The following is a 288,358-nucleotide window of genomic DNA, read 5'->3' as shown; positions in this document are numbered from 1 at the left end:
CGTCATACAGAAGTCCGAAGACGGTAGACATGGTAACATGTAACTGGATGCGGCATATTTCTAAGAATTGTTAATTCCGTTTCCTCCAACCCTGACAAATCCTTATTGGAGACTACCAGCCTCTCATTAGATCGCGAGGAGGCTCAGAGAACAACGTGTCTCCTTCTGTCTCATCACATGCTTATGTACTGTGGCAGAATTGGGATTTATAGTCCAGAAGCCGCATTGTGCCAGCTAGTCACAGCACAAAGACCATGTTATATGCCGGCCCTTTCCGGCTCAGGAGGGAGAACGTGAGCAGTTCCTGATGTTCTCTATCTTTTCATTTTCAGAACGTCTCTGCTAAGGTGTGGTGTATAAGGGACGTAGGTTGACACAAGCAAAAGGTTGACACTGAAAGGTCGACTTGTGAAAAGGTTAACATGAGTTTTAACTCTTTCCCCTATCAATGTCGACACCTAAGCACATAGACACCCAAATAGTGTGTACAGCTTCGCTTGCAATACTGTTCCAGGTGCCGCAACATTTTCCCTTGGGGCAAAATAGAGTAACAGCTCAACAGCAGCAGCAATCTCTCTGCAGCACAGCACACTAGAGTCACAGCACACTACAGAGTCACAGCACTCTAGAGTCCATACCTCCCAACTTTCTTCATTGCAGAATAGGGACACTCGCCGCGTGAGCGCCCAAAAAGGGGGCGTGGTCTATGCAAATGAGGGTGTGGCTTGTGCTAATTAAGCCGCGGCCCCGTTTTCGGCCACGAATAGACGCTGTGCGCATGCGCACAGCGTCTATTCGGTCAGATTGGGGGGAACTCTCAACTCCCCCCCCCCCCCCGCAGCGGGACACCGACGGCTGCGGGAGGGACGCGGGAACGTCCCCAAAAATTGGGACGTTCCCGCGTTTAGCGGGACAGTTGGGAGGTATGCTAGAGTCACAGCACACTAGAGTCACAGCACACTACAGCCACAGCACACTACAGTCACAGCACACAACAGAGTTACAGCACACTACAGAGTCACAGCAAACTTCAGCACACTACAGAGTTACAGCACACTAGAGTCACAGCAAACTAGTCACAGCACACTACAGTCACAACCCATTACAGAGTCACAGCACACTAGTCACAGCAAACTACAGAGTAACAGCACACTACAGTCACAGCACACTACAGTCACAACCCATTACAGTCACAGCACACTAGTCACAGCAAACTACAGAGTCACAGCACACTACAGTCACAGCACACTACAGCCACAGCACACTACAGTCACAGTATACTACAGTCACAGCACACTACAGAGTCACAGCACTCTACAGAGTCACAGTATACTACAGTCAGCACACTACAGAGTCACAGCACACTACACAGTGTATGTCCATTATATGGTGTGGACCTATTGGGGGAAATTTACTAAGATGTGAATTAGACTTCACATGTAATGTTGCTATGGGCAACCAATCAGATCATGTCTATTATCTTAGAGTGTGCTAAATAAGAAGTAGATTCTGATTGGTTGCCCATAGCAATATCACATGTGAAGTCTAATTCCCATCGGTACTTGTTTCCTAGCACGGCCACAATCGCGTCCATCGTGTACCTTAAAGTTAAGGTACACGATGGATGCGATGGACCCGATTTCCTTTGAAATCAGGTCCATTTTGCCGGCAAAGGCAAAATCGGGGGCATTGCGTCAGTCGCGTGCATTAACATGGCACCCGACGCGACCGACACGACCGACGCGATTTTGCCATAGGCTTCAATGTTAAAATATTATAATGGCACAAGATGAGATGGACTTGATTAAGTCCATTTTACATAGGAAACAATGTGAAATGGGCCAATATGACCCATTTCACATTGTATATGGCCCCGTCATGGTTAAAAAGTTACGCAACCCCATTGTGAGCGTCACCCCACGATTGACGCCAACCCGAAGCGTGGCGAGCGCAGCGAGCCCGCGAGGGGCGGCGGTGCAAGTCCTCTGACCTTTTCATACCCCTACTGCACTCGCCACCCTTCGAGTTGGCGTTCATAGTGGGGGGCCGTTAACAATGTGGGGGCATTTAACATAGCCATTACCCATCAGGGTACAGCCCCGTTCTAATCGCTGGTCGCAGGAGCTTGCTCCTGCGAACAAGCTGATTACCTCTGCGGCACCGCCCGGCAGAGGTTCCCTTTCATCAGCGACCATCTCTGGTCGCTGATGAAAAGGAGAAACTGAGCAATATATCTCCCCCGTGAGTACGGGGCTTTAGATGGACAAAACTATGTGCACTGCAGGGGGCAGATGTTACTTGTGCAGAGAGAATTAGATTTGGGTGGGGTTTTACTTCAAAGTGAGATCTATATTTCAGTTTAAAAATAAAGCAGCCAGTATTTACCCTGCACAGAAAAAAAATAACTCACCCAAATCTAATTCTCTCTGCACATTTTACATCTGCCCCCCTGCAGTGCACATGGTTTTGTCCATCTAAGAAGTATTTTGTCAGAAAGAGTGAACTAGAATAAGGCCCATGATGACGGGGAGAATTCCCAGAATCAAAATAGTTTAAAAAAAATATATGATAATTAGTGCCCTCTTGTGGCAAACATTATTATTTCCTATAGCACACTAATCATACACATTGCAAATACACATGTGGACTAGTGTAATGGCCTGGATGTACATACTGTTGTGCAAGCATATGGTAGGGGAATAACAGTAGACAAGGTCGCGATGGGACTTGTAAGGTGCATTTGTAACACCATCAGCTGGAGAGCAGGGAACTGCCCATTGGGGGGTTCCCATCCCCAGCACCCAGCAAACGGACAAGCATAGATTGACCAGCCGGAGGACAGGCTCGTGCAAATGTACCAGCAGGGACTAATAAAGTTGGACGGCGCGCGTGTTGAAGAGGTTATAAAAGGCAGAGCTGGAGACGTTAGAGAAAATGGTTGCAGAGAGGAGAGTGAGGGAGAAGTGTTATATGGTGCCGGGAAGCGGAACAGTGTGACACAGCTATATTTACCTGAGAACGGAGCTCCCGGTCTATCTCCTGCTGCCCTGGTGACTGGCGCTGGAAGCAATAGCGCTGGTCCACCCAAAGGTGTGACGCCATTGTGGGCGGTCCCGGAGGCGGCGGTCGATGATGGTGTAGGCGGAGTCCCGGAGGACGGCCTACTAGAAGCCGGTGAGTAGCTATTGGTAGACGGCGCCAGGTGAAAGAGAGGCGCGGCTAGTGACCGGAGTGACGGGGTCAGCGGTGCACTCGGCGCTGAGGGAAACAAGCAACAGCTGATGCGCAGAGAGAAAGCGATGGCCTAATCTTGGCAGCAGAAGAACGGGGACTGCAGTGACGCACTCAGGGAATCCTCACAGTGAGTAGCCGTGGGAGGGCCTCTAAGAGGTCTAAACCCGGCAGTAACAGGGGCACAGCACTGAGCAGCATAGGGACAGGACCCGCATATCGCGAGGGACAGACTATTACCCCTAATCCATAGGATATCTATATTCCCATTCCCGGTGATGCCAATCCTGTGATACCCTGCAGTTACCTAACTGATTCAGCGTGTAGCCAGTCAGACTCCACAAGTGGGGGGAAAGGAGTGGAAGAGGCACGTATAGTACAGTGATTCCTAGTACAGACATAGACAGCGCAATCACCAGGGATCCTTATATATCGTTCTACAGTCTAGCGATCAGGAGTATCAGGAACTTACCTGGATATGTACAGATAACTGCTGTCACGCGCAGTAAGGAGGAATCTCTGTGAAATAGAGATAGTACCATTAAGTATCACTTGTCTGTCAGCATAGACTACGGTTCTGCATACAGCTTGTTTGTGAAGGACACATCAGATTGTACTCTCAGTGAACTGGACACAAAAAGCTATTTTAGTACATATATTATCTTATTTACCCATCAGGGTGTGTTCATAAGCCAGTAGATCATAGTGAATTAGTGTAGTGTAAATATCTTAGTGTAGAACAGATGGTCTCTCTGCGAAGAGGCAAACACAATCTCTGTTGGATCAATTGTATATAGTAGAGTGCAATTATAGTATTGTTGGCGATAATAGCCAGTGGTTAACATAAAAGTAAAGAAATGTGTATATGCAATAAGTAGTATAACATAAAGTGTTCGTTCGTATAATCTAAAAGTCAATCCATGCAGTATTTACTGTAAAGTTATATAAATGTTGAGAGTATTTGGGATTGAATTACATGTCTGTTCCTGAATAGTATTGTATCACATTTGAAAAGTTGGGACACTGTCCTTGTTTGACCTATATACCTGATATCAGAATTCCGTATCCCACCTTAAGAAAAGATAAGCCACAATATTGTTTTTACGTTATCTGTGCAAAAGGAGAAAGAACCTGAAAATAAAGAAATACTTACCGACCTTGAATATCTGTTCCTTGAGTCGACTGGATCTGAGAAAGAGGAGAACGCGGGTTCAGAGGAGAATAGTACTATCCAAAATAGTAGTACAAATTTGGCGTCTACGGACAGGATAGAAAAATGGCGGAGTCAGAACCCCAAACCCCCAAATCAGCGAAAAGAAGAGTCCTCCCATCCCCGAGCGACATTGGGATAAGAAGAAGAGGAGAAATGGCAGAGAACTCGCCCATTACCATGCCTTATTACTTCGGGGCCCCATGGTTGCCCGTGTACTCGGGAAATAAACGCACGACGGGGACAACAACATTTAAGACTTTAAAGACAGGATGCGGTCTATGTTCGACCTGGGTCATGTAAGCAATGAACAGCAAGTACAAATGTTACTAGGACAGTTGAAAGGACCGGCAAGGAGAGAGGTGAAGGCATGGATGGGAGAAAGGAAAGTCACGGTACAAGACATTTTCAAAAAATTGGCCAACGTATTTGACGCACGTACCCCTGCAGATCTAAAAGGACATCTATACTCGAGGAAACAAAAACCACAGGAATCCTTGAAGGACTTCGCCCTGGCGTTGCAAGAAGCCTCACATGCTATCCAGGCGATTGAGCCAGGAGACAAGGATCAAGAGAATGAGACCCGGATTAATCTTTTCGTAGAAGGAGCTCGGGAAAAAACAATACGAGCACAGCTCCGAATGTGGAGGAAGCAAAACCCGGGTGGCACTTTCTCGAAATTCAAAGAGGCAATCTTCCAAATATTGGGGCTGAACTAGTGTGACGACGAGGAAAGCCGGGCGACAACTGATACGGAAGATGAGGAGGATGAGGCGGATGAGGAACCTGCGCCTAAGACCTCCATCCGAACAGGGAAGGGGGCCGTCACCCAACAAGTACAGTCAGGACGAGAGATGTCCGGGCCTCTGGCAGAGAAGCTGGATATGATTACCAAAAGCTTGGCAGAGATGGGGAGGGAATTGAAAGATCTCCGACAAGAACAGTTGTTACTCAAAAACAAAGGAAACAATGCCGGAGCTTCGGGCAGAAGCCGGGCGCCCTGGACGATCACGGCCGGTAGGGGGAGACGGGCCACGGACCGGTTCGACGCCCAAGGGAGCCCGATTTGCAGACGTTGTCACAAGAGTGGGCACATCGAGCGATTCTGCATGGAAGAGGATTTAAATGGAGACGCCCCGAGGCCGCGGACCCACCCTTGGGAGGAATCCCACCAGTAGGTCCGACCCCGTCAACCTGGCATTCCCGCTATGTAGGAGCCTGCCCACACGTGACCATTTCTATAAATGGTGTGGAGATTTCGGCACTATTGGACACGGGATCCCAGGTCACCACCATCTGTCTCACCGAGTTCGACAAGTATTGGCCAAGAGAGGAGATCATGGCGCCCCCAGATAACTGGCTACAACTGTTAGCCAGCAGAGGACAAACCATTGAATATTGCGGATACTGGGAAGCCGAACTAACGATTGGGAAAGCACGATTAACACATCAAGGGTGTCTAATCACCAGGGAATATAATGAACACCTCCCACCCATGATATTGGGAATGAACGTCCTTAAAAATTGCCCAGGGGAACTAGTAGAATCCCTACAAAAGGAACTGAATCGGGCGGATAGAGAAGAACGAAAAGCTCTGCTCCAGACGGTCAGATGGTTAAAGGGAATGGGGAACGTCGCGAACGACCGTGGAGAAATTGGGAAAGCTCGGATCAGCGATCGGACCACCCTCCTCATCCAGCCGAACTCAGAAGTGATGCTACAATGTAAGGCCCGCTTTGGAGTAGGCGGAGCCGACTATGAGGCTATGGTGGAACCCCACGACCCGAGTGGACAATATCCGTTCGCAGTAGCGAGAGCAGTAACCAGAGTCCACCAGGGTCAAGTGTTTGTACGGGTACTCAATCCGCATAGCTTTCCCATCAAATTACATAAAAAATGCCCGGTAGCCAGATTACCCGAAGTCAACTTCGAGGATGTCTTTGACGGAGAGACCTTCACGGCCCCACAGCAGGTGACGGAGGCACCCCCGCCGACAGGGGTTGAAGAGAAACGATGGTGGGATCCCATTCAAAGTGGGGACCACAGTACTTCAACTGAGCAGAAAGACGGAGTGATCCAGGTGGTGAAAAAATTCTCTCCAGCCTTTAGCCAACACCCCTCCGATTTCGGCAAAGCAGAAAATGTAGTTCACTATATACCCACCGGAGGTCATCCACCCATTAAGGAAAGGCATCGTCCTTTGGCCCCTGCGCTGTATCAGCCAGTAGGGGAAATGCTGGCCGACATGAGGGAGTCCGGAGTAATCACCAAAAGTCATAGTCCATGGGCGGCCCCCATTGTCTTGGTCAAGTAGAAGAACGGGAGTCTGCGGTTCTGTGTGGATTATCGCAAGTTAAATAACGTAACCCACAAGGATGCGTATCCATTACCCAGGATTGAGGAATCGCTAACCGCCCTTAAAACCGCCCAATATTTCTCCACATTAGACCTTCCGAGCGGATATTGGCAGATTCCGGTAGCGCCAGAACATCAAGAAAAGACCGCCTTCACCACGCCCATGGGACTGTTCGAGTTTACCCGGATGCCCTTCGGACTATGTAATGCCCCAGCGACATTTCAGAGACTGATGGAGCACTGCTTGGGCCACAGAAACTTTGAGATGATCCTTCTGTACTTAGACGATATTATCATCTTCTCTGGCACCTACATTTGGAACATCTCGGGGAGGTGTTTGCACAGTTGATCAAGAGCGGCCTGAAACTAAATCCCGCCAAATACCACTTGTTGAAACCTGAAGTGCAGTACTTAGGGCATATCGTAAGCGCCAAGGGGGTTCACCCCGACCCAGAAAAGATAAGAGCAGTCACAGAATGGCCCACGCCAAGAACCGTGAGAGACGTCAGGAGCTTCTTAGGCTTTGTAGGCTACTACAGAAGGTTCATCCGCCACTTCGCCAAAATTGCCGCTCCCTTACATGTATTGCTCCGAGGCTGGTCTGGATCAGAGAGAAGAGGGAACGTGCCAGTTGAGTGGTCCAAATCACACCAGTGGGCGTTTGAAGAGTTAAAAACAGCTCTGGTTAGTGCCCCTCTCCTTGCATATCCCGACTATGAACAGCCGTTCCGTGTGTACACAGATGCTAGCAACGCCGGATTAGGTGCTGTGCTGGCACAAGTGCAGGATGGACAGGAAAAAGTCATAGCCTATGCTAGCAGGGGCCTAAAAAAAACTGAGAGGAATCCCGAAAACTATAGCGCATTCAAACTTGAACTGTTAGCGTTAATCTGGGCTGTAACCGAGAAATTCCGGAGCTACTTGACGGCCACCTCCTTTTCCATTGTGACAGATAACAACCCACTAGCACATCTAGATACCGCACACTTGGGAGCTTTGGAACAACGCTGGATGGCTTGGTTGGCGAACTTTCGGTACACCATTACCTACCGCAGCGGGAAACTGAACACCAATGCGGATGCATTATCCCGTCTGCCTAATGCGACGATCCCGGAAGCCGAAGACGAAGAAGAAAGAATCGAAATACCAGCGTTCGCCCCTGTGCCGTCGACCAGTCTTAGGAAGGCGGGACATTCCAATCCTGTCACAGTGGCCGGTACTGAGATGGTGGAAGCAGGCCCTGTCTTCGATTGGCAGAAGGTGCAAAAGGAAGACTCAGTCATATGGGAATTGATCGACATTCTTAAAGCGGGACGAAAATTGTCCAAAGAGCAACGTTCGCAATCGCCACCTGAATTACTCAGACTCCTACGGCAACGAAATAGATTGCAGCTGAGCAAAGATTTACTGGTTTGAATTAGATGCGACCCCGGTACGCATGAAAAGGTTACACAAATTGTAATACCCCGGCATCAGAGTCAACCCATCCTACAAGCCTACCATAACCAGTCGGGGCATTTCGGAGCCTGTAAAACCGAGGCAACTTTACGAAGCCGGTTCTTCTGGGTGGGCATGAAAGAGTATAGGTTCAAAAGAGAGAAGAATTGCACTGTGGATGCACACCTAAAGGGAGGAATATTTCAAACAGATGGAAATATTCTGGTCTTTTTTAATATAAAAATTGTACTTTATTATTTTAATTCGATCTAAAAAAGGGAGATGAGCAACCTGTCAGGATTTTTTAACATATAGAATCCGTGTGGTGATCTCCCTTCGTTGCTTGTGAAATTTCAAGAGAAGTTAAAATGAACATACAAACATACAACACATAATGTGGTGTGCCATTGCACGGAAAGAAAAAAGTAGTGAGTAAAGGGAATAAAAGTGTTCCCCTTATGCTGGTTTACAAAGAGACGTTGTGTCCTAGTTAGGTTCCTTTTCTGAGAGGTTCAGATGTTTTAAGAATCACCCTTTCAATAGGGTCAGTACCTCCTAGATTTACTAGCCCCCTCTCACAGGGTTTTGCAAATACTGGGAGTAATTATCATTTTGGATTTAGTGTCACCTTAATGTGAAAGGAGTGCAATTTACCAGACAGTTATGTTTATTACTGTATTCCTGGTCTCCTTTTCTTTTATAGATTCAGGTGATTAACCACCATCTGGCTGTGTATTGCTTGATATACTCTTAAGTTTCCAGAGAGATTTGTTTCTGTCTTGAAACTATGCAGACAAATACCACTTAATCATATTCGTCACACCAAATTTCTTCTTTTAATCATACGGTATTTTCTTATGTGCAGGTTTGGGTGCACTATAGCTCTCTCTCACTGAGCTATGTGCTATATTTTTCATACATCTAGGCTAAATACCCTTTGGCCAGTTTTTTGTGTGTAGATTGTGGTGACTCAAAGATATAGGTATTGTGATGCCACTCACTCTCACTGAGTTGCATCCACTGATATTGTAATACTAGGGTTGAATTCCCTTAGTCAGAGCTTTAGTATTACTGCTCTTTCTCACCGGTGCTACTCACTCTCACTGAGTTGCATCTATCACTGTTGTAATACAGTTATAATATTAGGGCTGAATTCCCTTGGTTAGAGCTCTTACGTTATAGCTCTGTTTTGTAGAGTTATCACTGTAGTGTATTTTTATTAATCACACATCAGCCCAATTTGAGCCGTATATCAGGGTTGAATTCCCTTGATTGGAGCTTTGATATTTTAGCTCTCTCTCATTGAGTCACTATTGTGGTATACTTCTATTGAGTTAATCACACAACTGCCTAGTTTAAACTGTATGACTTTTTTTTGCAGGTTTTGGGTGCAATACAGCTCTCTCTCACTGAGCTATTTGCTACTCAAATACATGCACCGTCTGGGCTCTTAGCCCTTTAAATCATACCTGCTATTTATTATGATATTAGGATGTTAATTCTTCTAGTTTCAATATTCGCAGTGTAACTCTCTCTCACAGAGCCACTACCGCACTATATAGAAGAAATTCCGTATGTATTTTATCACATTGAAATCCAATATTATAGCACTGTTTTGTGTGCAAATATAAGTGCAATATAGCTCTCTCTCACTGAGCCGTCCTGCTGCTTATATTTAGTATGATTTCGATATCCGACACTTTTTATTGTGCAAATATAAGTGCAGTATAGCTCTCTCTCACTGGGCTATCCTGCTACTCATATTAATATATAATCTGGGCTATTTGCCCTATGGATATCCAGTTATATGTGGGTGACGGTGATAAACAGTATTTGGTGAAGCAGTATGACTCTCTCTCACTGAGTCATAATTGCTGTGATTTGTATTTTGATGATTCAATTGAATGCTTTTACTGTGATTTTTGATATTGCAGTGTAACTCTCTCTCACTGAGCTATAACTGCTAATATTTAAATTCAGTAATGGGATTGGATAATTCTGAAAATCCCCAGTTAATAAATAGCTTTACAATTGCTCTGGGATTGAGGTGTGCAGTTAAACTGCTTCACATTAGTATTTCAGTTTACTTGATAATGGTTATTGGTCGCCATCTAGTGGTGGATTTCCTGTATTGAGAGAGACCAGAATGGTCTTTTACTCTCAATATACTGTGACTGTCTCTCTTGGAACTATGTATCTAACATCAAACACATTAAGTCATGAATACAATATTGATACATTTTATATGTTTTATGGTTATTATGTAACCAGCATATAGGCTAACACGCGGTTTCACAAGTCTGCTTCCTCAGAGCCACCTGACACTGAGGAAGCAGACTTGTGAAACCGCGTGTTAGCCTATATGCTGGTTACATAATAACCATAAAACATATAAAATGTATCAATAATGTATTCATGACTTAATGTGTTTGATGTTAGATACATAGTTCCAAGAGAGACAGTCACAGTATATTGAGAGTAAAAGACCATTCTGGTCTCTCTCAATACAGGAAAACCACCACTAGATGGCGACCAATAACCATTATCAAGTAAACTGAAATACTAATGTGAAGCAGTTTAACTGCACACCTCAATCCCAGAGCAATTGTAAAGCTATTTATTAACTGGGGATTTTCAGAATTATCCAATCCCATTACTGAATTTAAATATTAGCAGTTATAGCTCAGTGAGAGAGAGTTACACTGCAATATCAAAAATCACAGTAAAAGCATTCAATTGAATCATCAAAATACAAATCACAGCAATTATGACTCAGTGAGAGAGAGTCATACTGCTTCACCAAATACTGTTTATCACCGTCACCCACATATAACTGGATATCCATAGGGCAAATAGCCCAGATTATATATTAATATGAGTAACAGGATAGCCCAGTGAGAGAGAGCTATACTGCACTTATATTTGCACAATAAAAAGTGTCGGATATCGAAATCATACTAAATATAAGCAGCAGGACGGCTCAGTGAGAGAGAGCTATATTGCACTTATACTTGCACACAAAACAGTGCTATAATATTGGATTTCAATGTGATAAAATACATACGGAATTTCTTCTATATAGTGCGGTAGTGGCTCTGTGAGAGAGAGTTACACTGCGAATATTGAAACTAGAAGAATTAACATCCTAATATCATAATAAATAGCAGGTATGATTTAAAGGGCTAAGAGCCCAGACGGTGCATGTATTTGAGTAGCAAATAGCTCAGTGAGAGAGAGCTGTATTGCACCCAAAACCTGCAAAAAAAGTCATACAGTTTAAACTAGGCAGTTGTGTGATTAACTCAATAGAAGTATACCACAATAGTGACTCAATGAGAGAGAGCTAAAATATCAAAGCTCCAATCAAGGGAATTCAACCCTGATATACGGCTCAAATTGGGCTGATGTGTGATTAATAAAAATACACTACAGTGATAACTCTACAAAACAGAGCTATAACGTAAGAGCTCTAACCAAGGGAATTCAGCCCTAATATTATAACTGTATTACAACAGTGATAGATGCAACTCAGTGAGAGTGAGTAGCACCGGTGAGAAAGAGCAGTAATACTAAAGCTCTGACTAAGGGAATTCAACCCTAGTATTACAATATCAGTGGATGCAACTCAGTGAGAGTGAGTGGCATCACAATACCTATATCTTTGAGTCACCACAATCTACACACAAAAAACTGGCCAAAGGGTATTTAGCCTAGATGTATGAAAAATATAGCACATAGCTCAGTGAGAGAGAGCTATAGTGCACCCAAACCTGCACATAAGAAAATACCGTATGATTAAAAGAAGAAATTTGGTGTGACGAATATGATTAAGTGGTATTTGTCTGCATAGTTTCAAGACAGAGACAAATCTCTCTGGAAACTTAAGAGTATATCAAGCAATACACAGCCAGATGGTGGTTAATCACCTTAATCTATAAAAGAAAAGGAGACCAGGAATACAGTAATAAACATAACTGTCTGGTAAATTGCACTCCTTTCACATTAAGGTGACACTAAATCCAAAATGATAATTACTCCCAGTATTTGCAAAACCCTGTGAGAGGGGGCTAGTAAATCTAGGAGGTACTGACCCTATTGAAAGGGTGATTCTTAAAACATCTGAACCTCTCAGAAAAGGAACCTAACTAGGACACAACGTCTCTTTGTAAACCAGCATAAGGGGAACACTTTTATTCCCTTTACTCACTACTTTTTTCTTTCCGTGCAATGGCACACCACATTATGTGTTGTATGTTTGTATGTTCATTTTAACTTCTCTTGAAATTTCACAAGCAACGAAGGGAGATCACCACACGGATTCTATATGTTAAAAAATCCTGACAGGTTGCTCATTTCCCTTTTTTAGATCAAATTAAAATAATAAAGTACAATTTTTATATTAAAAAAGACCAGAATATTTCCATCTGTTTGAAATATTCCTCCATTTAGGTGTGCATCCACAGTGCAATTCTTCTCTCTTTTGAACCTATACTCTAACCATATTGCCTGGATAGCACCCGCTGCCCAAATAACCAGAAATTGAAGGCAACCTCCCCCCAACTAAATATAGGGGATACTCTAAAGAAAAGTGTGTGCGGACTCCTAACTCCCCCTCCCTTATCCCCAACCCATGGGCATGAAAGAGGACATTGACAAATGGTGCCAAGACTGTACAGCCTGCACTTTGAAAAGGCGCCCGGATCCAGGACAAAGGGATCCGGCTATGCCCAATCGAGACACAACGACCACTAGAATTGGTGGCCCTAGACCATGTTAAGTTGGAAGCTAGCACCAGCGGAATAGAATACGCATTGACCATAACGGACCACTTCACCAAATTCTTAGTGGTGGTCCTGGTTCGAGACGCTACTGCAAAGACAACGGCTCAAGTATTCCTTAAGCACTTCCTACAGCCGTACGGGACTCCCGATCGAATCCTTACTGACTGTGGACCTTCGAGGCTGCCTTATTTCACGACTTGTGTACTTTATACGGTTGTAAGAAAATACGCACCACCGCGTACCACCCACAGTCGAACGGCCTGTGTGAACGGGCCAACCAGACTATCATTGGGATGCTCCGGGCACTGTCCAAGGAACAACGGAGCCGGTGGCCAAGCCTAGTGTCAAACCTTGCGTATATATATAACAACACAAGCCATTGCTCCACCGGATACACTCCCTTTTACCTTATGTTTGGCCGCAATGGCCAATTACCAAAAGATTTGGAACTATATCCTGAGTTCATAGAGACCGAAAGACCCACCAGTGACTGGGTCGGTCGACACCAGCGTCAAATGGAATCAGTCAGGGAAGTTGTGAACAAACGAATGGACAGCACTCAGCAACGACAAAAAAGGAACTACGACGCTGGGAGGTGCGAGATCCCGCTCCACATCGGCGAACAAGTGTGGCGGAGGAAAAATCGTAGGGACAGCAAATTGGACTTTCGATGGGAGACTCAACCCTACACGGTTGTCAGCGTACCGACGGGCGAGTTTCACAGTTATCAAATTCAAAGGGGTCAAGCGGGCCCCATCATCACTGTCGCACGAGAACAGTTGAAACCGTGCTTAGCTACAGCCACGCCCGAGTCGGCCGAAGAATTACTCGAGTCAGAAAGGGACGAGTCTCCCGCAAATGCCGTCATGCCCGACCCCATGGAGATCCTCATGCTTGTCTGTGGTCCAAGTATCAAAGTAAAGAGACGAAGTAACCGCCCTTCGTCAGGACAAGAGCTTACCCCGAGTTCAGAAATGTATCAAGTAGCACCGCCAGAACGGGACGAAAGTGAGCCTTCCACACGCCCAACGGAAAAACCATTACGAAGCACTCGAGGAGTATTGCCCCTACGTTATCGTGTATAGATAGACACAACCATGTACTTTTCGTAGAAATATGTAGGATGGTAGTATACCTGGGGACAGGCATTGTTTTGGCCGGGGAAAGTTGTAATGGCCTGGATGTACATACTGTTGTGCAAGCATATGGTGGGGGAATAACAGTAGACAAGGTCGCGATGGGACTTGTAAGGTGCATTTGTAACACCATCAGCTGGAGAGCAGGGAACTGCCAATTGGGGGGTTCCCATCCCCAGCACCCAGCAAACGGACAAGCATAGATTGACCAGCCGGAGGACAGGCTCGTGCAAATGTACCAGCAGGGACTAATAAAGTTGGACGGCGCGCGTGTTGAAGAGGTTATAAAAGGCAGAGCTGGAGACGTTAGAGAAAATGGTTGCAGAGAGGAGAGTGAGGGAGAAGTGTTATATGGCGCCAGGAAGCGGAACAGTGTGACACAGCTATATTTACCTGAGAACAGAGCTCCCGGTCTATCTCCTGCTGCCCCGGTGACTGACGCTGGAAGCAATAGCGCTGGTCCACCCAAAGGTGTGACGCCATTGTGGGCGGTCCCGGAGGCGGCGGTCGATGATGGTGTAGGCGGAGTCCCGGAGGACGGCCTACTAGAAGCCGGTGAGTAGCTATTGGTAGACGGCGCCAGGTGAAAGAGAGGCGCGGCTAGTGACCGGAGTGACGGGGTCAGCGGTGCACTCGGCGCTGAGGGAAACAAGCAACAGCTGATGCGCAGAGAGAAAGCTACGGCCTAATCTTGGCAGCAGAAGAACGGGGACTGCAGTGACGCACTCAGGGAATCCTCACAGTGAGTAGCCGTGGGAGGGCCTCTAAGAGGTCTAAACCCGGCAGTAACAGGGGCACAGCACTGAGCAGCATAGGGACAGGACCCGCATATCGCGAGGGACAGACTATTACCCCTAATCCATAGGATATCTATATTCCCATTCCCGGTGATGCCAATCCTGTGATACCCTGCAGTTACCTAACCGATTCAGCGTGTAGCCACAAGTGGGGGGAAAGGAGTGGAAGAGGCACGTATAGTACAGTGATTCCTAGTACAGACATAGACAGCGCAATCACCAGGGATCCTTATATATCGTTCTACAGTCTAGCGATCAGGAGTATCAGGAACTTACCTGGATATGTACAGATAACTGCTGTCACGCGCAGTAAGGAAGAATCTCTGTGAAATAGAGATAGTACCATTAAGTATCACTTGTCTGTCAGCATAGACTACGGTTCTGCATACAGCTTGTTAGTGAAGGACACATCAGATTGTACTCTCAGTGAACTGGACACAAAAAGCTATTTTAGTACATATAGGGGGAAATTTACTAAAGGAAATTTGTAAAAATATAGGTGTATTTGTATCCAGAAATACACTTATTTTTGACATTTACTATCCCGAAAATACGGCAATTCGTATTCGTATTGATGTGCTATCATATACACCTATTTTTTACAAATTTCCTTTAGTAAATTTCCCCCTAATTATCTTATTTACCCATCAGGGTGTGTTCATAAGCCAGTAGATCATAGTGAATTAGTGTAGTGTAAACATCTTAGTGTAGAACAGATGGTCTCTCTGCGAAGAGGCAAACACAATCTCTGTTGGATCAATTGTATATAGTAGAGTGCAATTATAGTATTGTTGGCGATAATAGCCAGTGGTTAGCATAAAAGTAAAGAAATGTGTATATGCAATAAGTAGTATAACATAAAGTGTTCGTTCGTATAATCTAAAAGTCAATCCATGCAGTATTTACTGTAAAGTTATATAAATGTTGAGAGTATTTGGGATTGAATTACATGTCTGTTCCTGAATAGTATTGTATCACATTTGAAAAGTTGGGACACTGTCCTTGTTTGACCTATATACCTGATATCAGAATTCCGTATCCCACCTTAAGAAAAGATAAGCCACAGTATTGTTTTTACGTTATCTGTGCAAAAGGAGAAAGAACCTGAAAATAAAGAAATACTTACCGACCTTGAATATCTGTTCCTTGAGTCGACTGGATCTGAGAAAGAGGAGAACGCGGGTTCAGAGGAGAATAGTACTATCCAAAATAGTAGTACACTAGCTCCGTGCCGGCATTTACCAACCGGTACATTTAATAAAGCTTCTAAAAATGAAAAGAGGTGATGTTGCCCATATAGTACAAATTTGGCGTCTACGGACAGGATAGAAAAATGGCGGAGACAGAACCCCAAACCCCCAAATCAGCGAAAAGAAGAGTCCTCCCATCCCCGAGCGACATTGGAATAATAAGAAGAGGAGAAATGGCAGAGAACTTGCCCATTACCATGCCTTATTACTTCGGGGCCCCATGGTTGCCCGTGTACTCGGGAAATAAACGCACGGCGGGGACAACAACATTTAAGACTTTAAAGACAGGATGTGGTCTATGTTCGACCTGGGTCATGTAAGCAATGAACAGCAAGTACAAATGTTACTAGGACAGTTGAAAGGACCGGCGAGGAGAGAGGTGAAGGCATGGATGGGAGAAAGGAAAGTCACGGTACAAGACATTTTAAAAAAATTGGCCAACGTATTTGACGCACGTACCCCTGCAGATATAAAAGGACATCTATACTCGAGGAAACAAAAACCACAGGAATCCTTGAGGGACTTCGCCCTGGCGTTGCAAGAAGCCTCACATGCTATCCAGGCGATTGAGCCAGGAGACAAGGATCAAGAGAATGAGACCCGGATTAATCTTTTCGTAGAAGGAGCTCGGGAAAAAACAATACGAGCACAGCTCCGAATGTGGAGGAAGCAAAACCCGGGTGGCACTTTCTCGAAATTCAAAGAGGCAATCTTCCAAATATTGGGGCTGAACTAGTGTGACGACGAGGAAAGCCGGGCGACAACAGATACGGAAGATGAGGAGGATGAGGCGGATGAGGAACCTGCGCCTAAGACCTCCATCCAAACAGGGAAGGGGGCCGTCACCCAACAAGTACAGTCAGGACGAGAGATGTCCGGGCCTCTGGCAGAGATGCTGGATATGATTACCAAAAGCTTGGCAGAGATGGGGAGGGAATTGAAAGATCTCCGACAAGAACAGTTGTTACTCAAAAACAAAGGAAACAATGCCGGAGCTTCGGGCAGAAGCCGGGCGCCCTGGACGATCACGGCCGGTAGGGGGAGACGGGCCACGGACCGGTTCGACGCCCAAGGGAGCCCGATTTGCAGACGTTGTCACAAGAGTGGGCACATCGAGCGATTCTGCATGGAAGAGGATTTAAATGGAGACGCCCCGAGGCCGCGGACCCACCCTTGGGAGGATTCCCACCAGTAGGTCCGACCCCGTCAACCTGGCATTCCCGCTATGTAGGAGCCTGCCCACACGTGACCATTTCTATAAATGGTGTGGAGATTTCGGCACTATTGGACACGGGATCCCAGGTCACCACCATCTGTCTCACCGAGTTCGACAAGTATTGGCCAAGAGAGGAGATCATGGCACCCCCAGATAACTGGCTTCAACTGTTAGCCAGCAGAGGACAAACCATTGAATATTGCGGATACTGGGAAGCCGAACTAACGATTGGTAAAGCACGATTAACACATCAAGGGTGTCTAATTACCAGGGAATATAATGAACACCTCCCACCCATGATATTGGGAATGAACATCCTTAAAAATTGCCCAGGGGAACTAGTAGAATCCCTACAAAAGGCAATACTTTGTAAATGGTGTTTGCATAGCGCTCGGAATAGGGAGAAGGCTAACCCTTAGCAGCTCGCACCTGTAGGGGGGAGTCCTGTTACCCCCTAAAATGAGAACAAGTGAAAGATTTGGGTGGTGCTGGCGCTCTGGGGTTATCCTTCCCCCATCAATATATGACCGTCATTATGTCCACTACATACAATCCCTAACCACCCCCACCGATCGCAGCATAATCCTCCCACCTCTCTACTAGCGATCATGTGCATATCAATCTGCCCGTAGTAATTCCCCCTTTGTTTTCAGCCGAAACTTCGCTGACACTTGTGCTGGCAGCGATTCATTTCCTACAACATTCCCAGAAGCGAGCTCCCTCTACCTCTCCAATCACATTAAGACTGAGGGGAAGCGAGCCCCCCTCACCCCTCCTATCACAGCGCAGCACCAACAGCTCAGTGGAAATACACAGACTTACTGTCTGTACGTAAACAGGCCTATCAGCGCGTCAGCTCAGCCGACGTCACACCCACATCCAACCCCGCCTACCAGCACGCCGCCTGAGCCAGCGTCACACACCCCCGCTCATCCAATCACCCACGGAGTACGGCGCATGCGCCGTCCCCGTCCACACTAGCAATACACTTTGGGCTCTAGCGCCGGACTTCTGCGCATGCGCAGTGGCCGCCGCAGAGAAAATCATTGTAATCAACGCTAACCCCACCAGCATAAATACCGGGCCATGGACACCACACTCTCCACCATTGAAAAAGTCCCTTTATGGGATGAAACGCGTTTGGTACTTCATCCTTTTCCAATTGTATATTGTTTTTACAATAAATTGTGCTATACTACAAGCACTAGTCTACAGCCTATCTTTCATTCATTCCTCCTGCCATCCGATCGCCATACCAGGATACATCCAGGACAGGAGTGCATGCTGACTCTACAAGACTCAAGGGTAAGTTGCTACAGCAGCAACCATTCTGTTATTTGATTTATTCTGACACATCCTCATTGCATCTGAGGTACCGGCATTACAGCCCAGAAACAAACAACTCTTACTCAGAACTCCCAGCCTCAAGTCCCCCAGGTAGAAAGATTACTCTTCGAGGGACAGGATACCTAAGGTCTACAGACCACACCGGTCCTTTATTATCTCCTCCCAACACCCAGCCTACAGTTTTTGCCTACCTGCTACAAGTACACCATCAGTGACTTTAAACTCTTAACCCTTTCCACCCCTCCCAGCAACCCCAGAGGGACAGGTCACCAAAGGTCTACAGACCACACCGGTCCTTTAAATATCTCCTTTCAACACCCAGCCTACAGTTTTTGCCCACCTGCTAAAGTATACTATCAGTATCTCCTAAACTTTAACCATTTTCACCTCTCACAGCAACCCCAGAGCGCCAGCACCACCCAAATCTCCCTACAAAAGGAACTGAATCGGGCGGATAGAGAAGAACCAAAAGCTCTGCTCCAGACGGTCAGATGGTTAAAGGGAATGGGGAACGTCGCGAACGACCGTGGAGAAATTGGGAAAGCTCGGATCAGCGATCGGACCACCCTCCTCATCCAGCCGAACTCAGAAGTGATGCTACAATGTAAGGCCCGCTTTGGAGTAGGCGGAGCCGACTATAAGGCTATGGTGGAACCCCACGACCCGAGTGGACAATATCCGTTCGCAGTAGCGAGAGCAGTAACCAGAGTCCACCAGGGTCAAGTGTTTGTACGGGTACTCAATCCGCATAGCTTTCCCATCAAATTACATAAAAAATGCCCGGTAGCCAGATTACCCGAAGTCAACTTCGAGGATGTCTTTGACGGAGAGACCTTCACGGCCCCACAGCAGGTGACGGAGGCACCCCCGCCGACAGGGGTTGAAGAGAAATGATGGTGGGATCCCATTCAACTGAGCAGAAAGACGGAGTGATCCAGGTGGTGAAAAAATTCTCTCCAGCCTTTAGCCAACACCCCTCCGATTTCGGCAAAGCAGAAAATGTAGTTCACTATATACCCACCGGAGGTCATCCACCCATTAAGGAAAGGCATCGTCCTTTGGCCCCTGCGCTGTATCAGCCAGTAGGGGAAATGCTGGCCGACATGAGGGAGTCTGGAGTAATCACCGAAAGTCATAGTCCATGGGCGGCCCCAATTGTCTTGGTCAAGAAGAAGAACGGGAGTCTGCGGTTCTGTGTGGATTATCGCAAGTTAAATAACGTAACCCACAAGGATGCGTATCCATTACCCAGGATTGAGGAATCGCTAACCGCCCTTAAAACCGCCCAATATTTCTCCACATTAGACCTTCCGAGCGGATATTGGCAGATTCCGGTAGCGCCAGAACATCAAGAAAAGACCGCCTTCACCACGCCCATGGGACTGTTCGAGTTTACCCGGATGCCCTTCGGACTATGTAATGCCCCAGCGACATTTCAGAGACTGATGGAGCACTGCTTGGGCCACAGAAACTTTGAGATGATCCTTCTGTACTTAGACGATATTATCATCTTCTCTGGCACCTACATTTGGAACATCTCGGGGAGGTGTTTGCACAGTTAATCAAGAGCGGCCTGAAACTAAATCCCGCCAAATGCCACTTATTGAAACCTGAAGTGCAGTACTTAGGGCATATCGTAAGCGCCAAGGGGGTTCACCCCGACCCAGAAAAGATAAGAGCAGTCACAGAATGGCCCACGCCAAGAACCGTGAGAGACGTCAGGAGCTTCTTAGGCTTTGTAGGCTACTACAGAAGGTTCATCCGCCACTTCGCCAAAATTGCCGCTCCCTTACATGTATTGCTCCGAGGCTGGTCCGGATCAGAGAGAAGAGGGAACGTGCCAGTTGAGTGGTCCGAATCACACCAGCGGGCGTTTGAAGAGTTAAAAACAGCTCTGGTTAGTGCCCCTCTCCTTGCATATCCCCACTATGAACAGCCGTTCCGTGTGTACACAGATGCTAGCAACGCCGGATTAGGTGCTGTGCTGGCACAAGTGCAGGATGGACAGGAAAAAGTCATAGCCTATGCTAGCAGGGGCCTAAAAAAAACTGAGAGGAATCCCGAAAACTATAGCGCATTCAAACTTGAACTGTTAGCGTTAATCTGGGCTGTAACCGAGAAATTCCGGAGCTACTTGACGGCCGCCTCCTTTTCCATTGTGACAGATAACAACCCGCTAGCACATCTAGATACCGCACACTTGGGAGCTTTGGAACAACGCTGGATGGCTTGGTTGGCGAACTTTCGGTACACCATTACCTACCGCAGCGGGAAACTGAACACCAATGCGGATGCATTATCCCGTCTGCCTAATGCGACGATCCTGGAAGCCGAAGACGAAGAAGAAAGAATCGAAATACCAGCGTTCGCCCCTGTGCCGTCGACCAGTCGTAGGAAGGTGGGACATTCCAATCCTGTCACAGTGGCCGGTACTGAGATGGTGGAAGCAGGCCCTGTCTTCGATTGGCAGAAGGTGCAAAAGGAAGACTCAGTCATATGGGAATTGATCGACATTCTTAAAGCGGGACGAAAATTGTCCAAAGAGCAACGTTTGCAATCGCCACCTGAATTACTCAGACTCCTATGGCAACGAAATAGATTGCAGCTGAGCAAAGATTTACTGGTTCGAATTAGATGCGACCCCGGTACGCATGAAAAGGTTACACAAATTGTAATACCCCGGCATCAGAGTCAACCCATCCTACAAGCCTACCATAACCAGTCGGGGCATTTCGGAGCCTGTAAAACCGAGGCAACTTTACGAAGCCGGTTCTTCTGGGTGGGCATGAAAGAGGACATTGACAAATGGTGCCAAGACTGTACACCTGCACTTTGAAAAGGCGCCCGGATCCAGGACAAAGGGATCCGCTATGCCCAATCGAGACACAACGACCACTAGAATTGGTGGCCCTAGACCATGTTAAGTTGGAAGCTAGCACCAGCGGAATAGAATACGCATTGACCATAACGGACCACTTCACCAAATTCTTAGTGGTGGTCCCGGTTCGAGACGCTACTGCAAAGACAACGGCTCAAGTATTCCTTAAGCACTTCCTACAGCCGTACGGGACTCCCGATCGAATCCTTACTGACTGTGGACCTTCGAGGCTGCCTTATTTCACGACTTGTGTACTTTATACGGTTGTAAGAAAATACGCACCACCGCGTACCACCCACAGTCGAACGTCCTGTGTGAGCGGGCCAACCAGACTATCATTGGGATGCTCCGGGCACTGTCCAAGGAACAACGGAGCCGGTGGCCAAGCCTAGTGTCAAACCTTGCGTGTATATATATATAACAACACAAGCCATTGCTCCACCGGATACACTCCCTTTTACCTTATGTTTGGCCGCAATAGCCAATTACCAAAAGATTTGGAACTATATCCTGAGTTCATAGAGACCGAAAGACCCACCAGTGACTGGGTCGGTCGACACCAGCGTCAAATGGAATCAGTCAGGGAAGTTGTGAACAAACGAATGGACAGCACTCAGCAACGACAAAAAAGGAACTACGACGCTGGGAGGTGCGAGATCCCGCTCCACATCGGCGAACAAGTGTGGCGGAGGAAAAATCGTAGGGACAGCAAATTGGATTTTCGATGGGAGACTCAACCCTACACGGTTGTCAGCGTACCGACGGGCGAGTTTCACAGTTATCAAATTCAAAGGGGACAAGCGGGCCCCATCATCACTGTCGCACGAGAACAGTTAAAACCGTGCTTAGCTACAGCCACGCCCGAGTCGGCCGAAGAATTACTCGAGTCAGAAAGGGACGAGTCTCCCGCAAATGCTGTCATGCCCGACCCCATGGAGATCCTCATGCTTGTCTGTGGTCCAAGTATCAAAGTAAAGAGACGAAGTAACCGCCCTTCGTCAGGACAAGAGCTTACCCCGAGTTCAGAAATGTATCAAGTAGCACCGCCAGAACGGGACGAAAGTGAGCCTTCCACACGCCCAACGAAAAAACCATTACGAAGCACTCAAGGAGTATTGCCCCTACGTTATCGTGTATAGATAGACACAGCCATGTACTTTTCGTAGAAATATGTAGGATGGTAGTATACCTGGGGACAGGCATTGTTTTGGCCGGGGAAAGTTGTAATGGCCTGGATGTACATACTGTTGTGCAAGCATATGGTGGGGGAATAACAGTAGACAAGGTCGCGATGGGACTTGTAAGGTGCATTTGTAACACCATCAGCTGGAGAGCAGGGAACTGCCCATTGGGGGGTTCCCATCCCCAGCACCCAGCAAACGGACAAGCATAGATTGACCAGCCGGAGGACAGGCTCGTGCAAATGTACCAGCAGGGACTAATAAAGTTGGACGGCGCGCGTGTTGAAGAGGTTATAAAAGGCAGAGCTGGAGACGTTAGAGAAAATGGTTGCAGAGAGGAGAGTGAGGGAGAAGTGTTATATGGCGCCGGGAAGCGGAACAGTGTGACACAGCTATATTTACCTGAGAACGGAGCTCCCGGTCTATCTCCTGCTGCCCCGGTGACTGACGCTGGAAGCAATAGCGCTGGTCCACCCAAAGGTGTGACGCCATTGTGGGCGGTCCCGGAGGCGGCGGTCGATGATGGTGTAGGCGGAGTCCCGGAGGACGGCCTACTAGAAGCCGGTGAGTAGCTATTGGTAGACGGCACCAGGTGAAAGAGAGGCGCGGCTAGTGACCGGAGTGACGGGTCAGCGGTGCACTCGGCGCTGAGGGAAACAAGCAACAGCTGATGCGCAGAGAGAAAGCTACGGCCTAATCTTGGCAGCAGAAGAACGGGGACTGCAGAGACGCACTCAGGGAATCCTCACAGTGAGTAGCCGTGGGAGGGCCTCTAAGAGGTCTAAACCCGGCAGTAACAGGGGCACAGCACTGAGCAGCATAGGGACAGGACCCGCATATCGCGAGGGACAGACTATTACCCCTAATCCATAGGATATCTATATTCCCATTCCCGGTGATGCCAATCCTGTGATACCCTGCAGTTACCTAACCGATTCAGCGTGTAGCCAGTCAGACTCCACAAGTGGGGGGAAAGGAGTGGAAGAGGCACGTATAGTACAGTGATTCCTAGTACAGACATAGACAGCGCAATCACCAGGGATCCTTATATATCGTTCTACAGTCTAGCGATCAGGAGTATCAGGAACTTACCTGGATATGTACAGATAACTGCTGTCACGCGCAGTAAGGAGGAATCTCTGTGAAATAGAGATAGTACCATTAAGTATCACTTGTCTGTCAGCATAGACTACGGTTCTGCATACAGCTTGTTTGTGAAGGACACATCAGATTGTACTCTCAGTGAACTGGACACAAAAAGCTATTTTAGTACATTAATTATCTTATTTACCCATCAGGGTGTGTTCATAAGCCAGTAGATCATAGTGAATTAGGGCCTTATTCTGGTTGGAGCGGCCGGGCCGTACGCGTACGTCCCGGTGTTTTTCATGATCTGCGCATGTGCAGATACGCTAATGCGCCGGCGCGAACACTCCACAACGCTTACGGCCGGGGTCTCAACGTGCGAAAAAACCTGTACGCGAGCGTACGGGTAATGGGGCGGCATAGGGGCGTGTTGATGGGAGCGGCCGAAATAATGAGGGAAAATGGGCGTAAATATGGGCGTACACGGGGGTGTGCACCAAAAATGAGCGGTGCTACTACCGCACGATCGACTAAAGCACCGTTCATTTCGGACACCAGACAGGCGCCCGGCAACCGCCAGCTCAGACCACCCCTACAGATACCGCATGCCAGCGTGCGCCTGGGATTGCTAATTAACGCTAATTACTACTCAAACACATACACCTGAATGTAATAAGCAATGCTGCAGTCTATTAAGTCCAAAGCATGATTTCACTACCTGCAAGCCACACATACAGCACGCAAACACATTGGAAGCTTCTCTTTCTATACTTCTCCACATTTAAACGTTTGTTTAATTTAAGGTAAGAATCTTTTTAAGACCTGCTTATATACGCTAAGGTAGGGATTTGCTAAACAGTTAGACACATTCACTACGTGCTTTCATAGACTTTACACAGTAGCACACTCAATCTACACAAGTCGACATGTGTCAACGTGTTCACTCTAATACAAACATAGGTTTTCTATTTAGGATACAATAACATAAACCACATCTAACACCTACAAAGGATGTTTCAGCAATGTTTGAAGGCCATGACCACTATTTTGCACACAATCTTTGTATAGTACCCAAAATACTGAACTGTACCACTATCTTATCTGCTATGAATTGGATTTGACTACACTCTGGATGTAAGATGCCACCAATCACATTATTGCACTCACATCTCTCTAACAAAGGATTCCTACATCTGCTTATGACACTGTCAAATCATATATATTTAAAAAGTTATGCATGTTTGTTCACAAGCTATTTTATCATGTTTGGCCCATTCACACATCTTTTTTTAGGGAGGACACATATGCATTCCTACACAAATGTACCTTTTCACCCTTGTTTCTCTGCCTCACCCACTCCATGAGGAAAGCATTGTTCTGGACCTGCTTTTACCTACTACTGTAGGAGCTACCTCACCTGCACACAAACTGCTTTCTCACCTATGAAGTTGCTCTGCACATGTGCTGACACAAACTAATTAGCTGGGAAAAGTTGGATAGGAACATGGTAATGGCCATGGAGAGGGTTACACATGGGAAACTTCTACCACACTTCATCAAATGTTCAAAAATACCCTGGTCAGTAAGTACACATAAATCTAGTATTTGTTTCACACAAGAAATTACACAGACCACAATTTTGATTTAATTGGGAAAAGAAATTTATTTGCTGTTCAGCATCACAGCTTATTTCACACTTTAATGTAAGAAATCAAATAAACAAATAAAATAGACACAAAAATAAAAAAACTGCCAGAACAAGAGGTTGCATATCTCCAAACATGTGTTACCCTGCAAATGCAATGGTGAAAGAAATGGGGACACCAGAATACGTACTGCAACAACCAGGGTGAATACTAAGCAAGATACACACCACCAAAAAAAATATCCTGCATTTGTAGAGGTCAAAATACGAACTTTCATGCCCATGGCACGCAAATGGATCGATGGCCAACTCAGGAAGCGGATGTCCAGTGCAATTTAAACCTTTGGGCTCCAACCACAGAGGAAGTGAACCAGGTCTCATTTGGGCCCTTTTTTGCCCCTTTTAGATGGGGCCTTGGGGACAGGGGCCTTTGGCTCAGCTGGCTTTCGGCGTCTTCCCCTAGTCGACACAGGAGGGTCAGCAGACGTGGAAGGTTGGGGAGCAGCTTGGGGTGGGGCAGCAGATGGGGGATTGTCCCTTAGGGACCTGGCGGTGGACAGCTGCTCCGCAAGAAGTTCATTCTGGCGGCTGAGGTGTTGGCCAATGCTTACTATGCCAGCCGCCAGAGTTTCATTAATGCGGTTCAAGGCCTCAACCTGCAGCTTGTTTGTGGCCTTCCACTCCGCCAGAAAATCCGCCACCTGCTGCTGACGGATCGCAGCATCCACCCCTTGCTGCTCGATCCTCTCCAGCGTCACCAACAGGCTCTCATCCCATGTCTCCTGTGGCTGGGGCTGGGGGCGACGTCTTGGTGGAGGCTGGACCACTTGCTCCACCTGTGGCTCTGCAGAGGAAGATGCTGCCGGTACATCCTGGGTTTCTGTTTCTGCTAGGATAAGAATTGAAAACAATGTCACCATCACATACGCAATAAAAAATATCTTTCTAAATACAATGCATTACTGTGACTTACCATCAAAAGCAGCAGCAAAGACCTCCGCCGGGAGCTCACTGTCCATATTGGAGATCCCCCTGATCTCCCCCACATCAATCACGTCCAAGGAGTCCTGCTCCAGGGGAGTATACTCCAAATGGTCAGGCATAGGACCTCTCCCGGTGGACATGCTGTGGTTGTACCGGTCAGTCATCTTCCTCTTCAGTGTACTTTTGAAGTCAGTCCACCTACAAGTTTAAAAATACAAATATCACCATGAGATATGTGCACCACTGTGCTACGTGTAGGGTTACCACCTAGTCCCTTAAATTCCGGACACATGTTAATTACACAGGTTCTGTGGCAGTTTAAAATTAGGTGAAGTGGAGTCTTGAAGTCAGCCAGCCACAGAACCTGTGTAATTAATATGTGTCCGGAATTAAAGGGACTATGTGGTACCCCTAGCTACGTGACATTTCCTAGTGTGGGTGCTCTTATGTTTTTTTGCCATATGTGTCCCACACACACATTCATGTCTAAATTAGGAGGCATTTCAGTGTCTCATCTCATTCATTAGGCCACTAAATGCACATACATACATCACTATGCAGAAATGACATCATCCATGGCCAAATTAGGCACCTCCACCTGGTGTGAAACTACACATTCCACCAAAGCTTGACAATGTGGTTATTATGGAGTAATTTAACTATGGAATGGCATACTGGGATGTGTAGTTTCTCACCAGCTACATGTGCACAGTTTGGTCATTCTTGTTTCAGTAGCATCATATGGAACATGTTACAACAACTCTTTCAAAAACACACATTCTCTTGTCCCATCACATACTACACATGAGCAGAACTGTGCCCATAACCTCACATCACACCAATGGTGCATGTTTCATATATCAATGTGGGTTATTAGACATGGTTGTGTTCACATGTGACATTGAAGTGTAGCACTATCTACAAACACACCTTTCTATTAGTCTCAAAACATACATGTAACATATGTACACACATATGACATCAGGGGGACAAAGACCAGGGCAATTTTTCAGCAGTCTCCAGCAGGAACTGAGGCCCTTATTCTAGTTCACTCTTTCTGCCCAAATATTTCTTTGATGGACAAAACCATGTGCACTGCAGGTGAGGCAGGTGTAAAACCCCACCCAAATCTGATTATCTCTGCACAAGTAACACCTGCCTCACCTGCAGTGCACATGGTTTTGTCCATCTAAGAAATATTTGGGCAGAAAGAGTGAACTAGAATAAGGGCCTCAGTTCCTGCTGGAGACTGCTGCAAAATTGCCTTGACAAACACACTAACCTTTTCTTCACAGCGTCCCAATTTCTGACCACTGGTGCCACCTGGTTCACTTCCTCTGTGATCTTCTCCCAAAGGTTTCTCCTTGCACTGGCACTAGGCTTCCTGGTTGCCAATTCAATCCATTCGCGTGCCCTAGGCACTAGAATTCGCATTTCGGCCTCTACAAATGCAGGGTTTCTCTTTCTGGTGGTGGTATCCTGCTCAGTCATCACCCTAGATGTTGCAGCACGTTTTCTGGTGGCCCCAGTTCTCTCACCATGCACCTGCTGGGTCACACCTGTTTGGAGAGATGCAACCTCTTGTTCTGGCTGGTTGCTTGGCCCTTGTGGAGCTGGTGGAGGTTCAACAGGGCCTGTTACTGAGGGGCCCGCTTGATCTTGCAGGCTACTCCTCTCTTGGGCCCTCCTTCTCCGCTCCTGTTCCCTCTTGTTCAGTGCATCAAGCAGGGATTGTGCTGTAGCTCTCTGCAGAGCATCCTCAGCTGCGGAATCGTCTGAGTCAGACATGTTTGCAGCAATTGTGGGCTGCATCTGACTGAATATTTATATGTTAATCTCCCGCCATGAACAAGGGGGCGTATATTTTTCCACGCAATGTAGATGCAAATTTACGCCGATATTTCCCGCCGATAATTCCCGCTTACATTACGCAGGTCTCAACGCACCTGATCAATCACCTGTATATGCACATACACAGGTTGTGGAGCATTGTGGGCTACATCGTGAAATGTGTGCACCTGTCATTCCAATGATGAGTGTTGTCAGCTGGTATCTGTTGGAGTTCGTGTATGCTTTGTGAGTCACATTTCAAAACATCACGTTACAATGCTTTCCTTACATATGTAATGTGTATGAAATTGTCATACAGCAACATGTTGCATTGTGGCCCTTTAAGCAGCGTAGTTATAAGTAGAGGGTTGCGTGTATTATTTTCCGCACACTGTAAAAAACAGTACTCCTCTCCATGGAAATCGGTGTATCGTGCCCCCTTTAAGCAGCGTAGTTTTAAGTAGAGGGTTGCGTGTATTATTTTCCGCACACTGTAAAAACAGTACTCCTCTCCATGGAAATCGGTGTATCTTGCCCCCTTTAAGCAGCGTAGTTTTAAGTAGAGGGTTGCGTGTATTATTTTCCACACACTGTAAATACAGTACTCCTCTCTATACATTGAATGCATGCTGTTGGTTGTGGTGTGTGTATATCGGAACGGTCCGCATAAGTTTCTATTCGCATCCAGTTTGTTAATGTAAGAGGGATTAATAAAGTTAATACCAAACAAACAATTTTTTCGACCAATCAGCAAGCACCAAAAGTGATATATGTACCTGCAATTAATAACTGCGCCATTGCCAATATGACATCTAATCGAGCTAGGCCCTTTTCCACCCCTGAGCTGTTGGCCCTGGTCGACGTTATGGACCGTCACCTGGGGCCCAGGGGCCCATATATTAGCAATGCGGACAAGCGGCGGGCGTATACTGCTGCCCGCCGCCTGATCTTCTCGACGACCGGCGTCCGCAGAAGCCTGGGGCAGGTTGAGCGGCGCTGGTCAGACCTGCGCCGGCGCCAGCCAGTGTTTCTTAGCAGCCTTCGCCGCCATATTGCCCGATGTAAGTTTTGATTACTAGTATGTCAGCGTTTTTTAGCAATGTTTTGTGTACTTTTTATAAATATGTTCCTGAGTATGGGGGTGTATATGGGGGTGTATATGGGGGTGTATATGGGGTGTATATGGGGGTATATGGGGGGTATATGGGGGGGATATGGGGGTGTATATGGGGGTATATGGGGTGTATATGGGGGTGTATATGGGGTGTATATGGGGGTATATGGGGGGTATATTGGGGGTATATGGGGTGTATATGGGGGTATATGGGGGGTATATGGGGGGTATATGGGGTGTATATGGGTGTATATGGGGGGTATATGGGGGGGATATGGGGTGTATATGGGTGTATATGGGGGGTATATGGGTGTATATGGGGTGTATATGGGGGGTATATGGGGTGTATATGGGTGTATATGGGGGGTATATGGGGGATATGGGGGGTATATGGGGGGTATATGGGGGTATATGGGGGGTATATGGGGGTATATGGGGGGTATATGGGGTGTATATGGGTGTATAGGGGGTGTATAGGGGGGGGGGTTTAAGTAGTTGCTCAGTTTTTGGGTGTAGGATATCAATTAGTTTGCATGATAAATGTCTGAAATATCACATCAATGATAATTTTGAAGGTTATGAGCATGACTAATGTGAATTTTTCTTTCCCCCTTTTTTATGAAACCCAATCTTCGATTTCTATGCCATCAACATGAACATTTCAGCACGGGCAAGAGCCCGCATAGAAGCCCGGGAGCAGGCAGCCCGGGACCAGGCAGCCCGGGACCAGGCAGCCCTGGAGGAGGAAGAGGAGGAGGAGGAAGAAGAGGAGGAGGAAGAGGAGAAGGAGGAAGAGGAGGAGGAAGAGGAGGAGGAGGAAGAAGAGGAGGAGGAAGAGGAGAAGGAGGAAGAGGAGGAGGAAGAGGAGGAGGAGGAAGAGGAGGCCGAGACAATGGCTCAAGCTTGGTCCAACACAATTTCCCCATCCCCTTCCCCCACCCCCTCCCCAACCCCCACCCCCTCCCCAACCCCCACCCCCACCCCCTCCCCAACCCCCACCCCCTCCCCCACCCCCTCCCCAACCCCCTCCCCCACCCCCACCCCCTCCCCACCCCATTTCCTACCCCCCTACACCTCTCCACCACCCACCCCCAAACCTCTCCAATCCCCACTCACACCCACTACCTCTATCCAAATTCCCATCCCATCCCCCTTGCTCCTGATCCCCCCAACCACCGCACAGCCAACCAGCGGCGAACAGGATGGCTCAAGTAGCCGTAAGTAAATAATGTGTCTAATGTTTACCTACACATTTCTACACATAAACAATCACAACAACCACATATGTGTATCCAACATCAACATTAGTTGCAACATATCACTGCAGGGCGACTATGAGGTGTGTCCAGTGGCGTAACTATACCTCCGCAGCCCCCGCGGTGGCGGGCGGGCGGGGGGGGGGCGCCAAAAAAACATCCGGCGGGGGGGCGCTGAAAACCTAGTTACGCCCCTGGGTGTGTCCTGTCCTTCTCCAGGAACAAGGGTTTTTTGGAGTGTGGCCATGCCTCACCCCTTGAATAATTGACATAACAGTACATCCAATGAGATATCCGACATTAGTGGTGTGGTAGTAATGTGGCTCCAGGTGTTGGGTAACTCCAGTTCCCAGCATGATGTGCAACATAAATGTAGAGATTGTTTTGTTAATAGTGTGTGAGGCCATGCGGATGCATGCTTTACAAACATAGCTGTAGGCCTATAATTTGTACAGCAATGTCCTAAATTTTAAATAGTAAGGAGTGCTTAAGCCAGTGGTTCCCAAACTGTGTGCCGTGGCTCCCTGGGGTGCCTCAGGACACATGTAGGGGTGCCACGGCTTGGTGGTCTAGGACCAACTCAAATTATTAGTGGTTAATTATTTATGAGCAAAACCAGTGCTGGTAGTTGGCAATCATAGAATGTGTACCAACAGAAGCAAATCCTGCCCTTTACCACATAACTGCCACTAAGAATCGCATATAAACCCAATCTAAATAAAAAAAAATTGACCTAGGGGTGCCGTGAAAAAAAGTCTGATTTTCTAGGGTGCCGTGAATCAAAAAAGATTGGGAACCCCTGGCTTAAGCCACAACAATGTCATAACCCTTAAATAGCACAGCCTAATTGTGAGGTTAGAGGACAGTCCCCCAAAACCAAACTACCAATTGGGTCTCAGCATACATACTGTTATGATATCCGGGAGTCCTCGCCAACCCTAACTCCGTTGTCATCGAATGGGATTGATGGCTGCGTGCTAGTGCTAGGCTTCGCCTATAATAGCCGCGTTCGACAGAGCCCGTTAGTCAGGCTCCGCCCCCGATGCCACCAGGTCTTGAGAGTTGACAACGCTGCCACCAATGTCAAAGATGAACAAGGGGATGACTAACTAACCCAAGAAGGCGAGGTCACCCTTGCTCTGTAGCAAACTGGGTAAACGTAACAATACGTAGAGATGTAACACAAACCTATACCAAACAGGTGTAACAATACACAGAGGTGTTTCATAAGAATCAAGATACAAGTAAGGGGCAGTCTGGGGATAAACCCCACTTATCTGTGCTCCGAGGAGACAACGGCAGCGGGAACCAGGGTACGGACAGCTTGGATAACGCACGGACACCAGGAGGACAAGAGACAGAACGGAGGACACGGCTGGGAATGAACGACAGGACACAGGACGACTGGACACAGGAACCAGGAGCAGTGGGTAAGCAGGAACCAGGAACACTTGAGACCCTGAGGTGCAAAAGCTATAACCGGCGTCTGTCCTGGGCAGACGCCGGCTCTTTATTCAAAATCCCCGCTGACGTTGACGTGCGCCGCACTGCCGGGCGCATGACCTCAGCGCGCCGGCGCGCCGACGGAGACGTTGCCCGGCAACGCCCCGATGCCTGCTGACGATGCCGTGGGGCCGGAAGCCAGGGGCGTTGCTGTGCGACGCCGCTAACGTCTCCCCCGGCACTCGTCTACACTGTCTGTCCCGGCGGGTCCGGGACAGAAGTGTAACAGTACCCCCCCCTTGAGGAGGGGTCACCGAACCCTTAGAACCCGGTTTCCAGGGAAATTTTCTAAAGAACTCCGCTCTTAGTCGGGGCGCATGCAAAAAATTTTCTGGGACCCAAGATCTTTCCTCATCTCCAAACCCCTTCCAGTGGACAAGAAACTTGAGCTGACCCCTGACTACCTTGGAATCCAAGATATGTTCCACCACATACTCCTTATGCCCTCGAACCAAGACAGGTCTTTGAGTACGTGTAGAGCTGGATGGAAGGGTTCCGATGACAGGTTTGAGCAGGGAACAATGAAAGACATTATTGATGCGCAGAGACCTGGGAAGCTGAAGTCTGAATGCCACAGGGTTAATTTGTCCGATAATCGGAAATGGACCGATAAACCTGGGACCCAACTTGGGACATTGCTGTCGAAGTCTAATATGACGTGTGGATAACCATACTCTCTGACCCACTTTAAAGAGACATGGTCTCCTGTGCCTATCAAAGAAAATCTTAGACCGGGCTGAGGATTGTCTAAGGGCTATGTGTACATTCTTCCAGGCTTTCCTAAAAAACGAGACAGTGGACGAGGATCTTGACGGATCAACCGGGGGCATGAATGAACTACATTTGGGGTGCAAACCAGAGTTGCAGAAAAAAGGAGAGCTCTTGATGGCTGAATGATAAGAGTTATTGTATGCGAACTCTGCTAATGGAATAAGCTCAGCCCAATTGTCCTGGCACTTTGAAACGAAACAGCGGAGGTATTGTTCCAAAGCCTGGTTGACCCTCTCGGTCTGTCCATTCGACTGCGGGTGATAGCCAGAGGAGAGACTGACCTGAATCCCTAAGGCTGCACAAAACTGTCTCCAAAACCTGGCCACGAACTGGGAACCTCTATCCGAGACAATATCGACCGGGAGTCCGTGAAGCCTAAAGATGTTGGTGATGAATAAATTTGCTAGGATTTTTGCAGTAGGAAGCCCATGTAATGGAGTAAAGTGAGCCATTTTGGAAAATCTATCCACAGTAACCCAGATGGTGGTGAACTTGCTAGACGGAGGCAGGTCAACTATAAAGTCCATAGAAATATGGGACCATGGTTTCTTGGGAATGGACAAGGGGAACAGCGGCCCAATAGGAGACTGTCGAGACGATTTGTGTCGCGCACAGACCAGACATGAGGCCACAAATTTGTCGACATCCTGCCTCATAGAGGGCCACCAAACAGTCCTGGCTAACTGTTCAAAAGTTTTGGCAATACCTGGATGCCCGGAGCTTTTTGCCGAGTGAAAGTCCCTGAGAACCGCCTGCCGTAATTTCTGGGGAATAAATAAACGGTCCTGTGGGGTCTGTTGAGGAGCCGACGCTTGGGCAGCAATGACTAAGGTGGCTAAATCTTGGGTCAGGCCCGCCATGATTACTGAGCAAGGGACAATGGGAGATGCTTTCCCCTCAGACCCCTGGAAAGTCTGAAAACTGCGGGAGAGAGCATCCGCCTTCACGTTCTTAGATCCCGGCCTAAAGGTGATGATAAACCGGAATCTGGTGAAGAACAGTGCCCACCGAGCCTGTCGTGGGTTGAGGCGTTTGGCGGACTCAATATAAGAGAGATTCTTGTGATCGGTGATCACGGTGATGGTATGCTGAGCTCCCTCAAGCCAGTGACGCCACTCCTCAAATGCCCATTTGATGGCCAATAACTCACGATTGCCTACATCATAATTTCTCTCGGCTGGAGAGAATTTGCGGGAGAAGTAAGCGCATGGATGAATCTTTAAATCCAGTGGACCCTTCTGAGACAGGACTGCTCCAGCACCCACATCAGAGGCGTCGACTTCGATTAAAAAGGGAAGCCTGGGATCTGGGTGGTGCAGAATTGGAGCTGAGCAAAACGCTTTTTTTAATTTTATGAAAGAATCCATCGCCTGTTGAGACCATTGTCCTGGGTCAGCCCCTTTCCGAGTCAAGTCCACTATGGGTGCCACGATGTCCGAAAAGGAGCGGATAAATTTGCGATAGTAGTTAGAAAAACCAAGAAATCGCTGAATGGCCTTGAGCGTGGTTGGGCGAGCCCAGGATTGAATGGCCTGAACCTTCGATGGATCCATGGAGAAACCTTGAGGGGAAATAATATACCCTAAAAAAGTCACTTGTGACACTTCGAATTCACATTTTTCCAATTTGGCATATAGATGATTCTCCCGTAGCTTCTGCAACACCAGGCGGACGTGCTGCCGATGCTCAGGAAGAGATTTGGAAAAAATGAGAATGTCGTCCAAGTAAACTACGGCAAAACCCCCTAAAAACGGTCGAAGGACTTCGTTGATAAAGTCTTGGAAGACTGCCGGGGCGTTAGCTAGACCAAAAGGCATCACAAGATACTCAAAATGCCCCGAGTGGGTATTAAACGCGGTCTTCCATTCATCACCACTTTTAATTCTGATTAAGTTGTAGGCCCCCCTGAGGTCTATTTTGGAAAAAATCACTGCCTCTCGAATCTGGTCAAATAATACGGAGATGAGGGGTAATGGGTAGGAATTTTTTACCGTAATTTTGTTAAGAGCTCTGTAGTCAATACAGGGCCGTAAAGACCCATCTTTCTTCTCAACAAAGAAAAACCCCGCCCCCACCGGTGATTTAGAGGGCCGAATGAACCCTTTTTCAAGGCTTTCTTTAATGTAGAGGTCCATGGCTTGGGACTCAGGTGCGGATAACGCATATAAACGACCCTTAGGAAGTCTGGCATTAGACACTAAATCAATGGCACAATCAAAGGGGCGATGAGGAGGCAAGGTGTTGGCTTCTTTTTTAGAAAAAACATCTGAAAAATCACGGTACTGAGGAGGGAGAGCTTGAAAATCGGGGTGCATCACACGGAGAGGGAGAGTGAGACAAACATCCGAACAGGACCCTCCCCACCGAGTGATCTCACCAGTTTCCCAATTAAATTCAGGGTTGTGTTTTTTCAACCAGGGCAGCCCCAGGACTATAGGAGTGAGAGGACAGTGAAAAATAAGAAAGGTGATATCTTCGGAGTGAAGAGCCCCCACCGACAGCCGAAGGGAGGGAGTCCTAAAAGATATACCGCCTTTAGACAGTGGGCAGCCATCCAACCCACAAACAGAAACGGGATTTTCCAGGGGTATGGGCATAAGGCCCAATTGTTGCACCAGGCCTTCATCTATAAAGTTACCGGCCGCCCCACAATCCACAAAGGCAGATCCGTTCCAAGAACGATCGGTAACAGAGACTGATACCTGAATTAATACAGAATCTGAGGGAGAAAAGCTCGACAGGCCCAAGTGAACCCCCCAAGTATCACTTAGGCCCTGTCTTTTCCCGCCTTCAGCGGACAAGCAACAGCAAGATGACCGGGACCCCCACAATACAAACAGAGGCCCTTGAGACGTCGGCGGTTTTTTTCGGATGAAGATAGTCGAGTGGCCCCCAACTGCATAGGCTCGTCTCCGGGTACCTCGGTAGACTCGTCTACAGATGAGGAAGGCAACACTCCAGACCGTCTTTCTCTCTGCCGCTCCCGAAATCTCCTATCCACTTTAATGGCTAACTGCATGATCCCATCAATGTCTTTGGGAGTGGGGTACTGTACTAATGCATCCTTAAGGGATTCGGATAACCCAATCCGAAACTGACTACGAAGCGCTGGGTCGTTCCAGCCAGAATCAATAGCCCAACGTCTGAACTTAGTACAGTATGCCTCAGCTGTGTCCAGCCCCTGACGCAGGGCCCTAAGATTTGACTCGGCCGAGGCCGCCCGGTCCGGGTCATCATATAATAACCCCATTGCTGAGAAGAATGCATCCACAGAAGAGAGAGCCTCAGCACCATCTGGAAGGCCGAAGGCCCAAGACTGAGGATCTCCCTGCAGGAGTGAAATAACCATTCCAACCCGTTGAGCCTCAGAACCAGAAGATCCTGGGCGCAATTTGAAATAAAGCCTACATGACTGTTTAAAATTAAAAAACAAAGACCGGTCACCTGAAAAACGGTCAGGGAGATTTAACCTGGGCTCCAGACTCCCACCGGAGGAGGAGCTAGACTGAGACCGTTGCTCGTGTGAGTTTACCCGTAGGGTGAGCTCTTGCAATTTCTGCGTCAGTGTGTGCATCTGTCCTGCAAGAGAGTGGGCCACAGCCTGCTGTGATGGATCCATGATTGGGTTTCCCCACGACTACCGAACCTCTGAGCTGTAGGGGCAACAACAGTCTCAGAGTATGGTCTGGCCGGTTATAATGTTATGATATCCGGGAGTCCTCGCCAACCCTAACTCCGTTGTCATCGAATGGGATTGATGGCTGCGTGCTAGTGCTAGGCTTCGCCTATAATAGCCGCGTTCGACAGAGCCCGTTAGTCAGGCTCCGCCCCCGATGCCACCAGGTCTTGAGAGTTGACAACGCTGCCACCAATGTCAAAGATGAACAAGGGGATGACTAACTAACCCAAGAAGGCGAGGTCACCCTTGCTCTGTAGCAAACTGGGTAAACGTAACAATACGTAGAGATGTAACACAAACCTATACCAAACAGGTGTAACAATACACAGAGGTGTTTCATAAGAATCAAGATACAAGTAAGGGGCAGTCTGGGGATAAACCCCACTTATCTGTGCTCCGAGGAGACAACGGCAGCGGGAACCAGGGTACGGACAGCTTGGATAACGCACGGACACCAGGAGGACAAGAGACAGAACGGAGGACACGGCTGGGAATGAACGACAGGACACAGGACGACTGGACACAGGAACCAGGAGCAGTGGGTAAGCAGGAACCAGGAACACTTGAGACCCTGAGGTGCAAAAGCTATAACCGGCGTCTGTCCTGGGCAGACGCCGGCTCTTTATTCAAAATACCCGCTGACGTTGACGTGCGCCGCACTGCCGGGCGCATGACCTCAGCGCGCCGGCGCGCCGACGGAGACGCTCGGGGACGTTGCCCGGCAACGCCCCAATGCCTGCTGACGATGCCGTGGGGCCGGAAGCCAGGGGCGTTGCTGTGCGACGCCGCTAACGTCTCCCCCGGCACTCGTCTACACTGTCTGTCCCGGCGGGTCCGGGACAGAAGTGTAACACATACATTCAAGAAGGAGTAATTGAATTAATGTTATTTACTATGTACAGTATGTGTGTGTTAACATATTATTTTTTAGTACTGTGTTGACAGCAGACCCATCTTCAATGTAGTTTAAAAATGTATGTGGCCTTCACACATAACTCTGAACTTTTTATTATGTACAAATACAACAAACATTTGTGTATGTTATATATTAATTTTTTTTTTTTATCCCTTCACTACAGACACTGAACAGCAGCAGGAGGAGGTGGCAGCCCTAATGAGGGAGATATTATTGACCCTCCTGTACCTCCAGATTCTGTTTGGACTGTTGGAGGCCCGGATTTAATTTTTTTTTTATCCCCCCCCCCTTATTATTTTTGCCCAAAATAAACGTTTATGTACAGTTCGAAATTGCCTGTGTTTTTACTAATAAATATGTTAGAGGGCTTGTAAGGGTAGGTACATACAGATGTGTACTGTACGTTATACTTGTAATTTGAGGTGAGGGGTAATGATTGATGTGTGAATGTGTGTGTTTTTGAGTAAAATAACACATAGTGAAAATGCATGCATGTTTATTGTTGTTAGATTAAAACATCACACATAACATCAGGGTAGGTATACATGTTACACATTGTGGACAAAGTAATTATGGACATAATTTAGTACATATACAGAAACACCAACATAACTTGATGTAAAAGTAACAGCAATATGGGGACACATAGAAAGTGATTAAAATGCCACATTAGAACATAACAAATATACATGTAATGAGGGTTCAAATGTAGTTTTATTAGGTCTTTATTAAGGTAGACAATTGAGTTAATAGAAAACAATAATTGAATAACAAATAGATTAATTAATCAATTGTCAGATTAGTAGTTGAGAGGCAAGATTTGCAGGTCCATATATGTGAAGGGTATGTCAGCGTACACGGACGTACGCTCACTCTCACGAGCGGTGACATAAGCTGTGTTTTCCATTGAAAACAATAGGGACCCGTCCGTGCAAACTGGCGTACGCTCAGATCTCCGCAAGAAGTCGGTGGGGAGACGGAGGAAAGACGTCCGTAAACGGCGCCGTACGCTCAGTTGTACGCCTGTTGTCGGAGTGCAAGGGCTGGGCCGTCCGCGTACGTTGCCGTACGCTCATTTGTACGCCACTCCCCTTCTACGGTATTTCTGCCCGTACGTAAGCGGCTGATTTGTGGGTGGACCTAACCCTAACGGCCGCGTACGGCCAGCGTACGTTAATGGCGAACGTACGCACGTTTGGCCGCTCCGATCAGAATAAGCTCCTTAGTGTAGTGTAAATATCTTAGTGTAGAACAGATGGTCTCTCTGCGAAGAGGCAAACACAATCTCTGTTGGATCAATTGTATATAGTAGAGTGCAATTATAGTATTGTTGGCGATAATAGCCAGTGGTTAGCATAAAAGTAAAGAAATGTGTATATGCAATAAGTAGTATAACATAAAGTGTTAGTTCGTATAATCTAAAAGTCAATCCATGCAGTATTTACTGTAAAGTTATATAAATGTTGAGAGTATTTGGGATTGAATTACATGTCTGTTCCTGAATAGTATTGTATCACATTTGAAAAGTTGGGACACTGTCCTTGTTTGACCTATATACCTGATATCAGAATTCCGTATCCCACCTTAAGAAAAGATAAGCCACAGTATTGTTTTTACGTTATCTGTGCAAAAGGAGAAAGAACCTGAAAATAAAGAAATACTTACCGACCTTGAATATCTGTTCCTTGAGTCGACTGGATCTGAGAAAGAGGAGAACGCGGGTTCAGAGGAGAATAGTACTATCCAAAATAGTAGTACACTAGCTCCGTGCCGGCATTTACCAACCGGTACATTTAATAAAGCTTCTAAAAATGAAAAGAGGTGATGTTGCCCATAGCAACCAATCAAGTTCTATCTATCATTTCTCTATTGCATCCTAGAAAATGATAGACAGAATCTGATTGGTGAACGAGAATCGGGGTTTTGAGGTCTGCGCTATACCAATATGTGTACTTGCTGCTGAGTAAAGGTATACTACAAATACCTTGTTGAATAATCAAGGAGTAAGGGGGTATTTTGTACTCTGCGCAAAACTATACATATGCCAATTTTAACACACTGTACTCAGGGCTGGCTCTACCATTAAGCAGCTTTAGGCAGCTGCCTAGGGCGCCAGGCTCTGGGTGGGGGGGGGGGGGGGGCAAGCCTGCCTATCAAAAAAGGATGTCTATGAGGATCCTTGTACTTAATGCAGGTGGCATTTAGTACCCCTTGAGGCATACTCCCCCACTTTGCTGCCCCCTCCTCCTTGTACTCTGCTGTGGGTGGCAAAGGGGGCCTCCAGGGAAAGCAGGGAATTGCCCGCCTTCCCGAGGTGGGGCTAGGAGGACCACTCAATTTTTTGGAAGCCTCCCTGCCATTCCAGAAAGTTTGTCAAGTATGCCTTAAATGGTTGGAAAGTGGGTATTGGTGGCAATATGGAGAAGAGGGGGGGTGCAGTAAGTTCAAGTTTTGCCTAGGGTGCTGTGAAGCATTACACTATACACTATAATATTTCAAACAAATTTGCTTTATTGAAATAAAAGATACATATAATGTAAAACAATAGTGAGTGATTGGTTCACAAATATACAATGGTTAAAAACGCTATACTAATACCAGTATACACACTGGGGATGGTATGACAGTACAATACAAACATACATTGAACATACATGATAAAACGATGGGGTTTGTTAACCTCCTATGTTGAGACGGTAAATAGAACAAAGTTTCCTGTGGGTTGTTTATTAGATCCTTTTGTAAGTCAATTGTACTAATAGTACTTCTTAGATATAGTGGAGTTGTATCCAAATGGAGGTTGCTTACCAGGGTGATGTAAGTGGCTGAGGGTCTCCCGGCAGAATTCCCAGGCGGGCTGTGCGGTCACCTGCACAGTTCCAATGGGATCCAACCTTTTTCAGAACATCAACTAGTTTCACCTTTGCGGCTTCCTCAGGATGCTGAATTGGTCTGGTACCTCTGCCACTCCTCCCCCTCTGCGGGCATGCAGAGAAGCTATAATTCCCTCCGCATTCTGCCCAATTCACTAGGAAGTGGGCCAAATGTGTGTGCACACTCTGCTGAGGGAGTGAGGGATTACCCAAAAAACAGGTGAGAAAGTAAGCCCTAGATTTCCAGTGGGGTGCATATGTTTGCAGATGGAAAGCCCAACATTTGGGGAGCAGAGGAAGTTTTCACAGACAGGAACGAGTTGGAAGAATGGTGCAACTGTTTGTATGGAAAAAAAAAACATGAAAAATTCAAGTTGACCTTTTGATTGTTGACTATTGTGGACCTAATGCTTGTGTCGACCTTCCAACCCTGTCAACCTTAGGCCTGTTGAGCTTTAGTAGTCGACCTAATGTATGTCGACCTTCATACTGTCAATCCTATGATGCATAGCCGGTGTTACGTCATACAGAAGTCCGATGACGGTAGACATGTTAACATGTAACTGGATGCGGCATATTTCTAAGAATTGTTAATTCCGTTTCCTCCAACCCTGACAAATCCTTATTGGAGACAACCAGACTCTCATTAGATCGCGAGGAGGCTCAGAGAACAACGTGTCTCCTTCTGTCTCATCACATGCTTATGTACTGTGGCAGAATTGGGATTTATAGTCCAGAAGCCGCATTGTGCCAGCTAGTCACAGCACAAAGACCATGTTATATGCCGGCCCTTTCCGGCTCAGGAGGGAGAACGTGAGCAGATTCTGATGTTCTCTATCTTTTCATTTTCAGAACGTCTCTGCTAAGGTGTGGTGTATAAGGGACGTAGGTTGACACAAGCAAAAGGTTGACACGGAACGGTCGACATGTGAAAAGGTTAACATGAGTTTTAACTCTTTCCCCTATCAATGTCGACATCTAAGCACATGGACACCCAAATAGTGTGTACAGCTTCGCTTGCAATGCTGTTCCAGGTGCCGCAACATTTTCCCTTGGGGAAAATAGAGTAACAGCTCAACAGCAACAGCAATCTCTCTGCAGAACAGCACATTACAGAGTCACAGCACACTGCAGTCACAGCACACTGCAGAGTCACAGCACACTACAGAGTCACAGCACACTACAGTCACAGGAGTGCTTATACAATGAAATATCATATGGGTTTGGAGGGCACCATAGACAAGGTGCGATGCGATATTTCATAGTAGAAGCACGCATGCGATGAGATGAGATGTGTGATTAGTATGACATGTGATGGGTGCCTACAATGAAAGCACCTATGCCATTGTTTAGTGTCACCTCCAGTATCAACGACACCCCGAAGCGTGGCAAGCGCAGCGAGCCCCGCAAGGGGCGGCGGAACGCGTCCTACCGACCTTTTCATACCCCCACTATCAACGTAAGAAATGGATCTGATTTTATATAGCGTGGCGAGCACAGCGAGCCCCGCGAGGGGACGCGGATTACTTTACATGTATTCCACGTCCGCTCGCCACACTATATAAAATCAACTCCATGCCGATGTGGATAGTGGGGGTATGAAAAGGTCGGAGGACGCGTTCCGCCGCCGCTCGCCATGCTTCAGGGTGGCGTGGATAGTGGTGGTGTTTTAGGAACACATTCACACCTGCAAAATCATACAGCTGACACAGTAATGACGACATGTGTTAACTAAGAACTGTCCTTTACTTAAATAATTTCATTGGAGAAGCATAAATAATTAAGATCATTGATTACAATAATTAGGGCGAAATGTGTTAATATACATCGCCACCCTTCGCCTGCCAGCTGCCGCGATGCTACCGCATATGTACTAACATATTTGGCTAGCATCGGGTTGCGGTGACGGAGACCCCTGCGATACCTGTGATGTGGTCTGCGGGGGTCTCCGCCACATCCCGGCGGCTGCCAGTGTCCCCCTGCGTCTCCTCCTCCCCCCTGCAGCCGGATGTCCTCCCGGCTGTGACACCTGCTGGGGGAGGAGGAGACAATGGAGGATGGGAAGGGGGGGCGCTCGGACGGCGGGCGGGAGGCGATAGAAGCCCATAGGCTTCTATAGGGTATCGCCACCCAGAGGGTGGCGATACCCTGCCCAGCGGAGACGGGGCAGACGCATTTTCCCTTTACTACATCCCGCCCTTAATGAGAATAATAACAATATATGAACTTTAAAAACAACAACATTAATGCTTAAAAAATAAAAAAATAAAACCACACTTAATCATCCTTAGGGAGGAGCTTAAGTGCTTGGACTATGCGGTGGAATTGGTCATCAGCTCCCAATGTCTTTCTCCACATGAATTCCTGTAGATAGGACTGGAGCTCATGTCGCGCTGTGCCTCTTTGGTGCTTATTGCGCCATTTACATGCATCCCACAATTTCTCCACATTCCGGCTATGAACCCCTGTGGCCGGGTCAATGATATTGTAGCGATGATTCACTGTGAAATGCTGGTATCCTGCCAGTTCAAGCTGTTGAGTGCTGTATGCCGTCCAGCAGTCCGTATAGATAGTGGTGCCTGGCTCTATATTCTCAATTATACACTCCATCAATGTGGTGGCATCACGCCTGGGCACCATTTTCAGGAAACAATGTCCGGTTTCCCTACATATTCCACCGAAAATCCACTGCTGTGGTAAAATCCGTCCAGCGTTATTTTTGCGCTTAACAAATAATGGGTGAAATTTAATGACATGCGATTTTTAAGCATGTATAAAAATCGCACAAAATCGCACTTTTTAAAATCGCGTTATTGGGCCGATTTTTGCATATTTAATGAGATGCAAAATAGCGCAATAAAGTGCGATTTTGTACGATTTTTAAATCCTGAAAATGTGCTATTTTCAGTCATGAAAATCGGCACATTTTCAGTAATGTGCAGTGTGTTGAAAAAAAAAAAAAAAACGCGTGCGGTCCCCCCTCTTAAGCATAACCAGCCCCGGGCTCAAAAAGCCGGTGCTGGTATCATAAAATCAGAGGGACAAACAAATAGGGGTTCCCTTGATTTAATGAAACCAGCACCAGGCTCAAGGTCCAGCGCTGGTTCCCAAAATACGGGGGACAAAATGACTAGGGGTCCCCCGTATTTTAAGAACCAGCACCGGACCCAACCAGCCAGCAGGGTAATGCCACAGCCGGGGACACTTATTATATAAGGTCCCGCGGCCAAAGCATTATCCCCGTGGCTGGTCAGCGTGGGCAGGGGTCCTGGGGAAGTGGGGACCCCCCCAATGAAGGGGTCCCCCCCCCTCCAGGACTTACCAGCCCATGCCGAAAGTCCGGGGCTGTCCCCGATGCCCCTGGGCGGTGGGCATCGGGCTGATGAAAAGTGTAAAAAAAAAGAATAAAAACTATTGTCTTATACTGTAGAACTATGAGTCCCAGTAAGCCTACCCCGCATGCTGGGACTTGAAGAACCACAAGTCCCAGCATGCTGGGCATTAAAGGGCCCGCTGGCACTTGTAGTTCCACAGTACAAAAAATAGTTAAATAAAACACACACTGACACCCAGAAAAATAAAAGTTTAATACATCCACAGCCCACACATACTGATACTTACCTACCTTGAGCCCGTAGGTCGGTCCCTGGGTCCGGGGCTCCTGGGCTGAAGAGTCCGGTTCCTGGGCCTTGGTCCTGGTTCCGGTGGCTGGTCCAGGGCTCCTGGGCTGAAGAGTCTAACTAAAAATCGCACCTTTAAAAAATGCGAATTTTTCCGAAAATCGCAACATATAAAATATGCGATTTTCGGAAAATGTCCGAAAATGGACGTTTTTGCGAAAAAGATTGCAAAAATAAAAAAAACGCACCCTATTAAATTTCGCCCAATGTCTCATCTACCTCCACAATGTGGCCAGGTCCACCGATCCGCCGCTGTGGCTGCGCCATAATGTCCAGGGCGCAAGCCTCCCGCATCCAGCGGTTGTACAGGACCGCAGTTTTCTTTGAAATGTTAAGCTGCTGCCCACAATAGTCAATGGAGGTTAGCTCCTGTGCCCAGGAGTAAATGAAACGCACCAAGGTCAAAAAAGTTAAGCGGCACCCTGGAAACCAGTGGGCCGCTCTGAGGCTTACCTTCAGCCGACACACTTTCACATGGCACCGCCACATCCACTCCTTCACTGAGAGGCGCATTACATGCCCATTTGCGCAATTCTGCACCAGCGGAAGGAGTTCTTGGTCTTGGAAAAAGCGTATCGCCTCCTCCTCCGTCTGAGGCAAGCTAAAGATGTTGAACGATCCAGCCATTTCCAATAGTTTCACTAATTCAGCAATAATTCACCAGCAGCTCTGAGGGATTTTCTACTCCTGTCACAAAATCACCTCAGAATGATTTCTGAGAGGATCTGACAGGGGGCGGGAATGACAGGGAGCAGGAATGGGAGCGGTACCAAAATCGCATCGAACGCATCGCATGCTACTATAACAGCATGCAATGCAATGCGATTTCACTACGTTAGCGTACGTAGGATAACTGGGCGCCCTGCTAGTAAACAAGTACCCTATTATCTTCTAGGGTTCTAAGTAAATAAGAAGTCGATTCTGATTGGTTGCCCATAGCAACATCACACGTGAAGTCTAATTCCCATCTTAGTAAATTTCCCCCATTGCCTATTGACCTATACATTGGGGATGATTCTGGTTGGTTTGCACAAGCAAACTCTTTCTTTAATGAACAAAAACATGTGCACTGCAGGTGGGGCAGATGTAACGTGTGCAGAGAGAGTTACATTTGGGTGGGGTATGCTCAAACTGAAATATAAATTACAGTGTAAGAATAAAGCAACCATTATTTACCCTGCACAGTAACAAAATAACTTACCCAAATGTAACTCTCTCTGCACATGTTACATCTGCCCCACCTGCAGTGCAGCATGGTTTTGTCCATTAAAGGAGTTTGCTTTTGCAAAACAACCAGAATCACCCCAATTGTCTTTCAGTAATCTGTATGACTGATGCTCAGCCTCGGACTGTAAAGGGGTCCTGAGTATACAGTAGGTTGATTTTAAGGGGAATATTCATTGCATACTTGCCTACCTGACCCTCTCCATGAGGGAGAAAATGCTCTGTTCCTGCACTACAAGTACTGCGCTGCGCTTAGCGGTCAAACCAGATTTACGATTCGCCGCTATCCTCCTCCCGGCGGCTTAGTGCTGCTGTCTGCTACGCCAGACAGATCTGGCGTTGTTCACTTCGTTTCTGACTTTTTTTTTTTTTTCAATCTACAATCTACAAGCAGCCTCCAACATGAGGCATCCATCCACTCCTGCCTTGAGAGCAGTGCAGCTGCGGCACTCACAGGGTAAATAAACTAGAAATTGGGCCACAGATGAAAAATTACCACAAGGTGCAGTGACAACGCCGCAGCCTCGAGCTTGACACGCGCGCACCACTGTCTTCCCCCCGTCTGCCTTTGTAAACTGCGCATGCGCCGGATACCAACGTGAGACCAAGATATCCAGCGCATGCGCAGAAGACGCCGCTGGACGCCTGCGTGTCATTCGTTATGGGAGGGAGCGTATCCCCGGCAGGAGGGGATAACGCACTCCCATAACGTGCGGCCAGACAATAATAAATACAGGCGAAAGACAGGTTCTCTTCACCACGATAAAGTGGTGAAGCGAACCTGCGCCCTTAAGGAACAATAAAGGACTATTAATAAATCTACCCCAGAGCCTTTTCTCCCTCATGGAGAGGGTAAGGTAGATAAGTATGCTTTCAGTGGCGATTAGGTCTGTCCCTGTGATGTGCTGAGCTTGGCACCAGGGGGTCTGTGCATGCGCGGTTAGTGCTGACCCCACTGGTATCTAGCCCATAGGCAGGGCCTGCACCTGGAGGGTGGCAGTTCGCCCCTCACCCCCAGCATGGAGGGTTAGCGCACTGTGCATATAGCTGGCGGCGGCGGCGTCCCTGCAGTGCTGGAGCGGGCAGGGGTGTCCGTCCCGGGGGGGTACCTGCGGCGCTGTCACTGTGTATAAAGCTGCTGGCGGCGGCGGGGTCCCTGCAGTGAATAGAAAATAACTAGCGCTATGCGGCGGCGCGGGAAGCGCTTCTGGGTTTGAAAACACTTGCCGCACGCTGATTGGCTGAGATTCAGCCAATCAGCATGCGGCAAGTGTTTTCAAAATCAGAAGCGCTTCCCGCGCTGCCGCATAGCGCTAGTTATTCTCTATTCACTGCAGAGACCCCGCCGCCAGCAGCTTTATACACAGTGACAGTGCCGCAGGTACCCCCACGGCACGGACACCCCTGCCCGCTCCAGCACCTGCCCGCTCCAACACTGCAGGGACGCAGTTACCAGGTACCACCCCCCCTCCCCCCGGGCACCGGGGAGCCCCCACCCTGACTCGCCTGGGGCGCTCCGGTGCCTTGCACCGGCCCTGGCCATAGGCTACAGTGGGCTACCGTCATCTCAGAATGGCGGTAGCCCAGAGACCCGTTGCGATGTTGCTTGATGTTGATACATCGGGCAGCTTTGCATCCCCCATAGAAACCTATGGAGGATGCAGCCAGTGGTGGTGCAGGAGGGATCATAGCAGGGATCGTAGATTCCTGCTGTGGTCCCTGCTACATACATTCCAGTGATACTTCATATTTGTAGTTAGATTAGCCGCAAATATTGAATGATAAATGGGTCCCTTAGCATACCTCCCAACTTTGTGAAGAAGGGAATTGGGACCTTCGCGCGGCGTAGCCGCCCACCGAACAGCTGAAAAGGGGCGTGGCCTATGCAAATAATGGTTGCGGTATATGCAAATTATTCCGCCGCATACGCACAGCGTCTATTCCTTCAGGCTATGAGGGTCTCTCAACTGCCCCCCCCCCCCCCCCTGCCAAGGGACAATGCCGGCCCCTTGAGGGACGCGGGACCATCCCAGAAAAACGGGACGGCCGCTATCGGTGGATGGTGGTAGAATCGCCATCCACTGCAAGGATGTGGCCAGCTCCCGATGCTGGAATCCCGATCGCCGAAATCCCGACACTTTCTCCCTCCGGGGGTGTCCACAACACCCCCGGAGGGAGAATAAATGTAGTGTGCCGAGCGTAGCGAGTCACCGGGCCCGCTGCGTGGCGAGCGTAGCGAGCCCACATAGGGGGGGCGATCCATGTCCCCCCCTTGTCGGGATTTCGGCGATCGGGATTCTGAACGCCGGGTTTTAATACTGAATCCTCCATCTGTAGTCTAGGGTCTTCACTTACATTTTATTAATTTGCCTGTGCTGCTACCAAGGGGACAAACTGTAGTACTGCCCCTTTGTAGTGTGATCACTTTCCCTGTTACTAAAAGCTATAAATTGGAGACTGTGAAAATTATATTGTAGTAACCCCTTTTTACATAAAGTTGTATTTTAGATTAAATTGTCCAAAATTGTCTTACGGTACCTTTCACTTTTCTAGAGACATGTTGTTGGAACTCACTGCAAAATGTGACCTTAGCAAAGGGAAGGACCCAATTATGGTTGACATGCATTGGGTCGACCACTGAAGGTTGACAGGCCTTAAGTCGACTCCTGAAATAGGTCAACCTGGCTAAAGTCGACAGGGTTGGAAGGTTGACACAAGCATTAGGTCGACAGTCAAAAGGTGGACATGGTTTTTTCACGTTTTTGTCCTGAATGTTGACATAGTCGACATGGACACCATCAAAGTGTTCCCCTGCGCTCGGCACACTATTCTTTTCTCCCTCCTAGCTCTAGTGGATGGTAGGGCATGAAATTCCCTGTTGGCATTGTCGACCTAATGCTTGTGATGACCGTCCAGCACTGTCGTCCTGAACCATGCTGATCTATTTCAGGTGTCTACCTAATGACCATATCCCCTGATGAGAGCGCATTGCAAAAAAAATAAAATAAACCTAAAACTATAGATAAAATTATTTGACCTAGACCTTGTCCTAGACATCAAACAATGTTTTACATGGATTCCATAATCTGTTATTCCTGTTATTTAATTTATTTGTAAGGGTATATATATTGTCCATTATGCCCATTTATCAAAACTGTCAAATAAATTGTAATCAGAAAGTGATAATAACTATTAAATTCAAATTGCGATTTTCTGTAAAATCGCAAAAATGTATAATTATTCACATGGCGTGTGAAAATGCCCCTGTCCCTGCGAATCCAGCTCCCTGCTTTCACCCTATTTTTATCGCAATGCGATGGCCCGGAATCCTACTGCGCATGCCTGACGGTTTACTTTTTCTTCCCCCTGCTTGTTGCTCAGAGCTGTGGGGACCAGAGTTGCCTACCCTCCCACAGAGCCGTCCGTCTACAGCAGTAAGATCTGTGCTTGGTTCTGTCCTAAAAAATGTGAAAATTAAAAAAAAAGCCAGCATGGAGTCCCCGTTCCTGAGAATAACCAGCCCCGGCTCATTGAACCGGTCCTGGTTTCAAAATTACAGGGGACAAAAAAATGTGTAGGGGTCCCCTGTATTTAAGAAACCAGCACCAGGCTCTTGGACCAGTCCTGGTTCCAAAAATACGGGGACAAAAAAAGTGGGCGTCCCCTGTATTTTGGAACTAGCACCGGGTTCCAACAACCAGCAGTGTCATGCCACAGCTGGGGGACACTTTTATGCAAGGTCCCAAGCAGAGGCGGATTGGCCTGCGGGGAAGCCGGGCATTTTCCCGGTTGGCCGGCTCATTTAGGGTAAATTGTGACTGCTCACCCTCCCTGCTGGGCCACGGACCACCATGTACCACCGCAGCACTATGCCCTTATTCAACATGGCCGCGGGCAGTCCCTGGTCGCCCAAATGTAAAATGGCCGCGGGAGGGCTGGTGTGCATGCGCGGTACTTGGAGGAGGACGGATGACGCCAGCTAGTGGCTGCGCCTGCTCATGTAATCCCCCGGCAGGCAGCAGGCAGCGCACTGGACTGGGGGGCTAGGGATCCATCTGATGGGCGGCGGCGGACGGAGAGTGAGCAGCAGCAGCCTGGGTTACAACAGTACAGTGAGTCAGTATTAAGCCAGGCTGTGCTGTGTGTGTTTATATGTATACAGTATATTTATATATACATATAAATATATATAAATATAGATGTACAGTATATATTTGCTGTAGGTTTTGGGCTGAAGACGGGGCTGATACCCCCGAAACGTCCCCAGAATATATATATCTTGCATTTAATGATCGTCTCCTGAGTGCTGTTTTTGTCCGAATGGACTTGGATTTCCACTAGTATCTTCCTTACTGGCACCGGGGCATGTTGCTAGTACTATATTAGAGTGCCGGCAGATCTTGGAAGCATATATATATATATATATATATATATATATATATATATATATATATGTGTGTGTGTGTGTGTGTGTCTCTCTCTCTCTCTCTCTCTCTCTATATATATACACACACACACATATATATATATATATATACATATACGCCACCCCCTCCCACCCGGCTTCCTCCGCCACCCTGCTACCCCCCCTCCCTACCTGAATCTTCCACCACCCCACATCCTATGCCACTCTGCGTCTCCCCTCTGTCACCCCACATCCTACGCCACCCAGCCCCACAGGCTGCAGAATAGACGCTGTGCGTCTGAGGGGCTGGGGACATAGCCACTAGCCTTGCCCCCACAGCAGCGAAAATGGGGCGTGGCCTTGTTGAAATAGGCCACGCCCCCATATCGCTAGACCACCAGCCCAGAAAAAAATTGCACGCGCCTCTGGCGTGCAACAGGTCCAGCGCCCATTAGGGCTGCTTCAGGATATTTCCTGGGCTGGTTTTAATTCCCAATCCGCCCCTGGTCCAAAGCCATACCATGAACACTGTGGCTGGTCAGCCCACGGGGTCCATGGGGCAGTCAGAACCCCTCCAGTACAGGGCTGAAGCCCGGGGCTGTCCCCAGCATCCCAGGGCTGTGGAAGCCAGGTTGATAAGTGTAAAATTATAATAACAAGACTTGTAGTTCACCTGTAAAAGGAATTTTTTTTTGCAAATTCTGTTTTATTGAAAATTTAAGAAGTAGAAAGGACACTTTACAATTATATATCATGTCACACATTACAAGAGTTAAATCACATAATCAATTAAATCAATAAATTAACAGCTATGTATCAAATATGAAAGTCAATTAAATTGCAAAAACATTTGCAAATATGTTGAGTCTGTGTAACATGGATAAACATAAACACAATTTCCTTATTATTTTTGCATTGCGAAAAAGTAGTGGAAAAGGTAGAGAGGAAAAGAAAAGGAGAGAGAGAAACAAAGTGGGAGAAACAGAGGTAGGGGAATGGGTAAGAAGGAGCCTGTCGCTGTCACGACCCAAGCCACCGCAGTGGGAGGAGGTAACATATCGTTTTTGAATTCTTTGTTTCCTTAAATTGGAGCCCATCAAACCAGGTGGTAGTAAATTGAGAGGAATTTTGTTTAGAGAAGGAGGTTAAATCCTGCATTTTCATATAGAAATGATTTTTCTGGAACCATTTCGAAATAGGAGGTTGTACACCACATCGCCAAAAACATGGGATAGTCGCTCTAGCGGCATTCATACAATGTCGCAATATAGAATTCTTATATTGAGAAATGGGGAAATCCATTAAATTAAGCAACCAAAATTCAAGAGACTCAGGAATTGGCAGGCCTGTGATTTGTTTGGTGAGGGAATGTACCTGTTTCCAAAAAGCTTCCATTATGGGGCATTGCCACCAAATGTGAAGGGGAGTTCCCAGTGAGTGGCCACATCAACAATGTGCCAAGACACTAGGTAATATTTGATGGACCCGGTCTGGACATCGGTACCATCTTGAGACAATCTTGTATTGTGTTTCAAATACTTATACTGAGGAAGAACTGGCATTTGTGTATTGAAAAATGTGAGACCATTGTTCAGGAGTTAGGTCTCTATTTAACTCTTTATGCCAGACTGATATAAATGGGGGAGGTGGTAAAGGAATTTTAAAATTAATACATGCACACCAAGAAAAGTATAACTTTATTACATTCCTTTTACATCAATATAAATTACCTCTACTCGCTCCCACGCAGGTCCTCCACCGCAGCTCACCTCGCATTGACAGTGGAGAATCTCACCATGCTTAGTGCTTGGGAAGCCTCTTAGCCCTGATTGGCTGTAGGCATCGCCATGGAGATGCTTTCAGCCAGTTAGGGGAAGCAGCTCAGCCCTGCTGTGTGTGTCTTTATTTAACATTATTTTTACAGGTGAACTACAAGTTTAATGGGGCCCATTAATGCCCCACATACTGAGATTTGTGGTTTGCCAAGTCCCAGCATGTGGAGAAGGCCTTCTAGGACTTGGAGTTCTATTGTAAAATGCAATGTTTTTTATTATCATTTTACACTTATCAGCCTGGTGTCCACCACCCCGGCATGCCAGGGACAGTCCCAGGCTTCAGCCCTGGATGGAGGTCTCCCCTATAATAGGAGGAGGGGGGGGGGGGTCCTGACTCCCCCATGGACTCTGTCCAGCGCTGACCAGCCACGGTGGTCATGGTATGGCTGGGGGACCTTTTATGAAAAAAAAGTGGCCCCCACTGTAGCATGAAACCGCTGGCTGTTGGAGCCCGATGCTGGTTCCAAAAAACGGTGGACCCCAGTTTTTTGGTCTCCGTTTTTTTGGAACTAGGACCAGTCCAATAGTGTTGATTTCCTAAATACAGGAGACCCCTACACATTTTGCCCCCTGTATTTTTTAAACCAGGACCGGTTCAATGAACCCTGAGCTGGTTATGCTCAGGAGGGGGGACCCCACACCTATTTTTATTTACTAAATACCGCACACTGCCATGTCGAAAAAATTGCACATTATCATTACTAAAAACTGCACGTCTAAAAATTGCACATTTTCGTTATTAAAAATCGCACTAAATGTCATGCAAATTCGGACTTTGTTTAAAAAAGTGCACACTAATACATTTGCGATTTTTGGCTGAAACAGCTAAAACATTAAATCTCGCCATGTATTTCATATATACAGTAACGTAACATTACAGGTCATTATGAAGAATAAAAATGTTTGCTTGCCAATTTTCACACCTATTTTGACAAATTCACTTGGCACTCAAAGGGTTAATTGCAGTACTCTTTGATCTATAAAAATGGAATTCCCAGATGAGTATTAATGTACATTAATAAATATAAAACATTTCAAAATGACCTACTTGTGGCTCTGGTGCACCTAAATAAGTTACTGTTCTTGTTACTGTTGTTTTTGTGTTACTACAGTATGACAATGAGCCTGATTCAGATTTACAAGCAAAGAAAAATGGGCAAACTCATATATTCTAAATTACAGTGTAAAAATAAAGCTGTCTAAGCTCTGGGAGCTACTGTACATGCAAAAGCAGTCAGTATTCTCCCTGCACAGAAACAATAGCAACTAGTTTCACACTCGCGGAGCCGTTCGCTCCAGAAGGGGCAGGCAGGGGTGGACACCGGGCCAGAGCAGGGTAACCCCCAGCATTTTATGGGCGTCCCCATGAAAACACTGGGCATTACCTGGGAACCCAGGCGGCCCAATGCCTGCTCGGGCCGGGCGGCTGACGTCCCATGGCGTCACCGCCCGCCCCCTTTTCATCCATCACCGGCTAAAATAAAAGTCACGCCATGCCCCTAAACATGAAATCAGATTGTGACCCGCCCCTTTCCTGCTACGGCAGCGGACCCACCCCTCCTGCCTCACTGAACTGGATGCGCTCTCAGAGAGGGGGACCTGATTTTCGGGACCCTCCCAGACATTCTGGAAGGCTAGGTAAGTATGGCTCAGCGTCACAGTAAACTAGCACTTAGAAAAGCGCTGTAGGCTTCCGAGGAGGGGGCCCAGACGGAGACTGCACATGACCCCCCCCCCCCCCCCCTTCTCTTGGTACGTACCGACTTTTCTACTTTCCATGCATACTGTGCTCCATATAGAAATTCCATAGTTTCACACTAAGCAGGTCCTAGGTGCACGGTCCCAAGCCGAAAACAGTATGCAGTGAAACAGTTAATCTGCTAAGCAAACCAAGTGTGGCTCTCAGTAACCTGATCTGCAGAGACATAACCAGCTGCACAAGACTCACAGCAGCAGTTTGAATCTGGCAAGTTACAGAGAACAGTTCTTCAGCACAACTACTGTATCTGGAGCAAGGGATGCAACTTACAGAAGGAGCAGCAGAATTGGGGACAGAAAAAAAAACTCTTCCCTCTACAATATGACTGCTCCTGTTGTAGCATCAAACAGGAGACAACTGCGGTGCTCACCACTTGCAATGCAGAAGATATTTGCGTGTAAACAGTGCAGGAGCAGAATATATAGAATCATAAGAAGCAGCCTGCAATGAGATGGAAAGAGCTCCATGTTTAATAGCTCCGCTTCCAGCCTTTAGCAAAGCAATGCAGGACATTCTGCATGATGTGCTCCTGGATTTAGCCCTCTGTATCCTCCCTGTTCATGCATATTCTGGAGATTTGGTTTTTGCAGACATGCTCCACAGACATTTATCATACATCTCACAGCCATAGAAGACAAAGGAACAGGAGAGATCCCATCCAGGCTAAAGCCGGTCCCTTTGTGACCTCAGGCATGGAGAACCTCTTCAAAAGGAGAAGAATAATGAAAACTTGTATAACTATCTCGCTACTTTTTGCCACCTTGGTGACCATCCACAAACTGAAACTGGTGGAAGAAGGAGCAAAAAATAGTCTGGCATTCCCTACAAGGATCCTACATCAATGGCTGCAGCTGGATAATAGCTCTTTCAGAAGAAACAGTAAAATAACTAGTAGCCATGCCAAAGACACTACTTCTGAAGTTATCAGTTTGCCCCCACCAAGGTGGGACATCAATGAAACTAGATGCCTTGAAAATACTGCTCTAAGGAAACAACCCTGGTTCAAAAATGTGGATTCTAGATTCCATCAGTTTATCCTGTATAAACATTGCAGGTATTTCCCATTGTTGCTTAACCACCCTGAGAAATGCCAGGGAGATGTTCATGTGCTCATAGTGGTCAAGTCCATCATCGAGCAACATGACCGGAGGGAGGCTGTTAGGAAGACTTGGGGCAAGGAAAAGGAGGTAGACGGGAAAAAAATTAGGACGTTGTTCCTCCTTGGGACCACATCTATAGGTAAAGACCACAGGAACCTCCAGAGACTAATTGAACAAGAAGACCAGATTTATGGGGACATCCTACAGTGGGATTTCATGGACACCTTTTTCAACTTGACTCTCAAAGAAGTCCACTTCTTAAAATGGTTTCACATATATTGCCCCAATGTCGAGTTTATTTTCAAAGGGGACGATGATATTTTTGTAAACGCTGAAAATGTGTTGGCTTTCCTGGCCTTCAAAAAGGAAGACCCTTTAGTGCCAAGCTTGTTCGTAGGAGATATTATTGCTCGGGCATTCCCCATCAGGAACAAGAAAAGCAAATATTTTATACCGAAAGAATTGTATGACAAACCCTATCCCATGTACGCCGGGGGAGGGGGCTTTCTCATGGCGTCTTCTCTGGCCCGAAAACTGTTTGTAGCTTCTGAGAAGATACCGTTGTTTCCCATTGATGATGTGTTTTTGGGACTGTGCCTCAAGTCTGTAGGTGTGGGGCCCAAGTCACATCCAGGGTTTAGGACATTTGGAATAAGCAAAAACAAATCTAGTGTAATGAATATGGACCCTTGTTTCTACAAGAGCTTGTTGGTGGTCCACAAACTCAGTTCAGAAGATCTCCTGAAAATGTGGAATGTTGTCCATGATGATAAAATCATCTGTAGTAAAAAATTTCATGTTAACAATGTTACATAGAAAATTACACTGTGTTGGTGACGGGATTAAGGCCATAAGGTACATAGGGAAACATGGGGAATAAAATTGAATTGTATGTCCATATTTTGTCCTAAGTCCTAAGGAAAAACAGAAAAAAAAATATTGGTTCTGCTTTTGGGTTCCAGTCGGTTGAGGGGAAAAAAAGATTTGACAGATACAGATACTGCACTTTATTTAATAAAAACTATGCCTTCTGGTTAAAAAAAAGGACTGATAACGTCAGGGCACTTAATGTATTTTGTCAAATTAATAATATAAATGTTTGTTAATAAAATGTCCAAAATTCATGAATATATAACGGAGATTTGATTTTTTTTTTCCAAAACTTTTATTAAGGGAGAAGACTTGCCGGAAATCCTATGTCTTATATACAGTATATGCTGCAGTATATAGCATTAATCCACTGAACTCACGACACATACAGTATCTGCAGTGTATGTGACCACAGTGTTTAACCCTTTGAGTGCCAAGTGAATTTGTCAAAATGGGTGTGAAGATTGCCAAGCAAACACTTTTATTCATCATAATGACCTGTAATGTTGACCTTATATAGGAAATATAATCTTATATATATTTTTATTTGAATTTATATAACAAATGTGAGTGACACTGGCACTTTTAAAGGATATTGTGCACATCGCTCTCAGGTGTGGGCACTCAAAGGGTTAGTTAAAAATGACAGAGAAGCTCTGCACTCCCCGTATCTATTTTATAGACACTCCAAACTGTATTTCATGTACTATAAACAGAGAAAGTTAGTTACAATGTTCAACTTTTATTAAGTTGACCCCAATGCATCAAAGTATCCCTGTTTATCATATATGTATATAACATTTAAAACATTTTATTCACAAAATAAAACTGATTCAAAGCTTTCAAGTATAGATACAACTCATACCTAGTACCAATGGGTATACAAACATACATAACTGTGTTTTGTAGTATTAGGGGTCTAAGTACTATGGGGTAGATTTATCAAGCTTGGTGAAGTGATAAACTGTCTGTTTTTTATCACCGGCCAATCAGTTCCTACTTGTCATGTTTCAAACCAAGCCTGTAACTTCACAGGTAGGAGCTGATTGGTCGGTGATAAAAACCAGACAGTTTATCACTTCACCGAGCTTGATAAATCTACCCCTAAGTCTTGGGGGTAAATTTACTAAGATGGGAGTTCTAATTCAGATGGGATGTTGCTATCGGCAACCAATCAGAATCTACTTCTTCTTTATTCAGCACATTCTAGAAGATAGCAGATAGCATCTGATTGGTTGCCCAAAGCAACATCCCATCTGATATAGAACTCCCATCTTAGTACATTTCCCCCATGGACAGTGATAAATTGCCAATCAATTCAAACACAGCCTGTAACATAACAGTTAGGAGCTGGTTAGCTGGTACTTTATCTTAGTACACTTTATCACTCACCAAGGCTTAGTACATAGACCCCTTAGTCACTTCATCCACACATTCCATGGAGATGCATGTATTCTCAATGCTTGTGGCTGAAAGCTGCTTTTGTAGCTATTTTTGCTACAAATTCTCTGCATAGACGAGAGACTAAAGATTATAAGCTACTGTTCTACATTAGTAGTGGTTACACGGAATGGCCTCACAGAAGAAGCGGTAGAACCACCGCAATAATGGAGCGGTAATTATGATGCTACTTATATATTGACATATAAGATTGATTCTACCGTTTGATAATATCTGCAGGACCTCTAGATCTTTTCCCCAAAATACTGGTACCTATTGCTTGTAACTCAAACAATCCATAGATTCCAAATTTGTTAGCATTTAAAAATGTCATAAGATGTTTCGTTATTTTATTTAAGAAAAATACAAACATTACATTTAATAAAACTATCCAGTACTTGTGACTTAAGGTGCCCATACACATTACAATTATTGTATACAATATTGTATATAATATTGCATCTCATCGCATATCGGTTTTGCGATGAAATGAGATCTAGTACAAAAAGTATGTACAGCACATACTTTTTGTACTAGATCTCATCTCATCGCAAAACCGATATGCGAAGAGATGCAATATTACATACAATATTGTATACAATAATTGTAACGTGTATGGGCACCTTTATCTGGGCGCCCGATTTTCTTCATCGCACCTAAAAATCGCGTCAAATCGCATCGCATACAATCAGATTGCATGCAATGCGATTTGACGCGATTTGACGCGATTTGCCGCGATTTTAATATGTGAAGGCACCCAGATGCCTGTTTCATATGTGAAATGGCCCCCCAGACCCCGTTTTTAATTGTATCCCCACCCTGATAGCTAAATGCGCCCCATTGTTAACGCCACCCCACTATCAACGCCAACCCGAAGCGTGGCGAGCGCAGCAAGCCTGCGAGGGGCGGCGGTACGCGTCCTCCGACCTTTTCATACCCCCACTATCCACGTCGGCGTGGAGTTGATTTTATATAGTGTGGCGAGCGCAGCGAGCCACCGAGCCCGAAGCGTGGCGAGCGCAGCGAGCCCCGCGAGGGGACGCGGATACCTGTGAAGCCTGCAAGGGGACGCGTATAGCTGTGAAGGTATCCACGTCCCCTCGCGGGGCTCGCTGCGCTCGCCACGCTTCGGGCTCGGTGGCTCGCTGCGCTCGCCACACTATATAAAATCAACTCCACGCCGACGTGGATAGTGGGGGTATGAAAAGGTCGGAGGACGCGTACCGCCGCCCCTCGCGGGCTCGCTGCGCTCGCCACGCTTCGGGTTGGCGTTGATAGTGGGGTGGCGTTAACAATGGGGGGCATTTAGCCATCAGGGTGGGTATACAATTAAAAATGGGGTCTGGGGGGCCATTTCACATATGAAACAGGCATCTGGGTGCCTGAACATATTAAAATCGCATCAAATCGCATCAAATCGCATCGCATGCAATACAATAGCATACAATGCAGCTCGATTTTCTCTTCAAGGGAATTTCAAGGGAAATCGTGTCAAATCGCATGCTTAGGGTACTGGCATACAATTTCAACATCGGGCGCCCAGATAAGTCACAAGTACCTCCAGTAATATAAGTCTATGCTGTTGAGTGATACCATCATATTTATATAATAATGGCTTCCTCTAAATTGTGACACTTGAAGGGGGGCTTTTACTAAAATGGGAAGTTGTATTTCACATGGAATGTTGCTAGGGGCAACCAATCAGAATCTAATTATTTTTTTCTTTAGCACCTTCTAGACGATAATAGATATTATCTGATTGGTTGCCCAAAGCAAATTCCCATCTGAAATAGAACTCCCATCTTGGTAAATTTACACCTTGGAATCAATCATATCTCACCATTCTGAGGAATATCCAATTTAATTTGCTTATGGAACAACCAAATACATACTGGTGGTATTTTTCAGGATTCAGATATTTTGAGTAATGTCCCAATATGTTGCGGACCCTCTGGGAAGTAGAGTAAGGGGTCTATACTGTAAACTGAAGAAAAAAAAAATTCCCAGTGGATTTCTGTAAGTGCAGCACAGAAATTATATTAATATATCTAATGGATCAAAGCTCCCCAATACATAACGTCATCTCTGGATAGCATTATGTCTGCTTGCGCGGGAGAAAAGCAGGGGAGTGACAGGTTTCTTTCTGTTTTTTTCCGAGTGCATTGCTTGAGCAGGCCCTTCAGTACCATTCGGCCCATGTGTTATTCGGGCATCATCCATGTGTGTATGTATAATGGGTGTATGGTCAGTGTTGTAAACGACCGCCTGGGTCCAGGAGAGATGGATCAATCAGAATGACACCAATAGACCAGCGGTCGAAGTGGGGCGGTATACGGGGGTATGCCATACCGCCACTTTAATCTGAAGATAAAAAAAAACAACTTTTTTTTTCCCCTCAGGATGCTCTCTGATCACTCAGCAGCGCATATTGTGCTTTTGTAATACCCCTGTACAACGGGGCAGTCTGGCAGGGGACGTTGATGGACAGGGGGGTGTCCGAAGGTGCGCACTATATTCACTCTTTACTTTTCCATACCCCCACTTCAAAATTTCCATACCCCCACTTCAAAATTTCCACTTCGACCACTGCAATAGACTATATTGTGTTATATACTAGTACATTACATAGAAATGGAGTGTAGATGTCAGTTCTTCCTTTATAACCAGCAGTATAATCATAAATCCCATTTTATTTTATCAGATAACAAATAAAGTTAATGCATAGTACAGAGTAACAATATTTTGCCAGTGAAGGTTTGAAGTTTGAACTGGTCTTTTTGATATTATATATATTAATTAAAAGGCATAGAAGATCTTTGGAGGTAACAGATCTGCAATACATAGTTAACACCTGTCCCAATTTTTAGGGACTGTCAGAGATTTTGGCAACTAAAATGGGGACTCAACCTTATCATAAACAGGCCTGGTTTCTGTAGATTAGTGAAGTGGTGGTGTATCAGGGGCATGTGCTCCAAAACTCATTAAAAGGGTTGTTTGTGATTAGTCTTTGAATGAGTGTAACAACACTGATCACCTGTATCACAGTCAGTACACGTAAAATATTCCTCTGCTTGGCTCTTGGCCACAAGGGGGCAGTGTATTCTATCAGTGATGAGACATTGGTTTTCACATCTGGTGTCTAGATGACAGGACTACTGTACAAGTGAAACATTAATGGTACAGTGTTATTATAAATGTTTCTTGACTGGTCAGATGCTGTTTTCTAGGGGTGGAACATTTACACAGTTTCTTATACACTGTATATTTACACTACTATTGGTGAGGAAATTGCAGGGGAACATTCCAAACAGTGAACCACTACTAATTATGAAATGTCACACATATAAATATGTATTTTATATATATATATATATATATATATATATATATATATATATATATATATATATATATATATATATATATCTCAAAAGGTTTTTGGGGGCAATGGAGCACTGACACCTGCTGTTAATTAGCCCTTCTTGGGGCTTTCTGCTCTCCATATAGCAGGAAAAAAAGTCTGCACTTGTCCTCCTTTGGACCGCTGCTCCCCGCTGTTAGAGTAGGGCCCTATCCAAAGGCACCAGGAAATTTCTAGGAAGAGAGAAAGGGACAGAGGGGTCCCCCAATAGTGCAATATCGTTATTATTTTAAAACATAAATACAAAACAAGTGGACACTCTATGTACACAACTCGTACCGAGTTACTTGTCTGGAGTAGACTGGCTACCACTAGATTCAAAACATTTCCACTGGCAAAACAGCAAACACAGTATCTCTGTCACCGCTACAGTGTGGTTGAACTCACGGGACCTTCTGCTGACAGGCTCGGGGAACGCCGGCATCTCCAGCCGCTGCAGGTTAGCGTTGTTAGCAGTGGCGTAACTATAAATTTTGCTCCCCCCAGCCAAAAAAGTTTCTGGCGCCCCCCCCATGCCCCTTAAACATTACATCACACATCATAATGCCCCTTGCACTATATGCCACATGCCGTCATTAAACTTATACTCCACAAATCTAAATGCACCTTACACTATGACCGGAATTTCATGCCGCCCGAGTTCAGTGCAGTGCGAGATATCCGCTGAATTCTGATGTTTTTTAAAGGGGAATTAACTTACTAGGCATGGTTTGGCATGGTTTTGCCTTGTAAGTTAATTCCCCTTTAAAAAAACATCAGAATTCAGTGGACATCTCGCACTGCACTGAACTCAGGCGAGATGTCCGCTGTCGACGAAGTCGCACTGCCGCCAGAAAAAGGGTGTGACCTCACTGAGAGGGGGAAAGGCTAATTGAGAATAATGCTCCCACAAGCCATGCCTCCCGTTTTCATCACTATGGAGGTATGCTAAGCGCTCTGTGAGCTTCTGGCATGCCCCCAGCCCCTCAGACAGATGCTAATGCATGGACACGCAGACACCGACAAACAGACAGATACTGACAAATGGACAGATCCTAAAACACGGGCGCTGACAAGTTGATACATGGACGCTGACACAGACACATATGTTGACACATGGACACAAAGACGCCTATACATAGGGATACGCTGACACACGGACTGCACATAGAGACACTGATGCTGACAGACGCTGACATCTAGAGACATAACACAGACACTGACACAAATATGCTGACATGTGATGACACAGACACTGAATGCATTGCATCCCACTGTAGAAAACCAGGATTTGAAAGAGTTAACCTTATTGTTGTGTTCAGCTCCTGTGCTGAAGCCTGTAGAAGGGGAGGGCTCTGTAACCGGAGTGTAGAGTGCAGGGGAATAGAAGGCAGCCGCTGGAGCAGGACGGTCAAGAACAGAAAGCAGGGAGAGGGACGATGCTGCAGCTGCCCAGCCTGCGCGGAGGTACGGAGGTTGTGTGTACTGTGTACACAGAAACAGTCCCGAACTTCCTGCCTGTAATGCTGCTGCTGCTGCTGGGAGGAAGGGGGGGAGAGAGACGGAGACAGGACGGACCTCACCTCAGCTCTGCAGGTTAGAGTGAGAGGCTTCCGGCGCCCACGCAGCCCCCGCTCCTCCAAGCAGTGGCGGGGGCTGCCTTACACAAGCTACGCCACTGGTTGTTAGGCTGATAGCTTGTGCTGTATACCAGGGGATTGGGTCATATAACGTATGGCATACTTGCCTACTTTTGAAAACTAGTTTCAGGGAGATTATAGTTGGTAGTAGAATTTTGCACAACGCCCCATTGGAGCATGTCATGCTCCACCAAAAGGGGCCTGTCTAGTTCCATATATGGAGAGATTGTGAACGTGGAACCTAGAAGCGTGGGTGTGTACTGCTACATCTGAGAGGAATCTTTTTTTTTTTTTTTTTTTTTTTTTAATTGAGTCTTTATTTAAAGATTTTTTTTTTTTCCATTGAACAATAAAACAATAGCCATAAGGGTCACAAAAATATTCACCATTATCCAACAACAGTATATCTTCTTTGATATAAGTACACAATATTTTACAATTATGGCATTTAATCCCCCCACCCCTCCCCCTCCCCCCCCCCAACACATACCCCTGACCTAACTTGTCCTCTCTAGCCTTACTTACTAAGATCTTTGTAGTTGCGCTCTAATTGGATTTATCCTTACCAACTATTATTTATATTACGTCTGATACAAATCATTCAAAATTTCAACCACCCAGTTGTTCTTATTTCATACAGCCTGATTCCTAGACTACTTTTGCTCTAGGAGTATTCCAAAATGACCAACCGTGACGAGAGAGAAGCGAAGGGGAACAGAAACCAAAAAAAAATAAATAAATAAATAAATCTAATTAACGTGATATTACACACGTGTATTGTGTGGTTGTGCAAGAAAAATTCTATTGGGCTTGATTAATTTAATTGAGTCCTTTAATACTATACTAGTGTGGCCCTTTTATTGCCCCTCATCCAGGCTGTGAACCCTCTTCCCTCCCCCCCCTCCTTTTACTAACTATTACCGTGCTTTGTCAATTAATTGTCAGTGTTACTTATTGTTGGATCCATGTGATATTATAGAATCTAAAACCTATCAGTGTTATCTGTCTAAGACCCTGTTTGAATAGGGATGTGCCTTGTTTATTGTGTGATATTGAGGTGCTCTCCCAATATCTAAGATCCTATCAGTGTATGGCCCCTCCGTTCTCCCTCCCTTGCATCCCACCCTAATACCACGCGGCTGCCCCTCCTTCCCCTGATTCAAAATTTATTTGCTAACCTGTGTAGACTTATAGTGCTTTTTAAGGTGCTAAACCTATCCCTTCGCTTCTCTCCTGACCTCAATCACTCGTTTCATTCCTGGCTGTAATTTTAAATAGTCTTGAGTGTCTCCATTTACCCCAAATCTTCCCATATTTGACCTGAGCCCCTCTGTAGGCGTATACATATCTCTCATGCTCGCACGTGGTATTAACTAGGTTCATCCATTCGATGATATTTGGGCCCACAGAGGCCATCCAATGCCTAGCAATGATGACTTTCGCTATTGCTGACACATTTATTACCAGATCCTTCCATTCGCCATTTAGCTCATCTCGCTCCCATACCCCCATTACCAAGCTGAGTATTGTCAGGAGACCTCGAGGTACTCCTATCAGAGCCAACTTGTCCGCCACCGCTTCCCAAAACTCCTTGATAACCTGGCAATCCCATAAAAGGTGCAAAAAAGAGCCTACCTCCACCCTACATTTCGGGCAACAATCCGAGTGGGTTCCAGCTATTTTTTTTAGCCTAGCCGGGGTTAGATAGCTCCGATGAAGAATATTGAATTGTACTTGCTGTATACGAATTGAAGTAGTTGCCCCTGCCGGAGCTGCCAAAGCCCGCCCCCAAACTGTCCCTGTCACCTGCGGGATATCTGCTGCCCACTTGTCCATAAGGACCTGCAAGTCTTCGTCTTGAGTGTATGCGTTCAGAAAACCATATATCCTGGACAATCTCTTACCGCCCAATTGTTTGATAATTTTTTTACAGGGTGATTCTACAATATTGTGTCCAATATTATATTCAATCCCCCCCTCTTCCTGTTGTAACGCACTTCTGACCTGAAGAAATCTGAAAAACATGTGTCTAGGTAAATTAAATTCCATCTGGATTTCATCAAATGATTTGATGTTCCCATTCTTATAAAATTGTCCAATTCCTGTCACCAAATATTTCCCCCATATCTCCATACCCTGTTGATCCTTTATTTCCCCTAGTGCATCCAGGGAGAAAATGGAGGTATCCGGGTCCAACCCCTCATATTTAATCAACTTATGGACCCATCTCCAAATTTTCACCGCTTGCGTTACTATAGGCGGGGGAGATCCTCGCGCATCCATTGACAGCAGCCGCTGAAGTGGAGCTAAATTCCCGACACATCTCATGAGACCAGCCAACTCCACAGTGGCTTCCCCTTCTCGCACCCACGCACATAGATGAACCAGCTGGGCCGCAAAATAATAAACTTTAAAGTTGGGAACCGCCAATCCACCCTTATCTTTATCTCTGCACAGGACATCCATCCTTATTCGAGGGCGCTTATCCCGCCAAATAAACGAAGAGATAATACTGTTAATTTTCTTAAAGTAATCATCTTTTATATAAACTGGAGACTGTTGGAATATGTAAAGCAACCTGGGCAGAACCGACATCTTAATCAGATTTACCCTGCCGATCTGAGAGATTGGGAGTCTTGACCAACAACGACACTTGGCCTTTATATCTTTTATTAACGGCGTGAGATTGTCCAGAATATAATTGGTTGTAACTTCCGAAACCCACACACCCAAATATCTGAATCTGCCCGTGGGCTGCAGGGGAAAACCAGTTAAGTCACCTGCCAAATTATCTCCTACACTCATGAGGTGTGATTTCCCCCAGTTAATTGTAAGGCCCGAAAATTCCCCAAATTCCTGCATACACTCAATAATTCTAGGGATGTCCGCCTCTGGGTCTGCCACACCCACTAACAGATCATCCGCGTACAATGATACCAGGTTCAGGCCTATTCCCGCCCCGGGCCCCACTCCCTCCAGTACCCTTCTCAGCTTGCAAGCCAGCGGTTCGACTGCGACCGCGAAAAGCAGGGGGGAAAGGGGACACCCCTATCGAGTCCCCCTAAAAAGGGGGAACAACGGGGATGTAAACCCATTTATCGACACTCTGGCCTGCGGGTTTTTATAGAGTATTGATATCCACCCTATAAACCGATTCCCGAAGCCAAAAGTCTTAAGGGCAGCCCATAAGTAATTCCATTCAATCGAATCGAAGGCTTTATTCGCATCAAATGATGCAACCGCAACTTTGGCTTTCCTATTCTGAGCAATTTGGATGTACGAAAAGACCCTTCTCAGATTGATCATGGTTGACTTCCCAGCCATAAATCCCGTTTGATCGGGATGTACGATCTTATCAATCACTCTACTTAACCGATTCACCAAGACCTTGGCGTAAATCTTTGCATCTGACGAAATCAGAGAAATAGGCCGATATGAATCAATCTGAGAAGGGTCCTTCCCACTTTTAGGGATCATCATAATCAATGCCTCCGACATCGAGGGGGGAATATTGTCCCCTTCCTCCATTGCCTGAAATAGTTCCAACAGTTGTGGACCCATGATTTTATCATATCGCTGATATACTTCCCCCGGAAGCCCATCTAGTCCCGGAGCTTTATTAATAGGGAGCGATTTAATTGCCTCCATAATCTCACACAGTTCGATAGGGGCCTCTACAGATTCACTGATTTCTCGTGATAACCGAGGCATATCAATTGAATCCAAGTACTCCCCAATTTCCTCCCTCTCTTTGCTTATTTGGGATTGATACACCTTCCCCAGGTGGGACATAAATGCCTGCACAATCTCCGGAGTCTCTGAAATCGTCACCCCCGACTCTAAAGTAATTTTGGGTATTATATTTGATGGCCGCTCTTGTTTTGCCAGGATTGCCATCCATCTACCTGCCCTGTCAGCACTGGCATACCACTGGTGGGCCCCATAGCTTAATCTTCGGCATGTAATCTCTTGTAAGTACTCAAGCCATTCTTTCTGAGCTTGCAGCCAAGCATCCCCATCTTCCTCTCGATTTGACTCCAAATATTTAGTCTCTAGATTGCTCATTTCGGTCTCTAATTCGTTGGCCCTGTCTCTATGCTTTTTTTTTAAGGTTGCTATTTTCTTAATCATGGCACCCCTTAAAAAGGCCTTGAAGGCATCCCACACGATTAATTTTTGTGATGTCCCATTATTTGTATCAAAAAATTCCTGTACAATAACCTCAAGTTCCTCTTGATCCCCCATTTGTGCCAACCAGAAGGGCTGCAATTTCCAGTATTTAAACCCCTGTTCACCCTCCAGATTCAACTGGATTACTACTGGAGAGTGATCAGAGATTCCCTGAGCTTTGTATTCTATTTGGCCGACCTTATTAAGGAGGCCATCTGTTACAAATATCAGGTCTATCCTTGAGAAAGCTTTATATGAAGAAGAAAAGCAGGAGTATTGTTGGCGAAGAGGGTATTTCAACCGCCACGGATCCCACCAACCAATCTCTCTCATAAATTCAGAGAATCTATATCCCTCTTTTACAACTTCCTCCCCTGATCTTCTCCACCTATCTAACAGCGGATCCAGAGCTTTATTAAAATCCCCAAGGCAGATCACCTGACTATCTGGGAACCCAGCAGAAAATTCAACAGCCTCCTTAATAATCTCGTATGAAAAGGGAGGGGGGATATATACAGTCAAAATACATATTCTACATTGATTGATGCGACCCTCTATAAAGATATATCGCCCCCCAGGATCTATCTTGACGGCCCCAGGTTCAAACGCCAGAGACTTTTTAAATAATAATGAAACTCCTCTCGACATTGAGGTGAAAGAGGAGTGGTAGGCTTGCCCTATCCAAGGACGTCTTAGCGAGAGCAATCTATCTCCCCTCAAATGCGTTTCTTGGAGACATATAACATCCGCCTCCATGTTTTTACATTGTTTTAATACTAGGGCCCTTTTAATTCTCCCATTGATCCCTCTCACATTCCACGTTAAAATTTTAACCATATTTTATGACGTTGAACAAATGGCCCGTAACAGTAGGGAACCTCCCAAGCGCATCAGACATATTATTCCAGAAGAGCGAGTTTTTAGACCAGACTAAGGACACACTAACTGACAAACATATACAACAAATACACCCCTCCCCCCACCCCCTCCCTGTATAACCTATCCCATTAGGCATACCTGTTCCCAAATTCAACCCGCTAAGACTTAACCCCGGCTAAGCTAACCCTGTGGAGCAATTAACTAATGACCACTAGAGTGAGCCCCAACCCCCCCCTCTCCCATGCCCGCACTGCCATTTTGCTTATTTACAATTCAATTCATTTTGATTCAACACCCGAATAATACTTGACAGTTAGACACCCCCACCTCCCCGCAACAGATCACACCAGCCGATTATTCCTTTTCCTCTCCCTTTCTCTCCCTCTTCCCTCCCCAGAGGGAAATCACATAATAACGATGAGAAAGGGAAGGAAGGGCAAAAGAGAAAAAAAAAAAAAAAAAACACAAATATACAGCAATCATAAACAAGGGGCAATACCCCGCCATTTCCAATGGACAAAGTCCCCAGCTTGAACTGAATTAAGTTAACACTTGCTTTCTTCCTGGATGATTCTCATCCAACCATTTGGCGGCATCCGCTGGAGAAACAAAAAAAATAGTACTACCATCCACCACTATTCTCAGCTTGGATGGGTAGAACATTGAATAGCTCAAGCCAAGCTCTCTGAGCCTAATTTTAATGTCCCTGTATTTCGCCCTCTCTTTCTGGACATCTAGCAGGAAATCAGGAAAGGTGGCGATTTTTTTTCCGTTATACATACAGTCAGATTTATCCCTGGCTAACCGCAGAATATTGTCCCGATCCTTAAAGTGGAGAATTTTAGCGATCAGGGTTCGAGGCGGGCCACCTGGCACTGGAGGACGGCCTGGGATGCGATGGGCTCGTTCTATGGCAAATTGGGCTGAAAATGCATTACTTCCAAACATTTGAATCAACCAATTTTCCAGAAATTTTTCTGGTTCATTTCCCTCCGCCCTCTCATCAAACCCAATAAAACGAACATTGTTCCGTCGAAGGCGCCCCTCCATATCCGATAATTTCTGACGAATGTCCGTAATCTGACTTGACATTATCTTGACCTGTGAATGTAGGGGTGTAACAGTGTCCTCTAGTGAAGACACCCGATTCTCCACTTCAGTGACCCGCTCGGATGTTTTTTGGACATCATTCCTCAGTAGGGCCATATCTGATTGAACTTGGCTTAATTGATCCCTAAGGCGCGTCTCACAATTATTGACCGCCTCGAGTACTTGTTGGAGAGTTACTTCGGGGGGTTGCTGGATACCACTACTTTTGACCGGGGTTGTCACGGGGGTGTTAGATTGCGAGCTAGACCCTGCCTGGGACTGCGCTCTGGCAAATCTCTCCAATCTAGCTGCCGCTGTATTTTGGCCAGTTTTCCCCATGCTGATGTTATTTTTTTCTCTTCTTTTTTCTTCCCCTCCTCCTCTCCTCCCTAAGCAGCAATCCGGCTACCTGGCCTCTATAGTATCAGACTCCCCCTCCTTCAGCAGTATAGCACAATATTTGAGAAAGTTCGAAAAGTCTTACTCACTGCTGGCGTATCTCTTTGCTGTCCCTTCTGTTCCGGGTAGACGATCACGTCTTACTGCGACCAACAGCCCTCCGACTCTGATGCTGTGTGGTTTTTCAGTCTATCCGCAGCTTTATCCAGCAACTTTATTTTTGCCAGCTGTGTCTTAATCTTATCATTGGCCTCTGACTCTCACCCAGAGGACTTCTTACATCCGCAGTATCACACCCAGCCCGTATTGCTGCTGTATATGTGCTGTCTCTATGGGCAGGGAGCAGGATGGTACATATGTCGACAGCCACAAAGCGCAGCCCACCGCCTGCCTCTCACACAGGCCTGGGCAACGAAAGACTCTCCCCTCTGGCACCTTTTACCACGGCGTGCGTGAGTGAGTGCACTCCCCATCTTCCCATGCCGGCTGCTTGAGAACACGCTCCCTTCCCCGTGAAGGCCCGCCAGCCAAAATATTAGCAATCTCCTACCCGGTGGTTCGGTGCTCCTGGACAGCAGAGTAAGCGCAGAGGGAAGGTGCTGTGTCCCCAGGCGCAGTTAGCGCACATCGGTGAGAGCGGTGTGCGCCTGAAGAACGGGACCTCCGTCGGAGCTCTGACGAGGAGACAGGGAGCGTCCGACGTCATCAGCCAGGGACGCTTCCGGCAGTGCCGCGAGTGCAGCAGCGTCGGCTCTGGCGAGGGAGCCGGGTGCCGGCTGGGCCGGACTCCCCTCGCTGCTCCGTCCAGCATCACACGTGCAGAACAGGCGGCTGTTGGAGGCAGTCGGAGGCAGACGCTGCCTGTATTGGAAAAGCCAGGAGCACCTGGATAAACAGCAAAGCCAGCACATCAAGGTATTGCTGACCCTACAGATCCCTCCAAACAGCAACTCATTTGCCCGTGGCCCAGGGTGGCAGACGGAGCCCGGTCTGAGAGGAATCTTTAAAAAATGACTTATACAAATGTAGATGAGCCCCAAAGCAGTTAGTAAGAGCTACTGTACTTGGTAAAGTGCTGGGAAATGGTGCTGATAATTCAATTCAATGTAAATGTATCTATTTCTCATTCATTTTCCCCCAAAAATGTAACAGTGTAATGTGGGCTAGGTGACATGAGGGAGATTGCTAGACTGATAAGGGAGAGAGGGAGATTGATGCTATTTCAGGGAGTCTCCTGCAGAATGCTACAATATAAGGCTAGATACTACTCACTTCTGAGGTGATGTACCACCAGTGACTACTAGAGTGATCCGAGTCCCATTCACACTATGAAGGGGGGGGGGGGCAGTGTTTAGAGACAGCATCAGCTCCAAGCGCTACCCCCCCTCCTGATGACATGCCGATGCTCCGCCCACCCTCCTATGATGTCAACCACCCAGGTCGTTGTGGCCTTTCAAACATTGCACTTGGGACATGTCCAAATGTGAAAGGGGTAAATGCAACAGCGTGACACCTAATAATGCCATTAGTGAAGGTGTGATGTCACAGAATGGCATGTTAGTAGGAAACCCTCCTGAAAAACAAGGTCGTGTACATCTGGAATGGGATAAGTAAATGCCGTATTCAATTTCCAACATCTGTTCATTGAGTCAACTTTAATAATTAAATTAAATACAAACAGCAATTCAGAAACTGATAACTGATCGATCAACATCTTCCTATAAATGCTAATACAGATATCGATAATCTAAAAAAGTGTTCCACTCTGTCATTTACAATCTGGATACAATGGGAATAATTTCAGAACTGAAATGTCTGGTTGTGTGGGTCATGATTGGAGGATTGTGCTTGTGTTTTCCACAGTTACTATATTCCTTACTTCATATAGTAAAATGCAAGTCATGAGATTTGGACAGATGATAAATATAACATAGCACAAATTCTGGGTAAAGGTTCTTCACTGATACTGTGAAACAACTTGTGCAGGTGTCCTCGTCCTTAGGTTCCGATCGGTCAGCTTTATGCTCACTAATTATAGTCCTGGATCGGGTGCTGTAAAACAAAAATACAGTAAAAACCCTTTATCAGGATTTTTACTGCATTTTTACGTATACAGTAAAGACCCTCTGTAGGGCAGGGCTGCTTAGCAAGCGGGTCTGAATCAGCAGGGCAGCCGAGAGGGGGGGGGGGGGTGAGCAGGTACTAATTACCCAGGCCTGGGCTTGCTGGAGGGGCCCGGCAGGGGCCCTGGTCCGACCCCCCCTTCCCCCTCAGTCCCTACCAGTATCAGCAGCAGCACACATACAGCATGTGCTGTGCTGACAGCAGGCTCATGGGGTGTCTCACTGACAGCGTGAGGACTCATGCGGAGCCTGCTGTCAGCATAGCACATGCTGTAGGTGTGTGCTGCTGCTGCTGCTGCTGCTGAGTTTAGAGTTTTCTTTCACCCTCTCTAAACATTTTGGGGGCGTGGCCTAAGCAAGGAGGTGGCCTCACCTCCAACGCTAAGGTCAAGCCCCCAAAATTTTACCGGGGCCCGGCATTCCTCTCGGCTGCCCTGTGAATCAGGCCCATACTTACCTAAAACATTCCAATAGAGACACGCATGTCAGACGCAGAAGGCCATGTGCTATAAAGGCATATTTCACCGCGTCTGTGAAATAAGCAATAAGTGAATAAAAACAGTTTAAATGCTTCTCTATAGCCAGATAATAGGGGGATTGTGCACTGTTATAGATCCTAGGCTCTGCACTAATGATGATATCATCACTGTAATGCACCAACCCAGCCCAGAAGCAGGGAGATTTCTGGGCTGTCCGTCGAGTCAGGGGATCACCACTGTTCAGGGAGTCTTCCCAGCATTCAGGGAGATTCTGCAAGTATGATAATATTGTTATTCTGCCTTACTCTACTGAAGATGATACTGTTCTCTGACTGTGACAAATTTAATTCTAGGAAATAGCAAACACTGTAATCAGAGTTTTAATACGTGAAATAAAATATTTAGAATACCGTATAACCAGTGCTGGATTAAAGGCCCCCTTACACTTGTTCAACTTATTGTTCAACAAATTGAACCTGATTGACTCGAGATTTATCCTATGTGCAGGAGGATCAATCTCTTGCAATCTCTTGGTTATACCCAATGGCACAGGATTGTGGATTGTGTCCTACAAATCAGGCACATAACATTTTTTCAGACAGGCACATCAGATTTTGTCAGATAAATTGACTCAATCCTATTATGGGGGGGTTCCTGCAAGAGGGTACAGGAGAAAAAGACTGACTGTGTCTTTTCCGGGGCACGCTTTATTATTTAATTAGTGTTAATTGTATTTATTAAAAATGTACTTTTATTTGATATGCCTTAAAACAAGTTGTGCTTAGTGTAGAAAAAGACACCAAAAGTATGTGCTTTGTTATCCAAAAAACATATATACATATATATCGATACTTCGATTTTTGTGCTAAAAATCTAAACAAATATTTGTGCTAAAAATCGAAGTATCCATACTCGGTATTTGTATATACACTCAGGGACACGTGTATTTTTCTACACTAAGCACAACTTGTTTTAAGGCATATCAAATAAAAGTTAATTTTTAATAAATACAATTAACACTAATTAAATAATAAAGAGTGCCCCGGAAAAGACACAGTCAGTCTTTTTCTCCTGTACCCTCGTGCAGGAACCCCCCATAATAGAGTTTTCCTGAACTTGTTATGGGAGCACCACCAACCCTGCGATTGACACTATTACTATCCATGATGCATGTTATGTTGGTTTCAATGAAATGATCTGAGACTAATTTTTCTGATTACGTGCGGACTCACACAAATCCAGTTAAATTGACTCAATCCACCTGAATTGGGTCAAATCTCACAAAATCTCACAAGTGTAAGGGGCCCTTAAGCCTTCGGAGGATCCAGGGCACTTTAGACAGGGAGGCCCCCTCCCACTTGTATTTACTTTCTGCAAACTGCACGGTAGAATATTACAATGTCAAAACACAGAGTAAAGGCAGTATAAACTTGGACAATGGGTAACTGCATAATGGGTGTTTTAACAGGCCGGATCCCGACGTCGGGTAAATGACTGTCGGGATCCCGACTGTCGGGACCCTGTCCGGCACCGTCCCAATACTGCCAGCATTGCTACCCATCCCTTCCTAACACTGCTAGCATTGCTACCTTTCCCTTCCTAACACTGCCAGCATTGCTACCCTTCCCTTCCTACTACTGCCAGCATTGCTACCCTTCCCTTCCCAATACTGCCAGCATTGCTACCCTTCCCTTCCTAATACTACCAGCATTGCTACCCTTCCCTTCCCAATACTGCCAGCATTGCTACTCTTTCCTTCCCAATACTGCCGGCATTGCTACCCCTCCCTTCCTAATACTGCCAGCATTGCTACCCTTCCCTTCCTAATACTGCCAGCATTGCTACCCTTCCCTTCCTAATACTACCAGCATTGCTACCCTTCCCTTCCCAATACTGCCAGCATTGCTACTCTTTCCTTCCCAATACTGCCGGCATTGCTACCCCTCCCTTCCTAATACTGCCAGCATTGCTACCCTTCCCTTCCTAATACTGCCGGCATTGCTACCCCTCCCTTCCTAATACTGCCAGCATTGCTACCCTTCCCTTCCTAATACTGCCAGCATTGCTACCCATCACTTCCTAATACTGTCAGCATTGCTTCCCTTCCCTTCCTAATACTGCCAGCATTGCTACTCTTCCCTTCCCAATACTGCCGGCATTGCTACCCTTCTCTTCCTAATGCTGCCAGAATTGCTACCCTTCCCTTCCTAATACTTCTAGCATTGCTACCCTTCCCTTCCTAACACTGTCAGCATTGCTACCCTTCCCATATAATACTGACAGCATTGCTACCCTTCCCTTCTCAATACTGTCAGCATTGCTACCCTTCCCTTCCTAATATGCCAGCATTGCTACCCTTCCCTTCCTAATACTGCCAGCATTGCTACCCTTCCCTTACTAATATGCCAGCATTGCTACCCTTCCCTTCCCAATACTGCTAGCATTGCTACCCTTCCCTTACTAATATGCCAGTATTGCTATCCTTCACTTCCTAATACTGCCAGCATTGCTACCCTTCCCTTACTAATATGCCAGCATTGCTACCCTTCCCTTCCTAATACAGCCAGCATTGCTACCCTTTCCTTCAGGGCCAGCGCTACCCATTCAGCAGCTCCTGCAAAGCAGGCAGGCGCCATGCTGAAAAGGCGCTGTCTCCCTCCCTGCTCTGCTAAAGCTGCCTCAGCCCTCACTCTCATTGCCTCTTGCACGCCGCCCGCAGCGCCTGTCTGACAGCAGGCGGGCGGCAGTATAAAGAGCTGCTCCCTGCACCACGAGTGCACACAGACTGCATGCCGTCCTCAGCGCCTGTCTGACAGTGGGCGGGCGGGCGGCAGTATAAAGAGCTGCTCCCTGCACCACGAGTGCACACAGCCTGCACGCTGCCCTCAGTGCCTGTCTGACAGCGGGCGGCAGTATGGAGAGGCTGAGCAGCTCCCTGCACCGCACACACACTCTCCTCCTCCTGTGACCTGCCCCCTCTTCCTCACGGACACTTGCGCTGAGGCATGTAGCGCTGTCTGTGAATGCCTGGATGACATTTCATGTCCGGTTCCGCCCCCTACCCATTGCTCCCTGCACCTGTCAGCTGTCAATCAAATGATGAACAGACAGCAGCGCCGCCTCCCCTTCCTTCCCTCTTCTCAGTGTGCTGTGCCAGTGCCACTGCCAGTCCTCAACACTCCGCACCCTCTATCTCCTCCCCTCTTCTTCCATCTCCTCCTTCTCTCCCCTCAGTCACGAGAGGGGTGTAATGGCAGCCTCAGTGTCCTGCCTACGCAGATAGAAGAGGAGGGACTGCACAAGAGTTAAACAGCAAAATAACAGTGAGTCTTTTATTATACATGTTAATAACACATTTTTTTAATAATTGTAGATTTTTTTTATATTAATTTAGACACTTTTTAAATAATGGGCTGGGTTTAAAAATAGCAGCGTGCGATGCGATGTGCGCTCCCATGGGCATAGCATCACACAGTAAAAAAAGTATCTGCTGCACATACTTTTTGTACTGCTTTTGATCATGCCGTGCAATGCGATGCGATCTAGCCCATAACGATTATCGCAGCGTGTATGGGCACCTTTAGTGCCTGCAACATTTTGGGGACACGGCACGGAGATGGTGTATGCATACATGTACATGCAACCGAGATCCTCCAAAGGATTGCATGTTGCATACGCTGCCATAATCGGGCTGCAGCTTGTTGTGGCAATGTGAAAGGGCGCAAAATTTATGGTTTGCAGGAGGGCGCCGGACACCCTAGCACCGGCCCTGCTTCCCTTACTAATATTCCAGCATTGCTACCCTTCCCTTACTAATACTGCCTGCATTGCTACCCTTCCCTTACTAATATGCCAGCATTGCTACCCTTCCCTTCCTAATACAGCCAGAATTGCTACCCTTCCCTTCCTAATACAGCCAGAATTGCTACCCTTCCCTTACTAATACTACCAGCATTGCTACCCTTCCCTTACTAATATTCAAGCATTGCTACCCTTCTCTTCCTAATACTGCCAGCATTGCTACCCTTCCCTTCCTAATACTGCCAGCATTGCTACACTTCCCTTACCAATACTGCCAGCATTGCTACCCTTCCCTTACTAATATTCTACCATTGCTACCCTTCTCTTCCTAATACTGCCAGCATTGCTACCCTTCCCTTCCTAATATTCCAGCATTGCTACCCTTCCCTTCCTAATACTGCCAGCATTGCTACCCTTCCCTTACTTATATTCCAGCATTGCTACGCTTCTCTTTCTAACACTCCCAGCATTGCTACCCTTCCCTTCCTAACACTCCCAGCATTGCTACCCTTCCCTTCCTAAAACTGCCAGCATTGCTACCCTTCCCTTCCTAATACTGCCAGCATTGCTACCCCTCCCTTACTAATATTCCAGCATTGCTACCCTTCCCTTCCTAATACTCACAGCATTGCTACCCTTCCCTTCCTAATACTGCCAGCATTGCTACCCTTCCTAATACTGCCAGCATTGACACCCTTCCCTTCCTAATACCAATATTACTACCCATCCTATGGAGCTCTCTGTATAAGCAGCAGGAATGTAAAGCAGGTTTGGTATAGAACTACAGACGGAATGAGGAATTGGCAAAAAGAAACCAACCTGAAAATGGTCTTCCGTAAACTATCTATTCCAAAGTTACAATTACTGTCATTTGGTCCAAGAGGAAAAGGTGTGTGCTGCTCCGCGTGGGGCACATACCTAGTACTCTTGAACAATCCCTATTCCCTAAAGTCATCCCTTCATTGCTGCGCTGCATCCCTTGGCCTCAAACCAGTCCTGCAAGTTGGTGGCTGTCAAACCATTGCACTAACCCACTAAATTGGCAGAATTGTGACTTGTGTCTGTAATACCTTAGGCTTTTTATTAGTTCTGGGAGACGTTGCCTCAGAGTTCTGTGACCTGTAGGAAACTTAATCTTGTGGTTTCATGCCTTTGTACAGAACTCCTTGGTGGCTTTTAATATCCATGCAAACTACAGTTCAGGTGACGTTATCCCATATAAAAATAAAAGGTAAACATTAAAAGACTCTTTGTCACACGTCACAGATGTAACAGGAAATAAATGATAACATACAAGGGTTCTTTGTACGAGTCTGACTTTCTAAGGGAGCTAATGTCCATCGGGACTGACATCACAAATGGGCGGGCGCCCACTGAGCTGTCAATAACCGACGGCTACCGGCCCTGCTGTACAGGTGGCCGGTGGATCGACGATATTTCTCTAGTTATATTGGGCATCAGCTGTGCTGCAGTGCCGACACAATATATCTGTGAACGATATCGTTCATACACACTGGCCGATGGTGCATCGATATGTAAGCCATTCATGGGTTAAGTGGGAACTCAGTTCCGCTTCCTACCGCCCTAAAGCTCAGTTGTCACTCACAAACACTCACAATCACCTTTCCCCACAAGGGCTTCATTGAGCACTTTAGCTGCAGCCAACCTACCACGTGCTCCACCTTCGCAGCGTCCAGGCTGTGGATCTTAGCTGGATGACAGCTTCGGCTGGGTGGCACCACTTACTGTAGCAGCTTTATCAACAGGCTGCTCCTCCTTTCTCCTGGCTGAGCTGCGGCTTCAATTCCCAATCAGCTGTGCTAGGCTCCAGGTTCGGTCGGAGCAGCGACAGCCGGAGCATTCACAAAACCAAGGCTGCCCCCAGTAATGTTGGGGCCCGGGACTGACCTTCAGCCCGGGCCCCCATCTCCCCCTCCCCCTCGCGTGCCAGCACCCCGCCTCCCCCTAACCCCCTGAATTACTATTACTTACCAGCAGTGGCGGCGGCGCAACATCTCCCAGGCTCAAGCAGCGGCAGTGTAGCATCTTCTCCCTCCTTCATGTCGGGAGTCGGGACTCGGAGCATTCACTGCACAGTGCAGCCTGTAGAGCGCCGAGACCCTCTGTATCCTAGGCTTGGCGCTCTGCAGGCTGCACTGTGTATTGTGCGTGCCTGGCCGTCTGCGCCGGGTTGGGGATGCATTGTGCACGTGCGGGGGTGGTGCCGTGCTACTGTGGGCATGTGCCTGGGCCCCTCCACATGCTGGGGCCCGGGAAAGCTGTACCCCTGGCACCCCCCTGTCGGCAGCCCTGCACAAAACAATGGCCTCCTCCACACAAAGCAGCTGACATCGGGGCTCTGTAGCCACCATTAGCAGTCGGCAAGGGTAAGTAGCAGTTCAGCTGCTCTGGGTACTGAATCACCGATGTGCACTGTAATGAGTCAGGCAGTGCTTTCTCTCATTGGATGTGCTGTTTCATCGGGTCTGACAGCGCAGGGCTTAGGATGAAAGGGGCTAAGTGCCGCAGGGGCCTATGGTACACTGCCCCACCAATGTTTTTTCATATGACTTATGTACATGTCACTGCCACCAATGAATATAAGCATCAACTATGGCTATATATTAGATTTCACAGAGACATATCACCTTTTGCAATTTTACCCACTGTAATATATCAAAATGTACACATTTGTTAACTCTATTTTTATATTAACCATAAATTATTAATTATTCATTTATAATTTCCATTTTCGCAGTTCTCTTTATACTTATATCATTCATACTCTTTTATGTTTATTACTTGTATTCTTTTTATAGGGTTACATTTATATCATATACATTATATATTTGGGGTTTAATAAATATTAATTAGTTGCCCCTAGCAACTGGACTCTGACATCAACTTGTCAGCTGAGGCTGGAGGGGGAGAGAGAGCATATGCTGTGGCACCACAGCCCAAGTAGTGGAGATGGGGAGCTGGTGTTGCGGGGGGCACATGCAGAACCCGGTAAGCATTGTCAGCTCGGCAGGGGGGAGAAAGCAAGAGCAAAACATTGAACATCTTAAAAAGGCGGAGTTAGGGGTGTGGCTTCTGCACAGTGGGAGGTGCTAGGGTGTGGCTCCCAAGGGTGGGTGTAGAGAGGGGAGTTCCACCACCTCCCTTGGACCACTTTAAGCACTGAGGCCATTCAATTGAACGACTGATATATCGGCCAGTGTGTACACACCTAACAGTACAAGCAATGTGTGAAAACACATTTGTGTGCCCAAACCAGTTTGATCACAGTTTTTTATGGCTAAACTGAGTACTTTATGGGTGCACATACTGGGTATGCACGCCCAATTGGGGAGACAATTAAATAGTACTGGTGGGCACCCACAAAACAATTGAATCTACCTACTAGTTTGGGGTCTGTTTTCCAGTGCACAGCCAGTAGCTATATACTCAATGATGCTCTTCCCGGGCCTTCTAGTCGAAGCGATAATTAGGATGATGGGGACTAATGGTTTTACAGCCTCTCTATGTCAGTGGTTCGTGTATAATGGTAAGGTGCCCATAAAGGCACATTTCAGTATAGTAAACTAATGATGGAAACATTTTTTTATAAATAATATATGTTTGTTACATTAACTATGAGTGAAATTAAATTCCACAAACCCTTTAAATTCAGCAAAAATACTATGTAGTTCCTTGGAAGATCTTAATTTCTGTTTCCGCCGACGCCCTGGATAGGGTCGGATTGTGAGCCACATGGGCTGGGGCTGAAAAAGTTGAAAGACTTATATTAAGTAGAAGAGCTGTGGCTGGTGTTGCGTGGGTGTGGCCAGTGTTATGTGGGTGTGTCCACCCCTACACTACCTGCCCCAATGTTTACCTCAATATGTAATAATGCACATACATACTTTGTTTCCTCTGCTGGGTACTTCAGGGGCGGGGCCTGGCTCTGAAATCATCAAACCCCACCCCCACTTTTGCAAAGATTGTCATTTTAATCTCATCCCTCTCCTGCAGACCCTCAATTGTTGGTAATTATTGCTCCATCCTTCCTACTTCACTAGGATGTGGGTGGGTTTTGGGAGATTTGCCTGCTCGGGAGACTACCCAAACAATTGTGAGTCTTCACAAGTCATTGTGAGAAAAATAGAAATACAATTTTAATATATTTAATATATGTGCGAATGAGTGGCTGGTCATCATCATGCTATCATCCTTTGGGGCACTGAGAGGTCATCTGGGGCCCCGGTAAAATGGAGGGGGCATTGCCACTGGGTGGGGCATGGTCACGCACCCATGACAAAAAAATGAACGAGTCTTCCCAGCTCAACACAAAGCACTGTGCTGAGCTGGGGAGAGAGGCTGTGCTGCAGTGGCAGACTATCATCTCTATCCCCACTGTCCGGCTCCCTGCAACGGGGGGGGGGGTGCAGACCTGGTCCCCTCCAGAAGACCCGGGTCGGTGTAAACAGTACTCGCTCCCCCCCTCTCTCTACACTACTGATCATGATGCACTTGGGCCTATTTTTATGTGGAAGTTTTGAGCTGTGGTTCCATCTGCCCCATTAATATTCTGACCATGGCTCCTGACCAACATAAGGCCTCCGCACTGCTCTTCTACCCTAGGACAACGGTAGTGTGACCTTGCATTACCGGAGCGCTCTGTCCTGCATCATTCTCCTGACCGCACCCACAGCGACAGCACAGAGAGATATTTTTTTATTCAGTTGGACAGAACTGTTCCAGTGACAGCAGATACAATGACGGCATACTGTGTGACACGTGGAAGGCTGGAATAGATGAACACAATTTAATTCTTTCTAATCTCTACTGTATTAGCAGTGCCTGAGATCTGGGTAAATAGTCAAGTTAAACATGGAAAGGAAGCAAAGGTGACACCCTCAATAAACTAGTTTTGTTATAGTCCAAAATCATGTCATTTCCTTTGTGAATTCTTCTTCTGGAGAGATTTTCCTTTTGTACACACAATTTACATAAGTGACAGAAACTCTGAAGCCAAAATAAACTGCAAAAAAATTCTTACAAGTTTAAACATGTTAAAACGTTTAACTATTTAACCTACTGAGTCCTATTCAGTACAGATCTTATACAGGTGTTTATTTATTATTTATTTACAGTTTCTTATATAGCGCAGCATATTCTGTTGCGTTTTACAATTGGAAACATCAGTGATTAAACAAACTGGGTAGATACAAACCGACATGGAGGTTGGAGGGCAGTGACGTGCGGTGAGGTTAGTGGTTGGTGAGGCACTGGCTTGGTGGAACCAGCGCCAACAGGCTCTGTGGGGAGCGCTGGGTCTGGGTTGCTTCTGCGACAGGCAGGTGTGGGAGCTGCCGCCTGCATAAGCAGCAGAGACCGCAGAGCAGCTCTTGCCTGTCAAGTCAGAGGCAACCAGGACTCAGCGCTCCCCACAGAGCCCATTAGTGCTGGCTCCACCAAGCCAGCACTAGATTGCACTTAATAGCCAATGTATCATAATTAGGCCCCATGGTGTCCCAGTTATGCTATCCTATAGGCCCTGACTGTGTGCAAGCTGACTCTGTACTGAGCATGGTAGTGACAATGTGGAAAGACTGTCACTGTCTACTTGAAGGGGTACATTGAGGCAGTCTGCTGCCCTGCTGTGCTATAACCTAATGGCCACATTCTGGCTGGGGACATAGTAGTAGAACAGGGTACCTGTCTTTAGTTTCCAACTCCAGCTATTCACCTCTCTCTTGTGGCTCCTGGTCACACTGCCTGTCCCCTCACTCACCGGAGGCTTGCTGTGCAGCTCTACCACCTCCATGGTGTGTTGGTCGCTGCACCCTCTAGTATGGCGCTGGACTGGGGGCATGAAAAGTAACTATTCTGGCGGGAGCGACTTGACCCTGCGCTCACACCATCTCCTGCAAAACTGACAGGTGCGTCCGCTCCCCGTCCCAGCTGCTCCCTTCTGATCTCTGCCCGCTGCGGCTGCTACGCTCACTCCCCTTGCCTCCTGCTCTGTCCTCTCCTCTGGCACTGAACAGGGAGGAGGGTGCCAGCAGCGACATGACTAACGGCTCCAGCGGGTAATTGCATTGAGGAGGAAGAAGCAAGCGTGGAGCCAGCGGGCAGCATTTGAACTGGTGCCCAGCGTCACAGGAGCAAATAGCGGACCTTTGCCTGTAGAAACGGCACCTGTAGAGGTGCCTCAGTGACAGCTAGGGATGTGCTTTCTGCCTATATGAAAGCACGCCACTGGCACTGAGGCAGATGTGATTGCCCAATCACATCTGCCTCAGCGATAGGGGCGTACTTTCATATAGGCAGAAAGCACGTCCCTGTCACTGAGGCACCTCTACAGGTGCCGTTTCTACAGCTTTTTTTAATGACCTTTTACAGCCCGTGCTCAGTCCCGCCTGCTGCCCGCCCCCTATTTCTAAATCCTTAACATTGTCATAGGGAGGCACCACACTTGGTGCCTCCTAAGTCAGTAAAACAGTTAAAGGGGGGTGAAAATGTTAATAATAATAAAAAATAACATACACTTATGACATAATATGTGTCATAAGTATTAGCTTTGTATTATTTTATTATTTATTTCATTAATGACAGGGGAGGCACTGCCTCCCCTGCCTCCCCTGACTGCACGTCCCTGTTGGAGGGACCTGCTCGCAAGCTTACAATCTATAGGAGTTTATTACTAAGGGCCCGATTCAGACTCAATCGCTGGGCTGCGAATTTGCAGACCGAGCGATTATCGAACAACCGCGCATATGCATGGTCCGCAATGCGCATTCGTGAGCCGTCCTTGCGATCACAGCCAGCGATGGCTAGCAAGTTTGCAAGTTGGTTAGCAGGCATTGGAGGGCGTAACTTCTGACTTCTGAGTGCCCCGGAAAATGCAGCACGTTGGGAGGGAGGGCCGCTGACATCAGAAGCAGCCTCCTTCTCCCCACGGCCATCGCAGCACTGAGTTAGTGTTGGCTTACTTGGTGATGCAAACAGAGGGGAAAACCATTCAATGATGGCAGGGCCATCTTAACGTATGGGCTCAATGGGCAGCTGCCCAAGGGCCCCCCAGTTCTAGGGGCCTTTGAGCTGGGGCAGATTGGGTTGCGGGCATCTGCCTCCTGAGCTTCTTGTGAGGCAGGTAGGGATTGCGGCCTGGTCGCCGTGATTGGGAATCACACACAAACAATACGACCAGGCAGTATTATATTCCTGCTTCCCAGCCTGCAGCCAGACAGTGAATGGCTGTTAGCATGCTGATTGTTAAATGGCTGGAGCTAACCACCAGAGTGCTGATAGCCATTCACTGTATGGAACAAGTGGAGAGATGGCGTGGGACCACAAGGGCATTGTATTATATTTTTTGTTTACATTTTTCCCGAGAATGGATGTGGAGGGGACCCAAAGGTGAATGATTGTGAACAGTTTTCCCTGTAAGCTAGGGATGGCCATCGACCATCGATGATTCGAAATCATCGATGGTTCATGGCCGATGTCGAATACTTTAGCCATCGATGAGGGAGAACCAGATGGTTTCCCTCCATCGATGGAACAGAAAAACGATGTTTCGCTTTTTTAAGTGCCGGCCGGAACACGGAGCATAGCTCCGCCCCCGACACCCGCGAAGCCCCGCCCCCGTGTTTTGATTGGCCCACAGGCCAATCAAACAAACACAATGGATGACCATCGATATGTAAAAATATCAATGGTCATCCATAGCATAGTTTAGCACTATCGATGGCCAGTTGCAGAATTGCCATCGATGGCAACAATCGATGGCAATGGCAACGATGGCCATCCCTACCGTAAGCCGCACACATGGGCATGCGCAGGGGTGGAATGTGGAGGCGTTTACCTGAACGATGGGCTCTGCAATCCAGTCCGAATCAGGCCCTAAGAGGGAAATTCAATTGTTGGTGGAGGGTGCAAATTCGGGTAGCCATAACGTTTAAAAGCGGTCAACGTCATTCCTTCTTGCCTTGGCCAATTTGCATCCTGATTCACACAAAAGTACTGTCAAGATCGGCGGGATTTGAGGACCCACCTCAGGGAGTTGCTCTGGTGGAGATTGGCCTCGAGGCCCCAGGAACTTGGCCGGCTGTATATAAGGCCTCTGCATAAATTGGGGCTGTGGGTTTTAGCGGAGACTCCGAGGTGAGGGCGCGGAGTCTAACTGCCCAGCGGTCTTCTCCAGGGACCCCCGCAAGGGGATTTGGTTTTCGCTGCGTCTGGACAGCAGGTCGCGGCCCCTCACCCGGAGCACCCACGATAGCCCGGTAGGAGCAAACTTGGAGGCGTTTGCTGTAACAGGTATTTCAGGACGAGACGGGATGACAGGGGAACCGGAGTAGATGCAGAGCAGGAATGGTATATGAGGCACGGAAACCGGGAATGCTGACAGGAAGAAGTGACGACTTGACCGGAGTAATAACTGGAACTGAACGGGCCTACTTGGCTTGAAAGAATAACTATAACGTAAATGGCCGACTTGGCTTTAAACTGAAGAAAGTGATGACTTGTCCAAAAAGCAACTGTAACATAAAGGTGCCGACTTGGCTTGACTGGAAGTGACGACTTGACCGGAGTAAACGGAGCAGAGACGGATCAGGGCAGGAGGAACGACACAGGACGGAGACAAATACTTGGGACTAGGGAGCTGGATCCAGAGAAGTACAGGGAGCGCAGTACCATGCAAGGACACTGGAGGCTACTGAATACTTTGGAGTTGTTCCAGCACTGAGGCACGGTGTCTGCTGGGATTTATACCCAGCCTAGTGCTACAGACCCGGCCCCCTGGTGGCTGAGGTGATAAATACAAGTCCGGCCAGCACGTCACGTGACGTCACCAAGATGGCGGCGCCTACAGCCGGGAGCCAGCGTCCGTGTCGGCACTGGACCCACCGACCGACCTGGCGCCCCCATGCCCCCCGCTCCTGCCTGCAGCCCAGCACCACAGCGGCGCCAGGACCGAAGGACAAGACGGAGTGAGTAGGCGGCGCCGGTCCTGGCGCCGCTGCACGGCGTGACAGTACCCCCCCTTTTAGGAGTGGCCACAGGACACTTTGCTGGATTTCGGAGGAAAAAACTTTTTACCAGTGCTGGAGCATGGACATCTTCCGCGGAGACCCATGACCTCTCCTCTGGACCATACCCTTTCCAGTCTACCAAGAACTGAAGCTTGTTCCTCACCTGTCGGGCGTCCAGGATTTTCCTAATCTCGAACTCCACCCCATTCTTGGATTTCACTGATATGGGTCTCGGGGACTTTTTTCGGAACTGATTCAGAATCAGGGGTTTGAGCAAGGAAACGTGGAAGGTATCCGAGATCCTTAACGAAGAGGGAAGTTTAAGCCGGACTGCAACAGGGTTAATTATTTTTACAATGGGATAGGGACCTATGAAACGAGGTGCCAACTTCATAGTAGGGACTTTAAGCCGAAGGTTCCGGGTAGATAACCAAACCCGGTCCCCAATATGGTAGGCTGGAGCAGCTGTGCGCCGGCGGTCCGCGAATCTCTTGTATCTAACTGAGGCTTTCCGAAGAGCCAAATGGACATCTCTCCAGATATTGGAGTAAAAGCGTAGTGAGGTATTTACTGCAGGCAGATCACTAGCCGGTAAAGAAGGGAAGTCAGGTACTCGAGGGTGCCTTCCATAGACTATAGAAAACGGAGTAGACTGAGTAGAGCTGTGGTATGCATTATTATGGGCGAACTCTGCCCAAGGCAGCAGTTCCGTCCAATTATCTTGTGATGAAGATAAGTACAGCCGGAGAAAAGTCTCAAGGTCCTGGTTGACCCTCTCCGTCTGCCCGTTGGTCTGTGGGTGGTAAGCTGTAGAGAATTTAAGACGAATATGGAAGGCCGAGCTTAAGGCTCTCCAAAATCTCGCCACGAATTGTACCCCGCGGTCTGAAATAATCTCCTCGGGAAGGCCATGGAGCCGGAAGATATGTGCGATGAATAAACGGGACAAAGTAGGAGCACTAGGTAGACCCTTGAGGGGTATAAAGTGGGCCATCTTAGAAAAGCGGTCTATTACCACCCAAATGGTATTATATCCATTGGAGGAGGGCAAATCTGTGACGAAATCCATAGCGAGATGAGACCAAGGTCGAACCGGAATGGATAGTGGTCGCAACTCTCCTACTGGGGCTTGACGAGGAGTCTTATGCTGGGCACACGTTGGACATGATGTAACATAAGACAGAATATCTTTCCGCATGGAAGGCCACCAATAGGAGCGTCGTAAAAACTCAAAAGTCTTCTGTGATCCTGTGTGACCTATATACCGGGACTGATGGGCCCAATAAAGCAGTTTCTGCCTTAACTCGGAAGGGACAAAGGTTTTGCCTGGCGGTGGAGATGGAACTCGCGTGAGGGCAAAAACCATGGAATCCAATACTGGTGGAGTGGGAACCTCTTCCTCAGATGGGGAGAAAGATCGAGAAAGGGCATCCGCCTTGGTGTTCTTAGATCCCGGACGGAAGGACAACTTAAATTGGAAGCGGGTGAAGAAAAGTGCCCATCGGGCCAGGCGAGGGTTGAGGCATTGAGCCGACCGGAGGTAAAGCAAATTCTTGTGGTCTGTGTAGACCGTGAAGGGATGCAGCGCCCCTTCCAGCAGGTATCTCCATTCCTCCAAAGCTAACTTTATAGCGAGGAGCTCCTGTTCCCCGATGGGGTAGTTGCGTTCGGCTGGAGAAAATTTTCGAGAAAAGAAACTGCAGGGATGGAGCTTCTCATCTTCCCCATATTGGGAAAGCACAGCCCCAACTGCGTCAGAAGAAGCGTCTACTTCGAGAATAAAGGGGCGCTGTACATCTGGCTGCCGGAGCACAGGAGCGGAGACAAAAGCTTGCTTTAGTTTCTGAAAAGCCTCAAGGGCACTTGGGGACCAACGAGCGGGATTGGCGCCTTTCTTGGTCAGAGCCGTGATGGGTGCCACAATTGAGGAAAAATCTTGTATGAATTTGCGGTAGTAGTTTGAAAAACCTAAGAACCGCTGAATGGCACGGAGAGTCGTTGGCTGCGACCAGTCAAGAATGGCTGCTACCTTTTCGGGGTCCATCTGTAGGCCCTGACCCGAGACTATGTACCCCAGGAAGGGAACAGTTGGTTTCTCGAAGAGGCATTTTTCCAACTTGCAGTACAACTGGTTCGTTCTAAGCCGGCGTAAGACTTCCTTGACTTGGCTACGGTGAGAATTCAGGTCGCGTGAAAAGATTAGAATGTCGTCCAGGTAGACCACCACAGAGTCGTACAATAAGTCACGGAAGATCTCATTTACGAAGTTTTGGAACACAGCTGGAGCATTACATAGACCGAACGGCATTACTAAGTATTCGTAATGACCGTCCCGGGTGTTGAACGCGGTCTTCCACTCATCCCCATCTTGGATTCGGATTAAATTATAGGCACCTCGGAGATCCAGCTTAGAGAAAATGGTCGCTCCCTTAATACGATCAAATAATTCAGGAATGAGTGGCAGAGGGTAACGGTTCTTTATGGTAACCTCGTTGAGACCCCGATAATCGATGCAGGGACGGAGGGTTCCATCTTTTTTTTTTACAAAAAAGAATCCGGCCCCGGCTGGAGAGGTTGAAGGGCGGATGAACCCCTTCTGTAAATTCTCAGAGATGTATTCTGACATCGCCTTGGTTTCGGATAGGGACAGTGGGTAAATGCGTCCTCGAGGAGGGATAGAACCAGGGACCAGATCGATGGGGCAATCCCAACTTCGATGAGGAGGCAACGTATCTGCAGCCTTTTTGTTGAACACATCAGCGAATGATTGGTAGGCCGCAGGGAGGGTCACTAACGGTTTGGGTTCCGAGGTGCATACTGGAACTATTCTGGCTAAACAAGATTTAGAGCAATGAGGACCCCAGGACAGTATCTGCATGGATGACCACACGATGTGCGGACTATGTTTTCTTAGCCATGGAAGACCCAATACAAGAGAAAAGGAGGCCCTGGGAATGATCAGGAATTCGATGAGTTCTCGATGAAGTGCTCCTACGCCCAGGTCTAAGGGAACTGTTAACCTGGTGACCAAGCCGTGGGGAATGGGACTACCATCTACCGCCGTCAGACGTACTGGTGTTTCCAGTTCTCGAGATAGGATCTGATGACACTGAACAAACTCTAAGGAGATGAAATTGGCTGCTGCTCCTGAGTCCAATAGGGCGGAAATAGGAACGTTCTCTGGAAGAAAGAGTTGTACAGGGATCAAGGATTCTAAGCAATTCGGAGAGGTCTTAACCTGTCCTAATCGGGCCTCTCCAGATCCAATTAGGAGCGAAGGTTTCCCGGACGTTTGGTACATTGAGCAATCAAATGACCAGGTTCACCGCAATAGAGACAAAGATTTTCCCGACGTCGCCGCTGTCTCTCCCGGAACCTCAGATCGACCTTATTACAAAGAGAGATGAGTTCGTCCAGGGTCTCTGGGAGTTCACGAGTGGCTAGGTCATCTTTAATCCGGTCAGATAGTCCGCTCCAGAATGCAGAGAATAGTGCTTCGTTATTCCATCTTAATTCTGATGCCAACGTCTGAAACTGTACTACGTACTGGGCCACGGTACGGTTCCCTTGTCGCATGCGGAGGATTTCCATCGCTGAAGAGGATGACCGACCTGGCTCGTCAAAGATACGGCGGAACTGAGAGATGAAATCTCGGTAATTAGACAGCAGTGGGTCGTCTCTCTCCCACAATGGGGAAACCCAGTCCAAGGCAGCTCCGGAAAGTAGAGAAACAATATACGCCACACGGGTCTTGTCGGAGGGGAAATGACCAGGCTGAAGCGTAAAGTGAACGTCACACTGGTTCAGGAATCCCCGACACTGTTTGGGGGTTCCATCGAACTTGCTGGGAGGCGAAAGGTGAAGCTGTCCCGGGGTGGCGGAGAGACTGGCGGCAGATCGAATGGGTTCGGAGGGTGACGGAGAGGGTGACACTGCCTTGGGTAACGAGGTTTGCAGCACGTCCTGGCGATGGGCGATGTCCTGCAGACCCTGGGCTAGCTGTCGTTGGGAATTTTCCAGGCTCTCCAGACGGGCCGCAATCTGCTGGAGCAACTCGGCTCCAATCCCGGGTCCTGAGGCGGCATCCATGTGGCTGGAACAAACTGTCAAGATCGGCGGGATTTGAGGACCCACCTCAGGGAGTTGCTCTGGTGGAGATTGGCCTCGAGGCCCCAGGAACTTGGCCGGCTGTATATAAGGCCTCTGCATAAATTGGGGCTGTGGGTTTTAGCGGAGACTCCGAGGTGAGGGCGCGGAGTCTAACTGCCCAGCGGTCTTCTCCAGGGACCCCCGCAAGGGGATTTGGTTTTCGCTGCGTCTGGACAGCAGGTCGCGGCCCCTCACCCGGAGCACCCACGATAGCCCGGTAGGAGCAAACTTGGAGGCGTTTGCTGTAACAGGTATTTCAGGACGAGACGGGATGACAGGGGAACCGGAGTAGATGCAGAGCAGGAATGGTATATGAGGCACGGAAACCGGGAATGCTGACAGGAAGAAGTGACGACTTGACCGGAGTAATAACTGGAACTGAACGGGCCTACTTGGCTTGAAAGAATAACTATAACGTAAATGGCCGACTTGGCTTTAAACTGAAGAAAGTGACGACTTGTCCAAAAAGCAACTGTAACATAAAGGTGCCGACTTGGCTTGACTGGAAGTGACGACTTGACCGGAGTAAACGGAGCAGAGACGGATCAGGGCAGGAGGAACGACACAGGACGGAGACAAATACTTGGGACTAGGGAGCTGGATCCAGAGAAGTACAGGGAGCGCAGTACCATGCAAGGACACTGGAGGCTACTGAATACTTTGGAGTTGTTCCAGCACTGAGGCACGGTGTCTGCTGGGATTTATACCCAGCCTAGTGCTACAGACCCGGCCCCCTGGTGGCTGAGGTGATAAATACAAGTCCGGCCAGCACGTCACGTGACGTCACCAAGATGGCGGCGCCTACAGCCGGGAGCCAGCGTCCGTGTCGGCACTGGACCCGCCGACCGACCTGGCGCCCCCATGCCCCCCGCTCCTGCCTGCAGCCCAGCACCACAGCGGCGCCAGGACCGAAGGACAAGACGGGGTGAGTAGGCGGCGCCGGTCCTGGCGCCGCTGCACGGCGTGACAAGTGCTCTATATGGGGTAGCAAATACTGTTGTGTGAGATCATGGCTGCTGTACAGTGCGGACTCTGCGGAGGGTGTCACACTGATTCGGCCAGGAGAGATAATCGCTGGTAATTGAATCACCACCTAATTGTTGACTTTGGGCAAAACAAAGTGCATGACACACAATGAAGTCACACAATGACCAGGAGCCAGTTAATAAGGTTCCCAGTATGATTGCAGTGATAACTAGTAGAAGTGAAAAGTTATTTTAGAAAAATAATTTTTTGTAGCACTCGCCCTTCTTCACTACCCTCCCCTCTCACAGTTTCCAGACCACTCGACAGGTCATATATTCTAGGTGACCTAGGTGCACAGGGAGAGTTCATATACTGTCCAAATTTCCAGAGCACAATGGTGATGCTTTGGAAGTGGCAGTTACAACGCCAATTTTTTTTTGTCAGGGCCTGATTCAGACCTGATCACTGCTGTGTGAATGCAGAGCCATGCAATCAGATAGTCGCCACCCAGAGTGAAAACCCACCCTGAGAAAGTCTGCGACTGACTTGTGAAAAATATTGCCACCAGCTGTAAATCCATACACAACTCACTCACCATCTAATGATTGTCCCCGGTCTGTGTGCATAACCCTGACCCTTCTACAACTCTGCGACAGAGACAAGCTGGTGGAAGCCGGAGCTGACATCACACAACCTTCCTGAAATGATTGGGCAGGGGGTGACAGGGAGAGGCAGGGGGAGGCAGATTTGCATGCATTCTGAGATGACTGGTGTAGGTATAATGGGTGCAGTAGTCTGTGTGGTGCACCGTGCACACGAGGTCCCTGGGGGGCCAACACATCACACACCCTGCACCATATAATTATACTTACCACTCTGTTAGCCCGACGCTGGCTGCATAACTGCAAACCTCATTAGGGGCCATATTTCTGGAGACTCTGGCACAAAGCCAAAGACTACTGTTCCGGCAGGGAATAGGTGGCCAACATGAAGCCTGCACGTGGCCCCCTCCTCGCTTACACCGACCCTGTTGTGATAATTATATTTTAACTGTTTACATTCCATTCATATGGCTGTTCCTTATTAGATAGTTGCTTAGTACAACACAGCTGTTCTAGTACCTTACAACATATTGGAAAATGTGACGGGAGTGACAATGAGCAGTATGTTCTTTTCAGGGCCACCAAACTTGCAGACTTGCTGTGCCAGAAAGGCCATAGAAAAACAGACTTTTACAGGAGCTTGTAATACCCCATTTACACCAAGGAATAACCCAGGTTGGACCCAGGTCGGACCCAGGTCAGCGTTGGTGTAAAAGGGGTCAACCCAGGTCCAGTAACACTGGTCTCCTACCCAGGTCCTGACCAGGGTTGAACACTGGTTGGACCTGGGTCGTGGGCGGTGTAAATGGTCCCAACCCAGGTTGGGACATCTGGGTAGTGCTGAAAGGATACCAGAAGTGCTGGACGCCTTTCCACAGTGGCAAAAGACAGCAGCCAGGAAGGATACGGGCAGTGCACACAGAAATCATAATTGGATATAGTATAATTTATATTATTATATTTTGGGGGGGGGGGGGAGCACATGGGAGATTCGGTCTGCGGCTGCAGGGGGGAAGGGGCTGGGGAAGCACATGGGTGATGCTGCACTTTTATACAGCTATATATGCTTAAGCAATGAATAAAACTTTTTGAAAAATATTTTACTAAATAAACAAACCAACATTTTTCAATGCTAACTAGTCATGTCTTTTAATTTTTATTTTAAATCATTGAGTGAAAGTTGGATGGCAGTTTATCCTAAATGGACATTTTTAATGTCATCCATAGGGAAAAGCAGTGCTGACCCAGGTTCAGTGTAAACGGCACAGACCTGGGTCTGACCTGGGTCACAGTGCTGTGTAAATGGGCTATGAAGCTGGGTCCAACCCTGGAAACTCCCATGTTCAAAGACCAGGGTGCGACCAGGGATTTTGGTGTAAAAGGGGTATAACTGTGCAGGAGAGCGAAGTAACAGAGGCTAGGGCAGTGGTTCCCAAACTGTGTGCCTAGGCACCCTGGGGTGCCTCAGGACACTTGCAGGGGTGTCTTGGGTTGGTGGACCAGGATCAATGCATATTATTTATGGTCAATGTACCTGGCAAAACCAGTGCTGGTGGCTGCCAATCATAATATATGTGGACAAACAGTAGCAAATCCTGTCTCTCACCAGATAACTGTGACATATAAACACAATGCACTTAATTTAATATTTTTTTTTCTGAATTTCTTGATAAGAAGCATTTGGCCTAGGGGTGCCTTGAAAATATTTTGATGCTGTAGGGCACCGTGATTCAAAAAAGTTTGGGAACCCCTGGGCTAGGGACTTCTCTATTATATATGTGAGAATTATACCCCTTTTACACCAAAAACCCTGGTCCGACCCTGGTCTTTGAACGCTGGAGTTTCCAGGGTCTGACCCTGCTTTATACTGCATTTACACAGCACTTCGACCTGGGTCGGACCTGGGTCTGCACCATTTACACTGGACCTGGGTCAGTACTGCCTTTCCTTGTTGAGATATATATATATATATAGATATCTATAGACATATATCTATATATATATCTATAGATATCTATATATATATATATATATATATATATAGATAGATAGATAGATAGATAGATAGATATATCTATCTATATATATCTATAGATATATATATATAGATAGATATATATATCTATATATATCTATAGATATATATAGATAGATATATATCTATCTATATATATCTATAGATATATATATATATCTATATATATATATATATATAGATATATATACATATATATATCTCTTATATATTTAGCCAGATCTGTCACTCAACCCCTGTGGAGAACGTTCCTGTGTAGAACAGTTTCATGTGTATGACGTTCCACCCCCTTGACATCACCTCCCCCCGCCCAGCCAGGGCTACAGTACACGCCCACCATCCACCATTACTCCACAGCCACCATCCACCATTACTCCTGCACATCCCTACCCTCTGCCAGGACCCCCGCGACCCCCCTCCCGCGATTCGCGTGACCCCCCGCGACCCCCCTTCCTGCGATTTGCGGGACCCCCCCGCGACCCCCCCCGTGAATCACGGGACCCCCCGCGACCCCCCCTCCCGCGATTTGCGGGACCCCCCCGCGCCCCCCCCCGCGACACCCCTCCCGCGAATCGCGGGACCCCCGCGACACCCCCTAACACGAATCGCAGGACCCCCGCGACCCCCCTCCCGCGATTCACGGGACCCCCGTGACCCCCCCCTCCCGCGATTCACGCGACCCCCCTCCCGCGATATGCGGAACCCCCGTGACCCCCCCCTCCCGCGATTCGCGGGACCCCGCACCCCCCCTCCCCCGATTAGCGGGACCCCCGCTTTCCCCCTCCCGCGAGTCGCGGGACCGCCGCGACCCCCCCTCCCGTGATTCGCGGGACCTCCGCGACCCCCCCTCCCGCGATTCGCGGGACCCCCGCAACCCCCCTCCCGCGATTCGCGGGACCCCCCGCGACCACCCCCTCCCGCGATTCGCTGGACCCCCGAGACCACCCCCTCCCGCGAAACGCGGGACCCCCGCAACCCTCCCGCGAATAGCGGGACCCCAGCGACCCCTCCCGCGACCCCCCCTCCCGCGATTCGCAGGACCCCCGCGACCCCCCCTCCCGCGATTCGCGGAACCCCCGTGACCCCCCCTCCCGCGATTCGCTGGACCCCCGCGACCACCCCCTCCCGCGAAACGCGGGACCCCCGCAACCCTCCCGCGAATAGCGGGACCCCAGCGACCCCTCCCGCGACCCCCCCTCCTGCAATTCGCAGGACCCCCGCGACCCCCCCCTCCCGCGATTCGCGGAACCCCCGTGACCCCCCCTCCCGCGATTCGCTGGACCCCCGCGACCACCCCCTCCCGCGAAACGCGGGACCCCCGCAACCCTCCCGCGAATAGCGGGACCCCAGCGACCCCTCCCGCGAGTCGCGGGACCCCCGCGACCCCCCCTCCCGTGAGTCGCGGGACCCCCGCGCCCCCCCTCCCGTGATTCGCGGGACCTCCGCAACCCCCCCTCCCGCGATTCGCGGAACCCCCGCGACCACCCCCTCCCGCGATTCGCGGGACCCCCGCGACCACCCCCTCCAGCGATTCGCTGGACCCCCGCAACCAACCCCTCCGCGCGAAACGCGGGACCCCCGCAACCCACCCGCGAATCGCGGGACCCCAGTGACCCCTCCCTCCCGCGAGCCCCCTCCCGCGATTCGCAGGACCCCTGCATCCTCCCCTCCCGCGATTCGCGGGACCCCTGCGACCCCCCTCCCGGCATTAAAAGGGCCCCCCGCGACCCCCCTCCCGCGATTCACGGCACCCCCCCTACTGCGATTTGCGACCCCCCCTCCCGCAATTCGCGCCGCCCCCTCCTGCGATTCACGGAACCCCCCGTAGCGCCCCCCTCCTGCGATTTGCGGGCCCCCTCGGCACCTCTCGCGATTTGCGACCGCCCCCTAATTCACACATTCGGGGACCCCACCTCCCGCGATTCATGTCCCCCTCACGCAATTCACGGCACCCCCCACACCCCCCTTCCTGCGATTCACAACTCCCCAAGACCCCCCCTCCCGCGATTCACGGAACCCCCTGTAGCGCCCCCCTCCCGCGATTTGCGGGCCCCCTCGGCACCTCTCGCAATTTGCGACCGCCCCGTAATTCACACATTCGGGGACCCCCCCTCCCGTGATTCATGCCCCCCTCACGCAATTCATGGCACCCCCCACACCCCCCTTCCTGCGATTCGCAACCCCCCACGACCCCCCCTCCCGCGATTCATGCCCCCTCCCGCGATTCACGGACCCCCGCACCACCCCCCTGCGCCCACCCTCCCTTGATTCACACCCCCCTCATGCATTTCACGGCAACCCCCCACACCCCCCCTCCTGCGATTCGCAGCCCCCCCACGACCCCCCCTCCTGCGATTCATGACCCCTCCCGTGATTCACGGACCCCCGCACCACCCCCCCTTGACTCACGGCACCCCACGCGCCCCTCCCGCAATTCACGGACCTCCGCAACCCCCCCTCCCGCAATTCACTAACCCCGACAACCCCCCTCCCGCAATTTGCGGACCCCCCTTCCCACGATTCAAGTCCCCCCGCGCCCCCGCCCACGATTTGCGGACCCCCGCCCCCTCCCCCTGTACCACCACAAGCAGGTACCGCCCCTAGGTGGGAAATCCGGCCCTGGCTGCCGCACTACAGGTTTCCCCACTGCCCTCTGCACCAGCGCCACAACTTTTATCAATGTCTTGCCCACATACCACTATTATACAGCCTCCTGCTCTCATGCATGCTCACTCCCTCCCAGTGGGAGGAGACGCTCACCCACTGCCGGGAGCTGCATACTGTCCCCCACCCACCTCCAGTTCTAGGGATGCCCATCGACCATCAATGATTTTCAAATAAGGAGATGGAATACCACGTGGATCCCACTAACTTGCAGCCCAATGGATTATTTGAGAAATTCATGGTATTCATTCTGTCCAGATTCTGTCCAGAAACTGTCTGGGAATTCATGGATCATATCTGGCCTGAATGCACAAAGGTCTTCATGATGACCATCCACAGCTGTTGCTAGGCCTCCTTCTTCCAACCCACCCATCCATTTATCCATCCTGGACATCCTATCCAAAAAGAAGTAGGATAGAGAAAGAGGAGATCATGGTTGTCCCTGATGACATATTTTCATCTATAATAGATGATGTGGAGAGAGAAGACCTTCATATGATGGAACAGGGGCTGCCACCTATTTGGCTTCACCCCAAGGAGCAAGGCTCTGTAGCTCAGGAAGTGTCTATGCCGATCTGATTGGTAGTCTCTGTCTGTTGGTCAACACTCTTCAGGGGATGGCAACACAGAATAACAACAATTATAATAATTTGCCAACTGATAACTAGCCTAATTCCTTGACAACAACAAGGCCCATGTGGCCAGTTTATAATATGACCCCCAGTGTGCAGCCTCCTCTCCCTTATGACACTAATCCAGTAGCCATGTCTGATCCATCACCATGTATGGTCAACCCAGTTTTTGGCCTTCTACATTCTAACATCATAATAACAAAAAACACTTAAAATATTTTCCTTTGTTTATGTTTTTGTGTTGTACATTTTGAAGAGTTTTAGAATTTAGGAGATTTGTAAGTCTAGCTTTTAGCTTAAAGAGCATGTAACTGTTTTTAAGCACTTAACTTTCTTTAACCCCTTCCTGACACAGCCAGTTTTTGCCTTCCTGACAGAGCCCTTTTTTTCAAATCTGACATGTATCACTTAAGTGGGGATAACTTTTTTTTGCTTTAACTTATCCCAGTGATTTTGAGATTGTTTTCTCGTGACACATTGTACTTCAAATTAGTGGTAAATTTGGGTCGATACAGTCTGTGTTTTTTTGTGAAAAATACCAAAATGTCGTAAAAAAATGGAAAATTTAGCAATTTGCAAAATGTTAAATTTTCTGCTTGTGAGACAAATAATCATACCACTCAAAATAGTTAATAACTAACATAGACCATATGTCTACTTTATGTTTCCATCATTATTTCAACTTCCTTTTAATTTTTTTGGACACTAGGAGGCTTACAATATGAATAGCAAATTCTCAAATTTTCAAGAAAATTTCAAACACTGATTTTTTTAGGGACCAGTTCAGTTCTGATGTGACTTTGAGGGACTTGTATGTGAGACACCCCCATAAATGATGCCATTTCAAAAACTGCACCCCTCACAGTATTCAAAACAGCATTTTGGAAGTTTGTTAACCCTTTAGGTGTTTCACAGGAATTAAAACAAAGTGTAGGTGAAATTTCATTTTTTTTGCAGATTTGCAAATTTAATACATTTTTCTAAGGAACACAGTAGATTTTACTAGAGAAATGTGACTAAAAATTGATTCCCCCAATTCTTTTGTTTTCATAAATATCCTATATGTGGCCCTAGTGTGCACGTTGACCAAACCACAGGCTTCATAATAGAAGGAGCACCTACTTGATTTTGGAGCCTCCTTTTTATGAGATTATTTTTTAGGCACCATGTAGGTTTCTAGGCACCATAAGATGCTAAAATTTAGGAACCCCCCACAAGTGACCCCATTTTGCAAACTACACCCCTCAGGGAATTCATCTAGGGGTATAGTGTACATTTCAAACCCCCAGGGGTTTCACCAATTGTGGTACAACTGGGCAGTGAAAATGAAAAATTAAATTTTTTACACAAAAATGCAGTTCTGGCTCAAAATTTTTCATTTTCAGAAGGTATGAAGGAGAAAAAGCACCCCAAAATCTGTGCCCCAATTTCTCCCGAGTACGGCAATGCCTCACATGTGACCAAATAATACCATTTGGGTGCATGGCAGGACTCAGAAGGGAAGGAGTGATTTTTGGATTTTGCAGCTCAGATTCTGGTGGAATGTTGGTGGGTGCTATGTCGCATTAGCAAGACCCCCCAAGCACCAATACAGTGGAACCCCCCCCACAAGTGACCCCATTTTGCAAACTACACCCCTCAGGGAATTCATCTAGGGGTATAGTGTACATTTCAAACCCCCAGGGGTTTCACCAATTTTGATACAACTGGGCAGTGAAAATGAAAAATTACATTTTTTTACACAAAAATGCAGTTCTGGCTCAAAATTTTTCATTTTCAGAAGGTATGAAGGAGAAAAAGCACCCCAAAATCTGTGCCCCAATTTCTCCCGAGTACGGCAATGCCTCACATGTGACCAAAAAATACCATTTGGGTGCATGGCAGGACTCAGAAGGGAAGGAGTGATTTTTGGATTTTGCAGCTCAGATTCTGGTGGAATGTTGGTGGGTGCTATGTCGCATTAGCAAGACCCCCCAAGCACCAATACAGTGGAACCCCCCCACAAGTGACCCCATTTTGCAAACTACACCCCTCAGGGAATTCATCTAGGGGTATAGTGTACATTTCAAACCCCCAGGGGTTTCACCAATTTTGATACAACTGGGCTGTGCAAATGAAAAATTACATTTTTTACACAAAAATGCAGTTCTGGCTCAAAATTTTTCATTTTCACAAGGAATGAAGGAGACAAAGCACCCCAAAATCTGTGCCCCAATTTCTCCCGAGTACGGCAATGCCTCACATGTGACCAAAAAATACCATTTGGGTGCATGGCAGGACTCAGAAGGGAAGGAGTGATTTTTGGATTTTGCAGCACAGATTCTGGTGGAATGTTGGTGGGTGCTATGTCGCATTAGCAAGACCCCCGAAGCACCAATACAGTGGAACCCCCCCACAAATGACCCCATTTTGCAAACTACACCCCCTCAGGGAATTCATCTAGGGGTATAGTGTACATTTCAAACCCCCAGGGGTTTCACCAATTTTGATACAACTGGGCTGTGCAAATGAAAAATTACATTTTTTACACAAAAATGCAGTTCTGGCTCAAAATTTTTCATTTTCAGAAGGTATGAAGGAGAAAAAGCACCCCAAAATCTGTGCCCCAATTTCTCCCGAGTACGGCAATGCCTCATGTGTGACCAAAAAGTGGCAGGACTCAGAAGGGAAGGAGTGATATTTGGATTTTGCAGCACAGATTCTGGTGGAATGTTGGTGGGTGCTATGTCGCATTAGCAAGACCCCCAAAGCACCAATACAGTGGAACCCCCCCACAAATGACCCCATTTTGCAAACTACACCCCTCAGGGAATTCATCTAGGGGTATAGTGTACATTTCAAACCCCCAGGGGTTTCACCAATTTTGATACAACTGGGCAGTGAAAATGAAAAATTACATTTTTTTACACAAAAATGCAGTTCTGGCTCAAAATTTTTCATTTTCAGAAGGTATGAAGGAGAAAAAGCACCCCAAAATCTGTGCCCCAATTTCTCCCGAATACGGCAATGCCTCACATGTGACCAAAAAATACCATTTGGGTGCATGGCAGGACTCAGAAGGGAAGGAGTGATTTTTGGATTTTGCAGCTCAGATTCTGGTGGAATGTTGGTGGGTGCTATGTCGCATTAGCAAGACCCCCCAAGCACCAATACAGTGGAACCCCCCCACAAGTGACCCCATTTTGCAAACTACACCCCTCAGGGAATTCATCTAGGGGTATAGTGTACATTTCAAACCCCCAGGGGTTTCACCAATTTTGATACAACTGGGCTGTGCAAATGAAAAATTACATTTTTTACACAAAAATGCAGTTCTGGCTCAAAATTTTTCATTTTCACAAGGAATGAAGGAGACAAAGCACCCCAAAATCTGTGCCCCAATTTCTCCCGAGTACGGCAATGCCTCACATGTGACCAAAAAATACCATTTGGGTGCATGGCAGGACTCAGAAGAGAAGGAGTGATTTTCTGATTTTGCAGCACAGATTCTGGTGGAATGTTGGTGGGTGCTATGTCGCATTAGCAAGACCCCCAAAGCACCAATACAGTGGATGCCCCCCACAAGTGACCCCACTTTGCAAACTACACCCCTCAGGGAATTCATCTAGGGGTATAGTGTACATTTCAAACCCCCAGGGGTTTCACCAATTTTGATACAACTGGGCAGTGAAAATGAAAAATTACATTTTTTACACAAAAATGCAGTTCTGGCTCAAAATTTTTCATTTTCACAAGGAATGAAGGAGACAAAGCACCCCAAAATCTGTGCCCCAATTTCTCCCGAGTACGGCAATGCCTCACATGTGACCAAAAAATACCATTTGGGTGCATGGCAGGACTCAGAAGGGAAGGAGTGATTTTTGGATTTTGCAGCACAGATTCTGGTGGAATGTTGGTGGGTGCTATGTCGCATTAGCAAGACCCCCGAAGCACCAATACAGTGGAACCCCCCCACAAATGACCCCATTTTGCAAACTACACCCCTCAGGGAATTCATCTAGGGGTATAGTGTACATTTCAAACCCCCAGGGGTTTCACCAATTTTGATACAACTGGGCTGTGCAAATGAAAAATTACATTTTTTACACAAAAATGCAGTTCTGGCTCAAAATTTTTCATTTTCAGAAGGTATGAAGGAGAAAAAGCACCCCGAAATCTGTGCCCCAATTTCTCCCGAGTACGGCAATGCCTCATGTGTGACCAAAAAGTGGCAGGACTCAGAAGGGAAGGAGTGATATTTGGATTTTGCAGCACAGATTCTGGTGGAATGTTGGTGGGTGCTATGTCGCATTAGCAAGACCCCCAAAGCACCAATACAGTGGAACCCCCCCACAAATGACCCCATTTTGCAAACTACACCCCTCAGGGAATTCATCTAGGGGTATAGTGTACATTTCAAACCCCCAGGGGTTTCACCAATTTTGATACAACTGGGCAGTGAAAATGAAAAATTACATTTTTTTACACAAAAATGCAGTTCTGGCTCAAAATTTTTCATTTTCACAAGGAATGAAGGAGACAAAGCACCCCAAAATCTGTGCCCCAATTTCTCCCGAGTACGGCAATGCCTCACATGTGACCAAAAAATACCAGTTGGGTGCATGGCAGGACTCAGAAGGGAAGGAGTGATTTTTGGATTTTGCGGCTCAGATTCTGGTGGAATGAATGGTGGGTGCTATGTGGCATTAGCAAGACCCCCGAAGCACGGTGAAATTATGAACCTAATAATCCATAGATGTGTGGTATATTTTAAAACACTCCTTTATACATAGGCCGGGTTTGTCGGGGCAAGTGTCACACTGGAAAATAGTTTGCTTTCTTATTCCCTTTTTATAGCAAACTTTGCACCTTTTTTGTGTCCTGCCCTTTTTTCCAGTGGAGGGGATTTCATCAGGAAAATGCTGCCCTGGTACAATACGGGGGCCAGTACTAGAAGTACTGGGGCCCTCTGCCTGCTGGTTCCCAAATATTAGGCCCTTTATGACTTCCTCTTGAAAGTGCATAAATGTCCCCCTCTGGCTGGTAGAACGGAATAGCACGTAAGCGTTATACAGTGCCATCTGGATGATATACACAGCCAGCTTCTTGTACCAGATTTTTGTTTTCCGCAGGGCACTGTACGGCTTCAGTACCTGATCTGAAAGATCCACTCCGCCCATGTACCTATTGTAATCCAGGATACAATTAGGTTTTGAGGTGTGGGTACTGGTACCTCGTACAGGGACGGAGGTGGTACTGTCTCCGTGAATTGTTGTCAGTATAAGGACATCCCTCTTGTCCTTATATTTGACCAACAACATATTTTCGGTGCATATTCCCCTGCTTTCACCCCTTCTCATTACTTGGGCAATGTGCGTTTTTGGGAGGCCTCTTTGGTTCTTGCGCACAGTACCGCAAGCTGCTGTACCTCTTGAACCAAGGGCCTTAAACAGGGGGATGCTGGTGTAAAAGTTATCCACATAGAGGTGATAACCTTTATCCAGGAAGGGGTGCACTAAATCCCAGACAATTTTTCCACTATCACCTACGAGGGAGGGGGGGCATTCTGGAGGTTCAATTCTTGAATCCTTCCCTTCATATACCCTAAACCTGTGGGTGTACCCTGAGGTGCTTTCACACAGCTTATACATTTTTATGCCATACCTTGCCCTCTTACTGGGAAGGTACTGGCGGAATTTAACCCTTCCTTTAAAATGTATAAGGCACTCGTCTATGCAAATGAATTTATCTGGGATGTACATCTCTTCAAATTTGGCACTGAAGTGATCAATGACTGGCCTGACTTTGAATAGCCGGTCAAAGGTGGGATCATCTCTGGGTGGGCACTGTGCATTATCGTTGTAATGCAAAAATTTAAGGATTAACTCAAAACGAGTCCGGGTCATGGCCATACGGTAAAGTGGGGTGCTGTACAGAACATCTGTACTCCAATATTGCCTAATTTCTGGCTTTTTTACTATGCCCATATGAAACACCAGACCCCAAAACGTCATCATCTCTACTGCATCTACAGGGGTCCACCTAGCAAATGATGACGTGGGGTTTTGAGCAATAAACTGCTGGGCATATAAATTAGTTTGGTCCACCATTAAATTTATAAAATCATCAGAGAAAAATAATTTGAAAAAGTCAATTTCTCTGAGACCTGTGGAATCAAATTGGATTCCTGGGATGGCCAAAAACTCAGGAACCTGGGGCTCAAAATTGTCTGGTGGTGGGGTCCATACGAGATCAATTATTGGGGGGGGGTCTCAGCTGCTCTACGGGGGCGTCTTTGAGGGGGTCCCTCATCACTAGAGGAGGAAGAGGAGCTTAAGATGAATCCTTCAAATTCCCCGCTTGCCTCACTGGCTGTGTCAGAGTCAGAGGCAAGCATGGCATATGCCTCCTCCGCTGAATACATTCTTCTGGATGACTGGGATGACATTTGGGATGACATTTGGGATGACATTTGGGATGCCATTTTTATTTTTGTGTTTCTGGTAGTGAAATGTTTCAACACGTGTATAGTGTAGGGGGGGTACAAACTTTATTTCAATGTAGTATGTAGTGTGTAGTGTGTATGTAGTGCAGAAAAAAAAAAAAAAAAAAAAGGTCCTGCGCCAAAAATTGAGCACAGATGTTGGTCAGTAACGTCCGTCATTGAACAGCGCTCAAAGGCAACAGGAATTTGATCAAAAAAATTTGATCAAAAAAAATTAAAAAAAGACCCCACAGCACCCTCAAAAAAAAAAAAAAAAAGGTGATCAGTGATGCGACACTGATTACCAGTGAGGGGCAGCAGGTGCACAACCTTTGGTGCAACTGACAGTGCAACTGGCAGGTATATATAAAAAAAAACCTCTGCACCCCCAAAAAGTTGCTGATCACCTCAGATATAGTGATCAGCACAAAAGGGGGGGGCAGCAGACACAAAATATAGCACTCTCTATCACTCTCTGTCACTATCTCTCTCTATCTCTCTCTATCTATCTCTATCTCTCTCTATCTATCACTCTATGACACTGCAGCAGCAGCACTGACAGTTATATATATGAAAAATAACCCCTGCACCCCCAAAAAGTTGCTGGGGGTGCACAAAAGGGGGGCAGCCGACACAAAATATAGCACTCTCTATCACTATCTCTCTCTATCTCTCTATCTCTCACTATCTATCACTCTATGACACTGCAGCAGCAGCACTGACAGGTATATATATAAAAAAAAAAACCTGCGCCCCCAAAAAGTTGCTGATCAGTTAATTTATACTGATCAGCACAAAAGGGGGGGGGCAGCAGTCAGTTGCACACGCAGTACAGCTGTATATATATAAAAAATATATAGCACAATCTGTCACTATATCTCTATCTCTCTCTATCTCTCTCTATCTCTCTATCTATAACTCTATCACACTGCAGCAGCACAAAATATAGCACTCTCTGTCACTAGCCCTCTCTATCTCTCTCTATCTCTCTTTCTCTATCTCTCTCTATCTATAACTCGAACACACTGCAGCAGCACAGCAGCACAACACAGCACAGCACAACACAGGAAGTCACAAGAAGTAACAAGATCCAGGAACGCTACAAGCAGTGATCAGGTAAGTGTTTGCAAGGATCAGGTCAGTATATCGCGGCAGATAGGCACGGTGACCGCACTGCACGCAATTCCAGACCGGAATGGCGTCTGCAGTGCAGTCACCGTTAGTTTAAATCACCCTCCATGGCTGTGATTGGTTCGTCGGTCCGACGAACCAATCACGGCCTTTGGGGGCGGGTTGGGTGAGGTGGGGTGACACCAGTGTCACCCTTACACCCCGTGGTGATTGGTGCTGTACTTTACAGCACCAATCACCACCGATCCCTGTGTCACCGGCGAACGTTATTCGCCGGTGACACAGAAAACGCTGTAATTGGCTGTTCACACTGAACAGCCAATCACAGCGATCGCCGACGGGGGGGCGGCATCGCAGCCCTCCCTGGGCATGCAGGGACATGTCTGCTGTCAGGGACAGCAGACATGTTTAAACTGTCACCGCGTCTATAGACGCGGTGACAGTTTAAAGCCATGACGTACATTTACGCCATGTGTCGGGAAGTACATCCCGGCCATGACGTAAATGTACGTCAAATGTCGGGAAGGGGTTAATGTTTTAAGACAAGAACCTTTCTGTATCCCGATTAACTGTTAAAAAAAGTCACTGTAATTAATGTTCATGTTTGTTTTTTAGATTTTATACTTGTTTTGCTTAGAAAATATAATAAAAATATTTCACAATAAATTTAATCTGATTGCTAAACTCTAGGATTATTACCAGTCTTCCTAATCGTACATGTTCAGTTAAAAACCCAATAAGACCCCTATCTGGCTTGATCGTGTTTACGATGTGCAGCCGAGGAGCAGTGGGCGTTTCGTGCAGCGCTGAGTTGGTCTGTGAGTGTGCTGTGCTGTGTATCTGTTTTTATCAGTTTAATATCTAATAAGACCACTATCTGGCTTTTTTTGTGTTGTTTACCACCAGCCGAGGAGCAGTGGGCGTTTCGTGCAGCGCTGAGTTGGTCTGTGAGTGTGCTGTGCTGTGTATCTGTTTTTATCAGTTTAATATCTAATAAGACCACTATCTGTCTTTTTTTGTGTTGTTTACCACCAGCCGAGGAGCAGTGGGCGTTTCGTGCAGCGCTGAGTTGGTCTGTGAGTGTGCTGTGCTGTGTATCTGTTTTTATCAGTTTAATATCTAATAAGATCACTATCTGGCTTTATCGTGTAAAAAGATGGGGTACGGACAGCAGCCACAGTACTGTGTAAAAAGATGGGGTACGGACAGCAGTCACAGTACCTTATGAACAGATGGAATACCAGCAGTCACAGTATCATATAAAAAGATGGGGTACGGACAGCATCCACAGTACCGTATAAAAAGATGGAGTACGGACAGCAGTCACAATACCTTATGAACAGATGGAGTACCAGCAGTCACAGTATCATATAAAAAGATGGGGTACGGACAGCAGCCACAGTACTGTATAAAAAGATGGGGTATGGACAGCAGCCACAGTACCGTATAAAAAGATGGAGTACGGCCAGCAGCCACAGTACCGTATAAACAGATGGGGTACGGAAAGCAGTCACAGTACCGTATAAACAGATGGGGTCAGGCCCGGCGACAGGGGGGGTCAAAGGGGACACTTGACCCGGGCCCCGAGGGTTGGAGGGGCCCCAGTGATCAAAGGCACATAAAATGGGACAGTGCTGCAGCGGTATAACACCGCCAAGGCCCCGGGCACACTGGCTGTCTGTGTCAGTCAGCAGCCGTCTCCGTTGCATCCTGCCGTTTTCGGGTTCTTTTTTTTTTTTTTTTTACTTTAAATTCTGCGGCGTGGATGCGAAGGTTGCGCGGCGGCAAGGAGGGATCTCTGTTGTGGGACCAGGGCCGCGATCTGATCCACAGCCCTAGTGCCCCCTGTGACACAAGTCACAGCTGCCGGCACTGTAGATCGAGTGCATGTTTGATTGCGCAGCCTGCGCCGGAAGCAGGCTGCTGAAAGGAAACCACACACAGCCCCAGCTTCGAAGTTCAGAAGTGTTCTGTGCTGCCTGTTAGGGTACGTGCCTTGTCACCTTGTGGTGTTCTATGAGGGTAGTTGGGGCAGATTACAGGAGTGCAAAAGGGGGTATTGTAATGTAAGGGGAGCGTATGGAGGTGTAGTGAAATGGGTGAGGAGCGCTGTGGTAGAAGTGGGTTTGGTGGGAGACTTGTGCTAGAATGGGAGGTGGGTGCTGTGTTGTGATGGGAAAGGGGTGCTGTGATGGAAGAGGGTGCTCTAATGGGTGAGGGGTGCTATTCTGTGCTATGCTGAGAGATGATCCCCCCCCTCTCCCTAACTCTGGCAGTTGTAGTTTTGCCAACTGTTACAAAACTACCTAAATTGTGTGTATGTCTATCTATCTATCTATCTATCTATCTATCTATCTATCTATCTATCTATAATATGGGGGCCTCAGACATATCTTTGTATCGGGCCCCAAGATTTCTGTTGCCGGCCCTGGATGGGGTACGGACAGCACTCACAGTACCTTATAAACAGATGGTACGGAGCTACGGAGAGCAGTCACAGCACGTGAGACATTTTTTTTCTTTTTTTAAACTTTTAATAATTTTATTCATTAAAAAAAAAACAGTGGGGTACGGCCTGCGGTCACAGCAGTACCTTATAAACTGGTACGGAGCTGCGGACAGCAGTCACAGTACTATATAAACAGATGGGGTACGGACAGCTGTCACAGTACCTTATAAACAGATGGGGTATGGACAGCACTCACAGTACCTTATAAACAGATGGGGTACGGAGCTACGGAGAGCAGTCACAGTACGTGGGACAGAGAATTTTGGTACTTATGTATTATCTGGGTTTCCATGTTAAATGCACCTCATTTGTTCATATCCCTACTATCCAACTACGCATGGAGTTGATTTTATATAGTGTGGCGAGCGAAGCGAGCCACCGTGCCTGAAGCGTGGCGAGCCCCGCGAGGGGACGCGGTCTCATAAGAAAAACGGGAGTCCAGATATTACATAAGTACCAGAATTTTTTTTCTTTTTTTTAACTTTTAATAATTTTATTAATTAAAAAAAAAACAGTGGGGTACGGCCTGCGGTCACAGCAGTACCTTATAAACTGATACGGAGCTGCGGACAGCAGTCACAGTACCCTATAAACAGATGGGGTACCAGCAGTCACAGTAACGTATAAACAGATAAGGTACGGAGCTGCGGACAGTAGTCACAGTACCCTATAAACAGATGGGGTAGCAGCAGTCACAGTAATGTATAAACAGAGGTACGGAGCTATAGACGGCAGTCACAGTATCGGCATATACTGTACTACCCACAGTGGATGTACAGTATGCAGTGCACTGCACACACTGGGTTATGTGGAGTTATACACTTTAAAACAATACTGCTGGTGGTGCTACTAAACTTAAATAAAATTTAAATTTGTGGCCACTGCCTAAAGTTCCTATGAAAGCTGGTGCCCACTGTATATGAAGCAACAAAGCTGGTGCCTCTGCCCACTGCCTATGAAACAAAGCTGCCCACTGACTTTGAAACAAAGCTGGTGCCTGTGCCCATTGCCAGTGCCATTAAAACAAAGCTGGTGCCCACTGCCTATGAAACAACAAAGCTGGTGCCTCTGCCCACTGCCTATGAAACAAAGCTGGTGCCTCTGCCCACTGCCAGTGCCTTTAAAACAAAGCTGCCCACTGCCTATGAAACAACAAAGCTGGTGCCTCTGCCCACTGCCTATGAAACAAAGCTGGTGCCTCTGCCCACTGCCAGTGCCTTTAAAACAAAGCTGCCCACTGCCTATGAAACAACAAAGCTGCTCACTGTAATGCTGCACTACAGCTGCCCACTATCGCGCAGAGCTGCCCAATGTAGTTTTACTTTTTTTTTTTAAGTAAACTTGTTTGAGTTTGCACTGAGCACGCAGTGAGCACACCAGCGGAGCGTGCTGTTTCCACGTCTCTGGATCCCAGATAATGGCGACGAACCACGGGCTCGTCTTCTGGGTGCGTCAAAGCCAGTGGCCGCATCCTTGGATGCAGCTTCACTGGTCCTGATAGCACTATTTAGCTGGATAAAGGCACAACGGCTATGAGAGGCAAATTCCCCTATTAGCTTTTACCTATCGTTCCCATCCGGGGCATATCCAGAAGAAAATGAAGGGGTATACTAGGGTGAGGGATGGTGGTTAGTTGAGTTAGGAATATTTGTGTGCTCATTTGGGGTGCACGCACCCAAAAGAGGGTGTGGCCTTGCTACAGGGGGCGTGGTTTCACAGGATATGTGTGCAGGCCACAAATGTACGGTGTTAACATTTTAAAGTAAAAAAGGGAAGAGAAAGTGAAAGATGGAGAGAATGAGGTAGAGGAGAAAGAGAAAGGGAGGGAAAAGAAGGGGAGAGAGCATAATAAGGTCAGAGATGGGCAGACAGAGATAGAGGGAAATAGGGAAGAGGGAGGAAAAGAGCAAGAGGCGGAGAGGGCGAAAGTGGGAAGGGGGAAGAAAGTGAGGAGGGATAGAGAGAAAGAGAGAGAGAGCACAACAAAGGAAGATAGAGGAGGGAGTGGGGTAGAGAGGGAATGATGAGGGAGGGTAAGAGAGAGAGAGAGAGAGGGAGGGAGAGAGGCAGAGAGAGGTAAGGGAGGGAAGGAGATACAGGGAGGGAGAGAGGAGGAGGGGTAAACTGGGGGAGAGGGAGGGTGGATGGATGCCCCCCCCCCCATCATCGCCTACATAATTATCACACATGCTCTAACATATGAGATAATTGTGGCAAAGGACAGCTCTTGCGTTAAGAGCTGTCCTTTGCGGTGAGAGACAGCGGCTCCCCATCCCTCCCTTACACGGTGCTGCTGCTGCACCGGGCTCTCCTCCCTGCACCCGGAGGAGGATCATAGTGCAGGGAGGAGGAGGTCACAGGTCCAGGCAGCACAGCACTGTGCTGACCGGACACAGGTGCGGGGAGGTCGATGCGGGGCGGGGGGGGGGGGGGGGGTTGGTGCAGGGTGGCAGGGGGCGGTGCGGGCGGTGGTAGGTCGTGGTAGAAGCCCATAGGCTTCTATGGAACATCGCCAGATTTTTCTGGCGATGCCCCCCATCGCAATAACCCGGCGGGGGATGCTTAGAGCATCCCAAAATGCGGTAAAAACCCAATAATGGGGTTTTTACCGCATTTTTAGTTTAGAGAATTTCCCCCAGAGTATGCTGTGAGTGAACTGACCTTGATCCAGTCTAAGATCCATGCAGACACTAAAGCTGTGATGGAGTAGACCACCACCAGGCAGGCCAGGTCCTCCTTTGGTTGGCTGCAGCGGCACTGTACTCATTAATACTGGTGGCAATGCCATAAAAAAAATCCCTACAGTGCACTCGTTGCACTGCCATGCTGCCCCCCTCCCTGATGCGCCAGTGTTCACATCTCACCTCTAAGAATCGACCCCTTTCTTGAGCTTCTAGAGATACATTTTCATATGATTCTACCATGAGAATCCAAGCAAAATGTACCTAGATGTGATGACCACTCATTTATAGAGGGGCTAGATGGTTATAGGTCATCATTTCCGATGAATGAACCATAAGCGCACTAGTGTGTAGAAACACCAGATGCTGCATTCTAAATTTTGTATAAGATGAATGAAATTAACAATTTCTGGGGCCAAAAGTTTCCAGCCAGCCTTGAAGTGGTATAAGGCCTGCATTCATGAACCACCGCTCTGCACAGAGTGATATATTGTAGAGGCTGAACACTTTTCCTGCATTAATAAAAAGATCGCTGACTCATTCAAATTCATATAAAGTAACGGATTCTAACCACGTAACTGGCAAACAGTCTCTGGCTGCTCTGAGCCTGCGATTACTTGTGGACAGTGTAAAACTCATTCGATGGTGAGCCTGTTACGATAAGTTGTGGACATATTTGTCTTCTGTACAGGACTCTCATTGTGGCAGACCTCTTTGTTTCCCCTGCAATGGTGTACCAACGGGGGAAACATGTGAGGTCATCAGTACAACAGCAGAGCCTGCCTCTCTTTTCTATATTTTCCCTCACCTCTGACATACCCTCCAACATCTGAAGGGCAGAAACCGGTAAACATTTGGAAAGGGGGCGTGGTCAAAGGCAAATGGGAGTGGCCACACCCCCTTCCCGAATGTGTACAGGGCATTTTTCCCCCATATATATCTCTGTATATACCTTACCATCATGCAATAGATTTGTGCAACTCGCTCCCTGCCTTCACCAGTCCGGCGGCTGCCACAGCACTGCTCCAGAGGCTTTGCCTTTAGGGTGTGCGGTGCCATGTGATGTCATGATGCGACGCACGCTGGCCGGATGACCCACAATGCTCCACTGGAAACGGGAATCAAGCCGGAATTACAGAACTCTCTACCTGCTGGGCGCCTGATCGCCAAGCCACGCAGGAGTCAGGAGCCACCCCCAAAAAAAGGTACATTCGGTACACTTTTATTTAGCCGGTAATGACCGTTAAAAAAAAAAAAGTTACAGTACCAGCTTAATAAGCCCAGTTGGAGGGTATGCTCTGATCTCTGACCCTGCACTTTCACTCACACATGCGGGGGATACAGTGAAGTAATATATGAGGGATGATACCAAATTATTGTATTCCCCATATTTTCTCCCAAACCTTGATTTAAAGATTACTTTATTCTACTAAACTGTTTAATTCACCTTCTCCACCAATTAATTAAATACTGTACAGCGATGACAGGTTGTGACTAGGGTGGCCAATCCCAGGTACAGGATTGGCGGGATCCCAGGAGTTGTCCTTAAAACACCTTGTAGTTCAATTAATAGTTAATAGAACCTATATTTTATTTAGTACAGTGAAATGAATAAATGGACCATATATCCAAAATGTCGTTTATTGTATACAGAGTATATATCAAGTATGTAGTGATACAGAATAGCACAGGGTAACTCCCACACTAGCACTAGCAGTGAAGTGCTGATCAATATGGAGTTGAAAAAAGTACATACTGTATAGAGTACGAAGTTCAAAGTGTAAAGAATGTATCAACAGATGATATTTGATGGGTGACGATAGTGGATAGGTAACTATCCTGTCATTCACATCCAGGCACGGATCCAGGGGGGAGCACATGGGCCATGCCCCACGCAATATAATTTCGTGATTTATTTATATTTTAACAGAAGAGCAGCAGCGCTGGCAGCTTCTATAGAGCAAACAAGCACAACGACCCTCCGCTGCTCACATTTTCCTGTGAGTAGGTTTTTGGCAGGAAACTGCTTCAGTGAATACCACACAATCACTGGGCACCACAGAGTCATTGAACTCTGTTCTGAAAACCCTGTCAGGTTCCATGGAAGCACCACATGCTGTTCCGATGGGCGATCCACTACTGCACGATTGTAGCAACTGCCTCTGGGTCCTTATCTCTCCTGACAAATAATATAGGATTTACCTAGCTATCGGTAGTATAATTTCCAGGGACGCATTACTGCGGAGCAGGTGAACCAAGCAATTCATATTGTAACTGGACCTCAGTGATTACATCTCTATTAGGCAATGAGACTCATTATGATATATTTTCTGTTGTTTAAAGATCACCGACATTTTTCGGTCTTCCTCTCTGCATTTTGTAAGCAGGTCTATACTAAACATCCGATCATAAGCTTTCGGTTATAGTTTTGGTCTTATAAAGATAGGGCCACACAACCTAATTGCAACACACCATGGAGGTGATTCAGCTTCAGTCCCTGATCACAGAAAATCGCTATTTGGCGATTTGTTATGATCTGTGCTTGCTCACATGCAGTAGTGTGCATGTGCGAGCCCTGAAACTGCCATTGGATGCGAAGGCAGTCTAAAAGTGCATACACACGGGCATTTATCATCATCGCTGATGAAAAGGAGACATTGAGCAAAATATCGCCCCTGTGTGTACACAGCTTAAGGGCTGGACTGTTTTTTTGGGGGGGAGGGGGGGGGGGCAGCTGTGTGATGTCACATGCAGCTGCTGCGATCCAAAAGATGGAGGCCCTATGACTGGCTTCACAACTAGGCAGTGTAGTTAGATGGCTACTCAGAACATACGAGCGCTTCACTGTATAAGCTTGCTGGTTATATGCTGCCGCCGGGGGCTGTAGTTTTGCAAATCATTAGCAAAACTACAACCGTTACAACCCAAAGTAGCACATACCTCTTGCCATTATGTCAAGCACTTACAATGGGAGAGAATTATTCGATATCAAATTAGATTGACAGTAAGAAATAAAAGGATTTGGGAGCTGAAAAAAAACAAAAAATGGACACAGGGAAATGGTGCAAATGAAAGGGTATATTATCAAAGCTTCTCAGTAGGTTTGCCATCAACATTTAAAGCGCCACTAATATTCAGTTGCCAAATGGGTTTGCATTTGAAATTAGTTGCACTTTAAATTTCAAGATCAAACGCTACACAAATATACCCTCAAGACTTCATAGATACGAGGTAATGATCTGTAATATTTATTAGGAAATAAAATGGAATAAAAATCTGGGCACCTTTAACCCCTTCATGACAGAGCCAGTTTGTGCCTTCATGACAGAGCCCTTTTTTTCAAATCTGACATGTCTCACTTAAGTGGGGATAACTTTTTTTTGCTTTTACTTATCCCAGTGATTTTGAGATTGTTTTCTCGTGACACATTGTACTTCAAGTTAGTGGTAAATTTTCATCGATACAGTCTGTGTTTTTTTGTGAAAAATACCAAAATATCGTGAAAAAATGGAAAATTTAGCAATTTGCAAAATGTAAAATTTTCTGCTTGTGAGACAAATAATCATACCACTCAAAATAGTTAATAACTAACATAGACCATATGTCTACTTTATGTTTCCATCATTATTTCAACTTCCTTTTAATTTTTTTGGACACTAGGAGGCTTACAATATGAATAGCAAATTCTCAAATTTTCATGAAAATTTCAAACACTGATTTTTTTAGGGACCAGTTCAGTTCTGATGTGACTTTGAGGGACTTGTATGTGAGACACCCCCATAAATGATGCCATTTCAAAAACTGCACCCCTCACAGTATTCAAAACAGCATTTTGGAAGTTTGTTAACCCTTTAGGTGTTTCACAGGAATTAAAACAAAGTGTAGGTGAAATTTCAAAATTTCTTTTTTTTTGCAGAGTTTCAATTTTAATACATTTTTTTAACAAATACAGTAGATTTTACTAGAGAAATGTGACTAAAAATTGATTCCCCCAATTCTTTTGTTTTCAAAAATATCCTATATGTGGCCCTAGTGTGCACGTTGACCAAACCACAGGCTTCATAATAGAAGGAGCACCTACTTGATTTTGGAGCCTCCTTTTTATGAGATTTTTTTTTAGGCACCATGTAGGTTTCTAGGCACCATAAGTGCTAAAAGTTAGGAACCTCCCCCACAAGTCACCCCATTTTGCAATCTACACCCCTCAGGGAATTCATCTAGGGGTATAGTGTACATTTCAAACCCCCAGGGGTTTCACCAATTTTGGTACAACTGGGATGTGAAAATGGAAAATTACATTTTTTTACACAAACATGCAGTTCTGGCTCAAAATTTTTCATTTTCACAAGGAATGAAGGAGACAAAGCACCCCAAAATCTGTGCCCCAATTTCTCCCGAGTACGGCAATGCCTCACATGTGACCAAAAAATACCAGTTGGGTGCATGGCAGGACTCAGAAGGGAAGGAGTGATTTTTGGATTTTGCAGCAAAGATTTTGGTGGAATGAATGGTGGGTGCTATGTTGCATTAGCAAGACTCCCAAAGCACCAATACAGTGGAACCCCCCCACAAGTCACCCCATTTTGCAAAGTACACCCCTCAGGGAATTCATCTAGGGGTATAGTGTACATTTCAAACCCCCAGGGGTTTCACCAATTTTGGTACAACTGGGATGTGAAAATGGAAAATTACATTTTTTTACACAAACATGCAGTTCTGGCTCAAAATTTTTCATTTTCACAAGGAATGAAGGAGACAAAGCACCCCAAACTCTGTGCCCCAATTTCTCCCGAGTACGGCAATGCCTCACATGTGACCAAAAAATACCAGTTGGGTGCATGGCAGGACTCAGAAGGGAAGGAGTGATTTTTTGGATTTTGCAGCACAGATTCTGGTGGAATGAATGGTGGGTGCTATGTTGCACCAATACAGTGGAACCCCCCCACAAGTCACCCCATTTTGCAAAGTACACCCCTCAGGGAATTCATCTAGGGGTATAGTGTACATTTCAAACCCCCAGGGGTTTCACCAATTTTGGTACAACTGGGATGTGAAAATGGAAAATTACATTTTTTTACACAAACATGCAGTTCTGGCTCAAAATTTTTCATTTTCACAAGGAATGAAGGAGACAAAGCACCCCAAAATCTGTGCCCCAATTTCTCCCGAGTACGGCAATGCCTCACATGTGACCAAAAAATACCAGTTGGGTGCATGGCAGGACTCAGAAGGGAAGGAGTGATTTTTTGATTTTGCAGCAAAGATTTTGGTGGAATGAATGGTGGGTGCTATGTTGCATTAGCAAGACTCCCAAAGCACCAATACAGTGGAACCCCCCCACAAGTCACCCCATTTTGCAAAGTACACCCCTCAGGGAATTCATCTAGGGGTATAGTGTACATTTCAAACCCCCAGGGGTTTCACCAATTTTGGTACAACTGGGATGTGAAAATGGAAAATTACATTTTTTTACACAAACATGCAGTTCTGGCTCAAAATTTTTCATTTTCACAAGGAATGAAGGAGACAAAGCACCCCAAAATCTGTGCCCCAATTTCTCCCGAGTACGGCAATGCCTCACATGTGACCAAAAAATACCAGTTGGGTGCATGGCAGGACTCAGAAGGGAAGGAGTGATTTTTGGATTTTGCAGCAAAGATTTTGGTGGAATGAATGGTGGGTGCTATGTTGCATTAGCAAGACTCCCAAAGCACCAATACAGTGGAACCCCCCCACAAGTCACCCCATTTTGCAAAGTACACCCCTCAGGGAATTCATCTAGGGGTATAGTGTACATTTCAAACTCCCAGGGGTTTCACCAATTTTGGTACAACTGGGATGTGAAAATGGAAAATTACATTTTTTTACACAAACATGCAGTTCTGGCTCAAAATTTTTCATTTTCACAAGGAATGAAGGAGACAAAGCACCCCAAAATCTGTGCCCCAATTTCTCCCGAGTACGGCAATGCCTCACATGTGACCAAAAAATACCAGTTGGGTGCATGGCAGGACTCAGAAGGGAAGGAGTGATTTTTGGATTTTGCAGCAAAGATTTTGGTGGAATGAATGGTGGGTGCTATGTTGCATTAGCAAGACTCCCAAAGCACCAATACAGTGGAACCCCCCCACAAGTCACCCCATTTTGCAAAGTACACCCCTCAGGGAATTCATCTAGGGGTATAGTGTACATTTCAAACCCCCAGGGGTTTCACCAATTTTGGTACAACTGGGATGTGAAAATGGAAAATTACATTTTTTTACACAAACATGCAGTTCTGGCTCAAAATTTTTCATTTTCACAAGGAATGAAGGAGACAAAGCACCCCAAAATCTGTGCCCCAATTTCTCCCGAGTACGGCAATGCCTCACATGTGACCAAAAAATACCAGTTGGGTGCATGGCAGGACTCAGAAGGGAAGGAGTGATTTTTGGATTTTGCAGCAAAGATTTTGGTGGAATGAATGGTGGGTGCTATGTTGCATTAGCAAGACTCCCAAAGCACCAATACAGTGGAACCCCCCCACAAGTCACCCCATTTTGCAAAGTACACCCCTCAGGGAATTCATCTAGGGGTATAGTGTACATTTCAAACCCCCAGGGGTTTCACCAATTTTGGTACAACTGGGATGTGAAAATGGAAAATTACATTTTTTTACACAAACATGCAGTTCTGGCTCAAAATTTTTCATTTTCACAAGGAATGAAGGAGACAAAGCACCCCAAAATCTGTGCCCCAATTTCTCCCGAGTACGGCAATGCCTCACATGTGACCAAAAAATACCAGTTGGGTGCATGGCAGGACTCAGAAGGGAAGGAGTGATTTTTGGATTTTGCAGCACAGATTTTGGTGGAATGAATGGTGGGTGCTATGTTGCATTACCAATACAGTGGAACCCCCCCACAAGTGACCCCATTTTGCAAACTACACCCCTCAGGGAATTCATCTAGGGGTATAGTGTACATTTCAAACCCCCAGGGGTTTCATCAATTTTGGTACAACTGGGCAGTGAAAATGAAAAAAATACATTTTTTTACACAAAAATGTACTTCTGGCTCAACATTTTTCATTTTCACAAGGAATGAAGGAGACAAAGCACCCCACAATCTGTGCCCCCATTTCTCCAGAGTACGGCAATGCCTCACATGTGACCAAAAAATACCAGTTGGGTGCATGGCAGGACTCAGAAGGGAAGGAGTGATTTTTGGATTTTGCAGCACAGATTTTGGTGGAATGAATGGTGGGTGCTATGTTGCATTACCAATACAGTGGAACCCCCCCACAAGTGACCCCATTTTGCAAACTACACCCCTCAGGGAATTCATCTAGGGGTATAGTGTACATTTCAAACCCCCAGGGGTTTCATCAATTTTGGTACAACTGGGCAGTGAAAATGAAAAAAATACATTTTTTTACACAAAAATGTACTTCTGGCTCAAAATTTTTCATTTTCACAAGGAATGATGGAGACAAAGCACCCCAAAATCTGTGCCCCAATTTCTCCAGAGTACGGCAATGCCTCACATGTGACCAAAAAATACCAGTTGGGTGCATGGCAGGACTCAGAAGGGAAGGAGTGATTTTTGGTTTTTGCAGCTCAGATTCTGGTGGAATGAATGGTGGGTGCTATGTGGCATTAGCAAGACCCCCGAAGCACGGTGAAATGATGAACCCAATAATCCATAGATGTGTGGTATATTTTGAAACACTCCTTTATACATAGGCCGGGTTTGTCGGGGCAAGTTTCACAGTGGAAAATAGTTTCCTTTCTTATTCCCTTTTTATAGCAAACTTTGCACCTTTTTTGTGTCCTGCCCTTTCTTGCAGTGGAGGGGATTTCGTTGGGAAAATGCTGCCCTGGTACAATACGGGGGCCAGTACTAGAAGTACTGGGGCCCTCTGCCTGCTGATTCCCAAATGTTAGGCTCTTTATGACTTCCTCTTGAAAGTGCATAAATGTCCCCCTCTGGCCGGTAGAACGGAATAGCACGTAAGCGTTATACAGTGCCATCTGGATGATATACACGGCCAGCTTCTTGTACCAGATATTTGTTTTCCGCAGGGCACTGTACGGCTTCAGTACCTGATCTGAAAGATCCACTCCGCCCATGTACTTATTGTAATCTAGGATACAATTTGGTTTTGAGGTGTGGGTACTGGTACCTCGTACAGGGATGGAGGTGGTACTGTCTCCATGAATTGTTGTCAGTATAAGGACATCCCTCTTGTCCTTATATTTGACCAACAACATATTTTCGGTGCATATTCCCCTGCTTTCACCCCTTCTCATTACTTGGGCAATGTGCGTTTTGGGGAGGCCTCTTTGGTTCTTGCGCACAGTACCGCAAGCTGCTGTACCTCTTGAACCAAGGGCCTTAAACAGGGGGATGCTGGTGTAAAAGTTATCCACATAGAGGTGATAACCCTTATCCAGGAAGGGGTGCATTAAATCCCAGACAATTTTTCCACTAACACCTACGAGGGAGGGGGGGCATTCTGGTGGTTCAATTCTTGAATCCTTCCCTTCATATACCCTAAACTTGTGGGTGTACCCTGTGGTGCTTTCACACAGCTTATACATTTTTATGCCATACCTTGCCCTCTTACTGGGAAGGTACTGGCGGAATTTAACCCTTCCTTTAAAATGTATAAGGGACTCGTCGATACTAATACATTTATCAGGGATGTATAGCTCTGCAAATTTGGCACTGAAATGATCAATGACCGGCCTGACTTTGAATAGCCTGTCAAAGGTGGGATCATCTCTGGGTGGGCACTGTGCATTATCGGTGTAATGTATAAATTTATGGATTGCCTCAAAACGAGCCCGGGGCATGGCCATACGGTGAAATGGGGTGCTGTACAGAACATCTGTACTCCAATATTGCCTAATTTGTGGCTTTTTTACTATGCCCATATGTAACACCAGACCCCAAAACGTCATCATCTCTACTGCATCTACAGGGGTCCACCTAGCAAATGATGACGTGGGGTTTTGAGCAATAAACTGCTGGGCATATAAATTAGTTTGGTCCACCATTAAATTTATAAAATCATCAGAGAAAAATAATTTGAAAAAGTCAATTTCTCTGAGACCTGTTGAATCAAATTGGATTCCTGGGATGGGCAAAAACTCAGGAACCTGGGGCTCAAAATTGTCTGGTGGTGGGGTCCATACGAGATCAATTATTGGGGGGGGGGGTCTCAGCTGCTCTACGGGGGCGTCTTTGAGGGGGTCCCTCATCATCAGAGGAGGAAGAGGAGCTTAAGACAAATCCTTCAAATTCCCCGCTTGCCTCACTGGCTGTGTCAGAGTCAGAGGCAAGCATGGCATATGCCTCCTCCACCGAATACATTCTCCTGGATGACTGGGACGACATTTGGGATGACATTTGGGATGCCATTTATATTTTTGTGTTACTGGTAGTGAAATGTTTCAACACGTGTATAGTGTAGGGGGGGGTACAAACTTTATTTCAACCCGGGGGGTATGTAGTGTGTAGTGCAGAAAAAAAAAAATACAAAAAAAAAAAATGGAAGGGTTCAAAAAAAAAAAAATGGAAGGGGTTAAAAAAAAAATGGAAGGGGTTAAAAAAAAAAAAATGGAAGGGGTTAAAAAAAAAAAATGGAAGGGGTTAAAAAAAAAAAAGGTCCTGCGCCAAAAATTGAGCACAGATGTTGGTCAGTAACGTCCGTCACTGAACAGCGCTCAAAGGCAACAGGAATTTGATCCAAAAAAAAAAAAAAATAGATCAACCCTGTGCCGAAAAAGCTGATCAGTGATGTACGTCACTGATCAGCGCACAGTGGCCACAGGACACACACAAAATCACAGTGTGTGTAAAAGAAAAAATGTAAAAAAGACCCCACAGCACTCACAAAAAAATAAAAAAAGGTGATCAGTGATGCGACACTGATTACCAGTGAGGGGCAGCAGGTGCACAACCTTTGGTGGTACTGACAGGTATATATAAAAAAAAAAACCTCTGTACCCCCAAAAAGTTGCTGATCACCTCAGATATAGTGATCAGCACAAAAGGCGGGGGCAGCAGACACAAAATTTAGCACTCTCTATCACTCTCTGTCACTATCTCTCTCTATCTCTCTATCTCTCACTATCTATCACTCTATGACACTGCAGCAGCAGCACTGACAGGTATATCTATATATAAAAAAAAACCTGCGCCCCCAAAAAGTTGCTGATCAGTTAATTTATACTGATCAGCACAAAAGGGGGGGCAGCAGTCAGTTATATAAAAATATATAGCACAATCTGTCACTATCTCTCTATCTCTCTCTCTCTATCTCTCTATCTCTCTCTATCTATCTATAGCTCTATCACACTGCAGCAGCACAAAATATAGCACTAGGCCTCTCTATCTCTCTCTATCTCTCTCTATCTCTTTCAGTTATATAAAAAATATATAGCACAATCTGTCACTATCTCTCTCTCTATCTCTCTCTATCTCTCTCTATCTCTCTCTATCTATAGCTCTATCACACTGCAGCAGCACAAAATATAGCACTAGGCCTCTCTATCTCTCTCTATCTCTCTCTATCTCTCTCTCTCTAACTCTCTCTCTATCTAATAAATCGCAGCAGCACAAGATGTCACAGGATGTCACAAGATGTCACAAGCATAAGCAATATCAATGATCAGGTAAGTATTTTGGATGGGTTCTGGTCAGTATAGGCGGCAGCTGGGCACGGTGACCGCACTGCACGCTATTCCAGACCGGAATGGCGTCTGCAGTGCAGTCACCGTTAGTTTAAACCCCCCTCCATGGCTGTGATTGGTCCGTCGGTCCGACGAACCAATCACGGCCTTTGGGGGCGGGAGGGGTGAGGTGGGGTGACACCAGTGTCACCCTTACACCCCGCGGTGATTGGTGCTGTACTTTACAGCACCAATCACCTCCGATCCCGTGTCACCGGCGAACGTTATTCGCCGGTGACACAGAAAACGCTGTGAATGGCTGTTCACAATGAACAGCCAATCACAGCGATCGCCGACGGGGGGGCGGCATCGCCGCCCCCCCTGGGCATGCACGGACATGTCTGCTGTCAGGGACAGCAGACATCGTCCCTCTGTCACTGCGTCTCTAGACGCAGTGACAGTTTTAAGCCATGACGTATATATACGTCAACGGTCGGGAAGTACTTCCCGGCCATGACGTATATATACGTCAAATGTCGTGAAGGGGTTAATAGATAAAAAATAGGGTTTGTTCACTGCGCTGGAGTGAAAGGAAAAAAGCAGCTCAATGCGTTTTTTTAGTACGTATAAAAGGGGGGGGGGGTGATGAGCGCTAATTAAAGAGGAAAAGGTTATAAGAAAAGGAAAGAAAAATAAGGAAAGCAAAATAAGTAAGAAAAACACCTGAAAATAAAACGGGTTAGTTTTAAATGCTTACAGCTCTTCTGAGCCGGTGTAAAAGTCTGTGGAGTGTGCCTTGCTACCTTTCCCTACCTCTAGTGCCAGGATCAAGTGTTGCGGGTTGGGAGATCAGCGTGCTGCGGCCGGTTGAGACGCCGCACGTCCTCTCTCTTCTCCCGTCGGCACAAACGGTGCGTCTGAGGCGGCGGGTGCCGTTTGGGCTCCGATGGTATGGAGCTTGCTTCCAGGGGTGGGGAGCACACTTGGGGGATCACGGAGCAGCCTCTTCTACGCGTTTCGTGCTTTCAAGCACTTGTTCAAGAATGGCATTGCTGGGTTCCATTTCGTTTTTTATTTGCAAAACTTTTAAAAACTTTATTGATCAAAACGGATGTGGACATAAAAAATGGTGGGAACCTCATGTTGTTCTTTGACAAAAGGGTTTGATGGGTTAAAAATGGACAAATGTCCTACAAAAAGATACAAGGTGTTTTTGTTTTTTTTAAATAGTAAAGGAGAAAGAAAAAGTATTGTTTGTTGTACTGGTTAATGTCTAAAAATTGAATAAGAAGTGGATATTTTACAAAAATGCATTTAACTCAAAATCAATGTTCATACCTTTGGGTAATAGGGTATTTAACTCATAAATCCATTTTGTTTCTGTTTGTTTGAGTATTTTAATGAAGTCTCCTCCTCTCCAGTGCTGGTTGACTTTTTTTATTGCTATGAATTGTAAACCAGAAGGATCTTTGTTATGAGTCTGTGGAAAATGGTTTGACACACTGTGAGTTGAGACCTCTCTTGATGTTATAGATGTGCTCGGAGAGTCTGATTTTCAGTTGTCTTTTAGTTTGTCCGATATATTGTAAGCCACATGGGCAGCAGAGAAGATAGATGACTCCCTCAGTTTCACATGAAATATGGTTTTTTATATTGTATTCTTTTTTTGTGATATTTGATGAGAAGCTGGTGATGGGTTTTGTTGAGGTCACATTTATGTTTTTGCATGCTTTGCAGTTAAGACAGTGGTGAAATCCTTTGGTTTGTTTTTTGTTTTTTTGTGTATTTGGTTTGATGAAACTTGATACTAGTTCCTGACGTTTCTGGCCTTCTTATATATGATTCTTGGTCTGTCTGTTAATAATGGTCTTAAACGTCGTCCAGTTGTAATAAATGCCAGTTCTTTTTCAATATTTTTTCAAATACTTGATGTTCGCTGTTGAATTAAATTATGAAAGTGATGTTGTTATCGACCATATCCAGTCCTCTTCCCATTTAGAAACAAATAAATTTGCATACGATGGGGCGAAGGGGGTCCCCATCGCAGTTCCGCAGGTCTGTATGTAGAAGGTTCCATCGTTCCAGAAGTAATTATGATGCAAAATGAACTCTATGCCTTCCATAATGAAATTGATTTTGTTAGGAAATTTGGTTTTCATGAGATAGTGTAGAGTGTGTTCACAGCCTTCTTTGTGACGGATGGATGTATACAAGGAGGTGACATCACTTGTGCAGAGGATATATTCTTCTTTCCATTCAAGGTTTTCCAAAATCTGTAAGATGTGTATGGTGTCTTTGAGATAGCTGGGTTGTGTTGAGACCAACAGTTGAAGGAATGAGTCTAGAACAACTGAAAAATTTGAGGAAATTGAGTTAATGCTGGATACAATGGGGCGACCTGGTGGGTGTGTGGAGTTTTTATGTACTTTCGGTAAACAATAAAAATAATTTTTGGGTGATTGATCTTGATAAATTTATGTTCGTTTTGGTTGAATGGTCGAATACCACACACCGAAAAAACATTATATTATGGAAGAGATTTATTGACAACATCATTTTTGTGTGGGGAGGCAGTGAAGAAGAACTCAAAGACTTTTGCATATACCTCAACTCAAACCAACTGAACCTCCAATTCACCACCATTACAAGCAAGGACAAAATCATATTTTTAGATCTGGAAATTTCAATTAAAGAAGGAAACATCACTACACAAACATACACGAAACCGGTCGATGGCAATAACATCCTTCCAGTTCAGAGCAACCACCACAGGAACTGGATTAAGAACATTCCACTAGGACAGTACAGAAGACTTCACAGAAACTGTACAGACCAGAACACCTTTTTGGAACAAACAGAAGCACTCACACAGAATTTCATACAAAAAGGATATAAAGAGAACACACTACGCGATCAACTAGACTGTAAAAAACCTTAACCGCCAAGACACAATAAAATATCAAGCAAAGAAACCAAAGACTGATAACAACATCACTTTCATAACTCAATTCAACAGCGAACATCAAGTATTTGAAAATATATTGAAAAAGAACTGGCATTTATTACAACTGGACGACGATTTAAGACCATTATTAACAGACAGACCAAAAATCATATATAAGAAGGCCAGAAAGCTACGTCAGGAACTAGTATCAAGTTTCATCAAACCAAATACACACACAAAAAAAAAAAAAAAAAAAGGATTTCACCACTGTCTTAACTGCAAAGCATGCAAAAACATAAATGTGACCTCAACAAAACCCATCACCAGCTTCTCATCAAATATCACAAAAAAATAATACAATATAAAAAAACATATTTCATGTGAAACTGAGGGAGTCATCTATCTTCTCTGCTGCCCATGTGGCTTACAATATATCGGACAAACTAAAAGACAACTGAAAATCAGACTCTCCGAGCACATCTATAACATCAAGAGAGGTCTCATAACTCACAGTGTGTCAAACCATTTTCTACAGACTCATAACAAAGATCCTTCTGGTTTACAATTCATAGCAATAAAAAAAGTCAACCAGCACTGGAGAGGAGGAGACTTCATTAAAATACTCAAACAAACAGAAACAAAATGGATTTATGAGTTAAATACCCTATTACCCAAAGGTATGAACATTGATTTTGAGTTAAATGCATTTTTGTAAAATATCCACTTCTTATTCAATTTTTAGACATTATCCAGTACAACAAACAATACTTTTTCTTTCTCCTTTACTATTTTTTTTCAAAAAAACACCTTGTATCTTTTTTAGGACATTTGTCCATTTTTAATCCATCAAACCCTTTCGTCAAAGAACAACATGAGGTTCCCACCATTTTTTATGTCCACATCAGTTTTGATCAATAAAGTTTTTAAAAGTTTTGCAAATAAAAAACGAAATGGAACCCAGCAATGCCATTCTTGAAAAAGTGCTTGAAAGCACGAAACGCGAAGAAGAGGCTGCTCCGTGATCCCCCAAGTGTGCTCCCCACCCCTGGAAGCAAGCTCCATACCATCGGAGCCCAAACGGCACCCGCCGTCTCAGACGCACCGTTTGTGCCGACGGGAGAAGAGAGAGGACGTGCAGTGTCTCAACCGGCCGCAGCACGCTGATCTCCCAACCCGCAACACTCGGTCCTGGCACTAGAGGTAGGGAAAGGCACACTCCACGGACTTTTACACCGGCTCAGAAGAGCTGTAAGCATTTAAAACTAACCCGTTTTATTTTCAGGTGTTTTTCTTACTTATTTTTCTTTCCTTATTTTTCTTTCCTTTTCTTATAACCTTTTCCTCTTTAATTAGCGCTCATCACCCCCCCTTTTATACACCTTTAATAGATGATCTTTAATAAACATCAATGTATAAGTTCCAAAGATGAAGGCAGATAATGGGAATTGTATTAAATATAAATTGTACTGAACAATTGATCAATAATGAAGCGTAACAATACCTCCATGTAGATACATTTGCCGGGATAAGTCCTTAACACCTTAGCTTGTCTGTTGAAATATGGAACCAAGCCTTCAAACTAAGCTTGGGGAAGGATAGCGGTTCTCATCTTTAGGATCATAGGATCTTATGATAGGATGTTATGAGAGGATCATTGGATCCAAAGTGTTAACATGTTATTTTTCTGGGTGCCCAAAGAATAGTTGATAAACGACCCTACTCGAATTTGGACAACCAGATGTTCCTAATAAAGATGTTGAGACCTCACTTGAAGGTTACTCAACTCTGATCAAGCACAATCATCAAGGAGAATACAAAGCATAAACCTATTAAAAAGTACAGAGAACAGTTATCTAGTTTCATACATCAGAAAATACAGTAACTTTCCTGGTCATCAGTGAGACGTTCAATTACAGTAAAACAGAGTGTTGCAATGTTTTAGAAAAGACTGCATGCACATGGCTCGAGGTGGGCTACGTTTCAAGTCATGGTGGTCTCTCATTGTCTATGTTTCTCCATTTTCCATAGGAAAACATGTATTTATTTCCACTCGCTTCGCCAATGGAATTATAGCATCTCGTCTGTGAGGTGTAACATTAATTTGATTAAAATTAGCTCACAAAGCCAAGTATATGGTGTCATTCTCTATTGATTAATACAGCAAGCCAGTGACCTATGGAAAGTAGGAGCAGAAAGCAGAGGATTCCATGCGTGAGAAACGACTGGTTTAAAAAAGAATTTCAGAACATATGTATTATGTCTTCCATGAGGGGGGAAAAAAGCTTATGGAGTTTATGTGACAGAAAGTAAATACAAGACACTGGTTACTATAGCCAATAAAACACTTAATAATACATCCCACTTACAGTTCTTTTGACTTGGAGTTTTGTAGGGCAGTCACGATGGGCTGATCAGCCAATCAGTAATATGTGGGTGATATTTTACTGACAATTACAATGTTAGCTCCATTGAGACAGAGAGCGATGTGAATGAATAATCTGTTGAGAATTAGGTTGTGCAATGTAATGAAGAATAATTTCAGCAACTTGTGAAATATCTGCACAACATATAAATCAGAACGTGCTTTTGGTTCCAGTTGAACAGAAAACGCCATTTGTATTATTGTAGATCAAAGCAGTACTACACAAGTTAGGGGCATGGATAGGGGACTAGGTGACTTTGGCAAATGAATCATCCCAGGTCAAGTAAAAAACAGGTATTATTTTACCTTAGTGTACCCCACCCAATAGATAAAATCATTATCTCATGCTTTTCTTTAGCATCCTCCAGTTAAGACATTAAAAATGCAATGGCTGTATAACCGGAATCCAAGTTTGAGTTTCCCATACCCATTATACCGAAAACTGTAGGTTTCCTGAGAGCTGCTGCTCTGTGTTCTTGTGCGGGTTCTTCTCTCTGCCAGTAGATTGGTGATACCGAGGTCACGCTCCTGCTGTCACTGCCTCTGTTTCCCCAGCTGTGCTGCCATCTACTATCAGTAGATAGCCTACCTACTTTCAGGGACTGCCTGCACGCTATGGATCCTGAACCCATTGCTGACCTTGCAGTCATCTCCTCCTGGCAGCATCTGAATCCAGGTCCCAACGATAAGCCCCACAGCAGTTGAGATTCCTGGGCTGTCCGCTTCACTACTGCTTTGCTCTCAATTGAAGTACCTTGGTAATTGTTTCAAAATCCAGAAATATCCAAAATGCTTCTAGTTCAAGCATTTTGGATATGGAGGACTAATTCATCTTATGCTGATTAAAATGATATGCAGCATGCCTATATTCTGTGTGTGACTGCAGCTGTATATACTGTACATACAGCTCAGTGCATAGTGGACGGCTTTGCATAGCGCTCAGTATTTATGCACTAAGCTGTTTTCCCCCACAGTCTACACTTATGGGCCCCATACATCAGCAATTAATTGTGACAATTTTCAGATCTGGAGAGGATTGCCACAATTATTTTTAGATGTGTGGGCTCCCACCTTTTGGCAATCCCAATCAAAGTCGCCAATCGATTGCTTAATCAGGTTTTTAAACATGTTTAATAATCTGGTATTATCTGCAGATCTTTTTTTATATGTGTGGGCATTCCCAATTCGTCTTCTTAATCTATTTACATTATGAACAGCAATCGATTGGGCAATTTCCAGATATGAAGATGCAATCTTTAGATGGAAAAATCTGCCGATCACTGAAATAAATCTGTAATGTGTGGGCAAGTCAGATAGATTGTACAATCCATTTATCTGGCCAAAAAATCCCTCGATCTGGAAATCCATTAATTGTGATTGCTGATGTATGGGGCCCATAATGGGCCCCATACATCAGCAATTAATTGTGACAATCCTGAGATCTGGAGATGATTGCCACAATTAATTCTAGATGTGTGGGCTCCCCCTTTTGGCAATCCCAATCAAAAATGAATAGGGATCGCCAATCGATTGCTTAATCAGATTTTTAAACATGCTTAATAATCTGGTATTATCTGCGGATCTTTTTTATATGTGTGGGCATTCCCAATTCGTCTTCTTCATCTATTTACATTATGAACAGCTGAAATGACAATCGATTGGGCAATTTCCAGATATGAAGATGCAATCTTTAGATGGAAAAATCTGCCGATCACTGAAATAAATCTGTAATGTGTGGGCAAGTCAAATAGATTGTAGAATACATTTATCTGGCCAAAAAATCCCTGGATCTGGAAATCCATTAATTGTGATTGCTGATTATGTATGGGGCCCATTACTCAGCACAGTGATGGACGTGGAGAGGAGGCCGCTGATGACATCAGCAGCCCTTCCTACCTACAGCTGGGGAACGCCTGCGTTTTCTGGGGCAGTCCCAAAAAATGCTGGGTTACCGCCCCCAAATAGCTGCAGGGTGTCGTCTGATAATGGCTCTGGCTGTGAATTCACAGCAGAGCGAGCAAGTTTGAATCAGGCCCTATGTGTAACATGACTAAAGGCCCACACACACTGAGCTATTTTGAGCTGAAAGACGCTTAAACTTGGTGTTTTCAGCGGCTTTCAGCTCAAAGCTGCCCAGTGTGTACGGCCTGGCGATGAGCGGTGATGCGCGCTTCCGCATCATCACCAGGAATGCCGCTCATCTGCTGGTATTACCAGCAGATGAGCGGCTTTGTGGACGGCTTTGCATAGCGCTCAGTATTTATGCAGAGTGGCTTTCCCCCCAGCGATGACAGCGGTCGTCGCTGTCCATACATGTTGGGCAAAATCGCCCATTGTGTATGGACCTTTAGGCATGAAGTATAGATGGATGTGGACACATCTATAAGGGCTACATATATGTATATATAATGTACAGTATGTTATTACAGAGAGATAATAATATGCTATGGCTGGTAGCAACCACTGCCTTTATGACCTAGATTGAACTACAAAGACAACATTTACAATCTGGTTGGTTTCTATGGGTTACAGTACCTAATCCCTTTGTCTGATGTTCTGCCCTGAATGCACCATGTGACTTTATGAAATTGTGCACTAGACATACACAGTAAAATAATTTAATATAGCAACATCATAAAAATACATATATATCTTTATAGTGAATTTACACTCTGCTTACATGGAACACATATTACATCATAAAATGCATACATATTAATAGAGACAATCATTGACATGCAAATACAGAAGAACCTGCAAATGTGAAATACAACATGAAGCTCGGACTGGGTCTCTGTATGATATTGTTCCATCACTAGAGTGACCAATCATGTTGACTGTTTTAATCTAGAGATGAGTGTTTTGGATTGCAGGATTCACCTTCCCTCATAGACAAACATGGTTATACTGTAATTATATGTGAGCGCAGACTAAAACAAATCAGGTGTTCTGAAATACAGGAGTCAAACCAGTTGAGGATCATTCATTAGTAAAAGGGTTGTCCTCTTGTTAGCAGTTTGTGGCGGGATTTGTAGTTTCACCCTATTGCCACATTTTATGTCTCTGTGATCTAGCTGAAAGTTTTAAAATACAATACATTGTTAAGGATACTTTAAAGATAAAAAGGGAATATACAGTAGGTCTACAGTACAGGCTTTGCTATCAGTGAGATTATTTCGCCTACAGTATGTTCTACCTCACCGAATCTGATAAATCTCATCATGTATTTAGAATGGTCCTAAGAAGTTAGACTGGAGAATACCGCTGTATAACAGAATACACTGAAGAGTTCAAGCTGCAAGTCCCTTTATGTGATGTAATAAAAAAAAATGATCTTGATGTAACTTATTTATCAGAAACAAACGGTAACAAGATGAAGTGTGTCAATTTTGAGGTAAACAATTTTGAGAACAAACTGCATGCACCAATCATGTCACTGTCCCTTATTATACCATATAAATGTGCTGGCCCTCATCAGCTAATCTACAAAATGTTCTAGCCTAACAAATTCTACTATGCTCTAGATCTGGCCAAACCGATCCTTCGAGATCTACTAACAGGTCATGTTCTTTAGACCATCTAGCTGGTGCACAGGTGTAGTCATTACGAACTGTCACATTATCAAACATGCAGCATTAATTCCTACTATAGATCCACAGGTTGCCTGATATACATGAACTATTGGTAGATGTTGAGGACTGGGTTGGCCACCCCTGCTCTAGACCAGTTGTTCTTAAACTTTTTAGAATCACGGCTCCCTAGAACTGTGGTTCCCAACCCTGGTCCTCAAGTACCCCCAACAGTGCACGTTTTCCAGGTCACCCGGCAGGTGCACAGATTATTCGGCACATTTTAAAAGATCCACAGGTTGAGCTAATTATGTCACTTGCGATTCTGTGTGGAGACCTGGAAAACGTGCACTGTTGGGGGAACTTGAGGACCAGGGTTGGGAACCATTGCCCTAGAATATCGTGATTTTTTTAAATTGAAGCCCTATTATTATTGAAAAATTCAGAAAAGATTATGGTCCTCGGTGTTCACGACCATATCTAAAATAACAAACTCCCCAATAACGCCAAATCCATTATTAGCTCTATTTCATATCTATCGTGGAAACATGCCCGCCAATGATCGTTATGTGATTGGCCATATCCTAGTAACCACTAAGCTCCTTCTCGCAAGACATTGGCGCACATCCTTTATCCCTACCATAGAAATGGTGGTATCAAATGTACAACTACACTGTGAGTTTGAAATAGCGGGTACCATGTATTCCTCATCAGCCTCAAACCCTTCGATAAAATGGTTTCAGTATTCAGAACACTGGCTCTCCAGGACACATGCTCCCCTTTTAGGGCCCCAACCAACATTAACACAATTCCCAGATCTGCCCAAATGCTTCGGAAGCTGATAACCACTAGCACTGGCGTAACTAGGCCACCGCAGCCCCCGCCATGGCGGGGAGGCGCAGAGTAACTATGGGCACCGGGGGGGCTGCGGTGCTATAGTTACCCGCTGCGCTGCTGCCCGGCCGCATCTTCGGTCACTGTCCCGTCACTCGCTCCCGGCGCCGGCTCCTGCTGATAATGAAAAGTGACACTTAGAAAATGGCTGCCCCCGTATTGCAGACAGTTTTGGCAGCCATTTTCTAAGAGTCTCTTTTCATTATCAGCAGGAGCCGGCGCCGGGAGCGAGTGACGGGACAGTGACCACAGATGCGGCCGGACAGCAGCGCAGCGGAGACTGGAGCAGCGCTCTGTCAGGTATGGGTATGGGGAGGGGAGGGGGGGGCGCCGAAAAAGTTTGGCGGGGGGGCGCAAATTATATAGTTACGCCACTGACCACTAGTATCCAGCAAAGCACTCTGGCACCCAAGGTAATCCTCTCAATAGTTCGGTGAAATCTCCTCATTAAACATTCTATATGGTGTGTACGTCAGATGACTATAGTCTCATTATATATTCTTTATTTTAGACTATCAAAAACAAATGATTGGTGTACCCCCGTCCCTTCTTTGCCTTTTCTGTACCCTTCCCCACCCCATTCTTGTTTTGTTTGATATGTAATATATTTGTAAATCATTGTCATTAACGTGTATATGATTCTTTGAAATTTTCAATAAAAATTTAATTTGTAAAAAAAAAAAGAAAAATTCTAAAACAAATACTAAGTAAATTGTGTTTATAGAACATGCTTAGGTTCAGTTATGTGGCGAGGGACATGATTTGCTTCTTTTTGTCAAAATATTTTATGATTAGGAGCCACAAGCATTGACCATAAATAATTTCAGCTGGTCAACCAATCCAGAGCACCTGTGAGAGTACCCTGCGGGACTTCAATATGCCATGCACCCAGTTTGGGAACCATTGCTCTAGAAATAAAGCATTTGGAGAAGTGAAATTATTTACTTAAAACAAAAAAAAAATTAAGAAGATTCAGGATTCTAGGGCTGATGTAGAGTTCAACGCAAGTCTATCTGCAGAGCGAATCTTACATGGTTTTATTCTATACATGCACCTGACATGTATGGGTGTTGCAGAGTCTTCAGCAATAAAGTTCTATCTCCATTTGGGACTGAGAGGGGACTAACTGGGTTGTAGCGGGAATTGTACAGGCAATGTTCATGGAGAATGTGGTGATGGAACCACAGGCTACAAAGAGATGGCGGTAAGAAGAAATATGCCTGATTGTGAGTCAGATGCAAACAGGACATAGGACCCAATGGTTAATTGCAATTTTTTTTCCCCTGCACTCTGTAACAGGCCGTGGGATTGGTGCAAGCATGCAATGATGATGGCGCCAGGGTTCAATCTAGGCTTACGTATATTTTGGTTTGCATGCAAAGATGTGTACTACTTAGCACATGAGCAAATATACAATATTGGTCACACAAAGGGGTGTATTCAATGCTTTATGCGAGCTGTGACAGCGAGCAGTGCTGCCTGCTCGCTGTCACAGCTCGCAGGGTCAGTATTCGCCCCCCCCCCCCCCTCTAGCTAGGTTTTTGGAGCAACGGGGAAACAGTGTGTGCGGCCGCTAAAACAGCGAGGCTTGCGGCTAAATGCAGTGGGCTCCCTGCATTAGCCGCTTGCCTCACTGTTTGGAGGGATTGCCCCGGAATGTTGAATACGGTGAGTGGCTGGCATGGGGATTAAACGGCGAGGATCACTTGTTTTCGGTGATCCCCGCCGTTTAACCCCCTCACCGCCCACACTGAATATACCCCAATGTGAGAGCAATCATGTCTGACGTGCATGGCCCCCAAACTTTGACTAAAGGTGCAAATCTATAATAAAACGTAAAAAAACAGTGGCGTCTGCTGCCCCGACCATGAATAGTAAGGGGTGATACCACTAACTTCATATGAACATACACGTATGTAATATATTGTATGTTCTGGATGGATCCCAGGATGATCAGCAGCGCTGTAGGCATTGGACGTCATGCGTCAACACACAGCCATTGCTGCCGGTAGAAACCAATCATATGTCTGCTTTTGTTGTATGAGATAGTAATAGAAGGAGGGAAGCACAACCCTAGTGGCTGTTTCTGGCTGTAGACATAGGATCAGGTCCTCCGGGACAGTCATGTCAGCGTCTGTGTAATGACAGCATCAGGCGCTGTGGTCAGTCATCGCTTTGGCTGCGGTTTGCCTGTAGTTTTATTTAATCCTGCTCTCGGGGCTGGGATTTTACTGCCAGTAGTAGGTAGACGTGGCTTTGCTCCCGTGGTCCCCGTTTTTGGGACGGTTGGTCCCCCGGCTTTAAGTGCTGCTGGGTAAAAATAAAGTAAGGGATTAGAAGTGAGAACCACAAACACACGAGAAGGATCATCAGCACACCCAGCGGGATGAGTAACTCATACGGCTGCCGGTGCAACAGACAAATACATGTGGGATACGGTCACTACGTAGACCACTGAAGGTCGACGTGTGAAATAGGTCGACCTGGCTAAGGTTGACAGGGTCGCAAGATCGACACAAGCATTAGGTCATCAAAAGGTTGACACAAGTTTTTTATATTATTTTCTAGCCGACTTGTGCTGACACTATGGCGTGGTGGGAGAATACAATAGTGTGCCGAGCACATGGCGGCACCGTGACCGAAGCATGGCACACTGGTGGTGTCCATGTTGACATTCTGGTCAAAAAACGTGAAAAACGAATGCCGACCCTCTGACTATCGACCTGCCCTTTGTTGATCTAATGCTTGTTGACCTTCACCATGTCGAACTATTAGGTGTCGACCTAAGCCCCATTGACCTTCAGTGGTCAACCTAATGTATATCGGCCTTCACTGAGTCAACGCTATGACCCATAATGTACATGCAGCTTATTGAGTGATAAAGAATACATTGTATTTACAGGTATTTGTGCTGTTCTCCAATAGGTCTCAAGGCGCTATACAGATTGTATTATATGCGCTGTGTTATGTTCAGTATCATCTACCTACAATTAATATACCGACAATTACTTGGCCGACACGGTGACACAGGTAAGGTGCAAATCCTTATGGCCAAAATACGGACAGGTACACAATGCCAATACTCAATATAAACCATGATCATAATGGAGAGCACGTTAAAATGCCGGCACAGTTGTAATGTCGACATGGACACCGTATTCATATAAGGTGGTTTTTGTGAAAAAATCATGAAAAACTGTATTTGGTATTATTTTTGACAATATTTTGGCTGCCGGCATTGTGATTCATCAGAGTTTTTTTCCTGTCCGTGTTTAGTATTTTGATGTTGTAGGTTTTTCAAATGTTGGTGTGTTGGCCTATATGTGATGCACAATCCAGCATTGGTCTATAGGTGACACACAAGCCAGCATTGGCCTATAGGTGACAAACAAAATCCAGCATTGGCCTATACTGTAGGTGACACACAAGCCAGCATTGGCCTATAGAGGACGCACAAGACTACATTGGTCTATAGGGGAAGCACAAGCCAGCATTGGCCAATAGAGGAAGCACAAGACTACATTGGTCTATAGGGGAAGCCCAAGCCAGCATTGGCCAATAGAGGAAGCACAAGCCAGCACTGGCCTATAGGTGGCAAAACAAACCAGCATTGGCCTATAGGGGACGCATAAGACAGCATTGGCCTATAGATGACACACAAGACAGTATTGGCCTATAGGTGACACACAAGCCAGCATTGGCCTATAGATGACACACAAGCCAGAATTGGACTATAGGTGACACACAAGCCTACACTGGCCTTATAAAAGGAGATGGGCTGAGCAAGGACAATCCTTGCTACTATAAATATAGTAGAGGCACAATTCTGTACTTGGGGGTTCATCTAGGCGCAATAGTATTAAACCAAACCAGTGTACAACAAGAATGTGGATCACCGTGTGTCGGCAGCAGGTGCACTCAATAAGGATTGAGGTCACAGACGAGTGACATGAGAAGCTACATTTAGGCGGCACTTAATGTGAAATCTTTTACCTTGTGTTCCTTGCTGTGTTCTTTGAAGAGCCATGGTCCGGCGAGGATTCATTTTGCAGCCATCTTTTCCCATGAGATGGGATTTCCAGGCCTAACACAATTTGAGAAAAAACATTATAGGGGCGTAGTCACACCAAAGTACCACGTGATCAGAGATTGGGACCATTTAAATCAAGGCATAACAAACTGTATTCCACACACACACACACACACACACACACACAAGAAAGTCCTAGACTCTATGGAGAACTTTATGAATACAGACAGCGACAGTATGATAGAATTGTTCTGTATAAAATATGTAAATAATTAGATGGGCAAATATACTCAATCATCTACAGTATGTTTTACAATAATACTTCATTACAACCTACTGTAGTGTGACATTGTATAGGTGTGGCCCCTGCATTATCCTGAGTGCCATTAAATCCCCCTTGGAGCAATCCCTGGAATATTGTAACACAGGAGCAGATGATAAAGTACCAGCCAATCAGCTTCTAACTGTCAAGTTACAGGCTCGGTTTGAAAATGCCAGTAAGGAGCTGATTGGCTGCTGTATTTTCACCTTCCACTTTATAACTTCACCAGACTTAATACATCTGCCCCACGGGATGTGATCATTGGGTCACCAGGATCATGGTTGACAAGTAGTAGGTTGACATGGGGACGCGGCGCTACGTTTTGGTATCCATGTCAACACAACATGTGCCGGCAGGCGGTATTTCATGCCTTACCATCCACTAGGGCATGGTGGGAGAATAAAATAGTGTGCCCGAAGTATGGCGAGCGCAGCAAGACATGTGGCTACTTTTTAGTGTTTATGTTGACTCTTGACATTCTGGTTAAACCCCCCCCCCCCCCCAAAAAAAAAACACATGTTGACTTTTTCAATGTCAACCTTAGCCATGGCGACCTAATGACCCTGTCGACCTTACCCATGTGGACCTAATGGCCCTGTCGACTTAAAGTTATGTCGACCTTAATACACGTCGACCATAATGCTGGTGACATAATGATCCATTCCCCTGCCCCACAGAACCAGCTTCTGTTTGGAGACAGAGAATTTGTGTTGGGGGGGGGGGGGGGGGGGGGGAATTGGTGATGGACCAATGAAAAGTCTCAACCTCTGTGATTGGTGCTATGAGGCCTGATTGTATGGCCTAAAATTAGCATAGAAGTCGATTATCAATAGACTGCGCATGCTTGCGGCCAGTAGTACGCCTGCACAAAGCCTGCCAGCGATCAAGTCCTGATACTTTTTGAATTCTCAAGCCGGTCGCAAGGTGAGTGACATGAAGTGGGTGTGTGGGGGTGGTAACGAGGCATTTAAGCCTGTTAGGGGAGGGTGTGCGGCCTAACTGAATGCTGACTGAGCAAATTTGCAGGTGTGCGATAAGGACTGAATTAGCCCCATGTCCGAAGATGGCCCCCTGCCCCTTGATGGCTTCTGCTTCATAATGTAAAGCTAAAAAAAGTATTGTTAGCCACACAAAAAAGACACTATGTGGCATCGTCAATTTATATCAGGACTTATTTCATTGACCTGGAAAACATGAACTGTGTGGTGGTCCTGAGGACCGAGGTTGAGAACCAATGCTCTAGAGCATGGGTCCTCAAACTGCGGCCCTCCAGATGTTGTGAAACTACAAATCCCAGCATGCCTTGCCACAGTTTTAACACTCCCTTATAGCAAATCAGTGGCAAGGCATGCTGGGATTTGTAGTTTCACAACATCTGGAGGGCCACAGTTTGAACACGCATGCTCTAGAGCTGGGGTAGCCAACCCTAGTCCTCGAGAGCTACCAACAGTGCATGTTTTGCAGGTCTCCTCACAGAAGCACAAGTGAGCTAATTAGCTCCATCTGTGTATCTTTTAAAATGTGTCAGTGATTAATGAGTGCAGCTGTGCAGCAGCTAGGTTGTCTGGAAAATGTGAACTGTTGGTAGCTCTCGAGGGCTAGGGTTGGCTACCACTGCTCTAGAGTGTGAGAATTGCAGCGTTTGAGGCTGAAAGAAGCCACCGGCCAGCTGGCCTAGCAACCTATGGATTGAGAACCTTCAGATATGAGTTGGTACTGGCAGAATATGTGATCCGATAACTGATATATGAGTATCTGACCCTCTTATAACCACACACACTAGGGCCGATTCAGGCCTACTCGTAGAGCAGCAAATATGGCCCCTCTGTCGATGGTGGGGGTCTGCTTATGCACATGTGCAAATCCCCGCAGCAAATGCGTTCGCACAGACGCAATCCGGGGTGGACACCCAACGTTTCATGGACGTGCCCACAAAAACATTGGACGCCACCATAGACATGTTGGGTGGGCTCCAGGGAACACAGGCATGTGTGCCTGCTCGGGGAGGACGGATGATGTCACATGTGGCCCGACCCCAATTTGGCAAAAACTGCAGAACAGTCCGGGGCTAATTTTCTGCTGCGAACAGAGAAGTAATTCGATGGTGAACAACCATCAAATGATTTCTTCTCTGTGCGGGCGCTTGCGAGCAGATGTGTACCCAGTCGGTGTGTGTGTGGGGGGAGGGGGGCATGCGTTTGCTGGTTTGGCGTTCACCTGTCGTATATATGCAACCTAGCGAGCAGGCCTGAATCGGCCCGACTATGCCTAGGATCTGATGCAAGCGCGGCGTTTCTCCATCTTTCCCTCACTGTAAGACACCTGGGTGTGGACAGCTACTTAAACAGATTAAACAAATACAATACGGTGGTTGTACAATTCCAGGAACCTTAAACTATGTACCTATACCAGAGGACTGACGTTCTTCTTGGGCTTTACCTGGGGAAAAGGTTACATCTATATTTATCCTGGTATTTCTAGACACTATTTGCTCTTTCTGCTATTCTGCAAACAATAAAAAGGGAAGAAAACTGAATATTGATATTATTAAAGTACACAAGTTTGCCGGTCACTGTGGGCAGCTGATAACAAGAGTAACCGTGCAATGTAAACGCTCAGTGTGGTTGCACGCCGCTCCCCACCAGCAAGCGCTCTGGGCAACAGTGTATTAACCACACAGTCTGTTCTGTAAAAGGAACAAAGGGTCTCATTTCTTGCTCACTGACACATACTGCACATTAAGGGGTATGGTATAACCGACCGACAGTCGAGATTGCGACTTTTGTTTCTCCGACATCGGAATACCGACTGTCAGGAGCCCGACAGGGGGGTGAACGCATTTAGGCCCCTCGCCACTTATTCTATTCTATTCCCCCTCTATGGGGGTCATAGACCCTCACAAGGGAAAATAGCCCATGTAAGTCGGGATTCCAACTACTGGCAGTCGGGATTCCGATGTCAGAGAACTGGTGTCGGTGACTCATCTGGCAACCACATTAAGCTACTGGTTGTGTTAATATGTTTCTAGGATATACGCAAATGCATTCATAGCTGCGGCACCGTACACGGTGGCTGTGTGGAAATATGCAAATGTTGGAGCCACCTGGATTTGTATTGTGGCGCCCACCGGTGGCTTTGCATAACCCAGCAGGATATAGACACACCATAGGTCACAGAATAATCAATTAGAGAAGTTATGTGTAGCTCTAGGTTCGCAGGAAGTAAGAAAGTGGAGCCACTGCAGAGGATTGTGGGGTCGCAGGCTTAAACACGCCATCAACATGGCCTGGACATGCTTCCGTTTTTTTGATGCCATCCCCAGTTACCCGCCACAAAATGGTCCCTAACTTTCAGTAACTTTGCAAATGAATCAACCACTGCTGCACATGTGCAGTACAATTTAGTTGAATGCGCAGTGGTAAGATAAATTATTCCACTGCGTAAAACAAACATCTACATCTATTGTGTTCATCTCCGGAACAGGCCCTGTGATTATACAAAGGGAGGTCACTGGGTGTGTCTTTAAATTAATTTAGGATGGGTTCAACATCCTGGTGGTTGGATCACCAGCAGTAATAACACTGCCTCCCGCATCCCAACTAGCGTCTGGAGACTGGCGCCAGAATGCAAACATAGATGAGCACTCACGTCTACCTCGAGGTGAAAAGTAAGCATGCGGGGATCGGTAGCGTTAGGCCGGAGGGAGGGTTAGGTTTGGGAAAAAGTATAGGACTTCGGTTTAGGCTGCATGGGGGGAATGGAGGTAGAAGCTCAGAGTTAGGTTCAGGCAGCGGGGTATGGGGGTTAAGGCTAGGTACTAATGGTGTATCTATTATGGGTACAGTGTGCGTGGTGCAGAGGGGCTCCTGAACCCAAGGTCAGGAGCACACACCGCACCAGTTTTGGTAATACTTACCCTCGGAAGTCCCGCGGAAGGATGCTGCAGAAATTGCTGGAAAAATGGAGCTGCAGACATTTTCCGCCGATCTGCGCATGCCCAGTGGAGTCTGAGCGCGCCAGTGCTCAGACTCCACAGCGCAGCGAAGGTTTGTGCATGTGCAGTAGGGGTCTGCGCACTAGAGTGCTCAGACCCTGCTGCTCCCGATGCCGCTCCCGGCAGAGAGGAGGGGGGACCAAGGAGGCCTGGATGAGGAGGCTGCATTCGGGCCTCCTCCTCTCTTAAGACGCCCCTGGAGGGAAGGGTTGGTTAGGGGGAAGCAGAGGGAAGGTAAGTATACTTACCTGGCCCCTGTTGGGATTCCCTCTATAAAGGATGCCGGTGTGGGTATTCTGACTGCTGGCATCCCCCACAACATGACGCTCTCCAGGAGGGACACAATGCTCTGCTCCTGGACTTCCCACCTAATTAATGATTACCATCACCTGTGGTGAAAAACCATTCTTATCAATTAACCTGTTCAACACAGGTGACGGCAATCATACATCAAGAGGGAAGTCCAGGAGCAGAGCGATGTGTCCCTCCTACAGAGGGTCATGTTGGGAGGTATGTTTATGTATCCCATGCACTTGCTGCTCTAGATTACAAATTAAGCATTGCCCTTCTATACACCTGTCCCAAACCAGACCCCCTCCCCTGCCATAGCGCTGTTCTTCCTTTGTCTGCTGGCCCAGGGCAGAGCTTGGAATTTTAACATTAGTATAGTCCCAATCATTTACCTTCGTTATCTTTATGTACCTTTTATTATATAGAAAATGTGTCATTAAAAATTGTAGTACCAGTGCAAATAAGAGACAACTTTGGCAAACGCGAGGCACAAGAAAATGTCCTGTGCTCATGGTTACGCGGTTTGTTGTGTGAATGTTTGTATTACGAGTGACAAAGTATGCAAGGAAATAATTCAAAGGGAATATGTAACCCTATTGTACACAGTTCATTTTACTCCTAAAAACCTATGTAACAAAATCTTTCTGAATTAAAAAAACCCAAGTTCTTGGCTTCTGATTTCCAGTTATTAAGAGTAAGTTATTTATGGAACAAACAGATGGAGCCGCTACAGTCTGTGCTTGCAGGGGCTGGCGATTCCTCCAGGGGCGCGCGCGCACGAGACGGTTGCAAGCCCCATGGCAACGGAGCCTGCCGGGGGTCCCCGCCGCCTCCCCCGCCGCCCCGACCCCCCCCCCCGAACTGGGCAGCGTCTCCCTGAAGCAGAGAGAGGAGTCTCTGGTGAGCACCAGGCGAAGTAAAAGCCGGCTCCATCTGTACTATACAGCGCTTAAAGCTGGATACACACAGAGGGAAAGGTCACATGATCTGACGGATCGCACCGACATATCGCTCACAATGGCACATATAGGGCCAGTGCGTACACCCCATATATGGGTGCCTGGGTCACTAGCGATGTCAGGTTTGATGTACTGTGTACATCAAACCTGATGCTATAGCTAGCAACATAATGTATGCTAATGAAGGATGGAATATGGGGCCTAATTCAGATCTGTTAGCAAGGCTGCAAATTTTTGCAGATGGAATAAACCATGCTGCGCTGCAGGTGGGGCATATGTAACATGTGCAGAGAGAGTTAGGGTTGGGTTAGTTATGTTTAAACTGAAATCTAAATTGTAATGCAAGAATAAAGCCGCCAGTATTTAACCTGCACAGAAACAGAATAACTCAGCCAAATCTAACTCTGCACCTGTTACATCTGCCCCACCTGCAGTGCAGCATGATTTTATGCTGTACTACTCTAGTGGAGAGGGAGCAATTTTGCTGCTCGGCAGTGGTGATTGATGAATTAAATCCACTTAATGCCGTACAAGTTTTGGGGCCGATTCAGGATCACTCGCAGGATTAGGCCCCTGCCCCGATGGTCGGTGTTTGAGCATGCACATTTTCCCACCGTTCACAGTGGGGAGGGAGGGTCCCCATGAAAACGCTGGGCGTTCCCATGGGTGTGGGGGAGGGTATCAGCTGCCCGACCCGTCTTTGTCTTGGCGCTCGCAAATAAAAGTGAGTTGAGACGGAAAGCAGGACAAATCATTTGATGGTTGGCGACTATCGAATGATTTCTCCTGCTAGCGGCTCATGCATGGGGATGTGTTCTCATACACATCATCTCGCATGTTTCCAAGGAGATCTGGCGGCGGGGGGGGGGGGGGGGGGGGGTGCATTCTGGCAGATGGGGTGCATTGACCCCAGATGCAAAATTGTTATTTCAAATAAAAGTAGCGCTAAATGTATACAAAACATGTAACATCGATATTGATTTGTAATGTTTGTGGTGTGGACAACAGCAAAATGGTTACTTATTCTTAAGGTGTGTACACACTTGTACAATTTAGACTATGTATACAAGTTAGACTATCTGCATACAATATATACAATTAGAATGTCTGCATACAATTTAGACTATATAGTGCAGATCCGCACTATATAGTCTATGCAGCCAAGACTTTCTGGCTGCGATACGGGAGCGCGCATCGGGATCGCTTGGGTTAAAACTCATACAATCTGCATGAGATCCAGATGAGATTTTGACTATATAGTCAAAATCTCATGCACATTGTACAAGTGTGTACACACCATTAGTCAGAGTACATCCATTTTCGTTGCATGTTAGAGGCAGCCATTTTGTTAGATCAACCTATAGAATACAAATGTAGCCACGTTCATGCTGCACCAATCGCCACGTGCAACTTCCATAGAACTCGTCGCAACGCATTTGCGTCTAGTTCACTCCCGCGGCTCATAGAGACCCATTGAGCGGCGATGTTGGAGCGTAGCGATTTCACGCCACAGGTGCGGATATGGAGCGCCAAACAAGCACACGCAGCCGAATCACGGTAAAGGTGAGCATGGCTCCCAGTTTATTCAGAAGCACAGGAAAAGGATCTTTACTGTGACGACATTCACTAACAATGTATATGGATAAGAGACTACCCTTGAATGAAATACTCGCTATATAATTGATAGAGGGCATTGTGGGGTGACAATCAGGGAATATCTTCCCTGATTTCTCTCCATGTGACACTAATTTGGCAACTGTCACACTGGGGGACTTCTATCCCCTTCCCAATTTATGTGTGTTGAACTTGAAGGACCGCTGTCTTTTTTTCAACTGAACGGATGATGTTAGGGGTGCAACCGGCGAGTCCCAAGATGAGAGCGTTAGGCGGGTGGCATTGCTGAGGATTGCATATAAATGTTGGCAATATGTGGCGTTAGACGACAGTAACTGGGAGTAGTACTGTTAAACTGTTTATGGAGCAAACACTGGAAATGAACAGGGTGGAGGAAGAGGATACAATAGTCTCATCTAAACAGCAATTACAGATATATGCAGACATGCCAAGCTTGTTTCTAGAGGTCCAAAATTCTCGTTAAAAACACTGCTTACGTAAATGAGTTCATCTTACATGTTGTTTTTCAAAAAGAAGAAAAATAAATCCTAATACACATTATACATTGAGATTTTACGTTTTTTTTGGTGTCTTATGAAAAGCAAAAACCACATACTGTAAGAGAGGGGATACAAGATCACGCAGCAGGGAGTTGTATTTTTTATTTTTAAACATAGCAGCTTCTATGAATTCTTATGACTATAGATTCAGTTCTCAGACGGAATACGGTCATTATGTCTACACTAACCAGGTCGACAAGCATTGGGTTGACACCACTAGGTCGCCAGACAGGAAGCTCGACATGGGTTTAGGTCGACATGGGTCAAGGCCGACAGGTCATTAGGTCGACACAAGCATTAGGTCAACATGGGCTAGGTCAACATTCAAAAGGTCGACATGGGGTTTTTCACTGTTGTTTGAGCCGACATGTGCCGACAGGCGGTATTTCAGGCCCTACCATCCACTAGGGCGTGGTGGGAGAATAATATAGTCTGCCGAGCGTAGCAAGCACCGTGCCCGAAGCATAGCGAGGGAAGTGAGCGATGCAAGGGGATCCGGTGCACTTCAAACTGTGTCCATGTCGACTGTGACGACATTCGGGTAAAAAAACTGTGAAAACCCCCATGTCGACCTTTTGACTGTCGACCTTACCCATGCCGACCTAATGCTTGTGTTGACCTAATGTCCAGTCGACCTAGACCCATGTCAACCTAGACCCATGTCAACCTAGTTGGTGTAGACCTAACAACCCACACCCTCTCAGACCGCTTCACTCACTTTACAATTGACAAGAGTTTGGCCTGGCTACATTCTTATGAATAGTGACCGTCTCTACCTTGTTACAGTAATGTTACTACAGGGTACATTCAATGGGTGCCTCAGTAATGAGAAATCTGCATGTACAGGCTGTATTATTACAAGATGGCTGCCTCCACTGCCTCAGTGAGGTTACTAGTTAATACTGCATGCAAAAGGTGCATTATTAAGAATAGTGAAAAACAAAATGGCTGCCTCCACTGTGCCCATGGGTGGATACGGGTGAAGGGGGCGATTTACACCCCTAGCATTGTGTGGTTGTGATTATTATCTATGGCAGATTTACAAGGATCAAAGATCTTATATTGATTATGCTGTCTGTTACAGTCTATACTAATTGATTGCCGAGCTGCTGATGAGCCTGGGCACTCGGACACCCCTGGGAAGTGGCTGCTGTGCTATGAGTCAGGATTAATTGTTAACCCCTTCAGTAGTGGGTTTTTCTGGGGCAGTACAAACATCCCAGAGCAAGTTTGTTCTGCACCCAAAATACTCACCACTGAAGGGGCTGCCGCTGGTTCCCTGCCTGCGACTGGCTGCATTCTGAGGCCGTTGGGCATTCGGACACCCGGCATCAGGGAGTGATTGGTGGGGGGTACGAGAAGGTGGTGCCGCCAGAAGGTGCACCATTGGTGTACACCTAGATGTCAGTGGTATGCTCAGACGCACCAGCAGCACAGCTCAGCCCAGAAAATGTCTGGCCATACCGCTGAAGAGGTTAAACTGCACCCCTAAACCAAAAGTTTAGATACAGCCTGGCGGTGCCTCGACTAGGTCATCAGCTTCTAGACTAGTAATTCAAAAGATAAATGTTCAGTTACATTAGCCAACGAAATTTTTACCTCAATTGTGTATAGATGACAAATGTCCAATAAAGAGCGAGGAGACAACTATCTACAGTACTGTAGGTCACAATATCAAAATACATTTGACCCTAGGGGTGACATTTAATAGAATAAGAGTTTGCTTTTTTTGCGATAATTAGGCAACGAAATGGCGTTATCGCATTTTTTCCTCAAATCGTCCATTGCAGAGTCCCTTTTTCGCTTTTTTCCCCCGAAAACTCGCACTTTGTCAATGTGCAGGAAAAATTCGCATTTTTATCGCATCCAGATGTTTTCGCACAGAAAAGTATACAAAACGCATATTTAATGGGATGCGCAAACTGAAATCGCACTTTTTTCGGACCAGGGTCTGATGTGCGAATTGGTCAGAGACATGCACAGATCATTGTGATCTGAGCATGTTTCTGTTGTTAAAATAGAGTTAAAGAAAAAAATTTGAAAAAACCCATGTCGACCTAACGACCCGTCGACCTAACCCATGTCGATCTAACGCATATGTCGACCTAAACCCATGGCGACATTGTCCCATGTCGACCTAGAACCCTGTCGACCTTCCCCCTGATTCTTACCTATCTTGAGCCCGTCGGTAGGTCCCTGGGTCCGGGGTCCTGTGCTCCGAGGTCTGGGGCTCCAGGGCTGAAGAGTCCGGGGTCAAAGATCCGGACAAATCCATAGGGGGACCTGTGGAAGAAAATCCTACTTACCAAGTTCCTCAGGAGAAGATCTGTCATCTTGATCTGACGTAGTCCAGGTCTTCTGTCTCGCGTCAGGTCTTCTGCGTCTACTCCCGCTGGTACCCGTCTGACGAACTATACGGAGAGAGGCTGATGTTCCATCTTCAGCGTCTCTCCTCCGAATGATTCTATTGGCCGCCAAACTCGGCTCCTGATTGCCCGCTAGGCGGCCAATAGGATCATTCAGAGAGACGCTGAAGATGGAATATCTGCCTCTCTCCGTATAGTTCGTCAGACGGGTACCAGCGGGAGTAGAGGCAGAAGACCTGACACGGGGCAGAAGACCTGGACTATGTCGGATCAAGATGATAGATCTTCTCCTGAGGAACTTGGTGAGTAGGATTTTCTTCCACAGGTCCCCCTATGGATTTCTTTGGATCCAGGGCTCTTTGTACACGGGGCTGTTTATGCTCAGGAGGGGGGACCTCACGCCGATTTTTTTCGCGTTTTTTTTTTACCAAAAATCACAAGTTTTGAAATGTGCACATTTTCATGACTTAAAATCGCCACAAATCGCACCATATCGCAATTTTTCCCAGCGAATTCGCATTTCATTAAATATGCGGATTACAAGGGAAAAATGTGAGTTCTAAAAGTGCGATTTGCGGCGATATGGTGCGATTTTAAAAATTGAGAAAAACTCATTCTATTAAATGTCATCCTAGGTGTAAATTTTTATTCGTTACCTGGATGTAGTTGCTTCATCAATTACGCAAAACAAAATTACCCAGCATCCATTAACCACAGGGCTGGCTAACTCCCCACCTTCTCTATCCAGCTTTTATTCGCAAAATAGATTTAAAATAAAAGTCTGAAAATTAACCCACTACCTTTCTGCCAAGGGACCTCCATTTAATCTTTCCCTGGAATGAAGCGAATATCACATAACAAAGAAATGTCCTTCATACCGATTTTCTTTTTTCCAATTAAAGGAACATAAGAGACAAGGAGGCTGCCGTGGAATTCCAGCAGTAAATGAGCTGAGTGAAGTACAAAATGCCTTTATGTGAAATTATAACTCTGTGTCCTTTAATACAGGTGGTTTGGGGAGATCTTTTACAAGAAACGTTAAAGCGGATTGAGAAATGTAAGAGACACCCACCTCCGTACAGCGTCCAGAGGATAACCTGGTTACAGTAGACGCCTGCTGGCAGCTCATTCACACCACTTATTTATGAATATTGACCTACTGTAATGAGCTAATTTTGTGGTTACAGTTTGATAACCGCCAGATTGACCTTGCAACTGTTCTAAATAAGCCATGGCACATACTTGCCTACCCTACCGGAACAGCTGGGAGGCTACACAAAATTGGGTGCGGTTAGCGCCAAGCATTCAAGTATCCCGCAGTGTTGCCCACTCGGTGCCGTCAACTTCCCCGAGTAAAGTTGGCGGCTGGGTTGCCAGTGACGCAAATTGTTTGTATCATTGGGCCAGATGTATCAAGCTTCATAAAGTGATAAAGTGGAGATTAATAAACAACCAACCAATGAGCTCCTACCTGTCATTTTTTCAAACCTAGCCTGTAACATGACAGTTAGGAGCTGATTGGCTGGCTGTTTATCACTTTTTGAAACTTGATATATCTGGTCCATTGTAACCACTCTCCCCTGCTGGCATGGCCAAGCAGCGAGACCACAGAGTTACTCAGAACTTCAATAACTGGGACTTGCAACACCAGCAGTGGATGTCGGAGTAAAAATCCAGGTGGAGTAGACATTCACAAATTTTTACACAGCCACTGCGTGTACACAGACAGCTGCTAATCAGGGCTGCAAAGAGGACGGCCGAGCCGTGGGAAAATGGAGGGGGCATGGCTAATGGTGGAGCCACGTCCCCATAAAAACAAACGAGAGGCAGAGAGATGACAGGTTGCCGCTGCAGCCGTTTCTCTCCCCAGCTCAGTTGACTGAGCAGTGTGGGCTGAGCAGGGGAAAGAGAATGTGGTGCTGCGGCAGCCTGTAATCTCTCTGCCTCTCGTCAGCTCCCTGCAATGGGGGAGGGGGGAGCAAGACCAGGCCCCTCCAGCAAACCCGGCCAAAAAGTACCCACCCCACCCCCTCTCTCAGCGGCCCTGCTGCCAATACATTAGCGTACATCTCTGCAGCAGACCTTTATTTTGATGTCACAATTCTTGGCCAGATAGGTCAGAGTTAAAGAAGAAAACTCTAAAAGAAGTCTAAACTAACTGTGCCATTATGATCCTTGTTTTATTCATTACAAGTGGTGGGTCGATAAAAATATGTATTACACTAGGGGCCGAATGTATGTGAGAATCAGAAAGCTTGGGAGAGTTTTCCTATTTTTTTAAAGTGGCAATCATTTACTGTACATGGAAAAATTAACCTGTTTTTTCAGTGTAATTGATTACCGCTTTAAAAGAAAATGTTAAAACTCTTCCAAAGTCTCTTACTGATTTAAGTTAAGTTCCTATTCCCAACAGCAGCCGCCTTTACCTCAGCCCAGAATGCAATTTGCTCTGAAGCAGCACACTGTGTTACATTATGGCATGGAAACGAGAATTCCAACACACAGTTTCCCATGCGTCTTCTTTATTCAATTTAAGTTTTTCTTAATTTTCATTCACATTATTTAAATGTTATCCCTCTAACACTAACTAATATTATGGCTTTTTAATACTAAAAGCTATAAATGATGTATCCTTTCATTGCTAGACCGAATGTACACAAGTTGGAAGAACTTTATAGTCCTTACATCCATTGCATCTGAAGACATTCCCTATTTTAAAAAGACTGGCACCAAAGGGGGTGCATGTGGCATGGCTAGATAAAGCGACACTCTTATTTTGTCTACATTTCACGTTTTTCGTTACTTCAGGTGGCTGAATTCTACATGGACTCATTTTAATTTTTTTCAAGGAAGATAGGGACTTGTAAAGGGAGAATGCTGGAATAATTTTCCTTTTACTTTATGGGTAATATATTATATTTGCGGGAACCATTTAAACTGCCAGTTGAGGACCTGTGAGGCATCTATTTCTCAAACTACTAGAGACTCTAATGTACTTGTCTTCTTGCTCAGTTGCGTACCAGGGCCTCCCACTTCTCTTTAAACTTTGGTAAGAACCTGTTTGTTCTGTTCTTTGAAGGGAGTAGTACACACCATTGTAGAAAATGTTCAGTTTCTTGGCAATTTCTCGTATGGAATAGCCTAAATTTCTAAGAATAGACTATCGAGTTTCACATGAAAGTGCTCTTTTTCTGGCCATTTTGAGAGTATAATTGAACCCACAAATGTGATGCTCCAACTAGCTCAAAGTAAGGACAGTTTTACAGTGTCTCTAGTAATCAAACCCGTTTTCAGCTGTGCTAACATAATTGCAAAACGTTTTTCTAATCACACATTAGTCTTCTATGTCTTCAATGTACTATTAGAACACTGGAGTGATGGTTGCTGGAAATGGGCCTCTATAAACCTATTCTTTGTAGATATTACTTTGAAAAAAAAAACAGACGTTTGTAGCTAGTATAGTCATTTACCACATTAACAATGTATAGAGTGTATTTCTGATCAGTAGAGACTGGATTATATGCATTTGCATATTTGCCAGATTTTCAGCAGAAATTGCATATCTGACCTAAATGTCCTGATGGTGCATATTTGGCATAGCGCGGTCGGCGCAGAGCGTTCACCCTCACTTCCTGACTTTTTTTTTCTTTAAGTGAGGAAACGCCGCTGATAGGCTGACAGAATCGCCCATCAGAGGAATGGATTGAGCGGCCTGTCAGCGTGGCGGGGGGTGGGATGTGGGTGGAAGAGCTGATACGCCGCAGTGTGTACTGTAGGCTCTTCCAGCTACATCCCACACCCGCCGCGCTGACAGGCTGCTCGCCGCGCTGACAGGCTGCCCACCGCGGTGACAGGCTGTCCACCTCTGCTGACACGCGGGGAATCACTGCGCGCCACACGGGTGCTGGAGGCCCCGAACAGTGGTGCTTCTGGACAGAACACTGACCTCAACCAACGGATGGCAACGGTGAGTGTAACTTACAGCACAGTTTCTGCTGGGGCATTACAGTATGTGCGGTTTTGCTGGGGGCATTATGTGCACTTCTGCTGGGGGCATTATGTGCACTTCTGCTGGGGGCATTATTTGTGTTATACTGCTGGGGGCATTATCTGTGTTATACTGCTGGGGGCATTATCTGTGTTATACTGCTGGGGGCATTATCTGTGTTATACTGCTGGGGGCATTATCTGTGTTATACTGCTGGGGGTATTATCTGTGTTATACTGCTGGGGGCATTATCTGTGTTATACTGCTGGGGGCATTATCTGTGTTATACTGCTAGGGGCATTATCTGTGTTATACTGCTGGGGGCATTATCTGTGTTATACTGCTGGGGGCATTATGTGTGTTATACTGCTGGGGGCATTATGTGTGTTATACTGCTGGGGGCATTATGTGTGTTATACTGCTGGGGGCATTATGTGTGTTATACTGCTGGGGGCATTATGTGTGTTATACTGCTGGGGGCATTATGTGTGTTATACTGCTGGGGGCATTATGTGTGTTATACTGCTGGGGGCATTATGTGTGTTATACTGCTGGGGGCATTATGTGTGTTATACTGCTGGGGGCATTATGTGTGTTATACTGCTGGGGGCATTATGTGGGGTATACTGCTGGGGGCATTATGTGTGTTATACTGCTGGGGGCATTATGTGGGGTATACTGCTGGGGGCATTATGTGGGGTATACTGCTGGGGGCATTATGTGGGGTATACTGCTGGGGGCATTATGTGGGGTATACTGCTGGGGGCATTATGTGGGGTATACTGCTGGGGGCATTATGTGGGGTATACTGCTGGGGGTCATTTACTACTTACTAATTGTATGCTGATTTAAATAAAAAACTATAAAATTTCACTTTATTTTGTATTTTTTATTTAGCATATTTTGACGCTTTTCATGCATATTTTAAGTATTTTTCATGCATATTTGCATGCATTTTTCGAGCTTTTTATGTTGCATATAATCCTGTCTCTACTGATCAGTCTGTTTGTTGTAATCTTCATTGAAAAAAAACAAAACAGTACTTTTCTTTCAAAAACAAGGATATTTCTAAATGACCCCAAACTTTTGAACAGTAGTGTATGTATATTATATATATATTATAAATACAATGTAAATAACTAATATTAACTGTGTCTGTGTCTAGATATCTGTATAAAGGCCACTTGGCTTGAACCCTCCCTGTGTATGCAGTTGTGTCTGTGACGCCCAGTAAAAGTAAACTCCCCTGTGTACTGTAGTCAGCCATTAGTGTAACAAAATGTCACTGGTGTATTATATAAACTTGCATATAAAACTAAAAAGGTGTTCCTTTTGTGTACACAAGTGGTACTGTTGCTAGTCTTCGCTTGCCTTTTAATGATAATATAACTAAAGAGTGGGCTGCAACTTTGTATATTCAGCGCGGCCTTTCCCCACCCTTGTCTAACTAGAAGTACAATGTGTGTGTATAATCATTACCCTCATCGCACTGGACTTTACAAAACACTCACGTACCCAGGTGAGCAAGTCCAATAGATTGGAGATCTTCAAATAGCGCACCGACACTGGTTTCTAATACCTGTAATCAGGGCTATTTTTCAGTAGGCTCCAGCAGGAACTGAGGCCCTTATTCTAGTTCACTCTTTCTGTCAAAATATTTCTTAGATGGACAAAACCATGTGCACTGCAGGTGAGGCAGGTGTTAAGGCCCCCATACACTAGCCGATTTTGGTCCGATTTCGGCCAGATCAGTAGGATCTGGCCGAAATCGGACCAAAATCGGCTAGTTTTGATGTCCCCTCAGATCCGATGCGCGGTCCCGTGCGCATCGGATCTGCGTCGGGTGGTCGGACCTGCTGCACGTCCGACCACCCGACTTGGGACCTAGTGGGGCGGCGCGGCGGTGGAGGGAGCAGGGGGGGCTGGGGACGCTGCGGGGGACACAGGCGGCATAGAGCCGGGCAGGGGGAGCCGGGAGCTGTCAGTACTGAATAAAAAAAAAAAGCCCATACAATGAATGGGCGGCCTGTGATTGGCTGAGCGCTCTCTCAGCCAGTCAGCAATTGGCTGAGAGAGCGCTCAGCCAATCACAGGCTGCCCATTCATTGTATAGGCTTTTTTTTCTAGCACTGACAGCTCCCGGCTCCCTCTGCCCGGCTCTATGCCGCCTGTGTCCCCCGCAGCATCCCCAGCCCCCCCTGCTCCCACCAGCAGCCCTGCTCTGTAGCCCCCCCCCCCCCCCCTTCCCTGCTCCCCGGGTTTTTTACATGTGATAAATCGAGACGATTCAAGTGCCAATCTAATCAAGCTCCCCCGGGGAGCAGCCGGGGAAGCTCAGGGGGAAGTCGGGGGCGACTTGTCCTAAGGACAAGTCGCCCTAGTGTATGGGGGCCTTTACTTGTGCAGAGATAATTAGATTTGGGTGGGGTTTTACACCTGCCTCACCTGCAGTGCACATGGTTTGTCCATCTAAGAAATATTTTGTCAGAAAGAGTGAACTAGAATAAGGGCCTCAGTTCCTGCTGGAGCCTGCTGAAAAATAGCCCTGCCTGTAATAATATCAGCATGCGGCACGTGTGTGATCCCGGGCAGTAATCACAATATGCTGCTTGTTTAGCTGATCTATCCAATCTGAATTATGAGCTGAGACGATGTGTTTCACACCCTGTTGGAATGGATTGTGTTGGCAGCTATAGTACAGGTCTCTATGAGGACCATGTGTGCACTCTGACACCGGTTGCCGGTTCTGTTACTAATCCCGCATTACCTCTTCTCCAGGTACGAAGTTCTCGTGGCACAGAGGACAGCGGTTCGCAACCTTTTCTCCTTTAGCAGCTATTAGGGGGGAAAGGAAAGAAAGTGAACATACAGATAATGTTACTCTACCAGTAAAGAGCATTAATATTAATATTATTTAGTTTAGAAATATATTAAATTAATATAACAGGAATTACAGTCATATGTATATTGTATATCACAGAACTACATTCCAAGCAGGGTACAGAAAAATGGTGTCTGCTACCATTACGGGATACGGTCACTTGGTCAACACTATGAAGGTCGACCACTGGAGGTTGAGAGTGCTTAGGTCGACATGGCTATGGTTGATATTCAAAAGGTTGACATGAGGTTTTTCACTTCTTTTTTTTTTTTATTTCATACCCTACCATCCACTACGGCGTGGAGGGAGAGTATAATAAGGCCTGGGGAGCGGTACACTTAGATGGTGTCCATGTCTGTTGACTGTGTCGACATTCAGGCCAAAAAACTTGAAAAACTCATGTCGACCTTTTGACTGTCAACCTTTCCATTGTCGATCTAATGCTTGTGTCAACCTTCCGGCCCTGTCGACCTCCATTGAGTGGACCCTATGACCCATACCCTTCATTACTATATATATACTATGGGTGGATACACACAGATAACTGGCAGTCCCGATGCAGGTTGTCAGTATACCGACACAGGCCTCCAGATCTAAGGAAACTTGATGGGACAGGTAAGTATACTAACCCCCCCCCCCCCAAACCCTCCCTTCTAGCAGCCTAACCCTCAGCCTCTCTTCTTCAGAGCATGACCCTAACCCTCCCAGTTAGTGCCTAACCCCCCCCCCCACACTGGAGCCTAAACCACCCCCCCCCCCCCCCACACTGCAGCCTAAGCTTAACTATCAATGTCAGAAGTAGACCTTCCATAGTTTGCATCCACTGATGGTCAATGGGGTGCCGGCGTGGCGAGCACAGTGAGCCCGCAAGGGGCTTTGTTGCGCTCGCCATGCTGTCTGGGTCCGGCCAGTCGGGATACCGACATCGGTATAATGACTGTCAGGATCCCGACTGTCGGACCCCTATACCACACCCGGTCAATGAGAGGGGTGAAGTGAGATGCAGATCTGTAGGGTTTCCTGTATGTTAGGACAGGGGCAGAGATCCCAGCCAGGGCTACAGTGAAGAGTCATTAGGGCTTCCTGGGGGATGCAGTTAAAATCCCGGCGGTCGGGATCCCGGCGTTCAGAATCCCGACGCCGGAATCCTGACACTTTCTCCCTCCGTGGGTGTCCACGACACCCCTGGAGGGAGAATAAATTAGTGTGCCGAGCGTAGCGAGTCACCGGGCACGCTGCGTGGCGACCGCAGCGAGCCCGCAAGGGGGGGCGATCCACGTCCCCCCCTTGTCGGGATTTCGGCGTCGGGATTTTGACACTTTCTCCCTCCGTGGGTGTCCACGACACCCCTGGAGGGAGAATAAATTAGTGTGCCGAGCGTAGCGAGTCACCGGGCCCGCTGCGTGGCGAGCGCAGCGAGCCCGCAAGGGGGGGCGATCCACGTCCCCCCCTTGTCGGGATTTCGGCGTCGGGATTTTGAACGCCGGGATCTCGACCGCCGGGATTTCATACTGCTTCCCTTCCTGGAACCCTAAATTGTTGAAGAGATCCTGTAACCGACTAAATGTTTGTTGACCATATGGTGTTGACCTAGACATTGTCTGTCAGCCATCCGGATACCATACAGCAGGGGCGACCAAACCTTTCCTCCAGATCTACCAACAGTTCTTGTATCTCAGGCAACCTGTGGATCTATAGTAGGAATGAATGCAGCAGGTTTAAAAATGTGACAGTTAGTAATGACTACAGCTGTGGACCAGCTAGGTGATCTGGGGAATGTGACAGTTAGTAATGACTACAACTGTGCAGCAGCTAGGTGATCTGGGGAATGTGACAGTTAGTAATGACTACAACTGTGCAGCAGCTAGGTGATCTGGGGAATGTGACAGTTACAGTAGGTACAGGTTTTTTGGATTCTGCACACAAGGTCACAATTTGCCCTTTATTTGACAGGCAGTGTGCCGCTATTTATTGTTTATTTTCATGTAGCGGGGGTGCCATCCTAATAAACTGGGGGTCAATGTTCAAAAAAACGAGAAGAGGAAAAAAAATACAGTTGTAGGAGGATGCATTCGCCTACAACTGTCTTTTTTCTCTTCTCGTTGTTTTGAATATGACAGTTATAGTAGTAATGACTACAGCTGTGCACCAGCTAGGTGATCTGGGGAATGTGACAGTTAGTAATTAATACACTGTGGACCAGCTAGGTGATCTGGGAAATGTGACAGTTACTGTAGTAATGACTACAGCTGTGCACCAGCTAGGTGGTCTGGAAAACGCGGACCGTTAGTAGATCTCGACGACCAGATTGGACACCCCCTGCCATACAGAATGGACTTCTGCTGGGGTACTCAGTGGGACAAAATGGTCACATGGTATGCCGGAGTGGCAGCTTAAGCCCAGCTGGATATAGCGGCATCCCCTGCAACTAAGCCAAGTAAGATGGTAAAGTGAGAGTACCGCACTGGACAATACTGAACAGCCAGGTACTCAGAATATGATGCAAGATTGTAATGAGTACATCTTAGAATCAGTCATAAGTGGTAAATATTTGTATTTATATATGATAAAAATAAAATGAATGTACATTTTGCAGAAGGAATTTGGTCTCCAGCTAGTAAAAAAACATTTAATACTAGACAGAACGATGCGCACAGCTGGTGCAGGCTGTGCTGATGGACGCACCCAGGCCTCTGTGAATTCAGTCACGGAGTAACTGTAAAGACTTGGACCGCTGTCCGATCAACCTCACCAACATGAGGAAATTCTTAGGGGAACAGTGCTTGGAACACGCCTGTGATCACTGTATGGACTCTGGGGGGGTGGAGGGCTCCTGCCAGCTGTAGGCACACTTGTGAGTATCTTGGCTTTAACATTTCTTTTTTTTTCTATTGCTTTCGATGTGGATAAAATGATTCATTTAACAGCTATGAAACTGTCAGTTGCCGGTGAACACAAAGGCTTGTACTGTACTTGTAATGTGGTCACTGCTAAAATGCATCATGATTGTCTACCAGCTTTATAATTGTATTGGTTATTCAGAAGTAAAAAGTTACTGACATAGACCAAGAAAGCAAACCATGTGACAAGAACAGGAAAGCCAGTCATATGAGGAGACCAGGAAATCCAGTCATGTGACAGGACAATGAAAGCCAATCATGAGACGGTACCAGGAAAGCCAATCAAGTGGCGGGACAAGGAAAGCCAATCATGTGAGACCAGGAAAGCCAATCATGTGAGGAGACCAGGAAAGCCAATCAGGTGGCAGGATCAGGAAAGCCAATGAGAGAGAGAGAGAGAGAGAGAGAGAGAGAGAGAGAGAGAGAGAGAGAGAGAGGGCGGGAGGGAGATCTATTTTACATATCGACACAGTGCATGTTTTGCAGGTCTCCTCACAGAATCACTGGTGAAATAATTAGCGCCACCTGTGGATCTTTTAAAATGTGTCAGTGAGTAATGAGTGCACCTGTGCACTTGCAAGGTGACCTGGAATACGTGAACTGTGTGGGGTCCTGAGGACAGAGTTTAAGAACCACTGCCCTAGAGCATAGGACTCCTGACCAGGCTATGATGTCACATGACTATCAGGACCTGGAAGGTGCTGCAGCAGCCAAGAGCAGGTAAGCCACCAATCAGCCACCAGGGTGAAATGCAGACAGACAGTCTTACCCTTTGTTTTTGTTACGCCAAGCTACCACACTCTGCGTTCCTGACAATTAGGTCACTAAGAAAACTGTTCCATAATGGGGCAATTCTGTAATTCATGGGAATTACATTTTATTGTCCTTATAAATCCCCAAAAGTGATGTCCCATTTAAAAGCAGCTTATGGTTTTCAGAGAAGAATTACAAGTGTTCTGTAAAATGTGTAACATTCTAGAATAACTGGCAGAGAAACAGGCGATATGTGCCCCATAGGGAATATATGCTAGCAGCGCATCCTCGTACACCAGACCAGTGAGAGTTGTACTCTATTCATTGATTCCGCTGAATGGAAAAAGGCTTTGCTTTATGTCTGTGTGCCTGTAAGCATGTGCTACACTGCGCTTCTCTCATGGCACATTGTCTATTTACAGCACAGCATTTCCTGGAACGCTCCTCTATACACCTAAAGGACCACTACACTGAGCATACAAGTCCCCTATTAACCACTTGGCTGGCACTTACGTATGAGATGTAACTCTGTGCATCCCCCTTGTGTCATGGAGAAAATGTGCACAACAGATTTCCTCCTCAGGCCCCCTATGAGTAATGTTGCAGTGTATTCTGGACCTGATTCAGAGGTGATTGCTGCTGTACTAATTTGCAAAATGTTTGATCATCGAATGACTGAGCATGCAGACGGATATATAGCGCACTATGCATGATGCAGGTGTGGCTCTATGCATGGGCTAGCTGTCATTATACCATGACTAATGGGGAACATGATGCAGGTGTGGCTCTATGCATGGGCTAGCTGTCATTATACCATGACTAATGGGGAACATGATGCAGGTGTGACTCTATGCATGGGCTAGCTGTCATTATACCATGACTAATGGGGAACATGATGCAGGTGTGACTCTATGCATGGGCTAGCTGTCATTATACCATGACTAATGAGGAACATGATGCAGGTGTGACTCAATGCATGGCTAGCTGTCATTGCACCATGACTAATGGGGAACATGATGCAGGTGTGGCTCTATGCATGGGCTAGCTGTCATTGCACCATGACTAATGGGGAACATGATGCAGGTGTGGCTCTATGCATGGGCTAGCTGTCATTATACCATGACTAATGGGGAACATGATGCAGGTGTGGCTCTATGCATGGGCTAGCTGTCATTATACCATGACTAATGGGGAACATGATGCAGGTGTGGCTCTATGCATGGGCTAGCTGTCATTGCACCATGACTAATGGGGAACATGATGCAGGTGTGACTCTATGCATGGGCTAGCTGTCATACCATGACTAATGGGGAACATGATGCAGGTGTGACCCTATGCACGGGCTAGCTGTCATTACACCATGACTAATGGGGAACATGATGCAGGTGTGGCTCTATGCATGGGCTAGCTGTCATTATACCATGACTAATGGGGAACATGATGCAGGTGTGGCTCTATGCATGGGCTAGCTGTCATTATACCATGACTAATGGGGAACATGATGCAGGAGTGGCTCTATGCACGGGCTAGCTGTCATTATACCATGACTAATAGGGAACATGATCCAGGTGTGACTCTATGCACGGGCTAGCTGTCATTATACCATGACTAATGGGGAACATGATCCAGATGTGACTCTATGCATGGGCTAGCTGTCATTGCACCATGACTAATGGGGAACATAATTCAGGTGTGACTCTATGCATGAACTAGCCGTCATTATACCATGACCAATGGGGAACATGATGCCGATGTGACTCTATGCTTGGGCTAGCTGTCATTATACCATGACTGTGACCAGACGCCTGCCCTTACGCTCTGGCTACGCCCTTTGGGTCCACAGATAGCGGTTCCTGGTCTCACAGGACATGGCCAATAGGTGATTCCCTGTTACTGTCAGCAACGGCCTGTTACTGACTCCGCCCACTACGCAGTGGGCGGGGATATCGTTGCCACCACCAGGCACCTACTTAGGCGATACCTGGAATCACCGTTACCTCCTCAGGCCCAAACGCTGGCACCTGAGTACTACCTGCTGGAGTGTGTGCGTAGATTCGCTGCTGACACCCCCCGAATAGCGTCCCCACTGGTCACGGACCAGACCTCTGCTTCGGTAGCTGGAACAGAGAGGACCCTTGTACCCAAAACAGCTCGAGAACAGAATTATTGCAGTAATTCTGTTGGTCGCAAGATGAGAACGGTTGTCTTGAGGCAGAAAGGTTTTATTTGCCAACAGATCTTAAAAGATCTCTTCTCCTAGGAGGCACAGCATACAGATGTTACAGCAGTCAAATCAGCTAGGAGTACAACTTTACACAGGGCAGAAGCCCTCTTTTTATGCTACTCCAACCAATCACCTTAAGTGCATGGGACGTGCATACATTGGGCACATGCACGTACAGCATTGTCCTTATGGACAGAGGGGAGTGGTTACTCCCAAGCCACAGCCCACCTGGGGGGCTAGGTACCACCCAGGTGCCGGTCTGTCTGGCTAGGGGAAGGTTTCCCTCCAAAACCTACTTCCAGGAGCCTGCCAGGGGACCAGCTGAACACCACTAGCCTCAGCTTGTTAGAAAGGTTATGTTCCCTGCAGCTCCCAGCTTGGAGGCTATCTGGGAAAGCATTTCGTTTTTGGGGTAAAGACTGAGGGAGGAACACAGGACTCTGGATTCCCCTGGGACACAGAAGTTACAGTAAGTGCACTTTTCCTTTAAAAAACTGTACACACTGAACCTGTGCACTGCACATGCTCCAAAAGCCACACAACACATTTTAAATACATTAACAATATATTTGTTTTACACTGTGCCTGCAGCCCAGGAAAGCCATCCGAGGCTCCTTTGCCAGTGCTGGGAGCTGGCTATCTCATGCTCCCAGCCTGCACACAGTACCCCCCAGCCACTTCCCCCTAGCCCCAGCGCGCTGGGGGTTAATCGGGTGATGCCTCACTGTAGCCTCCGGTAACGAGCCAGGGTTGCAGCACACCCACATCCCTGCTGCCGGCTCCCCGTCTCTCCCACCGGCGCCCGGAGGTAATGCAGCACTGCCTCCTGTGCGTCGGAGGTTAAGTGTGCCTCACTGCAGCCGCCAGAGCTGACCCAGGGCTGCAGCATACCAGTGTCCCCGCTCTTCCGACGCACGCCAAAACTCCCAGCGGAAGTGCCGGACTATACCCCAGCTCCCCTTCCCCTGGGGGGGACCCAGGGGTGTACCTGGAGTGTGGCCGCAGCTGCCGGAGAGGGACCGGAGCCGCGGCGCCCATGCAAACCAACCAGACTGGTACACATTTAAACAAGCGGCGGCTAGCGCCGAGTACATTTTGAATTTTGGCGCCAAGCGCCCTTTGTCCATGATGGCGCCGCGCCACGGAGGGTTAACCCCTTCAGTGGCGGCCATTAACCTTGTGTGCCGGGATAATGGGGAACATGATGCAGGTGTGACTCTATACATGGGCTAGCTATCATTATACCATGATTAATGGGGAACGTGATCCAGGTGTGACCCCATGACAATCTCGAGTCATTCGTTTTCTCCACCGTGGCACCTTTTGCAGATTGCGGACTTGGACAGCAGCATTTACGTGTAGGTGTAATCCAGATACTCACGGTTGCAGGTCTTGGATTTGACATGCTCCAGTAAGTGATCTTTCGAGATGGCTTCAGTACAGCGTTGGCATTTTCCAAAGGATTCTTTATGATCGCACTCGGTCAAGAGATGATCGGTCAGACTGGCAATTTCTACAACCTGGTGGAGAAGGAAAATGCAATATCAGTGAATATTCAGAAAACTCCAAAAAGTGTAAAAATAGTATACAGTACATCAATAAGCATATGATTCCACTGAGGATAATGTCAGTCATCGTATATATGCTTTCAGTCAAGCTGAACAGTATTGGGAGAGCTTGTTGGAATGTGGAATAGGCCCCTATTGTTACCCGGCCATCCCCAATCAATATATTTCTATTAAGACGAGCCCCAAACAACTGCTGACAATCGGCACAAACCAAAGCCCATCTAGCTGCCACCTTTATTTGTGCTGCCATAGACCAGGCATGTCCAAACTGTGGCTTTTCAGCTGTTGTGAAACTACACATCCCAGCATACCTTGCCACAGTTTAAGCATTCCCTAATAGCAAAACTGTGGCAAGGCATGATGGGACTTGTAGTTTGACAACAGCTTGAGGGGCATAGTTTGGCCATGCCTCAAATAGACGATTACATTTGGTCCAAAATCTGGTGCACTTAATTACTATGGAACAATAAACAACCACCAATACAGTTACAATACATAACTGGCCAGTCACCGCATTCTGTTGTGCTGCCATATGTATGCTATGTCATACAGATACATGGGGGCAGCTACACAAGAGAGATATTAGCTAAAGTGCAGTAAGTAAAATCTGAGGATGTGGATGGACCAGGGTTGCCGACTTTACAAGCTCCTCTCCGGGAGAAGCCCGGATAGGAGACTTTCAGCATAAACGTGACATCATTAAGCCCCGCCCCCATGCAGGAAAGTTACTCCATTTGTCTATCTCCATGGTGGGGCAGGGCTAAATGACGCGATTATGACGCTTTAGCCCCCTCCCCAGAGATCTCAGACATAAGGTAATTTAAACGCTGCAATCAGGGGCGGGGAGCAGGGGGTCCCCCAGAATCCGGGAGGGTTGGCCACCTTTCCGGGGGGGCCGGGAGGGTGACCCGATTTTCGGGACCCTCCCGGCCATTCCGGGAGGGTAGGCAACCCTGGCGATGGACAAGTGATGGATTTATGGAGAAAGAAAGAAGACGTACTGTAAAACCTGGTACTATATGATACACAATATAAATCACAGAGCTACAGGATGCGTTACCTGCTTGCAATGCTCACAGCGTCTCAGCATCGGACAGTGCTTCCAGTAATGGAGGTCCAGGCCTTCCTCAGTAAAAGACTCATCTCTCTCCCCACAGAAGATGCACAAACTATAGACAGAAAGTGGAATACAAAGGATTAGTTGTGCTACCAACAGACATGACAAAAGCAGGAGGTGGAAGTCCTGTTGGCTACAGGATATCTGGCCGCTAGGTGGACACTATGAAGAACGACATAAAGGTCAACAGGGATTATTTGGACACATGAAATAGGTCGACATGGCGAAGGTCGACAAGCATTATGTCAACAATGGGAAAATCGACAGTCAAAAGGTCAACATGTGTTTTTCACTTTTTTTTTAAAGCCGACTTGTGCCGACAGGCGATACTTCATACAGTGTCATCCACTAGGACATAGTGGGAGAATATAATAGTGTACCGAGAGCAGTGGACTTTACTATCCAAGTGGACAAGGATAGGGAATATAATAGTGTGCCCGAAGCATGGCGAGCGAAATCCGGGACAAAAAACGTGAATAACTTCCCATTGTCCAACTACGGTAACGCTTGTGTCATACTCTATAACCCATGCACTATGATGTCATACTACCAGGTAGCCGCTGCTCCTCATCAAACACTATCACTGCGGATATGGCTTACTGTCCAACATTCTCCCCGTGCTGCTTCTAGTCACACAGGACAAATTACTGGTCACAGCCTGTATAGCAATTCATACACAACCTGAGAGAACGGTTTAGAGAATGAGCTCTGGAAGCACACATTGTACTTTATATTCATTATCACTGTATTTCCTGTCTTCCAGCATGTACATGTACATTACCATTCTATGGGCTATCAGAATATCTTTCAAAGGTAAGGGAACCTTTACATTGACATTCAGTAATCTTACAAATACGCTGAAGATGATTCAGGCCTGCCCCCCCATACCAATGCTTGCAAACAGCTCAGCGACTATGCAAGTTGCCGAAGCCATTCGCATAGGGGGGCTGCACATGCACATGATAGAGCATGGGCATGCACAGTCTCCAAAATATTGGGAGGATGCCAAAATCACAAATTTGCAAGTCAACAAGAATCACCCCCAATGTGTGGATTTCCAGGTTAGGTGCAAAGTGGCTGTATGTGCGTGATGCCACAGAAGCCTGAATATCACTAACGAGAGTTTACATACTGCTTAAGCCAGGATCCCTGTTAGTATTGGACCCATGCTAGGTGCAAGAGATCTACCAGAAACCGTCTTCCTTACCCTATCGCACGACTCCAAATCATAGGTAATGCAAGTTATACCCTAGGACACTGACACAAAGCAGGACAGCTTGGTGACATCACATTATCCCCGCCCAGTGCACGCCCATAAATGGCCATTTCACGGAAAGACAGAACCGGCTAAGGATGGAACAAAGTAGATAGAATTGGTAGATCCACAGAAACAACATAGCACGATAATACTGTACTTACTTATCTAAGTAACTAGTAACAGAAGAGCGGTCATCTGTTTCGGTGTTAGGTGACAAAGGCATTTTCTTGACACGATCATCTTAAACAAGAAAAATATAAAAACCCAGTCATTCGAGAAAATGGCCATTTAAATACCATTAGAGAGCAGTCAGTATTACAATGTGTACAGCGCATGTGATGTGCTGCTTATGCTGGCCATACACTAGACGATAATTTGTACCAATGCACAATTTCGAAGGGCTGTGCGATCGATTGTGTGTACATCGTGGTATATCGGTCCCTCAGGTCAAGAGATTGAGTTGGTTTTTGTGATCTGTTGTTCGATGGATCGTACGACCAGCCTAATATGACGGTCAGATTCCCTGGACACTCCCACCCCGCCTCCTCTAGCGCATGTGACAATTGATCCTATGCGGCAGCTGGAGCACCTCATGGATAACAAAAAATATGCCCCAAATCGTGAATCCAGGGCTGCCTGGGAGTTCAAGGGAAATCGTGACACAATCAGAATCGAAAGCTGGTCGTTCTAGTGTATGGCCAGCTTAAGTGACACACTGGTACAATCTGTCACTTACATTAGCAGTGATATCTAAGCTATTCCTAGTATCAGACAACGGATAACCACATGCTGTATATCTGGAGCTGCTACTGCTGTACATGACATGACTACTGCAATACCTACAGATGTGTCCTCACTTCCTGGCTTTCTGGTGCCCAGTTTGACTGAGCTTCTCCAAGAGACATGGGGTACCCTGTATTTCTTTATGGTTTGCATCTTAGTCTGATAACAGATGCAATGAAAAGACTCAATGGGTATCAGAGACACTGGTCTGCGACTTCAACTTCACATGAAATGGTTTTACACCAGGTTTGCCTACCTGACCCTCTTCTTCAGGGAGAAAATGCTCTGTTCCTGCGCTTCCCTGGTGATGTATGATTGCCATCACCTGGGGTGAAACGACTTTGTTATCAATTACCTAGCTCACCACAGGTGATGGCAATCATACATCACCAGGGAAGTGCAAGAACAGAGCATTTTCTCCCTGAAGGATAGGGTCAGGTAGGCAACCCTGTTTTACAAATGTACAAAGTCGCAGATGAGGCCGATTGGAACGGGGTCCCAAGGCTGTGGCTTATTCATCGGAGCGCTTGTAACAACAATGTCACACAAACTTATCAGTGTAACCTAGCAATGAAGCTGTATTACTCCAGGTAGTTTAATTCATGTACTGTAGCTAAGCTGCTCGGTGCGGCCGGTTCGTACAGGACCGAGAAGGGCCGTTTGGCACAGCTGAAGCAATAGTAAGAGGTACATCTGTACTTGAATTTCCATTCTGCTTGCTAAAAGACACAGGTGTGAGACCTGTGAGGTCATGTATCTGAGCTGTGCTTGATGAAGGACACAGCCAACACCAGTGCTCTGACACACTAGGGGGATGGGTAATGGAACAAACTCTTAAAATAAACTCTGTTGATTCAATGGTATAAACCACATTTTTATATGGTGACTAGGTGATTCATTGCGCCCTACGGGCGCTCTTCACACCGTCGTAAGGGGCTGCGCCCCCTAATTTGTGAACGTTTGTATTGTGAGAAATATGGTTAGAATTGTATGAAAGATGCCTGTATTGCAACTTGAGTTATAGGTGAAATGTGTTAAATAGAGAGCATATGATTTGGAAGGGGGTGTGTATTGTTTTGTTTAATTAAAAAGCAGTTACAGAGTAAGATGGACATTGATAGTGTGGATGGTACAGTGACATTTGTGGGTGTGTGTGTGCAATAGTATAGTAGGGTGTTTTTGAGTCAGCGGCTCCCCACTGGCGGAGGTCACAACACAGGAAAACGGAGGCTGGGTAGTGATAGGGGTGTGTGGGCATAAGGGGGACTAAAGAGGAGGGTGGGAGACACAGTGCAGCTTCTGCCAGTGGGTGAGGGTCCAGCGTGGCAGTACAGGAGTACAGGACGGTGGCCCTGAGTCAGTGTCTCCTCCTACTGGTGGGAGTTAGGGTGCATGAGAGCAGGAGGCTTGGCTATGAGGCATGATAGGGGTATGTGGGCAACACAGCGTCAGCGACTCCCCAGTGGTGGAAGTTATGGTTCAGGAGAGCAGGAAGCTGGGTAGTGATAGGGGTGTGTGGGCATACGGGGGACTAAAGAGGGGAGCAGGGGTGCTGTGAATTGTGGGAGGGGCGCGGGGGTGCCGTGAATCGAGGGAGGGGGCAGAATTGCGGGAGGGGGGGCGCAGGTGTTGGTGAATCTCGGGAGGGGTTCCGCAAAGCGCAGGAGTGGGGTGTGAATCGCGCAAGGGGGGGTTGCGAATTGCGGGAGGGGGGGTCGCGGGGGGTGCCGTAAATTGCGGGAGGGGGGGTCGCGGGGGTTGGGTGCCGCGAATCGCGGGAGGGGTCACGGGGGGGGGGGGGTGGGGGTGGGGGGGGTGGGGGGGGGGGGGGTGCCGCGATCGCCACAGAAAAAATCAACACAAAAGGTCAACACATGTAAATGTTGACATAAGTGTGGCATTTCATTGGTGTCCATGTCGACACATGAGAATGAATATGAGACCATTCAAAAAACTTTTTCATTTGTCGACCTACAGCCATGGGGAGGGGGGGTGGGGGGTTTGCCGCGAATCCCGGGAGGGGGGGGGGGGTCGCGGGGGTGCCGTGAATTGCGAGGGGGGGGGTTGCCGCGAATCGCGCGCGCGCGGGGGGGGGGGGGGGGGCTGCGGCAAACAGAATGCGGTTGCTGGGCGGGAAGGAGGGGGGGCAGGAGGGTGACCAACTCATCTCTTTACTCCGGGACACATATTAATTACACAGGTTCTGTGGCAGTTTAAAACCAGGTGAAATGGAGTCTTGAGGTGTGGCAGTTTAAAACCAGGTGAAAGCCAGCCACAGAACCTGTGTAATTAATATGTGTCCCAGATTAAAGGGAGGAGTTGGTCACCCTAGGGGGCAGGATGGCCCATTAGCATATGGGAATGCCCAAGGTTTCATGGGCGTTCCCATGAGAATGCTGGGTGTTCTTATGTGAATAGTCACTGCGCGCACCCTTTTGCCATTATAAATGGGGCAGATACCACAAGGATGCAAATGGATGTTACTGTGTAACATCTGTTCACAGGCCCTGCTGGCGGCCGGCCACCATTTGCAAGGCAAGGGTTGGTTGACTCGCAAGGGTGCGAGTCAACCAAACCTGATGAATGAGTCAACCAGAATAACCCCCATAGTACAATAGGCCTCTTGTGATCCTTCCCTAATATCTTAACATAGGACAATTCCTACTGTTACTGGGGAGTACTGAGACAGGGTGTGGCTACCTGCGCCTACAATCCCATACGCAATAAAGATGGCATGTAACAGAGCGTGGGAACCCCCGCTCATTTACTAATTAGCATTATTGGGGTTTCTATGGGCACACCCATAGAAACACTGGGCGTACCCCTGCGAACGCAGGCATGTCAATGCCTGCTTGGGGCTGGCGGCTAACGTGACATAGCGCCCGCCCCGAATTCGGCCATCTCTGCGAAGGGGCCACATGTGAGTAGATGTGCAAGCATACAATTCGACTTGCATACTAATGTGGGGATTCCCGCAGCGGGGTGTTCGGTATTTACCTGCCCGCCAGGCTGCGAATATATACAGCTGAAAGAACCGGTCTGAATTAGGCCTGAGAGAGCCAGATTCCTCTCTAGTTTCTGCGGCGAGTGACACAGAGAGAGAGAGCGGACGCCCTAATAACTGTCACGCATGCGCTGCGATCCCAATGTGCATGTGCCAAGGGGTTGCTGCGATCTCACTCGCAGTGTGGACTTAATGGGAAAGTGACTGACCGGAAGTGACCATTTGGAGCGGTTTATAGAGTGTTTATGGGGAATGCTTGGGAAAACGCACCTGTGCAAAAATATGGCATCTGAGTCATCACTGCGCCCATTCTGCCTAGCGGCAGACCAACTCTTAAAGTGCCCATACACACTGCGATGGAACGGTGCGATGCACATACTTTTTGTACTGCCCGCGGATCGCATCGCATGCAAGACGCATGCATTGCAATGCAGCCCATAACGGGTGCGATCATTGCACCGTGTATGGGCACCTTTAGCCAGACGTCTCTTGCTGTCGCCTATAGTCTTACGAATTTGTATGCAAGGTCTCCGGTGGGCGGCAGCTTCACTTGCTGACTTTAGCATTTCCATAGCATAGAAATTCACAATTGCATTTGTGTACAAACATAAATTAGGCCCATCGATAATTAAACAGCAATCATCATTACTGGAGATGACCTAACGAAGGAGCATCATTTGCTGTATTGTTCAAGCACAGTAATGGCTAACCTTGACACTCCAGCTGTTGCTGGACTACACATCCCAGCATGCCCTGCATCAGTTTTAGCATGGCTAAATTAGTAAAACTGATGCAGGGCATGCTGGGATGTGTAATTCAACAACAGCTACAGAATCCCCTTTGGTCAGTGAAAATTTGGAAATCTTCCCTTCCACCCCTCAATAAAGATATTTCACATAAGCAGGGGGTACTCACCAACTTTTGATTTGTGCAATTGTTCTTTCCCCTAAAAAAAAATGCAAAATGTAATTTTAAAATATGATTATGAGTACACAGGAGCCTGATTCAGGCCCATTCACTAAGCAGCATACATTTGATGCTTAGCGAGCTGGATAAAGGCCGTCACCCACCCACCACCGTGTAAATGTCCCCTACGGGTCAAAAATCATTCAATGGCTGCTGACCCTACAAATGACCTTTTATTTTTACCTGTTCGCAAATAAAAGACAGACTGGACGAATTTGGTGACGTCATGTGATGCACCCAATGTTTTTAAGGGCACTCCCAGGGGACATCCCCCCCCCCCCCCCCCCCGCCCGCCTCTGTGTGGATGACCTCGGTGAGTGTGACACAAGCGTATTTTCGCATGCACAGACCCGCACCATCGGTCCCCGGTCCGAATTCGCTATTTAGCAAAATGAAACAGAATCAGGCCCAATATTTGCAAAATAGGAACCCATCCTAAATCACACTTTTTGATTCATGACGTCCAGCCTAGAACCCGTCCGCTATAAAACACCCACCAGGGCTTAAATGCTACAATGATCCTCTCTGACTGTATTTCCTGCTGCTAGAACGTATATTGTAACTGACATCTGCGGCTCTGTACACATCACTTGCTATTTTCCAAGCTGCGGCTGGAACTGTCAGAATGTATTGAGGTAGCGAGCCAGAGTCAGCAGTAACCATAATGACACTCTGGATTCTCTACTCCCAAATACCACCGGTGGAGCTCTGGTTTACGTCTCTAGCCATCCTGGGTTATTTCGGTGTGTGTGAGCGATATATGGAAAGAATAAACCCGAAAGAGCTTGATTTCCAGCAAGTATTCTGCTTCTGCAGTAGGGACACATGATACGCAACGCAGACCACAGTGCACCCAGGCCAACGTATACAATCAGGCTGGCCCGCACCTTGGCAGTCTGAACCTCAGACTGAATCTTTAGGGCTGCCAGCTGTTCCTGAAGTGCTCGGATCTCTTCTTTCTTCTTCTTTTCTGCCTCTTCTGCTGCTGCCTTTTTCTGTGCCTGTGAGGAAAAGAAAATCTGTGAATTTGTAAAAACTTAGTGTTGTGAAACCCAAACAGAATAAGTTTCTCAATGTGACTCCCTAATACAGTGTCACATGTTCCTACAATGCTAGAAATCCAAAATGGACTAACACATAGGGTGAGAGATTCAGAAAGTGAGAGATTTGGTAAGAAATCTCCAGTTTTTTTAAAGCGGCAATCATTTACACGGCAAAACCAGTTTGATTTTGCAGTATACTGTACATGATTGTCCCTTTAAAAAACTGGAGATTTCTTACCAAATCTCTCACTTTCTGAATCTCTAATCCCATTAAATCTCACCCATGTATTCTTTTTATTGGTAACTACTACAGGATACAGATGGAGCTGCTCTCATTCTTACAGAGACTGGCGGTAGATTTGCCAGCCGCCAGCTCCCCGCCTGTCCCCATCGCTTCGCCGCCAGGCCCCGCCGCCCGATTCCCCCTAACCTTGTCCGTCTCCCTGAAGTGGAGACGGGCAGGGTTCGTGTCCCCCGCCGCCAGGAAACTGGGACGCGTGTCAGAAGTCGGATGGAGCACCGGCTCGCCAGCGGGGGCATTCTAGCGAGCCCCAGGGCTGGCTGAGAGGCGCTCCATCTGTACTAAGTATTAGCCACAATCAAAGCATTACAGAGTATGGATGTCTGCAGCAACAGACAGAGACGGATGGGAGGGATATAGGATTGTTCCAGCTGAAAATGTAGATTGTGGAGGACAACGGTTACTTTACAGTATGTGTGATTATCAGAAAATGGCACCGATGGAGACCCAAGGGATCTGGCCTCAACATCAAATAGTTGGATCTATGGAATCTGCCCATTTATTGGTACCAAATTAGACACAGGTTGCCCATTCATTGGTCAAATGGAAAAATGGTATGTTGTGTGCATCCACCTTAATTACTTCCATATTTGGTTGGACGAATCTGGTCCTACAATATTGCAATGGGCAACTTCTTCACTGGCTCAAGACTCCTCCCTTATCACTGCTTCATACAACTGCCCAATTGTGTGCATTCATACTAAGGGGTATATACACTGGGGATCGAACGTTTGGGCACCACAGGCAAAAATTAATTTCAATGTGCAAAAAGAAGCAAAGGAAAGATGGAAAAACCTCCAAAAGGCCTCAAATTACAGATTAGACATTCTTATCACATGTCAAAAAAAGGTCCACAGAACTTGATTCCAAAAAGCATCAGGCTCATCTATATTCTCATTTGCAAACTTCAAATGCTGATTTTTGTGGTGAGGACATAGAAGAGGTTTTTTTCTGATGACTCTTCCATGACGAGCCTTATTTGTACAAGTATCTCTTTATAGTGGAATAGTGTACCACAACTCCAGTATCTGCCAGATCTTCCTGGAGGGATTGTGCAGTCAAACGTGGATTTTGACTGGCTTTTCTCACAATCCTTGGTCTTCCAGATCTTGCTTTAACTTCCACTGTTCCTGATGACTGCCATTTCTGAATTACATTCCGAACAGAGGATATGGGCATCTGATAACGCTTTGCTATCTTCTTATAGCCTTCTGCTTTGTGAGTGTGAACTATTTTCAGTTTCAGTGTTCTACACAACTGCTTAGACTAGGAACCCATGGTGCGGATTTTTGGGGCAAGGTCAGAGGAGTCTGGGCTTTTAAAACCTTTGAGATTGACATCACCTGGTCTTTCCAGACGATGATTGAGAACAATCCATGACACTGCCAGGTCTCAGCTGTCCAAAGCTATAAACTCTGCAGGGTGCCCAAACATTTGCAGATGCCATTTTTTGTTTTCTGTTATTTTGAAAGTGTAAATGATGGAAATAAAATTGAACTTTTTTTGACATGTTATAAGAATGTCTAATCTGTAATTTGATGCCTTTTGGTGATTGTTCCATCTTTCCTTGGCTTCTTTTTGCACATTAAAATGAATTTTGCCTGGGGTGCCCAAACTTTCACTCCCCACTTTATCAGTGACTGTTCCAGAAAAGGAACAGTTCAAAATTCAAACAGGGAAGCCGCACCCACTACCAGTGAGTCAGTTTAGAATTGCAGTTGGTGGCAGTTGCTGTGTCTCCACTATTTGAAATTTGAACTTTCCTGCAGCATCTCCTCTGGTCTATATACTAAGCCCTGTAGACGGATATAGTGGACAGAGAAAGAACCAACCATATCCTAACTGTCATTTTTCAAACACAGCCTGTAACATGGCAGTAAGGAGCATATTGGCTGGTACTTTCTCTCTCCACTTTATCTCTCCCCAAAGCTATATACTAAGCCCTGTAGACTGATATAGTGGACAGAGAAAGAACCAACCATATCCTAACTGTAATTTTTCAAACACAGCCTGTAACATGGCAGTAAGGAGCATATTGGCTGGTACTTTCTCTCTCCACTTTATCTCTCCCCAAAGCTTAATACACAGACCCCTAAATCAGCAAAATCTGATCACCCTGGATCGGATTTGATACAGTACAGAAATACAAGGTCATCAATTTCGCCTATCGGTAAGAGTGAGGTGGATAGGTGAAAATGCGCAGCCAACATGCAATATCTCAGAGTGCAACCCGAATACCTAGATCTGTCACAAATCACTTGAAAATCCAGTTATTTATTGATCATCTTGCAAAACTGGAATGCCATATAGGGGGCCTGCAATTGGACTACTTTAACATTGAAAACATGCATCTATTACCAAATAGAGAACCTCCCGCTGTATTTCATACATACCTTAAGCTCAGAATCGGTCGGCCTCCCATCAATTTTGGAAAAACCATCAAAGAGTGTTTTGTAGAGAATGTTCTTGCGTGTGCTGGAATCATCTGAAGGCATGTGCTCTAGAACCTGAGCCCGATCCAGCTGGTACAAGTAGAGTATAATCCGCACTGCTTTATCCCGCACCTCCGCTGTTGGGTAATCCAGCACACCTAATGCAAACTAACAGTAAAAACATGTATAAGACACAATGCATGGGGGTGACTTTGCTGCCCATCACTGCAGTGTCTAGCCAAGGACAGGACTGTCATTTTTGTTAATTTTCCAGGTCACCAGAGACACTCCGCTCTCATTGTGGCAAATTAAATTTCCCCATAGATACTGAAACCACCACAAGGCCACACTTGTATCTTAAAAGCAAAAAATAGGACCTGTCCGGATACGGTTGTTTAATGCAATAAAATATTAACTTCACATTCTTTGTGTAGACAATTTCCCATTTGGGCTATTCAATCCTCGGCCATGACTGTCAGGCTGGCCCGACAGCCGTGACCCTGTCCCGTTCTCAGCTGGCTTGACGGTGTTTTCGCAGGCGGAATTCAATGTCCCACCTGCCGAGTGCCGAAAAGGGGGCGTGGCCGCGAGAACCTCCGGGAATCATTGAGCTGCGTCCGGGATCTTGACTATTCCCGGCAGAACGGGCCCGACTGCTTGTAAAGTTAGGCCCGTTCTGTTGAGATCCCTGTTCAAGAAGAAGACAGCATTGAATAGGGCCCCGCTGCTATTTCCCCCATCGGGAATAGCGTTGGGAGATTGAATAACCCCCCCCCCCAATTACAAAAATTAAATCTTCATCTCATCCTTTTTCCATTACTTACTTTAATAAAAATTTTAATATTTACTAAATTAAATAGTATCACACACAAGCGCCCATGATTTTTCACTTGTACACAAATGGATTTGTAAGCGACGTACACATCCATTTGCATAGCAAAGGGGGTGGGTGTTTGCTACCCTGTTGGGCTGAGTTTACCCATTCGCTAACTAATGAAAGAACGCTGCTTAGCGAGCGGACTTGAATCAGGCCCTTTGTCTGGCTGGAGCACTTACACTACAGGTCACAAGTTTTAGAACAGCCAATTTTTCCATTTTTCATTGAAATTTAATGAATTCACATCTAATGAATAACCTGAAATGGTACAAAAGGTAAGTTGTACGCTGCTAGAGGTTTTTTTTTTAAAGTTTAGATTAGCAAAAACTGAAATAACATTTAAAAGTCAAAGTTATGAATAAAGATCCCTTTTCAGGGATGTGTTAAGAACTTACAGCTGTTCTAGAGCAATGAAAAAGTCTTGCCTGGGCCATAAAACACGGCGGTGGACTACTGAAGACTGGAATACAGTTCATCATGCAGGGTTTTTGTAATTGCAGCTGAGCTTACGGCTGCTCAATGCGTGGGGTTTGTTTATTAAGAGACGGCTTGTAAAAGACTTGGATTCCCAGCATGTTTAAGGACAAAATGTAAAAGGGCAATGCTTTTAATAGTAAAAAAGCATGTTCTTTTGCATTTCTGTCTTAAACAGACTGGGAGTAGATGGCTTGTAAGCAAAGAAACTGGAGACACCAGCTGAAAACATGGAGGAGGTAGTTTTATGGTCAAGGGTTCATCCTACAGCACGGGCGATAATTGATAGACTGCTCATATGTTCGGCTCATAGTCGCAGGCTCGCAGGCATTTGATGGGAGGGTGTGTGACGCCAGCTCCGGTCAATAACAGCCTGATGCTATTGCAGCCGCCAAGTAAGTCCTGGGCTACGTACAGCCTGCGTACAGTGGAATAATCATTAGATGTTAAGTGATTGCAAATGGATCTGCAGCTAATCGCAGGGCTGTGATATTTTTTAAGGCTTATCGCCTTGTAGAGGGATGGATTTCCCTCTGGCGGGGTGGTGATTACTTGATCGCCGGGCTCTGCAAATTAGCAGCCCTGCGATCAGGTCTGAATAACCCCCTATGTTGGATCTACCTCTAAGGTAAGCTTCATATCTTGGAATGGCCAGCACAGTCACCAGAATTACACCCCATTGAGCTAGCTTGGGTTGAATCGGACAAAAGGGTGAAATCTAAATCCTACATGTAGAACATATTTGTGAGAGTAGTGTCGGCAAGAACTCCCTGAACGATATTTAATTTGCAAAACAAAAACATTTGATATCCCAGGCCAACATGCCAAGTGGCAGCGGACATTGGCCATTTTAACCAAAGGGTTTCATTGGTAGTTTTCATACCTTTAATCTGTATTAAAAAAAAGGTTTGTGAAAGCCATGACATTTAATGCCAATGGGTAAATGGCCAAAAGGAAGAGGTGCGCATCATTTCAGTCACCGCAGAATAATAGATCCCACTTCTAAATGCGTCATTCCTGCATTAAAGTACTCGGTAATCCAAGGAAACCTGGACCTGCACTTGCCTTCATGACATTGTCAACTGTAAACCCAGAATTGTCCACACCCAGATCCTTAAGCAGGTTCTCTACAAGCTCCACCTGGCTTAGAGCCAGCCTCAATGGCATCGTCCCTTTCAGTGGATGAAGCAAGTGAACTGGAATGATCTGCAGGGGTTTAACCTCCTTCAGTAGAGCCATCTCCTGCAAGAAATACAATTGGTGACTGTAAGTAATACATACAAACTGCAGCCCCAGATTGCATCACTCTGTCAGAATACAAAAATGCATTTTGCCCTATTTTGTATCTGCTGCATGGATATAATTTGTACGAGTTGGTCTTTTTACCCCCCCCCCCCCCCCCCCCATATTGCAGAGATATGCCAGTAATAAAGGTGCTCAGGTCCAAGTTACAAATCCTAACTTCCTTGCTGTTATTATTTTAATCATACAGTAGCTCATAACAATAGCAAGACTAATGGGCTGAGGCCACTGAGGAGGAGATGATGACATACACTAGCATCCTTTCCCCAAATTGCACTAGAACGTAGGGTGCCCAGGTGATACTGTATGCACTTGTTGTAAAGAGAACGATAACTTCTTTGTATCCTGCTCAATTATACATTTATCAATCCTTGATAGTTTAAAGGACACATTTGTAATTTTCTTTTAATTTTTTATGCTTTTAGATAAAGGGACTGTTAAAACAGTGTTCCTTTCCCTATGTACACGACTACCCCAGGGGTACTTGCTTGGGAATAAATACAATATGCTGGTAGTCAAAATACGGACCCCAGCATCCGATACGTAAAATCACGGCAGGAGCTCTGCAAGTGACCTAACCCTATCCCAAATTAACCCATCTGGGCTTTCAGCCTAACCATAACCCCCCCCGCTCTCCCGCAACAACCTGACCCTAAACTGGTCCGCTAGTGCCTAACCCTAACCTCAGTACCCTACAATCTAAAATTAATTCCGTCCCTCCCCGCAGCCTATCCCTAATGGTTCCCCTCCCCCACATCCAAATCCTAGGTCCCCCCACTAGTGCCTAAACAGAACCCCAGCTTCCCCAACCACATGCTAGCCCACCCCGAATACTTATAGGATGGCATCCCGGCAATTGGTATTCCAGCACCCTAACTTGATATCAGGATTCCACCGCTGGTCCCCTGGCAGTAGTTGGAAGTCAGCATTGTTATACTGAGCGTCGGCACCCTGACCACGGTGATGCTTAATGCATCCCCTTGCTGCGATGTTCTAGGGTACATGAAAAAATGTCAGTGAGGGGCAAACTGTGGCAACCATCGATGGCAAATGTGCTTCCTTGATGCTCTGCAAGCAGAATATGAGTTATTGTACAAGCCTAGCTAGCATAGTAGCCAAGGCATCGTAGCTTGCTGCGTATGGGGCTACATAGCAACAGTTTGGCTGACACATTTTAAAAGATCCACAGGTCGAGCTAATTATTTCACTTGTGATTCTGTGAGACCTGCATAACATGCACTGTGTCGGGTCCTGAGGACTGACTTTAAGAACCTGTGGTGTAGACAGACACGCGAGTGTGCATCCTTTACTACGCTCACACTAGATGAGCCCATCAGTGGGTGTGTGTACTCCCAATATGTCTCTGAAGGATGTTGGAAATATGTGTACAGATGTATTGGCGCATCTGGCTGGGGGTAAACATTCTGCAGGGGCTGCTGTCAAAGCTTGAGGGGCAAATTCATATGCCTTTCCCACAGCTGTGCGTCCTGACAAACACATTCAGTGGCCAATCAGCAAGTGTGTATACTTACCCCCGTTCAACCGCTCTGTCTGCAAATCCACCAATATGTGCGTCTGGTGTGTACCCAGGCTAAGACATGGCACCAGAATGTACTATGGGAAGCTGGTAGAGGTTGCTATGGGTAACTTCTGCACTGGAACACTTCTCTACTCTTTTGACTGTATCATACATCTGCCTTATTGTAGCAGCATATAGGTAGCAGCATTACTCAACCTATATAGCTGCTCAGGTCGGGAACATGACATATGGTTTGGAACATAGCCTGATGGCTACTTTGGCAATGTTTTCACAGCACTGGGAGGAATTTGTTCTTTCCTCAATTATTAAGACTGTAAGTACAGTTTATTTCCATATGGAAATGCAAATGTGTTGCGCACTACTTCTGCCTTCTCTCCGCTCTTTAATTGGTTTTCTTAGCATGAATTAACTTTGTTTCTTGCTTTGCAATCTCCCCTTAACCCGATTCCCTACCACCGTGATGACTCTCCTCACCCCCCACCCCACATGGTTGGTAAAGGCATGTGACCTTCTTGTTGATTGTTCATTGATCTTTCTTTGTCTTTTATCTTTATTCTGAAGCTCTGTTGCGTTGTTTGCACTATTTGTGCTGCTAGGTTATTAACTGACCAGACTGGAGTCCTACTTCTTGATTGCACCACTTTCTTTTTCCCTAATATTCTCTCTGCCCCATGCCTCATTTTGTTTCCTTGAGTACCACTGTGTTACAACCAGTGCTGAATTGTCCATTTGACACTTATGGCAAATGCCAGTAGGGGTAAGGGACCAGTCTGGCCACGAAGACATACCGAGAAGCTCCGCCTCCTGGTCCTCTGCTGGGCTTTCATAGAAAGGGGCTGGCAGACTAGCTCCACCTCCTGGACCTCTGCTGGGCTGTCATATACATATAAAGAGGCTGGCTGAGCAGCTCCGCCACCCATTGATCTGCTTGGGCACCCGGCACAGAGAGACTGGGGCGTGCAATGAGGCCAGGTTCCCATGACTCACAATAAATTTTCAGGGCTATTTAAAAGCCCCAGTCCATCCTTGATTACAACAATATCATTTCAAATTGTTTTAATAAAAGCAATCTTGCTACCTTGCTTAATGATGTCTCTTCATGCTAGCAACAATTAACCATACAAATGAAATCGATTGTCTAATGGTGCTGCCTATATATATATATATATATATATATATATATATATATATATATATATATATATATATATATATATATATATATATATATATATATATATATATATATATATATATATAGTCATATCGATGAACCGCACTCAATGCACTCAAGGGGCAGCTTCGCGGTGCTCCACTTTAAAGGAAACAAAGTCCCAAATATAATTGTTCTGGTTGAAGCAGGCACTCACCACAGGTAGTAGGTGAGAAGTCAGTCGACGTTTACAGGGACCTTTGTCAAGACAGGAACAGGTCACTCAGCAGACAGGAAACACCAGGCAGTGTATTCATGCAGTGTCACAGGCGACTATTTATGGCCTCACAACTCTAATTGAGAAACACTCCCACTTCCTGTCAAATGACAGGCAGGAAGTAGATCAAAACTCACCGAAGCGGCTAATATTGGAGACTAAAAGTAACCTCACAGTTGAGGTGCCATGGCGCTAACTTAATAGAGGGAATTACATAAAAAATAGAGCAAGGAAAGGCTGAGATATAACCAAATCTCTAAACCCGGCCGGACCGGAAGTGCTTTGCGTTCCACCACTGTGGAACGCATCCGGAAACCGGAAGTGAGGCGCCTGTTTGTGCCAAAATGCTCTGGAACGGCCTGAGCTGCTGGAAGATGTTCACACCAGGGAGTGACATGCGTTCCACAGCCGTGGAACGCATGAAAGAGCCGGAAATAGAGCGCTTCTAAGCGCAAATGAAGTTTTAAAGGCACAATAATAATAGGGAAATGACGGCCATAGAATTAATGGACATGCAATACTGAGCCAATGGCTCAATGTCACATTATTTGGACGGACAAAGTGTAGTTCATAATGCAAAAAACGAAAAGAGATAGGTTGCACCTCAGCCTCAAAAGTGATTAGACTAAATAATTACTAGTGAGCCATAAATATGTCAGATGTGACTACTGCCTGATGCATCACATCAAGATACAGTTCAACCATTGTATGCACATAGAAGAGAAAATAAAAAAATAAAGAAATAAATAATATTGCAATACATGCACAAATACACACACACACAGATAACCACACAAAAAAATGTGGACATCCATGTGTGTCACACATTATACATATAAAAATATAAAAAAATAATAATATTAATATTAGAAATAGAAATACGCTGCAATGTCATACCAGATATTCACTGAAACATCAAAGAAAAACATTGTACACTATATGCTCATTCAGGCCCCTGGGGGCAACAGTCCCCAAATCGTATATATCCAGCAAGCCTCCCTCTGATGGAGTTTATTTATGCGATCCCCACCACGATGGAGGGGAGGTACAAAGTCAATAAGCATACAACGTAAAGTAGCAACTGAATGTCCCAAGGCCAGAAAATGCTTTGCCACTGGTTTATCCGATTTATTTTGCTCGAATGCTTGTCGGATGGATAAACGGTGGTTCGCCATCCGTTCTCTGAAACATCGGGAGGTCAGCCCGACGTAATAAAGTCCACATGGGCATGTGAGGAAATAGATAACAAATGATGCCATACATGACAGTCTATGTAGAATTTTGATCTTTTTCCCCATATGGGGATGAGGAAAGGTCTGACCGACCATCATAGATCTACACGTGGTGCAGTCAGCGCAACGAACACACCCAAGCCGTTGTGGTGGAAGCCAGCTGGAATTACTTGAAGCAGGCTGAACGTGTGGTCGCATCAGCATCTGCTTTAGATTGGGTCCTCGACGGAAGGATTGCATAGGCGGCCTCTTACTGATATGACCCATCTTAGGGTCTGTTGATACAATGGGCCAGTATTTATTAATTGCCTTGCCCATCTCGTCGGATGTTGTATTATATGTAGACGCAAAAATCATGCGATCAGACCCAAGTTTCTGCGCTGTATTGGTTTCCTCTTTACGATACCTGGTGAGTGCCTTTTTCAAACACCTGTCAATGGTGGTTTGTTTATATCCTCTCATTTGGAATCGTTCGCACATCTCGTCAATCTGTACTTGTGCTGTACTCTCAGAAGAGTTGTTTCGCAGTACACGGATGAATTGCGAGATGGGTAGACTTTCTTTCAGAGAACATGGATGGTGACTTGTGGCGTACAACAAAGAATTACGGTCGGTCTCCTTACGATATAAGGTGAAACCGACTCCTTGGGCCTCTCGAAATAGTGTGACATCCAGAAAGTTGATGCTGGTAGCTGAAATAACGTGGGTGAACCGGATGGTAGTGTCAAGGGAGTTCAGGTATAGAATCATCTCAGAAAACTCATCCTCTGTGCCAATCCAAATTAAAAAGACATAATCAATAAACCTTTTTAGGCATAAAATCTTATTTGCATACAAGGGCATAATATGTTCGTTCTCATAACAATGCATGTATAAATTTGCATATGAGGGAGCTAGGGCTGACCCCATAGCGGTCCCAGAACATTGCATATAATGCTCCTTGTTATAGCAAAAATTATTGTGTCGCAGAACCATTTCCGCTAGTTCAAGTAGAAACTCAGTAGGTGGTCCACCATGTAAACCCTGTTGTAAGAATTGCTTCAATGTATCAAGCCCCCCTTGGTGGGGGATCACTGTATAAAGTGATGTAACATCCATTGTTGCAAAAAAAGCTGTATCAGGTATAGTACCTATAGTCAACACCTTTTCCAGGAAATCAGATGTGTCCCTTACATAACTCCACATTTTTTGTACATAAATCTGGAGATAACTGTCAACAAACTCTGCTAAGGGCTGCAAGACTGACCCAACCGCGGATATAATGGGATGGCCAGGTGGATCATCCAGTCTCTTATGGATCTTCGGAAGCGTATATATATATATACGGACAGACTGGATGATCCACCTGCAGAAAAGCCCCCATGTCCTTATCTATCCAGCCGGCCTGAACACCTATACCAATAGATTTATCAACCAAGTTTTTAATGCTAGGCATGGGGTTGATGGTAAGTTTTTCATATGTGTCAGAGTCAGCAAGCTGTCGTCTTATTTCAGCGTCATAAGTGGTCCAGTCTTGGATGACAACCCCACCTCCCTTGTCGGCCTGACGGAAAACAAGCTGCTTGTTGGACACAAGCTTCCGTAAGGCCGAACGTTGCTGTTGGGAGAGGTTGTCATATTTGGGTGTTAGGGGTTGTGTTGACATTTCCTGTTCAATAAGATGTAAAAAGGTGCGGATACTAGGGTTCAATGAATGGGGATCAAACATACTGGTCTTTGAAAATCTTTTTTTGGTCTCCGATGGTTCCAGTTGTTTCTGGCCAAAAAATTCACGAAGGCGTAATTTTTGCCCAAACTTAAAACCATCAACAGACCAATCAAATCTATTGGGCCTAACGGTACGAACCAAAGATAACCCTAAAGACAACACCTCCTGCTCAGCCTCTGTTAATTCCTGGCTAGAGATATAAAACACCAAGTTATTAGCCAAAGTGTTTACTTTCCTCTTCCCCCTCTCCTTCCCCCCGCATGGGGTACTTTGTGGGCGATGCGAAGGATCTGGGAACTTCCGTGTAACACGGCCTAAAAAAGAGGAGGATGAACCTGAGTAGGCAAGATCACGTGGTGGCCTCCCTTCTCCCTCAGAGTTAGATTGTGAGGAACTATTGTAATTTAGGTTAGGTCTGGGGCGATATGGGCGGGATTCACCCCTATTTTGGAACCTACGAGGTTCACCCTTCAGCCACCTATATACGTGATGGTTGGTATAATCTTGATTAAACCACTTCCAACTTCTTTTTTTTTAAAGAAATGAGATCTGCTTGGTATGTGTTGATCTGTTCACCAAGTTTATCCAACCAATTAATGCTAGAGTCGCCAGTGAAGGTGGGTAAAGAGGCTGAATTAAGGGTGGCGATTTCTACCTTGATCTTGGTCAACTCAGATCCGACTTCTTCAATTACTAATAGTAAAAGGTCAAGAGAACATTTATTCAACACACCACACCATCGGGTACAAAAGGCAAGATTGCCTCGTCCTATGGTGGGTGTGTTGCTGACCCTGAACCCTCTCGGGATCCTCTTATTTCTGTAATAGTCGGATAAGAATTGACCATGAAGCGTGAGATCCACCTCTCTTTTTTTAATTTAAGAAGCTTGTGGTAGAGGTCAATTGCTTTATCATCTGGCAGTGATAAAAAAATCGGAATGGCAAAATAGTACTTTTTCTGCCTCATCGTCCATTAGGGAGACCAAAACATTCTGAGCTCTATCTATCACCTACTGAGTTTCTACTTGAACTAGCGGAAATGGTTCTGCGACACAATCATTTTTGCTATAACAAGGAGCATTATATGCAACGTTCTGGGACCGCTATGGGGTCAGCCCTAGCTCCCTCATATGCAAATTTATACATGCATCGTTATGAGAACGAACATATTATGCCCTTGTATGCAAATACGATTTTATGCCTAAAAAGGTTTATTGATGATGTCTTTTTAATTTTGGATTGGCACAGAGGATGAGTTTTCTGAGATGATTCTATACCTAAACTCCCTTGACACTACCATCCGGTTCACCCACGTTATTTCAGCTACCAGCATCAACTTTCTGGATGTCACACTATTTCGAGAGGCCCAAGGAGTCGGTTTCACCTTATATCGTAAGGAGACCGACCGTAATTCATTGTTGTACGCCACAAGTCACCATCCATATTCTCTGAAAGAAAGACTACCCATCTCGCAATTCATCCGTGTACTGCGGAACAACTCTTCTGAGAGTACAGCACAAGTACAGATTGACGAGATGTGTGAACGATTCCAAATGAGAGGATACAAACAAACCACCATTGACAGGTGTTTGAAAAAGGCACTCACCAGGTATCGTAAAGAGGAAACCAATACAGCGCAGAAACTTGGGTCTGATCGCATGATTTTTGCGTCTACATATAATACAGCATCCGACGAGATGGGCAAGGCAATTAATAAATACTGGCCCATTGTATCAACAGACCCTAAGATGGGTCATATCAGTAAGAGGCCGCCTATGCAATCCTTCCGTCGAGGACCCAATCTAAAGCAGATGCTGATGCAACCACACGTTCAGCCTGCTTCAAGTAATTCCAGCTGGCTTCCACCACAACGGCTTGGGTGTGTTCGTTGCGCTGACTGCACCACGTGTAGATCTATGATGGTCGGTCAGACCTTTCCTCATCCCCATATGGGGAAAAAGATCAAAATTCAACATAGACTGTCATGTGTGGCATCATTTGTTATCTATTTCCTCACATGCCCATGTGGACTTTATTACGTCGGGCTGACCTCCCGATGTTTCAGAGAACAGATGGCGAACCACCGTTTATCCATCCGACAAGCATTCGAGCAAAAGAAATCGGATAAACCAGTGGCAAAGCATTTTCTGGCCTTGGGACATTCAGTTGCTACTTTACGTTGTATGCTTATTGACTTTGTACCTCCCCTCCATCGTGGTGGGGATCGCATAAAGAAACTCCATCAGAGGGAGGCTCGCTGGATATACGATTTGGGGACTGTTGCCCCCAGGGGCCTGAATGAGCATATAGCGTACAATGTTTTTCTTTGATGTTTCAGTGAATATCTGGTATGACATTGCAGCGTATTTCTATTTCTAATATTAATATTATTCTTTTTTGATATTTTTATATGTATAATGCGTGACACACATGGATGTCCACATTTTTTTGTGTGGTTATCTGTGTGTGTGTGTGTGTATTTGTGCATGTATTGCAATATTCTTTATTTCTTTTTTCGCTCTACTTTTATGTGCATACAATGGTTGAACTGTATCTTGATGTGATGCATCAGGCAGTAGTCACATCTGACATATTTATGGCTCACTAGTAATTATTTAGTCTAATAATTTTTAAAGCTGAGGTGCAACCTATCTCTATTCGTTTTTTGCATTATGAACTACAGTTTGTCCGTCCAAATAATGTGACATTGAGCCATTGGCTCAGTATTGCGTGTCCATTAATTCTATGGCCGTCATTTCCCTATTATTATTGTGCCTTTAAAAGTTGGTACTTCATTTGCGCTTAGAAGCACTCTATTTCCAGCTCTTTCGTGCATTCCACGGCTGTGGAACACATGTCACTTCCTGGTGTGAACATCTTCCAGCGGCTCAGGCCGTTCCTGAGCATTTTGGCGCGAACGGGCGCCTCACTTCCGGTTTCCGGATGCGTTCCACAGTAGTGGAACGCAAAGCACTTCCGGTCCGGCCGGGTTTAGAGATTTAATTATATCTCAGCCTTTCCTTGCTCTATTTTTTATGTAATTCCCTCTATTAAGTTAGCGCCATGGCACCTCAACTGTGAGGTTACTTTTAGTCTCCAATATTAGCCGCTTAGGTGAGTTTTGATCTACTTCCTGCCTGTCATTTGACAGGAAGTGGGAGTGTTTCTCAATTAGAGTTGTGATGCCATAAATAGTCACCTGTGACACTGCATGAATACACTGCCTGGTGTTTCCTGTCTGCTGAGTGGCATGTTCCTGTCTTGACAAAGGTCCCTGTTGTGGACCGAAACGTCGACTGACTTCTCATGAAATAAATTCTTTTCAACTATGAATTACTACCTGTGGTGAGTGCCTGCTTTAACCAGAACAATTTATATATATATATATATATATATATATTTGGTGTTGCCACAGTATATAGGCAACACCAATGATGTAATGGTGTTAGCATTACTGCCTCACAGCACTGAGGTCATAGGTTAATTTCCCATCATGGACTTAACTGTGTGGAGTTTGTATATTCTTCCCGTGCTTGCGTGGGTTTCCTCCGGGTACTCCAGTTCCCTCCCACAATCCAACATTATACTGGTAGGAGTATTGGGATCCAATACAAATTAACCCTAGAATGAGTGCATGTACATGTGGTAGGAAATATAGATTGTAAGCTCCACTAGGGCAGGGACTGATGTAAGTGTTCAAATATTCTCTGTAAAGCGCTGCAGAATAGCGATAAAGGGGACATCATGAAACTTAACTAAAATGTTTCACTGAACATTTACATTGTGTGTGTATATATATATATATATATATATATATATATATTTATTTTCCCTACGTCTGCTTAGTACATGAATTCTGACAACCAAAAAAATTTGTCTGCATTGACTTTTACCATGTCCTTTCAAGTGTACGATTACAAATCCCTTGTGCCACAGCCAAAATCTGCCCGTGAAATACTCATGTACCACTGGGAGACCAGCAAGGGGGCTAAGGCTTTCACAAGAGGCTTATTAACTATATAGACACGTCTGCGCTGAAAGGAAACGTGTGTGTTTTTTTTTCCAGGCTGCGAGCGCGCGGTGGTAAATAACTGCAGAGGTCTCTAAAGGCAGGGAGTTAATACGTATACACAAAGTGGTACTGTTCCATGGCTGAGCTGTGCTGGAATATCGCAGGGCATGTTAGGCTTGGCCAGTTGCTGTGATCATCTCTGAACAAGGCCGTGTATTGTTCAAGCCACACGCCCTGAGGGTTTAGTCTTTTAGAACATTGATATTTACATTGTGTTTTTCATTAAGCATTATTGTTGCAGTGTTCTTATTTTAATGTACTTTAATGTCAATATATGCAAGAAAAAAAGCCCATAACAATTATAAATGAAATTTTTGTAGATGGTTCTTTTTGGAAGGACATGCGTTTATTTTATTTAAACCTCAACAAAGGTGCAGTCACTAAAGGAACACATCCGTGTGTCTTTGTTTCATTAAACAATTAGTTCGGGTTTTGCAAACGTTATTTCTTGGGAGAGTTTAGATAATGTCAGGAATGATGTGGGAACAGCAGGGACAACAGCGACGCCTACTGTTTACAAGAGAGTGCTGCGCTGTACGGGGAAATGCCACTGAATTCAATCATTCTTTAGTACAGTAATACCAGATGAGGTGTAAAACCATATGTACTGACAAATACTCAACAACATGTTTGTATACATGTTATACGATACGATTGAGGTTAATTGTTATGTGGAAGCATCTTTACACATGAAAGTAATGTGGAAGATCCAGTCCAGGTTTTAGAGCAGCAGCAAAGGTTGGGCTGATTAGCAGCACCTGTGGCTTCCTAATAAAAGTGTTTCCAGGGCAGGAGGTCATTGCTCTTGAGCTACCCAGGTGATAGGATGGGGTGTGGGCTGCAGTAGGGACCACTAGAGCATTCTGAAGAGTTTGAACTATGCTGTAGAACAGGGGTGGCCAAACCGGTCCTAGAAATCTACCATCGGTCCACGTTTTCGAGGTTACCAAGCTGGTGCACAGATGTAGTCATTACTGACTGTCACATTATAAAACCTGCTGCATTCATTCCTACTATAGATCCACAGGTTGCCTGGAAAACATGCACCGTTGGTAGATCTTGAGGACAGGTTTGGCCACCCCTGCTGTAGAATTACCTGTATGCTGCTTGCTGTAACTATACTTGCCTATGCTGTGTACCCAGGGCCGGTGCATGGCACCAGAGCACCCCAGGCAAGTCGGGGTGGGGGCGCCCCGGTGTCTGCTGCCCGGATACCTGTCCTGCGGCGCTGTAAAGCTGGCGGCGGTGGCGGCAGCGGGGGGTCCCTGCAGTCAATAAGAAATAACGAGCGCTATCCGCCGGGCTATGCGGAAGCGCTTCTCTTTTGGAAACACTGGCCGCACGGCACATGCTGATTGGCTGAATCTCAGCCAATCAGCGTGCGGCCAGTGTTTCCAAAACAGAAGCGCTTCCGCATAGCCCGGCGGATAGCGCGCGTTATTTCTTATTGACTGCAGGGACCCCCCACTGCCGCCGCCAGCTTTTATGCACATATACGCCGCAGGACAGGTACCCGGGCGGCAGGGGGGGGGGGGGGGCGAAATACCGCCCTCCAGTGGCCGGCGCCCTAGGCAAATGCCTAGATTTGCCTAGTGGTGGCGCCGGCCCTGCGTGTACCTGGTATGCTGTAACCTGCTCCAAAATTAAAAAAACACTTAATCTTGATTCAGTGTATGTGATTCCTTGCACAGTTATAACTGATTGGTTGCCCATAGCAATAGCCCATCTCCAATAGAACTCCCATCTTAGTAAATTTACCCCTTGGCATTTAAGACACAAAATATTTTTATCCTTGTGTAGCAGCTGGCTCTCTACATTAATAAATGTATTAAGTAGAAGGGGAAGCCATGAAAGATACCTACTTGTTCCTAGAAAACTTGTTCCTAGAAAAAAATCCAGGGAGTGCTGTTAGCGCAAAGCGAGACTGATAATACCAACATTAACCCTTTGAGTGCCAAGGTCTCTGTGATTGATGTGCAAAATATCCGCTAAAAATGCAAGCGTCCCTCACATTTGATGTATAATTTCAAATTTGTGTAAAAAAAAAAGGTTATATTTCCTATATAAGCTAACCTTACAGGTCATTATGGATGAATAAAAATGTTTGTTCTGCAATTTTCACCACTATTTTGCCAATTTCGTTTGGCACTCATAGGGTTAATAACTACCGTATTTCAGCCATAAGGCAGCAGAAAATATATTTGAAGCAATTTGTAAAACACCTTACAGAACAACTGTTAGCTAGGAACGGCGTAGCGCTCACCTGTAAGGAGGAGGTATTGCATTTCTCCTCACACAATAAAACAGAAATGCCGTTTAGATACCTGAATAAAGTTGGCTGCCATCACCCTGTGCCGGTTGGCAGTGTCCCCAGTCCTGGAGAGCAGGTCAGGCAGCGTTTTCTCCACACACTGCACCGTCTCTCCTCTTCCTAGTTTATGCTTTGGAATATAATTAGTGAGGATCATCTTTTGGAGTCTTAATGAGGCTTGAAAAACCTGAATAAAAAGAAAACCATCAGAAAAGCAACGGCAACGGATTACTTCTCATCCCATATACAAGCCAGATAGGGGGCCAGATGTACTAAGCTTCGAAAAGTGATAAAATGGAGAGAGATAAACAACCAGCCAATCAGCTTCTGCGTGTCATTACAGGATGTATTTGAATAATAACAGGTAGGAGCTGATTGGCTGGTTGTTTGTCACTTTTTGAAGCTTAATACATCTGGCCCAGTAGATGGACACCAAGACAGACAGAAGACAATGAGTGGAGGCTGCAAAACTTTTTTGTCCTCTTAAAAAAGGAAACCTTACCCAGACCAGAGCTTCCAATGGAACAATGCTCTAATGGATGAATTATATAAGGAACATTTGTACATAATATGGAGGCGCTTGGTTTAATCATTGAGGAGAATTTAAACACATAACAGGGATTTTCCTTAATGACGAGATGGAAAAGTACAAATGTCTGCTAAGCCTCAGCATGGAGCTAGCATTACTCTACATGCAAGCAGACAATACAATTCACTTACAAGGTTCATATAAAGAACAGAGCACATGGCCGCCCTATATTACAATATCAGAAGTATACATCTGCACAAAGCTCCCAGCTTTATAGGAAAGTTATAGGTAAATACATCACGATAGGTGTGCCAGCCGGTGGAGCGATGTAACGTACACACGTGGGGGAACAAGTCCTTACATGGCGCATGGAACTGCATGCTGCAGTCAATGAGATTGTCCCTCCTGACATGCAGCACATTTGATGGGACAACATGGCATGCGCGACTTTAGGTATTCAATATGTGATGTGCATGAGATATAAGTCTGATCGGCATCAGAAGAACATTTTGTACGATGTATTGAAAACTGCCACACGTTGGTGTTGGTAGTGTCAAAATGGCTGCACATTGATGTTGGTTGTGTCAAAATGGCCACCATTTTGGTAGTGTCAAAATGGTGGCAAAATTGCCATATACAGCCTGCATGGTTTAGAGAGTAATTCTGATTCCGCTAGTGAGGATCAGAACAGATGCAAAACAGAAAGCAACAAATAATCGCCGCCTTCCTATAAACCATTGATTGCTTACACTGAGGAAAGCACCATTACTTGTGTCCTGTGTGTGTGCGTGTGTGTATATATATATATATATATATATATATATATATATATATAGTCGGTGACCACAAAAACATTCTTCAAGGAAGTCGACTGTAACAGTTACATTCCATATGAGAGTTGCCATCTCCCTCAGTGGAAAGACAGCATACCATTTGCACAGTTCTGTAGGCTGAGGAGAAACTGCAGTTCCCAAGTAGACTTCGATGAGCAATCCTCAATGTTGGCCAACAGATTCATCGAAAGAGGATATGATCCATTTAGGATCAACACAGCCAGGACCAAAGCTTCTTCCAAATCCCAGGATGAAATGTTATCCACAGCAGTGGTGAATAAACCCAATAAATTAGAAAAACGATCCTTTGTAACACAGTTCAACAAAGAAAATGTTCAAATTCGCAAAATCTTAAATAGACATTGGAACATCCTATTGAAAGACAACATTCTGGGTCCCCATCTTCCCCCAAGACCTGACCTGATATTTCGACGAGCAAAAAATCTGAAGAGTATCATAGCCCCGAGCCAACTTAAAGCTCCTCTGAGCAACGCACCAGAAAAGAATTTTCTGACAAAGACTATACGTTGCACACCATGCAACAAATGTCTTTGTTGCAAATTCATAGAGAAGCCCATATTCGAACTAAAAGTGGGAAAAAAACGGTACTCACTGAACCTCCCTACCACGTGCAACTCCACCTATATCATCTATCGAATCACTTGTGGTTGTGGTGCAATGTATGTTGGGAAAACCAAACGACAAGCTAAGATTCGCATACAGGAGCATATCCGAAATATTAAAAATAAACTTTCGATTCACAGCCTATCACGACACTATATGGACAAGCACAATTCCTCGGTAGATGTAAAAAATTTCTCTTTCACCATTCTGGAACTTGTCACAGCCGATCCGAGAGGCGGGGATAGAGACCTGAAGCTCTCAAAGCGAGAAACGTTCTGGATATATACGCTGAACACCCTGCACCCTAAGGGGTTGAACGAGAATCTAGACATAGTCTCGTTTTTAGGATCTTGATGTTTTTGAACTAAACACATCAACCTTAGTTACCTTATAGTTCACATCTACATGCTAACTTGTTTTTCACTTTTCTCTATAGCACGGCTTTAGCATCCTACTATCGCTACTCACTTTTTATGGGTTATATTCACTGTGTATTAGGTCCTGCATATGGAATTGCACACAGTTAAGCTCACCATGTAGACCCTCTAATTGGGTCTAAAAATATGTCGAGTGTCACCTTCCCTTCTAAATCACTATATTACACTAAGATTGGTCACTTCAATGACACTAACTATTCTACACGGCCTATAAGACACTTTCGGCCTATAAGATTTTCAATTTAAATATGATCTTGTAGATTTTGCAATACTGTTTTAAAAAAATTGGAATTGCACCATGTGTATGCTAGTTGTGTTGAGTTAAGACATTTTTCTCTACCTAAAATATTGGCTTGTATACTTTGCAACATTGTTCTAATATTATATCAGACCTTCTGTATACCAATTCTTCACTTTTTGTAATGATAGGTCAATCAGGATTAAAAAACCAAGACCACATTTGAACATTGTGTTTAACACAATGTATTTCCACATTCAACACTCCATTTCCTACTTTTGCATATTTTTAACTATATCAGTATATTTATTTCCCTATCTATCCACCTCATATAAAAAATTTACTGTCAGGGCATATACCACTACACTGGAGTGTTTTACGATCCGGCATTAGGACTCTAGTGGAATACCTGACACATTCAGGTCTATACGCTCCAGCCCGCCAGCCTATCATGCTGCCTTAATCGGTCTGCGTTCCGGCACTAAGATGCAGTGGAACGCATGACGCGCTAAAGGACTGTACGTCCTTTGATCCGTCTGTCCATCGCTTGCTGCGCCCTCCCCCACGCCCTAACGTCCCATCGTCGTTTCCCTTGTGGAACGCATCGTCGTTTCCCTTATGGAACGCAGGACGTAAACGGGCGCATGCGCACTCGCCGGCATTCACTCCGGTGCTATTTCACTGAGTGACTTTACCTGGTTTATCTTATTCTATAGCGTCCTCACTTTAGCGGAACCCCCTATTATCCTATAGGGAGGCTTTTCCACCTCAATACACTTATTTTCTTAATTATAACTTGGAGGACCGATATCTGTCTATTTCAAACCGGTAGTGACATCACCTCCGCTCAGGTATATAAACTGGTCCATGCTCAACAGCCCTCACACTTCTGTTTGGAAGCTGGAGGACTCACATGGCTTTATTTTGATGCTGGTAGGTTACATTTCTGATTGACCTGTCAAAATTACGTTGCTGTAAAATCATGTTATTGTTTTTTCTTTTTGGATACTGATAAGTTCCATTTTTATGTGGACCTGTCATAAATTGTAAAAAAATTTTTATTGTGCTAGTTCTTGCCAACTAGCAAGACGGTGTAAATTTTATTTTTGTTAATTCTGTCAAGGTGCTGTAAAACCAGCTTTATGTAGCTGGAAAGTTAGCTGTTGAATTCCTATTGTTGGGAGGGCATATTTTGTCTATTCCAAACCATCATTTATTAGTTTGCTATTTCATAGGCTTGAGTGATTTATACCTCACTCACTTATATACACTTATTACCTGAAGGTTGGCTCATACACCTACCCTTGCCAATTAAGGTGATTTTTTATACAGGAGGTGTGATCCATACCTCTCATGCTCACATACACTCAACACTTGAAGGTTGACTCATTTGCTCATCTCTTTACCTTTTGCTAATTAAGGCGAATAGTTATGGATTAATTGATTACCCTTGATCAAATTATTAAATTATTGATAACCTGGTATTGGTTAAAACCCTCGTATATACATTTTGTAGGTTCCAAATAATCCCCCACCCAATCAAAGTGCCGATATCGAGGCTATTCCGTATCGGGTATGTATTTCACCTTTCCTTTCCCTCACTAACTCCTTTTGTCAGTCCTCCTCCGTTAAAGTATTCTATGCTCTGTTTTTTGATCAAATCCCACAGATCTCTATTGAAATACCTTATTTCTCCATGAATTTTTAAAGATTGTTTTAGAATACCGCGATTCTTGGTATGTGAAATTTTCATTTTTTATATACATTTTTACATGTCTATGGCTTATATATTGTATTCTTATGGCATTCTGTACCACCCACAGTATACCCCTGAGGAAGTCTCTTCGGAGACGAAACGCGTTAAGGGTTCTGTTCTTGCGGTGATTCAACAAATTACATTGGAATCAAGCAGATGTCTTCTGATTTTTAATAAATGTTATTTATACATCTATTGTATTATTATTCACCTTTATTGTATTTCTGAAGGTGGTGGTACTTCCAACAGCTCCCTCTACGCTTCTACTGCTTGTTTTTGTCTCATCTCCCACTAACAGGGGAGATTTTGTAGAGGTCGAAGCTCCTAGTTATTGGAAGCGCGATCAAGGTCAACCCCTCTTTTTGCACATATATATATATATATATATATATATATCAAATAAATAAATGAGTGTATATATACTGTATATATAAACAAATACTTGGCCAATCCAATTTACTAATGTGTGTATATTATATATACACATATTATACACAGACACACAAACACATACAGAGTTGAGGAGTAGGGGCCTCCGCTATATGAATCCAGTAACACATCTTAGCTGTAGGACTAGGCTTAAGTGTACCCAGCTACATCAGCGTACGCCAGGAAGAGGCGCCAGTTCTGGAAGGAGCTGTGCCCTGAATCACTCTGGTAGTTCTAGTGATAGAACCTAGGGGGATTGGTAAGAAATAATAATAATTTCCACATAAAAAAAAGGTAACAATGTTTTGTGCATAGAAGACGTCACTATTAAATCCACAACTGTGTCTATCGGGGAACAATTTCTAATATTTAAAGGACCAGTAAATCTCAAATTGACATTTTCAGGTAATGTACAGCACATTGCTTAGTGTTACAGAGTAAGGCATTATGCCCCCCTTTATTACAGTCCCCTGCCAGCATGTAAGAGGGGATAAGTCTGTACTCAGCGGGGATTGTATAAAAAGTGTATAAATACATGCAGGTCTCTGTGTAAGAAAGAACGGTACTTATGTAGTATCTGGGCTGCCGATTTTGTGATTGTATGCTTTACCTTAAGGCATAAAATCAGATGCGATGCAATGCGATTCGATGTGATTTTGAATAGGATTCAATGTTAAGAAGGTCCTGTTCATTTCCCCACTATCCAAGTGGGCATAGAGTTGATTTTATATAGCGTGGCGAGCGCAGCGAGCCACCGAGCCCGAAGCGTGGCGAGCGAAGCGTGGCGAGCCCCGCGAGGGGACGCATATTTTTTTAAAAAGTATTCTGTGTCCCCTCGCGGGGCTCGCTACGCTTGCCACGCTTCGGGCTTCGGTGGCTCGCTACGCTCGCCACAGGTTTATATCCAACTCCATGCCCACTTGGATAGTGGGGAAAGGAAAAGGACCCCTTTTACCCATTGAATTCTATGTTAAAATGGACTCAGACCATTTTAACATTGAATCCTATGGAAAAATCTTGACCATCGCATACGATTTGGTCGCATGCGATGCGATGCGATCCGATTTCTAAATCGGACGCCCAGATACTACATAAGTACCGAAAGAACTATGGGGGATATTATGGTTGATTCACGGATGGTGTAATGGTTAGCATTACTGCCTCACAGCGCTGAGGTCATGGGTTTGATACCCACCATGGCCCTAACTGTGCGGAGTTTGTATATTCTCCCCGTGCTTGCGTGGGTTTCCTCCGGGTACTCCAGTTAGCGCTCGGTAAAGGGTTAGGACCTCGCGGCTCACAATGAGCATGCTCATTAGTTATCAAAGCCATCACTGGTGGAATTAAGGAACACCGCGGATGAGGTGACTGCTGGATACCGCCGGACAGGAAAGTAATGTTAAATATTGGCAGCAGGTTTGTAAGCATTATACAGAATTTATGTGTCTGTTATGGCGCCACCATTCGTTATCACCATGCAATAAAACACCTTCCTTTTCTCTTTTTAGAGACAGATGAATTCTTTGTTATTGATTATTCTCTATAGAAAAACTTCAAAAAGACATATATAGTGCAACACTGTCCAAACAATATAATTTTATTTATTCAAGGGTCCACTCACATCAAAGAGACGTTTTAATTTGCATGTATATCAATCCAGTGGCAATCTGCTTTCCACATTGATTCTTCGAACCGGTTAAAGCTAGAAGGGGAACTTAAAGTGCAGATATCTCTGCAATCCCCATCCCTGCCACCTCCTGCGCCAGGGCCGCCCCGATACTTGGGAATGGCACGGTGACTATGCAAGTCGCCGAAGCCATTCGCAAAGGGGACCTGCACATGCGCATAATAGACCATGGGCATACGCAGTCCCCAATAAAACATTGGGAAGGGGCCTAACTTGCACCGCTCCGGGGACAGTGGCAGGTGGGTAGTTTGACTGTGGCTGTACATCTGTCAAACCGTAACGCAGGAGTCCTAAGGCGAGCTCAGGGAGGACAGAAACCTCCGGTGGAGCAGAAGGGCAATTAGAAAGTAAAGGTGGTATTCAATCCGGGTTTCCGACTGGCGGAATGTCCCGGCAGTCGGAAACCCGGGCCGTTTTCGCCCAGCTCGACTGAATCTTGACAGCCCATGTTCCGGCTGTCGAGTGTTAGTAAGTGGGCGTGTCACCGAAAGCAGCCGTGGATTCTCAAGAAAGGTCTGTGGATTCGAAAATCCACTGCAGTTTCCAACAAAACAGATCCGACATTATGGGAAACTGCCTGCAATGCTGTCACAAACATCAGCATTGAATAGGAAATACCGTCCGGCATTGAATATCGGATCAATTTACTATAGCTTCCAAAACTTAAAAGAGGTGATAATGCTCATAGCAACCAATCAGATTCTGTCTATAATTTTCTATTATGAAATACAATAACCATCCATTCACATCCTTACGGAATCCCTGTACGGGAAGTGGGCAGGCAACTGACGTCAGCTGCCCGCCCCCTGCCTCACCATTCCAGCTACATGGGAACTCCCAGCATTTTCCCAGGAATGCCCACGAGATGCGGGGCATTCCCATGGGTGCAGCCTATCGCTGCCACCCCACGACCCCTCTGCTCAGTGCTAATGGGACGGTGAACAAGCAGTTCACCACGCCCGCTCGCACCAAGCGGCTGCACATGCAAATAACAGTTTATGCACAGTCGCTCACCATTGCCCCCTTGCACGAACACACAGAGGAGCGTACAGATCAGAATAAGGGCCATTGTGTCTATTTTATAATAAGGCTAGTAATGCAGGGGATGGCTGCATATTAAACTTCTGTCAGCAGCTAATTTGTAGATCAATCGCGGCCCGATGTTTAATAATTAAGAGCCAGCTCATCACATTTTCTCCTCTATGCCAATGAAGCATTGCTTCCCAAAAACCAGCTGCTACAAATTAAGATATCATCTCCACTAAAGCAAAGTTGGCTCCTTTAAAGGGTGGTTTATTTTCCACTAGCTAGTGTATTACTCAATCCTCTGTATAACCATTGTCACGGTCTTGCATGCAGGATTTACATCCAATACGCGGAGGAAATGACAAGTACAGGGTGTCTTAGACCCCTTTGTTTTATACAGTGGGTATGACAAGACTGGGGAGTCAATGACAGGACTCAGGGGGCTGCAGATCCCGTCATGCAAAGCTTTTCCAAAAGCTTCACTATGGCAGCAACGTTTAAAAAAAAAACAACAATGCCCAGATTCAGATTTTATTATTATAATTAGTCACTCGGACTCATTAAAGTTTCTTTGGCAGCGTCAGCCTGGAAAATCTAAGCAAGGTTTTGTCCGATCCCATAGTTTCACATATAAGCAAGGGTCTTATTTATTGCAAACGCTTTACAGATCCCGCTAAATGATTATACACCCGGCTCTTAAACGCCTCCCGAAATTAACCCTGTCTGATCTGGAAGTGTGAGCCAACGGGTCAAGTTGTCCTCTGCAGTATTTGGCAATAATAAACATAAACAGACTGAAATGGCAGCAATCTCATATCACCTACCTGGGGATCAAACTACCCAGTGACCTCGCCCGACTGTATTCACTAAACTATCACCCCCTTCTCAAATCCCTCCGTATAGATTATAATAACTGGCAAAATAAACAATTATCATGGTTAGGTAGAATGAATATCATCAAAATGAACTCCCTTCCAAAACTGCTTTATGTCCTCCAAACACTACCCATCTCAATCCCGGAAGAGTGGTTTAGAACCATAAAAAAACTAACGCAGCAATTTATTTGGCTGCGTGAAGCACCAAGAATAAAACGTGAAGTACTGTCGAGAAACACCCAGACAGGCGGCTTCAAACTACCAGATATTAAAGACTACTACTATGCTATCCATTTAAATAGAGTCCTAGACTGGACGAGAAGCAGGACCTCCAAACAGTGGGTAGAGCTTGAGGGAATATGTGCCCAACAGTACCCTGAGATCTTCCCATGGCTCCCTAAACTGAACAAACCCCCGCCCTCCCACCCAACTATTCCAACAACACTTGCAATCTGGAAATCTTTAAGGAGAAACCCTCTCATCTCCTCAGAATTCGGCCCTCTGACCTCTTTCATCTACAACCCGGAATTCCAACCAGGGTTAAACATTCCTGACTTCTCTCAATGGGCTCTGGAGGGACTGTTTAGGGTGGGCCAGATGGTGAGCAACTCAGGCATCCGCTCATTCTCGGAGATCCAAACTAAATGGGAGGTCCCAACCAAAGATTTTTGGAAATACCTCCAAGTTCGGCACTACTTACAAACAGGCTCCAGGCTACCCCCCTCCACTAGAGAATTAACCGCATTTGAAAGGCTATGCGTTGCTGCGAGTAACCCTACCCACACAATTTCACTATTATATAAACTTCTCCACAACTCAAATACCAACATACCGACATCATTCACACGGGCTTGGGAACGGGATCCAGGTCTCACCATCTCCGATAGAGAGTGGGAAAGCATCTTTTTGAAAGCTCACACTAGCTCAACCTGCATTCAAATTAGAGAAACGCAATATAAAATCATAATGCGCTGGTATAGACACCCATCTCTATTACATAAGATGAACCCAAGCATCTCTGATATTTGCTGGAGATGTAGGCAGGCCACAGGCACCTTCATCCACATATGGTGGGATTGCCCGCTCATCACGGGTTTCTGGACGGATGTCGTCGAGACATCGCAAAAAATTATCCACACGCCCCTCCCTAGCAGTCCAGCCTTCTGGTTACTAAATTTTTCTACTATCCCGATCTCCTCATATAAAACATCCTTGCTTAAGCACCTGAGCAACGCGGCGAGAGCATGCGTACCGATCTTATGGAAATCTACAATCCCCCCTACACGGAGATCTTGGTTTAGTAGAATCGAGTACTACATGTCCATGGAGGACATTCTCTTATCTGCAGTTGATAAACACACTGAATTTGCGGCCACCTGGCTTCCATGGCTGGACTATAAAATAACACAAGATTATAAAGATCACGCATTCCAGCAACTAGCTTAGTAGAGACTCACTAATATTGTTGATACCTACAAGTACCCATCCTGGGTCACCCGGGAGAGGTCAGATCCCCTCCCCCCCCACTCACCATCCCCCTCACCTACCCCCCCCTTTTTTTTCTCTGTTCCCCATCCCCTGCTTCTCTTCCCGCCCCTCTTTTCCTGTTATACAAGTTACCAACAGAGAGAATTATAGTACGGAAGCGGCTCTCTCATGCACTTTCCTTTCTAGCCTCACTTTCCCTCTTTCGATGTCTCAGGTTTACAGTGTCTATTTAGCAACCATTGGAAGAGTTCGCAGACCCTTCACTTACTCGGAATGTAAACTGATGTTACTTTGCATTCTCGCTGCGTCGAGAGAGAGAGAAATAACCGTATTCTTATACTGCATGGATACATTGTTAACTCTCTGTTAATTTCAATAAAAACAGAATATACAAAAAAAAAACAGACTGAAATATCATTTGCTGCTTGTGTTTAGTATTCCCTGGTTGATTAATCACAAGTGTTTTTATGTTGTTTTTAGTTACCCAGGAAATTTCTTCAACAAAGAAAATGAAAAAAATAAAATAAAATAAGCGGTTTACCACCAATTAGCTAACAGATCATGCAATGCTATCAAAATGAATTCTGAAGGGTTACAAAATAATGTTTGGATATACAGCAATATAGAGCTTCAACATAAAGGCGCTAGATACATTGATAGTAACATACTGTATTGGTTGCATTATATAGTAAAGTCAGTGTTTATGGATGTGGTATAGACTTTTACTGGAATATGGCAGTGTGCATTAGCAACCAATTTTAAGATTACCTTTAGCTGTCACGGCTATACAACTCTTTTACAGTTATAAACACTTTGGATGGGATGTAAGAGCGTTCAAATTCGGCAGCAGCGAGGGATGCCTGCTGAACTTTTTTTTTTTCTTCTAAATAATTGCCACTTTAAAATACGGACGCTGTTACATCAGCCATGTAATTTTTTTTGATCAAATTAACGCTTTGAGTGTCAACATTGCTGTGAGTGATCCTCAAAATAGCCGCTAAAAATTCCAGCGCCGCTCACAGCGACTGTTTTTTTTTGGGGGGGTTGAAATATTTAACTAAACCTCAATGAATTGACTTTGGCTGTATTTGTATTTATTTAGACTAAAAGAACAGTCGCTGTGAGCGGCGTTGGCATTTTTATCGGATATTTTGAGGATCTCTCACAGCAACATTGGGTTCAAATAATATCTGATCATGGAAACAAAAAATACAAAACGAATCCATAAAATTATTTAGATTTCAGCATAAATTGGAAAATTCATTAGTCATTCAGTTCTTTCGGTACTTGTTTCCTAGCACAGCGCCAGCGATTCTAATTGTGTACATCGGTTCCGAAAAAATCGGGTCGATCGCATCGCATGCAACCAAATCGCATGCGATGCGACCGACCCGATTTTTATATTGGAACCAATGTAAAATGGTCCCTGAGACCCGATTTTACATTGGACCCAATGTTAAATGCACCCAGATCCCAATTTTCATTGTATACCCACCCTGAGGGGTCAAATGTTCCCCCATTGTTAACGCCACCCCACGATGAATGCCAACCCGAAGCGTGGCGAGCACAGCGAGCCCGTGAGGGGCGGTGGTACGTGTCCTCCGACCTTTTCATACCCCCACTATCCACGTCGGCATGGAGTTGATTTTATATAGTGTGGCGAGAGCAGCGAGCCACCGAGCCGGAAGCGTGGCGAGCGCAGCGCGGGGTTGTGCATTACTTCACAGGTATTACGCGTCCCCTCGCCGTGCTTCGGGCACGGTGGCTCGCTGCGCTCGCCACACTATATAGAATCAACTCCACGCCGACATGGATAGTAGGGGTAAGGCGTTCATCGTGGGGTGGCGTTAACAATGGGGGGGCATTTCACATACAAATTACCCATCAGGGTGGGTATTCAATCCAAAATCGGGTATGGTGGGCCATTTAACATTGTTCCCTATGTATAATCGGGTCCATCGCATTGGTCGCTTTGTATACCGTTATAATGGCATACAATGGACCCGATTTTACATAGGAATTTAACATTGAGTACAATGCATACAATGTAAAATCGGGTCGGTCGCATCGCATGCCATTATAATGGCATGTGATGGACCCGATTTTACAATTGTCGGGAAAGGTGAAAAAAAGCCCGAAATCGCGTCAGTCTTAACTTAAGGTATGCGATGGGACCCGATGGGCGCTGTGCTAGGAAACAAGTACCGTTCTTTCTGCTGGTTTTCCTCATACAGATCTTCAAGTGTCTTCTAACATACATAATCATCGATAGCATTGGGTGGCGTGCCTTGTATAATATTTTGTTTTTCTAATAACGCTCACTAAAATTATACCCGCTTTGTAAGCAGATATTACCACCTGGATGACAGGTCATCATTAAAAATATGTATCTGAAGCAAGATTTTATAAAACGTTCTCATGAGGAATACGGGAAGAGCGTACAATAAAAATGTATGAAACCGCTAAACTGAAAACACAACATGACTTAAATGAAACCTCTAAGGTTAAATTCTCCAGCGTATAAGAATAATTCACGTGTCAGCACTGAGGGAGACAGGCAGACTTCTGTGTAGGAAGCTTTTTGTGCGTCTTGTTGTATAGGAAAGGAAGCCCTGTATGACAGCAGCCAACACTTATGGAGGATTAGACAAAACTTGCACAGTAAGTATGTAAGTAATTACAGTCTGAGCGGTATTCAGAGGAATGGCAGTAAAGGGATAGAATGTGGAAAATCATCCACAAAAATAATTATTTCCTTTAGTCTGTTGACTTTTTAAATAGAGAACAAACTATGGGGGTGATTCAGATCGCATCGGGCCGAATCCGGTCCCCTGGCTGATGGTGGAGGTCTGTGCAGGCACAAATATACGCATGCGCAAACCCCCTGAGCCAGGGCGGTCGCTCCATTATGGGAGGGGAGGGTTAGACAGCAGGGGAACCCCCGGCCTTTTACAGTTGCGCCCATAGAGATGCTAGGTGTACCCCTGCGAACACAGGAGTTACATTGCCATCACTGTCCTCAGCGCCCACCCTGATTTCGGCCATTTGCAAAGGTAAAAAAAAATAAATAAATCGGTACTTGTTTCCTAGCAAGGCCACACCGATTTGCATCGGGGTGGTCGTGTCGGAAAAATCGCGTCGGTCGCATCGCATGCGACCAAATCGCATGCGATGCGACCGACGCGATCGACCCGATTTTTAATTGAATCAAATGTGAATAGGGTCCCTGGGACCCTATTTTACATTGGATTCAATGTAAAATATTCCCCAGACCCCCAATTTTACCCCCTCAACGCCACCCCACGATTGACGACAACCCGAAGCGTGGCGAGCGCAGCGAGCCCGCGAGGGGCGGCGGTGCGCGTCCTCCGACCTTTTCATACCCCTACTATCCACGTCGGCGTGGAGTTGAGAATATAAAGTGTGGCGAGCGCAGCGAGCCACCGAGCCCAAAGCGTGGCGAGCGCAGTGAGCCCCGCGAGGGGACGCGTATAACTTCACAGGTATATGCGTCCCCTCGCCACGCTTCGGGCTCGGTGGCTCGCTGCGCTCGCCACACTTTATATTCTCGACTCCACGCCGACGTGGATAACAGGGGTATGAAAAGGTCGCGCACCGCCGCCGCTCGCCACGCTTCGGGTTGGCGTCAATCGTGGGGTGACGACGGGGCCATATCCAATGTGAAATGGGTCATATTGGCCCATTTCACATTGTTTCCTATGTGAGATGGACTTAATCAAGTCCATCTCATCTTGTGCCATTATAATGGCACAAGACCGACGCGATGCTCCCGATTTCAATGTTAAAAATAATTTAACATTGAAGCCTATGGCAAAATCGCGGGCATCGCGTCGGTCGCGTCGGGGGAAATGTTAATGCACGCGACCGACGCGATGCCCCCGATTTTGCCTTTGCCGGCAAAATGGACCTGATTTCAAAGGAAATCGGGTCCATCGCGGGCATCGTGTACCTTAACTTTAAGGTACACGATGCCCGCGATTGTGGCCGTTCTAGGAAACAAGTACCAAAAAATCAGCTGAAGGTGAGCGACCATGGAATGATTTTTCTTTCGTGCTGTAGATTGCGAGACTCACATGCTAGTTCAGGTATTCGCACAGTGGGGGGCCGGTATTTAACAGGGCAGCGGTTACCTGCTCGCAGGGCTGTGTATGTTCGCAGAATGGATGCGGCGCGACCATTTCGGGGGCACGTCCTCGGCTGCAGCGGATATCCCGTATGCAGCTGCAATGCCTCCTGCATTCTACTTCCATTGGCAAAAGGGCTACTCAGAACTTTGGTAATCCGCTGATCTGCGATGGAGGCTGCCCCACTGTACGCAGCCGCCGGCGGGAGCCTCCATGCGGATCCATGTAGCAGCGGTTCTGGTATATTTTTGCAAACCAACTGCATTCGGCTGTGAATAAATTTAGTTACAGTACATCCTGTAACACAAAAGTGCACAGTTTGCAAGTTCCCAGTTTTCCCAACATCAAATGCAAATGGATGTAGTAGAAATAAAGTTTTTCTTTTGTCGAATAAATACAACTTTATTAAAGTTGTCTGCGACCTTTGACATGTCCTATAAAGTAAAATGAGAAAGTGTCCCCCCCCCCCTCCCCCCAGGATGTAGGATATTATGACACGCTCGATCTTCCCTTATTCATGTGGCTTTATGCATTCTGTTTAAATACTTTCCCTGTGTGTGTCATTGTTCTAATTACAGTATAGGCCTGTGGTCTACATCACAAGAAAGAGTCACTGATTAGAGGAATTGGAAGCAGGCTGCCAACCATCGCTCTAAGCTACCAATCTGATACATTCCGTCACACACTAATGACATGTCATTCATTCTACATGCTATGTGACACGGCTAAATACCATTATACATTATTGGTTACAGTTTTGTGGCTGGGACTGCATCTTTACACATGAAAGTAATGTGGAAGATCCAGTCCAGGTTATAGAGCAGCAGCAAGAAAACTGATGTGATCACGGTTGGGCTGATTAGCAGCACCGGTGGCTTCCTAATAAAAGTGTTTCCTGGGCAGGAGGTCATTGCTCCTGATGGTGGAATATCTGCCCAGGTGATAGGCCTGGGTGTGGGCTATAGTAGGGACCACTGGAGCCTTCTGGACAGTTTGACCTATGCTGTGATTACCTGTGTGCTGCAATGCTGTAACTATACTTGCCTATTCTGTGTACCTGGTATACTGTCACCTGCTCCAAAAATAAAGACCAAGACTTCATCTTGATTCAGTGCATGTGATTCCTCGTCACAGAATGTAAGCATTCATGATAGTTTGGTTTATATGTTAGCATTTATTGTGTATCATACAGAGGTCTGTAATTACTTACTGACGTCACTTTGTCCTTGATAGCTCTTTGGACAAGGAATATGGCTGCCCTCAAGATATTCCTTAAATCGTCCTTGGAAGTTGTACTGGGCATGTCAGACAGTTTCTTGTACATTGCCAGTAAGGCATCTTCCCTATAAGACCAAGTCTTGGAGTAAGCTCCAGCAACCTGATCAGAAACAAGTACAAATACATTCATAAAAAACATTCATGTGACCCTGTCTGAGATGGGAGTTCTATTGAAGATGGGCTGTTGCCCATAGCAACTGGTCAGATTATATTATCTTAATTGGTTGCCCATAGCAGCATCCCATCTTAGTAAATAAAACCCAATGAGTGCATTACTTGGTTCCCTTCTCCGTGTATAGGCATTCAAGTGTTATACCATGGGCGTCATACTTACCAAACCTTCTCCAAACACTTCAATGGCAGATCCGGCTTCTCTCAATGCTTTCTCCGTCAGTGGTTCTGGCTCACCGGTGATCCTGCTCCTGGGGGTATCAGCAGCAAAATCTTCATTTATCTCTGGCTCCAGATAAGTGAAGTCGTCGTCTTTATTTTTCCGCTGAGCTGGGAGAGGTCGCTCGTCATAGGGTAAAGCATCAACCTTAGAGTAATACAGAACAGGTTCTAAACAAACCAACCGAAGATCACTCTCAAGTTACACAAACATTGTCCTCGGATTCACCAAACTGATACAAGAGTAGGTCCTCGGCATTATCCTAGGTAGGGACGAGGCAACGAGGACCACTCTGCATGATGCCTTTAAACGGTAACTCCTGAAGTTGTGTGCAAATGTAAAGCATAACCTCATTTATAGATTGCTTTGAGATTGTGACTTTCTGGGTTTCTCGCAATTGTTCCCGATGTTGCAGGTATGTTTTTCCTCTCTCCCCCACTTCTTCCTCCCATATCCATTTCTCTTATTCTTCCTGCAATATATGTCACTACCTTATTTTTCCTGTTTCTCCTAGCTCTCTCCCCCTCTTCCTCCCATGTCTCTCTTACTCTGTTTCTATCATCTCATTGTCTCTTTTGTACTTTATCTCTTTCTTTCTCATAGTAAGAGGTTTCTGGGATGTAGAGGGCAGCGTAGTTGTCAGGTGGTGGAGTGCAGCATAGTAGTGGTTGCTGGCCAGTGCAGCACAGAAGGGTAACTGGGTGGTAGCATAGTACAGATTACTGAATGGTGGTGGGGGGGGGGGGGGGGGGGGAAGGCAGCAGCAGCATAGTAGGGGTTGCAAGGTGTAGAGGACAACAGTGTAGGGATGGTGGGTGATGAAGGACAGTAGTTGGGTGGGTGGTAAGATGGAGCATAGTCGGAAGGTCGACAAAAAGCATTAGGCTGACAATGGAAAGGTCGACAGTCAAAAGGCTGACATTAGTTTTTCACGTTTTTTTCTGTCCCAGATTTCGTCACTGACACAGTATCAGTGTACCGGGTCCCCTTGCTGTGCTCGCCATGCTTCGTGCACTATTATATTCTCCCTCCACGACCTAGAGCAGTGATGGCTAACCTTGAAACTCCAGCTGTTGTTGAACAACACATCCCAGCATGCCCTGCTAGTTTTACTATTTGGCCATGCTAAAACTGATGCAGGGCATGCTGGGATGTGTAGTTCAACAACAGCTGGAGTGTCAAGGTTAGCCATCACTGACCTAGTGGGACATGACCTATTTCATGTGTCCAACTAATGAATGTCGACCTTCATAGCGACCGATCCCGCTGTGTCGCCTTGCCATTTAAGTGCATGTAACTATTGTCACCGTCTTTCCGTGTTGACCCTCCGTAAAATATATGGCCAAACGTACATTCAGAAATCTACTATTATAAGACATCCCCAAAAATATGCATCCAGGTAATGATCAAAATTCGGGGTATTCCAGAACTTACATTTACATTTGGGGCAATTGCTGCTGGGGCTGGAGCAGGAGGGGGGGAAGGAGAACGCAGCTGGGGGTTTGGTTTTGGAGAAGACACTTTTGGTAGTTTTTCTGGCACCGCTTGTCGCTCCTTCTTTTTCTTCTTTTCCAAACTCCTGTCCCGATCAGGCTGTGGAGAAGCTGCCGCTTTGTGCTGCTGCTGCTGCTGTAGGTTATGCGGGGGCTCCAGCGGTTCCAGAGATGGCTCCGGAGCTCTTCGTATCTTAAGGGTAAATAAGAGAACAAGAAAGTTGCTTGTATGTAACATTAGATAGCAACGGGGGATCTGCAATACATGGAAGGAGTTGTACTAACAGTTTGTATATTCCTTAATGGAAGTTGGAAGCCGCAACGATTTCACAAAGGCCTTTAATCAATACTATTTAATGTTGGTTCCATTATACGTTTGCAGTCTGGGGGAGAACGCTATTGGTGAAAGCATTTCTCCACAATTGGACTATTTTGGTGATTAGTCTGAATAGAGAGCAGCTTGTATTTAGTTGGCTTTCACTAGAACACAGTGCTAGAGACTTTATTGCTACCTCAAAATGCTAACCAATAATGGGGCTAATTCAGCTGACAATGCTGATTAGCGGAAACCACTAATAGGCGATATTCGATAATCTGTGCATGCGTGCACACTGCAGAAGGCGCGCGCAAGGACTTACTGCAGTCACATTCAGGAAAATGCAACTGCAGTGTAAGTGCTAGTGGGGGGGGGGGGGGCTGCGACATGGCATTGGGCAGGCGACGACGCGGCGGAGAGTGGGCACGGTCTGGAAAACACTGACTGTTTGCAGGGTGGGCTGCGGTAGCTTTGTGACATCACATGCAGCCTCTGTGATCCAGAACATGGGGGCCTTCGTAGATAGGCAGCACAGGCAGGAGGCTACCAATAATAATGGAAGCATTTTGCTCATTTGTAAAGCAATCGCATCATTGGGAGCAACCCAGCATGGGGTAAATTTACTAAAGCTTCTAAAAATGAAGAGAGGGGACATGGTCTATAGCAACCAATCAGATTCGGTCTATCATTTTCTACGATGCAATAGAGCAGGCATGTCCAAACTATGGCACGCCAGCTGTTGTGAAACTACAATTCCCATCATGCCTTGCCACAGTTTTGCTATTAGGGATTGCTAACACTATGGCATTGCATGCTGGGATGTGTAGTTTCACAACAGTTGGAGTGCCACAGTTTGGACATGCCTGCAATAGAGAAATGATAGCCCGAACCTGATTGGTTGCTATGGGCAACATCACCTCTTTTTAGAAGCTTCAGAAAATGTAAATTTACGAAGGTCGGTTGTATATGGCTGATACCCGTACGAACAGGATCGACCATGTTCGGCCCGACAATGCGTATGGAGAAGACAACAAATTTACGAAGCTGCCGTATTCTCCAGATTTGTATTTTCTGATGTCGTAGCTGTTCGTATTTGGGCGCCAAATACCTATGAGCCACCGGCATCGTACGGATCTGTCAGATCCGAGTGATGCTGGCCAGTGTAAAAAAATAAAAATAAAATAGAATAAATAAATCATTTAAAAAGAAAAAACCCACCCATTTAGTTTTAGAAGTATTTGCAACTGCCCTTCCCTTCTGGATATCCGGTCGCCAATACTTTACCAGAAAGATTTACCAACAAACGTCAGATATCAAACGTAAAACTTGCTGCTTATTTTGAGCTGAATTCTAGAATAAAGACTTGTTGGTTCCTCCCTTGGTGGTAATAATATATAATGTAGTATAGTGTACAATTAGCTGCTCTATTCTTGTAGTATAACAAACTTAGCCATCCTATTCTTATAGTAGAATATAAAATTAGTATAACAGAAACATAGCTACTCTATTATTGTGTGGTGCCAAACATTCCGGAGACCCAGTACACGGAGCAACCAGTGCTCCTGGAATCAGGCTTTGCAAGGTCAGGATCTATCGTCACCATGGAGGGAGCAGAGATCCTTAATAACTCAAATACAAGTATTTTGACACCTTCAACCACAGCAGCTTTAGGAGCGTATGAGCACAAATCAATGTAAAATAGGATTGTAGCCAAACACAAACTACTACTGAGATCAGGAACTGCATAACTCAGATGTCGGAATGATGGGAACAGTTCTGCACTTGTTTTATTTGATGTATGATGGGGATATGGTCAATAGGTCGACAAATAGTAGGTCAACACCACTAGGTCGACATACATGAAGGTCTACATGACTGAAGGTCGACATGGGTTAGGTCGACAGGGTGATTAAGTTGTGAAGCATTAGGTCGACATGGGGTTATTCACTGTTTTTGAGCCGACATGTGCCGACAGGCGGTATTTCATGCCCTACCACCCACTAGGGCGTGGTGGGAGAATAAAATAGTGTGCCAAGCGAAGCGAAGTGAAAAACCCTATGTCGACCTTCCCCATGTCGACTTAATGCTTGTAGACCTAATGACCATGTCGACCTAACATATGTCGACCTTCAGTCATATCAACTTAATGCTTGTCGACCTAGTTGCTGTCTATCCAATACCCTTATGATCTCATCCAACCTCTGTGTTTTGTGCAATTTGGATACTGGTTTGACTTGGGTCTACACATTGGCCCTTATTCAGATCTAATCGCAGTACAAATTGGTTTGGAAAATGGGCAAAAACATGTGCACTGCAGGTGGGGCAGATGTAACATGTGCAGAGAGAGTTAAATTTGGGTGAGTTATTTTGTTTCTGTGCAGGGAAAATACTGGCTGCATTATTTTTACACTGCAATTTAGATTTCAGTCTTAATACTCCCCACCCAAATCTAACTCTCTCTGCACATGTTACATCTGCCCCACCTGCAGTGCACATGGTTTTGCCCATTTTCCAAACAAATTTGTACTGCGATCAGATCTGAATAAGGCCCAATATGTTCTATCAAATCCTCATCTCCTGCTTCAATGTGTGAGCACATTCATTATCATGGAGGCTGCTCACTGTAGCAGGAGAGGAGTGTGGCGATCCTGCAGGAACAAGTGACCTCTCCTCGCATCCAACTAGGTGAGTGAGGACAGGAAGTTTTGCGACAGGGCCAGTAGTCCTAGACAGTAGTAGTATGTATGAGGGAGGACCAGTTAGCATGTGACAGGGACCATCATGATGTGAGAAGAGGCATGAAAGAGACAGGAAGTCACAAACTGAGAGTTATAAGGAACAAGGTTCTCCAGCAGCACAGAGTGGGGGAAATTTACTAAAGGAAAAAATAGGTGTATTTGTATCCAGAAATACACTTATTTTTGACATTTACTATCCCGAAAATACGGCAATTCGTATTTGTATTGATAGCACATCAATACGAATACGAATTGCCGTATTTTCGGGATAGTAATTGTCAAAAATAAGTTTATTTCTGGATACAAATACACCTATTTTTTTTACAAATTTCCTTTAGTAAATTTCCCCCAGTATATCAGGTGATAAGTGATGTGTTAGTGAGGACAGGGCTGCATGTGATGGAGGCAGTGGAATGATGTGAGCACAGGAATGGAGGCAGCAGGAAGCCACAGACTGAGAGTTATATATTGGAAGAAGCTAGATTTATCAGCAGCACAAAGGCCCTTATTCTGATTGACGCGGACTTTACCGCATACTTTCGGATCGCGTGTTTACGGCGTCTGCGCATGCGTGGCGAACGCACCGCGCATGTGCCACGCCTTGACTCGGTACCAGTTCGGCCAGATCCCGTCCAGAACTGATCACCGCTATCATTCGGGAAATAGGGGCGTATTATGGGCGTCATGCGGAATGACACATGGGCGTAGTTTCAAAGTGGGCAAAACGGGGCGGAAACATGGGCGGACACGGGGGAGTACACTTATGTTGGGGGGCGTACATTCGGAAACCACTCCGAATGCACGCGATCAAAAAGGGCAGAAATGTGCGGTGTCCACAAGTGTACTATTGCTTTGCGGACACCACTCGTTCATGCGCTAGGCGAACGTACGCCTAATGACTACAACCATTAACACCTGAACCCAATAGAATCTACTCCTTTACTCATTACTCACTAATAGGACGCTTGTCAGTGCTTTAATTGAAACCATTGCACTTCAATTGCTGTAAGGGTTAATGTGTGCAATGCATGTGTTAGGCATGCTTGTAAGGATATATTGGCATCTAATTGATTCCAATTCAAAATAAGAAGTTTTTTATGAGGATAGGTAATTGAATGAGTGGGTCATGTGATGTATAGCAGAAGATACTTCATAGTGGGTTGTTTGGCGTAAATACTCCGCTTACGTGCGGTAGCACCGCTTGGCTCCCGTTCGGATGCGGTATTCCCGAGCATACACTGTAATACTCTGTAATACCGTGCCGAATCGGAGTGTTTCTCCCGCACACGCATGCTTTGTATGTCGTCCGTAAACACGCCCTGTTCTTAAAGAGTGAGTCCGTCCGAATGCGGAGGACACGTGGGCGTTTCTACGGACGATGGCCGCATGCGGCAAAACACCGTGGCGTGCGGACCGCTCCGTAAGAATGCGGGAATTTCCGCACAGATCAGAATAAGGGCCAAAGTGAGGACAGGGCTGGGGCAGTGACATGCTGTGAAAAGAATAAAGGAGGAAGCAGAAAGCCACAGAGTTATATAGTGTAAGGTGCAGGGTCTCCATACAGCACAGAGCATACATGCCTACTTTTGAACAATAGTTTCAGGGAGATTATAGTTGGTAGTAAAAAAAAAATGATGTGAAAGTGCATTATACTTAAGAAGTACACTCACATACACGATAGATAGATATATTTTAACATAATGTATAATGAATGGCTTAGAAACATGGCAGCGCCCACATTCCCGCAGAGAATTTCTCCAGTTTCTTATAAATTGGAAGAAACTCTTTGTGTATTACGTTCAGCAGTAAGTACACCATTTGCCATTTCAGGCACTCACTGAACAGAAATGTTATAGCTTCAAAATAAACAGATACAAGATGGAAATGGGTGAATAAATAGAGTTTGGCCAGGTTATGTTACACTGTGGCCAAGTTCACAAGCAATTGCGGTTACACTATACTGTAGCAAGCTTTAGTTCAGCAGACTACGATGCTGCACAATATAGAGGCTGGTCTTATGCGCTGCATTGTGGAAGCAGCCAGAGATCGTATCCACTCATCAATCCTCCCCTGTCATTAAAAAGCTATTAGACGTTAAAGAGAAATCACTTTGCTTCATTATGAGGAATCTGATCGTAGCTGGGATAGAGGGTGGTAATTCCACTGGAATGTTCCGGCACACCAGGAAACATCGGGCTACTTGTTAACATGTACATGAAGGTACAATACAATACACCTATAGCAGTAGACAAGGGCCCTTATTCTGGTTCACTCACAAAGGCAAATTCCTTCTCAAATGTAATATGTGCAGAGAGATTTAGATTTGGGCGAGTTATTTTGTTTCTGTGCAGGGAAAATACGGACTGCTTGTGTTTTACACTGCACTATTGTTCTCACTTTGAAGTAAAACCCCACCCAAATCTAATTCTCTCTTCACATGTTACATCTGCCCCACCTGCAGTGCACATGGTTTTGTCCATTTGAGAAGGGATTTGCCTTTGCGAGTGAACCAGAATAAGGGCCAAGATGCTGCGATAGGTTTTCAGACGGTGGAGCTGAAGTTCTGCAGTCTGGTAGTTTGGTCACAGACCTGGTTGTAGTGTATTTCTAGCACTTTGATGCTTGAATGATGCATTAGTGACTGGGGACCGATGGTGCGGCTCTGCGCATGCGCGTATGTGCGGCCTGCACCTATGGGCAGCCGTTACTGAGCGAGTGCTTTGCTGTTTAGCACTGCCCTTGCACTTTCTCAAAACTGCAACGGAGTCTGAATGACTCAAATACTGATCCCGGTAAAAATAACATGATTACAATTCTGTGGTTCCAATTTTAGTTCCATCTTAAGATAAAATCTTATGGAGGTGGCCCGGTTCCGAGGCAAAAAACAAAAACAAAAAAAATCACATTTACCAGGGTAATGTCCAAGAGGTCATGGAGCTCTAGTTGTTGGTAAACGTTCTGACGATATTCCTCCATCTGTTGTTTCTTCTGTTTGGCCAAGTCATAGTCCTCCTTCTCCACCGCACAGCGCTTCTCCACCTCGTACCGGCCAAGTCGTTCTCCAACCTGAAGACGAGAATCAGTGGATACTTATTTTTGCCAAAATACTGCTCTAGAAGTAGACCGCCCATTCTGCCCAAGTATTTGTCAACTCAAACATGAAAGAGGCGCAGAAGAGAGCGAGCCAATGTGGAGCAGGACACATCTGAAGAACAAGTAGCTCTACATGTGGGTTCACTTTTGTAGTGTGATTTAGGCCTGATGCAGGGGTGAATACAAACGACACAGCTGCATCTTTGATCACCGCAGCTGTGCAAAGATAAGCAACAGCAGCAGGAGGCATTTTGTATAAAAGATCTGCTGTCGGCTTCTAAAGACGCAGCATCAGATCAACATCATGACTATTGGTCACTGCATTTTCATACCCCCCCAACATGACCCTCTCCAGGAGGGACACAATGCTCTGTTCCAAGACTACCCTCCTAATTTTTGATTGCCATTACCTGTGTTGAACAGGTTCAATGATAAGAAAGGTGTGTCACCACAGGTGATGGCAATCATACGGCAAGGGGGAAGTCCAGGAGCAAAGCATTGTGTCCCTCCTGGAGAGGGTCATGTTGGGATGCATTTTGCCCTCATGTTACTCGGGATTTCCTGCATACTTAGGCCCTGTTTTGGTGTGGCTCGGTAAGCATTGCGGCTTACCGAGTGCTGAAACGCCGTCCCCCCGCCACCGAATCACCTCAGTACCATGTGAGGGGATGTGTACGCTGACACAACCAGCAGCAGGAGAAATCATTCGACCATTAAATGATTTCTCCTGCCTTCGGAAATCAAAATCGGTCTCAACTGACTTTTATTTCGTTATTGTAGGAAGCGAAAACAGTGTCCACCGGTGCTGACGTCTCCTGCTAGTAAGCCAGGTATCAAAGCAGGAAATAATAATTCTTACACATCTATGGGGATAATTCAGACCTGACTGCACGGCCCTGAATACGCATGGCAGACGATTATCGATACACTGCGCATGCCTATGGGCCATAGTACACATGCACGAGGCCGTGCTGCAATGAAATTCTGCTACTTTTTTGATCACCTGCTGTAAGCAGGGTGATTGACAGGAAGCAGGCGTCTGGGGATGGTAACCGGCTGTATAGTGGGAGTGCTAAGAAAAACGCAGACGTGCCTGGAAAACGGTGGGAGTGTCCGGGAATACGCTGGGCGTGCCTGGAAAACGGTGGGAGTGGCCGGGAATACGCTGGGAGTGCCTGGAAAACGGTGGGAGTGTCCGGGAATACGCTGGGAGTGCCTGAAAAACGGTGGGAGTGTCCGGGAGAACGCTGGGCGTGCCTGGAAAACGGTGGGAGTGTCCGGGAGAACGCTGGGAGTGCCTGGAAAACGGTGGGAGTGTCCGGGAATACGCTGGGCGTGCCTGGAAAACGGTGGGAGTGGCCGGGAATACGCTGGGAGTGCCTGGAAAACGGTGGGAGTGTCCGGGAATACGCTGGGAGTGCCTGAAAAACGGTGGGAGTGTCCGGGAGAACGCTGGGCGTGCCTGGAAAACGGTGGTAGTGTCCGGGAAACCGCTGGGTGCGCCTGAATGTTTTAGGGGAGGGTGTGTGATGTCAGCTTCAGGCCGGATATGCCTTTTTATTTGGCAACACCGAGTAAGTCCAGGCCTACTCTGAGCATGTGATGACTTGTGCCCAGTGTAAGAATCATTCGATGGTGAGCCTGTTACAATGGACATAGTCGCTCAGCTGCAAATAGATTTGTAGCCGTAAACAATCATTCACACAGCGAGCGCAATGATTGGTCAGGCAGGCTTTCACTCCAGCGGGGCGGCGTCTTAACTGAACGCTGGCCGTTGCGAATTTGCTCAGTTCTGAATTATGTACTAAAGGGCGAGATGTACTAAGCCCTGCAAAGTGATAAACCTCCAACCAATCAGCTCCTACCTCTTATTTTTCAAACCCAGCCTGTGACATGGCAGGTAGGAGCTGATTGGCTGGTGGTTTATCACTTTCCATTTGATCACTTTTTAAGCTTTGTACATCCGGCCCTAAATGAGGTCTTCACAACTTTGTGGCCTGAAGCTACCGCCTCGGTTGTTTTTGACTTAGTCTTTGCTCTTGCCCTGAATTCAAGTAAACGACTACTGACAGCTCTATGATGGAATCCTTCCTCCCACAGGATTTTTGGGTTCTCTTCTCATAAGTGACGCCTTAAAAACTACCCCCCCCCCATCATCCTCCCTCCATTTCTCACTAACACATTGTGTCAGTGCGTCATTAACTCATCTACGATCAAATCCTCCAAATTCTCTTCCTATAAAATGGAAAAAACATAATCTGTCATCACCTTCTGCAGATCAGCGATGGCCTGTTTGAGTTTCTTGGCGTAGTCGTACTGTTCATGGCGCACAGCCTCGTGCTTTTTCTCATCCAATTTACGGATTATTTGTGCCACTTCTGGATCTTGGTACATATCAAAGGCCAAGTCGTCCAGAGGAGAGATAGAGTCATTCTTCCTGCAAGCCAACACATTAATGCTTAGAAAAGCAATTTACAAATGGAGAGTGACCAGCCAGGAATGTGCCTGGGAACGGGCTCCCGTGTGTGCATGATGCGTCTAAGATGCTGCAGTGGATTTATAAAGCCCTGTCTGAACCAGTCTTATCCTTCCATGCTCATATTTGTGCACAGTTTACACTAAATGTTATGTATCACACACACATAATTCAATATAACAATCATTTATCACATTAGTTAAAAGTAGTTTCACTTTGAGCTGTGACAGTTTTTAGCTCACAAACTCTCCATCCAAGTCCCTATCTGCTCCTACCTTCAATCTCTGTATTCACAGCTCCCTCTTTCTATATCCAAGTTTAAAACAGATCAGTGTCCCTGCAAAAATTGCTTTCACTTTCTGCTAGGACATCTTTTAGCACAAGTATAAGTAATTTTGTCCGTTGGGTGGTTTCTAGTGGTCTGTAGTGGTACTTCGCCTCACAGAAGTGAGGAATAGTTAGCCAATAAAAGACTCCTATACGCTCTGATATCATGTTACAGGTTGAGTATCCCTTATCCAAAATGCTCAGGACCAGAAGAATTTTGGATAACGGATTATTTTTATATTTCAATGAGGTATCTTGCATTTATGTAGTATAAATACATACAACACATGAAATACACACAAGTGTATTTTATTTGTACATGAAACAAAATGTGTGTACTATCTCAGGCATTGAATTTGAATGCCAAGCAATCATTTTCTTGCACATATGTAGTGACATTTACATATCATGTCCCCAGTAGTGCCAGTTACATAGCATGTCCCCAGTGATACCAGTTACAGATGTCCCCAGTAGGGCCAGTTACATATCATGTCCCCAGTAGGGCCAGTTACATATCATGTCCCCAGTAGGGCCAGTTACAAATCATGTCCCCAGTAGTGGCCAGTTACATATCATGTCCCCAGTAGTGACATTTACATATCATGTCCCCAGTAGTGCCAGTTACATAGCATGTCCCCAGTGATACCAGTTACAGATGTCCCCAGTAGGGCCAGTTAAATATCATGTCCCCAGTAGGGCCAGTTACATATCATGTCCCCAGTAGGGCCAGACCAGTTACATATCATGTCCCCAGTAGGGCCAGTTAAATATCATGTCCCCAGTAGGGCCAGTTAAATATCATGTCCCCAGTAGGGCCAGTTAAATATCATGTCCCCAGTAGGGCCAGTTACATATCATGTCCCCAGTAGGGCCAGACCAGTTACATATCATGTCCCCAGTAGTGGCCAGTTACATATCATGTCCCTCGTGGTGCCAGTTACATATCATGCCCCAGTTACAGATGTTCCTAGTAGTGCGAGTTACATATCATGTCCCCAGTAGTGCCAGTCACAGATGTCCATAGTAGTGCCAGTTACATATCATGTTCCCAGTAGTGCCAGTTACATATCATGTCCCCAGTAGTGCTGGTACAGATGTCCCCAGTAGTGCCAGTTTCATATCATGTCCGCAGTAGTACCAGTTACATATCATGTCCCCAGTAGTGCTGGTACAGATGTCCCTAGTAGTGCCAGTTTCATATCATGTCCCCAGTAGGGCCAGTTACATATCATTTCCCCAGTAGTGCCAGTTACATATCATGTCCCCAGTAGTAGCCAGTTACATATCATGTCCCCAGTAGTGGCCAGTTACATATCATGTCCCTCGTAGTGCCAGTTACAGATGTTCCCAGTAATGCGAGTTACAGATCATGTCCCCACTAGTGCAAGTTACATATCATGTCCCCAGTAGGGCCAGTTACATACCATGTCCCCAGTAGGGCCAGTTACATACCATGTCCCCAGTAGGGCCAGTTACATATCATGTCCCCAGTAGGGCCAGTTACATATCACGTCCCCAGTAGTGCGAGTTACATATCATGTCCCCAGTAGTGCCAGTCACAGATGTCCATAGTAGTGCAAGTTACATATCATGTCCCCAGTAGTGCTGGTACAGATGTCCCTAGTAGTGCCAGTTTCATATCATGTCCTCAGTAGTGCCAGTTACATATCATGTCCCCAGTAGTGCCAGTTACATATCATGCCCCCAGTAGTGGCCAGTTACATATCATGTCCCCAGTAGTGGCCAGTTACATATCATGTCCCCAGTAGTGGCAAGTTACATATCATGTCCCTCGTAGTGCCAGTTACATATCATGCCCCAGTTACAGATGTTCCCAGTAGTGCGAGTTACAGATCATGTCCCCAGTAGTGTTGGTACAGATATCCCCAGTAGTGCCAGTTTCATATCATGTCCCCAGTAGGGCCAGTTACATATCATGTCCCCAGTAGGGCCAGTTACATATGATGTCCACCAGTAGGGCCAGTTACATATCATGTCCCCAGTAGGGCCAGTTACATATCATGTCCCCAGTAGTGGCCAGTTACATATCATGTCCCTCGTGGTGCCAGTTACATATCATGCCCCAGTTACAGATGTTCCTAGAAGCGCGAGTTACATATCATGTCCCCAGTAGTGCCAGTCACAGATGTCCATAGTAGTGCAAGTTACATATCATGTCCCCAGTAGTAGTAGTACGTTTATTTATAAGGCGCCACAAAGTGTCCGCAGCGCCGTACATAGCAAACAAAAAACAAATTACAAGGTTACGTACATGGTGTGTTGAAAAATACAGTATAAATAGGGGTATAGCTGGTAGAACTAAAATCAGAATCAGTTCAGAAGTAGGTGTCAAAATTGGCGAGGAGACTGAGGATGAAGTAGAGGAAGGGAAGAACAGGACAGGAGCACAGGTGAGGTAAAGAGGTAGGGTGAGTACGTGAGGAAGGAGGACCCTACTCATAGGAGTTAACATACTAAGAGGAGGTGGGCGGACAAACGAAAAACAATAGGAAAGTAGGAACGGATGGGAACGGAGGCAAGATAGGAGGATCAAAAGAGGTTAGGTGGAGGGATAGGCTAGTCGAAAAAAGTGGGTTTTGAGGGAGCGCTTGAAGGAGGTAAGGGAATCAGAAAGCCTGATGGGTGGTGGGAGGTTGTTCCAGTGCAGGGGGGCAGCGCGAGAGAAGTCTTGGACACGGGAGTGGGAGGAGGTGATTAATACCCCTTTCACACAGAAAATGAAATACCCGGGTGAAGCAGTTCCACCCGGGAATTTCATTAAATACACGGGTCCTTTTTCTGTGTGAAAGGGCACACCCGTGTCGTAAATCCCGTGTCTCCGACCCGGGAATTGACCAGGGTCGAGGACACGGGATTTATGACCCGTGTTGACCCTTTCACACAGAAGAATTACCCGTGTTATTCAGCAAATTACCAGGTAGAAATTTTCAACCCGGTAATTTTGTTCTTCTGTGTGAAGGGGGGTCAGGCTGCTCCCGGCAAATTGACACGGCATTTGAAATGCCGTGTATTTGCTGGGATTTTCAGACTTTTCTGTCTGAAAGGGGTATAAGTGAGAGGTCAGTCGGCGGTCAGCGATGGAGCGAAGAGGACGGAGTGTGGATAGAGATCAGTGAAGAGAGGTAAGGAGCGGTGGAGGAGGAGACAGCCTTGTAGGTGGTGGTGAGGAGTTTAAAGAGAACTCGGAAGGGAATGGGGAGCCAGTGAAGAGATAGACAGAGGGGGGAGGCGGAGGTAGAGCGGCGGGAGAGGAAGATGAGCCTAGCAGCAGCGTTAAGAATGGATTGGAGAGGTGCGAGGCGGGTGAGAGGTAGCCCAGAGAGAAGGATGTTGCAGTAGTCAAGGCGGGAGATGACAAGAGAGTGAATGAGAATTTTGGTCGCGTCACATATCATGTCCCCAGTAGCGCTGGTACAGATGTCCCCAGAAGTGCCAGTTTCATATCATGTCCCCAGTAGTGCTGGTACAGATGTCCCCAGTAGTGCCAGTTTCATAATCATGTCCGCAGTAGTGCCAGTTACATATCATGTCCCCAGTAGTGCCAGTTACATATCATGTCCCCAGTAGTGCCAGTTACATATCATGTCCCCAGTAGTGCTGGTACAGATGTCCCCAGTAGTGGCCAGTTTCATATCATGTCCGCAGTAGTGCCAGTTACATATCATGTCCCCAGTAGTGCCAGTTACATATCATGTCCCCAGTAGGGCCAGTTACATATCATGTCCCCAGTAGGGCCAGACCAGTTACATATCATGTCCCCAGTAGTGGCCAGTTACATATCATGTCCCTCGTGGTGCCAGTTACATATCATGCCCCAGTTACAGATGTCCCCAGTAGTGCCAGTCACAGATGTCCATAGTAGTGTAAGTTACATATCATGTCCCCAGTAGTGCCAGTTACATATCATGTCCCCAGTAGTGCTGGTACAGATGTCCCCAGTAGTGGCAGTTTCATATCATGTCCGCAGTAGTGCCAGTTACATATCATGTCCCCAGTAGTGGCCAGTTACATATCATGTCCCTCGTAGTGCCAGTTACATATCATGCCCCAGTTACAGATGTTCCCAGTAGTGCAAGTTACAGATCATGTCCCCAGTAGTGCAAGTTACATATCATGTCCTCAGTAGTGCTGGTACAGATGTCCCCAGTAGTGCCAGTTTCATATCATGTCCGCAGTAGTGCCAGTTACATATCATGTCCCCAGTAGTGCTGGTACAGATGTCCCTAGTAGTGCCAGTTTCATATCATGTCCCCAGTAGTGCCAGTTACATATCATGTCCCCAGTAGTAGCCAGTTACATATCATGTCCCCAGTAGTGGCCAGTTTCATATTATGTCCCAGTAGTGGCCAGTTACATATCATGTCCCTCGTGGTGCCAGTTACATATCATGCCCCAGTTACAGATGTTCCTAGTAGCGCGAGTTACATATCATGTCCCCAGTAGTGCCAGTCACAGATGTCCATAGTAGTGCCAGTTACATATCATGTCCCCAGTAGTGCTGGTACAGATGTCCCCAGTAGTGCTGGTACAGATGTCCCCAGTAGTGCCAGTTACATATCATGTCCCCAGTAGTGCCAGTTACATATCATGTCCCCAGTAGTGCCAGTTACATATCATGTCCCCAGTAGTGCCAGTTACATATCATGTCCCCAGTAGTGCCAGTTACATATCATGTCCCCAGTAGTGCCAGTTACATATCATGTCCCCAGTAGTGCCAGTTACATATCATGTCCCCAGTAGTGCCAGTTACATATCATGTCCCCAGTAGTGCCAGTTACATATCATGTCCCCAGTAGTGCTTTTAGCAAAAAATAAAAGTACATTTTGGAAATGGTGGTTTTTGGGAATAATTTGGATAATGGATATCTGGATAAGGGATACACAACCTGCACTATTATGATCGAATGCTTTTTTTTAACATTAGATTAACGTGAACAAACCACATTGGAAACTCTTTAGACGGGAGATTGGGCATGTAAAACAAATAAAATTTCCCTCATTGATGCTCATAACCCACCATAACACAATCCGCTTATGTTCCTTAGACAATTGTTCTGTTATGATACACAGAGGTAGATTTATTAAGCTTTGTGAAGTGACAAAGTGTCTGATTGTTACCACCGGCCAATCAGCTCCTACCTGTCATTTCTCAAACCAAGCCTGTAACTTCACAGTTTACCGAGCTTAATAAATCTACCCCACAATTACTAACAATGGACCTGGACCAAATAGAACAGTGCTTGTTTTATTGATCATGGCAAGTAACCTATTGTGAGATTAGGACTATGTACTATGTTATAGACAAGGCCTCCTGTGTGCTTTTACAGAAAATTCATTAACATTAAAGTAGGATTTATTCTCGGGAATATTGGGTTTCAGTTGATCTGGGCACTCTGGCTTATTTCCATGAGATTTGGGGCCCTTGGCACTGCTGTAGTCATGGAGGCTACGTCCTCTATTTGGGTGGTCTGTCATTCACCAGGAAATGCCATTTAATAAAGTATGTTCAAGTGTCATTTGTACTTGGTTAGGTGAAGCATGCTTGGAATTATTGTTTTATATTTAATTTCAATACATAATTCCTCTTTATGCTGCATTTACTTGTACCCCAGATGTAAATCACTACTCCAACATAATATATGTATACTTTTAATAGTATAGTTTTTAAACTATTCTATAAACAAATCATAGTCTGATTTTATTGATGGCTTAGGGCCCGATTCCGAGTTAGGGCCAAATCAATGCTTTGACATTGGAGATTGTTGCAGAGGGAGGAAGGAGGCCAGTGCAAAGAGCTACCTTGAGCAGCCAAGAGTTGGCAGAACCAGCCTCTACAGTGGCTGTCGATGGGGCAACGATGTCCAAATTGATAGCTGCAGGTGACATCGCCCTCACATATTGGCGTGCTATCTTGTAGATAGCAGTACAGATAGTGAGATGGACATATAGCATACTTCTCTGTTATACATGGGGAGAAACGCAGATACCACTTCTACCTCATAGCAACTCTTCTTACATCTACCCATCCGCTCAGTCTCCTGGACACACCAGGGCAGAGTCTCCTGGACACACCAGGGCAGAGTCTCCTGGACACACCAGGGCAGAGTCTCCTGGACACAACAGGGTACAGTCTCCTGGACACAACCGGGTACAGTCTCATGGACACACCAGCGTACAGTCTCCTGGACACACCAGCGCACAGTCTCCTGGACACACCAGCGCACAGTCTCCTGGACACACCAGCGCACAGTCTCCTGGACACACCAAGGCAGAGCCTCCTGGACACACCAGGGCAGAGTCTCCTGGACACACCAGGGCAGAGTCTCCTGGACACACCAGGGCAGAGTCTCCTGGACACACCAGGGCAGAGTCTCCTGGACACACCAGGGCAGAGTCTCCTGGACACACCAGGGCAGAGTCTCCTGGACACACCAGGGCAGAGTCTCCTGGACACACCAGGGCAGATTCTCCTGGACACACCAGGGCAGATTCTCCTGGACACACCAGGGCAGAGTCTCCTGGACACACCAGGGCAGAGTCTCCTGGACACACCAGGGCAGAGTCTCCTGGACACACCAGGGCAGAGTCTCCTGGACACACCAGGGCAGAGTCTCCTGGACACACCAGGGCAGAGTCTCCTGGACACACCAGGGCAGAGTCTCCTGGACACACCAGGGCAGATTCTCCTGGACACACCAGGGCAGATTCTCCTGGACACACCAGGGCAGATTCTCCTGGACACACCAGGGCAGATTCTCCTGGACACACCAGGGCAGATTCTCCTGGACACACCAGGGCAGAGTCTCCTGGACACACCAGGGCAGATTCTCCTGGACACACCAGGGCAGAGTCTCCTGGACACACCAGGGCAGAGTCTCCTGGACACACCAGGGCAGAGTCTCCTGGACACACCAGCGTACAGTCTCCTGGACACACCAGCGTACAGTCTCCTGGACACACCAGCGTACAGTCTCCTGGACACACCAGGGCAGAGTCTCCTGGACACACCAGGGCAGATTCTCCTGGACACACCAGGGCAGAGTCTCCAGGACACACCAGGGCAGATTCTCCTGGACACACCAGGGCAGAGTCTCCTGGACACACCAGGGCAGATTCTCCTGGACACACCAGGGTACAGTCTCCTGGACACACCAGGGTACAGTCTCCTGGACACACCAGGGTACAGTCTCCTGGACACACCAGGGTACAGTCTTCTGGACACAACAGGGTACAGTCTCCTAGACACAACAGGGTACAGTCTCCTGGACACACCAGCGCACAGTCTCCTGGACACACCAGCGCACAGTCTCCTGGACACACCAGCGCACAGTCTCCTGGACACACCAGCGCACAGTCTCCTGGACACACCAGCGCACAGTGTCTTGGACACACCAGCGCACAGTCTCCTGGACACACCAAGGCAATGTAACTGGCACTACTGGATACCCAGCGCTAGCAGAGTTGCTGGGGAACCTGATGGCTCTCTCAGACCAGGCATCTCATGCTGTGTGGTGCACTGAAACTAGATCTACGAGGACACATCTGTCCTCCAAAAAGCAGAGGAATCTCACACATGGGCTCTAGCTTTTTTCATTTTTCTATTATTATGCCCTCTAAAGGCCAGAGGGCATAATAATTATAAGTTACCGACGCAAAAGCTAAAACTGGTATACAAATACCAAGTCACATATGCTACAATTAGCATTCTAAATTATATGGGATGAGCTATAGATAATACTTATCATAAGAAATGACATAGGTCGAAGTTTGTTCTACTCACCCAGCGTAAGATGAATCAATAGCCATGTCTTCCGAGCTGTTCCCAAGATACTGGTCAATAAGCTTATCCTGGGATGGCTGGTGAACAAAATATAAAAGAGCCAAGTCATTTATTTAAATCAACGTTTGTTCCCCTAAATAACACCATGGCCACAATACAACAGCATGCAGTGGGGCAGATGTACTAAGCCTGGCAAAGTGCCAATTATCTCCTAGCTGTCATTTTTCAAATGCAGCTGATTGGCTGGTGCGTAATCACCTTACACTTGATCACTTTACCAGGTTTAGTACATCTGCCCTCAAAGTGTGGCGGCTGCACTATTCCTGTGAGACAGTCGGAGGATTCAAAGGGGTAATTTGTTTACATTTAAACCAAATTGGTTCCACCTTAAAACGAATTACAACTTTAAACTTAGCGGCTGTCTCGTCGGAATAGAAAATGACAGGCTATTATATTTGGGCCGTGTATACTGTCAACTTTATGTCATGATTCCTACGGGCATCACTTTTTCAGATCCTGCCCACAAAATGACTGTTTTGACCAACAATTTGTAGATAGCTGTAGTGACATGTACATGTTAATTAATGTGATCAAATATTTTCTCAATCACAAACTCCAACATACTGTCTCAATCCTATACCACCCCAATCACAGAATCAATGACAATGGGCAAAAAGCTCAAACAGTAAAGCTGAGCACAGCATAAATACATCCAAACTGATATAGTACTATAAATCCCACATACAATAGAGGCATGTTGTGCTGGTGTGGGCTAGACAATCCAGGACCCCTCAAAACATAGAAACAGGCATAATAGGAACTGGGTATGGATGGTCTACACTACAGTGTCAACAGTCAATAGATTGACAATAAAAGGTTGACTTACAACAGGTCAACATTGACAAAAGTTCAACATGGAAAAGGCAAACACAAGCAAAAGATTGACATGATTTTTCCACAGTTTTTGTGTCAATGGACCTCCACAATATGCGTAGCGTACCATCGCATGGCTCACTTCACTGAGCTCTGCACATTTTACCGTTCCCTGGGAAATGTGACAGTTAGTAATGACTACTCCTGTGCACCAGCTAGGTGATTTGGGAAATGTGACAATTAGTATTGACTACACCTGTGCACCAGCTAGGTGATTTGGGGAATGTGACAGTTAGTAATGACTGCAGCTGTGCACCAGCTAGGTGATTTGGGGAATGTGACAGTTAGTAATGACTACAGCTGTGCACCAGCTAGGTGATTTGGGGAATGCGACAGTTAGTAATGACTACAGCTGTGCACCAGCTAGGTGATTTGGGGAATGTGACAGTTAGTAATGACTAAAGCTGTGCACCAGCTAGGGGATGTGGAAAACATGACCAGTTAGTAAATCTCAAGGACCAGTATTGCAGGCCCCGGTTTAGGTGTTCTATTTGCAACAATGAACTTATTATGCACAAATCAGGAGACAAAGAGGCAGATTCAGACCCGTTCGAATTGGGTCCCTTCACCAATGTTCGGGGCCTGTGCATGCGCAAACCCCGGGAGGGAATGGTGTGTCGATGCCTGCGTGGGACGGCTGACTGACTCACCAAATTCGGCAGATAGTGGGCATCTGAAGAGTAAGTATAGACTTACTTTTCAGAGCGAAGGCTGCAGAAACCATTCTTTGGTCAGCGACCCATGTGAGGGGATGTGTTCACGTACAATGGCAACGCGTACCTGTTCTAAAGGATTCTAGTACATGCAGCCTAGCAAAAAAAGGTCTGAATGACCTCCAAAGACTGTTATGGTTGACATCTCCTTCAAGTAAAGGAAGAAAAGAACTACAAAAAACACCTTCTGAGAGTTTACTTTGATTTTTGTCTAAACCCAGAATCCCTTAGCATTTATTCATATATACTGTATGACTAATTTGTATATTAAATATACTAGTAAAACCAGGCATGTCACTCCAGGACAGCCCACTGTGCTTGCCTTGTATAGCCAGGACTCCTCTGCAGGCTTGTCCCACTGAGAAGCGCAGGACAGAAATGGGACAAGTATCCAGCAACTTTAATATAGCCATTAAGCATACCTCCCAACAGTCCTGATTTTATCGGAACAGTCCCGATTGTCAGGGCCTGTCCCGATTGTCAGGGCCTGTCCCGCTGTCCCACCCGCGGGCGGCAGTGTCCCACGGTGTGGGGGGGCTGTTGGGAGTCCCCCCTGTCAGCTGCTAAGCAGCGGGGAATAAACGCTGTGCGCATGCGCACAGCGTCTATTCCCACAGCCAGGGGGCTGGGGGCATGGCTAGAGGCTCACAGAGCCTCTGGGTCATGCCCCCATAGCAGCAAAATGGGGGCGCGAGTATAGGCCACGCCCCCAAATTAGGCCACACACCCCCCGAAAATTTCAACGCGCCTCCGGCGCGCAGCAGCAGCAGCGTCCCGACTGCTGAGCTGCAAAAGTTGGGAGGCATGCATTAAGTAATACATAGCATTTGATATACGTTTTCTTTTAGGAATGTAATCTAGTATACGCAAACTATATCTATGAAAAATAATCTGTATTTACCATGTTATCGTCATCAAAATCCACTGGGTCACCAATTATATTTATTGCAATTAGGGCAACCTAATGTGAAAATAAAGGAAAAGGGAAAGATTAGCAATCTGTTATCAGGCCTAGAGGGGAACTCAATTTGCTGCGGTAATTTACAGTGGACTTTTTGTGCCCCTGGGTCTATTCAATTCAGCCTGGTGGCAGCTATATAGCAGGACGTGCGTGGGGTTGTCTCATGACCTCAGCAGGCTCTGAACAAATTTTGGTGGAAAAATGAAAAATGTGTCTGGCCAGGAATTGGGCTCTCAGTCTGGAAACCTCTCGCAAAACTGGACTTTCACAAATTTCTTGTTTTTTGGGGGGGGGGCAATTCAATTAGTTCACTTTATACAGATGTAGCGCCTGTCAGCCAGCGCCGGCGCTCGCTGCTGGCGATCGCCGGCTGAATGACAGCGGCTTCATCTGTCTCTATTTTTGGTCAAAAACATAAAATGCTTGATAAGATCACTGCTGTGATTGATAAGATCACTGCTGTGATTGAGAAAATGGACTATTTTGCAATGTGTTTAATACTGAAATACTTTATTTATTTATTTTATGATCATTGTTCTTGGGACAGACAGACAGAATTAGTCTGTAATTTTCTTTTTTTAGGGTAGGGGGGATGAATGCTTGTGTCTATCCAAGATTTCTGTTCTTACAATCGATTTCTTTTAACCCCTTCCCGACATTGCCTTTTAAGGTAATTTTTTTTTTTTTTTTCCTCCTTGTGTTCAAATAAGCGTAACTTTTTTAATTTTCCGGCTATATAGACACATGAGGGCTTTTTTTTTGCGGGACAAGTTGTACTTTCTAATGGTACCATTTACTATACCGTATAATATTCTGGGGAATCAGGAAATAATTCAATGTGGGGTAAAAAAAAAAAAAACCGCAATTCCACAATTTTGCGCTGGTTACGGTTTTTTTGGAGTTCATAGTTCGTTTAAAATGATGGGTTATCTTTATTCTATGGGTCGTTACGATTCCGGTAATACCAAACTTATATAGTTTTCGTTACATTTTACCACTAAAAAAAAAAATAGAAAATGTTACGGTTTTTCGAATTTGCGTCGCGTCGCCATGTTCTGCGGCTTATAACTTTTTTATTTTTCCACCTACGGACCTGGGTGAGGGCTCATTTTTTGCGGGCTGAAGTGTACTTTTTAATTAATACCATTATGGGATATGGGCGACTTTCTGATCTCTTTTAGCTATTTTTTTTTGGGTAGGCGATGCGACCAAAAAGCGTAGTTTTGGCGTTGGGGATTATTTTCCGTTTACGCCTTTAACCGTGCGGGATAACTAATGTTATATTTTAATAGATCGGACTTTTAGGAACGCGGCGATACCAAATATGTTTATTTTTTTTATTATTTATTTATCTTTATTTGGGAAATGGGGAAAGGGGGGTGATTTGAACTTTTAATATTTTATTATTTTTTTTTATTTTTAAACTTTATTTTTTTTTTTTTTTTTACTTTTACTACAAGGCCCCCTAGTGTACTTGACCACTAGGGGGCGCGATCGCCTGTACTAGGTTCAGCCATAGAGCTCTATGGCTGAACGTAGTGATTTTTTGCACTTCCTATTACATCCTGCCTGAGGCAGGATGTAATAGGTATGAATACACGGACAGCACAGGGGTCTACATTAGACCCCTGGCTACCATGGCAACCGATCGGCACCCTCCGATCGCGCTGCGGGGGGCCCCGATCGGCGCCGGAGGGGGGCGCCCCCCCCTCCGATCAGCTATTTAAGCACTGCGGGCGCTTTGCCCGCGGTGCTTAAAGGGTTAAACGGCCGCGATCGGCGAACTCGCCGCTCGTGGCCGTGAGAGCAGGGACATGGCTGTAATATACAGCCATTACCTGCTCTCTATCAAGCCAGCTCACTCCGTGAGCTGGCTTGATTCACCCCCAACCGACATATGACGTAAATGTACGTCATATGTCGGGAAGGGGTTTTAATACGGTATTTTCAAGTGATACATAGTGGATTACAGCCATTGTTTCTATTCTTTGCAAATAGTTTATACTGTGTATATACAGTATAGTGATTAGTGCTACCCTAATAATTTGTCACAAGCACTTTAAGGAGGGTATTTGGGATGCAGTTAGAATCCCGGCGGTCGTAATCCCGGCACATTCTCCCTCTATGGGTGTCCACGACACCCATAGAGGGAGAATAAATTAGTGTGCCAAGTGTAGCGAGGCACCGGGCCTCCACAAGGGAGGGGGGGCGATCCACACCCCCCCAGTGTCGGGATTTCGGCGTCAGGATATTGACTGCCAGGATTCAGACCGCCAGGATTTCGTACCAATCCCGGGTATTCCGACTGTTGGAACTTCATGACAGTCGGAATCCCAGGCCTTTTTTTGTTTCTCTCAACTGTAACTTGCCAGCCGGAATTCAATGTTTCGGCTGTCGAGTGTGGGAAAGTCCGAGGATCGTCGAAAACGTCCGCTGATTGCCGAAAACTGTTGTGAATTCGACAATTTGTGTCAGTTTCCGCCAAAACAGATCCAAAAAGTCAGATCTGACACCCTTCAATGCTGTCGTTAAGGGCAGAATAGAATAGGCGTTAGGAGAAATCAGTACATATTGTATAGTACTTTCTTGCTTTATGGTACTGAGCTGTTCCTGCTGCCTACTTACCTGGTTATACAGATTATATCGATTTCCGTAATTCTTGTGGAAGATCAGTTTCAGATACTGTCCCACTGCATCCACATACACAGACTTCAGCTCTCGGGCTTTGTACCCAGTCTTTTCATTCTCCGACAAGGCCACATACCTGAGACGCAAGTGAATGAAATTTAGATGATCTGGTAACTACAGTATAGTTACAGCTACAAACATTGATGTTCTCAAATAAAAAACTAATGCTCAAAATAGACCAAAACTCAACAGCATTGGATACACCCTACAGCAGGAGTGGCCAAACCGGTCCTCGAGATCTACCAACAGTCCATGTTTTCCAGGCCACCTGTGGATCTGTAGAATGAGACGTTAGTAGTGACTTCACCTGTGCTCCAGTTAGGTGGTCTGGAAAACATGCCCTGTTGTAAGCTCTCGACAACCAGTTTGGCCACCCCTGCCATACACCCTCCATTAGTTCATGTGTATGGCTTTTATTGGGTTTTTATTTTATTCACTAAAAAGCCAATATATTATGTGACCGTGGTTTAAAAAGAGTGAACATATGACGTATCTATTCCAGACCTTGGCACTGGGCCTTGGCACAGGGGTGGGGGGTTATTCAATCTGTGACAATATTTCCGAACAAGGGAAATAATGGCAATCATCTATTTAATGCGGCTATTAATGAGGACATTGAAGGCTGTCAGATCTGACTCTCTTTAAAGTCAGTTGTGTTTTGTCGGAAACGGACAGAATTCCGATTGTCATGTCGTCCCGACATTCGGAATCCGGGATTGAATACCCCCTAGGACTTTTGTTATTGGTAATATTTCATTATGCTACTTCATAAAAGACCTGGTTACTATTTAATGCCCCTTTCAGATCTCCAAAATAACCAGGGTAATTGCCAGGTTGCTGACTTATCGACCCAGGTCGAGGTACGGTGGGAAAGCACCAAACTTAACCCAGGTCGACCTACCCGGCAATTTGACTTGGGTTGTAAGGGTTATACCCGGGTCACCCGCTATATCATTGCCAACCATGGTTTAATGTGAAAGAGCCGGGCCCGGGGCTGGAGCCAGGTTGGACCCGGGATCGAGATTTGGGGTCTGACCTGGCATAGAGATGTGAGAGGGGTATATGTGAGCATGTCTCTGTGTTAGGGGGTAAGAATGTTGGTCTCCTAAAATGCTGACATCATACATTGTGTGATATACAAGCATTCTTTGCTGTGCTGTCCAAGTTTTAAGCAATAAAACGGAAAATACTAGTATTTTACAGTAGAAGGGGTCTTTTCTATGCAGCAAAAACTCCACTGTCCTTGTATGTAAATCTAATAACCTAAGCCTGTATGAAGAAGATGTATATTCAAACATCACTGATAAAATATGTTAGGTTTCACCATTCATAGATCACAGCCAATCAGATCAGGTTACATCAATGAGACAGGAAGCAGAGGCAGCCAATCAGTACTCAGTGATATCACTGAGACACAAAAACATAATATTAAGGGGGGAAATAAATTGCTTTCTGTGCACCCAATAGCACTTTACGCCCAGTCTAAGCCGAGGGGGCGATATTCAATTGTGAGTTTTTTCACACATGTTGTACGTCTGATGCGACTGTGCCTGGCAAGTGATTCAATATTTATTTTATGTGGAAATACATCTAGGATGGTATTTTTCTCTCTCTCTTTTAGGAGCAGATGCTATCTGTGATGTGTTATAATGCAGCACACATGCCACACAGATTTTTTTTTAAATAACATTAAAATACACTTTATTAAAAAAAGATTTGGAACACTACAAAGTACAATTGAAACCTCTTCCTCCTCTGTCAAGCGTCAATGTCATCTCTGCCCCCTGCAGCAGATGTTCAATGCAGAGTGGAAACCACTTAATACCATTGCCAAGGCCAGTGGTAGGTAACCAAGAAAAGCAGGGCCAGCCGCCCCACCGATCTGTTCATATAGTTCTCTATCATCCGTCCCTGCGGATGTTGTACGGTGAAGGTACAGTAAATGTTGATGTAGTTTGGTTGATAGACAAATTTTATATTCAATACGGTAAAATACAGACAAAGTTGGGAATGACAGTAAAGCTGACTAAATGAATTTATTAAAAACCTATCCTTATTGATGTTCCAAGGCTAGACCACGCATTTACAAACATTTAGTTATAAATATAAGTATTCACCTGTAAGTAAATTTGTGTTATAGCCCAAGAAACTCAGCATCGATTAAGATTTATTTTAAAAATCGACCAAAACTTGAACAACATCGACCTTTTAGAAAATATAACCCCAGGGCTCTGGAACTGATCTAATTCGTTTCTAGAAGTAGTTAAAACAATATACATGTGAACAATGGCTCAGTTGGGCCATCTAGTGGTGAGAGTGAACAATTACATTCGTGCAATCTCCCTTCAAAAGATAAAAAAAAATAAAAAAAAAAAGACATTACGGGTGAAATGTAATAGGGTGAGAGAATCAGAAAGTGAGAGATTTGGTAAAAAATCTCCAGTTTTTTTAAACGGAAATCCTTTAAACTGATGTGAAATCATTTACAAAATCAAACTGGTTTTGCAGTGTAAATGATTGCCGCTTTAAAAAAACCCTGGAGATTTTTTATCAAATCTCTCACTTTCTGATTCTCTCACCCTATTACATTTCTCCCTACATTTGGGGACCAACGTGAAAGACCCCCACCAAAATAGACTTACCCCAACCTACGAAACCGTTCAGACTGGTAAGGAGTAAAGTATTCAGGAAGACTTTCTGAAATGTAGAACTCTATTTTGGATGATATCATGTATTGATGAGCAAGAAGCTGTAATTTCCGTATTCTGGACCTCTCCACCATTTGTAGAACGATTTCTTGAGGATATTGGCAAAACCTGTGAAAAAAAAATCAGACATAATATAGTGAGAAGTGGAGATAGAAGAATAATTATTACATAATCCTGTTCCTTAAATATATCCAAGAGACACACATTATTATACCTGGTCAGCAGGAGTATACCTGGCCAGGATATATAGAACAGCATGGTGTGGTTGTATTGTATCTAGACCAGGTATTAGTTGTGGCCAAGTCTAAAGCAAGCCTGATTGCAGACACCTGTCAGTTGTTTTTAAAATTCTTACAGAGACAAGAGACAGTGCTCCTGATGCTGGACTGACTGGCCAGGTGATAGGCCTGACAGTGCTAAGATACAGCCCTTTTTTTTATCTGATGCCGAGATTTCGGAACAAGGGATCGGATTAAAAGTTTCACATCACATGTCTTTTTCCGCCGACTCCTACCTGAGGTGCCTTCCTGTGCTAGCAGAGACTCACTGGACTTGGCACACTGAGAGGGCCTGTTTGTCACCACTGCAGCAATGATGTGTTCAGGCACATCTGTATATTGGGTACTTGTTTCCTAGCACAGCGCCCAGGATTTTAAGTCGTACAACATATAATCACATCGCATGCCATACACCCGATACGATGCGATTTAAAATTGTATACGCCCCTATACGATTTTTAATTGTATAAGCACCCTAATGGGGCTTACAATGTTAAATGCACCCCCACGCCAACCTCACTATGAACGCCAACCCGAAGCATGGCGAGCGCAGCAAGCCCGCGAGGGGCGGAGGTATTCGTCCTCCGACCTTTTCATACCCCCGCTATCCACGTCGACATTGAGTTGATTTTATATAGTGTGGCGAGCACAGCGAGCCACCGAGCCCCATGTATTACTTTACATGTATTCCGCATCCCCTCACGGGGCTCGCCACGCTTCGGGCTCAGTGGTTCGCCACGCTATATAAAGTCAACTCCACTCCGACGTGGATAGTGGGGGTATGAAAAGGTCGGAGGATGCGTACCGCTGCGCTCGCCAAGCTTCGGGCTGGCATTGATAGTGGGGGTGCCGTTGGTGGTGCTTTTAACATAGTAATACAATGGCATACAATGCGATGGTATACAATTTAAAATTGTATAACATTGGCTGCCATCGCATATCATCGCATCGCATACCATCGTATGCCTTATGGTCTGCGATGCGATGGGCGCCGTGCTAGGAAACAAGTACCGTATATTGCATTGTTTCACCTGTTTATGCAGCAGTTTAAGTTCATGTGAGGAGCGGCAACAATGTCGCAGGGATGGCCCATTGGGGGGGCATAGCATTTTCTGGGAGTGGCTCAGAAACCGCTGGCGTGTCTAGGACGCTCCGGGGGAGGGCAACGGCGGCTGCATGATGTACCATGAAACGCCGGGGAACCACCCTGCCATGCCCTCTGTCAATCAAGCTGTGAGTGCCTTGTCAAGACAGAAGTAGTCCGAAGGTGCTTGCAGCCGGGGCCTGCCGGAAGAGGGGCTGAATTCAGAGCTGTGCGTGCAGGTCTGAATGGTACACTATGGCTCTTATTCAGATCTGATTGCAGTACAAATTTGTTCTCAAAATGGGCAAAACCATGTGCACTGCAGGTGGGGCAGATGTAACATGTGCAGAGAGAGTTAAATTTGGGTGGGGTGTGTTGAAACTGAAATCTAAATTGCAGTGTAAAAATAATGCAGCCAGTATTTTCCCTGTACAGAAACAAAATAACTCACACAAATCTAACTCTCTCTGCACATGTTACATCTGTCCCACCTGCAGAGCACATGGTTTTGCCCATTTTGAGAACAAATTTGGGTACTCTTTACCTAGAAGGGCGCCCATCGCGGGCATTGCATGCACTAAAAAAATCGGGTGCGATGCGACCGACGCGATGCCCGCGATTTCCCATAGGGAACAATGTTAAATGTCCCAATTGACCCGATTTTCCTGTTTAATGTCTCAATTGACCCGATTTTTCCATAGGAAACAATGTTAAATGGGCCACAGAGGCCAAATAGGCACCCTGAAGTGTGAAATGGCCCCCACAATTGTTAACGCCACCCCACGATCAACATCAACCTGAAGCGTGGCGAGCGCAGCGAGCCCGCGAGGGGCGGCGGTACGCATCCTACGACCTTTTCATACCCCCACTATCCACGTCGGCGTGGAGTTGAGAATAGAAAGTGTGGCGAGCGCAGCGAGCCACCGAGCCCGAAGTGTGGCGAGCGCAGCGATCCCTGCGAAGGGATGCGGACACCTTCACAGGTACACGCGGGGCTCGCCACGCTTCGGGCTCGGTGGCTCGCTGCGCTCGCCACACTTTTTATTCTCAACTCCACGCCGACGTGGATAGTGGGGGTATGAAAAGGTCGTAGGACGCGTACCGCCGCCCCTCGTGGGCTCGCTTCGCTCGCCACGCTTCGGGTTCACGTTGATCGTGGGGTGGCGTTAACAATTGTGGGGGCCATTTCAGACTTCAGGGGGACTATTTGGCCACTGTGGGCCATTTAACATTGTTTCCTATGGAAAAATCGGGTCAATTGAGACATTGAACAGGAAAATCGGGTCAATTTGGACATTTAACATTGTTCCCTATGGGAAATCGCGGGCATCGCGTCGGTCGCATCGCATGCGATTTTTTACTAACGACGCCCACGATCAAAATCGTGGGCGCCCTTCTAGATAAAGAGTACCCAAATTTGTACTGCGATCAGATCTGAATAAGGGCCTATATAGCACAGCACCACACTTGGCTATGGAGTAATGCTTCTGCCTGCCGCACACACCTACCGTGTTTCCCTGATGATAAGACACTGGGGGAAATTTACTAAAGGAAATTTGTAAAAAATAGGTGTATTTGTATCCAGAAATACACTTATTTTTGACATTTACTATCCCGAAAATACGGCAATTCATATTTGTATTGATAGCACATCAATACGACTACGAATTTCCGTATTTTCGGGATAGTAAATGTCAAAAATAAGTGTATTTCTGGATACAAATACACCTATTTTTTTTTACAAATTTCCCCCACTGTCTTTTTTTTCTAACAAAAAACCCCATAGGGCTTATTTTTGAGGTAGGGCTTATTTTAATTATACCCATCATTTCCCCCATTCCTGCTTTTATACCCACCATGCCTCCAGTCCTGCTTTTACCGAATATACATGCCCCTGAGTCCTGCCCCTCACCTTTCCCGTTTTTCAGGCTTTCCACCGCTGCTAAGTCCTGACACTCCGCTCCCGCCTCTGTACAGCACAGAAGCCGTGTGGATGGTGAGGGGTTACCTCATGCCTAATGCATCCCTGGGACCGGGAGGCTGCAGCGGTACCAGGGCTGCTACCTTACCGCTGCAGCATCCATCATGCAGGGTGGCGGAGAGGGGGATAGAGCAGGGGGGCATTGTACCGGTATTTTAGTGCACACACCTGGAAAAATGTTTTTTTTTCGGCAGGTCTTATTTTCGGGAAAGGGCTTATTTTGAACAAGTCCAGAAGTCAGGGTAGGGCTTATTTTGGACAGATGTCCAGAACTCAGGGTAGGGCTTATTTTCGGGGAAGGGCTGATTATCGGGGAAACACAGTAGCACAGCAACACTACTTACCTAGGAATTATAGTATAATGGGAGAAATATAAACATGTGGGAACCATAAACTGCAGAATCCCTTGTACTCTACCTTGGGGATCTCCATCCACTGACGGTTGGTGCGTGGACCATTAACTCTTTGGCACTAAACCCATCCTCATGGCCAGAGGAGTTGATCACGATAAATCCAATCTTGCGCGGCATGCTGCCGATCTGCAGGGTCTGAGAGCAGAGAATTATATCAGGGACCACAAATGATGGTGCAGTCCAACCACTGTATCAAACTCCAGGGTGGTATTCTACTAAGAACACACGGTACTTATGTAGTATCTGGGCTGCCGATTTTTTGATTGTATGCCTTAAGTTAAGGCATACAATCAGATGCGATGCGATGCGATATCGCATCGCATCGCATACGATGCGATGCGATGCGATGCGATGACCCGATTTTTCCATAGGATTCAATGTTAAAATGGACTGAGTCCATTTTAACATGGAATTCAATGGGAAAAAGGGGTCCTTTTCATACCCCTACTATCCAAGTGGGCATGGAGTTGGATATAAACCTGTGGCGAGCGTAGCGAGCCACCGAGCCCGAAGCGTGGCGAGCGAAGCGAGCCCCGCGAGGGGACGGTATTCTGTGTCCCCTCGCGGGGCTCGCTACGCTCGCCACGCTTCGGGCTCGGTGGCTCGCTACGCTCGCCACAGGTTTATATCCAACTCCATGCCCACTTGGATAGTAGGGGTATGAAAAGGACCCCTTTTTCCCATTGAATTCCATGTTAAAATGGACTCAGTCCATTTTAACATTGAATCCTATGGAAAAATCGGGTCCATCGCATCGCATCGCATCGCATCGCATGCGATTTGGTCGGGTGCGATGCGATGCGATGGACCCGATTTCAAAATCGGCAGCCCAGTTACTACATAAGTACCGAACACACCTTCCATGCCTATTAGCTGGCTACATTTCTACAGAACTTCGATATATCTGGAATATATATAGATGGCGGAGCCGGCAATGGATTGGTAGTGCTCAGTAAGCATCCACGCTTGTCATCAATAGTGAAAAAAAGCACCATTATATGATAAACAGTAGTCAATGTGAAATCCTATGAGGAAGGACCCACACTAGTCATGTCTTTTAAATACTGGAATCTGATGAGGGAGCATCTTTATCACTAGTATTACATAATGGTGGAGGCAGGAATACTCCTCTAGTCACCAGGAATGGGGGAATCAATCCGCTAGTCATTATTACAGAATGCTGGAACCTGGGATGAGGGGAGTACTTCCTCTATCACTATTATTACAGAATGCTGGGATGATGGGAGTACCTCCTTTATCACTATAATTACAGAATGCCAGAACCTGGGATGATGGTAGGACCTCATCTATCACTATTATTACAGAATGCTGGAACCTGGGAAGATGGGAGTACCTCCTTTATCGCTAGTATTACAGAATGCTGGTATGATGGGAGTACCTTCTTTATTGCTAGTATTACAGAATGCCGGGATGACGGGAGTACCTCCTCTATTACTATTTTACAGAATGCTGAAACCTGGGATGAGGGGAGTACCTCCTCTATGTCAAGTAATACAGAATGCTGGAATGATGGGAGTACTCCTTTATTACTAGTATTAGAGTGCTGGGGTGATGGGAGTACATCCTCTATCACTATTATTACAGAATGATGGGATGATGGGAGTACCTCCTCTAGTCACTAATATTACAGAATGCTGGAACCTGGGATGATGGGAGTACCTCCTCTATCACTAGTATTACAGAATGATGGGATGATGGGAGTACCTCCTGTGGTCATTTGACAGAACGCTCAGGAATGACACCAGTGCACAGGCATCACCAGGAATGACAGCAATGCAGCATAATCACTGTAAAAGGGTGGCCTCTTACCCCAGTCTGTGCCCCCAGGCACCAGATTCATGGACCAGGATGTCAGGTCACCTTCTCCCCAGGGCGCAGGGAATAGTATTGGGACACCTCAGCCCGGCTGCTCTGTCATACACACCCAGGGCCCGGTGCGGGGAGTATATACCGGGACAATTCTACCTTCTCTCCTCCATCTCCATAACCACCGCTTGACAACAGTCAGACAGCAGGTGCGGGGGATCCTGGGAAATGTAGTTAAAGGATAATCCGTAGGGCGGTGCTGTGCATGCGTCTGAGGTTTCCGGACATTTCGACTGCAGTTCTCTGCTTGGCCAGTGACGGAGGGGGGGCGCAGGAGAGTGCGCGCATGCGCAGCGCCGCAACCCCTGTCCTGGGCTCCACCGGAGACCATAGTACACAACAATGTCCCAGTCCCAGACCCAGTGTGAGCGCCGGTGATGATGGGCGGCGCGGCCTCTGCTCAGGGGCGCATGAAGATATTTAAAGTCAGGACAGTGAGCAGCGAAAATAAGTATGGGGTAGCCTGCAGGGACCTGAGGGAGCTCCGGGACAGAGGGTGCAAGAAGTTCCAGGTACTGTGCATGCTATATACTATAGGCAGGTGCTATATACTGCAATGCAGGCAGCTGCTATATACTGTACATTGCTATATACTGTAATGCAGGTAGGTGTTATATACTGTACATTGCTATATACTGCAATGCAGACAGGTGCCCTATACTCTACATATACGTTACATTGCTATACTATATAATGCAGGTAGGTGCTACATACTGTACATTGATATATACTGTAATGCAGACAGGTACACAATACTGTAATGCAGGTAGGTGCTACATATGTACTGTACATTGCTATGGGTGCCGGATTCCGACGGTCAGTACTCCGACATCGGAATCCTGACTGTTTAAATGCCTGACAGTCGGGATCCTGACTGACAGGGACTATTCTTCCTTGTGGGGGTCCGCAACCACCATAGCGGGAGAATAGAACCTGTGGCGAGCCACCGAACCTGCAGTGTGGCGAGCACAGCGAGATCGCAAGGGGCTTCTTTGTGCTCACCCCCCTGTTGGAGTACCGGAAGACGGAAGTCGGAATTCCGATTGTCGGACCACCATACCACACCCCATTGCTATTTAATGTAAATCAGGTAGGTGCTATATACTGTAATGCAGGCAGGTTATTCACACTAAGAGAGTATAGTAGTGATACATTAATACATCGCTATACAGTTTGAGCAAGGACTCATTCACACTATAGGCCCATACACACTGGTGAATTTCAGCTGAAAGCCGCTCAAAACAGCAAGTTTTAGTAGCTTTCAGCTCGAAGCCACCCAGTGTGTATGGGTTGGCATTGTTTTACCAGCAGGTGAGCGGCTTTGCATAGCGTCCGCCCCAGCTGACAGCGCCAGGCTGGGGGGAAAGCCGCTCAGTGTGTATGCACTGAGCGGCTTTCCCCCCCAGCGATGACAGCGGTCATCACTGTCCATACACGCTGGGCATAATCGCCCAGTGTGTATGGACCTTAAGAAAGTATAGTAGCGATACATTGTTACAACGCTATACAGAGCGGGCAGAGGCTCATTCATACTAAGGAAGTATAGGAGTAATACATTGTTACCAGCATCCTGTCACATGTATATGATACCGCTTTCAGACTCGGGTTGGACCAGGGTTTTTGAACCCGGGTATGACCCGTGTCACACTTTTCATACTGAACTGTTATACGCAGAATGACCCAGTTTAACCCTTACCCGGGTTGATTTGCCGGTCGACAGGGGTTATTCACTTTGGTGCTTTCACCTGCAATAACCCGGGTTACAAGTGTGATGTGAAAGGGGTAGAGATACACAACTTCCTGTAATCTACAGTATTTCCCATATTGAGGTTGATGCTTTTATTAATATACTAGTTAAACCCCGTCAAAATGACAGCTTCTGCAATGTACTTTCGCTTTCAGCTGTGACCATTTTACTTTCGCTTTCAGCTTTGACAGTTTTTACTTTCACTTTGAGCTGTGACCATTTTTAGCCCACAAACTCCTCACCGCCAGTCCATAACTGCTCCTACCCCCAATCTCTGTCTTCACAGCTCCCTCTCCCAATATCCAGGGAGTTTGAAACAGATCAGTGTCCCTGCAAAAATTGCTTTTACTTTCACAAAGGAGTAATGTGGTCTGTCGAGTGGCCTCTAGTGGTCAGTGGCATTTCTTCACCTCCATGGAGGTGAGGAATAATAAGCCTTTTATATATAGATTATGTTATTAATGTTATTTAAAGTTTTTAGGAACAATTTCTAATCTAATTGAATAATTTGTTGTTAATAATAGCTTTATGTTTAATAATGCCTATTACAACGCTAATGCCTGTGAAATTCCCTTTAGCAGGGTGTTTTTGTAGTTCTTTTGTTTTATTGCCCTGAATGATGTAATTGTTGATTTAATTTCAGCTGCCTCCTAACAGCACCCGCGTTTGTCTGTATGAGGATGGGACAGAGATAAGTGACAAATACCTGAAGAACCTTCCAGATAACACCGACCTAATCTTACTTGCCCCCGGAGAGACATGGCATGGATGTAAGTAGTTATATTTCAGGATGGGTGTGGCTAAAAGTCAGATTCATATTAAGTACTAGCTGGGATACCCAGCATTGCCCCAGTTTGGTTGTGGGATTAGCATTACTTGAACTTTATCCTTCTCATGATTTAAGCTTGACAGCTCTTCCTACTGACCCAGGAGGTGGCTGCCTGGTGTCATCTGAAGTTCTCATCCAAAACATCCAGCGGAAGGCCCTGAACATGCTCTCCATGCCAATGTGTGCCCGGCTTACACCTCTCTGCGGTTGGCTCCCGGATCTGACCACATTTATTTTCTTACACCCCGTGTCCTCTGCCCCCTCTATGTTATGACACTTTGCCATATCTTGCATCCCTGACCTTTTTTTTTCTGTGGGGGCCAACGTGTTTTTCCTTGTGGGGATCTGATGGTGCGCTTTGGCAATTTTAAAATCTTGTTTGGCGTGCCGGGAGTTGAAAGGGGTTGAAATTCTCTGATTTATAATAATGCTGTTCCCTTTAATTTATAGGGTACAGCACTATACATAGAATATTCATTTTTCATTCTCTATTTTGTTTGTTCTTGGTGACAAAAGTCGTCACGGACATCGACCGACTACTGAAGGCATTTTACAAGAGGCAGGTGGATGTTACGGAGGCTGCAAGGAGACTACTGTCTGACGAACAGGCTCCCAAGAGACGGAAAATACTTGTCGACTTTATCAGCAACCTTAATGAAAACATCTTGGCGGAAGGTCGGCAAGAAGACGAGGCTTGGTTTGAAGGTTAGTTTGGCTGATTAAACCGGCACCATATTGAATAGAGCCTTTTACTTGACACAATAAAAAATACGGTTCTTGTTTCCTAGCACGGCACCTAATATTTTCATCTTATGGCATCTTATGCGATCACATTGCATGCCATATAGCCTCATACAATGCATTCGATGCGATGGTATAAGATTTTTTATTGTACAACCACCCTGATGGGTCCTTACAATGTTAAATGGCCCCCCATACTCAACGTCACCCCACGATAAACGCCAACCCGAAGAATGGCGAGCGCAGCGGTAAGCGTCCTTCGACCTTTTCATACCCCCACTATCCACATCGGCGTGGAGTTGACTTTATATAGTGTGGCGAGCTCAGCGAGCCACCGAGCCCGAAGCGTGGCGAGCCCCGTGAGGGGACATGGATTAATTTACATGTATTGCGCGTCCACTCGCCATGCTTCGGGCTCGTATTCCGTGTCCCCTCGCGGTGCTCGCCACGCTTCTCTTCGGTGGCTCGCTGCACTCGCCACACTATCTAAAATCAACTCCACACCGACGTGGATAGTGGGGGTATGAAAAGATCGGATGACGCGTACTGCTGCGCTCGCCACGCTTCGGGTTGGCATTGATCCCGGGGGTTGGCGTTGACTATGGCGGGCCATTTCACATTGTAAGGACACATCAGGGTGATTGTACAATCAAAAATCATATACGATCGCATATATGATGCGATATTTTATTGTACAACATCGCGTCTCATCGCATACCATCGTATACCTTATTTAGTGTTATGGTATACGATGTGATGGGCGCCGTGCTAGGAAACAAGTACCAAATATACATCTTAAGGTAAGAATACAATAGGTCAATATTTATTCATATATTATTCACACTGGCAATATTAGTGGCTTTGTTAGGATGCTTCTTAGTTTTTTCTGTTGTGAAGGTGTTTTACTTGACTAGTCACCCATGCCTTTAAATATATGGGACATTTAATTTCATAGTTACTTTACTTCCTCTGGACTTTAAAGTGCTTTTTACCTGAACATTTTATTGTGATAGTATGTGAGATTTATACATTGTCCCAGAAATCATGTTGATGGGACAGTGCAAGGATAATAGGCTTCTTGGGATTTATCTTCAGTTGATTGTCATTCATTACATGTATAATACAATATGTATACATTTGTACAGATTTGTTATCTTGACAAGCAGACCTGATGGACAAAGAATTAGGTCATTTTTATCATCTCTGACTCTAAAGTACCCCAAAAAGTGTCTAACATCTGCGCTACCAAAAGTTCTGTCCCCACAGAGGCATAACTCTGGGAGGCAATGGAGTCCTCTGCCACCGGGCTTCTGCTCCCAAGGGGGCTCCTCTCCTGCCCTGCGAGTTTACATTAGATAGATTATACTTTGTATTCCTGATGTGTTTTATCTCTATATTTGTTTTTAGGCATAGACTCTCGGCATAAGAACAAGTCCAGTTACATGAGGTACAGCTGTGAAAGCAGAATTCGTAGTTACATGAAAGAGGTAAGATATAGGGGGGTATTCAATGTCAGAGGCACGGCTGTCGAGCTAGCGCGACAGCCGTGCCCCTGTCCCGTTCTCGCTTACCTCGACTGGAGCTCGGCAGTCGGGATTCAATGTCCCGGCCGCCGAGCGGCGAGAAGGGGGCGTGGCCGCGAGTTGCGGCCGGGAAGTGACGAGCTGCAGCCGGCAGCTCGTCACTTCCCGGCTGTTCTCGGCAGAACGAGCCCGACAGCTAGAGATGTCGGGCTCGTTCTGACAGAAAACCCTGTTCAATGCTGTCGGGGAAGACAGCATTGAATAGGGCCCGTCGAGCATCTCCCCCACGGGAGATGCTCGACGGCGATTGAATCTCCCCCATAAACATACTTTAAAGCATTATGACAAACCTAGTAATGCCAGAAAGCTGTGTTTTTATGGAGGTCCAAGCACTAAGTGTCCTGTTTGTGGTTAGAAATGTTGGAATAGTCATTATAGCTGGGCTGTAATAAATGGCTGGGACTATGGAATGAATGGCGAACAGATTTGGTCAACACAATGTGCATTGCACAGCAATACTATGCAGTATATACAGTGCTGTAGTTTTACATCGCCCGAGAGCTACAGTACAGTATGCATCACATATTTTGTGGCATCTTAGGTCAGTGATTGGAGAAACCCAGTTTGGATGCACACCCAGCTACATTTCACTCATGCTGGCAGTACATAGGCAAGCTGGGTGGGAACCTGTTAAAACGCTGAGTTCTACAATGGAACACAACTCTGTTAAATATATGTTGATCTTGTGGCCACACCGTTTTTCTATATTGAGGTCAATTAACCCTTTGAGCGCCAAGTGAATCTGTCAAAATCAGTGTGAAAATTGGCAAGCAAACTGTTTTATTCATCCTAATGACCTGTAATGGCTACCTGATATAGGAAATAGAATATTTATTATTTGAATTTAAATAACAAATGTGAGCGACTGGCATTTTTAGAAGATATTTTACACATGTCTCACAGAGATGTTGGACATTTAAAGGGTTAAATATATATCTATACGCTGTTTATTGCAGTAGTGTTTACATCTAATGTCAACCACATTTAAATTCAGCGGCTTGATATGGGTATAGATCATTGGATAGACAGCAACTAGGTCGACATGCTTGAAGATCAAAATGACTGAAGGTCGACAGGGTCATTAGGTTGACACACGCATTAGGTCGACACGGGGAAGGTTGACGGTCAAAAGGTCGACAGGATTTTTCATGTTTTTTTTTCTTGTCCGGAATGTTGACACAGTCGACATGTACACTGAAACGTAGCACTGTGTACGCTCGTCATGCTTCGGGTTCGGTGCCTCGCTACGCAGACTATTTTTTTTTCCTAACACGCCCTAGTGGATGGTATGGCGTGAAATACCGCCTGTCGGCAAATGTCGCTTCCCAAAAAAAAGTGAAAAACCCCATGTCGACCTTTGACTGTCGGCCCCATATCGACCTAATGCTTGTGTTGTCCTAATGACCTTGTCAACCTAACCCATGTCAACCTTCAGTCATGTCGACATGCCTAAAGCTTGTCGACCTAGTGACCAAATCTCCTTGATATCAGCCGCTAATATTATATAGATACTGTAGATCAGTGGTTCTTAAACTGTAGGTCTCGACCTTCTCGGCATGAGATCGCGACTCCATGTTGCTGACCATCAGGCTGATGACTTCTAATCTCAGTCACTGATTGAAGGAGTCTGATAAATCTGTTGAGTTGTCTGTTATTTCAGACTCCTCCCATCATGTTGTGCCTCCACAATGCTGCCATGTATGTGCCGTCTGCTGACTACACATGTGATGTGATGACCTTCTGCAGTAACTTGCTGGGGTCCTGTCATTATATGTATTGTCTGATGGGGTCCCAGAGCAAAATAGTTTGAGGACCCCTGCTGTAGATAGATGATTCAACAACATTGCAGTCATTACATTTAGTAACCAACCCTTAAGGGCTGTAATTTTTTGGCAGTGGGAAATGTTGGTATATAGGAACACTACAGTAAAAGTGCCTATGCACGGTACAATACAACTTGTATGCGATGTGATCAGGATCTAGCACGCGCTGCGCAGACTTTATGTGCTGAGCGATGGGATGCCTGTGGGAGCGTACATCGCATTGATCAGCACCATTCTACCGTGTATGGGCACATTAAGACTGACATGTGGATAGTGGTACAGTATATGCTCAATTAGTTTAGTAATACCCAGGGGTTAAAGTGAGGGGGAATGGGGTGGAACTAAGGACCTTATTCTAGTTCACTCTTTCTGACAAAATCCTTCTTCTTCATTGGCCCTGCACAGCAATTATCGCAGAAAAGCATTCTAGTTTGCAGGGGGATGCTAAAAACCCTACCACCGGCCCCTCTGCCTAGAGTTCCCCCACCACTGCATGACCGCTTTAAGCCCTGGTAATACCACTCAGGTTAGAGGGAGGGGTTAATGCTGGGCATACATCAGACTGAGTAAAAAATACATTGTTTACCCCAGCTTGCACAGACTTTGTGCTGTGCGATGGGATGCCCGCATTGCATCGCACAGCACTATCGCACAGTGTATGGGCACCTTAAGGCTGAGAAACCTCTAGCTCTCTTTTCCAAATGTAACTTTTTTGATGTTTAAATGTATCAGGCCTACCAGACGTTTTGGTATAACAAATATTAATGTAATTTGTTTCAAATCGTCTGACATTAACTTAATACAAAACAAAAAACAGTCAATGGGTGAACAAAGAGATATTGATTTCCTCTAGAACTTGGTGTTCATCCCAGGATTTGCAAAATGATGTCCAGGTAATTATTGGCAAGAATCTCTGGTACTCTTTACCTAGCACGGCGCCCACGATGTCCATCACGGTCATCGGGGGTAAAAAAACGCGGCCATCGCATGCACTAAAAAAACGGGTGCGACGCGATGCCCGCGATTCCCCATAGGGATCAATGTTAAAAGTGTGATTGGACGCGATTTTACTGTTCAATGCCTCAATGCCCGCGATTTTTCCATAGGAAACAATGTTAAATGGGCCACAGAGCCCTAATAGTCCCCCTGAAGTCTGAAATGGCCCCCACAATTGTTAACGCAACCCCACGATCAACGTGAACCCGAAGCGTGGCGAGCCCGCGAGGGGCGGCGGTACGCGTCCTCCGACCTTTTCATACCCCCACTATCCACGTCGGCGTGGAGTTGAGAATAGAATAGTGTGGCAAGCCCGAAGCGTGGCGAGCGAGCCCCGCGAGGGGACGCGGATACCTGTGAAGCCCGCAAAGGGACGCGTTTACCTGTGAAGGTATCCGCGTCCGCTCGTCTCGCTGCGCTCGCCACACTATTCTATTCTCAACTCCACGCCGACGTGGATAGTGGGGGTATAAAAAGGTCGGAGGACGCGTACCGCCGCCCCTCGCGGGCTCGCTACGCTTCGGGTTCACGTTGATCGTGGGGTGGCGTTAACAATTGTGGGGGCCATTTCAGACTTCAGGGGGACTATTTGGGCTCTGTGGCCCATTTAACATTGTTTCCTATGGAAAAATCGCGGGCATTGAGGCATTGAACAGTAAAATCGCGTCCAATCACACTTTTAACATTGTTCCCTATGGGAAATCACGGGCATCGCGTCGCACCCGTTTTTTAGTGAATTTGATGGCCGCGATGGGCGCCGTGCTAGGTAAAGAGTACCGAATCTCTTTCTTGTTCTTTGTTAATCTGCAATTTGTGTGTGACAAATAAGGGTCCTACACACGGGGAGATGTTGCTGAGCGTTCCGAGATCGTTTAGAACGCTCATTGCATAGCAATGTGTCAGCGCTGTGTGCTGAGCGATCTGTAAGGGCCAGTGTTCTCCTGCCCTGACCGGGGATCTAGCTAGATTTATCCAGCATACTGTCGGCGGGCCACGCATACAGTAGCTTTCGCTTTTTCCTCTACACGCGGAGTAATGTATGGGCATTGTCTAAGCGACCTAGGAAAATAGATTAGAAAATGTCCCTTGTGTAGCCCCCAGTAGACTACACCTTTATTAGGTTTCACAGGGGTAGATTTATGAAGCAGTGATAAGGGAGGAGAAGTGATACAGTGCCTCGTAATTTATCATCGGCCAATCAGCTGCTATTTAAACCCAGCCTTTAACTTAACAGCCAGAAGCTGATTGGCCAGTGATAAAGTACCAGGCACTTTTTCACTTCTCCTCCCTTATCACTGCTTCATAAATCTACCCGACAGTTACTAAAAATGTTGGGTTCTAAGGTAGGGGCTTATTTTTAATTTTTTATTTAATAATGAAGCAGAGCGACTTAATAGAGTCCAGTTTAGAAATTCCAATAGGTTTCACATCAGTATTTTTTTTCTGCAAGATTTTTTACCTCCCGAATGGCATCTTAGGGGTTTCATATTATTGTGATATAATTATTTAATCAACTACAAATTAATTCAGTGATTATTTTTACACATTTTTATTTTTTAAATTAAATATTTTATCCAAGTGGTTATTGTGCTGTTAAATACTGACCTACTGTTTAATGCGGTTATTGATTTTTTTCGGGTGTTTTATTGGTTAACAGAAGAGAAGTCTCCTTTAACATTTTTTTGAGGTTCAGTTACATTATTAAGAAATGCATGAATGTTTTTTAGTGTATTAATATGTGAATGTTTATGTGTGGGTTGTTAGGTCTACACCAACTAGGTTGACAAGCATTGGGTCAACACGGGCAAGGTGGAGAGTCAAAAGGTCGACATGGGGTTTTTCACTGTTTTTTGTTTGTTTGTTTTTTAACCTGAATGTCGAAACAGTCGCTTTGCTCGCAATGCTTCGGGCACAGTGCTCTGCTACGCTCAGCACACTATTTTATTCTTCCACCACGCCCTAGTGGATGGTAGGGCATGAAATACCGCCTGTCGGCTCAAAAAAAAGTGAAAAAACCCATGACGTCCTTTTGACTATCGACCTAATGACCTGTCGAACTTGACCCATGTCGAACTTGCTGCCTGTTGACCTAATGCTTGTCGACCTAGTTGGTGTAGACCTAATGACCGTATCCCTATGTGTGTCCTCTGGCTGCTAGCATGAATACATTTTACTTGTTTAAAGTGACTATCACATGGTACAACCCAGATCCCAGCAGTGATAAAATATACCAATCAGAATACTGGACTGCCTAAGATAATTTAAACGTTTGTCATGATGATTCCTGACTACAGATAAGGCAGAGTCTGCTTCTTTTTTTTAATGAAGCGTTTGATTTAATGCAGAGAATGAAAACTAAACCCTTCAATTTCCACATCTTACAGCAATAGGTTGGCTTGTTGACACACTCTAGGGCAGGCATTCCCAACCACGGTTCTCAAGGCACACCAACAGTGCATGTTTTGTAGATATCCAGGCTTGAGCACAGGTGACTTAATTAGTATCTGAGGGATTCTGATTAAACCATCTGTTCTGAAGCCTGGATATCACTAAAACCTGCACTGTTGGTGTGCCTTGAGGACTGTGGTTGGGAATGCCTGCTCTAGGGGAATATGAAAAGCAGTTATTTGTTTATAAAATAAAGGGTACTCTTTACCTAGAACGGCGCCCATCGGGGTGATCGCGGGATCGCGGGCAGTACATAAACGGCCGCGACGCGATGCCCGCGATCACCGCGATTTTCCCATAGGGAACAATGTTAAAAAGTCAGATTGATCGCGATTTTGCATTCAATGCCTCAATGCCCGCGATTTTACCATAGGAATCAATGTTAAATGGGCTACAGAGCCCAAATAGGCACAATTAACCCTTAAATGTCACCCCAATTTTTTGACGCCACCCCACGATCCACGCCAACCCGAAGCGTGGCGAGCGCAGCGAGCCCGCGAGGGGCGGCGGTACGCGTCCTCCGACCTTTTCATGCCCTACTATCCACGTCGGCGTGGAGTTGAGAATAGAATAGTGTGGCGAGCGCAGCGAGCCACCGAGCCCGAAGCGTGGCGAGCGCAGCGAGCCCCGCGAGGGGACGCGGATACCTTCACAGCTATACGCGTCCCCTCGCGGACTTCACAGGTGTCCGTGGCGACGCCGACACCTGTGAAGCCCGCGAAGGGACGCGTTTACCTGTGAAGGTATCCGCGTCCCCTCGCGGGGCTCGCTGCGCTCGCCACGCTTCGGGCTCGGTGGCTCGCTGCGCTCGCCACACTATTCTATTCTCAACTCCACGCCGACGTGGATAGTAGGGCATGAAAAGGTCGGAGGACGCGTACCGCCGCCCCTCGCGGGCTCGCTGCGCTCGCCACGCTTCGGGTTGGCGTGGATCGTGGGGTGGCGTAAAAAAATTGGGGTGACATTTAAGGGTTAATTGGGTCTATTTGGGCTCTGTAGCCCATTTAACATTGATTCCTATGGGAAAATCGCGGGCATTGAGGCATTTAACATTAAAATCGCGATCAATTAGGCTTTTTAACATTGTTCCCTATGGAAAAATCGCGGTGATCGCGGGTACACGATTTTGATGTACCCGCGATTTACCCGCAATGCCCGCGATTTTTTACCCCCGACGCCCGCGATTCTGATCGCGGGCGCCGTTCTAGGTAAAGAGTACCAAATAAAGCAATTTCAACAAGTTGAGGGGGGGTATTCAATATGTGCTGATATTTCCCGACAGGGGAAATATCAGCAATCACCTATACAATGCTGCCATTAATGACCGTATTGAAGGGTGTCAGGTCCAGCTTTTTTTAAAGTTGGAAAAGGGCGCAGATTGTCGAATTCACAGATGTTTTTGAACCATCTGCGACCTGTTTCGCCGACCCACAGACTTGAATTGACACAAATTGAATTCCAGCTGTCGAGTTACTGTCGGATTAAATGAAAACGGCCCAGGAATCCGACTCCAAAAAGTGAATGTTTTTTATGTTATAAGAAGTCCAAGAGGACCCACACTTTGCGTTCAGTGGAATATGGTACTCTAGTATCCCCACATCATTGATCATCGTCCCTGATGAAGTCTTGATGATGAAACGCGTCAGTCTTTTTGTTGATCATTATTTGAAAATATCTGAACCACTGGATGTTATAAGGCTGCCAAAAGATCTTGGGAAATAATTTTTAATAAAGAAAAGCTGTAATGAAAAATGCTTTCAAAAGAATTTGCTGTTGCAGTGTCACTATAATTGTTTTCTTGGCTGGTGGTGGCACATTCACAGGTGACATATAGAGGTGCAGCAGCTACTTCTACAGCACAGGGAAAGGGTTATTATGTGTGTGTGTGTGTGTGTGTGTGTGTGTGTGTGTGTGTGTGTGTATACACACACACACACGAACAGAAGATATATATGCCAATATTTAAAGGAAATAAAGAGGACGAACTTTACGACTTCTAAAGAGAATACAATGTTCTACCTTAGAGCGATGTACCTTTGTTCACTGTGAATGGAACAAAGAAATGACGTTCGAATGAAAATGCTTTGAGATGGAAATAACAATCCTTTTCTTTGCATGTCAAAAGTTCCCGCATTGACAGGTTGTATTTTTTAATAAGTTAATATCAGATGATTTTAAACAATTATGCCAGAATCCAGCAATGTACAATATTCTATACAAAACAGACAAAGGCCCTTTAAATACTGTAATGTAGGTCTATAGCGGTCTGAGATTTGGTTGCTTCTTAAAATGTAAATTTCTGTAAAATATGGGGGTTGTTCAGTTTTATATTACAGCAATGTAAAGTTATTTCTCAAGTGCTTTGATTTCCTTAGGTGCAGGGCTCATGTGCCAATGTAGATCCAGACGTGAGAGAGGAATACAAGGAAGTTGCAGATACTCTCTGTAATGCACTGAAAGCTGTGAAATACAACGGCTGCTACTTTGACAGGACTGAAGTAAAGGTCAATCGTCTTTGTACTGCGGAAGGATGGTTCTCTTGCCAAGTAAGACACATTGGCTGTTTATCTCACTAGAACTGAAGTATTATCTTGATTGATTTTCAGGGGGTAGATGAAAGGAATTCTATAGATTATAAAACCATTAACTGTTGGTGCACTGTTTTAAAATGGTGGAACGGTGGCCCATCCTTTAATTCCGCCTTGTAGTTTTAAAAACATAAATATCATGAAATTTTGTTGGCAATAGTCCTTAATTTTAAATTCTGGCTTATCATACTATAGTCTAGATGTCAAACATTGTATAACATGAAAGTAGCAATCAAAAGAACTTATCCACTGACGCGTTTCTCCGGTTACGTGATTTCTTCAGAGGCCACCCATCACAACATAAATAATTCTATTGACCGATCAAAATAACCATTAGAACAGCCTGCTGACTAAATCACAATTTGAAGATCAAAATGCAAACTAATTTGATTTCAAAACTATGGAAGTTAAAAGCAAATCTTGAAACAAATGATCTATGTAAAACACGTTGGATAGAAATGAATACCAGAACATTAAGTCTAAAGTAATAGAAATGGTTTGCCTGCATCTCTAGCCATGATGGCAAGGAAATGTTGGGTTCTAATACAACATATGGAGGACACCTAAAACATGAACAAAGTGTTTCAAGCTGAAAATGCACAATCAGGATTAAACCTGGGTCTACCACTGAATCATGACAAATAATAACAGTAACCTGTTCTCTGAATACATAGGTCTTGTTCCTGCCCTACAGCAAGTAGAAATTGTGGAATGTCAATATAAAAAATTGATAAAATAGTAATAAATAACTCTGTGTGCTGATATAATACATGTCTGTAAATCACAAAATGAAGGCAGACAGGCAAAGTACATAGTGGGAGGAGGGCATGTACCAAACAGCTGAAGGTTATAGAACCCTTTAAACAAACAGTTATTGGAACAGGGAGATGCTGATAGACGATGCACTGCAGCTCTTAATACTGGTCATGCTCAGTTAATTTGCTTTGCCCTAAGGAAGTTACATTGTATTATGCTGCATAAACCAAGGGCATACAAGATCTCTGGTTAAGATAGCTAACTTTTACTCAGCAATATAAAATATGTTTTCCAAATAATAGTAGGTTTGTGGCTGAAGGGTGCTGTAGTTAGACCACGAACTTGGCTTTAAAAGGAATAGATTATTGTTATCACGGATGGTGTAATGGTTAGCATTACTGCCTCACAGCACTGAGGTCATGGGGGTTCGATTCCCACCATGGCCCTAACCATGCGGAGTCTGTATATTCGCCCGTGTTTGCGTGGGTTTACTCTGGGTACTCCGGTTTCCTCCCACAATTCAAAAATATACAGGTAGGGTAATTGGCTTCCAACAAAAATTAACCATAGAATGTCTATGTGTGCGTGTACATGTGGTAGGGAATATAGATTGTAAGCTCCACTGTTGCAGGGACTGATGTGAGTGTTCAACTATACTCTGTAAAGCGCTGCGGAATATGTGTGCGCTATATAAGAAACTGTTACTAAATAAATAATAAATATTTGTTATGGGAATGAAACTCTCTTTGCACATGTTACATCTGCCCCACCTGCAGTGCACATGGTTTTGTCCATTAAAGAAGGAGTTTGCTTTCACGAGTGAACCAGAATCGGGCCCATAATTTGGTCACGCAAAGAAGCATATAACATAAGTAGCAAGTCACTTCCTTTCCTCTGGTACAAAATATGCTACAAGACTGTGTGGAGATGAATTTAAACATTCCAAATAGCAGCGGGTACTCCCTGTCTGTGGTAGGGGAGCTGCCGCTACCCGTGCTTGGAGAGGAGACCGTTAGCGTTCTCCAAGTGGCAACCCGACTGTGCATGCCCGAAACACGAGTTTCTATGGACTGCATCGAATGCAGCCCATAGAAGCCGGGCTGGACTGCCCAAAAGACAGGGAGTGGTTTCCTACTGGATGCCCGCTCTCTGCTAATTGCAGATTCAGGAAATGCCTCGTCCTGGTGCCATCTGTATTGGGTGTGATTGGCAGGTGGCACTTATAATAGGAAGTCATTGCGAGTCATAGTGAAGCCTGTGCAGTCACGGCCTGCAGCTGGCTTCATTGACACTAAGCTGGGTGGTGGATATTACTAGGGGGGTCAGTCCTGCAGCCCAAGTGTTAAATCCTCCACTGAATGTATTTCCTTTTATTTAACCAGAAATACCTTTTAGACTGGTCTTAATCTAGATCAGGCCTGTCCAACATTGGCCCTCCAGATGTTGTGAAACTACACATCCCAGCGTGCTTTGCAATAGTTTTAGCATTCTCTAATAGCAAAACTGTGGCAAAGCATGCTGGGATGTGTAGTTTCAAAACATCTGGGGGGCCAACGTTGGACATGCCTGATCTAGATGATGGTTGTCCTCCTATTACCAGGAGTGCGGTGTGAACTACGAGGGGTAAATTAACGAAAGATTCTAAAGAGGTGATGTTGCCCATAGCATCCACTCTTATTCTCAAATAAACAAGAGTAAGCAGCGCTTTCAGTTACAAAATTAGATGACTAATTTAATAACAATTAAACATGTTAAAATACAGTACACTAAAAACAAAAAATAAGAGTGAATGAAGGATTGGAACCAATAGATAGTCACCAATTCAAGGATATTAAACCTGCTCTGATCCTGGGAAAAGCTTTTTGAGGAAGTCCTTATTGGCCACTTTATGGTGTCCTGAAGATGTTGAAATGGACTACAACCGATGGCACAGTTGGAATTAGCCTTATCGGGAGTCCTCACTGCTGTGAGTGGTCAAGTATCCATAGTTTCACTGGCAAGAGACTTCCAAAGGTAAAGGGGAATCCGATCAGATGAGTAGGCAGGTGGGACTAGTCCTTGGGCGTGGAAAGGATGTGTCCTTGAAGTAGATTAGGGTCCAAACAGTGAGCACCAACGCGTTTCACAGTCCTACTGACTGCTTTGTCAAGCGCTCTACACTAACCACGGTTAGCTCTTTTCTTTTTTCCAATCTTATTCTGTCTAGCAGTTTCTAGGATGCAATAGAGAAATGATAGATTGGTTGCTATGAACATCATCTCTTTTTCATTTTTAAAAGTAAATTTACTCTTAAAGGTGCATACACACTGGATGATGTAGGCACTGAAAGACGTTGGTGACCAGTTTACCGTGAACTTCCCCAGTGTCCTGGACAAAATATGTGGGGCATACTCACTGAACGATTTGACCAGTGATCTAGCTATAGTGTATAGTTTAAAAAAAAAAAATTCCAAATTGAGCTACCTGTACAGTAGACGAACAACCGTGATGAACGACCGGCGGGTTCGCGCATCATCATCCTCCGTCGCATACACACTGAGCAATATTTTGACCAATATCATTCAGAAGGTCCAAAATAGACCATGTTAGTCAAAAAATCATAGAGCTTGTATGCACCTTTAGCCTCACCTGTCTAACTGCATTACTGTAAATGCAATGAAGGGACCGAGGCCGATGCTGTATTCTGTGTGGTGCTATCGTGGACATTTATTAACCAATCTGCTTCTAAAGGCCTCTTTGTTTCCATATACGCAATAGTTGTCTGGTTATTGGCAGCGTAATGTCCTTCCTTTGTGCCCGATGAATGTTTAGCGTTTCAATGACTGAGGTCATCATGATTGTTCTAGCTACACGCGTCTGATTTTACTTCTCTCCCTCCTGTAGGGTCCTTTTGATGCGAGTGACTGTACCTCCAAGCACTCCATTAATCCATACAGTAACAAAGAGAGCAGAATTGTGTTCAGCACGTGGAATCTGGACCACAGGTAACAGCACAACCCCAAAACGCGTTCTGTGATTGATCCTATGTTCCCATAACCATGATTAGTCATTTACTAGCCAGCCTCACACATTTCATCTCACATTCAGAGAGAAGACTTGTCGTTTATATATTAACCCTCTGAGTGCCAATGTTGCTGTGAGCGATCCTCATAATATCCATGAAAAATGCCAAGCGACTTCTTTTTTTTGGGTGCAATATTTAACTACACTTCAATGAATTAACTTGGCTGCATTTGTATTTATGTATACTAAAGGAACAGTTGCTGCGAGCGGCGCTGGCATTTTTTTACGGACATTTTGAGGATCTCGCACAGCAACGTTGGCACTCACAGGGTTAATAACATGACGCAACGCGCCGTTTTGTGCGGCTGTTTCTCAAAGTAAACACTGCAAACAAATTTACCCCATTTACAGCAATCGCACCAGTGAACGAACACAACTAGGTTTCGTGACTTAACCCCTTCACTGCTGAGTGTTTCCTCGCCCTTGCATGGAGGTCATTATTTTTTACAATTCACATTCCAACATCAATGACTTTTTTTATGCAGTAACCGCATTCTGGGGCAGATGTATTAAGCCTGGCAAAGAGATAAACTGGAGTTAAATTGCAAGGAGATAACGCACCAGACAATCAACTCCCAACTGTCATATTTCAAACACAGCCGATTGGCTGATGCATTATCTCCTTCCACATTAACTCCAGTTTATCTCTTTGCCAGGCTTAATACATCTGGCCCACTGTAGCTTGTTTTTTCCAGAAGAATTTGAGGGTAAATGTAATCGGGGGCAGGAGTTTGGCAACGAATGGCGAACCAGGGCTAAAGCGCAACGGAATATTCTGCGCTATATAAGAAACTGTTAATAAATAAATGTAGTAAAAAAAAACAAAAAACTGCATAGCGTATAATTCACAATCAATGCGCGCGCAACATTTCCTGATTGGCAGAAAGAGATACTGTCACTAGGTCGACAAGAATTAGGTTGACATGCAGGAAGGTCAACATGACTAGGGTCATTTAGGTCGACAATTAAAAGGTCAACATGAGGGTTTTTACCTTTTTGGTATTTTTTTTTTTTGAGCCGACAGGCGGTATTTCATGCCCTAACGTCCACTAGGGCGTGGTGGGAGAATAAAGTAGTGTGCCCGAAGCATGGTGAGCGCATCGCTACGTTTCAGTGTCCATGTCAACTATTTTGACATCCGGGACAAAAAAAAAAAGGTTAAAAAAAAAACCCATGTCGACATAGTGGTGTTGCCCTAGTTGCTGTCTATCCAATGATCCATACCCGGCAGAAGTGAATGTGAACACCGCTTATGTTTGTGAATATATAATATACTTTGTTTTAGAATTGAGAAGAAACGGAGTGTCCTGCCATGCCTGGCCGACGCTGTGAAGGGGAGCAATGGCAGACAAGTCAACTGGCAATACTTCTTCAACCTGCTATTTACCATGGAAAACCTGAAGCTGGTTCACATAGCTTGCCATAAGAAAACCTCCCATAACTTGGTGTGTGATGACTCCATGATATATGTAAAAAGAAAATCCCCCAAAAAGACCAGGAAATGAAATAATCTTTTTTATATATTTTTTTTTTAAGTGGATCATTGTTTTAAAAAAAATATTTATTGTATTCATGTATTCTGACAATTCTCATTTTATGATTATTTATATTGATTTATCATATTGCCATAAGAAAGTGTATTATGCCTGCATTACAGTATCCAGGCTCTAGGTCTACAGTGTCTAGGGCCACAACTACAGTTTTTACACAATTTTTTGGTAAAAAGATGACTTGTTCATACTTTACCATCAACGTGGGCATAGAATTAGGTTATAATAGTGTGCACCTATTTTGATAGACACCAAAAAACATGAAAAACCAACAAAAAAAACCCATTAAAAACCTCATGTTCTACTTTTCGATGTAGACTTTTTGACCCCGTCACCCTTTTGATTGTAGACGTAGACACGGGCGGTCTAAAGAACCTAACCCTGCATTTATGATGTCAACTTCATAATGTGGATACGCATTGTATCCCAATTGTAAATCACAATGGAAGAATTTGGCACTTTATAACTTAAAGTTAAAAAGGTCAACATCTGACCCAGAACTCTAAAGTTGGCCATACACTTGTCCAATTTGGGCATTTTCACCCGATTTCCAACGGATCGGGCCAAGACATCGTGTGAAAAGTGCCCAAATCAGATGTTTGACATCTGCGGTCCTGTGCGCATCTGAGTCCGATATCGAACCTGCTTGCAGATCTGGCCTCTGATGCGGGAAGTCTCCTGGCAGCGGGGAATGGGATCGCATGCGATCCTGCTGCCTGGGAAGCTCCTGTGCAGTCTGAGAAGTCGCATAATACCGCTTTAACATGGTAAAATGCAGGGTCGCACCGGGACATTGAAACCGGAAAAAACGTTGCGTAGAAAACATTATATTTCCTATATAAAGGTAACATTACAGGTCATTATGATGAATAAAAAGGTTTGCTTGACAATTTTCACACCAATTTTGGCAAATTCACTTGGCACTCGAAGGATTGAGCAACAAATGTGGCAGCAGCACACACAGATTTCAAATCGATCTGAAACCGCAGTGAGCAACTACTCCGTAATGACAGCGCATTAATTTAGATGCCTCAGGTACCATTTGATAGGGTGTGTGATGGAGATGCGCGGTAAAGGTCCATACACACCTGGCGATTTTGCCCAGCGTGTATGGACAGCCATGATCATTGTCATCGCTGGGGTTAAAGTCGCTCAGTGCATACACACCCCCTGCCCGGTGCGGTCAGCAGGGGGCGGACCGGTTTCCATAGCGCAGCGCTATGGAAATCTGTCCACAAAGCCGCTCATCTGCTGGTAATACCAGCAAATGAGTGGCGTCCGGCAACAATGATGCGGGAGGGACCAGCATCACTCAACGCTTATTGCTGCCCTATACACACAGAAGAGACAACTGAGCGGCTTTCACATGAAAGTCGCCCAGTGTGTATGGGCCTTTAGGGAGCAGAAGTTTAATATTTTCCCATAAAGAAAGCAATGAATGGGGTGTGTGCGCTTTTTCCCTGTGGGTTGTAAATTGCACCAAAGCCCTTGCCAATATTTTCGGTCCTAAATTTAGTTGATATAATCAATTTAAATCAACATTTTATAAATATACCCCACAGACTTAAGCTGGCCAGACACCTCAAGTGAAGCCAACCAATTCAAATCGGTTCTGACAAATTGGTGAAATCCATTTAATTTTGGAAGCCAATGGTCTGTTGTCATTTTCTCCCATCCAATACCATATTATCAATAAATGACTGGGGCTGATTGAATTCTCCCCTTCAAGCATGATGATCTATTCTGTAAATCTATGTGGTTACATCGGATTCAGTACTGAATCCCGGCGGTCGGGATCCCGGCGTTCAGAATCCCGACAGCCAAAACCCCGACAAGGGGGGGACGTGGATCGCCCCCCCTTGCGGGCTCGCTGTGCTCGCCACGCAGCGGGCCCGGTGCCTCGCTACGCTCGGCACACTAATTTATTCTCCCTCCAGGGGTGTCGTGGACACCCACGGAGGGAGAATGTGTCGGGATTTCGGCGGTCGGGATTCTGAATGCCGGGATCCGGTTACATCAATACTGGTGCTATTTGTTGGAATTGTACTATAACATTTGTCATCTTTACATATCAGAATTATTGTCAGCAGGGCAGCTACTTTTTAAAGAAAAATACGTATTTAAAAAAACAAAATTATAGCTCTTCTCCTTCTCTAGCCTGTTTTATTACAAATGTTCTGACCTAATTATGTACTTTTGACATTAAAAACCATGTTAATCATAACCATAGTATTTGTGGTTTCCCGGAATAAGCACAAAATACAGGTTCAAAAGTCAAAATACAATATAAAAATCATGCGCAGACTTATACTACACAATAAATTAAATTCTAATTGTTGTCTCCCCTGAAACTGGGTAAATGCAGCTCCCAATGATTATTTGTTTAAAATCAATTTTAAACTGGATACATTTGGGGTGCTCTGGATTCTACCCGTTAAGAGAGTGCATATGGCACAAGCTTAGATTATCTTCATAAAAAGATACATTTTAATCAAATTTCAACACATCATAAAGAAATAAATATATGAATATATATATACACACACACACACTTTTGTTGATTCAGCCCGGCACGCACAATGATCAGCAAATCTGGAGAAGATTTGTAGTGGTTGACGGAGATACAGGCAGCGGCACTCCCAGGGATTTTAAAAGTGCTTTAATAGTGCTTAAAGAATATATAGTCTTGTGTCCAAGTGTCTCCGAAACACTGCCATCTGCTGGCAGAGAGTTAAACTACATCTCTTTCTCACACATGCACAAACACAGACAGTAGCAGACTAGCTTTCAAAGCTTCAAGAGGGCTTACTAGTATATATTTTTCTTCTACGATCCCATGGCAGCCTACACATTGGGATATCATCCCATTCCTTGTAGTTAGACAGGTTACTTTTTTCCCAGGCTCCTCCCTCTTGGGTATAAATCCCTGCTCCTCCCCTCCTCTGGTGTCTTTTTTTTCCTGTCTCCTTGTTTTAGTTAGAGGCAGGAGGTTACTTTATTTTGGGCTCACTTTTAGAAACAGGAGGTCACTCTGGGTGTTTGCAGCATGGAAGTGTGGCTCTCTGAGAGTTCCTGTCCATGCCATCCGGAGAACTAGCAGGAGCATGGTGTCTGTAAGTCTCCATTCTCCTAAAAACAAGCACCTAATAGCGTGGAGCTGTGGAGTATTAAAAGCAGCTATTAGCGCCGCCGGAATCCTCTGATACAGCCATTCGCAGCAGCATGGACTGGACTGCAGAATCCAGAGAGCAGCGTGCTGTGCGCGTACTTCCGAGTTCGGCGGAACGCATAGACTACATTTACCAGAATGCATTGCGCCTGACGCACACTTCCGGTTTCCGGCTATAGCGTTTGCACGCTTCCTAAGCGCGCTCTGCTGTGGATTTAAAAGACAGTCTGACACTGTCAGTGCTGAGGCAGAGCAGCAGCATGGTCCTGTGAAAACGGCGGAATGGTAGGACATTGTGGGTTATACCTTTTGAAAGCATATGTGTATCTGGCCATACCTGATGGGTTTTGTTCATACCGATTTCTGGTGCTGTTGAGATGTATCTGCCTTCCCCCATTAGAAAAGATAGTGCCCCTGTGAGGTGAGCCTGGTATTATTTTTTGTAGGCAGTATAGAAGTTTATTTTCAGTATGAGTGATAGGCTTTCCCATTATTTTATAGTGTGCCTGCTGGAACTAAGAAAAAGGCTAAGAAGGAAGAGAGGAATTCTTCTTTGGCCATACTTAGACGATATCCTCATCGCGGCATCATCCAAGCAAGTGCTACTGGAACACCTGCAAGTAGTGGTCAACTTCCTGCGAACGCATGGCTGGATAGTAAATCTACAAAAGAGCCAATTGAATCCCACTCAAAGAATCAAGTTCTTAGGGGTGATGATAGACTCTGTAAAATTTCAAATTTCCCTCAGACGAGAGATGGGCGAAGATCAGAGACCTCTCCCTTTCCCTGATAAAGTCGTGTCAACATCATTGCAAAAATGTCTGAGTTTATTGGGGATGATGTCCTCCACTATAGGGGTTGTTCCATGGTCACAGTGGAGAATGAGAACATTCCAATGGACAATCCTTCCATTTCTAAAGAGAAAGACTGTCAAGACTCTAAAGATAAACCTGTCCTTGAGGGTAAGAAAGTCTCTTTCCTGGTGGACAAGCAGAGCATTGATAGACAGAGCGACTTCCTTACAGTCTCCGAAGTTTCGGGTAATTACAACCGACGCAAGTCAGTTAGGCTGGGGGGCCCATTGCGAAGGAGAAGCAGCCCAAGGGGCGTGGTCAAAAGAAGAGAGTGTGAATTCATCAAATTGGAGAGAAGCTGAAGCAGTATGGATAGCAGTGATGGCTTTTTCTCAGAGTCAGAAAGACACACTTAAGAATCTTCTCCGACAATACTTCTGTGGTAGCATATGTAAGGAGGCACAGGATAGGGCTTGCCTGCATTTTTAGAAATTATTTACTCTATGGTCCAAGTTTTGTATTCTTAAATTAAAGCCCTCAGTCTGCAGAGGTTACAAACAGGAAGACATTCAGAAGCAGACAGTAAGGAAGTGTTCCCTTTAGAAAAGCTTTCCTCCTCCCCCTTTGGAAAGATTGACAGCATGGTCCAGCAATCCAAAAGGAAAGATCAATCAAAGGTGGATTGTGGGAGAGAGGAAGTGGAAGAAGAGGTGACTGTGAGGTGAGGGGCACAGCTATAGTCACTGGAGGTTGGGGTGCTGCCCCCTCTCTTCCGTGTGCTCTGCTACAGCTGTCAGTGCTGCTCAGGACTGTAGGAGATACACTGATACATTGTACAGCAGCTTGAGGAGACTTTGCTGAACTGTGAGTGGACTTTGTTAGTATAATCCTGATGCTGCTGCTGGTTACTGGATTTCTTGGTCTCCCTGAATAAAGTACAAGCTGTTTTCATTGTTACCCGCTCTGCTGTGTGATTCCTGAACCCCAGGGTACCCAGGTCACCCGGTATCCTCACATTTGGAGGCAGCGGAGGGACATCACACAGTTTCTGCAGAGATTACAAGGTACTGGATAGAAGGAACAGTAAAACTGCAGAATATCAGGATGGAGCGTCAGCCAGAAGGTGTGGTCAGCAATCAAGGGGAGAACACAATGAGAGAGCAGGAGAAGTTTTACCGTACAGCACGGAAACCTCACCTGCAAGGATTTTGCAGGATGAAAGGTATTACTTATGATGGGACTGAGACCCAGGAGACACTGGTACTGAGGTTGTTGGCGTGTGATCGGGTGCACCCATAGGATCCCAACCACCTGAGTGATGACGAAGAGATGCCGACAGGCAGTGGTGTCAATGCATCCAGTAAGTTACCAGAGTCCACCACTGTTACTCTTGCTGCATTACAGAGCTGGCTGGGGGCACTTGGTGATGGTGCGACCCCACAGGAGAGAGCTGGGGTAATACAAGCAATACTTGGGGTACAAATTCCTACTGGCGGTGGATCTCCAGAGTCACCCCAAAGTTCTGGCCAAAACAAGCGACACTTGGGATTTAAGGATGTTCCCACATTCCGGGAAAATTAAACAGACATTGACACTCACCTCCAGATCTTTGAGAATCTCATGGAGGTGCATGGAATAGAGGCAGCTGAATGGCCAAAGTACTTGGGGCCAAGTCTCACTGGTAGGGCTTTGGAAGCCTATCGGGCCCTAACTCCCCAGGAGTGTAAAGTCTACGCCAGTATAAAGAAGGCATTGCTAGCTAAGTTTCAGATCACTGCAGAATCTTATTGTCTCAAATTCAGAACGCTGAATAAAAGTGGGACTGCTTCCCAATAGGAGTTTACTAATCAGCTACCGTAAAACTGTGGGAAATGGCTTGAAGGGAGGCAGGCCTCCACTGCGGAGCAGATCATTAACTTAATCGTGGTGGAACAGCTAATGGTTAAGATGGCACCAGAGGTACGGGAGTGGGTCATGGACAGGAAGCCCGATACACCTGAGCAAGCTGCGGAATGGGCTGATGAATATATAGCCAATCGGCCCCAATGGATAGTCGCTGCTGCAAGAATCCCAAGAGCAGAGAAGCCCCCTGACAAAGAACCGTTTAACAATAATACTAACAAAGGAGTCTATGTCAGAAGCACCACCGATCAGCCACCCAGATTTAGAGTGGCTAACCCAGAACATCGGAATTGTTACCGCTGCAATCAACCAGGGCACTTGCTGAGAGACTGTCCACGCACACGAGGACCATTTCCTGGGGCTAGACCAGCCCCAGTCTCTGTGGTATCTTACTCCACAGAGGATTATGGTGAAGAGGTCATCCAGTCAGATACATATGGGATGGCAGATGGGGTGTACATTGTGGATCTGGTACTGGGGGAGGAGAAGGCAACTCCCAGAAATATGCAAGGGCACCTACAGACTGTGGCTGTAGAGGATCAGCCAGTTCAGGGCCTACGAGATTCTGGGGCCTCACTCACTTTGATCGAGCCAGACCTGATTCCCGCATCCAGGGTGATTCCTGGACAGTATGTACGAATTGCCACCGCCGGGGGACAACAGACCGACATCCCCTTCGCCAAGATACATCTAGACTGGGGAGCTGATCAAGGAATTGTGGAGGTCGGAGTACTCAAGGGGCTACCAGACAAGGTCATCCTCGGAAATGATCTGGGACAAGGACTGGTGACACACTTTGTCCAGGCGGTGACAAGAAGCCAAGCCAAAATAGTTACCCAGGCAACAGATATGGAACAGAAACAACCTACCCAGATAACCACGGTGAGTGATTCTAGTCCCTTATCTAACACTCTAGAGGTAGACTTGGGGGAGGTGGACCGCACTGAGTTCCGACGGGCCCAAAAGACTGACCCCTCCCTGAGTAAATTGAGGAGTGCAGCTGACCTGGGGCTGGAAACAGCTGATGGAAACAAGATAGTTTGGGAAGAGGAATTACTGTACCGACTGGTCGTTCCTCAGCCTGGACAGGAAGCTGTCATGCCTACTAAACAGTTGGTGGTACCTACACCATATAGAGTGCAATTACTAGCTCTTGCTCATGACATCCCCGCAGCCGGGCATTTCGGCACCCGTAAAACCCTGGCCCGACTGCTACGGAATTTCTTCTGGCCAGGGATTTCTAGAGATGTTAAGCAGTATCGAAGCACCTGCGATACCTGCCAAAGACTGGGGAAGCCTCAACGGAAACTGCCTCTGCATCCATTACCTATTATAGAGGAGCCCTTTGCCCGTGTTGCCATAGACCTAGTTGGACCATTAGCTATTTCAAGTCATACGGGCAAGAAGTACATCTTAACACTAGTTGACTTTGCTACACGTTACCCTGAGGCCGTGGCCCTATCATCCATTGACACAAAGCATGTTGCACAAGCACTGACAGACATCTTCAGTCGGGTTGGATACCCACAGGAAGTAGTCACAGATCAAGGACCCCAATTCCAAGGCGAACTTATGCAAACCCTATGGGAAAAGTGGGGGGTTCGGCCTCTTTGGACCTCCCCTTATCACCCGCAGACCAATGGGCTCTGTGAACGCTTCAATGGAACACTTAAAAGACTCCTACAAGCGTATGTACAGTCCGAGGGGAAGGACTGGGAAAGAGCTCTACAACAACTTCTATTTGCTTATCGGGAAGTACCTCAGGCATCTACCGGATATTCCCCGTTTGAACTCTTGTACGGTCGAAAAGTACGGGGGCCTCTAGAACTGGTCAAAGAGAGTTGGGAGGGAACTTTTCAAGAATACCAGCAGCCCATTTTGCAGTATGTAGAGAACATGCGAACACGGATGAGAAGACTGCTGCAGTTAACTGAAGAGCATCTCCGGGAATCACAAGAAAAGCAAAGGGAATGGTACGATGCCTATGCTCAAAACCGGGAGTTATATCCTGGGCAAAAGGTCATGGTGCTTATCCCAGTGCGAAGAAACAAACTGCAGGCCACCTGGGATGGACCCTACACTGTGGTAAGACGCACTGGACCTGTCAATTATGTGGTCTCCCTAGATAAGGGAGGGAAAAACCTACGCACCTTCCATATAAATCGACTCAAAGCTTATAGAGATCGTCAAGTAGCGACCATGGTAGTGTGCTGCCCTCCGATGGAGACTCCAGAAACTGATCCGTTACCTGACCTTTTGGGAGCTGCTAAACAGCGGAAAGGTGTGGAATCAGTCCAGGTGAGAAAACAATTAAATGCGACACAGCAGCAAGATGCAGAGGATCTTAGAAGATGAAAGAGACCAGTTTTCTTGTCAACCCGGTCGAACTCACCTAACCGCTCACCATGTGGACACTGGGACCGCTAAGCCCATTCGACAAGCCGCTTACCGAATGACGCCAGATGTTATGAGGCAGGTAAAGACTGAGATCGAGGAGATGCTATCTTTGGGGGTCATCGTACCATCTAAAAGCCCATGGGCTGCTGGGGTCGTGTTGGTTCCCAAGAAAGATGGGACTACACGGTTTTGCGTGGACTATCGCAAATTGAATGAAGTAACCACAACTGATGCTTATCCTATGCCCCATGTTGATGAACTACTAGACCGGATTGGAGGCGCCAGGTTTGTTTCAACGCTGAATTTAAGCAAGGGTTACTGGCAAATCCCACTTACCAAAGAAGCCCAGGAGCGTTCTGCCTTCATCACACCAATAGGACTCTTTGAGTGGACTACCATGCCTTTTGGGATGAAGAATGCCCCTGCCACATTCCAGCGAACAGTGAATGACCTACTGGCGGGGTGTCAAGACTTTGCCCAAGCCTACTTTGATGATATCGCCATCTTCAGCCATACCTGGGAGGAGCATTAACTCATGTGTCAGAAGTGCTCAAAAGGATCAGAAAGGCCAAACTCACCATACGCCCAGATAAATGCCAGATGGGGATGGCTGAAGTTCAATACTTAGGACATCGGGTTGGAGGAGGAGTTATTAGACCTGAACCGGCAAAGGTGGAGGCTATTGCCAACTGGCCCCAACCAGTCAACCAGAAGCTAGTGCGGGCCTTTCTCAAGAGTTGCTGGCTATTACAGAAAATTCATACCACATTACAGCACCGTGGCCAAGGCTCTAACAGACTTAACCAAAAAAGAGATACAGTATGCTTGGAAGATAGAATGGACCACTGAGTGTGAACAAGCCTTCAGAACCCTAAAAGACATGCTGACTAGAGCCCCAGTGTTGGCTGCCCCTGACTACAATAGAAAATTTATTGTGCCAACAGATGCTTCAGGGTGTGGACTTGGGGCAGTGTTGAGTCAGATAGGAGAAGACGGTAGGGAACACCCAATCGTGTATCTATCTTGTAAACTAGCTGACCGAGAGATAGCTTATGCCACTATCGAGAAGGAGTGTTTAGCCATAGTGTGGGCCTTAAAGAAACTACAACCTTATCTCTATGGGAAGGAGTTCAGTGTTGTGACTGACCATAACCCTTTGAGTTGGCTACAGAGAACTTCAGGGGAAAATGGGAGGTTGTTGAGGTGGAGTTTGGCATTGCAAGGTTTCACCTTTTCCATTTCTCACAAAAAGGGACGAGACCATAACAACGCTGATGGGTTATCCAGACGTGAGGAACAAAATGGCAAGCTTCGCAGACCTTCGGGCCAAGTCGACAGTCAGGACTCTGATATTGAGACCATGCCTGTCTCCTCGATTTAAGAAGGGGAAGGTATGTGAGGAGGCACAGGATAGGGCTTGCCTGCATTTTTAGAAATGAGTTACTCTATGGCCCAAGTTTTGTATTCTTAAATTAAAGCCCTCAGTCTGCAGAGGTTACAAACAGGAAGACATTCAGAAGCAGACAGTAAGGAAGTGTTCCCTTTAGAAAAGCTTTCCTCCTCCCCCTTTGAAAAGATTGACAGCATGGTCCACCAATCCAAAAGGAAAGATCAATCAAAGGTGGATTGTGGGAGATAGGAAGTGGAAGAAGAGGTGACTGTGTGAGGGGCACAGCTATAGTCACTGGAGGTTGGGATGCTGTCCCCTCTCTGTGTAATCAGTGAATAGCCATTCTGTGTGCTCTGCTACAGCTGTCAGTGCTGCTCAGGACTGTAGGATATACACTGATACATTGTATAGCAGCTTGAGACTTTGCTGAACTGTGAGTGGACTTTGTTAGTATAATCCTGATGCTGCTGCTGCTGGTTACTGGATTTCTTGGTCTCCCTGAATAAAGTACAAGCTGTTTTCATTGTTACCCGCTCTGCTGTATGATTCCTGAACCCCAGGGTACCCAGGTCACCCGGTAGCCTCACAGCATATATAAACCACCAGGGAGGCACCAGGAGCAAGTCTATTATGGAAGTGGTCTCAAAGATTCTAACCTGGGCAGAGGAGAATTTGAATTCCGTGACAGCCATTTATGTGCCAGGAAAACAGAATGTCCTAGCAGACTTCCTCAGTCGGAAAGAAATTCTTCCTGGAGAATGGGAGCTAAATGGAAGAATCTTCAAAGAGGTGACCAACCGGTTTGGCACACCAGAAGTAGACCTTATGGCCACACATCTGAACAAAAAGGTGAAGACCTACTTCTCCAGATATGATCTTCCACTAACCTCAGCAGTAGACACTTTCTCCATACAATGGACATGTCGACTAGGTTATGTGTTTCCCTCATTTCCCTTGATACACAAAGTTCTAAAGAAAGTCATGGACGACAAGATACAAGTTATTGTAATCCATCCGTTTTGGCCCTGAAGGGCATGGTTTTCAATGGTACTGAGGCAAGCGGTGCAAGATCCATGGACCCTGCCAATAGTTCCAGATCTTCTATTGCAAGGACAGATGTGGCACCCAGATCCAGCAGCCTTAGCTTTGACGGCTTGGAAATTGAAAGGAGCCATCTGAAACAAAAAAGGTCTTTCAGACCAAGTGATCACATTGTTACTTCAAGCTAGAAAAAAAGGATCTTCTGTGGTTTATTACAGAATATAGCGCACTTTTATTAATTGGAGAGGTTCGAAGGAGGCAATACAGGAAGTCCCAACTTCTGAGGTTTTACAATTTCTACACAAGGGGTTTGTGGATGGATTGGCCAATTCGACGTTAAAAGTACAGATTTCGGCCTTAAGTGTATTGTTAGAGAGGAAGTTGGCAGAAGAACAACTCATCATCAGATTTTGCAACGCAATAAATTGATTAAGACCCCCGATAAGATCTCTAGTGGCCTCTTGGGACTTTGCTGAAATATTTAACCTGGAAAACTGTGTTCTTGGTTGCTATTACATCTGCGAGGAGAGTGAGTGAGCTGCAAACTCTCTGGGCAGAAGAGCCTTACCTGAAAGTTTTGTCAGATAGGATTGTCCTAAGAACTAATCCTCATTTCCTCCCTAAAGTTGTTTCAGAGTTCCATCTCAATCAAGAGATTTCGTTACCTACATTCTACCCCGAACCCAAAGACAAAGAGGAGGAAGCTTTGCATCATTTGGATGTGGTAAGAAGTATTACTACATACTTGGGGAGAACGGAAGAATTCAGGAAAGTAAAAAGTTCATTTGTAATCCCAGACGGGGCTAGAAGAAGATTAACTCCTTCCAAGCAAACTATCTCAAGGTGGATAAGGGAAGTCATCTCGTTTGTATATAAGACGGAAGGAAAAGAAGTCCTGGCGATAGTCACGGCACACTCCACAAGGGCTACTGCTACATCCTGGGCTTTGAAGGCGAAGGCTTCAATCAAAGATTTGTGTGACGCTGCTACATGGTCCTCAAGTCATACGTTTTCTAGACATTATGAGCTGAATGTGTCTACACCTCTATTCGGAGGAAGAGTTCTTCATAGTGTAATAGATGATTAAAATCATTACAAGATCTTGAATTTGGCCCTCCCTTGTATTTTTAGCTTTGGTATTTCCCAATGTGTAGGCTGCCATGGGATCGTAGAAGAAAACATCGGATTATACTCACCGATAATTCCTTTTCTTCTTAGAGACCATGGCAGCCATTATTTGCCCTCCCTTATGTTCTTTTTTCCCCAGAGCGGAAGGAGACACTCGAAAAGACACCAGAGGAGGGGAGGAGCAGGGATTTATACCCAAGAGGGAGGAGCCTGGGAAAAAAGTAACCTGTCTAACTACAAGGAATGGGATGATATCCCAATGTGTAGGCTGCCATGGTCTCTAAGAAGAAAAGGAATTATCGGTTAGTATAATCCGATGTCATTTAAAATGCCATCTAATTATACAATATATCGATCATATGACCTGTATATTTTAATGTAATAAAAAGTCCAAAATGGACATCTGGCAGATCCCAATGTTACGGTATTAGGTGCTATGCTATCCTTAATATAATTTTACTAGATGCTTATTAATGTTGGTAACATCCACATTGGCCCAGAACCAGGCAGCCCAGAGGATGATCGCAATCAATTGCCCATGAAAGGATATCCACAAGCTAATGTTCTGAACTGACTGCGGAGGTGAGTTATAATCCGAGCAGCACACCAATTTGCAGCATATGTATCAGCGTGATGAGCAGGTAAGGAAATGCAAATAGTAGAATACCTGCGCTGCAACATGGTGCATGCGCTAGATGGTGATGGCGGGGAGCCAGGCTCATTGTATGATGATGCAGACCCAGGTGAGCAGTCGTTTGAGAGTTGGGCTCACTCCTCTGTATAACGTTATAAATGCCTGGTGGTAGCGGTGAGGAGCCAGGTTCACTGTGTGGTATGGCAGGTGCCGAATGGTGGTAGCGGGGAGCAGGGCTCACACTGCACTCAAAATTAATTGGAGCTTTGAAGTTTTGGAACCAAATAGAAATGATAGGGAGGGTCCCTTAGGGTCAGTCCCTCAGGGATCTTTGCCTGTAGACGGAGACACACAAATGTGATACTGGCAAATGTCCCTGAGCCCTATTCCTTCTCTTACTTAAACCATCTTTGACAGCAACAAATCCTCCGGTGTTCTGCCAAGATGATACTTATTCCAGTGTCCTCTGCTGATGCAGCTGTGTCCTCTGCTGATGCAGCTGTGTATGTGCCCTGTACATGTCCTCTATTGTATTCCGGTGTAAGTCACTGATTGCTTATTCTTTTATGTACTGTAATTGGGCGCTGCGGATCCCTTGTGGCACCATATCAATAAAGGGTAAAAGTAATTTGAAACAAATTAGCTGATCATGATATGTTACAAGCTTTTAAAGTTATCCAGCATGTACCCGCTACATCATTCGCAATATGTGTTTCTGAGGTTCACTGGTTACATCCCCCCTTGTCCCCCAATTGGGATATGATGCTAGTGTTGTCATGTTCCCAAGCTCCCAGGCCCAGCTCTCTCCCCCACCGATGGAAAGGTCGATAGTCAACACCAAAGGGTTGACATTGACAAAAGGTCAACATGGACCTAGACACTGTAGACCTTTCAACTAGTTACCACCATCGCTCGTCCCTGCCAGCATCTGCACCAAGTACCGTTGTTCGCAATAATGTGGTGTACACACATCCTGTAGTATAGGCTGGCCAAACCGACCCTTGAGATCTACCAACAGTTCGCGTTTTCCAGACCACCTAGCTGGTGCACAGGTGCAGTCATTACTAACTGACATTCCTCAGACCACCTAGCTGATGCACAGGTGCAGTCCTTACTAACTGTCATTCCCTAGCTCACCTAGCTGGTGCACAGGTGCAGTCATTACTAACAGTTACATTTTCAAACAGTATTTACATTCCTAACAGATGAATTCTACAGATCCCCAGGTGGTCTGGTAAACATGGACTGTTGGTAGACCTTAAAAACTGGTTTGGCCACCCCTACTGTAGTGTGTACCCTACTGTAGTGTGTCTTTGGCAATAATAGCAAACATTGAAGTTATTGTAAAAAGCAGCCACAGTTACAGACAGACTGGTAATTGAACATGGATATGGTGTAGCGGAAACAACCTTGACCTCAACCCCCTCAAAACGGTGGAGATGGTGGTGGACTTCAGAAGGAAACCAAATGCCATGCACCCACTCATAATATCTGACAGAGTAGTGTCGAGGGTCGACTCCTTCAAATTCCTAGGAACAAAGATTTCCTGCGACCTCAAATGGGGTCCCAACATCATTACAACTGTCAAGAAGGCTCAGCAGCGGTTGTTCTTCCTGAGGCAACTCAAGAAATTCAACATCCCGCAGGAGCTGCTGCTCATCTTCTACACTGCCATAGTAGAGTCTGTCCTTTGCTCCTTGATCACAATCTGGTTCGGAGGAGCAAACGAGAATGACAGACGAAAGTTGCAAAGAGTGGTGAGGATGGCAGAAAAGATCATTGGGGCGGAGCTCCCCACTGTCCAAGAACTATACCTAGCCAGGGTCAATAAGCGTGCAGGAAAGATCTTGGCGGACAAGCTACACCCTGGCCACAACCTGTTTGAACCCCTTCCGTCAGGTAGACGTTTTAGGTCCATCCCAGCAAAGACGACAAGAACTACAAAAGGCTTCTTCCCAATAGCTGTTCACCAACTAAACCGTATTGAACATACCAAATACTAACTCGAACTTTTCTAGATACATGTGAAATGTATGTGATGTATGTTTATGCCTCTCTTCCCACCCCCTTTGTGTTCCCTGATTGATGCTGCACTGTTACCACAAAAAATTCCAAGCATACGCAAGTATACCTGGCCAATAAAGATGATTCTGATTCTGGATAAACAGGAGTTACTGTGGCCCTTATTCTGATTGATTTGGATGGCCCCGAGTGCGGACGGACAGCGGATGGTTGGTGTTTGCGCATGTGCAGAGACGTATCTGAGCATGTGTGAATGCCTCACACGTATGAACACAGCATGAGGTCCGTGCAGAAAATTATCTTATGGAACTATGCGAGCAGGGGGTGGAGAGGGGTGTGAAGGGCTCATTACCATATACGTACACCCCGCGTTTCATGGGCGTTCCCATGAAAAAGCTGGGCATACGTATGGTAATGCGGCTGTGACGCACGTGTGGAGGTGGACAGCTGACATAGCCGGATGTCAGCTGCCCGCCCATATCCCTGCTTTCATACAGAGAAATGTCCGAGTGGTCTGGAGCACTCGGTGCTGTCTGATCACTCAGTCCATCATTCGATGGTCGTCGACCATCGGAGGATGGGGGAGGTTCCCACAGATGGAGGAGGTGTTTACATGAAACATCCACTCGCGGTCCGTTCGGTCGGCGTTTTACCGCATTCGGACGGTGTGAGCGATCCATACGATAGTCGGGGCTAAGAACACTCGGTTCCTGTCCGAAATACGTGTCCGTCCGATTAAACTAGAATAAGGGCCTATATGGTATTTCGACAAACTCCTAAAACACATACAGATATGCATCCAACATGTGTCTCTCAGCATATTTAATGCATCATCCTAGTTTTAGTTTATTTTGGCCAAAAAAGTTCAGGTGATTCCTTTCCACCTGTCTCAGGGATCACCAGCGCTGACTATTCCAGTCACAAACTGCTTCTGATTGAAACACATCTGAAAATGAAACACTGATATTCAAAACGCATCTGAGAATCAGAAGTCCTGCCCCTTACAAACACATAGCAGTGAGTACCCCCATTGTGGATGGAATCTGAGTGAAAACAAACGCAACCAGCTTCACAATGCATAACCAGTGATTAAATCTAATGCTGGATATAAACTAGCACAACACTTTTATTGGCAAGCTGCTCAATCAGAGGTAATGTCATTCAGGTGCCAACAGGGAGGGGTAAATCTGGTTAGGAAAAAAAACAGTTTGTATCCCAATTGCACACTGAATGAGAAATATACATATAATAATCAGATAAAGCAGAGATCTTGGTTGCATATATCTGCAGATATAGGGCTAACCCCCCAGGCCGTACGTCAAGGTATCTCTGTCACTGGGGGGTCCCTAACACTGGGTATGGGTCTGGGGTGTGGGCCCCCAATATGCCGGCACAGGCTGACTACTCCAGGGCAGCACACAAATGAAAATTAGTAGGTGTTAATAAGAAGCACATATTTGCTATGTAAGGAGGTGAAGGTGTGGATATAAACTAGACCAACTTGTTGGTTGGATGGAATAAAAATCTGGTACTGCAGGACTTGGTGGAATGAAGGTGTGACGAGGGATGGAATGAAGGTGACAAGGGATGGAATGAAGGTGACAAGGGATGGAATGAAGGTGACAAGGGATGGAATGAAGGTGACAAGGTCTGAAAAAAAAAATCTGGTACTGGATGGGAGAACATTTCTAATTCAGTAATTTGCTCCCAAAATCTGGAAATTGACAAAAACAGTCACTAAAGGTGGCCATACACACGCAGATTTATCTACAGATCTGTCTGGTTGGAACAAACACATGGTTATGGATGAGAGCAAATGACAGTTGACCATTTGCTTGGAAATGCTGGAAAACTGACAAACTGTCACTCATCCATAACCATGTTTTTGTTCCAACCAGCCAGATCTGAAGATAAATCTTACTAGTGTATGGGCACCTTTAGACAGGATGATGTATTTGAATCAGTTTCATTTAAACTATTTGACTGAATGTTTGTGTCCATTTTCCTAGGTTTGTGAGCAAATTGCTAATTATCATTTGCCCCTATACAGTACCAAATTTTCAGACCAACCAACTAGTTGGATGGTTGGATGAAAGTTGGTCTAGGGCAGGGGTGGCCAAACATGTCCTCAAGTTCTACCAACAGCTCATGTGTACAAAACGGAGGTTGGCGCTCTTTAAGGTAATACTAAATTCAGCAGCTGGTCTCCAAAAGAAGAGGGATGCCGCCCTCTGCGTAATTGGTAAATGGAGGAAAATGATTAGGAGACCTGCGCTGTGGACTGAATATGTCCTGATAATAGTTGTAAAGAGGGTGATGCAGATTGGAGGGGTGATTATAAATGAAAGTGATGCGGAGCAGGAGATGAAATAAAAATAGAAAGGTTTATTGATAATACTTATAACATATAGGTAACAAAAAATACAGGAGGTGATGGAAGGCGGGTGGGGTAAGGTGGTATGTAAACCAGTGTTGGTCTGTGTGCACACCGCTGCACCTGTAGAGGTGCCTGCGGTCCGTTGGGGTACAGTCAGAAACGCCGGTAATTATCTAAAAACAGCTGACCGGGGGGAAAAATGAAGGAAGGTAACGGGTGAGTGTGGAACAGAGTTTGGGGGTGAACAGTGGGGTATAGTCTCTGTGGGGGTCAAGGTGGTGTCTGAGTGGCACCAGAGGCTGGCGTCCCTAGATCCCTGGTGGTGCACTTAAAATGTACCGGATACCCTCTGGCTCCTTCACTTCCGACCGTCCCTTGTCACTTCTCTCAGTGTCCCTCTGCTGTCGGTACGTACCGCTTCAACACCGGCGACTTCCGGTCCTCTGAGTGAGAGACACGTAATGCAAGTGATGGGAATCGTGTGTCATCAAGATCAATGTCCTGTTTGGTAGAAAAAAGGGCGGGGGGGCGCAGTCTGGGTTTGATAGGGGGAACGGCGGCTCAGTGGGTTAAGATAACAGAGTGAAGTTGTGAATGAATAGAGTACTGTGATTGTACTGACTGGGGGTGGCATAACAGTGGCCATCTTAGTTTAGGGCTAGACATCCTTAGAAGTCTCTGAATAAAATAAAGTACAGATTCCTACCTGTTAATATGCTTTCCTCTACTCCACCATGGCAGCCAACTCATGGGTTAAGTCCCGAAGGGTAGTACTCTGGAAGGAAACAAAAAGAACACTGGCCCCTATATAAGCTCCCCCTCCTTAGGACTCAGTGTCTTGATTAAATAGCATACATACACACCATTATACATCAACTTAAATCATTTAACCACCAACAACCGGGCGGGATAATGCTGCCATGGTGGAGTAGAGGAAAGCATATTAACAGGTAGGAATCTGTACTTTCCTCTACCTCCCCATGGCAGCCAACTCATGGGTAATACCCAAGCAGTTACCACACTGGGTGGGCATAATAACACAATACTGATAATAATAATGAAATAATGATAATAAGGTTACATCACCTTACTTACACAACTGCGCTCAGCACCTTCCTACCAAACCGGGCGTCTGCTGACGCCGCTACATCCATTCTGTAATGTCTGGTGAAGGTATGTACTGAGGACCAGCACGCTGCCTTACATAGCTCCTGAATTGATGCCGCCTCCTTTTCCGCCCAGGAGGCCGACATTGCTCTCGTTGAATGAGCCTTCAAGCCCGCCGGCGGGTCTTGACCCCTAACTCTGTACGCCTCCAAAATACAGGATTTGATCCACCTTGAGATCGTAGTCTTGCTGGCCCCCTGCCCTTTATTCTTCCCCTCGGTCAGCACGAACAACTTTTCTGTTTTTCTGTGAGATTTGGTCCTCTCTAGATATATTTTTAGCGCCCTAACCACGTCTAGCGTATGTAGCCTCTCTTCCTTTGAGTTAGCGGGGTTCGTGCAGAACGAGGGCAGGACGATTTCCTGATTAATATGAAAGGTGGACACCACCTTGGGCAGAAACTGCGGATTCGTTCTTAGGACTACTTTATCAGGAAAGAAGTTCAAGAAGGGCTCTTCTGCCCAAAGGGCCTGGAGTTCCGATACTCTTCTTGCAGATGTGATAGCTACTAAAAACACCACTTTCATAGTAAGCATTTTCAATGATACTTCTTGCATAGGTTCGAATGGATTTTCTACTAGCGCGTTCAAGACCAGATTGAGGTCCCAAGGTGACAGCGGGTTATGGAATGACGGCTTTATCCGTTTAGCTGCTTGAATAAATCTTTGAATGTACTTATTATCTGCTAGTTTCCAGTCCAGCATGGCCGACAGAGCCGAGATCTGCACCTTAACTGAACTAACGGACAAATTCTTGTCTAGCCCTTGCTGTAGAAACTCCAGCACCACGCCTATCTCCTTTGCCTGATTGTTCCTTGACTTACAGAACTCCACGTACCTCCTCCAAATTCTATGGTACGTAATGGACGTAGATTTTTTTCTGGCCTTGAGCAAAGTCCTTACCACTCTACTGGAAAAACCTTTCCTCTCTAACATACGTGTCTCAACAGCCATGCCGTCAGTTTCCAGGTACAGGGCTGTGCTTTCCATAACCTGTTCTGACCTATTAGGTTGTTTAGATCCGGCAGGTGCCATGGGTCTGCTATCGACATCTCCAGTAGTTTGGAGAACCACGGTCTCCTTGGCCAGTACGGAAGGATCACTATTGCGGTCACCTTTTCCTGTTGAATTTTCCTCAGCAGCCTTGCTATTATTGGGAAGGGAGGAAACACGTACACAAATTCTGCTTCCCACGCTGCCGTCAGTGCATCCTGTTTCTCTGCCCCCGGCTCCCAATGCCTTGAGAAGAACCTCTGGAGCTTTGCATTTCTCTTTGTGGCCATGAGGTCCACCTGAGGTTGACCCCACATTTTTACGATTTGCTCGAACACTTCCGGGGACAACTCCCATTCTCCCGGCTGCACAAGCTGCCTGCTGAGGCTGTCCGCCTGCAGGTTCTCCTTGCCTGCCACAAACACCGCCGTGAGACTGTTTACGTGGCTCTCTGCCCAAGATATTACTTCCGATACCTCCGACATGAGCTCTCGGCTCTTTGTCCCTCCTTGCCTGTTTAGGTAAGATACTACCGACTGATTGTCGGACCTCACGATAATGTCTCTTCCCACTAGGCGTTTCTGTAGGTGTATGCAGGCCATAAGCACTGCCCTCATCTCCCGGACGTTTGAGTGCTTGGCTCTTGTTCCCTGGTTCCAGACCCCTTGAACTATCTGCTCTCCACAGACCGCTCCCCAGCCTGTCAGACTGGCATCCGTGGTCACCACCTTTTGTCCTGACACCGCGAACACTCTTCCCTCTTCTAGCCTCGGTCTGTCCGACCACCATGCTAGATCCTGACGCGCCTTTTTTGACAGGACAATCTTTTGAGACTTGTTTTTTCCATCGCCGTCCCACTGCATAAGAAAGCAGCCTTGGAAAGCCCTCATATGGAACCGGCCCCATTGCACTGCATCCAATGCCGCCGAAATGAGTCCTAGCACTTTCATGCAGTCCCCCGACGAAATGATTTTTTTGCTTTGGAGAGAAGATACTTCGCGTCCTAGCTTCTGTCTTCTGTCCTCTGTTAGCTTGATTGTCATGCGATTTGTGTCTATCCAGACACCCAGATACTTTGCCGCCCTTGCCGGGATGAGCTGACTCTTCTCCTGGTTTATCAACCACCCGTGTTGTTCCAGGTACTGTTTTACTTGGGACGTGTTTCTCTCCGCCTCTTTCCTTGTCCTGGCCATGATCAACAAGTCGTCGAGGTATGGCCACACGCAGATCCCCTGCTGCCGCAGGTTGGCGACCAACACCACCAGCACCTTTGTGAACGTCCTTGGGGACGTAGCCAGGCCGAAAGGCAGGGCGACAAATTGATATGTTACATTTCCCAGACGAAATCTTAGATACCTGTGGTGCCCTGCGTATATCGGTACGTGTAGATATGCGTCCCGAAGGTCTATTGTGGTCAGAAATGACCCTTCCACGATATCCGGTAGGATAGACATTAGAGACTCCATCCTGAATTTTTTTGTTATGATGAACGCATTTACTCTTCTCAAATCGAGGATCGTTCTGAAGCCTCCTGAAGGCTTTCTGACTATAAAAAATCTTGATTGGCAACCTTTCCATTCTTGCTCCTTTGACACTTTGATCACTACTTTCTGGTTGATCATTTTTTGCAGACTGTCCAGTAACGCGGCTTTTTCTCTCGGCTCCCGGGGTATTGGAGACTCCGTCCTCCAGTAACCCGGAAACTTCGCAAATTCTATTTTGTACCCGGATTCTATTATGTCCAGTACCCATTTGTCCTGGACGGATTGGGACCAAATCTGCTTGAACTGCAGCAGTCTGCCCCCAACTGCCTCTCTGGCGTCATTGGCTAGAGTGCCTTGCGGAATACCTTCCATCTCTGCCCCTTTGGCCTCGAAAAAAGCTCCGATTTGCCCAGGACCTTCTGAAGCTCCTCCCTGGCCTATACGCCTTTGCTTCCTTAAAGTCCGGCGACTGGAATTTAAGTGACCTGTTGAAAAAGGGTTTCTTCCCCTTATCTTGCGGCAGCCACACTGACTTACCGCCCGAGATCTTTGTGATGATATCATCCAGCTTGGAGCCAAATAGATACTGTCCCTGAAATGGTAGAGCCAGCAGTTTCTGCTTCGACTGTGTATCTGCTGCCCATGGCTTAAGCCAGAGCGCTCTTCTTGCTACTGCCATCGTGGCGCTTGATCTTGCCGCTAATTTCACCGCATCTACAGACGCATCACACATGAACTCCACGGCAATCTGGATGTTCTGGATGGTCTTTATCAGATCTGATCTCTGAATTCCATCCAGCGTGTCTGACTCTAGGTCATGACACCAGGACCTCATTACCCTGGCTGTTACTGCCATAGCTGCGGCCGTCTTGATTGCTGCCCCCGAGGTGACATGCTGTTTCCGCAGACTGACCTCCATCTTCCTTTCCATCGCGTCTTTAAAATTGTTCGCATCTTCCAGAGGAAGCGTCGTTTTTTTGGAAATTCTTGCGATAGCCGCATCAACCCTCGGGGCCTCCTCCCAGTGTTTCACCTGCTCACTCTCGAATGGGTACATCTTAGCTACCCTAAGTGGCACCGCCACTTTTTTATCCGGGTGCCTCCATTCTTCGTCCACCATTTCCTTCAACGCTTTTGATAATGGAAATGTTTTGCTCTTTTTCTTCTTGTCCTGAAACAGCAGGTCCTGCAATTTCTCTTCCTCCTGAGTCTCTTCTATTTTCAGAGACTTATTGATAAGAACCAACAGGTTCTCCAATAACACTGGGTTAAAGTCAGCCTCTGCTTTATCCTGCGTTATCTCCCCTTCTTCCATTTCCTCCTCTCTAAATGCCGGCCCCTCTGCCGAGTCTTGGGATCCCCCTGAGAGCTCAGCTCTGCTTCTTTTTGCCTGCATTTTTTCCACATCCTGTTTTGTCATAAATGTGTCGGCCAACGCTGTCCTCAGCATAGACACCAATTCGGTCATCTGGGGCATACCCATCTGTTGGGTTAGTTTGCAGGCACTACACGCGGAGCCTATCCACATATCCGGCAGGGCCTTGTCACACAAACTGCACTTGGCAGGGTGGTGTTTCTTGTGCTTGGCCTTTGCCTCAGCCTGCCCCTTGCTTGTATCTGATCTAAAATACACATATAACAGTCAGTGCCCGAAATGCTTCACCAACCAGTGCTTATCTCTGGCTTACCCTGATTTTCTGTGCTGCTTCTTCTCCTCATCCATACTGACAGCTTTAAGCCTGCAGCTAAAGCAATAACATAGAGTAAGGATGATGATAACTCCTCCAGCTAATGCTGTCAGCGGAGTCTTACCGTCTGCTGGAATACTGCGTGCGTCCACTCCACTGCTCCCAGCAGTCTATCAGCCTTGCCTCCGCTTTACAGCCTTACTGGTCCGCTTTTAAAGAGCTTTCATGCCCGTTTTTAGGAGCTTACTGCACCGCTTTAAAGGCTACTGGCGCCTTAGTGACGCGCCCCTGGTCCGTGCGGCGCGTCCGTGACGTCAGACGCCCGCCGCACATAGCCCCTGTGCTAACCGCCCGACGGGCGCCCCGCTCCTGCGTCCCTGCGCGGCGCTGACGTCAGACGCTATACGCCGGACACCTAGGCTTCCGCCCGACGGGCGCCCGGCTTCAGCGTCTCTGCTCCTGACGCCAGACGCCACACGCCGGACCCGACCTCAGGCTCCAGCCCATGTCCGCCGCCATTACTCCGGACGAGCGTGCCGCTCCCTCCGGCCACAGCAGACCTCAGGTACCCCTTACTGCCCTCGACAGCGGGGACCCGTTTTCTCTCAAATCCATGCCTCACCCCCGACTGCTCTAGGCAGCGGAGAGGGCTGCAGCTCAGGGTAAGCCCTTCCACTACCCTGGAAGGAAAAAAAAGACACTGAGTCCTAAGGAGGGGGAGCTTATATAGGGGCCAGTGTTCTTTTTGTTTCCTTCCAGAGTACTACCCTTCGGGACTTAACCCATGAGTTGGCTGCCATGGGGAGGTAGAGGAAAACATATAATAGAGTATGTTAGTGTGGTCGGTGTCCTGTTAGATTATAAGAAGACTGTTTGTGGTGGTAAACACTGGGAATTGAATGGAAATAAGGGACACAGTGTTGTGATCGTAATGTCTGGAGATATCAGTGTGGCCATCTTGTTTAAGGTCAAAATGCCCTTATGCAATCCCATTAAAGTGTTCTAATGGACCTGACCTCATTATCTATGTTGAGCCCCCTGGAGTCAGTGTTTTGAGTAGGTACATCCATTTGATTTATTCCTTGTTAATTGTTCTTATACAAATCACCTCCCCTCCAGTTTTTTTCAACTAGTCTGATCCCTACTACTGTCAGGGTGCTGGGATTGCGGTCATGTTTATCCCTGAAATGTTTGGATAGACTGTGGGTCTCGATGCCTTTACGGACATTCCTCATGTGTTCCGCTACTCTTGTTTTCAATTTCCTAATCGTTCTGCCCACATACTGCAACCCACACGGGCAGCTCGCTAGATAGACCACCCCAATGTGGTTGCAGGATATGTGGTCTGTGATTCTATGGGATTGCACAGTGATATTGGATGTGAATGTTTCTAATTTCCAGGTAGATTAGCTGCCTTTAACACAGTATTTACATTTCCCACAGTGGTAGAACCCTATTTGGTTGGTCGTTGGTATGTTTGATTTTGATGTGATTATGTGTTAGCTGTTGCTTAAGGTCTGTTGACTTCCTATATACAATTCTTGGTCTGGCTGTCAGGATGTCACCTAGTATTTCATCTTGAAGGAGGATGTGCCAGTTCTTATTGAGGATTCTCTGAAATTGTCTAGTTTATACTGCATGATGAAGGAAAGTTTATAGCTGTCCACATTGTCTGTTGTCTCATTTTTGTGTTCAAGTAGTGTGTCTCTCTCGATCATTTCTACTTTGGTAAATGCTTAGTTTAGTTTAGTTGCAGCACTTTTCAATGAATTGTTTACTGAGTTGTTCTGCTTGTGTTCGATAATCTGCAATGTCTGTACAGTTGCACCTGATTCTCTGGAACTGACTGAGTTATATTTGTCAGACAGTTTGGGTGGTGACCGCTGGTGGAGAGGATATGACTGTTAACGTCTACCGGTTTGTGATAGACTTTGCTATTTAGATGCTGGTGTTTGATAAAAATGGTGATATCTAAGAAGTTAACCTCGGTCTTACTATAATGGGATGTGAATATGAGGTTGTTTTTGTTGATGTTGAGTTTTTCTATGAATATTTTGAGTCTGTCCTCAGTCCCTTGCCAGATGAAAATTATGTTGTCTATATAGCGACGTCAGAGTACTAGATCCTCCCCAAGCTCTCCATCAGACCAGATGTTTGTGTCTTCCCAAGTACTCATAAAGAGACTGGCGAAGCTTGGGGCAAATCTAGTACCCATGGCTGTCCCCGTCGTTTTTCTATAGTAATTGTCCCTGTACCAGAAGTAGTTATGTTCAAGGATGTGTTTGATACAGTCGATGATGAATTGTGTTTGTTCTCCTGGTAGTGTGCTGTCCTGCTGTAATTGGTGGTGAACTGCGTCTAGACCTTGGTCATGTCCTATAACTGAGTAGAGTGATGTAATGTTTCTGGTGCACAACCAGAAAGATTCTTTCCATGATGTCTGAGTGTTTTAAGGATGTCTGTCGTATCTTTGATATAAGAGCGTTGTTTATGTACGTATGGTTGAAGGAATTTATTAATATACTGAGGAGGTTCGATGTAAGCAAGTTAATACCTGAGACTATCGGCCTGCCTGGTGGTCTTTGTGTGTTTTTATGTACTTTCAGGAGGTAGTAGAAAACTGGGATGGTGGGGTTATTGTCTATAAAAAGGTGTTCTTTCTCAGTCAGGATGCCCTTGTCCTCCCCTGCTTTAAGTAGTGTATGGTGTTCCTGTTGGTATATTAGTGTTTAACTGGTGTGGAGTATTTCACATGTGTCCTTGTCTGATAGAATGCAGTTGCATTCCAAGTTGTAATCTACTGTGTCTAGGAGGACTATGTCCCTCCTTTATCTGCTCGTTTTATTGTAATGTTAGTATTCTCTTTCAGTTCTTTGAGTGTATTATTTTCTAATTTAGTCAAATTAATGGGGGTTCTATGTTGTTTAAGTCTCAAGTTCTCTAGGTCATTGGTGACTAGGGTCTCAAAAGTGTCCACCAAGTGCCTCCGCATGTGCTGGGGGTAAAACTTGGATTTTGGCCTGAGGTCTGAATATCTATAGGGGTCTAGTATGGTGTCATTAGACTGGTATGGAAGGGGTTTGTGAGAATATTTAGCCAATGTTACTTTCCTTGTGAACTTATGCAAGTCAATGTACGTTTGGAACTTATCAAGTCTTGCCGTGGTTGCAAATTTTAGCCCCTTCTTTAAGAGGCTGGTGTGTTTGTCTTCGAGTTGCATGGAGCTGAGAATAAAAATCCCAGTGATGTTTGTTTTGTCTGCTTTGTGGGGTCTTGTCCTTTTTCTGTGTCTTGTATTGCCTTACTAGATCTCCCTCCCCTGCATCCTCTTCTAGTGTTGCTAACTTTCGTTTGTTTGTTCGTCCTTTTGTCTCTTCTGGTGTTGATGTTAGTATTGGTGTGTCGGGTGTTTGTAGGGTCTGTTGGTTGCAGGACACCAGTCCCGCACACTGTTCTAAAAAAAGATCTGCACATGTTGCATCAGTCTGTAATGTTTTGTGCCGATTTTCTGGTCTGAATGTAATAAAGGATGAGGACGTGCTTTATTCTAACAAATGTCTGGCTAGATGTTAGTATGCCTTTGGTGTGCCCTCAATGCTATAGGTTGAGAAGGATGTGTCACACGTATTGTTTTGTCTGTCGCTGGTTCCTAAATGGATGGTGTGGTCAATCACTAAGGTTTCAGGTATAATGTTTCTGTTATCTCTGTGTAGTTGTGTCATATATTGCTGATATGTCAGTTTCAGTCTCTTATACACAGGAGTGTTGACCTTTTTTGGGGTCCTTGGAACGGTATCTTGTGTCTTGGTATTTTGTTTCCTGGTATGTATTTTGTGTTTTTTCTTCATCAGCTAATGTTTGTCAGGCAACCTGTGGATCTATAATAGGAACGAATGCAGCATGTTTGAAAATGTGAGTTAGTAATGACTACACCTGTGCACCAGCTAGTGGAAAAGTGGAAAGTTGGTAGACCTCAAGGACCGGTTCGGATACCCCTGGTAAAGTGTATGGCCAGAAGTCAATGGAGGACACACTGCCAAACTGCTTGCATTTTTCTGGCAGGTAAATGCAGCAACCAAAAGATGCTTCTGACTGCAGGCACAAGTGGAGAGTGTGAGAGACCATTGGAACCAGCAGATTCTCCCATCCATAACACTAATAACAGCAATATGCATATTAATGTCACGGGGTAGACAGATCTTTCAGAAAAAGTTCTAAAAACAAGAAATTCACCAGTTTGTTACATTATCAAAACTCAACACAATATATTTTACATTGTAACTTTTATTTGGACGGCAGAGATTTCCATTGAAGTATAGTTTATCATTTATACATTCCAAAATTATATATATATTATACTGTGACAATGAAGTGGTTATGTACTACTGAATATTTATACATTTAAGGAACATACTTGGGGACAGTCAACCTCTTGCTGTGGAAATACACCATACTCAGTTACCTCCAGCTTATCTAAAACAGCTGTGGAACTACAAGTCTCAGCATGCCCTGCCAGGCAAAGACTGTCCCTATAGTCCAAAATCAGCTTACAAGCCTCAAGGTGCCCAAGATTAAAAGTGAAGCTTCCAGCTGTTGGCACCATTAATGTATGGTGTAATTCGCCAACAGCGGCGTAGACAGACTGCGTTTATCCCCAATATGCTTCTTAAAATCGGCAGATACGTTATACTCCAATATGGAAGTTACAAGTACCAGAAACATTCTTGATCTTACCATATGCGAGTAGTTTTACAACAAAACTAGAATTAGGGCACTATCCTATTAGCTCAATGCCATTATCAGGTATTATACTTCCCATAGCTGAGGCATGTGGGGTCTAATCCCAGAGCAGCCGCTGCATGGGCGAATATATGAAATCAGAGACATGTCCCTGGTTCCTTGTGTTTTTGTCTGATATAAAGTCCATTTGGGGCCTATAAAAACATCAGCTAATTGAATACCATTATAATGACCTCTGGTCATTGATCTGATATCCGGACAAAAATATTGAGGTAATAGGATAGTCCCCTTAATATTTTTTCTATGCATTCCTAACTCCTAGTCTGTAAGCTTACTTATTCACACTACAATAAGACTCAGAGTCTACATGAATATTGAGGAGTAGCTTGCACTCCCTTGGACAGAAAGAGTACATATGTTTAATAGGATTAATTCCTTTAAAGCATGGCTGTCTAGACTTATGAATGCTACATGTTGCAAGACTGATCAATTTGTATTGAAAGCAGCAATCAAATGAATATTTTTCTTACTTCAACCAAACTATTGCAGAAGAGAAGTGCTGGTAGTTTCACATTTCCTTTGGTTTGTTTCTTCAGGCTTCTATTTGTGATTTATCATTTTGTAATTTGTAATGAGATTACCATGGCAACCAGCGTCACTTCACACACAGGGCCTGATTTTGGTTCACTCGCAAAAGCAAATTCTCTAACGGACAAAACCATGTTCACTGCAGGTGGGGTTAGATTTGGGTGAGTTCATTTGTTTCTGTGGAGGGTAACTACTGGCTGCTTTATTTTTACACTGTAATATATATATATATATATCAGTTTGAAGTAAAAACCCCACCCAAATCTGCACAGGTGACATCTGCCCCACCTGCAGTGCAGAGAGAATTTGTCTTGGTGAGTGAACCAGAATCAGGCCCACAATGTAGTCAACCGAGAGGCTTTGGAATACCCCTCTGAGTGTTCTGTCCTGCCATCACATACACGGAGACCTGACAGCCATATTTCGTAACCTCCAAACAATTTATGTACAGAAAAAAAAACTAAAACCCAAATATGTAAAAAAAAAAAAAAAACAACAACATAACTGAACACTTGCTACTTAAATTAAAAAAATAATAATACATATTTCGTATTGAATTGCTGCTTTAAATATATTGACCCATTCCACCTTTTTCAATTTTTAACACAACATTAAGCATGCACTTTTTTTTTTTTTTTTTACTTTTCATCCTCCTTGATAACTATATATGTTGATAATGTGCTTTGGTGTGGTTATCTCCAGCAAAACAAACAGATGCATTATACATAAGGAGGCAAATACCGCCTTTATCCATTTAGAAATAGAACATTAGCAACTGTGAATATATAGTAAGACACCATTTGTGGTTAAAAAAAAAAACAACAGCTTGACAATGAGAAATAAACTGCCATGTCCTAGACAAGCCAAGATAAAACTGCCCTCCTATACTCCAGTGTAATTTATGACAGCAAACATATAAAGGCACCTAAATCATACATGAAAAAGCCTGACTGCATTGTTCTACCATGCTAGTTGGAAGGAGGGATGAATTCCTATAGATAGGTTTAATTGAAAAAATATCACATTTGACTGGTGTACATTTAGGCCAGGGATTTTTAAGACTATAGTGGAGATTCAACTAGCAATGTTTCATCTGACCACTGCAGCTACAAATCGCAGGATATTTGGGCAGGGAGCTCTTGCTCGCCATAGAGTGCGATGTGAAACCAGCAGGTATACCAGAAAAATACATACAAGCAGTATATGGATACAGTGTTATGCTGCTTTAGTATACCACTGTTTTCCTGCTACACACACACATACATCAGCACATGTAATATATATATATGTACATAACCATTTTCACTGCTCGCCTATACACAAGAGCTACCAGTAACATTCACTTGCCCACAAGCTAACAGTTCAGCTGAGCAGGTGGCTAAATCTGGTCTTTGAACCCATTACTTATTTAATGGTGAACAACTATTGCAATAGTACAGGGGTAAGCAACCTGTGACATGCCAGCTACTGTGGAACTAAACTTCCCAGCAGGCACTGATTAGCATATCCTAACAGCAGAACTGTTGGATGCTGGGGTTCGTAGTTCTATAGCAGCTGGAGTGCCACAGGCGGTTTTACCCCTGGGGAGATAACACGGACGCTTCTACAATCGAGGCAGCTGAAACAGGATACAAAGCTCATACAGTGGCACTTTATGCTTTTGACGAGTCAGCGGGTAGATGACCAAATACAGTTCAATGCAAGCTGCTACAAACCACTGGTCGATTAATACTTCAGCTAATGCTAGAAAATACAAATATGTTTTGAGAATATATATATTATACACACACACACACACACACACACACACACACACACACACACACAGTTTTCTGGACCTAGCTTTGCAAAACCAAGGTTAAAGTTATGTACAAGCTGGAACATGGCAAGTGGGGACTCCATTCCACAACTATCCACACGTTGACCCACTGACCCTACGGCTGTCTGAGCAATCCCCATCCATATAAAGACCACATTCCACCAATCCCAATTTATTTATGGAGAATTTCAACTATAACTACCTTAAGGTTACATCTAAAAAACATCAAAACATAATATACCCATTTAATATAAATAGAACAGAACTGTCAGCCAAATCCCCCCCCAGCCCCATTTCCTTCCGGTTGCCTTATAACCCAGAAGGAGAACATCTTTGGAGTTTATTAGCAGTGCTGTACTCCCAAATATGGCAGATCAGCAATGTACAGTTTTCACTGGTGTCGCTGTACTTTTATATAATGTGGGGGGGGGGGGCAGCTTCGTTAGATCCAGTGGATCCCCCCACACCCCCAATTCCAGCTGGAGCAACAAGAGTTCTGGGACAGTGTCATTAGATGTCCTCTGCTCACCCTTTCTAAATGCAAGAGGAACACCTGGATATAAAAGCACTCTGGTAATGATCAATATTCTATTTGCCCTTGTACAGTAGGTACAGTAGGTAGCAGGTCCGTCCAGTTGAAAGGCTGCGAGAAAGATGCACCAATTCCTAAAGAGAAAAGAAAACACCACATGAGGAAAAAAAAGTAAAGACTACACCTTATAATAGCTAATAAAAAATAGAAATGTACTTGCTAATATTTCTATTTCAACCCAATGCAATATAGTACACATAGATTAAAAAGGAATGTGGAAAATTCAGCAGCTTTCTAGTAGCATCAGGCGAAAGTTCCCAGGTGGACTAACTATATATATATATATATATATATATATATATATATATATATATATATATATATATATATATATATATATATATATATATATATATATATATATATATATATATATATATATAAAAAAAAGGATCCCCCCCCCCCCCCCCCCCCATCCCAGATGGTGGCGGGATATGGTCAACTAAGTTGACCCTACGAGGGTCGACAGGGCTTAGTTTAACACCTGAAATAGGTTGACATGACTAAGGTCGACAGTTGAAAGTCAAATGGCAGACATGAGTTTTTCACCTCGCATGATCTCCAGGTCTCCTCCCAGAATGGAGAGGGGTAGCACCACATTCTCAAGAATATGTTAAAAATGATGTAAAATCTTTGCAAGAACGAAAAATAATAGAGAAGATGAAAGGATGAACCATAGGAGGACGAACAAGTAAGAGCACTCAGTGCGGAATTAAAAACCCCTCCTCCTCCCAGAATCACAGAAGTAATTAGCTCCATTTGTGAATTTTGACCGGTGAGTCATGAATACCCCTGCTCATCTACTGTGTGACATGAACGGTTTGGGGCCCTGAGGACAGAGTTTGAGAACCCAAGCTCTAGAACATATGTCCTCAAACTGCGGCCCTCCAGATCTTGTGAAACTACAAATCCCAGCATGCCTTGCCACAGTTAACACTCCCTTATAGCAAAACTGTGGCAAGGCATGCTGGGATTTGTAGTTTCACAACATCTGGAGAGCCGCAGTTTGAGGACCCATGCTCTAGAAGAAACGCTCTATTGTGAAAACTTCCATAGAACCACAGCATCAACTTGTGTACCTCTTTAACAAATGGACACATCTGGAAGGGTGTGGATCGTTTGGTCTACACCAACTAGATCAACAAGCATTGGGTCGAAACGGGTCAAGGTCAACATGGGGTTTTCCACTGTTTTTTTTTACCCGAATGTCGACACAGTGAACATGGACACAGTTTGAAGTGCACCGCTTTGCTCGCTATGCTTTGGGCACGGTGCCTCGCTACGCTTGGCACACCATTTTATTCTCCCACCACACCCTAGTGGATAGTAGGGCATGAAATACCGCCTTTCGGCACATGTCGGCTCAAAAAACAGTGAAAAACCCCATGTAGACTGTCCACCTAGCTCCGTGTTGACCCAGTTGGTGTAGACCTAATGACCATATCCCGTCTGGAAGATCTGTTTGGACCCCAGAGTAGCTGACAACAGATGGCTATCATGTGGATGATAAGCTTGTGTAGATCATGATCTTTGTTCATGATAGAGTAATGAAGAAACGCCACCCGATACCTGGCGCAGAGTGCAGGTGGGGTCTCTGGCCAAGACAGTGCATTAATACAAGGGCCCAGACCACAGCGGTGATTTGAAAGTTAGATTAGTGGAGAATGCCATCTAATAATACCGATCAACATCTATAGAGGTTTAACCATCACTTGGCCTTTTCATATTGTATAGACTTGTGTATTTGGGCTGTTGGCCCTTTACACATATTGGTTACTTACTTAAACCTCTTCATTATTTAGTTCATCATCGTCGTCCTCCTCCTCCTCCTCTTTTGCTCTAAAGTGAAGGTTTCTCAGTTCTCTTCTGCTCATTGAAGCGCAGGAAGTCGCGACGGGTGGAAAGTCCTAAGCGAGAAGAAAAGAAGGGATGAGATTATGGGACAAGCTTTTCAGTGTGCAAGCCTATTGTTTGTGGGCATCCACATGTAAGTAAAAGGAGATAGGTACTCTTTTAATTGTTATTCTGAAATTATAAATATTGTGCCATGCCTCAATCCTGTATGGGCACAGGTGATGCCAAAATAAAAACCTGTGTACTATGGGTCTGAATCAGTGGTGCGTGCAAGAGTGATTAGTGCTGCACCTCTGGTAACAGGGGATCTGAGAACGTATGGATGACCTGTGATGCAGGTATGTTCTGTTGAATTGCAATGTTCCCCTTTGGCGTCTCAGATCCACTGCACGTGTTCAAAGATGCAGCATTGGGAACATCGGATGGACCGCAGGACATCAGAGTGATCCTAAGGCTACTGCCAAGGCCAGTGAATTGTTGGTTTTGGCATGCCTCAAAAACGGGGCAGATGCACCTCTTCTTACTAAAATTTGCCCCAAATTGTTCCATTTTGTCGATCAAACTGCAACCGGACGTACACCTTCACACAGTAGCTATATCACCGCTCAGTGTGTAAAGTCAACGATGATAAATTACTTCCATTAAATCATGTCAAGAAATAAATCCACAATGCCATAATTACATACATACTTAGAACCAGATGTATCAAGCTTCAAAAAAGTGATACAGTGGAGAGTGATAAACAACCAACCAATCAGCTGCTATCAGCCATTTTCAAACACAGCCTGTAACATGGCAGGTAGGAGCTGATTGGCTGGCTGTTTATCGCTCTCCACTGTATCCCTTTTTGAACCTTGATACATCTGGTCTTCTGTATGGTAGCATGGGGGGAGAAGTGGATAAGTTGCCCATAGTAACAGTTAGCTTCAAAGGTAGAGTTTACCAAGTATCCCATTCAATAAAATAATCAGTAGACGCTTTCCGCTGTTTGAGACACCTCCCCTTAGGCTTCCCTAAAAAATAGCAGAGCGGAGTATGGTAAAAAGCGCACAAGGTCATTAGACATTCGGAGAACCAAACGTGAAGGTGAAGCATAAAAAGACAACGCATCTAGTTGGACAGTAGCGGCAGGCAGGACTGCAGCCTGAGCTCAGTACTACATTGAATCCGCTAATTAAGTGGCTCTGTGCTGAATGAGAGCAATTACACCTACCTCTGCCTGGAAATCAACTAATTAGGGAACATTAACCTCAAATGAAGCACAAAGAGCAACAATGCTAAGCTCAAACTGCCAGCGAGAAGCTGACTAAAAAAAATCATTTGACAGCATAATAGCTCCAGTCCTACTAGATGGCAGCAAGACACGAGACCACAAACTCTGCAGACACACAATTACTCTTTGTGCGCCAAGCGAGCCAACTTGGCCGCCAATCACATTTCACGATGCGTGCCAACTTCGTCGTCTTTGGGCACATCTCCTGTACAATTAATCCGCATCCAGTGTCTGCAGACTGGCGGACGCTCTGGAAAACGAGCAGGATGGAAATAATTAGGTCATTCATAGATTCACATGCCACAATACGAAATCTTGTTTCTGCACTTGGCTAATTGCAGATTAAACCTTTGAAAAAGGGAGATTTCTGACGCTTTCTAAATGGAGCTGATAAGTGGAGCTTAGCAGGGCTGAGTATGACAAGTGAAGCTTATCTTTTTTTTTTACAAGGGTCGACACATCTGCACCCATAGCCATTGAACAATCCTGAACCATCAAATGGTGCATGCTGGGGGCATAGTCTGGCACAGCACAGTAAAGGGTGGTAACATTGAAGCAAGTCTCTTTCAGTCCACCGTGATGTACTGCAGAGCGTAGAGCCCCTGGACCTACCACACTTATTACCTCAGAGCCCAAGGATACTAAATAGTGGTGGAACTCAAAGCCCAGAGAACCGTACCGGGCATGGGGAAACCGTTTTTATGGGGGTGTGGATCAGTTGGTCACCAGCAAATTGTTAGACAGTCATTAGGTCAACCTAATGACCCTGTCGACCTAATGACTGTAACAACTTGCTGGTGACCCAATGACCGTATCCCTCTTAAAGCCCCCCCATACACTATGCAATTTGGGCCCGATTTCACCCGATATAAGGTGAGAAAATCAGCCCAAACAGCATGTGTGTGACATCTGATACGTGCGCATCGGATCGGAGACCATACGTGCTAAACATTTACCCCCACCCTGCAGAGTATAGTACTAGCGAGCCAGCACCTATATAAATTTACATTTAACACACAGGTCCTGACAGACTTACCGTATATGGATTAGATATCGATGGCCGCCGCGTGCCAGCATCGAAGTGGAGGGAGGGATGGACTGATGAATGGCACGTGGGGGGAGGGAGGCTGCATGGAACTGTATTCAATCTGGAGATCGAAGCAGATATAGACTTGCCTGCCAAGTCTATTTCTGCTTTTGAGGGATCAAATCTGCATCGAATGACGCTAAACACTGTTCGACTTCAAATTAGATTTTGCTTCTAGAAGCAAAATTGAATAGAAAACGTGTCAAAATCAAGCTGAGTGTACGCCCCCCTTGGACTCAATGCTTGGGCAGCACGGATGGTATAATTACTGCCTCTTAGCACTGAGGTCATGGGTTCTATTCCCAACATGGCCCGGGCTGTGTGGATTTCTATACAGTTAGGGCTGGTCAAAAATTCTCTGTACAGCGCTGCGAAATGTATTTGCGATATATAAATGGCTGGTAATAAATAAAGTGTCAGACTCTTCAACACTGGGGTAAATTCAATGATTTTTGCAAGCTGTGACAGCGAGCAGTGCTGACTGCTCGCTATCACAGCTCGCACGTCATTATTCAAATGACAACCTGCACACGCCATTTCCACGTCACTGGGTTTTTACAGCATGTGCGGCCGCTAAAACAGCGAGGCTCGCAACTAAATGAAGCGGGATTGCAGCATTAGCCACGAGCCTCGCTGTTTGGGGGAATCCTCACAGTCATCTGACAGCGGAACATTGAATAGGGTGAGCGGCCGGCATGGTCCGCATGTTTTTGGCAATCCCCGCTGTTTAACCCCCTCGTCTGCCACATTAATTGCGGCCCAATGTGAAATGTGTGTTATCCGTGCAAAACGTCCCATTTTTCTTATATATTTCAGTATACTTAGCGGTGAAACAATACAGAAGTCTGTACGCTTGTTAACGTCGCTGTATATTTCCAGATATACTTACACTGATATTAGAAAACACTTCTGAAGCATTTAAAAGTAAATAAAACAGAAAAAATAAATTATTGCCACGCCTTGTTTATATATGTTGTCAAACGTTCTTTAGGAACGAACAATCCCCTGCTTAAAAGCAGCTGAAGACTTTCTGAAGATTGAATGTTCTTTGCATTAGATATGACTGAACTACAAACACTAAAGGAAAGTAATAAATAATAATTTTGCTTAAATACACTTATAACCAAAGTAAAAATTCAAGATTTACCAAAATCACTTAATACAGGGGCATACGTCTTTACTTACGAGCCTGCAATCACCTCTTGAAAACGCAGAAAACGTGCTGTAACTGCTCTCTGTCAGATGCTTATGAATAACTGACCTTGCAAAGAATCAGTGCAATCTCATGTACTGTATCTATAAACGCAGGTATTTCTATGCAAGGTCAATCACTCAGAACATGTCGCTCAGATGGCAGCACCAGTGCTTTAGGAGTCTTTCACAGATTATTTCAGTCTTACTTTAATTGTCTGGAGATGAGTGAAGTTACCATGTAACATTGTGATTTGTATAAATGCCCTAAACTTTATGTTCATTTCTCTTTTCATAAGGAGATCACCAGAATCATTAAATTCATATTCGCTCCCATAATACAAAATAAACATTTATACAAGTTAATGAAATTGCATAATTGTACTTTCACCCATCCTTTAACAGTTGAATGTGTGGTGGCAGGGAGCGAGGTCCGGGGGAGCGAGCCCTGGTGCAGCGGGAGGGAAACCGGAAAGCAGGGTCCGGGGTAGCAGCAGGCGGGGACCGGAGAGCAGGGTCCGGAGTAGCGACGTGAGAATATATATATTTTTTTATTAAAAAGAGACTGGGCGGCCGCTGATTGGCTGAGAGCTCAGCCATTCAGCGGCTGCCCAGTCTTTTGAATAGGATTTTATTCTATTCTCCCGCTGCTACCCCGGACCCTGCTCTCAGGTCTCCGCTTCCCGCTACCCCGGGTTACATGTGATAAAATCTCATCAGATTTAGAACATGTTAAAAAATAGCACATCAAGTGCCAAATCTTATGGGTCGATATATAACGTCTGTAAAGTGTCATATCCTATGCACAGTCCCGTGAGTGTACCCCTTGACTGGCTGTACTGCACCAGTGATTTATCAGATTCTGATAGAAAAATTAAGTGCTTTTGTGCATGTGATATATCATCTGACGTTTCCAGTCCCTCTAGCCCCCTAATCCAGCCCATCAGATATATCTTATGGTACAATCGTATACCATAAGGTATATCGCATGCGATTTATCTCAGCTTGATTAATGGCATGAGATATAGGACACCAAAGTACAAAATCGTTCAAGGGAAATTCCATCTGACTTCAGGGTCAGACATACCGTTGTAGTGTGTGGGGGCCCTGTACAGCTGGCTATAACTCAATTATAGCATTCACCAAGTGTTTAGTTGTGCCCCAATTCACCTGCATGAGATCTGCGTTTTCAAAGAACCGTCCCAGTGGCATGGGCTGGTTGCTGTCTTCATCCAGAAAAGGAGTGGCATCGGCACACAGGTTTCGTTTATCCGGGTACGCTAGGTCCGAATACACCATTCCATCGCCACTATCGTCCGTTATTCCATTATAAGAAGCGTAATCATTCACTTTGTTAACTTGACGTGTAGCCAGACGGGTGTTGACCCTCACCTTTGGGCACCTCCTGCCCTGAGTACCAGCTTTAGTGCGTCTCTTAGGTCCACCATCTTCACTAACTAGTCCACTATTCTGGCCACATTTTATATTTTTTGAAAGATTCTTTTCTGTACCTTTGTTGGATGATGCCTGGAAAAAAATTAATATATATTTTGAAAGAAGTTTTGCAGTGTAAACATATTGTTTCATTTGTTTTGCTATATTAGAACTATATTAAAAGCAAATCATCCCTGTAATAAGGTAATTAGCTGACACTGTAGCAGAGTCTTATAGTGGTAATGACCAGGGAGAACCTTGGAACTCCAGATGTTGTTGAACTAGACATCCCAGAATGCCCTGCTTCAGTTTTGCTATATGGCCATGCTTAAATTGTTGCAGGGCATGCTGGGATGTGTAGTTCAACAACAGCTGGAGTGCAGAGTTTCTCCATCAGAGTTTCTATTGTTTTTTTTTTTTTTTACAGACATGAACCATCTATAGATTGACGTAAATGTATTGTACATACTTAATTTGTAGGATTACAATACTTGGATTGTATTATGCAATATTTATGCAATTATAATGCAAATATAAACAGGATAGTGTCGTCCGTAGAACTCCTACAACGGCTACTGGAACCATTCATTTATGTTTGTAAACATGTATGTAATAAAGTTCAAAATATATACGATGGCATTTAGTCCTGGCTGCATTTTTTTTTAAAGGCGCAATCCCTTACAAGGCATGGTTTTGCTGCGAGTGAATGCCCCTAAACATCCGAGATCATTCAGCATTACATTACGCCCATAGAGGCAACTCTTGTTTATTATAATGAAGGCGAAAGTTTCTGCATGGCTTTCGAGATACAAAAAGATACAGCCCTCCTGGGGTGCGAACAGAGATCCAATAAAACTAGGTCCGCAATGCTGTTTTGTGGCTTAGGCACTAAGGTTGGAGAATGCCGGTTCTTGCAACTATACACCCTGTTATGTCGTGAGTACTGGCATTCTACAACATACCAACGCACTGAATTGGATAGGCCCCGTAGCTCCTTTTCTAGTGCTGTTCAACTCACGTCAAATTGAAACAGCCCCATAGAACGTTGACTCATACCTGTACTTTTCTCTTCCCGGACTTGCGAGAGTTGCAGATCTCAGATTCATTGTCAGAGGAGTTCTGCTCAGACGAGCAATTTGTAGTTCTCTGGCGAGAGGAGCATCGCACCCCATCTGCTAACTGGAAACAGAGTTATTACCTTAAGTGTACAGTAAGTGCAATCAGATGGAGGGATTCTCTACCCAAAGAACTGGTGACTGATAATTTGTTAGATGGACTAGAGCAGATTAGAGGAGTTTCGTACAAGAAACAGTATCTCTGGATAGAACTATTAAGTGCTTGTAATTCTAATTGGGGTCATTTGGCCACCATCTTGCTGGTTTTCTATACAGCTACAACACGCCAAAGGTTCAACTTAATAAGCCCTTCACTGCTGAATGCATTCCTGTGTCCACAGTCATTTCATATCTGCAGTCAGCTCCTTTACAGAATGCAAACTATTACATGCCATCAGGAAATAAATATCCAGATGATGTGCTGTAACTAATACAGCTTTGAGGCAGAGGCAGACGAATAACTAGCGGCAATTACCCGGCTTTTGAAATGCAGGGTTATTCATACTACCCCCTCCCTCCCTCCCCCCCCCCCCCCCCCCCCTTTCTCACTGTGGACATACGCATGCCATCGGTTGTGTTCTTTGTGGTCTGGGAAAAAAGTCGTAATACAGATTTGGGGCGACAGAAGGGATGACTGGGTTATGCAAGGTTGGTGGGTGGGTGGTTTGGGCAAACTCTGCAAAGTCTTTTAATGCCTAGAGGGACTGGCAGTCCTCCAGCCATGGGTTCCCAGTTTCCCCCACAGGGGGTTTTTCTTCTCCTGACTGCTGATGGGCGACTCTTCATGAGACAGGTGTGTAAGAATTCTGGACCAGAATTCCCTATTTTATAATGCAGAGTAAAAATATATATATTATATTTTACTTTAAATAAAAGTTTGAACAGAGCCGGCCTTACTAGGCAATTGCCTAGGGCATTTGGAATGCCTAGGGGCATCAGCAGCTTCTGCTGATTAAAATGACATGCCTATATTCTGTGTGTGAGTGAGGCTGTATCTGCATATAAAATAGTGTATTCATGGAAATCACTGTAACATAGCATTCTGCATGCAGGTACAGACACAGTCGCAGACAGAATATAGGCATGCCACATATCATTTTAATCATTGGAAGCTCCTTGTGTGTCCTGGTCATAACAATGCAAATAAGACGAATTTTCAGCAAAAAAAGGCACCCAACGTTAGCAGAACTGGCCAGGAGCTGCATGGCCTTATTGAGTCAAGATGTATGAGGAAACATCTGTATCCAGGCAGAGGTCACAGTGTTAGCGGCTGTGCGAGTGCTGTCTGTGGGTGGGTTGGTTGTGCAATAGTGTTCGGCATATGTTTAAGGGGCATTATGTGTGTAATGTATAAATGCATTAATAATGTGCGACATATGTGTAACAGACATTATGTGTGTCATGTGTATAAGGTCATTAATAATGTGCAACATATGTGTAATGGGCATTATGTGTGTCATGTGTATAAGGGCATTAATAATGTGCAACATATGTGTAAGGGGCATTATGTGTGTCATTATGTGTATAAAGGGCATTAATAAAAGGTTGGCATCATGTGTAAGGGGCATTATGGTTATATGGACATTAATAATGTATGTCATGTGTAAGGGGCATTACTGTGTGGTATTATCAGGGGTGCCGAGAGAAAGGGGTAGGGGGTACAAATTACCCAGGCCAAAGTCTGATGGAAGGGCCCAGTGGGGGCCCCGGGCCCCCTCCCCTTAAGTGACAGCAGCAGCTCTTCTCCTCTGCCCAGCACACACAGCTTTGTGCTGGGTTGCATTGTGGCCATGGAGGTGCTTAAAATACAATATTTTCTCAGGATTTTTTTCTAAGGGTATAATGTGAATAATGTGAGGAGTAATGTACATAAGGTAAAGTGGTACTACTGTGTGATGTAACGTAAATAAGGGACACCATTGCATGATAAAATGTGAATAAAGTGGCACTACTGTGTGGTATAATTTGAATTGGGGGTACTATTAGGTGGCCATGCCCCTTCCCAGCAAGAACACACCCCTGTTTGGGCTGCGCACCGAATGTGTGCACGGTTTCTATTTAAAATATTGTGGGTAGGAGCACCAAAATGATGACTACTATGATGAGGGTTGATGGTGCTGGGAAAGGGGAGCAGGGCAGAGGCGGAACTAGTGGCGGTGCTAGGGGGCACCAGCAAAAATCTTGCCTAGGGCATCATTTAGGCCAGGGCCGGCTCTGAGTTTGAATTTATTTTCAAAGTATATATTTTGCGTGAATGTCTTGATTTAGATTATTAAATACACGCTCTGACACCTGACAAGGCCGCAGTGAAGCCTGGTAGG

General features: G+C 45.8%; 3 protein-coding genes and 1 pseudogene across 4 annotated transcripts in view; 2 read left to right on the top strand and 2 right to left on the bottom strand.

Annotated features, from left to right (window-relative positions):
• Window positions 1-53,939: 53,939 nt before the first annotated feature.
• On the top strand, window positions 53,940-55,295 carry LOC146041602 (UDP-GlcNAc:betaGal beta-1,3-N-acetylglucosaminyltransferase 7 pseudogene; annotated as a pseudogene).
• Window positions 55,296-128,459: 73,164 nt separating this feature from the next.
• On the bottom strand, window positions 128,460-230,208 carry CEP104 (centrosomal protein 104). 2 transcript variants are annotated; one of them, XM_083163016.1, is made up of 22 exons: window positions 229,979-230,208; window positions 228,153-228,283; window positions 224,327-224,500; window positions 221,622-221,760; window positions 218,937-218,996; window positions 216,390-216,466; window positions 208,054-208,222; window positions 205,603-205,758; window positions 199,580-199,831; window positions 198,089-198,292; window positions 197,687-197,854; window positions 182,423-182,596; window positions 169,881-170,057; window positions 167,426-167,632; window positions 164,576-164,689; window positions 163,638-163,668; window positions 159,097-159,175; window positions 157,621-157,729; window positions 156,374-156,512; window positions 149,002-149,069; window positions 132,104-132,194; window positions 128,460-130,420 (listed from the first exon to the last, which is right to left on the bottom strand). In XM_083163016.1, exons 2-22 carry the CDS (start codon window positions 228,263-228,265, stop codon window positions 130,278-130,280), a joined length of 2,844 nt encoding a protein of 947 aa, XP_083019142.1. In that variant the 5' UTR covers window positions 228,266-228,283; window positions 229,979-230,208; the 3' UTR covers window positions 128,460-130,277. The 2 variants fall into 2 exon arrangements, with proteins under 2 accessions (XP_083019142.1, XP_083019143.1); XM_083163017.1 differs by having other exon boundaries at window positions 128,460-130,417.
• A 98-nt stretch (window positions 230,209-230,306) lies between these two features.
• Window positions 230,307-249,061, top strand: DFFB (DNA fragmentation factor subunit beta). Its single transcript, XM_083163015.1, has 7 exons — window positions 230,307-230,547; window positions 232,426-232,552; window positions 233,128-233,316; window positions 234,760-234,839; window positions 242,578-242,748; window positions 246,430-246,530; window positions 247,895-249,061. Exons 1-7 carry the CDS (start codon window positions 230,413-230,415, stop codon window positions 248,112-248,114), a joined length of 1,023 nt encoding a protein of 340 aa, XP_083019141.1. The 5' UTR covers window positions 230,307-230,412; the 3' UTR covers window positions 248,115-249,061.
• A 25,952-nt stretch (window positions 249,062-275,013) lies between these two features.
• Window positions 275,014-288,358, bottom strand: part of C19H1orf174 (chromosome 19 C1orf174 homolog) — an 18,385-nt gene continuing 5,040 nt past the window's right edge. Inside the window, exons 2-5 of the mRNA XM_083163014.1 lie at window positions 285,979-286,101; window positions 284,659-285,015; window positions 279,865-279,990; window positions 275,014-278,157 (exon numbers count right to left, since the gene is read on the bottom strand). Of these exons, the coding sequence (XP_083019140.1) occupies window positions 279,865-279,990; window positions 284,659-285,015; window positions 285,979-286,101 (606 nt within the window). The 3' untranslated portion in view covers window positions 275,014-278,157. The remainder of the gene's footprint in view (window positions 278,158-279,864; window positions 279,991-284,658; window positions 285,016-285,978; window positions 286,102-288,358) is intronic.

The sequence above is a fragment of the Crinia signifera genome, chromosome 19 (assembly GCF_055691185.1).
Source record: "Crinia signifera chromosome 19, ASM5569118v1, whole genome shotgun sequence".
NCBI classification, from domain to species: Eukaryota; Metazoa; Chordata; class Amphibia; order Anura; family Myobatrachidae; genus Crinia; species Crinia signifera.
The sequence above is the reverse complement of the archived record's forward strand: the minus strand, read 5'-3'. Positions and strand labels throughout refer to the sequence as shown.

What these genes read in the sequence shown, in the direction of transcription:
- DFFB (XM_083163015.1), top strand. Translation starts at nt 230,413, where the DNA reads ATGATGGGCGGCGCGGCCTCTGCTCAGGGGCGCATGAAGATATTTAAA. An exon ending in GAGGGTGCAAGAAGTTCCAG is followed by an intron (nt 230,548 to 232,425) that starts GTACTGTGCATG and finishes ATTTAATTTCAG; the next exon opens with CTGCCTCCTAACAGCACCCG. An exon ending in AAGGATGGTTCTCTTGCCAA is followed by an intron (nt 242,749 to 246,429) that starts GTAAGACACATT and finishes TCCCTCCTGTAG; the next exon opens with GGTCCTTTTGATGCGAGTGA.
- CEP104 (XM_083163016.1), bottom strand. Translation starts at nt 228,265, where the DNA reads ATGCCGCGCAAGATTGGATTTATCGTGATCAACTCCTCTGGCCATGAG. An exon ending in GATATAATCTGTATAACCAG is followed by an intron (nt 218,997 to 221,621) that starts GTAAGTAGGCAG and finishes TTTTCACATTAG; the next exon opens with GTTGCCCTAATTGCAATAAA. An exon ending in CAATTGCCCCAAATGTAAAT is followed by an intron (nt 198,293 to 199,579) that starts GTAAGTTCTGGA and finishes TATTACTCTAAG; the next exon opens with GTTGATGCTTTACCCTATGA.